This window comes from Bufo gargarizans, chromosome 5, assembly GCF_014858855.1.
Source record: "Bufo gargarizans isolate SCDJY-AF-19 chromosome 5, ASM1485885v1, whole genome shotgun sequence".
Taxonomy (NCBI): domain Eukaryota; kingdom Metazoa; phylum Chordata; class Amphibia; order Anura; family Bufonidae; genus Bufo; species Bufo gargarizans.
In genome coordinates this window covers 104,933,505-105,221,862 of record NC_058084.1, presented here as the reverse complement: position 1 = coordinate 105,221,862, position 288,358 = coordinate 104,933,505, and the positions used below count along the sequence as shown (strand labels likewise).

The 288,358-nt window shown below is 44.3% G+C and overlaps 3 protein-coding genes and 1 long non-coding RNA gene across 4 annotated transcripts; 2 read left to right on the top strand and 2 right to left on the bottom strand.

Moving 5' to 3' along the window:
- Positions 1 to 31,998: 31,998 nt before the first annotated feature.
- Positions 31,999 to 46,413, bottom strand: VCPIP1 (valosin containing protein interacting protein 1). The gene is made up of 3 exons (XM_044292819.1): positions 43,633 to 46,413; positions 34,917 to 35,003; positions 31,999 to 34,702 (listed from the first exon to the last, which is right to left on the bottom strand). The coding sequence occupies exons 1-3, from the start codon at positions 46,274 to 46,276 to the stop codon at positions 33,867 to 33,869; spliced, it is 3,567 nt and encodes a 1,188-aa protein (XP_044148754.1). The 5' UTR covers positions 46,277 to 46,413; the 3' UTR covers positions 31,999 to 33,866.
- Positions 46,414 to 75,228: 28,815 nt separating this feature from the next.
- LOC122937785 (serine/threonine-protein kinase Sgk3) lies at positions 75,229 to 207,585 on the top strand. Its single transcript, XM_044292823.1, has 17 exons — positions 75,229 to 75,377; positions 128,110 to 128,288; positions 133,274 to 133,357; positions 135,580 to 135,652; positions 137,751 to 137,826; positions 150,750 to 150,837; positions 154,265 to 154,314; positions 172,643 to 172,700; positions 183,906 to 183,989; positions 184,942 to 185,073; positions 197,668 to 197,780; positions 197,868 to 197,904; positions 198,970 to 199,056; positions 202,322 to 202,417; positions 203,320 to 203,475; positions 204,437 to 204,526; positions 204,612 to 207,585. The coding sequence occupies exons 2-17, from the start codon at positions 128,211 to 128,213 to the stop codon at positions 204,780 to 204,782; spliced, it is 1,473 nt and encodes a 490-aa protein (XP_044148758.1). The 5' UTR covers positions 75,229 to 75,377; positions 128,110 to 128,210; the 3' UTR covers positions 204,783 to 207,585.
- A 4,338-nt stretch (positions 207,586 to 211,923) lies between these two features.
- On the top strand, positions 211,924 to 265,302 carry MCMDC2 (minichromosome maintenance domain containing 2). The gene is made up of 14 exons (XM_044295114.1): positions 211,924 to 212,029; positions 233,990 to 234,120; positions 234,215 to 234,274; positions 235,740 to 235,935; positions 239,493 to 239,615; positions 239,687 to 239,794; positions 241,507 to 241,635; positions 243,478 to 243,715; positions 245,708 to 245,913; positions 252,725 to 252,885; positions 253,156 to 253,335; positions 258,360 to 258,499; positions 264,000 to 264,109; positions 264,997 to 265,302. The coding sequence occupies exons 1-14, from the start codon at positions 211,924 to 211,926 to the stop codon at positions 265,140 to 265,142; spliced, it is 2,034 nt and encodes a 677-aa protein (XP_044151049.1). The 3' UTR covers positions 265,143 to 265,302.
- Positions 265,303 to 276,447: 11,145 nt separating this feature from the next.
- LOC122938898 lies at positions 276,448 to 288,019 on the bottom strand. Its single transcript, XR_006390063.1, has 5 exons — positions 287,891 to 288,019; positions 283,548 to 283,579; positions 281,773 to 281,904; positions 278,938 to 279,079; positions 276,448 to 277,165 (listed from the first exon to the last, which is right to left on the bottom strand). It is a non-coding gene; the product is annotated as an uncharacterized LOC122938898 (long non-coding RNA).
- Positions 288,020 to 288,358: the final 339 nt, after the last annotated feature.

Sequence of the window (288,358 nt, the reverse complement as noted above, 5' to 3'; positions counted from 1 at the left end):
AACTATGTAACTATGTAGTGCCAGTATATATAATGTTCCCCGTAGTTCCAGTATATATATATATATATATATATATATGTATATGTGTATGTGTATATATATATATATATATATATATATATGTAATGTTCCCCCATAGTGCCAGTATATAATGCTCCTCCATTTTCCCCCAGTAGTGCCAGGAATATATACTGATCTCCTTCCCCCCTTTCCTGGAGCCCTGAGCAGTATGGAAATTTTGTATAAAAAACAAAACAAAACTGAAAATAAAAACCTCATTCCGGTTCCCCAGCCACTGTCTGTGATGCAGGCCACACTATTATCTGTAGCTTGTGTTGCTGCCTCCCGATTCATGCGGTCCCAATGACATCACCACTTCTGCTACAGGTCTCGCGTGATCACGTCATCACACAAGATCCAGTGCAGGAGTTTGCGTTGATGCAATTGCTGCTTCTTGCGCTGTTCTAATGCCTCATAGGCTTCAGGCCTTGCCCCCCTTTATGGGTAGTGAGGCGGATGACAACCCTCACCTATCCATCACCTGGACCCTAATTCAGAGCATATTACAGCAGGAGGTATAACAGAAGGGGACTACAACTAGGGTTGCCACCCGTACGGGAATGACCCAGACAGTCCAGGTTTGTAATCCTGTGCCCAGGTACAAGCCTTTCTCAGACCCGGGCACAGGATCAGCTGTGAATGATGGCAGCGGCAGCTGAGCACAGGGAGATGAGCACTTCCATTGTGGAAGCGGTCATCTCCATAGTCATCTGTATCGCTGTCTCCCTCCCCTGTTCCTCTGATAGGCTGCGGGCCTTGTGCCTGCAGCCTATCAGAGGCCGGTGCAGGCAGCGCGATGACGTCATCACGCCGCTTGAGCAGTACAGCGCGGTACACAGGCCGGGAAGAGGCCTGCATCGCATCGTTGTAGGTTAGTAAAAGTTTTTTGTGTTTTTTTTGTGTGTGTGTTTTTTTTAGAGAAGAGAGGCACCTGAAATTGGCACATATGGGGGGAGGGGTGAAAGAGGCACCTTATACTGGCACATATTGGGGAGGAGGAGAAATGAGGAACTTGAAACTGGCACATATGGGGGAAGGGGGGAGAGGCACCTTATACTGGAACATATTTGGGGGGGGGGGAGAAGCACTTGAAATTGGCACATATATGGGAAGGGGTGGAAAGAGGCACCTTATACTGGCACATATTGGGGGGGAATGAGGCACTTGAAACTGCTACATATGGGGGAAGGGGGTAAAGAGGCACCTCATACTGGCACATATGGGGGGGGATGAGGAACTTGAAACTGCCACATATGGGGGGGGGGGAAGAGGGGGAAAGAGTCACCTTATACTGGCACATATGGGGGGGGGAGGAATGAGGCACTTGATACTGGCACATATAAGGCACTTGATACTGGGAAGGGGGGGAGAGGCACTTTATACTGGCACATATAAGGGAATGGGGGGGAAGAGGTACTTTATACTGGCACATAATGGGGGGGTGAAAAGAGGCACTTCTTACTGGCACATTATTTGGGGGCTTCTACTGAGGCCACAAAGAAGGGGTATTTTTTATGGGGGGCTCTGCATTGTACTTGTATTATCAGGGGATTTATCTGTTTCTGCAGTATAGTATTGGGGACCACAGCGGTAGAGTATTGGGGGGTAGTAGGATGATTTGTCCAGAAGATGGGAGGATGATGGAAAAGTAGTAAACTAAGATTTTTTTGTTGTTGTCAAACTGCAGAGACGAAAAATGGCGACAAAATGGTAGTCTGGTCTGAAGGTCTGAAAGGAGAAGATGAGGAAAGAGAACATCTACATCAAAGGAGACGTCACTGGATGTAAGAGGTATGGGGCGCTGTATTTCTGTAGTGACGGGATCAGGGGCGTAACGATCGTGGTGTGACAGCGACCAGGGGTGGAGGCTGGACATGGGAGTGGCTGGAGGCGGGACATGGGCATGGTTGGATCCGGGACATGGGTGGGGCCTGGAAGGGGGCCCTCCCTCCCTTCTGTTCAGGTTTGGGTTGAAGAAAAGGTGGCAACCCTAACTACAACTCCCAGCATTTCCAAGTCGTTATTATGTAATATCAGTGTACATTACAAGAGGAGGTATAAGAGGAGAAGACTACAACTCCCAGCATGTCCAAGCAGTTATTATGTAATATCATAGTACATTATAAGAGGAGAGGAATACAACTCTCAGCATGTCCAGGGCGTTCTATTGTTCCCTGATATTACATAATAATGGTCTGGACATTTCTGAGAGTTGTAGTCCTCTCTTCTCATACCTCCTCTTGTAATGTACTCTGATGTAATGTATTCTGATATTAACAAGAGGTATAGGGAGAGAGGACTACAACTCCCAGCATTTCCCTGGCTCTTACATTGAATCCATCCTTCTTCACTTCTTACCATGCTGTCATCACTGCACTGCTGAGCTCCGTCTCCTCTTCTGGTCACATGATGGTGAGGCCATGGCAGGTCCTTCATCACCTCTACTTTGTTGAGCTCCACCTCCTGCATGTATGATCATCACAGGTCCTACAGCTCCGGTAGAAGGTGCTGCTGGTGCCGGGAGCTGTCAGTTTGCAGAGCAGCCCTGTGATAATACTTTGTCTTATATGCTCAGGGAGGGAACCTTACTCTGCATTGTAACGTGCAGCTTTTCATCTGTCCACCTGTTTGCTTCCACGGACGCTCCGCTGAACAGAAGCACCGAAGCATGGGGCCTCTTAGACGATGGGGGCCCTGGGCAAGTGCCCAGTTTGACCAGCATAGTACTAGAAGGGTCAAAGTGATGTGTCGGAGCAGAATTTTATGAAGACACATTAACTATAGCTAGGGCCGAGGTACATTGTGGTATAAATTCTTGCTATTTCTCTATGGATATCTTTTTTCCATGTTTTCACCACACTTATCTGCTTTGTTTTTTGGCTGTGATTTTTTCAGTTTATTATATTAAAAGGTTTCTATCACCTCATTTTGACCTAATTAGCTCTCAGACACTAGCGATCTCCTAGTGTCTGATCTACCTAACAATGACCTTTGTGTGGATCCGTTTCCCTAAAAAACAAACTTTTATTGATATGCTAATGAGCCTCTAGGTGCTATGGGGGCGTCTTTTCAGCACCTAGAGGCTCGGTCTACTCACACTCTATGCCGCCCAGCTCGTCCGTCCAGCCCGCCCATCTCCTCTGAAATGCGATCCTCCTTCTGAGCCAGCGGACGAATTCTCGCGCCTGCGCGTCTGTATTCGGCGCAGGCGCAGTGAATGTCTGAACGCTCCCTGCACCGGCATCTCCACTGCGCCATCTGTTCCTCAGAGCGCTCTGACGTAATCGGCGCAGTGGAGATGCCGGCACAGGGAGCGTTCAGACATTCACTGCGCCTGCGCCGAATACAGACGTGTGCGTGCAGGAATTTGTCTGCTGGCTCAGAAGGAGGATCACATTTCAGAGGAGATGGGCGGGCTGGACGGACGAGCTGGGCGGCATAGAGTGTGAGTAGACCGAGCCTCTAGGTGCTGAAAAGACGCCCCCATAGCACCTAGAGGCTCATCGTTTTTTAGGGAAACGGATCCACACAAAGGTCGGAGAACAGCATTGTTAGGTAGATCAGACACTAGCAGATCGCTAGTGTCTGAGAGCTAATTAGGTCAAAATGAGGTGATAGAAACCCTTTAAGATGACTTTTGCAGCTGATTGTTTTTTAAACAATTGCTAAATGTGTGTCTACAACAACAGTTCAGCGAACTCAACTGCATTTGGGGCTCCAAAGCAGACAGATAGTCACTGCACCTCTGCTAACAAGCATGCATCGGCAAAAAAGCTTCAATTTTGCAGCAGTACAGGAATTGGATCTCCACTGATTGGCAAAGGGTTGCTTTCTGCAATGAGTCATGTTTTCTGCTTCATGAAACGGATGAATGTTGAACACAATTTGCTAGGAATCCATTCTTGTAGATCGCGTTATGTACCCATACATGCTGATTGTCTTCCCTGGGGAGAATGGGATCTTCCAGCAGGACAATGTGACATGTCACATGGGTCAAAAATATCCAACACTTACTGCCCTGGCCCCCTAATTCCCCAGACTTGAACCCAATTGAGAGTTCTGTGGGACCACCTCAATCGTCATGCTCCATGCACCCTCCCGCAGCTGTGGGATGTACTGCAGTCAGCTAAATATACCTGTGACAACCTACTAGGACCTTATTGAGTCACCCCCAGCCCGTCTAGCTGCTGTCTGTCCTGCCCACAATGGTTACTTTATATATTTGCGGGTGGTTATAATAATGTGGCTCGACTGTCTATATCTATCTATATATGAATACATATAAAATGTACGATAAAGTGCTGGAAGGCATGTATATTTTGCCCTGAGTTCTTGGATAGATGAGATAAATGAAATCCAGAAAGCTGCAGTGGTTTCAGCAAAGTGTAGTTTGCTGAGACAGGTTTGTTTAGATTCTGTCCTGGGCTGGATTTCTTTGCAATGGTGGGTAGGTTTGGCAGTGGGACCTGTAGTGTCCCACTAGGTAAATGTGGGCACTACACAAGGGTTAATGTATTTATTGCATTTACTGTCATGTGTATGCATTTCCCTGTGTTAACTGGGTGTCAGGCCTGTCAGGGTGCAGTTTAGCCTCCCAGACGCTAGAGGGAGCTAGAGAGCCCTAGTTATATACAGGTCCTTCTAAAAAAATTAGCATATTGTGATAAAGTTCATTATTTTCTGTAATGTACTGATAAACATTAGACTTTCATATATTTTAGATTCATTACACACCAACTGAAGTAGTTCAAGCCTTTTATTGTTTTAATATTGATGATTTTGGCATACAGCTCATGAAAACCCAAAATTCCTATCTAAAAAAATTAGCATATCATGAAAAGGTTCTCTAAACGAGCTATTAACCTAATCATCTGAATCAACTAATTAACTCTAAACACCTGCAAAAGATTCCTGAGGCTTTTAAAAACTCCCAGCCTGGTTCATTACTCAAAACCGCAATCATGGGTAAGACTGCCGACCTGACTGCTGTCCAGAAGGCCATCATTGACACCCTCAAGCAAGAGGGTAAGACACAGAAAGAAATTTCTGAACGAATAGGCTGTTCCCAGAGTGCTGTATCAAGGCACCTCAGTGGGAAGTCTGTGGGAAGGAAAAAGTGTGGCAGAAAACGCTGCACAACGAGAAGAGGTGACCGGACTCTGAGGAAGATTGTGGAGAAGGACTGATTCCAGACCTTTGGGGACCTGCGGAAGCAGTGGACTGAGTCTGGAGTAGAAACATCCAGAGCCACCGTGTACAGGCGTGTGCAGGAAATGGGCTACAGGTGCCGCATTCCCCAGGTCAAGCCACTTTTGAACCAGAAACAGCGGCAGAAGCGCCTGACCTGGGCTACAGAGAAGCAGCACTGGACTGTTGCATGTCATTTGGAAATCAAGGTGCCAGAGTCTGGAGGAAGACTGGGGAGAGGGAAATGCCAAAATGCCTGAAGTCCAGTGTCAAGTACCCACAGTCAGTGATGGTCTGGGGTGCGATGTCAGCTGCTGGTGTTGGTCCACTGTGTTTTATCAAGGGCAGGGTCAATGCAGCTAGCTATCAGGAGATTTTGGAGCACTTCATGCTTCCATCTGCTGAAAAGCTTTATGGAGATGAAGATTTCATTTTTCAGCACGACCTGGCACCTGCTCACAGTGCCAAAACCACTGGTAAATGGTTTACTGACCATGGTATTACTGTGCTCAATTGGCCTGCCAACTCTCCTGACCTGAACCCCATAGAGAATATGTGGGATATTGGGAAGAGAAAGTTGAGAGACGCAAGACCCAACACTCTGGATGAGCTTAAGGCCGCTATCGAAGCATCCTGGGCCTCCATAACACCTCAGCAGTGCCACAGGCTGATTGCCTCCATGCCACGCCGCATTGAAGCAGTCATTTCTGCAAAAGGATTCCCGACCAAGTATTGACTGCATAACTGAACATAATTATTTGAAGGTTGACTTTTTTTGTATTAAAAACACTTTTCTTTTATTGGTCGTATGAAATATGCTAATTTTTTGAGATAGGAAATTTGGGTTTTCATGAGCTGTATGCCAAAATCATCAATATTAAAACAATAAAAGGCTTGAACTACTTCAGTTGGTGTGTAATGAATCTAAAATATATGAAAGTCTAATGTTTATCAGTACATTACAGAAAATAATGAACTTTATCACAATATGCTAATTTTTTGAGAAGGACCTGTATAAGACGGCCCAGACAGGGGAGAGTTAGTGTATTCCAGGGGACTAGAGGAGTCACCTAGTCAGTCTGAAGCTCCTGAGGCTAAGGATAGCTCAGTTGAGACACCCCAGTAGTAGGAGAGCACCTCCTGGGAGAGACCTGCAGCCACCTTTCCTATCCAGCAGTGAAGCCAGCTAGGAAACAAAGGTACTGTAACCTTAAGCAAGTGCCAATACTGGAGGAGGGATTAAATATACCAAGGATTTAAGCCAGCAATTAGGCATCCGGGCCTTGGGATCCAGCCAGCTAGAATAGCTGTGGGGATAGAGCAGCATTGTACTGCAAAGCATTAACTGTATACCCTCCAAGTATCTTGCAAGATTGAAACCTGCTGTGCTGTGAAGTAAACCTGATGTGCATTTGTACTATAAAGGACTGCATTCAGTGGCGGATTATAATTGGGGCGTTTGGGTCTGTAGCCCCGGGCCCGACATCGCTGGGGGGGCCCAACGCCGACCCAAATGCCCAGCATGGGTGCACCCTTTAGGATGAGTGGTGCTATAGTCACATTTAATATAAACACTGTCCAGGAGCTGTACTATTATTGGCCTAAGTGTTTGCATTAAATGTGACTATAACCCCCCTCATTCATAGGAAAACACCCATGTGCAGCAGTGCATGAGTGAATTTCTATGGATGAAGGGGCTTATAGTCACATTTAATATTAACACTGTCCAGGAATTGTGTAGTGTCCCACTAGGTAAAGGTGGGCACTACACAAAAGGGGTTAATGTGTCTTATTGCATTGAATGCCATGTGCATGTATTTCCCTGTGTTAACTGGGTGTCAGGCCTGTCAGGGTGCAGTTTAGCCTCCCAGGCGTTAGAGGGAGCTAGAGAGCCCTAGTTATATATAGGACGGCCCAGACAGGGGAGGTGTAGTGTATTCCAGGGGACTAGAGGAGTTACCTCGTCAGCCTGAAGCTCCAGAGGCTAAGGATAGCTCAGTTGAGATACCCCAGTAGTAGGAGAGCACCTCCTGGGAGAGACCTGCAGCCACCTTTCCCTTCCAACAGACAAGACAGCCAGGAAAAGGAGGTATTGTAATCTAGTCAAGTGCCAATACTGGAGGAAGGATTATATACCAAGGATTCAAGCCAGCACTTAGGCATCCGGGCCTTGGGATCCAGCCAGCTAGAATAGCTGAGGGGATAGAGCAGCATTGTACTGCAAAGCATTAACTGTTTGCCCTCCAAGTATCTTGCAAGATTATACCTGCCATATTGTGAAGTAAACCTGCTGTGCACTTGTACTAGAAAGGACTGCATTATTTTCATCTACTGCAACTGTATGTATAAAGTTGGACTGTTTCCATAAAGTAAAGCAACGTTTGGTTTACCAACTGCGTACTCTATTAATCCTCCTACAAACCGGTGTGCCACCGTTACAGGCACTGGCGTCACGATCCTTAAAAGGACCTTACTTAAGGCACTCAAAACACCTACAACATCCAGGGCACCTCACATACCATCAGGCCTGGTCCCTATCTACAGAGTGTGCCCCAGAGGAACTAGTGTCTGCCTCTCTTTCACTGTCGCATGGCTGCCCAGGGTTCTCCTCAGAAAAGTGAGTAACCCTCGATTGCCCATACCGTGACTTACATCCAGGTGCATATTATAAAGCAAAAAAATACGGTATGTATTTTAAATTTGGCAACAAAAAAATTAATTTTGCTCCTAAATTTTTCAGTTTAGGAGCCAATGGCTCCTGGGTATTTTTGCAGTCCTATGTAACACTACAGATAGCATAAGGTAAAAGGTTTCTCTGGGATTTATATATTGATGGCCTATCCTCAGGATAGGTCATCAATATGAGACTGGTGGGGGTCCGAATCCTGGCACCCTGGCCAATAAGGTGTTTGAGGAGACCGCGATGTTCCAGTAAGCTCCGCAGCCTCTTTGTTCAGCAATGTCATTTGATAGCACTGTGCTTGGTATTGCAGCTCAGCCCCAACCACTCAGATGAAACTGAGCTGCACCTAGGCCAAGTAACAATGAATGTGATGTCATATGGCCTAGGAAGAGACTGTGGCGCTTACGAAGCACCACAGCCTCTTCACATAGAAAAAACAACTAAACTAAAAAAGAGGGAGGGGCCCAAGTTGGGTAGAGAGCCCCGGGCCCATCATGCACTTAATCCGCCCCTGGGTGGTGCAAGTATGCAGGGACAGGGTTGAGGGTGGCAGTTTAGGGGGTGCACTTCCTCTCTACCTTCCTTACCCGTGACACATATCTTTGCTGAACACGGATATTAAGTTGTTCTCAAAGATATTGGCCTGTAGGCTCCATAAAGTGCTCCCTTCCCTTGTGGATATAGACCAGGTGGGATTTGTGGCAAATAGGCAATGCAGAGTCTGAACAAGGCGCATCATTGACCTAATTAATGTGGCTGAACTAACCAGATCCCCCACTCTGTTTCTGTCATTAGATGCAGAGAAATCCTTCGATAGAGTACATTGGGGGTATCTGGAACAAGTGTTATATACATTTGGATTCTCCGGTCCTATTGTGCAAGGCATTATGGGTCTATATTCAAAACCCTCTGCCAGAGTCCTGGCATCGGGGTTTCTCTTTAGGACATTCCACATAACCAAAGTCACTAGGCAGGGATGCCCATTGTCCCTACTGATCTTTGCGCTAAATATGGAGCCTCTAGCCGAAACTATTAGAACAAACCCAAAGATATCAGGTATAAAAGCTGGAGCGCAGCACCATATGATAACACTATATGCAGACAATGTTTTTTTTAAACTGTTACAAACCCTGAGAATTCTTTGACGGCGGTGAGGGATGTTCTACAGAGGTTCTCTGAGATCTCCTATTATAAACTAAACATAACCAAAGCTAATGTCTTACCTTTGTATATCAATGATTATGTCAAAAAAATAATCTTAGATGTTTTTCAGTTTCAGTGTGTGCATGACCATATTTTATATTTAGGTATACTTTTGACTAGAGTTGAGCGAACACCTGGATGTTCGGGTTCGAGAAGTTCGGCCGAACTTCCCGGAAATGTTCGGGTTCGGGATCCGAACCCGATCCGAACTTCGTCCCGAACCCGAACCCCATTGAAGTCAATGGGGACCCGAACTTTTCGGCACTAAAAAGGCTGTAAAACAGCTCAGGAAAGGGCTAGAGGGCTGCAAAAGGCAGCAACATGTAGGTAAATCCCATGCAAACAAATGTGGATAGGGAAATGAATAAGAATAAAAATTAAATAAATAAAAATTAACCAATATCAATTGGAGAGAGGTCCCATAGCAGAGAATCTGGCTTCACGTCACCCACCACTGCAACAGTCCATTCTCAGATATTTAGGCCCCGGCACCCAGGCAGAGGAGAGAGGTCCCGTAACAGAGAATCTGGCTTCATGTCAGCAGAGAATCAGTCTGCATGTCATAGCAGAGAATCAGGCTTCACGTCAGCCACCACTGCAACAGTCCATTGGCATATATTTAGGCCCAGCACCCAGGCAGAGGAGAGAGGTCCCGTAACAGAGGATCTGGCTTCATATAAGCAGAGAATCAGTCTGCATGTCATAGCAGAGAATCAGGCTTCACGTCAGCCACCACTGCAACAGTCCATTGGCATATATTTAGGCCCAGCACCCAGGCAGAGGAGAGAGGTCCCGTAACAGAGGATCTGGCTTCATGTGAGCAGAAAATCAGTCTGCATGTCATAGCACAGAATCAGGCTTCATGTCAGCCACCACTGCAACAGTCCATTGGCATATATTTAGGCCCAGCACCCAGGCAGAGGAGAGAGGTCCCGTAACAGAGACTCTGGCTTCATGTCAGCAGAGAATTAGTCTGCATGTCATAGCAGAGAATCAGGCTTCACGTCACCCACCACTGCAACAGTCCATTGGCATATATTTAGGCCCAGCACCCAGGCAGAGGAGAGAGGTCCCGTAACAGAGAATCTGGCTTCATGTCAGCAGAGAATCAGTCTGCATGTCATAGCAGAGAATCAGGCTTCACGTCAGCCACCACTGTAACAGTCCATTGTCATATATTTAGGCCCAGCACACAGGCAGAGGAGAGAGGTCCCGTAACAGAGAATCTGTCTTCATGTCAGCAGAGAATTAGTCTGCATGTCATAGCAGAGAATCAGGCTTCACGTCAGCCACCACTGCAACAGTCCATTGTCATATATTTAGGCCCAGCACCCAGGCAGAGGAGAGAGGTCCCGTAACAGAGAATCTGGCTTCATGTCAGCAGAGAATCAGTCTGCATGTCATAGCAGAGAATCAGGCTTCACGTCAGCCACCACTGCAACAGTCCATTGGCATATATTTAGGCCCAGCACCCAGGCAGAGGAGAGAGGTCCCGTAACAGAGGATCTGGCTTCATCTCAGCAGAGAATCAGTCTGCATGTCATAGCAGAGAATCAGGCTTCACGTCAGCCACCACTGCAACAGTCCATTGGCATATATTTAGGCCCAGCACACAGGCAGAGGAGAGAGGTCCCGTAACAGAGAATCTGTCTTCATGTCAGCAGAGAATCAGTCTGCATGTCATAGCAGAGAATGAGGCTTCACGTCAGCCACCACTGCGACAGTCCATTGGCATATATTTAGGCCCAGCATCCAGGCAGAGGAGAGAGGTCCCGTAACAGAGGATCTGGCTTCATCTCAGCAGAGAATCAGTCTGCATGTCATAGCAGAGAATCAGGCTTCACGTCAGCCACCACTGCAACAGTCCATTGGCATATATTTAGGCCCAGCACACAGGCAGAGGAGAGAGGTCCCGTAACAGAGAATCTGTCTTAATGTCAGCAGAGAATCAGTCTGCATGTCATAGCAGAGAATCAGGCTTCACGTCAGCCATCACTGCAACAGTCCATTGTCATATATTTAGGCCCAGCACCCAGGCAGAGGAGAGAGGTCCCGTAACAGAGAATCTGGCTTCATGTCAGCAGAGAATCAGTCTGCATGTCATAGCAGAGAATTAGGCTTCATGTCAGCCACCACTGCAACAGTCCATTGGCATATATTTAGGCCCAGCACCCAGGCAGAGGAGAGAGGTCCCGTAACAGAGGATCTGGCTTCATGTCAGCAGAGAATTAGTCTGCATGTCATAGCAGAGAATCAGGCTTCACGTCAGCCACCACTGCAACAGTCCATTGTCAGATATTTAGGCCCAGCACCCAGGCAGAGGAGAGAGGTCCCGTAACAGAGGATCTGGCTTCATGTCAGCAGAGAATCAGTCTGCATGTCATAGCAGAGAATCAGGCTTCATGTCAGCCACCACTGCAACAGTCCATTGTCAGATATTTAGGCCCAGCACCCAGGCAGAGGAGAGAGGTCCCGTAACAGAGGATCTGGCTTCATGTCAGTAGAGAATCAGTCTGCATGTCATAGCAGAGAATCAGGCTTCATGTCAGCCACCACTGCAACAGTCCATTGGCATATATTTAGGCCCAGCACCCAGGCAGAGGAGAGAGGTCCCGTAACAGAGGATCTGGCTTCATGTCAGCAGAGAATCAGTCTGCATGTCATAGCAGAGAATCAGGCTTCACGTCACCCAACATTGGAACAGTCCATTGTCATATATTTAGGCCCAGGCACCCAGCCAGAGGAGAGAGGTCCCGTAACAGAGAATCTGGCTTCATGTCAGCAGAGAATCAGTCTGCATGTCATAGCAGAGAATCAGGCTTCACGTCAGCCACCACTGCAACAGTCCATTGGCATATATTTAGGCCCAGCACCCAGGCAGAGGAGAGAGGTCCCGTAACAGAGGATCTGGCTTCATGTCAGCAGAGAATCAGTCTGCATGTCATAGCAGAGAATCAGGCTTCATGTCAGCCACCACTGCAACAGTCCATTGGCATATATTTAGGCCCAGCACCCAGGCAGAGGAGAGAGGTCCCGTAACAGAGAATCTGGCTTCATGTCAGCAGAGAATTAGTCTGCATGTCATAGCAGAGAATCAGGCTTCACGTCACCCAACATTGGAACAGTCCATTGGCATATATTTAGGCCCCGGCACCCAGACAGAGGAGAGGTTCATTCAACTTTGGGTAGCCTCGCAATATAATGGTAAAATGAAAATAAAAATAGGATTGAATGAGGAAGTGCCCTGGAGTACAATAATATATGGTTAAGGGGAGGTAGTTAATGTCTAATCTGCACAAGGGACGGACAGGTCCTGTGGGATCCATGCCTGGTTCATTTTTATGAACGTCAGCTTGTCCACATTGGCTGTAGACAGGCGGCTGCGTTTGTCTGTAATGACGCCCCCTGCCGTGCTGAATACACGTTCAGGGAAAACGCTGGCCGCCGGGCAGGCCAGCACCTCCAATGCATAAAAGGCTAGCTCTGGCCACGTGGACAATTTAGAGACCCAGAAGTTGAATGGGGCCGAACCATCAGTCAGTACGTGGAGGGGTGTGCACACGTACTGTTCCACCATGTTAGTGAAATGTTGCCTCCTGCTAACACGTTGCGTATCAGGTGGTGGTGCAGTTAGCTGTGGCGTGTTGACAAAACTTTTCCACATCTCTGCCATGCTAACCCTGCCCTCAGAGGAGCTGGCCGTGACACAGCTGCCTTGGCGACCTCTTGCTCCTCCTCTGCCTTGGCCTTGGGCTTCCACTTGTTCCTCTGTGACATTTGGGAATGCTCTCAGTAGCGCGTCTACCAACGTGCGCTTGTACTCGCGCATCTTCCTATCACGCTCCAGTGCAGGAAGTAAGGTGGGCACATTGTCTTTGTAGCGTGGATCCAGCAGGGTGGCAACCCAGTAGTCCGCACACGTTAAAATGTGGGCAACTCTGCTGTCGTTGCGCAGGCACTGCAGCATGTAGTCGCTCATGTGTGCCAGGCTGCCCAGGGGTAAGGACAAGCTGTCCTCTGTGGGAGGCGTATCGTCATCGTCCTGCCTTTCCCCCCAGCCACGCACCAGTGATGGGCCCGAGCTGCGTTGGGTGCCACCCCGCTGTGACCATGCTTCATCCTCATCCTCCTCCACCTCATCCTCGTCCTCCAGTAGTGGGCCCTGGCTGGCCACATTTATACCTGGCCTCTGCTGTTGCAAAAAACCTCCCTCTGAGTCACTTCGAAGAGACTGGCCTGAAAGTGCTAAAAATGACCCCTCTTCCTCCTCCTCCTCCTGGGCCACCTCCTCTTCCATCATCGCCATAAGTGTTTTCTCAAGGAGACATAGAAGTGGTATTGTAACGCTGATAACGGCGTCATCGCCACTGGCCATGTTGGTGGAGTACTCGAAACAGCGCAACAGGGCACACAGGTCTCGCATGGAGGCCCAGTCATTGGTGGTGAAGTGGTGCTGTTCCGCAGTGCGACTGACCCGTGCGTGCTGCAGCTGAAACTCCACTATGGCCTGCTGCTGCTCGCACAGTCTGTCCAGCATGTGCAAGGTGGAGTTCCACCTGGTGGGCACGTCGCATATGAGGCGGTGAGCGGGAAGGCCAAAGTTACGCTGTAGCGCAGACAGGCGAGCAGCGGCAGGATGTGAACGCCGGAAGCGCGAACAGACGGCCCGCACTTTATGCAGCAGCTCTGACATGTCGGAGTAGTTGTGAATGAACTTCTGCACCACCAAATTCAGCACATGCGCCAGGCAAGGGATGTGCGTCAAACCGGCTAGTCCCAGAGCTGCAACGAGATTTCGCCCATTATCGCACACCACCAGGCCGGGCTTGAGGCTCACCAGCACCAACCACTCGTCGGTCTGTTGTTCTATACCACGCCACAACTCCTGTGCGGTGTGGGGCCTGTCCCCCAAACATATGAGTTTCAGAATGGCCTGCTGACGTTTACCCCGGGCTGTGCTGAAGTTGGTGGTGAAGGTGTGTGGCTGACTGGATGAGCAGGTGGAAGAGGAGGAGGAAGCCGAGAAGGAGGAGGTGGCAACAGGAGGCAAAGAATGTTGCCCTGCGATCCTTGGTGGCGGAAGGACGTGCGCCAAACAGCTCTCCGCCTGGGGCCCAGCTGCCACTACATTTACCCAGTGTGCAGTTAGGGAGATATAGCGTCCCTGGCCGTGCTTACTGGTCCACGTATCTGTGGTTTGGTGGACCTTGCTACAGATGGCGTTGCGCAGTGCACACTTGATTTTATCGGATACTTGGTTGTGCAGGGAAGGCACGGCTCTCTTGGAGAAGTAGTGGCGGCTGGGAACAACATACTGTGGGACAGCAAGCGACATGAGCTGTTTGAAGCTGTCTGTGTCCACCAGCCTAAATGACAGCATTTCATAGGCCAGTAGTTTAGAAATGCTGGCATTCAGGGCCAGGGATCGAGGGTGGCTAGGTGGGAATTTACGCTTTCTCTCAAATGTTTGTGAGATGGAGAGCTGAACGCTGCCGTGTGACATGGTTGAGATGCTTGGTGACGGAGGTGGTGGTGGTGTTGGTGGTACATCCCCTGTTTGCTGGGCGGCAGGTGCCAACGTTCCTCCAGAGGCGGAGGCAGAGGCGGCAGCAGCAGAAGAGGCCGAGGCGGCAGCAGCAGAAGAGGTAGCAGGGGGAGCCTGAGTGACTTGCTTGTTTTTAAGGTGTTTACTCCACTGCAGTTCATGCTTTGCATGCAGGTGCCTGGTCATGCAGGTTGTGCTAAGGTTCAGAACGTTAATGCCTCGCTTCAGGCTCTGATGGCACAGCGTGCAAACCACTCGGGTCTTGTCGTCAGCACATTGTTTGAAGAAGTGCCATGCCAGGGAACTCCTTGAAGCTGCCTTTGGGGTGCTCGGTCCCAGATGGCGGCGGTCAGTAGCAGGCGTCAGAGTCTCTTGGCGGCGGGTGTTCTGCTTTTGCCCACTGCTCCCTCTTTTGCTACGCTGTTGGCTCGGTCTCACCACTGCCTCTTCCTCCGAACTGTGAAAGTCAGTGGCACGACCTTCATTCCATGTGGGGTCTAGGACCTCATCGTCTTTCACCCAGTCTTGATCCCTGACCTCCTGTTCAGTCTGCACACTGCAGAAAGACGCAGCAGTTGGCACCTGTGTTTCGTCATCATCAGATACATGCTGAGGTGGTATTCCCATGTCCTCATCATCAGGAAACATAAGTGGTTGTGCGTCAGTGCATTCTATGTCTTCCACCGCTGGGGAAGGGCTAGGTGGATGCCCTTGGGAAACCCTGCCAGCAGAGTCTTCAAACAGCATAAGAGACTGCTGCATAACTTGAGGCTCAGACAGTTTCCCTGATATGCATGGGGGTGATGTGACAGACTGATGGGGTTGGTTTTCAGGCGCCATCTAAGCGCTTTCTGCAGAAGACTGGGTGGGAGATAATGTGAACGTGCTGGATCCACTGTCGGCCACCCATTTGACTAATGCCTGTACCTGGGCCCCACCATATATCGCTGTAAATTCTGGCGGCTACTGGGACCTGAGGTAGTTGGTACACTAGGACGTGTGGATGTGGCAGAACGGCCACGTCCTCTCCCAGCACCAGAGGGTCCACTAACACCACCACGACCATGTCCACGTCCGCGTCCCTTACTAGATGTTTTCCTCATTGTTATTGTTCACCACAACAACAAAAATATTATTTGGCCCAATGTATTGAATTCAAATTCAGGCCTTTTTTTTACAGACACCTAACACTATCTGGCTATCTATTTAGGTACCGTATTACACTAATACCGGCACAGCAGTAACCACAGATTTAGCTGACTATGAATTTGAGGCCTAGTATTTAGGCGCTGGGTGACAGGTATAGGTTTACTGACAGAATTAGACTTGGAAATGCACAGTAGCGTGTGTGTGAAGTTATTCAGAATGACCCTATCAGCACCTTGATTCTGATATACCCTTTTAGGGATGTATTTAAAGTAGGCCTGATACAGCAGAAACCACTAAATTAGGAAATTGCTAAATTGGGAATTGTATTTCAACCCAGAACAAAAACTGTGCTTTGACGGACACTAAATAACTTGCCCAGCCACAACAGTACAGCAGTAACGACAGATTTAGCAGGATATAAATTTGAGGCCTAGTATTTAGGCGCTGGGTGACAGGTATACGTTTACTGACAGAATTAGACTTGGAAATGCACTGTAGCGTGTGTGTAAAGTTATTCAGAATGACCCTATGTGCACCTTGAATATTATATACCCTTTTAGGGATAGATTTCAAATAGCTCTGATACAGCAGAAACCACTAAATTAGGAAATTGCTAAATTGGGAATTGTATTTCAACCCAGAACAAAAACTGTGCTTTGACGGACACTAAATAACTTGCCCAGCCACAACAGTACAGCAGTAACGACAGATTTAGCAGGATATAAATTTGAGGCCTAGTATTTAGGCGCTGGGTGACAGGTATAGGTTTACTGACAGAATTAGACTTGGAAATGCACTGTAGCGTTTGTGTGAAGTTATTCAGAATGACCCTATCAGCACCTTGATTCTGATATACCCTTTTAGGGATGTATTTAAAGTAGGCCTGATACAGCAGAAACCACTAAATTAGGAAATTGCTAAATTGGGAATTGTATTTCAACCCAGAACAAAAACTGTGCTTTGACGGACACTAAATAACTTGCCCAGCCACAACAGTACAGCAGTAACGACAGATTTAGCTGGATATAAACTTGAGGCCTAGTATTTAGGCGCTGGGTGACAGGTATACGTTTACTAACAGAATTACACTGGGATATGGCCAAAAAATAACCACACTATTGCTGGTTAAATGCACTTGGTGTGACAGCTTGACCAACCACACTACTGAGGGTTAAATGCACTTGGTGACAGGCGCAGCTTGCCCCTGATGTAGTATATGGCCAAAAAATAAACAGACTATTGCTGGTTAAATGCACTTGGTGTGACAGCTTCACCCAGATGTTGGCTTTAGCCAAAAAACAACCACACCATTGAGGGTTAAATGCACTTGGTGGCAGCTTGTGCTGGCGCAACACAAGACACAAAATGGCCGCCGATCACCCCAGAAAGAAGTGACTGAAAAACGCTCTGGGCAGCCTAAAAACAGTGAGCAATTCAATAGCAGCAGTTCAATCATCCACAGCTGCAGATCGATCAATGGATGGAGTCTTTTGGAGGAGTTAATCAGCCTAATCTTGCCCTACTGTCGCAGCTGCAACCTCTCCCTACGCTAATCAGAGCAGAGTGACGGGCGGCGCTATGTGACTCCAGCTTAAATAGAGGCTGGGTCACATGGTGCTCTGGCCAATCACAGCCATGCCAATAGTAGGCATGGCTGTGACGGCCTCTTGGGGCAAGTAGTATGACGCTTGTTGATTGGCTGCTTTGCAGCCTTTCAAAAAGCGCCAAGAAAGCGACGAACACCGAACCCGAACTTTTACGAAAATGTCCGGGTTCGGGTCCGTGTCACGGACACCCCAAAATTCGGTATGAACCCGAACTATACAGTTCGGGTTCGCTCATCCCTACTTTTGACCCCTTCGACCAAACAAATTGTAAATGTGAACTTCAGGGCCTTCATTTCAGAATTAAAAAAAAGACTGAGGATTTGGCTAAACATGATCTGTCCTGGATTGCGAGGATAAACATCACCAAAATGTTGGTTTTACCAAAGATATTATATAAGTTTTGTTTCCTTCCCCTAAAAGTACCCTCGAGCATACTTGACCAACTTCAAACAGATATGCTAAAGTTCATCTGGGGCTCTACCAGACCTAGAATTTGCAAATCTGCATTATATCCTTCCATGAAACAGGGGGTCTGGGGGTCCCAGATGTGAAAAAATACTATTGGGCATCAATAATAACATATGCAAAAGGAGTGGTGGCAACCTTCCAGCCCCCAAAGGTGGTTACAACTCATTAGGGGATCCTCTCTTTAACTCAGAGTGCTCCCCCCCCACTCCAATCACAAAGCTCTCCACATTCCATAACCATGTCTAATTTTGCAAATCTGACATTTGTCACTTGTGGTAATAACTTTGGAACGATTTTATTTATCCAAACCATTCTGAAATTGTTTTCTCGTGACACATTGTATTTCCTGATAAATTTGATTCACCATATTTCACCTTTATTTATGAAAAAAATCCCAAATTTATCAAAGATGTTAAAAAAAACATAAAATCGCAATTTTCTAAATTTCTATTTCTCCTCTTTTAAAAGAAAGTGATACCTCATAAAATACTTATTACTTAAAGGGCTTCTCCCACCAGAAATACGGTTATGTACATGACTGACATTAGCGATGCGCTAATGTCAGCACTACATAACAGTATGTTTCTGACATTTGTCCCTGTAGCCGTTTTTGTAAAATAAGCACTTTTATAATATGCTAATGAGCCTCTAGGTGCTATGTGGGCGTAAAATCAGCACCTAGAGGCTCCATCTACTCACCCTTTATCCCGCCCAGGTCCCCTGTTCTGCCGATCCCGCTCCTCTTGATTGATGTCACTGTTTCCTGCATCGCAGATGAAATCCCGCGCCTGCGCCGTTCACTTCCGTCTTCGGCGCAGTGAGTGAAGGCCGCTCTCCTGGTGCCGACTTCCTCACTGTGACTTAGTCGGCGCATACAGAAGTGAACGACGCAGACGCGGGATTTCGTCAACGATGCGGTGGACCGTGGCATCAATCAAGAGGAGAGGGACGGGCAGAACAGGGGACTTGGGCGGGATAAAGGGTGAGTAGACGGAGCCTCTAGGTGCGGATTTTACGCCCACATAGCACCTAAAGGCTCATTAGCATATTATAAAAGTGCTTATCTTACAAAAACGGCTGCAGGGACAAATGTTAGAAACATACTGTTATGTGGTGCTGACATTAGCGCATCGCTAATGTCAGTCAGGTACATAACAGTATTTCTGATGGTAGAAGCCCTTTAACATTCCCCATATGTATACTTTATGTTGGCATCTTTTGTAAATGTAATTTTATTTTTTTAGGACGTTAGAAGGCTTAGAATTTTAGAAGCAATTCTTAAAATTTTTAAGAAAATTTCCAAAACCCACTTTTTAAAGGACCATTTCAGTTCTGAAGTCACTTTGCGGGGCTTACATAGTGGAAACCCCCCGTAAATGACCCCATTGCAGAAACTACACCCTCAAGTTACTCAAAACTGATTTTACTAACTTTGTTAACCCTATACAGTGGCGGATCCAGAGCCTGGTCTCGGGAGGGGCACTTTCAGATTATTTTCTGTCCGCCGCCACAAAACAATGGTGCTTATAGAACAGACTACACAGTGTAGAGGTATACTGTATATTGTGTGGCACAGTGTAGCAGTATACTGTACATTGTGTGGCACAGTGTAGAGGTATACTGTACATTGTATGGCACAGTGTAGGCTATATGTGTATAACAAACATATTTCACATGAAAACGTACAATTACTTGACTTGGCCCTTGGGGATCTCGGACACCACTTCAACACTTTGGCCGGGGGCTCGGTGGAGCTGATGTGTTCCTAATGAGAAAGATTTCATAATAAGGATTTGGAGAAAGGGCAGGGAGAGGCTGATGCTTCTACTAGGGGGCTCATACCATGGGGGAGTAATAAAGCCCACCATAATGTCCCCCCCAGTAGAAATAATTCTCCTTATAATGTGACAGTGCAAAAAATACCCCCTTGTAATGCCCCCAGTTGAGCTAATGTCCCCATAGTTCCCCCATAATGTGCCAGTATAAAATACCCCTATATAGCGCCCCTAGTAAATACCCCCATAGTGCTTCACACCCTCCTTCCTCCTAGTGCCCCCCATAATGTACCAGTATAAAATGCTCCAGTAGATGCCCTTAGTGTCCCCCATAATTTGCAAGTATAAAATACCCCTTCTTAGTGCCCCCCGTAGATGACCCCTTAGTACTCCTCTCCCCTCTTCCCCATAGTACCCACCATAATGTGTCCCAGTATAAAATTGTACTGTACAGAGCGCCCATATAAAATACCCCTTCTTTGTGGCCTCAGTAGATGCCCCAATAGTGCCCCCAATCATGTGCCAGTATTAATAACAGCCCCCCCCCCCCCCCCGCCAGTAAAAGTATTGTATATATTTAAATAAATAAAAAAAACAACAACACATGCTTACCTCCAGGTCAGCGATGCGATGCAGGCCTCTTCCCGCTTGCAGCCTATCAGAGGAAGGGAAAGGGACACGCCTTTCCCTCCCCTGCCGCAGCATAGACATTTGTATCGCTGTCCTGAGGACGGCGATACAGATGACTGGAGATGGGCGCTTCGACAATGGAAGCGCTCATCTCCCTGTGCCCCGCCACCGCTGCCAGCTCGGGGGGGGGGGGGGGCGGCAATTGCCCCCGTTGCCCCACCCCCTGGATCCGCCACTGACCCCATAGGTGTTCCACAAGAATTAAAGGAAAATGGAGATGAAATTTCAAAATGTCACTTTTTGGGCAGATTTTCCATTTGAATCCATTTTCCACATTGAGCCAAACAAAATTCAATATTTATTACCCCGATTCTGCGGTTTAGGCCTCTTGCACACGGTTCCGTTCCGTTTTTTGCATTCAGTAGACGGACCATATACGGAACCATTCATTTCAACGGATCCGCCCCAAAAAAACCAGAAGGTACTGCGTATGCCTTCCGTTTCCGTTCAAAGATATGACATGCCCTATTATTGTCCGCATTACGGACAAGGATAGTACTGTTTTATCAGGGGCCAGCTGTTCCGTAAAAAACTGAATGCACACGGACGTCATCTGCATTTTTTGCGGATCTGTTTTTTGCGGACCGCAAAATACTGAAAAAGCCATACAATCATGTGCAAGAGGCCTTACAGAAACACCCCACATGTGGTCATAAACTGATGTAAGGGCACACGGCAGGGCGCAGAAGAAAAGGAGAGGATGGTTTTTGGAAGACAGATTTTACTGGACCAGTTTTTGGATGCCATGTCCTATTTGAAGCCCCCTGATGCACCCTTACAGTAGAAACTCCCAAAAGGTGACCCTATTTTGGAAACTAGGGGATAAGGTGCCAGTTTTATGGGTACTATTTTGGGGTACATATGATTTTTAATTGCTCTATATTATGTTTTTGTGTCTCCATTTTCTTAATGCCTTATTTTTTATTTTTCTGCCGATCATCTTGTGCAGGGACTCTTTTTTGCAGAAAAAGTTGACTTTTTATTGGTACCATTTTTGGGTATATATGATTTTTTGATAATTCATTATTACACCTTATGGGGCAAGGTGACCAAAAAATTGGTTCTTTTGGAACAATTTTTATTTATTTATTTTTACAGCGTTTACTTGAGGGGTTAAGTCATGTGACATTTTTATAGAGCAGATTGTTACGGACGTGGCAATACCTAATATGTATACTTTTTCTTATTTATTTAAGTTTTACACAATAATAGCATTTTTGAAACCAAAAAAATGATGTTTTAGTGTCTCCACAATCTAAGAGCTATAGTTTTTTGTTTTGTTTTTTAAGCAATTTTCTTATGTAGGGTCTCATTTTTTGCGGGATGAGGTGACAGTTTTAGGCTACTTTCACACTAGCGTTCGACGGTCCGCTCGTGAGCTCCGTTTGAAGGGGCTCACGAGCGGACCCGAACACAGCCGTCCAGCCCTGATGCAGTCTGAATGGAGCAGATCCGCTCAGACTGCATCAGTCTGGCGGCGTTCAGCCTCCGCTCCGCTCGCCTCCGCACGGACAGGCGGACAGCTGAACGCTGCTTGCAGCGTTCGGGTGTCCGTCCTGGCCGTGCGGATCCGTCCAGACTTACAATGTAAGTCAATGGGGATGGATCCGTTTGAAGATGCCACAATATGGCTCAATCTTCAGGCGGATCCGTCCCCCATTGACTTTACATTGAAAGTCTGGACGGATCTGTACGAGGCTATTTTCACACTTAGCTGTTATATGCTAAAATAATGCAGACGGATCCGTTCTGAACGGAGCCTCCGTCTGCATTATTATGATCGGATCCGTTCAGAACGGATCCGATCGAACGCTAGTGTGAAAGTAGCCTTATTGGTACCATTTTGTGGGACATACGCCTTTTTGGTCGCTTGGTGTTGCACTTTTTGTGATGTAAGGTGACAAAAAATTTTTTTTTTTGACACCGTTTTTATTTTTTTATGGTGTTTATCAGACAGGGTGGATCATGTGATATATTTATAGAGCTGGTCGTTACAGACACGGTGATACCTAATATGTGTAGTTTATTTTATTTTTTTCATTTGTTCATCTCTTATAAATAAGTGGATATGTGAAAAGGCTATTTTCTTTTTACCCTTTCATGACCAAAGGTCATTGATGCCCCAGTTTCCAGGTCAAAATTTACAAATCTGCCATGCGTCACTTTGTGGTAATAGCTTTGGAACACTTATTTTTCCAAGCCATTTTGAGATGGTTCTCTCGTGACACATTGTACTTCATGACAGTCATAAATTTGAGTCAATATATTTCACTTTTATTTATGAAAAAATTAGCAATTTTCAAAATTTAAGTGAAAGTGATACCTCATAAAATATTTATTACTTAACATTCCCCACATGTATACTTTATGTTTGCATCATTTTGGAAATGTCATTTTTTTTTTTTTTAGGACGTTACAAGGCTTAGAAGTTTAGAAGCAATTCTTAAAATTTTAAAGAAAATTTCCAAAACCCACTTTTTAAGGACCAGTTCAGGTCTGAAGTCACTTTGTGGGGCTTACATAGTGGATACCCCCCATAAATGATCCCACTGTAGAAACCACACCCCTTAAGTTACTAAAAATTGATTTTACAAACTTTGTTAACCCTTTAGGTGTTCCACAAGAATTAAAGGAAAATGGAGATAAAATTTCTAAATTTCACTTTTTTGGCAGATTTTCTATTTTATTCATTTTTTTCTTTAACACATTGAGGGTTAACAGCCAAACAAAACTTTTTATTACTCTGATTCTGCGGTTTACAGAAACACCCCACATGTGGTCGTAAACTAATGTAAGGGTACACAGCAGGGCGCAGAAGGAAAGGACCGCAGCATGGTTTTTGGAAGGCAGATTTTGCTGGACTGGTTTTTAGATGCCATGTCCCATTTAAGGCCCCCCCCCGAATGCACCCTTACAGTAGAAACTCCCAAAAAGTGACCCTATTTTGGAAACTAGGGGATAAGGTGTCAGTTTTATTGGTACTATTTTGGGGTACATATGATTTTTTTATTGCTCTATATTACATTTTATGTGAGGCAAGGTAAAAAAAAAAATGGCTGTTTTGGCACTGTTTTGTTACTTTTAATTTTTTACAACATTCATCTGACAGGGTAGATCCTGTGCTATTTTTATAGAGCAGGTTGTTACGGATGCAGCGATATCAAATATGTCTACTTTGTTTGTTTCAGTTTTACATAATAAAGCATTTTTGAAAAATAAATTATGTTTTTGTGTGTCCATTTTCTAAACACCATGTTTTTTATTTTTCTGCTGATCGTCTTGTGCAGGGGCTAATTTTTCGCAAAAAGTTTAGGTTTTTATTGGTACCATTTTTGGGTACATATGATTTTTTGATCATTCATTATTACACTTTATGGGGCAAGGTGACCAAAAAATTGGCTGTTTTGGAACAGTTTTTATTTATTTTTACAGCGTTCATCTGAGGGGTTAGGTCATGGGACAGTTTTATAGAGCAGATCGTTACGGACGTGGCAATACCAAATATGTATACTTTTTCTTATTTATTTAAGTTTTACACAATAATAGCATTTCTGAAACCAATAAAATTATGTTTTAGTGTCTCCATAGTCTGAGAGCCATAGCTTTTTTATTTTTTGGGCGATTGTCTTAAATAGGGTATCATTTTTTGCGGGATGAGGTGACGGTTTGATTGGTACTATTTTTGGGTGTATACTCCTTTTTGATCGCTTAGTGTTGCACCTTTTGTGATGTAAGGTGACAAAAATGGCTTTTTTGTTACACAGTTTTTATTTTTTGGGTGTTTATTGGACAGGGTCGATCATGTGATATATTTATAGAGACGGCCGTTACGGACACGGTGATACCCAATATGCGTTTTTTTTTTATAGGAAAAGGAAATTTATTTTAATTTACATTTTAATTTATTTATACTTTTTTTTTTTTTTTTTATCAAGTCCCTCTTGGATCTTGAAGATCCAGTGGGGCTGATGGCTGTACTATACTTTGCAATGCTCTTGCATTGCAAAGTATAATACTACCAGATTTCCTGCAGGTGGCAACACCGGACTCCTTTGCAAAGCGTCCGGTTGCCATGGCAACCATCGGGTACTGCAATTGCAGCGCACTAGCCCAGATGGTGGAGAGAGGGACCCCCCTCCCTCTATGAACCCTATGGATACCGCTGCATCTAAGGGGTTACAGCAGAGTGTCAGCATAGAGCCGACACTCGCTGCTGATGGCGGCGGCTCAGGAATGGAGCCGCCGCCAAACACAGCAGGGGGACCGCATCGGTGGAGGGGGCACAAATGGGGTATGGCCGGCATGGAGGGGGCACAGATGGGGCAGGATGAATGTATTGGGCGGGGAGGGCACGGATCGCATCAGGGGCACGATACATGGAGGGGGGGGGGGGGGGCAGGGACCGCATCAGGGTCAGGCAGAGGCAGGGCTCACGGTGGTGGTGGGGGGTTGGAGGCGCACAGAAAGGGGGCACAGATTTGGGGGGGGGGGGGGCTTCAGGACACTACCTGATTTCAGGCTCTGATCTGCAGAGTGCAGATCAGAGCCTAAAACCGTCATTTTAACACTGCCGCGATCCGATTGGTTAGTCTGCACAGACTAACCAATCGGATCGATTGCCGGCAAGGGACCACTCTGATTGCCAGTATTACTGCACTGTATGCTGTCCGTGACAGCAGCAGTGCAGGGGCAGAAGCTTTAATCCAAGCGTTTTGCAGCACTTGGATTAAAGAGCTGGCTTGACGTTTATACACGTGCTAGCTGCACGGGGCATGTGCAAATAGCCCATATATAGACGGATTGCAGTCGTGAAGGGGTTAACTTACATTTTTATAAACTTATTTTATCACACTTTTTTTTTTTTATTACGTCCTACTTGGATCTTGAAGATCCAGTGAGGCTGATGGCTGTATTATACTTTGCAATGCTCTTGCATTGCAAAGTATCGTACTATCAGGTTTCCTAGTAGATGGCACCAATGGAAGCCTTTGCAAGGCGTCCGATTGCCATGCCAACCATCGGGTCGCTTCCATCGCAGCATGGCAGCCCGATGGTTGAGAGAGGGAGCCCCCTCTCTCTATATTAACCCCATGGATGCCGCTGGTGCGGCATCTAAGGGGTTATAGCAGAGTGTCAGCTTACAGCTGACACTTGCGGTCCCCAATGCACAGAACGGCCAGCACACGGTCATGTGCATGAGCCCTTCCTTAGATGGGTAGTAGCACACATCCTTACTGCTACACATACAGTAATAGCCAGCACTGGAAACAAGTAATCACTTATTTAAATCACTAAAGTCTAGCAACTTGTAGACCAACATATGCAACATGAACTAATATACTCACCAACTCTGCAATCCAGGACATAGGTCATCAATGGATGCCTTGGCTCTTGTAAATGCCTCCACTTCCCTCGCCCTCTCCCATATCCTTACCTTCCTCCTTTCCTTGTTTTTCCTAACATGGTTCTCTCAGAACTCACAATGCATAAACCCTATGTATAGATAAAATGGGTCCAGATGATGTACTTGGGCCTTCTGTGGCCTACTACATATGATGTACTTGGGCCTTCTGTGGCCTACTACATATGATGTACTTGCATGCCTGTAAGGTTATCTTCTTATTGTTTGTATATTATGAACATGATCAGAATATTCTGGGCTATTGTTCTATATTCTTTTTGAAAATGTTAATAAAAACTTATTAAAACGATGGAACTTGTACAGCGGTAGGGAAGTAGTCAAAGAAAAAAAAAGAAAAAATGAAAAACCCCCAGCATTTCTTAGGATAACAGGACCACGTTTTCACATGAAAGGTAAGGTCATGTTTCGGGTCCCTCAGCCTACACTGTGGTACACTTTGATTTTGGAGGCGACAGACTCCCTTTACCAAGTCTTTGTTTTTGGTGCCACATGAAAGATCCAACCACCGGCCATTTGAGCATCTGCTCCTCTGTCTGGTGACCAGCGACCTGCTTACATGGGGCAAAAAAATTGAGAACAAGCGTTTTTCACGCCCTATCATCTGTACACATAAATGAAATGTACCATTATGAGTAAAACAGACACAGACCAGGCTTAATGTAGACTTAACATTGTTTAATAGAGCAATCCAACTCCAAATACTGTACAGTCAAGTGTAATATAGTACACTATACACTATTATAATACACTATTGTTACATTACAAATAAAAAAAATCATATAGCACAGCAATCACAAAACAAATCAATGGCTGAAGAAAAAGCCAGTGCAACAAAAACTGTTAATATCCTATGCTGAGCTGCTCCTCTAAAAGGACTCCTAGGTATTTACATGACTTGTATCTACACATTGTATTCTGCATTTCCCTCTAAAGTGCTCCTTACAAAAAGAAAAAAAATACAACAAGAATGTAAAAACTCTCTTTATACCCCACACATTATGTACAGTTGTAGCCTAAAATGTTAGCTCAGAGGCAACATAGGTCAGTATAATTTACTCACAGTATGAACCTTTCACCTGGATCCGATAACGTGGCAGCGCAGAACTGCTGCAATGTGACCATACCAATGTCCGTCCGAAAAAGTAGTGGTGGAAAAATCGGGCATTTCACATCCAGTGTTTTCCATGCATTATGTGCTGATTTAGGACTAGTTCACACTTTCGTGATTTGGCCAGTGTTTGATCAGTGATTTCCATCAGTGACTGTGAGCCAAAACCAGGTGCAGGTCAAAAACACAGAACAGGTGCAGATCTTTTCATTATACCTTATCTCTGTATTGTCTCCACTCCGGGTTTTTGCTCAAACTCACTGATCAAACACTGAAGTGTAAACTAGGCCCTACTAAGTTCAGGGAGGAACACTGCAGGAAAGAAATAATGATCTTGGAGAAAAACCTAAGATTTAGCAGAGTCGACACTGTCTGTGGCCCAATTCACTCGGATTATGACATTGTGCGGGATCTGTGTTTTATCTTAGGACTATAAACACAACAATGTGCATGGAGCGTAACGAAGGGCACACCAAGTCCCTGCGACTTTGTACGGAATTATTCTCTAGCAGCAATGCCCCTAGTAAGCCAGACAATACACAGCTCAATGGCAAAGTCGGATCTGCATGGAGAGGGGGAAAAAAAAAAAAAAGCCTTTGCTTTGCAACCAGATATTATCTGAATGCTATGGGTAACTACTGGACAATCAAGAACCAATCAAACCAGAACACCCAGCCCTGATGGATCTGCTACAGTGTATCAGTGTAGGTAAGAGCGATCAGTCTAGAGCCCTGGAAAGAAGAGGTTTCTGCTGCTTTGGTTCGCTGGCCTAGACTGACTGACGTATTTCATTCGACTGTCGTGGCGATCCCATTCATTTCTATTGGATTTCTGCTACGCTGTGATCCTGGCCATGACAGCCTTAGGCTACTTTCACACCGTCGTCATAATAATACAGGATGGCCTCAGGCTAGGCTATCAATATCAGATCGGCAGGGGTCGACACTCTGAACCCACACAATCACCCTTTCACGCCAGCACTACACAGCTCCGCCCTTTGTGTAGTGGACAGAGCTGGTAACTGCAGCGCTTCTCCCATTAACGTTAATGAGAGCAGTGCTGCAGTTACCAGCTCCGTTCACTATACAATGGATGGAGCTGCGTAGGGTCAGTGTGATATCCTGCAAAATATGCCCATAACACACGGATGAGAAATATGGTTGTGTGCATGAGGCCTTACATTGAAGCGTGCTGTCATATTTTTTCCTCAGAAGTATGAAATGGCACTGCCACTGACTTGCACAGTAATAACATATATTTGCAGTATATGCTTTTTGCAGAAACCCCTCGTATTAAACAGTAGTACGTGTTGATGATGAAAGTTTATGGGCATGTCTGCGTACACAATGTGAAGGGCTCCCGACACAAAAAACGCACATCACAAGTGACGTGAGAAGAGCCTTAGGGCACAGTCTTTTTTTTTATTTTTCTTTAGTTGTGCAAGGCAGCGCTGATCTTAAAGGGGCTGTCTCATCTCAGCCTTTCATGACCGATACAGAAATAAGGGTCCATTCACACAACCATATTTCTGGGTCCGCATCCATTCTACAATTTTGCTGAACGGGTGCGGACCCATTCATTTCAATAGGTGCCACAAAAGATGCGGACAGCACACTGTGTTCCGTTCCGCGGCCCCACAAAAATATAGAGCATTTTCTATTCGGACAAGTTCGAGATTTCTATCATAGGGCTGGCCGTGTGCGTTTCACAAAATGCGGAACGCACGCGGCTGGCACCCATGTTTTGCGGACCCGTAATTTAGGACTTACGGTCGTGTGAATGGACCCCAATGGACACGAGAGTTAGGTATTTGGCCGGCACTCTGCTGCTTCCATAACTACTATAGCAGTGAACAGCGTTACGGAAGCAGCGTAGCTTGCGGTACTACACTGTTTGTGTAGCTTCCATTCATTGCTATGGTTGGCCACTGGGCCGTTTCCGTGACCCCAGCCCGGAGCAAAGATCGGACAACCCCTTTAAAAAAGAACTGCCAGAGGATCAAATCGTTATAGCAGCCAAGAGGAAGCCAGCTTTCATTTCTAGCACATATACAAATTGTAGGAAAAGATCTGGTTGGTTTACCATAGTGTCCTTATGACAACACTAAAGTGCAATACCACAGAGGCAGGAAGTGTTGTCAGGCAGACACAGCAGCTCCTCTAATAGTGTCTGCAGCATTCACTTCTGACAACGCATTATAGAAATAATTTTTTTTTAAAAAAAGACTATAATCACATTATACTCAAGGAGCAAGATTAAAATTGATCTTCTGAAATTTTCCCTTTAAAACATTTACATTAAAGACCACATTTACCCATCCAACTATGTTACAATAGACTGAAGCCTGCACTCATGGCACAATCCAAAGGCCTTCATTAGAAGATGGAATACAGATTTAATTCACAGTATTCTGTGCTGTGAATATGATGACGCCTTCTCACTAACTAGATTAACAACAAAAAAAACTAATTATAATTCATTTGTGCCAAAGGAAAAAAACACCAATATAAGCAGACCTAAAAATGACAGATACAATTGTAATGCAATTTCTTTCCATTACTTTCATGTAAAGGGAATGTGAAAGCTTTCAGAAACCTAACACAGAGGTTACTAGAATTACTATTATGGAATGAATTTGGGGCACTAAAAAGAGCCTTTTTGAATGTAAAAAAGTGTTATTCCTTTACGAACACATAAAAATAGGTTTATAGAGCGTTGCACTTTCATCTACTATTATTTCCTATTCTGAAGTCACTGAAAGGCTGGATTTTACATCTATCCATAAAAATAAATCAAGATTTTAAAAACACATATTTGTTAACCTAAAATTCTTTAAGAATTGGGTATGTTCAGACTGGGTCATTTTCACTCCGTTTTCACTGCTTGGTCTATGCCAAAATTCAACGTGTCCCTTTGTTTGCAATAGGAATCCGCGTTGCCGTTCATATGGCAGTGGATATTATGAGTGGGTCTAATCTGTGTGTGAACCTGCAGCAGTTCAAACTGAAAACCCATGGCTTTAAATCAGAGGGTTAGCCCCGGGTTTCTACCGCAGATCCAGTGGCAGATTTTTCCAGATGGAAAAAAAATCTGAAGTGTGTACATGCCCTTGGTGAAACCGGACCCTGTGATATCACTAATCAAAAACCTCTAATAAACAACAATTGTAATAGGGTCTGTGAGGTGCCATTGGACAGATCCAGCACTTATTTAAAGTTCTGCTCCTATGATGGAGCAGACATTTTTTTATACAAAACCATCTCCAATACGTTGCCTGTCATCTGTGCGCTGCAGGTCCTATAGTGAAGTGGGTAAAGTTCACACAGGCAAGTCTATCGGTATCAGACCACGCTGCTCAGAATTTACCGGAGGTGTTCCTCTTTAGTTTGGAGCCATATGCACCTTCAGATATAGGGACACATCGGACGCTCTTTACTCCTTGAGCAACTCTGTGGATTAACAAAGGGGTCGCACAAATGGTGAAGCACCGTCAACCAGGGACAATTGGAACACTGGTGCCGAAGCGTCAAGAGAAACCCGGGTTGGGCATGAACTAAAGGGGACAAAGATCTTTTATGATAGGTTTTAAACTCATCTATGTTTGTGAGTATAATAAACTTTTTACAATTGTCCCTGGTTGACGGTGCTTCACCATTTGTGCGACCCCTTTGTTAATCCACAGAGTTGCTCAAGGAGTAAAGAGCGTCCGATGTGTCCCTATATCTGAAGGTGCATATGGCTCCAAACTAAAAAGAGGAACACCTCCGGTAAATTCTGAGCAGCGCGGCCCAATATAAAGAATTGTTTTATTGCTGTCTGGTTGTGCATGCTGACAACATGGTCGAATGACAATATGGCTGACTTGAGGTCTTCACCAGTTACGGATATTACTGAAGATGGATATCTGAGCAGGACAATCACCCCTCTGCTACAGTGACAAGAAGAGGTTTCTCACCATAACTTTTTCAGTCGAGACCCTCACCAAATTAGTCACTCTCCATTAATAATTGCTATGGAAACAGCTGGTATTTAGATATCAATTTATATATTATTTGCCAGACCCTTAGCGGACCAGATATTTTAACGATAAAGGGGTTTTCCAGGACCTCTTCAAAACAGATGATATCCTGAGGATAGCTCATCAATATCAAAATCTGGGACAACCCCTTTAACTACAGTTTTATAGAATTTCTCATGTCAAAAGCAAAGCCTAGAACTAAAACTAGTTTCACACTAGCACTAAATTGTTGAACAGCCTGCGAGAGTTTATCACATCCGGCATAGCTGGAAACTGCCGGAGCACCGCCAGGCCCCATTGACTATAATGGTGCCGGCAGGGATCTGGCCTGTTTCCGGCATTAGTGCCGAGATTTGGCTGGACAAACACTGCTGCTAGTGGTGTTTTGTCCGGCTCAATCCCGGCACTAATGCCGAGAGCTCCGGCGTGGTCAGGTAGTACCCAGCTATACCAGATCAAAGATGAACTCTGGCAAGCTGTTCCTCTACTGGAAAACAGCCTGCCGGAACAGTTTAGCGCTAGTGTGAAACTAGCCTAACCCTACAAATCTTGCCAGAGAGCAGAAAATAATTCCACTATCATATATTCTAATGCCAAATTGTGGAGATTTTTTTTTACATACTGGAACTTCACTGTGCATCTCTAAATCCCCCTAAGAAAATTGCTTCAAAGTACATAAACATAATTTTGCATGAAATTTTACTCAAATAACTATAGAAACATGCTAAGTGATAAATAAATATAATGGAATCATACATGCAGTCTTGTGGCAGTTTTTATGCCGTCTTTAGAGCAAAAGCTAGCAGCGGATTCATCAGGAAGGAGAAATATAAAGGAAATACTAGCATGTCTCCTTCTTGTTGGATCCGCTCTTTGCCTCCAGCTGGCGTCATGGCACAGTGCCGAGCAGCGATGCCAGTACACGATTACATGGCCACTGCGACCACAAACTGGCTGAAGGGTCACATGCTGGCTGTAAACAAAAACTGGGAGGACCGCCAGGGGAAAGAAGTGAGGAGTACGGTTTCTTTTTTTTTAATAACATTTGCACCCGTTTTGTTTTTTCATTTTTGGGGGGGGGGGGGGGGGGGGGAATTTGATCTCACTCAAAGGAGTTATTATACAAAAAATAATGTAAAGTTAAATCCAGGCCATAATTATTAACATTTTCTGTGTTTACACAAAAAAAAAAAAAAAAAATGCTTATATCCCCAGATCTTTAGGGATAATGTTAGTATAGCACCACCTGCTGTTTTGATCTCTGCACATTTCGGTGTGTGAGGGATCTGTAGTGTGGCTATCGGGCTACTTCTGAGGCTGCAATGTCTTCTCTGCTTCTCAGAGCAGATACCAAGACACTGTTACTGTAATTGTCCTTGCTCAACATCTGCCCTGAGAAGGAGAGAAGACGCAGCAGCTTCAGAAGCAGGAATCCCTCTAACACCTGACAGAGTGCAAAGACTGAGCATGTGTGTCCACCTCAGTGCATTTACTGAGATGGACACAAGGGCTGATGAAACAGCAGATGGCGCTATGCTAACATTACTCCTGAAATATCTAGGGATACAAGCATACGGTAAGTGTGAATTCAAAACATGCTTATAATTATGGGCTAGACATACCTATAAACAATATTTGTGGGATAGCCCCTTTAACAAAGCGAACAAGTAGCTTGTCAACCATGCTGTATTTTGACAAGTAGGAATTTTAGAACCTCTTATTAAAGCTACGACTCGAACGCCACATCTAATCAAGCCACGGATCAGAATTGGAAGTATATTTTTGTTTTGACCAATCTGCTTCATCAACTATGAGCTACATCCGGACTAAAAGAAAATGTGCAGTGAGGTCCCACCTACCCGCTGTAATTATGTAAGTATCCAGCACTTCAATAAGTGACCCATGTGCCCACAATTTATATTTTTATTCCATCTCTACAGTAACCACCAACCACAAATTAAGGGGCCAGAAACCTGTCCACACACTCCCTGGCACAATACAAAAAAAAATACATTTACAAAACTTTACTACAATTGTAATGTCCCATGACCTCGCTAAACGCTTTTGATAGTATTGAGCGAATGTGTGGTTTCAAGTTCGGCGTACAAGGTTTGGGTTATCTAAAAATTCCGTTATGGTCCGTGGTAGCGGAAATTATAACAGAATTTGTTAGATAACCTGAACCTTGTACGCCGAACTTGAAGCCACACGTTCGCTCAACACTAGCTTTTGACTTTTTTTTTTTTTTAAAGGCCCTCTTGAGCAAATGGAGGCACTCTGGATTACGATTCAAGCTTTTAAGGTGTGATTAGGATTATTTTTACTCTATCACATAAAACTCTAGTTATGCGCAGGTATAATAAAGCTCTAATTACTAAACACGTAAGACAAAAGGAAGTCTTCAGAATCTGGTGTTACAGAGGCAATGTAGCACAGACCGATAAGCTCAGGGCTCAAATTCTAGTCCAAATGGCTGTAGATTAATATGGAGGCAACATTTATTTTGATTTTTTTTTCAGTACAAACTCAAAGCACCATCAGAAAGCATGGATGTCATTCCTCATACCTGAGTGATGCTCCTAGTGAAGTGATGGCAAGTCAACAGAACAGCAGTCTCCTCTTTTCTTTCTAGTCTCTCACCATCACATTCAGACTGTGCGTATAGTCAGCAGTGGACATTCCCATCAGCATTAAAGGCAGCAATATTGTTGAAAAAAAATGCACAGACCATCAGTGACCGATTATTTAAATCATCCAAAAGCTAAAATAACCATGGAAAGCTTTTTATTCCCCCAAATTACACACATTTTCATGCAGCGAAAAAGAATTTAATAGACTTCTGAATGTACAAGAATTATTTAAAGGACTATTTCAAACTGTGGCCCAGCCATCTTATTACATATTTATATATATTTTTATGTATGTTCCTCGAGATTGAAACTTTTCACTAATCATGAATGATCCATAGGCTCAGCTATGTTGGCTATTTCTTCTGTGTCCTGACTGTCCATCTCTTCTGGAACATCTGTAGAACCTGCAGACCGGACTTTAGGTCTAACGGATAATGATGTTGCTATAGAGCTCTCAACATTACCGGCAGGTGCTACAGGTGCCATAGTTGTGTCTACATTCGCCCTTGAAGGGCTGCCCATGGGCTTTGATGAAAGCCATTCTCCCTTCTTTGGCGGAGTATCAGATCCTGACAATGGTTCTGCATTTTGATCCCGTAAGTGCTTATCCATCGAAGCCTGAATGGAGGAAACCATTTCTTGCAATTTTTTCCGTTGGGCTTCAATTAAATTGGGGTCAAGTTGGCGACCATCTCTCATAGTGACTACTCCGGGAGCTACTCTAATAAGCTCACTATCCTTCGATGTAGACAGAAATGATGAGGATTCAGAATAGGTTGCAGTGCTATTGGCAGTTGAGCTTGTCTTGGTTGCAGCTCTGGTTCTCTGGTTATGTTCTGGACTTGTGGAAGCTGTTCCTAGAGAGTGTCCTTTGCCTTGAAAGACTGTTACATTGTGATGTTGCTCAGACTTCTTCTTCACCACTCCACCACTGCCTAGTTTCATCAGCCCATGTGAAGGACTAGAGTCTCTGCTTCTGGAAGATGCTTCTGAACGCACTTGAGTCAGCGCCTCTTTAACTAAGTCTTCAACCTCAGGACCAATAGGAAAATGGCCAGCAGCATCCACACACAGTTCTAGCCGGTCTTCAGCCGCATTGTAAACAAATGTCTTGTTAGGTAGGTACGGAAATGTGCAGTGTTTTCCATCAACCACACCTAAAAACAGAAACAAAATATTATGTAAAAAAAGTTCTTACCTTTATGCTCACTATATATATCATAATAAAAAATAAAAAAAGATTGGTAAGCCAAAAAATGTTTTTACTTAATAAAAATATTTCCATAGTTTTAATCACACATCTTATTTTTGTAAGCTATGTAATAAAAACAGTAAGAGATTGAAATTCCTTTTACTAAGGCCTCACTTTACCCATGTTTTTCTTCATAATGTTGTAGAAGACACCACCCTGCTGGAACAGATGAGGCAGGCCTTTAGCATAGGACCAAACATCTTCTCCTGAAAGACAAAAGCACACAAATGTTGATCAGTACCACCATTCTTAGAGAAAAACTCAAATTTACTAATGTAAGTACATCTAGGTATGGTCGTAAATTGTGCCAAAATTTGGTGGATTTCTGGTACAATTTGGCAGATCTACATTTAGAAAAAACCACTGCACCCACCTCAATAGGTAGAGTGCAGAGTAAACCAACCAATAGTTGGTATAAAGTCAGATAAAATTGTCTATCTCTGCACCAGATTTATCATCCAGCCTGAGTCCATCTGATAAATCTAGTAAACACGTCCCAATGACAAGAAAAAGAAAAGACTATCTTAGATTTCTGATCATTAAAAGGGGGTTTGTCCAGAATTAGAAAAACATGACTCCTTTCTTCCAAAACCAGCACCGCGCGAGTCCAGTTCGTGTCTCGGTGCCATTGAAGTCAAAGGGTATGTGCTGCAATACCACATACATCATGTTGACAGGTGTGGAACTTTTTTTGATAGAAAAGAGCCATATATTTAAAATGCTGGACAATGCGTCATTGGTGGCATGTCACTAGGATATGATCAGATGTCAGATAGGTGTGGGTTCCAGGAGTGAGACTTGCATCTCTAGAATGGGGTCCTCAAAAGGAATGAGCTCACCACGCATGTGTAGCATTCTCCATTCAGTTCTAGTGGACTGCTGGAAATAGGCTACTTTCTGAACTCCTATACAAGTGAATGGAGAGTGGCCATGCTTGTGGGGTGCGCTTGTTTACTTTGGAAGCCCTGTTCTAGAGATAGGTGCGGGACTCACGCCAGATGTTTCAGGTGAGACTCCCATTGAAGAAAAAAATTATAATTATGAGCTTTAAAGGGTTTTATAGGACTTACATAATTGGTGACCTGTCCTGAGGATAGGTCAATAATATCAAAATGGCGGATGACCAATTCCACGGACCCCCCCCCCCCCCCCAATCAGCTGATTTCACGAGTCAGTGAATGGAAGCAGTGCTGCAGTAACTAAGTACGGCCACTAAACGGTAAAGTACTGTATAGTTCTGCGGCCTGGTTCTGGTCACAGCAGCTTGTAAAAATAGCTGGTTGGTGAGGGTGCCAGAAGTCGGACCACCGACGATCTGATACTGATGACCTATCCTAAGGATTGGTCATCAGTAAGTCCTAGAGAACCCCATTTTATGAGCATTATACATTATGATATACCCCAAACATAAACATACTTCTATATATCTGTGATACCATAAACTGCGTGACCACAAAATGCAATACCTGAAACTGTTCTCTACCCTATCCAATAGTTTTATGTAAACAGGGAATTACGGAATGACAAAGTAGACATCGGGAAGAAGAATCAGATTTAAATACAGACTCCTCTCTGCCTGTGACACTTGTGATATATTCAGTGCGCCACTGCCAGAGAAAGGGAAAATGAATTACTGCAGTAACGCCGAAACCCTGACGGCAGGTAATGGATCTTATGGGACAGATTAAAATGCAAAAAGCAAAGTCATTATGGGGACTCTTAATGGACATGGGAAATAACAGAACTCCCTTTCCAAATCGTAAAAATTGGTGCGTTCGCGCAAGAGTCGAGGTTGGTAATTACATGTTATTTCCCCAAAACAATACCATATTATGGCATACTCTTCATTTTAGTATGCCATAGATATGTATGCTGTATAGGGACTTGCATTGTGTGGGATGAGTTGCATCTTTGCAGCACTATATGGGGTCCATATGATGCATTGTACAATTTATTTATATAGCCATTCCAGTGTTCACCATGTGGTATAAATAATTTATTCTGCAGATCAGTATGCTTACGATGATACCAAACTTACAGAATTTTTTTTGTTTGACCATTTTTGCATAATAAAGACACTTATAAAAAAAAAATAATAATAATAATAATTGGCAGCACATACCAGAAGCCATAACTTCTTTTTTCATTGGCTGAGCTGTGTAAGGCCCCTTTCACACGAGCGAGTTTTCCGTGCGGGTGCAATGCGTGAAGTAAAAGCATAGCACCCGCACTGAATCCTGACCCATTCATTCTGTGTACATGAGCATTTTTTTCACACATCAGTTCTGTGTTGTGTGAGAAATCGCAGCATCTTTTATATTCTGCGTTTTTCACATAGGCCTGGCCCTATAGAAATGAAAAGGAATTCAGTAAAAAACTAATTGCATCCGGATGTAATGCGTTTTTCACTGATGGTTGCCAGGAGATGCCGTTTGAAAACCTTCGGGTTTTTTCATGCGCATCAAAACTGACTGCACCCGCACGGAAAAAACTGAACCACTGAACGCAATCACATACAAAACAGACTGAAGATGCTTGCAAAATTGTGCGAGTTTCACTGAACGCATCCTGACACAATCCGTATCGTTTGTGTGAAAGGGGCCTAAGGCTCCATTCAGACGTCCGTAGTGCATTGCGGACAAGAATAGGACACACTATTTTTTTCCGGACTTGAAGATCAGCGGTGCGCTCCGGAAATGCGGATGTGGACAACCCACTATGTGCTGTCCATAATTGCAGAACGGATGCGGACCCATTCTATGGACGTGTGAATGGACCCTAAAGGGTTCATTTTTGTGGGACAAGTTGTTCTTATCAAAACCATTTTTGAAAGTGAATTAACAGGAAAAAAAACAACGCAATTCTGACATTCTTTTAGACGACATGGGTCTTGCAACAAGTGACGTACCACCTAGTAGACTTTTTTAGGGTCTGTACATGGCAGAGCCAGCAAGTATAAGACCCCTGGATGCCATAGGAATTATCAGCAACCCATGATTATGTTCCAGGGGAGGATGGGGCATGAAATAGGGAGCCCCTCCCTCTAAAATCTCTTTGTTGACGTGGCCACTATCAACTGCAAAACCACTGGACAGGCAGACACGAGCTCCACCTGGCAGAGGACACCTCTACCGGGCTGAACCTGCAGCAACATGAAATACAGCAAATTGTTGCAAATCTGCATGAATTACATTGGCTTTTTGCTGCTGAAATGGCTGTGGATTTCATTGTTCACATTGTAAAGGGGAGACTCGCAGCATAAATTGGCAAACTACAGTTTTCAATTTTGTAACGTAAGTAAAATTACTCTGCAAAAGACGGGCACAGAGGTGACACAGAGCGCCAAAGTGAGTCAACAAGAAATAATCGCAGTTTAACATCTGGTCTTAGAAGTCAGAGCAGATAAGAGACTGCACAAGTTCTGAACAACCACCGGGGACGTCTACAGCAAAACCCATATGCCACATACAGTTCTAATGTGAGAATGAAGCCAAGGGTCCATAGATATTAGAAACCCTTCTGCATAGAGTGAAATATCACACGTGCAACCGGTGACATTTCAGTTTTATGCAACATTTCAAATACGCAGACTACATGTACTTTCCTTAGACAAGAAACAAAAGAAGTCATACTTAAAGGGGTTCTCCACCTTTTATTAAAGGGAGTCTGTCACCAGGTTTTTATGTTTTATACTGCTCATATAACATTATTGCGCACACACCCATGAATAAAACAGTACCCAAGTAGACAGGCTGCAAAAATGAGGTTATAAACTTATGCAAATTAGGTCTCGCAAGTGCGGTGGGACGGTGTTATGGCTGCAAGTGCCCAGGCCCCTCTGTGATCTGCACGCCTAACCCCTCTCCACTACAGACAGAGGCACAGACATGTGCCGGTAAACACCACAGCTCACCGTCCTCTGCTGGTGAGCCAAGGCATTAACCGGCGCATGCGCACTGAACATGTCTGTGCCTCTGCGCATGCCTGGGCCAGCTTCATAATTGACCCCCATAGTTCTCTCCTGTGTCATGTGATTACAACCATAAAACAACAGACATTCTTTCAATGACCTGCTCCATTACAAGAACATTTCTGGCTAACCTTAACCCCTTAGTGACCAAGCCTGTTTGGGCCTTTATGACCAAGCGTTTTTCTTCCTTTTTTCATCGTCGCGTTCCAAGAGCTATAACTTTTTTATTTTTTTCGTATATATAGCTTTATGAGGGCTTGTTTTTTACGGGACAAGTTGTAGTTTTTAATGGAACCATTTTTGGGTACACATAACTTTCTGATTAACTTTTATTAACTCTTTCTGGGAGGGAGATGGGGGAAAATAGCAATACTGCCACTGCGTTTTTACATTATAAATTTTACGGCGTTCATTTTTCGGTACAAATAACATAATATCTTTATTCTCTGGGTCAGTACGATTACAGTGATACTAAATACTTATAATTTTTTTAACGTTTTACTACTTTTTTTTCCAATAAAACCCCTTTTATTAACCAAAAAAATGATTTTGCATTGCCACTTCACAAGACCCCTAACTTTTTTTTTTCTTTTTCTATGGAGTTGTGTGAGGGCTTGATTTTTGAGGGACAACTTGTATTTTTCATTGGTATCATTTTGGAGTAAATGGCGCTTTTTGATCGCTTGTTATTACGTTTTTTTTCGGTGGAAACTAAGAATAAATTAGAAATTCTTTCTTTTTTTTATTTTTATTTTTTACGGCGTTCACCATAGGGGATAATTTATGTAATATTTATGTAGTCCGGGTCGTTACGGACGCGGCAATACCAAACATATGGGGGATATTTTCTTTTTGCAATTTTTTTCATTGAAAAGCGTATTTTCAATGAAAAAAAAGCATATTTTTTTATTTTATGGAATTTTTTTTATTTAATAAATGTGTATTTATTTATTTATTTTTTTACTACTTAAAAGTCCCACAAGGGGACTATAATATACAGTATTTTGATTGCTTTTAAAATGTAATGCATTATCTCTATAAGGCATTACATTTCAATAGCATTTCAATAGGGATGCTATTCAAAACTTGACCAGCAGGTGGCGCCAGAGAGGCACGGCCTGCTGGAAATAACTGAAGACAGGCTCGGGGCCCTGATCGGAAGTGAGGTAAGCTTCCGAACACATCAGCACCCCGCGATCTTATTTTCGGGGTGCTGATGGGAGACAGAGGGAGTCCGCTCCCTCTGTCACCACTTTACATGCAGCGGGCGCCATTGCGCCCGGCATGTAAAGGGTTAAACAGCCCGGATCGGCACTCCTGCCGGTCCGGGCTGTTAGAGCAGGGTCCCGGCTCTCATGTGAGAGCCGGGTCCGTGCTCCCCGCTGCACGGGGGAGCCGTGCAGCGCTTAGACCGGGCCGCCGTAAAAACGCGGCAGCCCAGCCTAAGGCCCCTTAGTGACCGCCGTAAAAACACGTATGGGTGGTCACTAAGGGGTTAAACAGTCATATTTTCATGCAAAAAAATTATTTTAGCATATGTTACTGCTGCTGCAGCATTGTGCGTGAGATTGACTGGATCCCTGCCGATCCCCATTATACTCAATGAGCTCTGACGGGCAAGTGTGGCACTATCCAGCTATGCCAAATCCAGAGAACTCCGGCAAGCCCGTCTCTACCAGAACAGCCTGCTAGATTGCTGTGGCGCATATGTGAAAGTAGCCATAGGCTCTGTTCACACTTACATTATCATGCTGCAGTATTGTACCCAGCAAAAAAAAAAAATGAAATCTGCCTGATCCTTTATAATTTGATGGAGGAAAAAAAATGTATTAGTCATGACAGATCATAATGGATTTGTCATACCCTCTAAAAATGAAAAACATGCCGCCATTTGAACAGAGACTGAGACAGGCCACATTTCCATCGGAGGTTCTGATAAGAGCTTCTGTTGGAAATTCAATCATATTTGACAGGAAAATAGCGCACCATGTAGGGCTGCAACGAGTACTTTTTTGCTTGCTTGCTATTACTCCCGCTCCGTGGTCTCCCACTGCGCTCGGAATACTCCGCTTTCCAGCAGGGCGCCTCCGGACACTCCACAGCACGACCATGGTCCCGCGCTGCACTGACCTCCTGACGTACGCACACCGTAACCTGACGCGCTGTGTGACGTCAGGCCCAGAGCAGCGCAGAATGATGGAGTGTTGGCGGCGCCCCTGCTGGAAACGTAAGTTGGTGACACCGAGGGGGTGGGTCGCGACTATGGCCGGACACCCGGAGTGTACAGCTTCATAGCAACCAATGACGCTGTGCACTCCGGGTGTCAGGAGGAGGGGCAGGAGAGCACAAGCAGAGACTATGACACAAGGGGGGAGAGCTGATGGCACTGGCATGGGGGAACTGAGATGATGGCACTGGGGGGAACTGAGATGATGGCACTGGGGGGAACTGATGCACTTGGGCTGATCGCACAGGGCGGAACGAAGGGTGTTAGGGACTGATGGCAGGGGGTCTGATGAGTTTTTGTAAAGGAAAACAGTCTATTAAAGGGGTTATCCCATCTTAGACAAAGGGGGCATATCGCTAGGATATGCCCCCATTGTCTGATAGGTGCGGGTCCCACCTCTGGGACCCGCACCTTACAAAGAGAACGGAGCCGGGGAGAGATGTGGCTGGAGGACCCCGGGTTTCCTGGGATCCGTCCACCACCAGGCGCAGCTCCCCGCCTCTCCCATTGAAGTGAATGGGAGCGCACCGCGCATGAGTGGCCACCGCTCCCATTCATTTCTATGGGGCCGACGGAAATAGCCAAGCCAGCGCTCGGCTATTTTCAGCAGCTCCATAGAAATGAATGGAGGGCAGCTGCGCATGCACAGTGTGCCCTCCTCAAGTTTCTCCACTTCGTTCTCCTTGTAGGTGAGAGTAGGTGGGTCCCGCACCTATCAGACAATGGGCAATATGCCCCCATTGTCTAAGATGGGATAACCCCTTTAATTAGACCATTGTCCTGTCACTACGTTTTTTTTATTGAAAGGCTCTGCATGACATGAACTATTAGGGAGTTTTTCACCTCCATTACACATACATCATCACTGCCCTGTAGGTTATATAAACAGGTAACAGATCGCACCTTTCTTACTGTTTGGATGATATATGCTAATGACTTGCAAGTGCCCAGGGGCGTTCCCCATTGATGTAAGTGCCCATGCCCTCTGCGGTTGTTCCCGTCTCCCATGCCTCACTTTATGACAGCCCAGCATCCTTACATCACCTAAGGACAGTGAAACATGGGAGAAGGGATCAGCAGCAGTTTTTGGAGGGCATGGGCACTGGCATCAATAGGGGAACGCCCCTGGGCACTTGCAAGCCATTAGCATATATCATCAAGCTTTGTTTTTTTCAGTATCAGATACACAGAAAACAGTAAGGAAGTCACAATCTGTTACCTGTTTATATCACTTCACAGGTCCCTGCTGATCTCTGCTTGCTGTCATTTAATATTTACACTCGCTGTTTGCTCCCTGGGGATAGAAATATGTCCTGGTCACGAGATGGACACACAGGTCCACATTCACTAAGGTGTCTGCATCTACAACTTGTGTAAAAAGTGGGGCAAATTGAAATGACCCCTCTGTATCGCAACTAGGATTCCTGCACTTTTTTCTAATCGGCTTGAAAAGGGGTGCGGGGTTTAACGGAAAGGGTTGAAGTGTTGCATGGAAGGGGCGTGACCTCATATGCATCTTGAGTTCAAACATCCAACGGTGGACTCAAAGGCTGAGTATAGAGAGCCAAACTGCACCCAGTCTTGTACCTGTGGGTCCATCGCATGACCAGGACAGATTTGTATCTACTGGAAGTAAACATGGAAAATTTCTATTGAATGACAGCAGAGATTTTAAAACGAATACAGAAAGTATATGGGAATTCTTTTTCATTATACAAAGAGCATGCATTTGTGAAAGCCGGCAAATAACTCTTCATTGGAGACATCCTATACAGACTTCTGTTCTTAAGTAATATAGAACCAGTAACGAGTACTGACGGCAACATCCAGTGGGCACAATGTCTGCCGCAAGCACGGAGCAGCTCCTGCATTCTACATCAAGGCACTTAAGAGGAAATGTACCTTCCTAATATAATGCAAGAGCCAAGAAGCAAACTCATCCACTTATCCAGGAACCAAAAATGTGACTGGCGAAGGGGCTCTGATCTGAAGCCAGAGAAAATAAGGAAGATGGGGGGGGGGGGGGGGGGCTGGGTGAGAAGACGGGTGCCCAAGTACAAGAAAGGCCTCTTCACGCATCTGTGAATCACGGACGTATGGGGTCCATTCTCAGATGGCACACGTACCCACTGACTTTCATGTGTGTAGTCACACATCAGAGGTATCCCACGGACCCATGGTGACATCACAGATCCCTCACTCACATTATAGTCTATGGGTCACACAATACAGATGCCATCCATGTTTCATCTAAAGGGAACCTGTCACCGGGATTTTGTGTATAGAGCCGAGGACATGGGTTGCTAGATGGCCGCTAGCACATCCGCAATACCCAGTCCCCATAGCTCTGTGTGCTTTTATTGTGTAAAAAAAACGATTTGATACATATGCAAATTAACCTGAGATGAGTCCTGTATGTGAGATGAGTCAGGGACAGGACTCATCTCAGGTTAATTTGCATATGTATTAAATCTTCTCTTTTTTTTTACACAATAAAAGCACACAGAGCTATGGGGACTGGGTATTGCGGATGTGCTAGTGGACATCTAGCAACCCATGTCCTCAGCTCTGTACACAAAATCCCGGTGACAGGTTCCCTTTAAATCATGTAAAGTGTGTAGATTGTGCGTTTCCTTACCCATGAGGGTGGCCAGCAAACACAGGGAGTACATCTCCTTATCAATCTGGTCTTGAAGCTCCTTGGAAACCGACTTCACAGACACAGCAGAATCCTCCTCTGTGACTGCATGGGCCGAGTGAGCAGACGTGTGCTGTACAGGTTTTTCTTTGGCCTTTAAAATTTCTACCGTCACTCGGTCTCCATGTTGTAAGGGTACAGGTTCATTCTCCATACCATCCTTGGGTGGTAGCAGCTCTTTAGGAGGAAATCCATAGCGAATACTCTGTAAGTAAGGAGGAATATCCAACTCTTTAGCTATTCCGTCCTGCAGCTCAGAGAACGTCGTGGAGAACTTTAAGGTAAGCATTGCCTGGCGGCCATCATTGGTGGTTATGCGGATTTTCTTTTCTTTGGAGGATGTCGGGGAGTAAGGCGTTTTTGTGGGTGTTGAAGGCCCTGATGAAGGACCATCTCTGACCGTGCCAGGAGAGGAAGATCTCACGTTCCCTTTCTCTTCCTGTTTAATCTTGTCGGATTTGCGTTTCTGCATTACGGACGCTTGTTCTGTGATGTTTTGCTGAATCTTCCTTTCGGTTTTGCTCATGTTTAACTCTTCCTTGTGCAACGTTTTGGCCTTTTGGCCAGTCAGAATGATTTTTGTTGGTAAATGAGAGTCTGAGTCCTGTTCTGGTTTAATATCTTCCACTCGTTGGACGTGAGCTCCATCTATGGATACCGGGGTGTAGTCATCAGGATTCTTTTTGGCTGTCTGATGTAATATTGTGTTGACGACCTTCTGTACAAGAATTTCACTGCCAAACTCCCCTGGGAAGTGCTTAGTGACTAGTTTCATGGCAACATCATAGACATTACTATTCAGACTGGTGTCACTTTCATACTGGAACCAGTAGACCGTTTCCCTCACTACTCTTCCGCCCCACTCTAGTGTTATAGGGAAGGCTTCAGGTAAGTTGTCATATTCCTTACCATCCCAGTAATGTTTAAAGCCACAACCACATTTGCCCCCGTAAGACCTAGTGTTAGTTCTGTCTCCATCCAGATACACAATGGATGAATCGCTCCTCACTCTGCGGACGTTGTTCCCCCGACACCAATTACAACTGGTCAAATTGCTCAACGTAAAGTCAGGTACTAAAATATCGCTTACTGCGTCATATGAACAGACAATGTTATTGAGGGGAAAGCTGTAATTCTTATCTGGCTTCAACTGACCGTGTGTTGACTTTGCCAGGTTATAGAGCTTGCCACCGGGGGCCAACCACTCTGGAGGAACCAGAAGTTCTGACAAAGCCCCACATATAAGGCATTTGTAAAGGCGATTTTCCAGCACTGCCTTCTTAGCGGCAGCAGTAACTTCTTCAGGCTGAATGCCAATGACTCCAGTCCGTCTGTAAAAGTACTGGTGCACGTCAGCGACCAAACTGGGGTGGATGCCATGCTTGTCCATGAACACCTCTTCCATAGCAGCCACCAGTCGTAGAAGATACTTGTCTTGTAGACTCCGGTCTCCTCCAATAACGCAACTACCGTCCTCCTCCAACTTGACGTACTTTCGGATCAAATCTTGTGGCACCCCCCATGCTTTGGGAAGTAATTTCAAGGGTAATTTTGGCAAGGGACCACCTTTGATACCAACCAAAGGGATGTAATGATTGCGTCCTGAGCTGCTCCAGGCAATGCAGATTGGTTTATTGAGCTGTCCATCTTTACCTTTACAGTTTTCCACAGGTATCAATCCGGGAAGGAAAGTAGCCGAATAATCCCCCGAACTTCTCATGCCGCTTAAGGAATCCAGCAATATAATGGGCCGATGAAGAACATTGGCAAGTCCGAATATGTGAATATTACGCAGACCTAGAGGAACGCCTTCCGGCGGGACAAACCACGGATCGCACTCATTGATGATGTCTTCCCACTCCGCCACATCGATGAAGTCATGGAAGAGGGCTTTGTATCTGTCCAGGTTTTCTTTCAGATGCTTTTTTAGGTTCTCCCGTAAAGCGTGCCAAAAAAGCTCTCTACCCACCAGCGCCCGAGACACGGCGTGCACCAAGCAGTGCCCATCCCCATCAACGTGCACAGGTATGAAGCACTCTTGGTTGCTGTTGGCCTTCTTGATGTCCTCCAAGGTGTCGTGAAGGTACAGCAGGCTACCCGAGCGGTCCTTCCCATAGCCCACCGTGTCTACGTGCTCGGACTCAATCAGGAAGGCCCTGTCCCCCAGCAGCGAGCAGTCAAACACGTCCCCCTGGTTCATGTCCCTCAGCAGCTTGGCCTTGCCAGTCTGCTTGTCCATGCCATACCGGGCCAGGATGGGGGACAGCAGCTTGCAGTGATAGTTGGAGAGCCCCATGACTTTCACCATGTCCGTGTTCCTCCTGGGGGTCCCAGCCACCCCCAGCAGGGCGTTCCTCAGCAGGTTGTGGAGCACCACGTCCGGCTCGGTGATTTCCTCCACCTCCAGCAGCTGTCTCTGCTCATGTCTCTGGCCGCAGTCGGTGCACTCGATACTGGCAGACCCCTGAGCCGGGAAGAAGAGCCGGGCCCTGCACTTAGGGTCCGGACAGGTCCCTGAAAAGATGCGGCGGTCCCTCCTCCTCTGCTGCGCCTGTGCCGGGGACTGAGGAGGCTGCTGAGCCATGTCTGCACACTGCTGCGCTCACCGCTTGCTCATCCTCCCGCGCCCGGCCACCAGCAGCAACAGCAACGGTCTCCAATGCGGAAGCACAACCCCCGCTCTCCGCCAGCTGCTGCTCCGCCCCTTTCTGTTTCCGAGGCCGTTGACAGGCGTAACGGCCCCCTTTTCCCTAAACCACGCCCATTCTGCAGCCTAAGACTCACTGTAGTTGTAGTTTTAAGAACCGCTTTACGCTAAGGTACTGCAGAGCCGGGAAAATACAACGTCCAGGATGCATTGCGAAGGACACCCGGAAGTGGCGACAAGTCGCTGCCTGTGGATGTGTAGGCAATGTGCTGATTCTCATAGGTTATGGAGGAGCTGGGTGACAGCTGGGGGAGGAGCCGGGACTTCCTGTTAGGTTTTTTTTTTTGTTTTTTTTTTTTGCTTGGTTAGGCTGTGTCATGTACAGGTGCTGGCTGTCTGGTGTGGCCCTCACACTGTCTGGCACCTCGTTACTAGACGTTAATTGCCTAGAACTACAATCCCGAGTACATTATTACATCTCCTCCATATTCCCTTCACGTGATAAAACTGCCTGCAGCCACCAAGGGCTTGGCCCTTTTCAGAACTTCCATAGAAGTGAACAGAGAGCATTCCCTGTTCTAGAGATAGGTGTGGGTCCGATATGCCACCAATGTGTAAGATGGGCCAACCCCTTTAACCCTTTCGCTACTGGAGTGATAGGCAAACATGGCGCCGGCTCGCACGTGCAGCGGGCCTAATGGACGGCAGGTCCCTGCTGTTTCAAAACAGCATAGACCTGCGACTAATTGCCGTGACCGGCAATAATGCGGATTGCAGTAATTACCGTATTTTTTGCCCTATAAGACGCACCGGCCCATAAGACGCACCTAGGTTTTTGGGGAGAAAAATAAGAAAAAATTATTTTTAACCAAAAGGTGTGCTTTTGGTGGGTTTGGAACTAATGGTGGTCTGTGGGTGGCACTATTAATGGGGATCTGTGAAGGACACTGTTATGGGGGGATCTGTGGATGACAGACACTGTTATGGGGGGGATCTGTGGATGACGGACACTGTTATGGGGGGACCTGTGGATGACGGACACTGTTATGGGGGGACCTGTGGATGACGGACACTTATGGGGGGATCTGTGGATGACGGACACTGTTATGGGGGGATCTGTGGATGACAGACACTGTTATGGAGGGGATCTGTGGATGACGGACACTGTTATGGGGGATCTGTGGATGACGGACACTGTTATGGGGGGGATCTGTGGATGACGGACACTGTTATGGGGGGGATCTGTGGATGACGGACACTGTTATGGGGGGATCTGTGGATGACGGACACTGTTATGGGGGGATCTGTGGATGACGGACACTGTTATGGGGGGGGATCTGTGGATGACTGACACACTGTTACAGGGGGGGATCTGTGGATGGCACTGTTACAGGGGGGGATCTGTGGATGGCACTGTTACAGGGGGGATCTGTGGGTGGCACTGTTACAGGGGGGATCTGTGGGTGGCACTGTTATATATGTGCCATCCACAGACCCCCCACCCCATAACAGTGCCATCCACAGCCCCCCAGCCCATAACAGGCATCCACAGCCCCCCAGCCCATAACAGTGGCATCCACAGACCCCCCCCCCTTAACTGTGCCATCCACGGATCAGCTCGCCCACCCACCCGCCGCCGCCCCCGCCTCTGCCGCCCCCCAGTATACTAATATTAAATGTCTTATTCAATTAAAATGTATTAGATATGCCCCCTCACTCCTAAATTCCTAATAGTACCTTACATCCTATTCCTAGGTTCTGTAATGCAGGCCGGGCGGCCGGCGCGTCACTCACTGACGTCACTTGCCTGCGCCGCCTGCTTCATTCATAAAGTAGGCGGCGCAGGCACGTTAGGCGGCGCAGGCAGTTACGCTGCCGCCCGCCTGGCCTGCATTACAGAACCTAGGAATAGGATGTAAGGTACGATTAGCAATTTAGGAGTGAGGGGGCATATCTAATACATTTTAATTGAATAAGACATTTAATATTAGTATACCGGGGCGGGGATATAGTACATTGATTGCACCGCCCGCCGCTATTCCCGGCCCCCAGCTCCTCCTCCCAGTCCCTCACCCGGCCCCCGCTCACTCTACATCGCATCCAGCGATGTTAAATTGTCAGCATTCGCCCCATAAGACGCAGGGGCATTTCCCCCCGATTTTTTTGGGGGGGGGGGAAAGTGCGTCTTATGGGGCTAAAAATACGGTAAAGCCTTTAGAGGCCATGATCAAGTGAGATCATGGCATCTAAATGGTCAAAAACCCGGACGCTGGCGCTTCCGGGGGTGTTACCGGCATCCTCTGTGGCCAGTGAGGATGCCGCTAATTGATTCGAATGCGTTCAGCCTTGCAAAAGAGGCTTACAGCATTGAAACTGCAATTCTTATTTAGGCCAACACAAGAAATGAGCATCAGACAGTAATAAATTCATTTTAAAAATACATGATTGTTCAAAATAAAAAAATTGATTATGTAGACTCAAATACGAGCTTCAAAATCAGTACAAAAAGGTTAAAAAATTTAGAAAAAATATATATAAAAATTTAGAAAAAATATAAAAGTTTAAATAACCCCCCTTTCCGTATAATAAAAAAAGAAATACCTAAATAACAAAAAATATAAACATCATGGGTATCACCGCGACCGTAAACGCCCGTATTATTAAAATATAAAAATATTTTTCCAATACCGCAAATTGCGTAATGGAAAAAAAGGGTCAAAATTGCCAATTTGCCATGTTTTTCCTTGCTAATAAAAGGTGATCAAAAAGTCACACACACTCCAAAATGGTATCAATAAAGACTACAGATTGTCCTGCAAAAAAATTAGCCTCCAGACAGCCCAGTAGTAAAAAGTTATGGGTGTTAGAATGTGGTGATGTAAAAAAAAAAAATTGGTTTCAAAATTAAATTTTTACACTATTTAGACATAAAAAACCTATACATATGGGGTATCGTTGTAATCGTACTGACCCAGAGAATGAAGGGCATGTTTTGCCGCAAACAGCACGCCGTGGGAATAAAACCTGTAAAATGGTGAATGAATTGTGTTTTTCAATTCCACCCCATTTGGATTTTTTTTTACCGCTTCCCACTACAATGTATGCCATAAAATAAGCCCGTATACAGCTATGTGAATGGAAATATAAAAAGGTTATGGCTCAAGGAAGATAGGGAAGAAAAATTAAAATGCAAAAACGAAAAAAACTCTGGTATCCTAAGGGTTAAAGAGGACCTGCCCCCACTCCTGACATGCCTGTTTTAATATCTTCATGCATTCCCCATGTAATAATGATTCTGGGACATCTATTCTTATGGCTCTATGTTGTTCCGTTCCTCTATTATTTCTACTAGACGTTATGAATGAATTGCTAGCAGTCTGCAGTAAGGGTACAGAGGGGAGGTAACAAGTTGAGGACTTGAGGGAGTGTCCCTGCACAGTCTGACACTATCCAGTCAGTGCTGCCATTTTCAGACTGTGCAGGTACACCCCCCTTCCAATTGGTTACCTTCCCCCTGTACCCTTACTGCAGACTGCTAGCAATTCATCCATAACTTATAGCAGAAATAATAAAGGAATGGCACAACATAGAGTCATAAGAATAGATGCTCTAGAATTGTTATTACATGGGGAGTGCTTGGAGCTATTAAAACAGACATATCAGGCGAGGGGAGAGGTCCTCTTTAACTAAAGAAATCATCCATCCACACTGGTGTCATTCAAGCAGTCACATAATGCATACAGTGTGTCTAAAGCATGCTTCCTTTGACACATTCTTATTTACTATGAAATTCCGGTATAGGCAACATATTTGTAAAATGTCACCCAGCATACGGCCAGGTGGTTAGAGGAGGAAGCTGCCATTCCTTATACTTTGCATATATAGGAAGAAAGAATCTGTATTGTTCATTTGGCAGTTTCGTAATTGGATTGGTTCCCATATACCTTCACCTGGTTGTTTCTAGCTCATGCTTGCAGTTTTAAGAACTGAAACATTTGCTTGTCCATTAAAAATGATTCCTTGTGAAGATAAGTGCTGAATGGTCATTTCGATTTTCTTTTATAAAAATCCTATTAAAAATGTAGAGGATGTAACCTGCCAAACTGCCTGCTAGGATCGTGTTTTTAAAGAGGTTATCCCGTGACTAATGTAAAAACTGAAAATCAGACATCATATAGTACAGGACAACCTCTTTCTAACACAGCTAGAACCAGCCCTGTACCTCACATGGATCCAGAGATCTCCCCATTCATTGCTCTGCTAGATTTACAGTGGATATAAAAAGGTCAAAATGTGCCATTCTGATAGACTCATACCCAATAAGGCCCCATGCACACGGCCGTGTTTCACAGCCGTGTGCGGGCCGTGGAACCGCGGCCTGGATCCCTCCTGAGAGCAGGAGCGCACGGCGTCACTGGTTGCTATGACGCTGTGCGCTCCCTGCTGCCGCCGCAATACAGTAATACACTGGTATGATCTATACCAGTGTATTACTGTACTGTGCCGGCAGCAGGGAGCGCACGGCGTCATAGCAACCAGTGACGCCGTGCGCTCCTGCTCTCAGGAGGGATCCAGGCCGCGGTTCCACGGCCCGCACACGGCTGTGAAACATGGCCGTGTGCATGGGGCCTAAGACTGAGTGCTGTAATAAAATCAAAAGGTGCTTCAACAAAGTATTTGTTTAAGGGTGTGCACACTTATGCAACCATATTATTTTATTTTTATATTTTTTCTTCCCTCCACCTAAAAGATTTCAGTTTGTTTTTCAATTGAGTGGTACAGTTTATAGGTCACATTAAAGGTGGAAAAAGTTCTGAAATGATTTATCTTTGTCTCATTTTTTTTTGCATCACAGAAACCTGACATTTTAACAGTGTAGACTTTTATATCCACTGTATATCAAGCTGACAGCTCAAGGGGAGTGTCTTTTCTGCTGCAGCTCAGGGGGCGTGTCCATGCTCTCCCTATCACAGCTCAGGGGGCGTGTCTCAGCTCTCCCTATCACAGCTCAGGGGGCAGTTTAAGGATGAAACTGAGCATGTGTGGCATTCTCAGTGAGAAGGTCAAAGAAATAAGAAAAAAACAAACAGCAGGTGGCGCTATACAGATATATTTTATTGAATATCTCACTGGCTATACACAATTTTCAATTGCATGCAATTACAAAAGAATTCATATCCAGGTGCTGGTTTGAAAACTGTAGAATATTTTTCGAGGGACAACACCTTTTAGGCACAGTAAATATATTTGCCTACTAGACAGTTATTAAAATACAATGCACCTTAAAGTTGAGGCTGTTTTGTAGGGAGATCTTTTTTAAAACTATGGCTGAGAACTGAAGCGGTTAAAAATAAAGAAGAAGCATTGTGAGGAATATGGATCATTATTTACCTGCAGCCATGATTTTCATCTGATTCACCTTTGTCAGTGTACATGCAAAAAAGTTCTCACTTCTACCCTCTGCTTGTCAGATAGCGGAGGTAGTGAACTCCACAAGGATTTTAGCTTCAAGGAGGCCACATGCGTACGAATTCACACCTCACCCAGTCAGCAAGGAACCAAGATGATGTGACAGGAAGAATCTCTCAGCCTGAGGTCTAGTCCATTCCCCAGTTCAATCAAATCTAGCAGACAGCATGAAAATGTTGATTTATAAGGAATTATAATTCACCCGTCCATCACAGACACAAACCGGATACATATTTGTGTCCCTGTGGCCACGATGAACAGGCCCGTGGTCTTAGTGTGGTGGTGGGAGGCCAGGGAAGGGAGATATACATATCTCCCCACAGAAACCCAATAACGGTACCATGCTTGAACTCTAACTGTAGCTGGAACCCAGGCGGTTATGTTGGTCCCAGAACCATCTCCCTGTGACCCCCTGGTCTGGAGCTATAGGCCCTAATGGGTTTTGTGGGTCCTTGGCTGCCAGCCCAGAAGGGGAGGAGGGGACCCTTCCCAGGGGAGGGGAGGGACCGGCTACAGTTTAAAAGCCCATGCAAGCCAGTGGGCGGCGTCTTTCTCTGAAGGAGGGTCACATCGTGCCATGTGTTTAGAGGGACCTGCAACCAGCTGACATCACTGCCCTCCATGTGACTACAGCAAAGGACTAATCATAACCCAAAGGAACATTCATCTACCCGGTAACTGACTTGTACTCTGTGTAATCCTGTTTGTACCTATATCACCTGTATCTGTAGCCTCAGACCATTGTATATTTTTTCTGTGTATATTGTGTTATATCTAGTGTGCCCTTAAGGCGATAAAATATATTATTTAATCTTGTGCTATCTTGTATCTCGATCACGAATCCCAACGTCCATGTTTCGGCCTAGTTATAAGCTACCGTGGGTTGGTTTCTCACCCTATAAAATCCCGTTAGCGGACCAGGCTTATATTAAACGAGAAACTGGTGGCAGATTTCCCGGCTGAGGAAGCGCTGTTTTACTGGGGCAGTGACCAGACTTCCTCAGCCTGTTGCGTCTCTGTGCCCGTGTGGACAGGAGGAGTTGGTGTAAGCTGTAACGGGGTGCCGAAGGCGCACTCAGTCTCCCATCAGCCGCAGACCTGCTGCTTAGCTCCGGGAGCGAGGATCTGTGTTCAGCTTAGTTCCCAGGGCGGCTTTTGCTAGCTGGGAGGCTCCCTGCTCCTAGGTCTGCCTTGAGCGCCGAGCTGATCACTCGGTGCTCGACTTGTTTGTCTGTCGGTCATGTGACGCTGGCCACGTAACATGAACCTCACTCCCTACTATAAATACAGGCAACTTGCTGGCTACAGGTTGCCTGTGATTTTGCCCCCTTAGGCTGTGTATTATTATTGTTATTTCGTTTACCTTTGGATTTGACCCTTGATCTGCTTCCTGACACCTCTTCTGCCTGCTCCCTGAACCTTGACGCTACCTCTCGGATTTTGACCTCGGCTTGCTTTTTTATTTTGTCTTTGCCTCTTCCCTTGTACTGACGTGAACTCCTGGACTGACCCCGGCTAGTTGACCCGCCTCGCCCTTCCGTTTTTGGTGGTACCTTGCTTTTTCCACCTCTCTGTCCGCTCTAGTGTTACCTCTCATTGGCTGTCCACTTCCCTGCTGTCTCTATCTCTCTGCTTGCACTTACTCAGGTCAGGGACTGTCGCCCAGTTTCGCCCCGTCACCTAGGACGGGTGGTGCAAGTAGGCAGGGACAGGGGACCGGGTGGCAGCTCAGGGGGTGCATCTCCGCTCTATCTTTATACCCGCGACTCTACCCCGTGACAGAATGACAGGCCTTAATTTAGCATGGACCCTCTACAGAGCCTCACCGAACATGTGCAGGGTCTTGCTCAAATAGTACAGGAACTTGGGGAGAGACTACAGGTTCAGGAGACCGTCCGAACTCCCCCCATTCTTGCTCCCGCCACCGTTGAGGCAGAACCACACATAAAATTACCCGATCGGTTTTCGGGTGACCGCCAAAGTTTTTTAGCTTTCAAGGAAAGCTGTAAACTTTATTTCTTCGACTACATCCTCACTCCTCTGGTCCTGATCCACAGAGGGTTGGTATTATCATCTCCCTGCTTCAAGGGGACACCCAGGAATGGGCCTTTTCTTTGCCTCCGGATTCCCCTTGTCTTAATTCTGTGGACCTCTTTTTCCAGGCGTTAGGGGTTCTTTATGATGAACCAGACCGAGAATCTGTGGCAGAATCCAATCTTAAGGCCCTCACTCAGGGGAATCGCCCCATGGAGGATTATTGTACGCAGTTCCGCAAGTGATGCGTTCCCTCGGGTTGGAACGAACCAGCGCTCAAATGTCAATTTAGGGCAGGCTTGACTGAGAAGTTAAAAGACATGCTGGCTTGTTATCCCTGTCCTGACTCTTTAGAGGAGACCATGACGCTAGCCATCGAACTAGATAGACGGATCCGAGAGAGACAGCGAGAGCATTTGTTTTCTCCTCATACCCTTCTTCAACCTGAGGTTTCCCCCATTGAACCCAAGATGGAGGCCCATTCGGACGAGCCCATGCAACTCGGGATGGCGCGAAGAGAATTATGCCGTCGTCGGGGCTCTTGTTTTTATTGTGGGGATCCCGACCACTGGGTCCGTCAGTGTCCTAAAGCTCGGCCTTCTGGAAAGTCATCCAAGTCTGAAGTATCCAAGGACAAGGTACTCCCGGAGGTGGTAAAAAGTAAATTATTGTTGCCGGTTTCTATTGCCTTTGGAGTCCTAAAGGGGTCAGGAAATGCCTTTGTGGATTCAGGGTCAGGTTTTAGTTTTATTAATTACAAATTTGTTGAACAAATGGGAATTCCTATACTAGAATTGTGCACCCCGATCCAGGTTGTCGCCAAGGATCCCCTGCTAGGGGGCACGGTAAAACTCTGTACTCCAGAGGTTACCCTTTCTGTGGGGGTCTGCCACTCAGAGAAATGCTCTTTCTTTGCTTTAGAGAATCTTCCTGTTCAGGTAGTCCTTGGTATGCCCTGGCTTCAGCAACACAATCCGGTCATTAACTGGAGTTCGGGCGAGTTAGAGAGATGGGTGCCTAACTGGAGTTCTTGCTTAACCGTAGTTTAAGTTGGGGTCCCATCAGATATTCCTAATTTTTTTTCTGATTATTCAGATGTTTTTTTCCACCACTGAGACAGATACTCTCCCTCCCATAGGTCTTATGACTGTGTTATCGACTTGGTACCCGAGTCCAAATTTCGTAAAGGGCGGATTTATAATCTTTCCGGTCCTGAGCGCAGGGCCATGAAAGACTATATCCAGGAGAGTCTCAAGAAGGGACATATTAGGCCCTCCACCACTCCCCTGGGAGCAGGATTCTTTTTTGTTAAAAAGAAGGACGGTGGTCTCAGGCCCTGCATTGACTATAGAAATTTGAATAAAATCACTATTAGGAATCAGTATTCCATCCCGTTGATTCCTGATTTGTTTAACCAGATTTTGGGTGCTTTGTGTTTTTCTAAATTAGATTTGAGAGGAGCGTATAACCCAGTTCGTATTAAGGAGGGAGATGAGTGGAAAACTGCTTTTAATACTCCAGAGGGACAGATTGAGTATCTTGTTATGCCATTCGGTCTTTGCAATGCCCCAGCTGTGTTCCAGAATTTCATGAACGACATATTTAGAGAACTCATCAGCAAAGTTATGATTGTTTATCTTGATGATATTCTTGTCTTTTCACCTGACTGGGATTCTCATGTGTCTCACATCAGATTGGTTCTTAAAATCCTCAGGGAGAATCATCTTTCCGTTAAATTAGAGAAATGTTTGTTTGGAGTTCAAGAGATTCCTTATCTCGGCTATATTCTTACTCCTCATCCATTTAAAATGGATCCCAGTAATGTTCAGGCAATCCAAGACTGGGTAAGACCATCCTCCTTAAAGGCACTCCAACGCTTTTTAGGATTCGCCAATTTTTACTGTAAATTCAAAAATAATTTTTCTGTTATTGCCAAGCCCCTTACTGACTTAACTAAAAAAGGTTCTGATCTGGTTAACTGGTTGTTGGAGGCCTGTCGGGCCTTTGATACCCTTAAAAATTGTTTTCAGATGGCTCCAGTCTTGGTTCAGCCCGATACCGAGGAACCTTTTGTGGTGGAGGTTGATGCCTCAGAGGATGGTGTGGGGGCCATCCTTTCTCAGGGGTCTTCTAACCTCACTAATTTAAGGCCATGCGCCTTCTTCTCTCGTAAGTTCTCTCCTTCGGAGAGAAATTACGATATTGGAAACCGCAAATTACTGGCCATAAAATGGGCATTTGAGGAATGGAGGCATTTTTTAGAGGGGGCTAGACACTGTATTACTGTCCTCACCGATCATAAGAACTTAGTGTTTCTTGAGGCGGCCAAACGCCTTAATACTAGACATGCCAGATGGGCCCTGTTTTTTACTTGTTTTAATTTTTCTGTTACTTTCCGACCAGGTAGTAAAAATATTAAGGCAGATGCCTTATCCCGGAGTTTTAATGCCGTCCAACCTCCTGACACCCCCCCCAGAACCCATCTTGCCGGCAAGCATCTTTGTGGCAGCAATTTCTGCGGATCTTTCCTCTGACATTCAACGGGCTCAGCAACTTGCTCTTCCACAAACACTGGCAGATTTGTTCCTGAGTGCTTTCGTTTTCAATTATTGGGTGAATGTCATGACTCTGTGCTCTCTGGTCATCCAGGTATTGCTGCCACTAAGAAATTGCTGCTGAGGTCTTTCTGGTGCCCCATTTTGTCTAAGGATGTACAGTCTTATGTTTTGGCTTGCAATGTTTGTGCCAGGTCTAAGATCCCGAGAACACTTCCCGCTGGTGAACTACAACCACTACCAATTCCCTGCAAGCAATGGTCTCACATTTCTATGGATTTTATTTCTGATCTGCCCCCTTCTGAGGGGAAATCAGTGGTGTGGGTTGTGGTTGACCGTTTTAGGAAGATGGTGCACTTTGTTCCTTTAAGTAAGCTCCCTGATGCGAAGACCTTAGCATCCTTGTTCATAGAAGATGTGGTACGTCTGCATGGTGTCCCTGAGAATATCGTCTCTGATAGAAGCGTTCAGTTTGTTTCTGATTTCTGGTTTCTGGAGGGCTTTTTGTTGAAGATGCGACATCTCTTTATCCTTTTCGTCTGCTTTCCATCCACAGACCAATGGGCAGACGGAATGGTTAAATCAGGCAGTGGAGCTTTTTCTAAGGTGCTATGTATCACATAACCCACTCTTATGGTTGAGATACCTCCCGTTGGCAGAATTCGCTATTAACAATCGAGTTAATTCTTCCACGGGGGTGTCTCCTTTTTTTTGTAACAGTGGTTTGCATCCTCGCTTTTGTTCTAGTCCCTCTGTATCCTCACTCAACCCGCAGGCAGATTTTTTTTACCTCTAGACTGTGCACAGTCTGGGCACAGGTTCAAACCTGGAAAAGGCCCAGGAAACCCAGTGTAAACATGCCAATAAGAGACGTTCCAAGGGGGTAAATTTTGTACTCGGAATTAAGGTCTGATTGTCGACTAAGAATCTTGCTTTGAAACAGTGTTCTAGGAAATTCTCTCTGCGTTTCATTGGACCATACAATATCATTGAAGTTGTTAACCCAGTGTCTTAAGCTACCCGACTCCTTTCGTATTCATGATGTGTTTCATAAGTCATTGCTTAAGAGATATGTGTCACCAGTGGTTCCGGTTAAAAAACCTCCTCCACCTGTGGAGGTTGAAGGTCAGGAGGAATTCATCATCTCTAGAATTATTGATGTTAGAAACTCCTTTCAATACCTGGTCCACTGGAAAGGCTATGGACCCGAGGAGAGGTCTTGAGTCCTAGCTACTAAGATCCATGACCCGAAGCCCATCAAGAAGTTTCATGATGAGCATCCTGGGAGATTTGTACCCAAGCGCTTGGGTCCGGTGGCCACTCGTAAAAATGTGGGTACTGTAATGGGGCGCCGAAGGCGCACTCGGTCTCCCATCAGCCGCAGACCTGCTGCTTAGCTCCGGGAGCGAGGATCTGTGTTCAGCCTAGTTCCCAGGGTGGCTTTTGCTAGCTGGGAGGCTCCCTGCTCCTAGGTCTGCCTTGAGCGCCAGGCTGATCACTCGGTGCTCGACTTCTTTGTCTGTCGGTCATGTGACGCTGGCCCCGTCACATGACCCTCACTCCCCACTATAAATACAGGCAACCTGCTGGCTACAGGTTGCCTGTGATTTTGGTCCCTTAGGCTGTGTATTATTATTGTTATTTAGCTTACCTTTGGATTTGACCCTTGATCTGCTTCCTGACACCTCTTCTGCCTGCTCCCTGACACCTCTTCTGCCTGCTCCCTGAACCTTGACGCTACCTCTCGGATTTTGACCTCGACTTGCTTTTGGATTTTGTCTTTGCCTCTTCCCTTGTACTGACGTGACCTCCTGGACTGATCACGGCTAGTTGACCCGCCTCGCCCTACCGTTTTTGGTGGTACCTTGCTTTTTCCACCTCTCTGTCCGCTCTAGTGCTACCTCTCATTGGCTGTCCGCTTTCTTGCTGTCTCTATCTCTCTGCTTGCACTTACTCAGGTCAGGGACTGTCGCCCAGTTGCGCCCCGTCACCTAGGGCGGGTGGTGCAAGTAGGCAGGGACAGGGGACCGGGTGGCAGCTCAGGTGGTGCATCTCCACTCTATCTTTATACCCGCGACTCTACCCCGTGACAGTAAACTGTACCAAGCTGACCTTACATGCTCTTTCGGGAGGGCGTAGCGTCACGTCTTGATAACCAGTTACCATACCGTATCTCGTGAGCTCGACGTAGTCGATGCCTGACATTATTCGGGGCACGAGGGGTGGTATCCCTCACACTCGCCTCCACTGATTCCCTCACTCTTCCGTTCTGCAGCTGGTCCCTAATGCTTTTCATTTCACTGTCCTTGATTAACATGCCAGAAATGTTTGGAGCCACCTACTCAGCCAACCACTGGCTTTAGTGGTGACCTACTTCAGACTGTAATTGGTTGAGTGGAGCTTTCCTGGAATTGAATAGAAGTGGGAGGCAGGAAGTAAAGAGCAGTGGGACCAGGATAGTGTCAGAACAGCAGTGGCAGGGAATCAGTGGAGGTGAGTAAAGCTTCTTTTCTTTCTTTTTTAATATTGAGAGAAAAAAAACTCTATGGGGGAGATTTATCAAAACTGGTATAAAGGAAAACCAATCAGATTCTACCTTTCATTATTCAGAGCTCCTTTGGAAAATGAAAGGTACAATCTGATTGGTTGTTATGGGCAACTAAGCCAGTTCTACTTTACACCAGTTTTGACAAATCTCTCCCTATGTTTCTGTATAACAGGTATAACAGTATAACAGTATACAGGTTTCTGTATAACAGTATAACATACAGGTGTACAGTATATGCATATGTGAGCTGATAAAAATGACTGTGCTGTGTGACTAAAAACCCTTTATAGAGAATGTGCCAGGCTCTGGTCATGTATTCATGAAGAGTATGTTGCCTTCTCCTGTAGTGTCCCACTAGGTAAAGGTGGGCACTACACAGGTTAATGTGTTTCATTGCATTGAATGTCATGTGCATGTTTTTCCCTGTGTTATCTGGGTGTCAGGCCTGTCAGGGTGTAGTTTAGCCTCCCAGACGTTAGAGGGAGCTAGAGAGTCCTAGATATATATAGGAAGGCCCAGACAGGGGAGAGTTAGTGTATTCCAGGGGACTAGATGAGTCACCTAGTCAGCCTGAAGCTCCTGAGGCTAAGGATAGCTCAGTTGAGATACCCCAGTAGTAGGACAGTGCCTCCTGGGAGCAACCTGCAGTCACCTGTCAGCGGAAGCAGAGAGAGATACAGCTAGGAAGCAAAGGTATTTGTAACCTTAAGCAAGCGTCAATACTGGAGGAAGGAATTTATACCAAGGATTTAAGCCAGCGAATAGGCATCCGGGCCTTGGGATCCAGCCAGCTAGAATAGCTGTGGGGATAGAGCAGCATTGTACTGCCAAGCATTAATTATATACCCTCCACGTATCTTGCAAGATTGCAACCTGCTGTGATATCAACCTGCTGTACTCTTGGAACTGTAAAGGACTGCATTAACCCCTTCTGTACTTGATGTATAAAGTTGGACTGTTAAGTAAAGCAACGTTTGGTTCACTATACCACCTGTGTGCCTCACTTGTTCCAACTATAAACCGGTGTGCCACCGTCACAGGCACTGGCGTCACGAACCTTAAAGGGACCTTGCCCCAGGCACTCAAAATACCCGTAACATCCAGGGCACCTCATCCACCATCAGGCCTGGTCCCTATATACAGAGTGTGCCCCAGAGGAACCGTATCTACCTCTCCTTCACTGCCACATGCCTGCCCAGGGTTCTCCAATACAGTGAGCAACCCTCGTTTGCCCATAACCGTGACCTTACTTCGCTATACCCTGCAGGTCTGGAGTGTTGCACTCCTGCCTTCCTCTCTGTTGAGTGACAGCAACCACTTTATACAGTCTTTACTAAAAGATAGGAAAAGGTGGCTCTGTATAGGAGCTGTAGTCACATCATGGTAAGATATTTTTTTAATCTAGTCTATTTTCAAGTTTCTTTTTTTTTCCAATGTTTCAGAGCAATAACTTCGATAATTAAAGGGATATTGTCACTTCAGCAAATAGCATTTATCATGTAGAGAAAGTTAATACAAGGCTCTTACTAATGTGATTGTCCATTTTGCTTCCTTTGCTGACTGGATTCATTTTTCCATCACATTATACACTGCTGATATCCAGGGGTCACAGGAATGAGAGCTTCTCTGCATGCGTGGCAATGTGTGCAGTAATGCTGCCAGTCACCATATAATCTGGTGCATTTCTCCATAGTGTGCAAGCACGGCCACCGCTTATGGATTTCAGGGTGACCATAACCATGGAAATGAACAATGTATAATGGAATTGAAAAGTGAATCCAGTCAGCAAAGAAAGCAATATGGACAATCACAATACATTAGTAAGTGCCTTGTTTTAAAGGGGTTGTCCCATACATTCTGGGCATAATGTCGGATAGGTGTGGATCCAACCTCTAGGACCCGCACTGATCTCTAGCACGGAGCCCACAAAGTAGCAAAATAGCCAAGCAGCGCACTAAGTCCTATAAAGTTAAATGGGAAGTGCACCGCGCAAGCACAACCTCTGCTCCATTCACTTCACAGTCCCATACAAATGAATTGAGGGCAGCTGCACATGCACAGTCCGCTCTCCTTCAGTTTACAGACTGTTTTCTATCAGACATTGGGGGCATATCCTAGCCCAGGGGTACGCAACCTCCGGCACTCCAGCTGTTGTGAAACTACAACTCCCAGCATGCATACTTTCTCTGTTTTTCTCAGAACTCCCATAGAAATGAATGAAGCATGCTGGGAATTGTAGTTTCACAACAGCTGGAGTGCCAAAGGTTGCTGACCCCTGTCCTAGCCTATAAGTCCTGGAAAACCCATGTTTTTATTGACTTTTTTTTGTAACTGTGATTTTTGGGGGAGGTTTTTGCTCCAGATGTTATTTGAAAGTCTTTGGGAAATATGAAGTGCAGGACACACAAGCGTTTTTGGATAGTGGCAAATTATTTTTTTTGTCTCTATGACGTCTTTTTTTTATACAGCATGTTAATGCTTTTGGTGTTTTTCTATGACTTTTTTTCATCCCCCTTTTCTATAAAAGAAAAAAAAGCCTGAGGCCCCTTTTACACGGGCAAGAATTGCATGCGGGTGCAATGCGGGAGGTAAACGCATTGCACCCGCACTGAATCCGGACCCATTCACTCCAATGGGGCTGTGCACATGAGCAGTGATTTTCACGCATCACTTGTGCGTTGCGTGAAAATTGCAGCATGTTCTATATTCTGCGTTTTTCACGCAACGCAGGCCGCATAGAAATGAATGGGTATGTGTGAAAATCGCAAGCAAGTGCGGATGCGGTGCGATTTTCACACATGGTTGCTAGGAGATGATACGGATGAAAGCAACCCCGGACCCCATTAAAGTGTATTCCCTGTATTATTTTCCCTTTTAACATGGTTATAAGGGAAAATAATAGTATTCTTAATACAGAATGGTATTCTTAATACATAATTAACTTACCTGTTCCACTTGATCGCAATGCCGGCATCCTCTTCTTGCTTCTTCTTTCAGGACCTGCAAAAGGACCTTTGGTGACGTCGGCGCAGGTCCTGCTGAATGAAGATAGAAGATTCATCAAAGTTCCTTTTGCAGGTTCTGAAAGAAGAAGCAAGAAGATGATGTCGGCTGCGCGATCATTTGGAACAGGTAAGTTAATTTTTTAACACCTCAATCTACAGTGAAGAAGTCCGGGTTCGGGTCTGGGTACCATTCCGTTTTTTATCACGGGTGCGTCATGGGAAAATCGTGCGAATAGGTACGCAATTGCAGTTGGTTTTGACTGCGATTGCGTGCCGATGTTCAGTTTTTATCGCGCGGGTCCACTGCGTTTTGCACGCGCGATAAAAACTGAACATCGGAACGCAATCGCAGTCAAAACTAACTGCAATTGCGTACCTACTCGCATGATTTTCCTATGACGCACCCACATCCTATCCGGCCCTCACACACGACGCCCGTTTGAAAGGGGCCTAAACAGAAAATGCCATCCACACATTTGTTTTTGCATAAAAATGGTAATAAAAACTGCAAAAAATATGCATATGGTATGGAAAAAAAACACAACTGGTTTCTATGTTTAGGTTTTTTTAGCAATAAAAAAGGGGCAGAGCAAATACATGTGTGTAGGGCCCTAAGGGTATGTTGACACAGGACACAAAATGCTGCAGAAAAATCCATGACAAGTCCGTGGGAAAATTTGCATGAGTAAGGCTACTTTCACACTAGCGGCACAGACCTCCGGCAGGCTGTTCCGTCGGGGGAACAGTCTGTCGGATCCGTCCTGCCGCTAGTGACCGTGTGCCCCCTGACTGCCGCTTCGTCCCCATTGACTATAATGGGGGCGGGGGCAGAGTTCCGGCAGAGGCACGGCAGCGCACAGCTAGAGGCTGCCGGAATAAAACTACAACATGTCCGACATTTATTTTGGCAACCTATAGCCGTGCGCTGCCGTGCCTACGCCAGAACTCCGCACCGCCCCCATTATAGTCAATTGGGACGGAGCGTCAGTCCGGGGGCACACAGTCACTAGCGGCAGGACGGATCCAACAGGCTGTTCACCCGCCAGAACAGCCTGCTGGAGGTCTGTGCCGCTAGTGTGAAACTAGCCTAACCACTGAAGAAGGAACATTTAAGTTCCGAAACGCGTTTGTAATACAGCAATACAATAAGAAGATCACCAGGAGATACTTTTAATGTTATTATCATCCTGCGTATAAGTCCGACCGTTCCTACCCACTCTGCCATTGTAACAAGTACCACCGCAATATCTTAAACACAGGACCAATAACGCTGAAGCAAAGAAACCATGTGGGACGCTGCGTGTGACCATCGGCAAAATAGACAGCGCATGGACCTTCGTCAAACAGTACGGACCGAGACGGGATACAGAGACGGACACAGGATCGGTAATGTATGGTACCCCAGCCACATGATGCATGTTGTGAGATACTAACGAACATTCTACTACTTATCTGTTATAATTTACATCTGGGCTTTGAAGTCAGGGAGGCGGACCTATTAGTGATTGACAGCTATCTCTGTATACACAGTCATAGAGGGAAGGCTGTCAATCAGTGATAAGACCGCCTCCTGGACTTCAAAGCGGGTCCGCAATACACGGGTCACCGGTCGTGTGCATTCCGCATCACTTGAATGGGTCCGCAAATCGAGAGTTGCGGTGCGGAACGGAAGCACGGAACCCCACGGAAGCACTACGAAGGGCTTCTGTAGGGTTCCGTGCTTCCGTTGCGTAAAAACATAGGACTTGTTCTATCTTTTTGCGGAACAGACGGATCGCGGACCCCATTTAAGTGAATGGGTCCGTGATCCCCATGCAATTGCCCCACGGTCGTGTGAACAAGCCCTTAGGTGCTATGCCTCAGAGGCAATGTATAGTGACACATCAGTGATGTGATCAGTAGGTTTTTTTACAGGCCTATTTGTACATAGTTTTTTCCCAGCCTAGGCTTTTTCACATTTCCGTTTTTACTGACGTGCATTGTCCGCATTTTCTGCGAGCAGCACACTTACCCATTGATTTTAATGTGTTTTTTTCACACATCGGTAGTTTTTTACTGACCATGGGTCAGTGAAAAAATCATGGAGACATGCATTACTCTGTTCTTGATGTGGACCATTGAAGTCTACGGGTCCGTGAAAATCAGACACAACACGGATGGTTTCCATGTTTGGTCTGGTTTTCACTGACCACTGGTAGGAGATGCTCTGGAAATAAATTTTTCAGCTGAGCAGTGTCTGTGGAATACGGATGACACGCAGAAGGCAAACAACGGACACATGGACTAAACACGGATCCTCCATGGACAACTTCAAACGGATATGGAAATGTGAATGAGGCCTTGTGCGTCAGCAAATATAAAGGAACATCGTGGAGTACAGTTTAGTGCAGTAGTCACTGTGAACACATACATTTCCTTCAGGACCGCATTTGGAAAATTCTGCAAATTATAAAACAAGGAAACAAGCTTTAAAGGGTTAATCAAATTTATCAAACAGTCATCGTCGTCGTCGTCCCCCCCCCCCCATGTGCCGGGCCCCTCACAGGTAATATATTTATCCGGGTCCCCGCTCCCCGCGCCGCTCCTGGTCCCCACACCGCCGCTGCTGCTTCTCCCTGTACATGGATGAAAACATCCGGTGTCGGGGGGAACAGCCAATGGCAGGCGGGGACGGGAACGAGCCTCCCTAGCGTCACCCGCGATGCTAGGGAGGCTCGTCCCCGTTTGCCATTGGCTGCTCCCCCCGACACCGGATGTTTTCATCCATGTACAGGGAGAAGCAGCAGTGCGGGGACCAGGAGCGGCAGAGGGAGCAGGGTAAGTATATTACCTGTAAGGGGCCAGGCACAAGGGGGGGCTGTTTGAGAAATTGGATAACCCCTTTAAGAATATTATAAAGATGTATTTATTTTGGCCACTTGGGGGTGCTGTTGCAGCATATATCACTTAGATCCAAAACCTTTTTACATCTTGTGTCTTAATGGCTGCAATGACTTGAATGAGCGAGGTCAGAGCCCTGTTTTCCTCCGAGCTTAGTGGAATCTGTATAATGAGATACTCACAATGTGCCCACTAGCTCTGGAATTTTCGCTGTGACACAATGTCCTCGGATATTGACACTGGTCCACATGATGTTACACTATGTACTCTGCGGAGGGATTTACAGAAAACATGTTGCAGCATTTCTTCTGCAGCAACTGGGGCTTGAATTAAACTCCAGCTGTTGCATAACCGCTTTTTAAAAGATGGAAAGTTTCATGTCAGTCCTCAAAAACAGGTTGTTCGGCAGCTGGAGTGTGCAATAATGTAAAGGAGCATTTCCCAAAGTATGGAGCATTGATGGACATTTGTTACATATACTATTGTATAACGGGGCGATGACATCACCGCATTGCACCTGCTGCTGGGGATTGCATGATGTTCTCCATTCATCGGGGAACGAGGCTAGGTAAGTATTACTTTTATATTTTAGTAGCACTAAGGGACTTCACTACAGTAATGGAAGCACTAAGGGGGCAACATTATTGTAAGGGGGCATAACTACTGTTTAGGGCACTATGGGAGCACAACTACTCTGTGGGGGCACAAAGAGGGCATTCTGCTGTGAAGGAGACACTAATGAGGCATAACTGTGGGGGCAATGACAGGGCATTCTTACTGTGAGGGGGCGCTAAGAAAACAGTCAACTGTGTGGGGACACAAAGGGGGCATAACTACTGTGTGGTGGCAAAAAGAGTGTAACTACTGTGTGGGGCACTAAGGGAGTATTCTACTGTGTGCGGGCAGTAAGGGGAAATACCTGCTGTGTGTGGGGCACTAAGGAGACTGGAGGGATTGGGCATAACAAATTGCCAGAGCCTGCTAGGAAGCTGGTTTTCCTGACATTAAAATGGCTGCCTGACCCCCAAAGCAACATTACTTATGGCCCTGAAAGTGTGTAGCCTATTACCTATTCACTAGCGCACCATTCCAGTGCTGAGGGACCTGTCCCCACTACTTTAGGGCCCTCGTGGACTGGTAGTGTAATGTCCTATCCATCATCATGCACATGGCTCTCACTGGCTTCAGGGATGATGTGTGGAAGCAGCATGTGACCGATGAGGCCAGTGAATGGCTGCAGCGGTTCACATGACAATGGATGGGGCGTGACCCTTCTAGTTCACAGGGAACTGGAAGGAGCAGGGATGGGACACTTGGTGCTGCAATGGTGCACCGGTGAAAAGGTAAATGGCTTTTTTTATGCCAAGCATTTTTGGGGGCATAACTAAAATTTCTTTGGTGGTTGGACAACCCCTTTGATGTAATTTGTATAGCCAGCTGTATATTGCTTACTTTAGATTCAAATTTATATTGAGTCACCTGAATACAGAAGTGCTAACAGTAGTGGGAAAAAAACATGTCAAAACTGGCTGTAAAGGAGCCCTTATAATGAACGGCATTCAAGGAATTCTCTCCCAGCAAAACATGTCTGTGTTTGGTGGCATGTGCACGATATGCAGTGTTCTGTACCTGATGAAGGGGAACTATTCCCCGAAACGCGTTGTACTTCTGCAATAGTATCATCTTTACTATTACCATCTGGACTGGATTCTTGCGCCCTGGGATATTTTATCTATTTACCTCTGTAACCACCCCTTTAATGAGCGCATCAAATCTGCACCAAAACACGAATAAAACTGCACAAATAACGCACCAAAAACATGATAAATAGTGCAGATTTCTCTGCGGTTTTGGTGCGGATTTCACTGCGGATTTTCCGCACACAAACCTGCATCGTGTGAAGCCACCCTTAAGCCCCTTTCACACAAGCGAGTTTTTTGAGCGGGTGCAATGCGTGATGTGAACGCACAACACCCGCACTGAATCCTGACCCATTAATTTCAATGGGTCTGTGTACATGAGTGTTTTTTTCACGCATCAGTTCTGCATTCCGTGAAAAACGCAGCATTTTCTATATTCTGCGTTTTTCACACAGCCCTGGCCCCATAGAAGTGAATGGAACTTCAGTGAAAAACACATTGTATCCGCAAGCAAGTGCAGGTGCGATGCGTTTTTCACTGATGGTTAGGCCTCATGCACACGACCGTTTTTTTTAAGGTCCGCAAAAATGGGGTCCGTAGGTCCGTGATCCGTGACTGTTTTTTCGTCCGTGGGTCTTCCTTGATTTTTGGAGGATCCACGGATATGAAAAATGAAAAAAAAATCTAAGTCAAGTTTGCCATTGAAATGATAGGAAAAAACGGACACGGATCACGGACGCGGATGACAATCTTGTGTGCATCCGTGATTTTTCACGGACCCATTGACTTGAATGGGTCCGTGAACCGTTGCCCGTGAAAAAAATAGGACAGGTCCTATTTTTTTCACGGCCAGGAAACACGGATCACGGATGCGGCTGCCAAACGGTGCATTTTCCGATTTTTCCACAGACCCATTGAAAGTCAATGGGTCCGCGAAAAAAATCTGAAAACGGCACAACGGCCACGGATGCACACAACGGTCGTGTGCATGAGGCCTTACTAAGTTTTTTATCACGCGCGTGAAAAACACACCAAAACGCATTGCACCCGTGTGGAAAAAACTGAACAACTGAACGCAATCGCAGACAAAACTGACTGAACTTGCTTGCAAAATAGTGCGAGTCTCACTGAACGCATATTGTGTGGCCAGTGGCGTCGCCAGGGGGGGCCAGAGGGGGCCACGGCCCCCCCTACATCATGCTGTGCCCCCCCATGTGCCCCCTCAACTATAATGCCCCCCAAGTGAGCCGCCGCAGTCGGGCACAGGTAGATGAGCGTTTCCATTGCGCTCATCTCCATAGTAATCTGCCTGTGCTGCGGCGGGGCAGGGGAGGGAGAGGCGTGTCCCTTCTCGTTCCTCTGATAGGCTGCAGGCACTAGGCCGGCAGCCTATCAGAGGCCGGCGCAGACGGATGTCATCGCGCCGCCTGAGCCATACAGCGCGGGACACAGGCCGGAAGAGGCCTGCATCGCATCGCTGACATGGAGGTAAGTATAAGTGTTTTTTACAATAGTTTTACAGGCACATTAGGAGGGGGGCTCTTGTTACTGGCACATTGGGGGGCTTATTAGTGGCACATTGGGGAAATTTTTACTGGCACATGGGGGGCTTATTACTGGCACATGGGGGGCTTATTACTGGCACATGGGGGGGCTTATTACTGGCACATATGGGGGGTTTATTACTGGCACATATGGGGGGCTTATTACAATACTGGCACATGATGGGGGGCTTATTACTGGCACATGATGGGGGGACTTATTACTGGTACATGATGGGGGGCTTATTACTGGCACATGATGGGGGGCTTATTACTGGCACATGATGGGGGGCTTATTACTGGCACATGATGGGGGACTTATTACTGGTACATGATGGGGGGCTTATTACTGGCACATGATGGGGGGCTTATTACTGGCACATGATGGGGGGACTTATTACTGGTACATGATGGGGGGCTTATTACTGGCACATGATGGGGGGCTTATTACTGGCACATGATGGGGGGCTTATTACTGGCACATGATGGGGGGACTTATTACTGGCACATGATGGGGGGCTTATTACTGGCACATGATGGGGGGCTTATTACTGGCACATGATGGGGGGCTTATTACTGGCACATGATGGGGGGGCTTATTACTGGCACACGATGGGGGGGCTTATTACTGGCACATGATGGGGGGCTCTTGTTACTGGCACGTGATGGGGGGCTCTTGTTACTGGCACGTGATGGGGGCTCTTGTTACTGGCATATTATATGGGGCTCTTGTTACTGGCACGTTATTGAGGGCACTTATTACTGGCACATTATTGGTGGGCACTATAGGGGCATCTACTGAGGCCACAAAGAAGGGGTATTTTATATGGGGGGCTCTGTACAGTAGCATTTTATACTGGGACACATTGTGGGTACTATGGGGAAGGGGGGAGAGGAGTACTATGGAGTCATCTACGGGGGGCACTAAGAAGGGGTATTTTATACTTGTAAATTATGGGGGACACGGAGGGCATCTACTGGGGCACTATATATGGGGCATTTTATACTGGTACATTATGGGGGGCACTAGGAGGAAGGGGGGAGAGGAGCACTATGGGGGCATTTACTGGGGGCACTATATAGGGGTATTTTATACTGGCACATTATGGGGGACATTAGCTCAACTGGGGGCATTACAAGGGGGTATTTTTTGCATTGTCACAATATAAGGAGAATTATTTCTACTGGGGGGGGGGGCATTATGGTGGGCTTTATTACTCCCCCATGGTATGACCCCCTAGTATCAGCACCAGCCTCTCCCTGCTCTGCGACCCCTCTGCCCCTTCTCCAAATCCTTATTATGAAATCTTTCTCATTAGGATAAAACACAACATCAGCTCCACCGAGCCCCCGACCAAAGTGTGGAAGTGGCGTCCGAGATCCCCAAGGGCCAAGCCAAGTAATTGTAAGTTTTTATGTGAAATATGTTTATGTTATACACATATAGCATACACTGTGCCCCACAATGTACAGTATACCTCTACACTGTGCCCCACAATGTACAGTATACCTCTACACTGTGCCCCACAATGTACAGTATACCTCTACACTGTGCCCCACAATGTACAGTATACCTCTACGCTGTGCCCCACAATGTACAGTATACCTCTACGCTGTGCCCCACAATGTACAGTATACCTCTACGCTGTGCCCCACAATGTACAGTATACCTCTACACTGTGCCCCACAATGTACAGTATACCTCTACACTGTGCCACACAATGTACAGTATACCTCTACACTGTGCCCCACAATGTACAGTATACCTCTACACTGTGCCCCACAATGTACAGTATACCTCTACACTGTGCCACACAATGTACAGTATACCTCTACACTGTGCCCCACAATATACCTCTACACTGTGTAGTCTGTTCTATAAGCACCCTTGTTCTGTGGCGGCGGACAGAAAATAATCTGGAAGATCCCCTCCCGAGACCAGGCTCTGGATCCGCCACTGGTCTGGACCGCTCACAGGAGTGTAGATTTCTTCTAAACTGTAATCCATATCCTCTGACCTGCAGAAATCAGCACTCGCTCGGTAACAACTAACAGGCAGTGCCTGTAGGCTGTAGGCTGTAGCCTGGCCCTGTTACCGAAGCTAGCCGAGTGGTGTAAGGTTAATGTACTAGTAGAGATGAGCGGCCACTTAATCCTGATTTAAAGTTACTGTAGGATATGGATTACAGTTTAGAAATGTCAAATGTACACTCCTGTGAGCGGCGGGGAGGGAGATCTATGGATGACACTGTTATAGGGAGGGAGATCTGTGGATGACACTGTTATAGGGAGGGGGATCTGTGGATGACACTGTTATGGAGGGGGAAATGGGGATGACACTGTCATGGGGTGGATCTGTGGATGACACATATAGCATAAGATGCTATATACGGTATGTGTCATCCACAGATTTCCCCCCCCCCCCCCATAGCAGTGTCATCCACAGATCCCCTCCCTATAAAAGTGTAATCCACAGGCAGCTAGGACATGTTGAAATCTAAGGGATTTTTTATTTTATTTTTTTAAACCACAGACAGCAGGACTTTTCTTCCCTGTTGCGCTTTTTGGTATTGGGTAAAGTATCGCAGCATTTCTAAGCGTACTTGTGTAAATGTATCGTTGTTATAGCTGCCCCCCCTACTTTTGTCCTGGCCCCCAGTGTGTCCCCCCAAAATTTGAAAGCTAGAGACGCCACTGTGTGGCACAGTGCATGCTATATGTGTATAACAAACATATTTCACATGAAAACTTACAGTTACTTGGCTTGGCCCTTGGGGATCTCGGACGCCACTTCCACACTTTGGCCGTGGGCTCGGCGGAGCTGATGAGGTGTTTTATCCTAATGAGAAAGATTTCATAATAAGGATTTGGAGAAGGGGCAGAGGGATAGCAGAGCAGAGAGAGACTGGTGCTGCTACTAAGTGGCTTATACCATGGGGGAGTAATAAAGCCCACCATAATGCCCCCCAGTAGAAATAATTCTCCTCATAATGTGACAAAAAATATCCCCTTGTAATGCCCCCAGTTGAGCAAATGTCCCCATAGTACCCCCATAATGTGCCAATATAACATACCCCTCTATAGTGCCCCCAGTAAATGCCCCCATAGTTCTCCACTCCCCCCTTCCTCCTAGTGCCCCCCATAATGTACCAGTATAAAATTCCCCATATATAGAGCCACAGTAGATGCCCTTTGTGCCCCCTCCAGAGTAGAAATGTCCATTGTTCCCCCTCCATAGTAGAAATACCCATTGTGCCCCCTCCATAGTAGAATTGCCCACACTGCCCCCTTAACATTAGCAATGTCCATTGTGCTTCCTCCAGAGTAGAAATGCCCATTGTGCCCCCTTCACATTAACAATGACCATTGTGCCCCCTCTAGAGTAGAAATGCCCATTGTGCCCCCTTCACATTAACAATGCCCATTGTGCCCCCTCTAGAGTAGAAATGCCCATTGTGCCCCCTTCACATTAACAATGACCATTGTGCCCCCTCTGTGTTAAAAAAACAAAACAAAACATTAACAATGGAGGGGGCACAAAGGGCCCCCCGTGGCTGTATTGCGGCCCGCATACAGCGGGTCCGCAATACACGGGCACCGGCCGTGTGCATTCCGCATCACGGATCGCGGACCCATTCACTTGAAAGGGTCTGCAATCACGGAGATGCGAAACGGAGGCACGGATCGGAACCCCACGGAAGCACTACGGAGTGCTTCAGTGGTGTTTCTGGCCGTGCCTCCGCACCGCAGAAAAGTAGCGCATGCACTACTTTTTTGCGGTGCGGACCGTCGGATGCCGATCGCGGACCTCATTCAAGTGAATGGGTCCGCGATCCGCATGCGGCTGCCCCATGGTCTGTGCCCGTGCATTGTGGACCGCAATTTGCGGTCTGCAGCATGGGCACGGAGCCCTAACGTTCGTGTGAACATAGCCTTTATTGTATAATGTGGGCCATTACCGTTGTGGTGAAATTATGTACAGTGTTATTATGTACAGTGTTGGATGTCTAGACTGCCTACATTTACGCTATGTATAGGATTATTAAAGGCGTTATGCAATAGTACAAATACCAACCCACAATGTCCAGGCCCTTCCTATAGAAGATGCCTACCCGGTCCCCGACACCCTCGTCCCTCCGGATCCCTGCACGGCCGCCGCTGCATCTCCCCATCTCGCGAAATTGAAACATCTGGCGACAGGGAAAGCAGCCAATAGCAGGCCGCAACGCTGACCAGCCTAGCTAGCAGCAGGGGTGAATGTTTTTTTTTTCTGCAGAATGTGCATAATTTCTCCAACCTCTTTAAGATATGAGACAGTTGTAGAATATTCTGCAATACATTTGAATATAAAGTGCCCTACTCCATGTATCACATTGTTGCACATTTACTTCAATAGGTTTCATATGATAATATATTTCCCATGTAATGGCTGCTTCCCTCTTCCTCTTGAGTTAGAGAGTTTTGTAACCTCCAGACACAGCTTCCTTCCTGTTTTCACATCCAGACTGTAATGCTGCGCCGCTAAATTTACCAGCAAGTGAATGGGACGGAGGAGCTGTAATTACGCTGCTCGCTACTGCGATGTTAAGGGTGAGCAGTAGGATGAGCGAACTTGTGTTTCAAGTTTGGCGTACAAGGTTCGGGTTCGGATAAGGTTACTTTCACACTGGCGTTTTGGTTTCCATTTCTGAGATCCATTCAGGGCTCAAAACGGATCAGTTTTGCCCTAATGCCTTCTGAATGGAAAAGGATCCGCTCAGAATGCATCAGTTTGCCTCCGTTCAGTCACCATTTCGCTCTGGAGACGGACACCAAAACGTTACTTGCAGCGTTTTGGTGTCCGTCTGATGAAACTGAGCCAAACGGATCGGCACACAATGTAAGTCAATGGGGACGGATCCGTTTTCTATGACACAATCTGGCACAACAGAAAACGGATCCGTCCTCCATTGACTTTCAATGGTGTTCAAGACGGATCCGTCTTGGCTATGTTAATGATAATACAAACGGATCCATTCTGAACGGATGCAGACAGTCGTATTATCTGAATGGATCCGTCCATGACGGATCCGCACAAAACGCGAGTGTGAAAGTAGCTGTATCTAAGAATTCCATTATGGATTCCGCTACCACGGACCATAACTGAATCCATAACAGAATTCTTAGATAATCCAAACCTTGTACGCCGAACTTGAAACCACAAGTTCACTCAACACTAGTGAGCAGCTAACCAGTGTAGAGAATGCACCTCTACATTCTCTTTAAACAGCTGATCAGCAGGGGTGCTGGGAGCCAGACCCCCATCGGTCTGATATTGATAACCTATCCTGAGGATGGGCCATCAATATTGGTAACTAGACATCCCCTTTAAGTTTTCATGCATTTAGACTGTATATAATATCCATGTGTTATCTGCATTTTTTGTACATATTCCACTGGGGCACATTTACTAAGGGTACTTTCACACTTGCGTTGCTGGATTCCGGCAGGCAGTTCTGTCACCGGAACTGCCCGCCGGATCCGGCAATCTGTATGCAAATGGAAACCATTTGTAGACAAATGCGGATCCATCTCACAAATGCATTGCAATACCGGATCCGTCTCTCTGGTGTCATCCGTAAAAACGGATCCGTTTATTTATTTATTTTTTACATTTTTAAAGACTGGATCCGTCAATGCTGCAATTTTAATGATGCATTCGGCACCAATACATTCCAATGGAAAAAATTGGCATTCCGGCAAGTGTTTAAGATTTTTGGCCGGAGAGAAAAATGCAGGATGCTGCGTTTTTTTTCTCCATCCAACTACCGTAAAAGTACTGAACTGAAGATTTCTTGATGCATCCTGAACGGATTGCTCTCCATTCAGAATGCATGGGGATATGCCTGATCAGTTCTTTTCCGGTATTGAGCCCCTAGGATGTAACTCAGCGCCGGAAAAGAAAAATGCAAGTGTGAAAGTCCCCTAAGACTGGCTTAGTTTCCCCCCTCTGTACTGCCTTAAGAGCCGTCTAATTTATGTCGAGGCCTCATCATAAATTAGGCGCATCTGTAGCAGTCTGTGCACCTGGAGTAAAAACTACGCCAGCCAGGGGCAAATGTAAGTTTCCAGATGCAAAGGTAAGTAAATTTGCCAGGGCTGGAGTCCCAGCCCCGGCACCTGACCCTCCCCGGGCCGGAACAGAAAAGGGGACTTGCAACACTTTTTACGTCTAAGGGCTCATGCACACGACTGTATGTATTTTGCAGTCCCAAAAAATGGATCCGCAAATAAAAAACTGATGACCGTGTGCATTCAGTATTTTTCGGAACGGAACAGCTGGCCCCTGATAGAACAGTACTATCCTTGTCTGTAATGCGGACATTGAGACTCCATTCAGACGTCTGTAGAATGGGTTCACATCCGTTCCGTAATTATGCGGAACGGGTGTTGACCCATTCATTCTCTATGGGGCCAGAAGAGATGCGAACAGCACACAGTGTGCTTTCTGCATCCGCATTTCCGCAGAGCGCCCCCGATCTTCCGGTCCGTGGCTCCGGAAAAAAAATAGAGCATGTCCTATTCTTGTCCACGATTGCGGACAAGAAAAGGCATTTCTATGGGGGTGCCGGCCGGGTGAATTGCGGATCCGCAATGCACCACGAACGTCTGAATGGAGCCTAATAGGACATATGGAAACGGGATGCACATGGAGTAGCTACAGTTTTTTTTGCGGACCCATTGAAATGGTTCCGCATACCGTCCGCAAAAAAAAAAACGGAACGGACACTGAAAGAATATATGTTCGTGTGCATGAGCCCTAAGAATGTTGCAGATCTCTTAGTAATCGAGCCCCACTGAACCATTCATTTCTATGAGGCCAAGCACACGTGTATTTTATTACGGATCCATGTGGCCATTCGGCAAATGATAGAACATGTCCTTTTCCGGGCCATATTATGGATGAGAATACCCATATGTATTGATGGGAGTGAGAAAATACGGACTGCCCGTGGAAGGAATAATTTACATTGCTTCTTTTGTACTGTTTTTTTTTTTACTACTTTATTTGCACCCTGTTCCCGAAATATGTTGTTATACAGACACATGCAGGAGATTTGTAAGCAGGAGTTAAGGTGAAATTCCTAGCGGTTTTATATTCTTAGCTGAAACTTCCTGGACATGGACTGAATGTAACAGGAAACATGAAGTGGCGGAGTGCAGACACCAGGCAGCACTAATAGTGTGAGGCTCTGATGGCTCAGCCTGCTCACAGGAGGAGCTCTGCTGACACGTCAGAAAAGGCTGAGGCACTTGTAAACACATAGCAGGCGAACCCTAGGAAAAGGAAGACAGAGTGCAAACCTCTCACACCGCCGCCTGCATGGTATGTAATGTCCTATTTACCCTTTCTGATCCATGAGAGTCAGGACTGAGAGGAGCCTGGAGTTACACAACTTGGGAACAAGCACGGCAGCTGCTTGTAGAGGAGCTCCTCATGATATCAGAGGACTGAGGGGGGTTTATTTCAAGTTAGGGAAAGTTATGGTGGGTGCAACTCCTGGACTGGGAGAGAAGTCACGACAGACGTGCATACTAGTCCGTAAGATAGAGCCGCCGGTAGCCGTAGATTGGATCTCTATAACGCTAATGATGTGAAAAGTAGACCGTCTGTCCAGAAGGCATGTCTTAGTAGTGCCGCTTGTGGGTACCGGAGCAAGGCGGTCACTTTTCTCATCATTTTAGGTGTCCTATCTCTCAAAAAGTCTATTTCGTAATTGCTATGACAGGTTGTGGCTTACTACTCTGCTTTCTAACGACATAAAAATTGATAATTTGTTCATATATCTGATAAATATTTCTGACACAGATTATTTGGGTATAAAATTCTGTATTGTGAGGCCTCATGCACACAACTGTATGTTTCAACCGTGTACTATCTGGATTTTTTGGCAGATGGTACACTGACCCATTCATTTCTATGGGACCATGTACACATCCATATTTTTCGCAGACCCGCAAATTATGGAACATGTCCTATTCTTGACTGTATTGCGGATGGCTTTTTCAGTATTTTGCGGTCGGCAAAAAAACAGATCCGCAAAAAATACGGATGACGTCCGTGTGCATTCTGTTTTTTTTGCAGAACGGAACATCTGGCCCCTAATAGAACAATACTATCCTTGTCCGTTATACTGACAATAATAGGACATGTTCTATCTTTGAACGGAAATACTGAAATGGAAGGCATAGAGAGTACCTTACTTTTTTTTGAGGATCTATTGAAATGAATGGAAAATTGGAAAATAGAATGTAAACGGAAAAAAAAAAAACGGGTGCAAGAGGCATGCGGTCGTGGGCATGAAGCTTTAGGCCTCTTGCACACAAACGTATTTTCTTTCCGTGTCCGTTCCCGTTTTTTTTTGCGGACCATTTACAGAACCATTCATTTGAATGGGTCCACAGAAAAATCGGAAGGTACTCCGTATGCATACCATTTTCATATTTCTGTTCCGCAAAAAAATAGAACATGTCCTATTCTTGTCTGCATCACGTACAAGGATAGGACTGTTCTATTAGGGGCCAGCTGTTCCGTTCCATAAAATACAGAATGCACACGGATGTCATCCGTATTTTTTGCAGACTGCAAAATACATATGGTCGTGTGCAAGAGGCCTAACACTATGCTTTCCTGCTAGCTTCTCCTGTGAGCACTGGTCATCACAAGACATTTTGGTTTGTTTTCCACTAACTTGCAGCTGATTCTTATATATTCTGGCAGTATAACATATGACGTATTATTTGTAATGGGTGTCCACTGTCCAGGTCTTGATTGTGTAAGGGCTCATGCACATGAACCTATTTTCTTTCTGTGTCCGGTCCGTTTTTTTTTTTTTTTTGCGTGCATTCCATTTCCGTATGTCCTTTCTGCAAAGAAATAGAACATGTCCTATTATTGTCCACATAAGGACAAGGATAGGACTGTTCTAGGGGCCAGCTGTTCCGTTCCGCAAAATACAGAATGCACACAAATGTCATCCATATTTTTTGCGGATCCATTTTTGCGGACCTCAAAATACATACGGTCGTGTGCATGAGCCCTAAGGCTTATGTCTGCCTTAGGGCTCACGCATATGGCTGATGCCTAGCCGTTCCGTGCATTGGGGACCGAAAATGCACTGGCAACATCCGTGTGGTTTCCGCAACCAGATGCAGACCCATTAAACTTGAACTTTTTTTTTGCGGTGCGGAGAGACTGAGAGAAACCCCACAGAAGCACTCAGCCCAGCCGACACGCGTTCGTGTGCATGAGCCCTTAGGCGCAGTGTAATTTGCTGATGTATCTTGCCTTTGAATGTCCTGAACTGGCGATTCCAGCAGTGACATGATGTCATTGGAAGGAGAAGGTTTATTGGCAGAAAGACTGGATTACAAATAGTTCTTACATGCTTCCATAGCTGCAAGCGAGGGTGGGAAATGGAATGATTACTATGAAGTTATTATTTACAGTTTTTGGCATGATGACAAGTTTCTAAAATCGGCTATTTCTCATACAGCAAATGAGCAAAAATAGTTGAATTGTCTTGTGAAGGGTTAGTAACCCCATGTCTGACTACAGTTAGAATTCATAGATGAGTTTTTCTACAAATATAAGTTAGGAAATATCAATATTCTGCCCCCCCTTCCCCCCTACCATGGGGGTCCTCCACTGAAAAAAGTGGCCTTAGTAACTAGTGAGCTGCAAGGCTACTATAGGGCTCCTTCACACAAGTGAGTTTTCTATCCGTGTAGCAAAACTATAGCATCTGGATGGAATTCTGACCCATTCATTTCAATGGGTCTGTGCACCTGAGAATTGTAGGCTCTGTAGAAGAGAATGGGAATTGCGCGAAAAATGGAAGACATTCAGAGATGTAGATTTATTCTTTAGTTTTTCTGAAAAAATGCATGCCATCCGGACAGAAAAAACCACACGCTGAAGGCAATCACAGACAAAACTGATTGAACTTGCATGCAGACCATCAGTTTTTTTCCCTGAACAGTTCCTGACACACTTTGTATCGCTCGCGTGAAAGAGGTCGTACTCACAACCCTACGCTGGGCATGTACCGCATCACTTCTCCATTCATTTAAATGTAGACCAGGGGCTGCAGTACCTTTGTACTATTGATCAGAGGTCGAACCCCAATGATCAGTGAATTGTTGCATATCCTCGTGATACTGTATATAGAAGTCCTCATGCCCATGGCCGTATGTTCAGTCGGCATCCGATCCGCATTTTTATTTTTCATTCATTTCAATGAGGCCGCAAAAGATGCAGACAGCACACCGTGTGATGTCCGCATCCGTATGTCTGTTCCGCTTTGTGGACAAGGATGGGATACTTCTGCAGGAGTTAAAAAAGAAATGGCGGCATGCACTTTGCCAGTTCCGCGATTTGTGGATAGCAAAACGGATACGGTCAATGTTTGTTGGTTGACAGACAGGCAGCATCTGTAAACTCTTCCTTTAGGGTCCATTCACACGTCCGTTTTTTCTTTCCTGATCTGTTCCGTTTTTTCAGGAACAGATCTGGACCAGATCTGGACCCATTTATTTTCAATGGGTCCTGAAAAAAAACGGACAGCACAATGTCAGATTTTTTTCAGGACCCATTGAAAATGAATGGGTCCAGATCTGGTCCAGATCTGTTCCTGAAAAAACGGAACAGATCAGGAAAGAAACAACGGACGTGTGAATGGACCCTTACTGCAACAATCTGAGCAGGTGTACGGTAACAATGACAAATGGCAATAGTTCTCCCTCATTGTACTTACCGTATGTGCGTGTGTGTGTATATATATATATATATATATATATATATAATATCTAAGGAGTCTCTGGATGACAGTTTCTTGATTGAATTGATAAAAATGCTGTCAACAGACTCCATATAACAGAATGAGGCCTCATTCAAACTGTTTTAGCATCCGTATAACTGCGGCAAATATGAGCCCTGACCACAGACCTCAAGCAGAACCTGCAGCATCATGGATCCGTACCGTGCTGTTACGCTAGGTTCACACTTCTGTTAGTCCGTCTGGTAGGCTGTTCCAGCATAAATTCTGGCTGTCGGCAGGACAAAAAAACTCTCCATAGAGCTGTATTTGTCCCGACATTTACCCCGTAAAGCAGTCGGATCCCATTCTAGTCAATGCGGATCCAGCAGTGAACAGCACTATCCAGCAATACTGGATACGGGGGATTTCATAATGCAGATGTGAATATACCCTTAGTTTGGGTCATTGTTGTCCCTTTGCAAGTAGTCTTTCTTTACACCAAGTGCCCTGTTCCTAGTGTAAGGCCATGCCAGGCTGCTCCGCTTTATAGCACCAATGCCCTGCAATGGCAATAGGCTGTACTTGCCAATGGAGTAAGGCTTCGTTCACATCACCGTTCAGCCTTTCCGTTCTCCTGCTCCGTTTAGGAGCAGGAGAATGGAAAGGACGGATTCGGCACATAACTTAGCCAAACGGAGCCTAACGACCCCATAGACTACAATGGTGAAGATTTTTGAAGCGGAGACAAAAATCCTGCATGCACAACTTTTGTCTCCGCTCCAAAATCATCTTCTGAGCAGAAACCTAACGGACCCCATTATAGTCTATGGGGTCCTTATGTAGTGTCCCACTAGGTAGGGGTGGGCACTACACAAGGGTCAATTGGTGTGCGCGTTACTCCTACTCACAAGGGACAGAAATGTTATATTTAATTATGCATTTAATGTATTTTCTAATGTGTTTTTATATGCAATGTTCCCCTGTATGATGCAATAGCAGGCCTAGTTGGGTGTAGTTAGACATCCCAGACACTAGAGGGAGATAGGGAGCCCCTAGTATAAATGTCCAGGCCTAGATAGGGAGAGTTAGTGCAGAGTCAGGAGTCTGAGAAGACAGAAGTGAGAAGGCACCAGCCCAGGATATGCTGAGGGCCTCCTCCTGACATGCAGCTGAGCAGTCCTGGTTTCTAGCTGCACCAAGGGGCTAGATGAAGTGCAGCCTGCTTGGAGACCGAGTTCATTCCAGGGGACTAGAGGAGTTACCTCGTCAGCCTGAAGCTCCTGAGGCTAAGCTTAGCTCAGTTGAGACACCCCAGTAGCAGGACAGAACCTCCTGGGAGAAACCCACAGCCCTTCACCAGACAAGTCAGGATATCACAAGTAAAGATAAGTAACACTGATGGGCAGATGCTTTAGAAAGTAAAGCAAGGATCTAATACAAGAGGAAGATATAGTTTTTACCAAGGATTTAAGCCACCATTTAGGCATCCGGGCCTTGGGATAGAAAGCCAGACAGGAGTTCTAGAAAGAACAGTGTACGCTATTTCTGAGGAAAGGTACAACCTGATTCTGAGTGCATTGTGGATTTACCCTCTGAGTATCTTGCATAATCAATACCTGCCATCTTGTGAAATAAGCCTACTTGTGAAGCTTGTGATCTAAAGGACTGTGTTACCATCTGTATGTACAAAGTTGGACTGTTAAGTAAAGCAACGTTTGGTTTACTATACCACCCGTGTACCTCACTTATTCCAACTATCAACCGGTGTGCCACCGTCAAAGGCACTGGCGTCACGAACCTTAAAGGGACCTTGCCCCAGGCACTCAAAATACCCGTAACATCCAGGGCACCTCATCCACCATCAGGCCTGGTCCCTACATACAGAGTTTGCCCCAGAGGAACCGTGTCTACCTCTCCTTCACTGCCACATGCCTGCCCAGGGTTCTCCAATACAGTGAGCAACCCTCGATTGCCCATAACCGTGACCTCACTTCGCTATACCCTGCAGGTCTGGAGTGTTGCACTTAGGTTCCGTTCGGCTCAGTTATGTGCCCAATCCGTCCTTTCCGTTCTTCTGCTCCTAAACGGAGCAGGAGAACAGTATGGCTGAATGGTGATGTGAACAAAGCCTTACTGGCATCCAAGCAGTCTGGATGCAAAATGGGTGGCAGTAAATAGTGTCTCACCAACTCTCTGTGTTGAGGCCACAGTCTTTTCTCCGGTGTCACAGAGATCACACTGCTACACCTTTTGTATGCAGTAGGGCACAGTGAAAATAACCTATACCTCTACACATGTTTTTTTTTACAACAAAAGTCATTGGATAAAGCATGCCACCATATGTGCACACAGTTCCATACCCTGGAGCCTTATGTTAGAGGTATATGTCTAGGAGTACTGTTGATGTATACTTCTGACATAGCCAAAGTAAAGAGATGTGAACAAAGCCTTAAGGCCTCATGCACACGACCGTTGTTCGGGTCCGCATACGAGCCGCAGTATTTGCGGCTCGGGTGCAGAACCATTCACTTCAATGGGGCCGCAAAAGATGCAGACAGCACTCCGTGTGCTGTCCGCATCCGTTGCTCCGTTCCGTAGCCCCACAAAAAAAATATAACATCGCCTATTCTTGTCCGTTTTGCGGACAAGAATAGGTATTTCTACAATGGGCTGCCCGTTCTGTCCCGCAAATTGCGGAAGGCACACTGGCGGCTTCCGTTTTTTGCGGACTGCAAAAAAAACGGCACGGTCGTGTGCATGAGGGGTTTTCCAGGATCTTGCTATTGATGGCCTAACCTCAGGATTGGCCATCAATATCTGTCTGACATGTCTGAAACCTCCACATCTACCAATCACCTGGTCTGTAGTAGAAGTGAATGACAGCAGCACTGCCAGCTCTGGGGCTATGTAGTTTTGTGCCAGTGCTAACCCCGAAACACCTGATCAGCAGGGGTGCAGGGTGTTGGACCCCAGCAAACAGATATTGATGGCTTATCCTGACGATAGGCCTTCAATAGTAAAATCCTGGAAACCCCTTCAAAGGGAACCTGTCAGCGGCAAAAAACACCCAAAACGGCAAGCAGTACCTTCAAGTAGGCGGCAGTGTGTTTCTAATGATGATTTTCTTCCTACAGTCACATGCGGTAAAAGCAGGAAAAAACGTTCTTTTATCCCCTGAGCACGCTATTTTCGGGTAACGCTTGAAGTGAAGGGGGCAGTGGCTTCCTTGCTTCAAGTCAAGGTAACTGACAACGCTTATGCAGGGAGTTCGGCTGGCTTTGCCGAACAGCTGTCTGTCCGTCACAGGCGAAGAGGTAGGCAAGGGGGTATAGTGTTGTGTCTGTGTACCCTTGACTTCAAGCGTGACTCGACAATAGCGCGCTCAGGGGATAAAAGAACATTTTTTTCCTGCTTTTACCGCATGTGACTGCAGGAAGAAAATCATCATTAGAAACACACTGCTGACTACTTGAAGGTACTGCTGGTGGTTTGGGGTGGTTTTTGCCCTGACAGGTTCCCTTTAAGGTACAGTCACACATAGCGTAAATGGTGTGGATTCCCCACTATAGACATTTGTGCAGAACATCTGCAGCATTTAAAATGCACAGAAAAAAAAAAAAATGAAAACCTTTCAGTTGTTGTCCATGGGATCATAAATTTCCACACTGTAGATGTTGGCACTGAATACCACAGCATTCCCTTCAGGTTTTGCGTTGGCACTGCTGTGATAAACCCCCCCATAGTACATGCTGGTTTCATCTCTTTCCTAGATAACACACAGCTCCTGCCCACATGATCAACTTATCAGGCTAGACCACCTTCTTCCATTACTCCATGGTCCAGTTTTGGTGTTTATATGCTCATTATAGGTACTTTTGACTGTGGACAAGGGTCAGCATTGGTTCCCTGTCTAGTCTGTGGCTACACAGCCCTATACGCAGCGAGCTGTGATGCCCAGTGTGTCCTGGCACCTTTCTCTCATAGCCAGCACGTTTTCACGTTGTGGCGAAACCAACCTCGCCACTGGGATTTGGAGAGGCCTGTTTACCAGCCTCTTGCCTCAGGATTATGGCCCATACTAACTTTAAAGGAGAAGACAGACCGTCCGCACAGCTTCGGCGGTTCGTGGGGTCTGCAGTGCGTACGGTGTCAAGTGGAGTGCTTGGAGTCCTCGGAAAGCACTAGGAGCATCTATCGACGGAGGTACCCAGTCGGGGTGCCAGGAGATCCGTTACATTTGGTGGCAAGCAGTGGGATGGCGTCCTAGTGTGAGGAGAAGCAGCTCGGAGACACCGTTCGTGGAGTATATTGAGGGCAACGCTAGTATCCGTACAGCGCCCCTGGCTACAGCAGCAGGATGGAATCAACTAGTCTTTGGACAGCAATCTATGACGAGGAGGAGGAGGCAGCCGCAGACTACAGGGATGCAGACAGAAAGGAAGTCTGGTATGATGCCCTGGAAAATGCCCAGCGGCGGCGAGGTGAGTCTCCCCAGTTATGAGCAGCAGTTACAGAAGCGTGTGGCGATGCGGATGGGTCTCTTGGGAGAGCAGCCCCTGGATGACTGGGTAACAGAGCTCCAGAGCCTGGTATGTAAGGAGCTTTGGCTAGAGGACGCTTACCAGGCCCTAAGGTGGCATGTCATTCAACATTCCCCCTGGGCAGCTGAGCATGACAAGCCAGAGGCAGAGGAGTTTTATGGTCCTGGCTTGTTATGGGAGTCTTTTGCAGAGCCTGACTTCAGGAGCCCTGCACAGTCCAGACTTCAGAACATTTTCTACGAGAGGGAGGCTAGGCTGGATTGACAAGAAAGACCTGGCTCACCTAGCAACCCTGGAGTGGGAACTGGAGCAGGACTACCGAGATCTCTTCCACTCCATTGAGAGGGCTCAGCGAGAGAGCAGAGTGTCAGACCCAGGTCCAGAGCCCTTCAGCTGGGAGGATATTGTGGAGGTGTACTGGGAGGACCCGACTGAAGTATCTCCTGCTTCAGTACCAGCTACAGAGGTAGGGGACCTCATAGACTGGTCCAAGGGGAAAACCCATATGGCAGGTGGAGATGGGACCGAGCCATCCCCAACGGCAGCCGGAGTTTCAGGGAGTAGGGACAGTTGGTCCTGCTCCCCAGCGGCAGTATGTTTTGCAGGGAGAGGAGATCATTGTCTCCATTCCCCAGCGGCAGTGTACTTTGAAGGGAGAGGAGACAACCGGTCTCTCTCCCCAACCACAGGGGGACAGCACCCCTAACTCCGATAGTGCAGATGGGACCGCGGTCTCTGCACCAGGCCTACCGGGATGCTGGATGGCCGGTTCAGATCCCCCACCAACCCTGCAGGAATGCCAGGAGGAGGAGGTAAGCGATTCCTCCTCTCCACAGCCGATCTGCAACAAGGTCCTGGGGATAGGATTCCCTGACCACATCCCAGCAGAAGAGCTGGCATCTGGGCAGAGCGCAGTTGGCCTCTGCCCTCCCCTATCCTCTTCTCCAGAGCCGGACATCCCACAGGCTACCCCAGCGGAAGCGCTGGCATCTGGGAAGAGCGTAGTTGGCCTCTGCCCTCCTCTATCCTCTTCTCCAGAGGCTGACTTTCCACAGGCTACCCCAGCGGAAGCGCTGGCATCTGGGCAGAGCGCAGTCGGCCTCTGCCCTCCCCTATCCTCTTCTCCAGAGCCGGACTTCCCACAGGCTACCCCAGCGGAAGAGCTGGCATCGGGGCAGAGCGCAGTCGCTCTGCCCACCAAGTACCTACAGCTCCAAGCTAGAGAGCAACAAGGAAGCAAGGAGTAGCAGATGCCCACTCAACAGCTGGGGACATACAGAACACAGCCAGGCCCCAAGATTCAACAGGTCCCGTATTGGGTTGTGGTTGGACTGCCAGACTAACTCAGGTACTGACCGTGAGGTCAGGTATCTGGTTAGTCTTCCCTGGAAGGGGGAGATGTGTGGCGAAACCAACCTCGCCACTGGGTTTTGGAGAGGCCTGTTTACCAGCCTCTTGCCTCAGGATTATGGCCCATACTAACTTTAAAGGAGAAGACAGACCGGCCGCACAGCTTAAATCTGTCTTTGGAATTGTATTTTATGTTATTATGCGTTCGGTTAAATTGTATGTTATGTGAGGGTACCCAGATAGCTAATATTATTGTATTCGTGTTTTCTGAGTGCCATTCACCTAATGATATGCACTCAGACTTGAGCTATCTGGGGATATGTTAAATGTCTGTGTTTGCTGTGGGGGTGTGACATTGTGTGTTTGGGTGGTGATTCCTGTCCTGTTGTCTCCACATGTGTATTGGCGATTTCCCTTTGTCCTGAGAGATAATTGGATTGCTCCTCGGGTGTCGCCAGGGCAGAGAGGAGGAAACCATGATGCATTGTGGGGATGTGTTGTGTCTGTGTATCCTGAATTGCTGCATATCTGTCCTGTGTCACAGTCTCCCTTCTGGTCCCCTAGGGGCGTGGCCACCAGATGGGGACCTGCATAAATACGTGCGAGTAGCCCTCAATAAAGTGTTCCTGTTTTATCCTTCATCATGTTGAGGCTGGTGTTTGGATAACTGATCAAAACTGGGGGATTGCTATACACTGAAGATTTGCTATACTCCCCTGGCATAACTACTAGCTCTTGTAAGAGCTGTTCCTGCTCTCTGGAGGTAGGAGAGGTTCACCCATTGGAGCCTGGAGCCTTGTCGTAGGTCCAGGGTGGGTAGGAGACGGTGAGACCTCAACCAAGCTTCGGCAGTTCGTGGGGTCTGCAGTGCGTATGGTGTCAAGTGGAGTGCTTGAAGTCCTCGGAAACAACTAGGAGCATCTATCGACGGAGGTACCCGGTCGGGGTGCCAGGAGATCCGTTACACACGTTTTTCAGCAGTTTGTGCTGCAGTAGCTTTCCTGTGGGATCGGATCAGACAGACTAGCCTTGGTTTCCCATTTACCAGTTATCCTTCCTTGGACCACATTTGGTAGGTACTGACCACTGCACACCAGGAACACAAGACCTGACCTATTGGAGACTCTATGACTTCTGACCCAGTCTATGGAAATTTCTATGCAACCTTTTTGGAGATTTTAAGACAGTTGCACTTAAGCTTGCACAGAACAAAGGCCCTGTTTTGTCAGCAGGAGACTTTTGCCTATTTGTGTACAGGTAACTGTCCGTGCGCCAAATTTATGAAAGTGGTGCACAGCACTTTTTAAATTTGGCACAGGCAAACTATCACATTCTGAGTTAGAGTACCTTTACACAGAACGATTATCTGACAGCCGATCGGGGAAGAACGTTTGTACAGATGCTTGTTCCCGATAATCTAATCGTGTAAAAGGTGCCAGGTGCTCGTCTTTCTTCCCAAACTCATCGTTCCTGCGCAGCAGATCGTGCTGTATCAACAATGATCTGCTGCGCTGGAGCAATGATTTTCTATAAGGACAATCGTTCGCCTGTCCCCATACAGCGGAGGTGATTACTGCGTGTAAATGCAGCAGTCGCCTGACTGTGATCGGGAGCATCCGCGGTTAGCAAAGTCAAAATGCTTATGTGTATAAGGTCTAAAGGTGAGAAAAAATCTGTTTAGGTTTCTTAGACACGTAAAGGGAGTAACTCCTTTTTAAATGTCAAATTGAAGGAAGCAAAAAAAACATCACTCCTGTCTTGTTACAGGCACATTGTTCTCAACCTTGTGTTCATGGGGATGTTCTGCTGCTCGGCTATGACTCAGCATGCACAGAGGTTCCTTCATGTGGCCAGTTGTACGGCTGAGTTTCAATGTTTTGCTGGGATACCGAGCAGTTACTAAAACAATTCTCATATGGTTTGCATTAGCAGAGTATGCACAAATCTGAATGAAAAATACCCATGTTGTATGTAGGGTAATTCAGTTTTGCAGGTTATTCTGCTTCCAAGATTTCATATACTGCACGGAAATGTTTTAAACAGTTTGCATATATTTCAGTTTACTTCCCCCTTTTATGTAATTAACACCCCCACATCGCTGTTGAGCTGTTTGCAGAGGCCGATACCCTCCGATGAGCAGTGCAGCCGCTTCACAGCATGCCAAGCACAGCGTCATACATTGTATGGTGGGTGTGCTTGGTATTTCAGTCTACGCCCATTCACTGGAATAGGACTGAGCTGCATAGAGGCCATGTGGCCGATGAACATGATGTCACAGGACTAGGAAAAGGCCACAGCCCTCACTGGAGTGCCACGGCTTCTTCAAACAGTTTGCCGGTTGTCGGAACCCCACCGATCTGATATTGATGACTTAGGCCTCATGCACATGACCGTTGTTTCATTCCGTGTCCGTTGTTCAGTTTTTCGTGATTTTTTGCGGACCCATTGACTTTCAATGGGTCCGTTGAAAACTCGGCTAATGCACCGTTTGTCATCCACGTCCCCGAGATCCGTGGTTTCAGTCCGTCAAAAAAATATAACCTGTCCTATTTTTTTTCACGGAAAACGCTTCGCGGACCTATTCAAGTCAATGGGTCTGTTAAAAAACGCGGAGGCACACAAGATTGTCACCCGCGTCCGTTTTTTTCCTATCATTTGCATGGCAAACTTGACTTTTTTTTACTTTCCTTCATGTCTGGAGATCCTCCAAAAATAAAGGAAGACACACGGAAACAAAAACGGATCACGGAACAACGGAGCCCCATTTTGCGGAACGGAACACAACAACGGTCGTGTGCATGAGGGCTTATCCTGAGAATGGGTCATTGGTCATCATTATTCCCTTTTAAATTTGTAATAATTGTGATATGTCGGCTCCTATATGATCCAGGTTTATAACTATATAACATAAGTGACTGATTTTCTTCTTGTGTTCTACAGTATTTATGGTGTTTGTTCCTCTAGAAATATTTTCCCACATTTGAATATTAATTTGAATTACATGTATTATTATTTATTTGAAATGAATTAATTGCATGGCCCTGTACATGTGTCAAGGTGAAGGGGAGAAACCTATCATAAAATAAATCATTTAGTAATAATAATTGGCACAGACAGTAATTCTGGTAGATATGGAATGGAAATTGGCACACGTCCTTCTAAGTATCACTTATTTGCTTCTCTGCTGCTTTTTATTCTTAGGCTAGGGCTACACGACGACATGTGTCGCGGGACAATTTTTATAATGATAGGCGACTGATAGGCGACTGCGACACACCAGTAGCAAAATATCTATCCGAGATGGATTTTTCTGCGACTGTCACATCGCAGCATGTCGTAGTGCGACACCATAGACTATCACGGTCCGAGGCCCCATTCAAGTCAATGGGTCCGCAAAAAATATGAAACATATCCGTATGTCATCCGTATTTTGCGGATCTATACTGTAGAATGCTATGCCCAGCCCATATTGCTCATGTGTTTGGTGATTAATAAGTTACTGTTTCCGATCTTCAAAAAATGGATCGCATACAGAAACCATACAGATATGTTTTGTGAAATAACGGAACGGAAGATAACTTAAATCAGAGAAAAAAAAACTCTGATACGGAACAACGGATCCGTGAAAAACGGACCGCAAAACAACAACAGTCGTGTGCATGAGCCCTTAGCATGTCACCAACAGCTTGTTAGGGGTCTGCACAAAAGGGGGCTAGATACCGATCAGCTGTTCTAAACCCAGGCTATCAACAAAACATGAGCCTGTATCAACCAGCGGGATGGAGAGTTGATGGGGAATATTTCATATACTTCCCTCCACAGCGGTAATTTGACATTTTAAAAGGAGCTGAATAACCAGACAACCCATTAACCTGAGGGCTTCTCTTCTTCCCTTTACATATCTAAATAAGAAACTGAAATAGATTCTTATTCACCTTTAAATTATGCAGGAAAACGTTAGCATATAAAGTAGAAAGCTGAAGTTGGACTATAGTAAAAGTAATATGTTATATATTCCTAACCAAAGTTAGAGGGGCATTACGATTATTACGTTAAGAGCTCATGCACACGACCGTATGTATTTTGCGGTCCGCAAAAAATGGATCCACAAAAAATGACATCCGTGTGCATTACGTATTTTGCGGAATGGAACAGCTGGCCCCTAATAGAACAGTACTATCCTTGTCCGTAATGCGGGCAATAATAGGACATGTTCTGTTTTTTTTTTTTTTGCGGAACGGAAATGCAGACATACGGAAATGGAATGCACACTTTTTTTGCGGATCCATTAAAATGAATGGTTCCGCAAAAAAAACGTAACGGACACGGAAAGAAAATACGTTTGTGTGCATGAACCCTAAGTTAGATTGGTGGGGGTCCTACCACTGAGACTCCCACTAGTCATGGGAAACCCCATAGACCCCTAAAATGAACGTAGTGGCAGTTCAAACATGCTCCCTGCCACTCCGTTCATCTCTACAGGAGTTCCAGAGACAGTGATTTACAGGCCAAGGCTATCTCCTGAACCTGCCTCGGTTAATTTCAGAGGGCTCGGAGGGGTACGGGGTACTTGTTCTCGTGATCCTTGGGGTTCCAGTGGTAGGATCTCCAGCAACCTAATAGTTTTCTCCTATCTTGTGGACTGGGTATACCTTGTAACAACTGGAAAAAAACCTTTATTACCATACAGAGGCAATCAACACATGTAAACGTGAAACCTAGCAAGACGTATGTACCACAGAGGTAGACCATGGGCTATGGGAGAACTTGTACAAGGATCCGCTTCTCAAAGCATTGACAATAATGGCAATTTCTGCTGTGGGGTCCCTTTACAGTCTGTGCGTTCCCCAATACATAGCTTCCTACATCCCGCTGTAATAGTACCAGTATTTCCAAAGAAAGATGACTGGTCACCTGTCCTTAGGGTAGACTTTACAGATATATTCTGTCCTTCAGCAGCACGTTACAAATACATGTTCCTGATGAACTAGGGTCAATTTAAGAAGAGGACACATTTTGTTTCCCTCTGCAGATTATTATTTTTTTTTTTAGGTTTATATCCGCTTTCAGGGAAATCCATCCCTTCCTGAACTCCCCTACGATATTTCCTGTAAAGATTTGTAATGAGTTTTTTGGAATTTGACATCAGCTTAGAAACATGACTTTTATAGTGGGCTGAAAATGCAATGTACCATTTCTGGAGTCCGAAAAACATGAAGTGAAGCCAAACATTTCTCAGATGTACCAGGTTGCCAAATATGCATTCCACAATAATTCCACGCTGGGAAAACATGAAAGATCTGTGCTGTATTCCCAGATAGATGGTAACTGTTTCCTTTTCGGTCAGGCATTTGTATGGTGACCTGACGGCTCCTAAGAATTTTTTATGTGTGTTTTATTGCAACTATTAAAGTAACAGACCTTAACGACACGTTGGCAGATCACTGTAGAAAAGACGATCCAATAGGTTTGTTTTAAAGTATCGCGTTGCACTTCTATTGGAATACTGAATCTCATATATAGTAATTTCCTAATATACTTTGTATAAACTACAAATTGGCGTGGTAATGAAAAGCAGGAAGTGCTCAACCCCATATGCAGTGGCGCATCTATACCGGGGGGGGGGGGCAGATCCTGCACTTGTGGCCCGTTGCTAATGGCAATCCCAGCAAAAATGAATACAATGGAGGATGCCCGCAGCGGACCACAAGTACCACAATAGACGACCTACACAGGATAGCAAATTTGTGGATGTGATAAACAATCAAACAAAATTACAATAACTTTTACAAAGACAGGTGCACTCTGCGGTCTTACTAAACCCTCATACTGATGATAAATTGAGAGATTAGCCAACATATCCTACTGTGGAGGACATGTCTGAGCCCCAGCGCCGCTCCAAGGTTTCTCAAGTAGCCCGGGACCTAACTCTAAACCTACCTGTGCCATATGGGCAATACCAGGAGCCAGTGGGCAGGGCCGATCCTAGGGTCACAGGCGCCTGGGTGCAGAAATATTTCTGGCGCCCCCACATGGGCGTGGTTATCTTACTAACTCCTCCCCTTTACAATGTTTCTATGGCAACAACTTCAGCCCCACCCCCTTGCAGTCTAGGGGCGGAGCCAAACCCGGAAGCACAATTGAGGGGCAGGGCCAGCCACCAGTAAGATAGGAAGGCTTCAGCCAACACACAAGCTTTGCAACAATATAGGAAGCTACAGAAAAGTCTTATAATATCCTCAGTGGATCTCAACCTCCCAATCCTCCACACCCTGTACAGGTCAGTGCCCCCGAAATTGCACTCACAGTTCTCCAGCAACTCTGGCAAATACCACCTATTCCGTACAGGGTGGGTTTACATCTGCGTTATGCCATTCCGTTATAGGTTCCGTTTCAAACGGAATGGCCAGATGGAATGCAAAACGGAAACCTTTAAGGGTCCATTCACACGTCCGTTGTTTCTTTCCTGATCTGTTCCGTTTTTTGCGGAACAGATCTGGACCAGTTCTGTACCCATTCATTTTCAATGGGTCCTGAAAAAAAATCTGAAATTGAGCTGTCCGATTTTTTTCAGGACCCATTGAAAATGAATGGGTCCAGATCTGTTCCGCAAAAAACGTAACAGATCAAGAAAGAAACAACGGACGTGTGAATGGACCCTAAGAGGCATTCCGTTTTGCTCTGTCCTAATAGAAGTTTATGAGAAAGCATAACGGATCAGTCTGGGTCCCCTTATGCAAGACGGACTTTGTTTTCAGTCTTGCATAACAGGAACCAGATGGATCAGTTTTGATTCCCATAGACTTTTAAGAGGACGGAGAGCAAACGGAAAGCCTCTTGCGGAGTCTGCACTGTACGAGAGAGAGATAGCAGTGGCTGTAAAGGGAAAAGTTCCAGAGCACAATGACAGCCCCAGAGCCTTTCTGCTGCCTGACCAACCGTATGCTGCCACAGCGCCAGCCCAGCCTGCAGGACATCAGAGAGGCCTGGGGTCCACATTATAGCACCACTACATTTACTTATTATCAAAAAGCATCATACATAACCAAGCAAAAGCCAGAATATAATAAAAGACAAAAACATTAAACTACATTTATAATAAAACAATTTACTTACAAAAGAAGCGATTCAGTTGTCTGCTGTACCGTCCTCTGCTTGCTTCCACTGATTATGTGCCCTCCTTTCTGTCTCTCCTCAGTGCGCAGGCGCACTGTTATGGGGGATCTGTGGATGACAGTATGACACACTGTTATGGGGGATCTGTGGATGACAGTATGACGCACTGTTATGGGGGATCTGTGGATGACGCACTGTTAGGGGGCATCTGTGGATGACGCACTGTTATGGGGGATCTGTGGATGACACACTGTTATGGGCATCAGTGGATGACGCACTGTTATGGGGGATCTGTGTATGACGCACTGTTAGGGGGCATCTGTGGATGACGCACTGTTATGGGGGATCTGTGGATGACACACTGTTATGGGCATCAGTGGATTACACACGGTTATGGGGGCATCTGTGGATGACACACTGTTATGGGCATCAGTGGATTACACACGGTTATGGGGGCATCTGTGGATGACACTGTTATGGAACTTATGGGGACATCTGTGGGTGACACACTGTTATGGGGCATCTGTGGATGACACTGTTATAGGTGGCCGGGGGATCTGTGGATGACACACATATATGGCAGGCAGCGCAAGCATCTTGTGCTATATAAATGTGTCATCATCCACATATCACTTCTCCTCCCCCCCCCCCCCCATAACAGTGTCCCACCCTATTGTAAGACGTCCGTTCCTTTATGTAAGTGAGCTATTGAGCTTGTAAATAAACTTGTGCAAAGTATATGAGTAGTTAGTAACTACTCATATAGTTTGCAGTTTGCACAAGTTTATTTACAAGCTCGTCGTCGGGGCTCTATGCCGGAAGAATACTGATCAGGATTTTCCTAATGCATTCTGAATGGACAGTCCGTCCTTCAGGATGCATCAGGATGTCTTCCGTTCCGGAACGGAACGTTTTTTGGCCGCAGCAAATAGCGCAGCATGCTGCGCTTTTTGCTCCGGCCAAAAATCCGGAACACTTGCCGCAAGGCCGGATCCGGAATGAATGCCCATTGAAAGGCATTGATCCGGATCCGGCCTTAAGCTAAACGTCGTTTCGGCGCATTGCCGGATGCGACGTTTAGCTTTTTCTCAATGGTTACCATGGCTGCCGGGACGCTAAAGTCCTGGCAGCCATGGTAAAGTGTAGTGGGGAGCGGGGAGCAGCATACTTACCGTCCGTGCGGCTCCCGGGGCGCTCCAGAGTGACGTCAGGGCGCCCCAAGCGCATGGATCACGTGATCGCATGTACACGTCATCCGTGCGCCTGGGGCGCTCTGACGTCATTCTGGAGCGCCCCGGGAGCCGCACGGATGGTAAGTATGCCGCTCCCCCGCTCCCCACTACTACTATGGCAACCAGGACTTTAATAGCGTCCTCGGTGCCATAGTAACACTGAAAGCATTTTGAAGACGGATCCGTCTTCAAATGCTTTCAGTACACTTGCGTTTTTCCGGATCCGGCGTGTAATTCCGGCAAGTGGAGTACACGCCGGATCCGGACAACGCAAGTGTGAAAGAGGCCTTACATAAGTTACTATCTTATCTAATATAATCTATCACTAATCATCACTATTCAGTTAATTCACTAACTTACTGCCTGGGACAGTCAGGAGTCAGGACTCAGTCAGGAGGACAGTAGTTGGCACTACTAGGGCGCAGGGGCGGGCACTGGCAGGCAGAAGCTGGTGGCGTGACTGGCGTGGCACTGGCAGTGCTCCAGTCCCGCTCTTCAATATTCAAAATTGGCGGCCGGCGGCAGCGTAACTGTAACATGACGTGACGACGGTGACGTCACTCACTACGTTACGTCGCAGTGAGCGACGTTACGCTGCCGGCCGCCGGAAGATGGGAGGCAGTCAGGCGGAGCACAGGAGGCGGAGCACAGGAGGCGGAGCACGGAGGCAGAGCACAGGAGGCGGACTACAGGAGGCGGACTACAGGAGGCGGTCTCAGTCTCACACGTGAGTCAGTTAGTATATGTGTGTGTCTGTTCTTTGTGTCAGTGTCACAGTGGGCTGGCAGGAGGCGGAGCGGAGCAGTCACAGACAGTGACAGGGGTGTGAATTGATTAGGCCATACCCGGCCGGCCGGCGGCCGGCAGTCACGGACTCGTCTCACTCACACAGTGTCACGGCACACCCCCGGCCCCACTCGAACCCTGAGGCTGAGGCGGCCCGGCCCACCGGGCGGTCCGGAGGTGGTTAAAAAAAAAAAAAAAGTCAAAAAAAAAAAAAAGTCCCGGCGGCTCGCTCGGCGCCTTTCGGGTGACAGCGCTGGGGTGCGGGGCACCCACTGCACCCCGTGTAGGATCGGCCCTGCCAGTGGGCAAATTACAGGCACGCAAGGTCTGACTCGCAGCAAACTCCCAGTTACCTCCAGCATGTGACCATCCATACAATGGGAGGAGGGAGAGAGCTCTGAGCCCCACCAAAGACTGGCTGATATAGCCCGGGCCTCACATGTGCACCACAATGCTGCCTGTAGATGGAAATAAAGGCACATTCAGACTAGGAGTTTCTACACCTCCAAACAATTCTATATATAAACTACAAATTGGCATGGTAATAAAAAGCAGGAAGTGCTTAACCCCATATGCAACCCCCTAATATACTTTGTATCAAAATCACTCCCATTGTAACTGGAGAGGAGGATTCTGCTGATAGAACAGTACAGAATCTGTCAGCAGAATACTGGCTGACTATCGGGTGGGAATGTGTTGAAGGGGTTTTCCAAGTGTTGTGTTTTTTTATTTATTTATTACTGATGAGCTATCCTCTGGATAGGTCATCAGTATCTGATCGGTGGGGGTCCGACACCCAGGAGCCCTGCCGATCAGCTGTTTTTAAAAGGTAGCGGCGCTTGCCTTCTCTAGCTTTACCTAGGCCGTGTGATGTCACATTGCCGAGACGTGGTTCAGACCCTTTAGGTCCCTTTCACACGAGCGAGTTTTCCGCGCGGGTGCAATGCGCGACGTGAACGCATAGCACCTGCACTGAATCCTGACCCATTCATTTCAATGGGTCTGTGTACATGAGCATTGTTTTTCACGCATCAGTTCTGCGTTGCGTGAAAATCGCAGCATGCTCTATATTCAGTGTTTTTCACGCAGCCCTGGCCCCATAGAAGTGAATGGGGCTGCGTGAAAAACGCATTGCATCCGCAAGCAAGTGCGGGTGCAATGCGTTTTTCACTGATGGTTGCTAGGAGACGCTGTTTGTAAACCTTCAGTTTTTATCACGCGCGTGAAAAACGCATCAAAACGCATTGCACCCGCGCGGAAAAAACTGAACAACTGAACGCAATCGCAGACAAAACTGACCGAACTTGCTTGCAAAATAGTGCGAGTTTCACTGAACGCACCCTGAACGCATCCGGACCTAATCCGTCACACCCGTGTGAAAGGGGCCTTAGAGTAAATGGGGCTGGGCTGTCATACCAAGCACAGCCACTATACAATGTACGGCGCTGTGCTTGGTGAGCAGGGAGAAGGCCGTGGCGCTACTACAAGTTTTTTTTATGCCAGTCTTAGGGCTCTTTCCCACGAGCGGATGCCGTGCGGGTAATCCACTACGTGAAAGAGTCAAGCCGTGCTCTGGACAGCAAAGACACGGAGCATTGACATTATTGATAATGTTTTGTGCCTCTCTGTGATCTTTTTACTACAAAATCACAGTGAGATAAAGTTGTCACCATGATTTTGTAGTAAAAAGGTCACAGAGAGGCAAAGAGCATTCTTAATCATGTTAATGCTCCATGTCTCTGCTGTCCAATGCACGTCTTGGCTTTCTTTCACGCAGCGGATTAACCGCACGGCATCCGCTCGTGTGAAAGAGCCCTTATCTTAAAGGAGTGTATTGTGCCAGTTTTAATTTTAAAACCCACTGGCGTACAATGCAGCAGAATTATTGAGAGGTCGGTTGTGCCAGAAAATTAAAGGAGTTGTCCAGTTTTTGTTTTTTTACTGCTGCAACCGATCACTGTCTTATGCTGTACACCACTGAGGTCAGTGACTGGCTGCAGCAGTCATCTGGGTAGACAGGCATGTCACTGCTCTAGTACAGTAAGGAAAGACCAGCAGTGACCACCAGAGCCACCGCACTGGAATGGAGGGGTACGTATTGGGCAAGTACTGGGTCTTTCTTGATTTATGGCATTTTGAAAACTAGGTTAATTGTACCATAGGTGAGTGATGCTAACTTATGATATAAAGGGATTGTCCCAATATTTGAACATATCCCCTATAGACAGGATAGGGGATCTATGGGTTCCCCCTGTATGAATGAAGCTGTGGTTGAGCATATATGCGATTGTGATCAGTAGAGATATCCACTAATCAGATAGGTATCTCCTATACTGTGGGATAGGGAATATTCAGTTTAAATTTTCTGATAACCGGAGTTCCCTTTAAAGAGGTTTTGGATCCACTGCCTTAAAGGGAATCTGTCACCTGGTTTGAGCATATTAATTAAAGTGTTACTACTGCCATGTACAATAAAATACCTTATTTCTTGCTGTAGTCTTCATTTTTTGTTTCATGGTTTCATTAGCGATAAAATCCACTTTTTATGTTATACAAATGAGTGTCCAAGGTGCCCAGAGGGGCGTTATTATCCTTCTCTGGAGCCCAGTAGCTCCCCCGTACAGTGCCCAGCCCACCTTTCTTTAGAGCCCAAGCACGCCTCTTCCAGCATAAGTAACTGCCCACACCCCAACTCTTTGCCGCCACCGCCCCCCTCCGCTATGTGATTATTTGGATGTAACTACGCCCACAGATTCCTTGCGTCCGCTCGGTGAAATCTCACGCAGGCGCAGTACCGTCCACTGCCTGCGTGATGTAGAAGCTCCTGAGGGCAATAGCTTTAAATTTGTCACTGGGCTCGGCGCATGCCCAGTGACACATTTGAAGATGTTTCCCTCAGGAGCTTCTACATCGCGCACGCAGTGGACGGTACTGCGCCTGCGTGAGATTTCACATAGCGGAGGGGGGTGGCGGCAAAGAGTTCGGGTGTGGGCAGTTACTTATGCTGGAAGAGGCGTGCTTGGGCTCTACAGGAAGGCGGGCTGGGCACTGTACGGGGGAGTTACTCGGATCCAGAGAAGGATAATAACGCCCCTCTGGGCACCTTAGACGCTCATTTTCATAACATAAAAAGTGGATTTTATCGCTAATGAAAAAAAATAATTAAGACTACGGCAAGAAATAAGGTATTTTATTGTACATGGCAGTAGTAACACTTTAATTAATATGCTCAAACCAGGAGACCGATTCCCTTTTAGGCATGAGCACAATGTTTTACATTCTATAATCTTATATTTCACATTTACAAATTAAGATCCACAAAACACTGAACACAAATGAACGCTGTTCTTGTCATTGATGGCTGCAGTTAGGAGACTTCCTTAATTGTATAATTTAATTTTTATCTTGTTAATGTGTGGCATGTGAGGGGCCTTTCGTATCTCTGTGGTCTTATCAGTATGAGGCTGTGTTCAGGGCTCTGAATGTATAATATTCCTTCATTTTTTTAGGGAAATTAAATTACCCTTTTGTTCTCAGTGTGACAGCTATGTTATGCTTTGTTGCATAAATGGCACCGGACATCATTCAAAGACCTGCATTCATTTTCTGGAAAACAAAGACCCTCTTTAAAACAAATTGTGTGGCATATTTTTGCCAAGAATCTGTAAGTTATTCAACATTAATCTGAGAACAGAGACATGCTTGTGGATATAGAAGAGTCAGCCAATGTGATTTATTTTTGGGAAGTAAATTTGGGGAAATTTATTTTAACATCTTGCTTTTTTTATCTGTTGAATCATATTTTTCCACAGACAATAGGAAATAAAGAAAAGTTTTTAGTAAACCTTGTGTGTGGCAGGCGCAGCACTATGAAGTGCCTTTTGCGCTGTGGCATTAGAAGAATTCTGATATCTCTGACTTTTTAGTCTAACCAGACTGTCTATTAGGCTACATTCACACGTCAGTATTTTTCTATATCCCGAATTTCGGTCCGTTTTTTGCGGATCCGTTGTTCCTGAAAATGTTTCCGTATGCCATCCGTTTTTTGCGGATCCGCAAAAAACGGAAACATGTATAAATTTCAATAAGCAAGTAAAGTTGTTTGGATTTCTTTGAAAAAAAATTGAAAAAAAAAAAGTTTCTGTTTGCAGGATTTAATTTCCAGGAACGGAATCCGCATAAAACGGATGACATACGTAATGACATACGAATGTCTTCCGTTTTTTTTGCGGATCTATTGACTTTGTATTGTAACAGGATCCGATTTATGCAGAAAAGAATAGGACATGTTTTATATTTTTTCGGACATGCGGAACGGAACAACGGAAACGGACAGCACACATTGTGCTGTCCGATTTTTTTCAGGACCCATTGAAAATGAATGGGTCCAGATCTGGTCCAGATCTGTTCCGCAATAAACGGAACAGATCAGGAAAGAAAAAACAGGCGTGTGAATGGACCCTTACTCTGTAATTCCTCTGGCGCCTTTCTATGAAAACAGTAGGTTTAAAGAGCAGACCAAATACTTGAAATAACTTCTTTATTAACTTCAACTTTTCTTCATGTATAACACTGCCGCCTCCGCAGCAGATAGTCCTTGTACATAAAATCTGTTGAAAAGATATCACAAAATGGCAGTATGCATAAGATGGCAGTTCAACTGTTCAATCTTGTCATTCAACATAAAATGGTGGATATATTTCTCTCGAGTATCTGTACTCTCACTTTAAGTTATTTAAGCACTTTATGATCTCTCTGAGAGGTATATCTGAGGTCTAACTAATAGTTCACTTGCTTAATTTGGTCGCAATTTGCAATATGCAGTTAGCAGTAACTTTTTGCAGATTGGTTGATTATGATCTGGTATGGTTGTATGCAATTTGGATTGCAATATGGAATTTGGATTGTGAACTTTGTAGTTTGCAATTGAATTTGGTGGGACTGTAAGTAAACACACATATAACTGGTAGGAACATTATATAACTGTTTTAAATGCCTATTTTGGCCTCTCTGCTTCCATAAAACACAGCTCTTAGTGGAGTGAATGTCTGTTCAGCTTCTCTACCTGGTGAATAATCATTTCTAGCAGCTCCTGCTAGGGAATTTCCCACACAGGCAGTGTGTGAGGCTGGCTGTGATTGGCCAAGACTTCTGCCCAGCAACAACAGTTTAACTATATGCTTTCTGTTGTTTCTGCTGTTATTGAGCTTACCTCACATCCATATAATGAATCTTAACCCCTTAAGGACACGGCCCTATTTCACCTTAAGGACCAGGCCATTTTTTGCAAATCTGACCAGTGTCACTTTAAGTGCTCATAACTTTAAAACGCTTTGACTTACCCAGGCCGTTCTGAGATTGTTTTTTCGTCACATATTATACTTCATGACACTGCTAAAATTGGGTCAAAAAAGTTAATTTTTTTACATAAAAAAATACAATTTTTACCAAAATTTTTGAAAAATTAGCAAATTTAAAAGTTTCAGTTTCTCTACTTCTGTAATACATAGTAATACCCCCCAAAATTGTGATGACTTTACATTCCCCATATGTCTACTTCATGTTTGTAGCATTTTGGGAATGATATTTTATTTTTTGGGGATGTTACAAGGCTTAGAAGTTTAGAAACAAATTTTGAAATTTTTCAGAAATCTTCAAAATCCCACTTTTTATGGACCAGTTCAGGTTTGAAGTCATATTGTGAGGCTTAGATAATAGAAACCTCCCAAAAATGACCCCATTCTAGAAACTACACCCCTCAAGGTATTCGAAACTGTTTTTTCAAACTTTATTAACCATTTAGGTCTTCCACAAGAGTTAATGGCAGATGGAGAAACAATTTTGAAATTTCTATTTTTTGGAACATTTTCCAATATAATCAATTTTTTCCAGGAGTAAAACAAGGGTTAACTGTCAAACAACACTCAAAATGGGTTGCCCTGATTCTGTAGTTTGCAGAAACACCCCATATGTGGTCGTAAACTGCTGTTTGGCCGAACGGGAGCACATAGAAGGAGGGGAACACCATATGGGTTTTGGAAGGTAGATTTTGCAGGACTGGTTTTGTTTATACCATGTCCCATTTGAAGCCACCTGTTGCACCCCTAGAATAGAAATTTCAAAAAAGTGACTCCATCTAAGAAAGTACACCCCTCACGGTATTCAAAACTGGGTTTACAAACTTTGTTAACCCTTTAGGTGTTCCCCAAGAGTTAATGGCAGATGGAGAAACAATTTTAAAATTTCAATTTTTTGGAAAATTTTCCATTTTACTTTATTACTGGAAAAAATGGGTTAACAGCCAAACAAAATGGGTTGCCCTGATTCTGTAGTTTGCAGAAACACCCCATATGTGGTCGTAAACTACTATTTGGCTAAACGGCAGGACATAGAAGAAAGGGAACGTCATATGGTTTTTGGAAGGCAGATTTTGCTGGACTGGTTTATTTATACCATGTACCCTTTCAAGCCCCCTGATGCACGCCTAGAGTAGAAACTCCATAAAAGTGACCCCATCTAGGAAACTACGGGATAGGGTGGTTGTTGTTTTGGGACTATTTTTGGGGTAAATTTGATTTTTGGTTGCTCTATATTACTCTTTTTTGAGGCAATGTAACAAAAAAATATAATTCTAAAATTGTTTCTACATTCGCTATTTAGTTTTGTGGAACACCTAAAGGGTTAACATACAGGGAGTGCAGAATTATTAGGCAAGTTGTATTTTTGGGGATTAATTTTATTATTGAACAACCACCATGTTCTCAATGAACCCAAAAAACTCATTAATATCAAAGCTGAATATTTTTGGAAGTAGTTTTTAGTTTGTTTTTAGTTTTAGCTATTTTAGGGGGATATCTGTGTGTGCAGGTGACTATTACTGTGCATAATTATTAGGCAACTTAACAAAAAACAAATATATACCCATTTCAATTATTTATTTTTACCAGTGAAACCAATATAACATCTCAACATTCACAAATATACATTTCTGACATTCAAAAACAAAACAAAAACAAATCAGTGACCAATATAGCCACCTTTCTTTGCAAGGACACTCAAAAGCCTGCCATCCATGGATTCTGTCAGTGTTTTGATCTGTTCACCATCAACATTGTGTGCAGCAGCAACCACAGCCTCCCAGACACTGTTCAGAGAGGTGTACTGTTTTCCCTCCTTGTAAATCTCACATTTGATGATGGACCACAGGTTCTCAATGGGGTTCAGATCAGGTGAACAAGGAGGCCATGTCATTTTATTTTTCTTTCTTGCCAGCCACGCTGTGGAGTACTTGGACGCGTGTGATGGAGCATTGTCCTGCATGAAAATCATGTTTTTCTTGAAGGATGCAGACTTCTTCCTGTACCACTGCTTGAAGAAGGTGTCTTCCAGAAACTGGCAGTAGGACTGGGAGTTGAGCTTGACTCTATCCTCAACCCGAAAAGGCCCCACAAGCTCATCTTTGATGATACCAGCCCAAACCAGTACTCCACCTCCACCTTGCTGGCGTCTGAGTTGGACTGGAGCTCTCTGCCCTTTACCAATCCAGCCACGGGCCCATCCATCTGGCCCATCAAGACTCACTCTCATTTCATCAGTCCATAAAACCTTAGAAAAATCAGTCTTGAGATATTTCTTGGCCCAGTCTTGACGGTTCAGCTTGTGTGTCTTGTTCAGTGGTGGTCGTCTTTCAGCCTTTCTTACCTTGGCCATGTCTCTGAGTATTGCACACCTTGTGCTTTTGGGCACTCCAGTGATGTTGCAGCTCTGAAATATGGCCAAACTGGTGGCAAGTGGCATCTTGGCAGCTGCACGCTTGACTTTTCTCAGTTCATGGGCAGTTATTTTGCGCCTTGGTTTTTCCACACGCTTCTTGCGACCCTGTTGACTATTTTGAATGAAACGCTTGATTGTTCGATGATCACGCTTAAGAAGCTTTGCAATTTTAAGAGTGCTGCATCCCTCTGCAAGATATCTCACTATTTTTGACTTTTCTGAGCCTGTCAAGTCCTTCTTTTGACCCATTTTGCCAAAAGAAAAGAAAGTTGCCTAATAATTATGCACACTTGATATAGGGTGTTGATGTCATTAGACCACACCCCTTCTCATTACAGAGATGCACATCACCTAATATGCTTAATTGGTAGTAGGCTTTCGAGCCTATACAGCTTGGAGTAAGACAACATGCATAAAGAGGATGATGTGGTCAAAATACTCATTTGCCTAATAATTCTGCACTCCCTGTAGTTTGTAAAGTAACTTTTGAATACCTTGAGGGGTGTAGTTTCTTAGATGGGGTCACTTTTTTGGAGTTTCTAGTCTAGGCTACATCAGGGGGGGCTTCTAATAGGACATGGTGTAAAAAGAAAAACTGTCCATCAAAATCTGCCTTCCAGAAACCGTATAAAGTTTCCTTCGTTCTATGCCCTGCCGTGCGGCTATATAGCCATTTACGACCACATATGGGGTGTTTCTGCAAACTACAGAATCGGGGCAATAAATATTTAGTTTTGTTTGGCTGTTAACCCTTGCTTTATTACCGGCAAAATGGATTCAAATTAAAATTTTGCCCAAAAATGGGTGTTTTGGCACAGTTATTATTTAATATTTTTAACACCGTTCATCCGAGGCGTTTGGTCAAAAGTTATTTTTATAGCGACGACTTTTACACACGCGCCGATGCCCAATATGTATGGCTCTCAGACTTTGGAGACACTAAGCAGGCACCCTAAAACTGCGGCCCTCCAGATGTTGTAAAACTACAATTCCCACCATGCCCTGCTGATGGCTGTAGGTTATCTGGGCATGCTGGGAGTTATAGTTTTACAACATCTGGAGGGCCGCAGTTTGAGGATGCCTGCACTAAAACTAATATTTTTTGGGGAAAGAAAAATTGTTTCCGTGTCTCCAAAGTCTGAGAGCCATAGTGTTTTATGTTCTCTAGTGGACTGTTGGGGATTATAAAAATTTAGTACTCCATGGAAGTGTGATACTCCCTGAAGCAATCGATAACGCAGAGGCCCGGATGATCGGGGCAGGTGTCACATTGAGTAGTGGTGTCCTTCCGTATCCCCCTCTTGTGACACACTCTGCACTTTTTTTGGGTTCGTTCCTTCTTTCCAGTATGGGGGACCACACCTGGAAAGTGTTGGCCAGGGACGATCCGGGAGCCTCCAGTTCCCGAGGTACTCCGGCCTGCTCTTTCCCGGTCCGAAAAGATCAGGTCCTTGAGGACTGCCTCATAGAATTGGAGGAATGTCCCTGTGCTGCCAGCGCTTCGGGATATTACAAAAGAGTTGTACATGGCAACCTGCACCAAGTAGACCGCAACTTTTTTGTACCATGCCCGGGTTTTGCGCATGGCGTTATATGGCTTGAGGACTTGATCAGAGAGATCAACTCCTCCCATATACCGATTTCCCCCACACTGCCCCATATAGTAATTTCCCCCACACTGCCCCATGTGGCAGGGGGGGGTCTGATAGAGGGATAGATGGAAGTTTGGAATAAAAGTACTTTTTCTTTTTTTTTCCTAACTTACTTTTCTCTTCTTTCCCTGCCTAACGGTGCCTCTCCCTCACTGACCCTAACCTACCTGGGTGGCGATGGGTGCAGGAGGGTGATGGATGGCGATTAGGGGGACACAGGAGCTGGTGCTGGACGATGCTGCACGGTCAGGGTGCTGGACAGGAAGAGGAGGGGAGAGAGGAGCGCAGGAAGTTTGAATCTCGCGCCTCTCTCCCCGGCACCAATCAGCACCCTGGACAGCGGCGTTCAGCACCAGGGCCAGCACCGCCTCTCCAAATCTTTGGACTGCGATTGGTGGTGTATAATTACGCCACCGATCGCAGTCTTTTTCCGGTTCATCGGGTCACAGGACACCCGAATGGACCGGAAATGCAGAAAACCGCAGGTAACCTGAATTGACCTGCGGTTTTCTGCGATCGCCAATACGGGGGGTCAAATGACCCCCCCCCCCCCCCTGCGTTGTTACGGGATGCCGGCTGAATGATTTCAGCCGGCATCCCGTTCCGATTAACCCCCGCGGCGCCGGAATCCCGATTTTAAGTCAGGACGTACCGGTACGTCCTGTGTCCTTAAGGACTCGGGAAATAGGGCATACCGGTACGTCCTGAGTCCTTAAGGGGTTAAAGGCATATTATCTTTTATGCTTCTGTGAACACAATATATATAACAGTTATATGACATCCAAACATGAAATCACTGTAAATAACTCTGCTTTTGTCTTTAGCACACAAACATAGGAACCCTATTAAGGTTATTGGCAGGTCTAGCTGTATAAACATATAAGCTGTATTAGCAACCTAGAACAGGTCTTAGCTGGCCAGCTACATTATGTAAAGCAGTTTCCAAGCTTTTGCAGACTGCCACTTGGCTTAAATGAGTTTTAATTAAATGAATTGGCAATAGTATATGTTATGGCTAGCTCCTATATTTACTGTTATATTTACTAGCTGTCACTTTATGCTACACATCGATGACTTTTATTGTGTCTTCGCTTGGATGAAAATGTTTTATTGAATAATTGTCTGTACAAAACTCATTTGTGCTTTGCTTTACCTATTTTGTACTGCTCTACTGTTAAAATCTCTTTAAAAGACCACCTCTTTGAGAAGACCACACTTTCATCCAGACCAGATTTTATGTGACAGGTTTTTAGTTCCACCTTATAGTGCATGAACATCTTTGAGTAGTTTTTTAATGCAATTGTGGGTGGTCTTGCAAAGGTTTCACTGTATTATACCCCTCAATTAAAACTGCATGCATATTTCTGTTGTTTAGGGCTCATGCACATGAATGTGTGCAGCCCGTACCCGTATTGTGGCCCGCAAACATCGGGTCCACAATATACGGGCACCGGCCACGTGCGCTCCCTATCACAGATGCAGACTCATTCATTTGAATGGGTCCTGAAGATAAGGAGCAGAGCTTCAGTCCGTGCCCTGCGCACCGCAAAAAAATAGAGCACATTCTATTTTTTGGCGGTGCAGACTGAATGTTGCGGACTGCAGGCACACAGCTGAAGCCTGTGCATTGCGGACTATTTGTGGTCCACAGCACGGGCCGCACATGTTCATGTGCATGAGCCCTTACTCTGAGGTTGTCGGGCCAGGTGTGCCTCATGCCCCATTGGGGCCTAACGTGGAACGGTACACCATCTTTTGTTGAGTTGAAGATTGGATGGTGCAGGGATAGATGTATCATAAATCTCCTCCCGTGCAGTTAGGGAAAAATGCAACCTGAGTTGAGGTTCTGAGGTTCTGACCTGAAAGGGAACCTGTCATCAACTTTATGCTGACCTCACTGTGGGCAGCATAAAATAGTGACAGAAATGCAGATGTCAGCGGTGTGTCATTCATGAGCTAACAGTAAGTGGTTGCCGAGAACCAGCATCATAATCATTGCAGCCCAGGCCTTGAAAAGAGTCAAATCTTCTTGAGAAGAGTCCTGGTTATTCATAATCTCCTTCTCTTTTACTCATCTGCTGATGATTGTCAGCTCTCTCATAGACAGAAAGGGAGAAAACTAGGTAGAAGACTGTCAGCCATCAGCAGGTGGGCAGGGAGAGCAGTGATTTATGAATAACCGTGACTCTTCTCAAGTGGCCAGGACTCTTTTCCAAGCCCAGTCTGCAATGATTGTGATGTTGGTTCTCAGCAACCACTTACTTTTAACTTTAATAAATGACAGAGCGCTGAAATCAACTCACCTGTCTCTACTTTATTCTGCTGTTAGTATGGGCAGCACAAAGTTGTTGTTTTTTTTAATTTATATATATATTATATATATATATATATATATATATATATATATATATATATATATTTATATGTGTGTATATAGTACAGACCATAGGTTTGGACACACCTTCTCTTTCAAATCGTTTTCTTTATTTTCATGACTATGAAAATTGTAGATTCACACTGAAGGCATCAAAACTATGAATTAACACATGTGGAATTATATACATAACAAAAAAGTGTGAAACAACTGAAAATATGTCATATTCTTCAAAATATCCACCTTTTGCTTTGATTACTGCTTTGCACACTTTTGGCATTCTCTTGATGAGCTTCAAGAGGTAGTCACCTGAAATGGTTTTCACTTCACAGGTGTGCCCTGTCAGGTTTAATAAGTGGGATTTCTTGCCTTATAAATGGGTTGGGACCATCAGTGCCGTTGAGGAGAAGTCAGGTGGATACACCGCTGATAGTCCTACTGAATAGACTGTTAGAATTTGTATTATGGCAAGAAAAAAGCAGCTAAGTAAAGAAAAACGAGTGGCCATCATTACTTTAAGAAATGAAGGTCAGTCAGTCTGAAAAATTGGGAAAACTTTGAAAGTGTCCCTAAGTGCAGTCACAAAAACCATCAAGCGCTACAAAGAAACTGGCTCACATGCGGACCGCCCCAGGAAAGGAAGACCAAGAGTCACCTCTGCTGCGGAGGATAAGTTAATTCCGAGTCACCAGCCTCAGAAATCGCAGGTTGACAGCAGCTCAGATTAGAGACCAGGTCAATGCCACACAGAGTTCTAGCAGCAGACACATCTCTAGAACAACTGTTAAGAGGAGACTGTGTGAATCAGGCCTTCATGGTAGAATATCTGCTAGGAAACCACTGCTAAGGACAGGCAACAAGCAGAAGAGACTTGTTTGGGCTAAAGAACACAAGGAATGAACATTAGACCAGTGGAAATCTGTGCTTTGGTCTGATGAGTCCAAATTTGAGATCTTTGGTTCCAACCACCGTGTCTTTGTGCGACGCAGAAAAGGTGAACGGATGGACTCTACATGCCTGGTTTCCACCGTGAAGCATGGAGGAGGAGGTGTGATGGTGTGATGGTGCTTTGCTGGTGACACTGTTGGGGATTTATTCAAAATTGAAGGCATACTGAACCAGCATGGCTACCACAGCATCTTGCAGCGGCATGCTATTCCATCCGGTTTGCGTTTAGTTGGACCATCATTTATTTTTCAACAGGACAATGACCCCAAACACACCTCCAGGCTGTGTAAGGGCTATTTGACCATGAAGGAGAGTGATGGGGTGCTGCGCCAGATGACCTGGCCTCCACAGTCACCGGACCTGAACCCAATCGAGATGGTTTGGGGTGAGCTGGACCGCAGAGTGATGGCAAAAGGGCCAACAAGTGCTAAGCATCTCTGGGAACTCCTTCAAGACTGTTGGAAGACCATTTTAGGTGACTACCTCTTGAAGCTCATCAGGAGAATGCCAAGAGTGTGCAAAGCAGTAATCAAAGCAAAAGGTGGCTACTTTGAAGAACCTAGAATATGACATATTTTCAGTTGTTTCACACTGTTTTGTTATGTATATAATTCCACATGTGTTAATTCATAGTTTTGATGCCTTCAGTGTGAATCTACAATTTTTTAGTCATGAAAATAAAGAAAACTCTTTGAATGAGAAGGTGTGTCCAAACTTTTGGTCAGTACTGTGTATATATATAATCTTTATTAATCTTTTTCAAACATCTTACAAAATGCTTCTATCAACATTTTTTTTTTATAATTGTGTGTTTATTATGGTATATATAACAGAAACGCGAATACACTTTTACAATAGCATAGTGCACAGAAGTTCAAGGAAAGGGTAATACACAAAATACGCCACATACATATTGGATGAGCCTATGCAACACTTAATAATATTCAGTGATGAAGCATTGAAAACCAAACAAAAACTGCTGTGCAGCATATCTTAAACATCAGGTATAATCGAGATAGCCAAAAGGACCCTAAGGCCCAAAAATTCTCAACCAGAGTTACCCAACCCAACAAATAGCCAACAGACATCACAAATGACATGGACAGAGACAGAGAGGGGAGGGAGGGGGAGGGGGGTGAAAGGGAACGATCCTTTCACCGTTATTCTTTAAGGTTGCCTAGTGGCCCAATAAGTGTCCCATATGGCGTTGAAGAGTGCCATTTTGTCCTGATACATAGCAGTGGAATACTCCATTGTTCGGACCTCCATCACCCTGGCATACAAATCAGAGACCCATGGAGGGTCTGGGCTTTTCCACGATTAGGGAGACTAGACAACGAGCTGCTGTTAGTATCAGTAGCAGCAGCTTGAGTGCATGTTTTTTTACTTGTATGGGGACCACATTAAGCAGGAAGGACACAGGTTCCGGTTGGATTTCGATTCCAAAAACATCGGTCAGGAGTGCGCCTACTTCAGTCCAGTAAGGGCCTATCTTGGGACAATCCCAGAAAATGGGAGGCAATGTACCCCTATGTAAGCCACATCTCCAACAATCACCCAGGACTACTGGATTCATTCTATTGAGGAGGAGGTCAGGAGTGTGATACCAGTACATTAAGATGTTATATTGGTTATCCTGGTTAAGTACCGACATAGATGATTTCGCTGCCCTCCTCCATATAAGGTGCCAGAGTGAGTCCGGTAAAGCCCTCCCCAAGTACTCCTCCCACCGCACCGTCTAGGAATGCCTTTGGGCCCGATCCGGGAATGGAGTCAGCAATATAGAGTAAATCTCAGAAATTAAACCTTTCGCATGTACCCCTTTCCTGCATATGCGCTCAAAGGAGGTCGGAAAGGAAACCGTAACCCCCGAAAAGATGGACTGGGCAAAGTGCCTAATCTGGATATAGAAGAAGTTGGAGGAAGGTGGGAGATTATATTTGGCCTGCAGGGTAGTGAACGGTAGGAGGGCCCTAGTGAAGGGGTCCACAATATCAGCGAAGTGAAACACCCCCCGTTGAAACCACGGTCTCGTTGTAGACGTGCTAAGACTAGCAGGAAGCGTGGGGTGATATAGGAAGAAGGTCATGGCGGAATGAGTGGACTCTAGAGGGAATTTACTACTGCACTGCTGCCAGATGCGTCTGGTACACGCCATGGGCCCTAGGAGATCCTTGTCTGGCTGAGTCCTGTCAGGCCCAGCCCATAGCATGGAGTTAGGGTGTACAGGAGCTAGCCAGAGTCTTTCTACCTGCATCCAGACAGAATAAGGGTGCAAGGAAGCCCAAGCCGTAACAGAGTGTAGCTGGGCCGCCCAGTAATATTTAGTTAGATCTGGAACCCCCAGACCGCCCTGATGCCTACTAGATAGCAGAACCGACCTAGGGATTCTGTGCCGCCCTCCCGCCCATATGAATCTGAGGAGGTGGGATTGAGTGGATCTCAGGTCTTTAAGAGGGACTGTAATCGGTAAGGTCTCAAAAAGGTACAAAAGCTTGGGTAGAATCGTAATTTTAGTTGCAGCAATACGCCCCATGAGAGAGAGTGGGAGAGGGTGCCACCTATCTAGAAGAACCCTGATCTCTGTGTATATGCGTGGGAAATTAGCTTTGTAAAGCTCGCCATATCGGGGAATGAGGTCAACCCCCAAATATCGCAGTGAGTCCGTCTTCCAATGGAAAGGAAAGTTCACTTTGAGAGATCTCAGGGCCGTCTGAGAAAGATTAAGAGGGAGGGCCTCAGTTTTATGAGTGTTGACCTTATACCCCGAAAGACGACCAAACTCATGTAAGATGGAGTGGAGATTTGGTAAGGAAATGTGAAGCTTGGTAAGGGTAAGGAGGATGTCATCAGCATACAGCGATAGCTTAAACTCTCTATCCTTGACCATTTCCATCAACAATTTTAATTATATTACATACAATTCCACCATCCCTGCTCCTCACATACAATTCCCGCATCTTGCTCCTTCACCAAATTTTTTTTATTTTATTTTTTTAAATTTTTTTTTTATTTCACATCAAACGGAAAACTTTATTTCTATAACACTTCATTAAGGTCTTGGGGGAGTAATAAAGACGATACAGTATATTAAATTGGGTAATTTTATGTGAAAAATTCTTTGAGACCCTGTATGGCCAGTCCCCAAAACCCTTCCCACGGGGAGTTTAAGATCCCTTGCCATTTATGTATTAAGTTATTAAAGGGAGTCTGTCATCAAAGTTTCACCTTTTTAACCCTTCCCATAGCTTTCTAGCAGCCTTACAGTTAATAAAAACGTTACCTTTTATGAGCAATCCTGGACTTATAAAACCGGCAAAAAACAACTTAGTAGCATATGCAAATGAGGGCTCGCAAGTGCCCAGGGGCGGGGTTACCCTCGTAGGTGCCCAGCTAGCTCAGCCTTATCGTCGCTTCCCCCGCTAACGAAGCAGGTGCATGCGCATTATTACTGTAATGCTGTACAAGGAATGGGCATCGCAGGCCGACGGACTGAGCGCGCAGGCGCAGGATCTCGGCGAAACAAGAAGTAAGTAGATGGGCGGTCAGAGGGAAAGAATGGGCGGGGGGAAGCAACAATAAGGCTGAGCTAGCTGGGCACCTACGAGGGTAACGCCGCCCCTGGGCACTTGCGAGCCCTCATTTGCATATGCTACTAAGTTGTTTTTTGCCGGTTTTATAAGTCCAGGATTGCTCATAAAGGTAACGTTTTTATTAACTGTAAGGCTGCTAGAAAGCTATGGGAAGGGTTAAAAAGGTGAAACTTTGATGACAGACTCCCTTTAACCACTTCAACCCCGCTAGCTAAAACCCCCTTCATGACCAGGCCACTTTTTACACTTCTGCACTACACTACTTTCACCGTTTATCGCTCGGTCATGCAACTTACCACCCAAATGAATTTTACCTCCTTTTCTTCTCACTAAAAGAGCTTTCATTTGGTGGTATTTTATTGCTGCTGACAGTTTTACTTTTTTTGTTATTAATCAAAATGTAACGATTTTTTTGCAAAAAAATGACATTTTTCACTTTCAGCTGTAAAATTTTGCAAAAAAAACGACATCCATATATAAATTTTTCACCAAATTTATTGTTCTACATGTCTTTGATAAAAAAAAAATGTTTGGGCAAAAAAAATATGGTTTGGGTAAAAGTTATAGCGTTTACACACTATGGTACAAAATGTGAATTTCCGCTTTTTGAAACAGCTCTGACTTTCTGAGCACCTGTCATGATTCCTGAGGTTCTACAATGCCCAAACAGTAGAAAAACCCCACAAATGACCCCATTTCGGAAAGTAGACACCCTAAGGTATTCGCTGATGGGCATAGTGAGTTCATAGAACTTTTTATTTTTTGTCACAAGCGGAAAATGATGATTTTTTATTTATTTATTTTTTTCCTTACAAAGTCTCATATTCCACTAACTTGCGACAAAAAATAAAAAATTCTAGGAACTCGCCATGCCCCTCACGGAGTACCTTGGGGTGTCTTCTTTCCAAAATGGGGTCACTTGTGGCGTAGTTATACTGCCCTGGCAATTTAGGGGCCCAAATGTGTGAGAAGTACCTTGCAATCAAAATGTGTAAAAAATGACCGGTGAAATCCGAAAGGTGCACTTTGGAATGTGTGCCCCTTTGCCCACCTAGGCTGCAAAAAAGTGTCACACATCTGGTATCGCCGTACTCGGGAGAAGTTGGGGAATGTGTTTTGGGGTGTCATTTTACATATACCCATGCTGGGTGAGAGAAATATCTCTGCAAATGACAACTTTTCCCATTTTTTTATACAAAGTTGGCATTTGACCAAGATATTTATCTCACCCAGCATGGGTATATGTAAAATGACACCCCAAAACACATTCCCCAACTTCTCCTGAGTACGGCGATACCAGATGTGTGACACTTTTTTGCAGCCTAGATGCGCAAAGCGGACCAAATTCCTTTTAGGAGGGCATTTTTAGACATTTGGATCCCAGACTTCTTCTCACGCTTTAGGGCCCCTAAAAAGCCAGGGCAGTATAAATACCCCACATGTGACCCCATTTTGGAAAGAAGACACCCCAAGGTATTCAATGAGGGGCATGGCGAGTTCATAGAAAAAAAAATTTTGTTGCATAAGTCAGCGGAAATTGATTTATTTTTTTGTTTTTTCTCACAAAGTCTCACTTTCCGCTAACTTGGGACAAAAATTTCAATCTTTCATGGACTCAATATGCCCCTCACGGAATACCTTGGGGTGTCTTCTTTCCGAAATGGGGTCACATGTGGGGTATTTATACTGCCCTGGCTTTTTAGGGGCCCTAAAGCGTGAGAAGAAGTCTGGAATATAAATGTCTAAAAAATGTTACGCATTTGGATTCCGTGAGGGGTATGGTGAGTTCATGTGAGATTTTATTTTTTGGACCCAAGTTAGTGGAATATGAGACTTTGTAAGAAAAAACAAACAAAAAAAAATATTTCCGCTAACTTGGGCCAAAAAAATGTCTGAATGGAGCCTTACAGGGGGTGATCAATGACAGGGGGGTGATCAGGGAGTGTATATGGGGTGATCACCTCATATACACTCCCTGATCACCCCTCTGTCATTGATCACCCCTCTGTCATTGATCACCCCTCTGAAAGGCTCCATTCAGACGTCCATATGATTTTTACGGATCCACGGATCGGATCCGCAAAACACATACGGACGTCTGAATGGAGCCTTACAGGTGGGTGATCAATGACAAGGGGGTGATCAATGTTAGGGGGTGATCAGGGAGTGTATATGAGGTGATCACCCCCTTGGCATTGATCACCCCCCTGTAAGGCTCCATTCAGACGTCCGTATGTGTTTTGCGGATCCGATCCATGTATCAGTGGATCCGTAAAAATCATACGGACGTCTGAACGGAGCCTTACAGGGGGGTGATCAATGACAGGGGGGTGATCAGGGAGTCTGTATGGGGTGATCAGTGGTTCATAAAGGGTTAATAAGTGACAGGGGGGGGGGGTGTAGTGTAGTGTAGTGTTTTGTGTTACTTTACTGAGCTGCCTGTGTCCTCTGGTGGTCGATCCAAACAAAAGGGACCACCAGAGGACCAGGTAGCAGGTATATTAGACGCTGTTATCAAAACAGCGTCTAATATACCTGTTAGGGGTTAAAAAAAAAACATCTCCAGCCTGCCAGCGAACGATCGCCGCTGGCAGGCTGGAGATCCACTCTCTTACCTTCCGTTCCTGTGAGCGCGCTCGCCTGCGTGCGTGCGTTCACAGGAAATCTCGGCTCTCGCGGGAGGACGCGTATATGCGTCCACCCAGAAAAGCAGGACCGCCGGCAGGACGCAATCCTGCGTATGGCGGTCTGGAGAAGGTTAACTGCTCTACAATTGGTCTTTTGATGCAACAGGCCTTCATATATTTTGGAAACTAATTTCCTTCCTGGTGTTAATTTCATAATATTAACTAATAGCGATGGTAGGGTACCAATTTGTGTGCCTTTTCCTAGTGTCTAACACAATGCTTGTTTTAGTTGTGGATAAAAAAAAAACTCAACTCTGTATTTTTCAGTTGGTACTTTTCTTAAAGTTCTTCATAGGGAATTATATCCCCCTCTTCCCATACCTGTCCCAGTTTATATATTCCATTTTTCCACCAAGTTTTCTGTTCAATTAATTTTAACTCCTTGAGATAAATATTATCCCACAGTATAGTATCAGTGTGGAGCCCTCTCTGGGGCCACAATTCTCTTGCTTCCTTCCAAACTGGCCATCAACTCAAATATTGGTATCTTTTTACCTGCCTTTTGCAACAAAATACCTGCTTCTTATATTTGAAAAATATAGCATTTTTCCAATCTTTTATTAATCCCCACTATGATGTTCTTATATCTTAGCGTGTTACTCCATATTAAGATATTTTTTATATGGCCAGAAATGAAATAGAGTTCCAAATCCGGTACTGATAGTCCACCCTCCTTCTCGTGAATGCACAATATTTGTGCCTTTATCCTCGGTTTTTTCCCTCGCCATATTAAATCCGTTAATAAGCTGGTTATTATTTTTAAAACTCTTTTTGGAATTATCAGCGGTGTATTCCACAAGATATGATTCAGACCAGGTAATAAACACATCTTCACCAATGAGATACGACCTGCTATCGAGACATATAGTTTTTTCCATATCTCTATTTTTTTCCTGATTTCCTGTATTTTAGGGGCCACGTTTATCTGAACGTAGTCCCTAGGGTTTGGAGTGATTTGAATATCCAAATATTTAACAAGTTCATTAACCCTCTTAATTTCCAATAGTCCCGGTCTAAAATTGTTCAGGGGGTCAATTGGGACACAAGCCGATTTAGACCAGTTTATACTGAGTCCAGCATATTTGCCATACTGGTCAAAAACTTGAAAAATCTTAGTTAGTGATCCATGTGAACCTACAAACAGCATATTATAATCCGCATACAGAGCATTTTTTTTCCTATGGGCAGCATAAAGTTGATTACAGGTTTCCTTTTAAGTATAGGTTTCAGCTGAGAGTGTCCTGTGCGGAAATCACGCACCTTGTTTGAGCGTGATTTTCTCTTATGGTCACTGCTCATTTCGCAGGAGCGCGCAGTATTATAACGATTTAGAATTCCTTTGTCTCTGCATGACCTTCCTTCTACAGAATTAGGCACACTACCATATGGCTATTTCAGAGTTTTGCGGTTCATTTTTCACGGATCCGTTGTTGCGGTTCCGTTTTTCCGTTCCGTTTTTCCGTTCCGTTTTTCCGTTCCGCTTTTCCATATGGCATATACAGTAATTACATATAACAAATTGGGCTGGGCATAACATTTTCAATAGATGGTTCCGCCAAAAACAGAACTGATACGGAAGACATACGGATGCATTTCCATATGCATATTTTTATTTTTTTGCGGACCTATTGACTTTAATGGAGCCACGGAACGTGATTTGCGGCCAAATATAGGACATGTTCTATCTTTGCACGAAACGGAGATACAGAAACACAATGCATATGGAGTACGTTCCGTTTTTTTTCGGACCCATTGAAATTAATGGTTCCGTATACGGACCGTATACGGACCGTATACGGAACGCAAAAAACGGCCCCCAAAACGGAAAAAAAAACGGTAGTGTGAAAGGGCCCTTAAACTGACCTAATGCTGTCAGTATAAGGGCTTATGTACGAACATGTGCCGTATTGTGATCCGCAATCTGGAAGATATAGAGCGTAATGCCACGGAAGCACTATGGAGCATTTAAATGGCATTTCGGTCCGTTTCTCCACACCGCAAAAACATAAAAACATGCTCTATTTTTGCTCTATTTTTTTCCGGTGCGGACGTATTGCGGATCCGTTCAAGTTGAATGAGTCTGCATCTGTCAGCGCATGCCATACGGACACAGTTTGTGAATGGAGCTGTCGCCCGTGCCGGTCCCCAGTGCACGGCACAGGCGCCAAACGTTTGCATGGACGAGCGCTAATTCTGTAGAACTAACGTCATGCAGAGACACATAGCATTATAAATCATTATAATGCCTTGCACTCCTGCGAAACGAGCAGTGTCCATAACAGTAAATCACGCTCACACACAGAGCATGATTTCCACACAGGACATGGTCGTCTGAAAGAGGCATTTATCATGTAGAGAAAGTTAATAGACACTTTCTAATGTATTGTGATTGTCCATATTGCCTCCTTTGCTGGCTTATTTCATTTTTACATGGTGTCATACACTGCTCATTTCCAGGGGTTATGACCACCGTGTGCCTATGTGCACTCCCACAGTCCTGGCCAACAGAGAGGCTGGCGCTTTTTGCTACAGTGTGCAAGCACGGCCACCGTTGCTCGATTGAAGGGTAGTTGTAACCCCTGGATATGACCAGTGTATAATGTGATGGAAAAGTTAATCCAACCATCAAAGGAAGCAATATGGACAATCATAATACATTAGTAACTGCCTTGTATAAACTTTCTCTACATGATAAATGCCATTTGCTGGAGTGAGAGAACCACGTAGGGCATTGTACTGTACTGCATTTCTTGCTGCTTCAGCTTCTTCATAGAGAATACAGGTCCTTTAAAAAAAAATTGCATATTGTGATAAAGTTCATTATTTTCTGTAATGTACTGATAAACATTAGACTTTCATATATTTTAGATTCATTACACACCAACTGAAGTAGTTCAAGCCTTTTATTGTTTTAATATTGATGATTTTGGCATACAGCTCATGAAAACCCAAAATTCCTATCTAAAAAAATTAGCATATTTCATCCGACCAATAAAAGAAAAGTGTTTTTTATACAAAAAAAGTCAACCTTCAAATAATTATGTTCAGTTATGCACTCAATACTTGGTCGGGAATCCTTTTGCAGAAATGACTGCTTCAATGCGGCGTGGCATGGAGGCAATCAGCCTGTGGCACTGCTGAGGTGTTATGGAGGCCCAGGATGCTTCCATAGCGGCCTTAAGCTCATCCAGAGTGTTGGGTCTTGCGTCTCTCAACTTTCTCTTCCCAATATCCCACAGATTCTCTATGGGGTTCAGGTCAGGAGAGTTGGCAGGCCAATTGAGCACAGTAATACCATGGTCAGTAAACCATTTACCAGTGGGTTTGGCACTGTGAGCAGGTGCCAGGTCGTGCTGAAAAATGAAATCTTCATCTCCATAAAGCTTTTCAGCAGATGGAAGCATGAAGTGCTCCAAAATCTCCTGATAGCTAGCTGCATTGACCCTGCCCTTGATAAAACACAGTGGACCAACACCAGCAGCTGACATGGCACCCCAGACCATCACTGACTGTGGGTACTTGACACTGGACTTCAGGCATTTTGGCATTTCCCCAGTCTTCCTCCAGACTCTGGCACCTTGATTTCCGAATGACATGCAAAATTTGCTTTCATCCGAAAAAAGTACTTTGGACCACTGAGCAACAGTCCAGTGCTGCTTCTCTGTAGCCCAGGTCAGGCGCTTCTGCCGCTGTTTCTGGTTCAAAAGTGGCTGTAGCCCATTTCCTGCACACGCCTGTACACGGTGGCTCTGGATGTTTCTACTCCAGACTCAGTCCACTGCTTCCGCAGGTCCCCCAAGGTCTGGAATCGGTCCTTCTCCACAATCTTCCTCAGGGTCCGGTCACCTCTTCTCGTTGTGCAGCGTTTTCTGCCACACTTTTTCCTTCCCACAGACTTCCCACTGAGGTGCCTTGATACAGCACTCTGGGAACAGCCTATTCGTTCAGAAATTTCTTTCTGTGTCTTACCCTCTTGCTTGAGGGTGTCAATGATGGCCTTCTGGACAGCAGTCAGGTTGGCAGTCTTACCCATGATTGCGGTTTTGAGTAATGAACCAGGCTGGGAGTTTTTAAAAGCCTAAGGAATCTTTTCAGGTGTTTAGAGTTGATTCAGATGATTAGGTTAATAGCTTGTTTAGAGAACCTTTTCATGATATGCTAATTTTTTGAGATAGGAATTTGGGATTTCATGAGCTGTATGCCAAAATCATCAATATTAAAACAATAAAAGGCTTGAACTACTTCAGTTGGTGTGTAATGAATCTAAAATATATGAAAGTCTAATGTTTATCAGTACATTACAGAAAATAATGAACTTTATCACAATATGCAATTTTTTTTAGAAGGACCTGTATGTAGATATAACATAGAGACGCAGTACTGTAGTAAAAATAAGTATTCTACAATATAATAGACCTATAACAGAATATCAACATCCAAAAGCTTCAGTTTAAAAAGTTAAAAGATTGTGGGGATCTGACACCCGGGACCCCCGCTGATCAACTGTTTTGAGAAGGCATGGGCGCTCCTGTGAGCACGTCTGCCTTCTCACAGTTTACCAAGCACGGTGCCGTACATTGTTTAGATGCTGTGCTTGGTTTGCAGCTCAGCCCTATTCGCTTGAATGGGGCTGACCTGCTCCTAGGCCACAGGAACAATGAATGTGACGTCACTGGACTAGGAATAGCTGTGTGAAGGCGCCGGTGCCTTCTCAAACAGCTGATCGGCGGGGGTCCAGGGTGTCGGACCCCCATCCATCAGATACTTGTGACCTATACTGAGGATAGGTCATCAGTATCAAAATCTCTAAAAAACCCTTTAAACCTGAAAAAAAATTGCTTGAAAATATGACTCTTCTTTGGTCACACAAATAAATTAGCATAAGTATAAAATAGTTTTTTTCTACACAATAAAAGCACACAGAGCTATGGGGACTGGGTATTGCGGATGTGCTAGCGCCATCTAGCAACCCATGTCCTCAGCTCTAGTACCCAAAATCCCGGTTTTAAGATGTAACAGTTTTGTAACCAAACAAGGGTCCGTCATTGACGGAAGGTACGTGTCGCCAAGATTCCTGGTTTCAGTAATTTTGTGTGTCAGCAGCAGCTAGTGCTGGCTGACACTGTTTTACTTAGTATGGCTGTAATGCCGATCCAGGCCAGTTCTTATTTGGAGCAGCCAAAGAGCAGGGTGGGTGGCTGTTCCCCACGTTTCTAGGCCGGGTTTTGGGCTGGGCTATAAAAACCCAGCTAACAGTCTCAGCTGTGTGGAATTGATCCTCCATCTGACAATGGAGCTCTGGCAGGATCTGCTTTGGGACCTACTGTAAACGTTTGGGACCGTGCTGGAGAGCCACACACTGGGAATCAGGCGCCCTAAAGCCTGCCGTGGACTGCCGTGGATAAATCAGCCTGCCAGGTGACCTCTTTGTTCTGTGGACTTTGTGCTGTGTGGATTAACACCAGGACTCTGCAAAGTGTTTGTTTTCCTTTTTTCCTTTAGTGTGAATAAACACTGAACTTTTGCTTTACTACCGTGGTCTTGCCTCTGTACTGCGTCCACTTACCCTGCCTACCAGAGCAAATCCCTACAATGGGTACTTTCACACTTGGGTTGGGTGGATCCGGCAGGCAGTTCTGTCGCCGGAACCGCTTGCTGCATCTGGAAATCTTCATGCAAACGGATATCATTTGTAGACTGATCTGGATGCGGATCCGTCTGACATGCATTGGAATACCGGATCCGTCTCTCTGGTGTCATCTGGAACAACAGATCCGGTATTTATTATTTTAAAATTTTTAAAGGTCTGTGCATGCGCAGACCGGAAGACTGGATCCGTCAATGCGGCAATTTTAATGCCGGATCTGGCACTAATACATTTCAATGGAAATGAATGCCAGATCCGGCATTCCAGCAAGTGTTACGGAATTTTGGAAGGAGAAAATATCTTAGCATGCTGTGGTATTTTCTCTGGCCAAATACCGTAAGAGGGACTGAACTGATGCATCCTGAATGGATTGCTCTCCATTCAGAATGCATTAGGATTAAACTGATCCTTTTTTTTTCACGGTACTGAGCCCCTAGAACGGAACTCAATACCGGAAAAGAATAACGCTAGTGTGACAGTGCCCTTAGGCAAACATACTGTTAGGTGAATGCTGACTTAGTTCTGCTTGGGTAAATCCCATGTCATGCTTCCTGATTCCCTTTTTACTTTCACATCCACAAAGAGACCATTCACCACTAATGGGGTAGAACTAAAGAAGTAACGTTCTGTGTACCTTCCAGTTGGATGGTCATTCATAGTTCACATAAGGTTTTGCATTGTGTAGTTCACTACTTTAGATGAACATTGCGGACCACTTCTAAATTTTCTGCAGAAAGCAGATATTTATCATGGACTCCGCTAATGCGCCAACAATATGAATTGGTCAGCTAATGAGTAATTTGTGTGTTTGGTAGGGGTATTTACTAAAAATGTATTTATCTAAACCAGAATATTTGTATACCCTTTATTATACTAAGGCCTCTTTCACACTTGCGTTGTCCGGATCCGGCGTGTACTCCACTTGCTGGAATTACACGCCGGATCCGGAAAAACGCAAGTGTACTGAAAGCATTTGAAGACGGATCCGTCTTCAAAATGCGTTCAGTGTTACTATGGCAGCTAGGACGCTATTAAAGTCCTGGTTGCCATAGTAGGAGCGGGGGAGCGGTATACTTACAGTCCGCGCGGCTCCCGGGGCGCTCCAGAATGACGTCAGAGCGCCCCATGCGCATGGATGACGTGCCATGCGATCACGTGATCCATGCGCGTGGGGCGCCCTGACGTCACTCTGGAGCGCCCCGGGAGCCGCACAGACGGTAAGTATGCTGCTCCCCCGCTCCCCACTACACTTTACCATGGCTGCCAGGACTTTAGCATCCCGGCAGCAATGGTAACCATTCAGAAAAAGCTAAACGTCGGATCCGGCAATGCGCCGAAACAACATTTAGCTTAAAGGGAACCTGTCACCGGGATTTTATGTATAGAGCTGAGGACATGGGTTGCTAGATGGCCGCTAGCACATCCACAATACCCAGTCCCCATAGCTCTGTGTGCTTTTATAGTGTTAAAAAAATTATTTGATACATATGCAAATTAACCTGAGATGAGTCCTGTATGTGAGATGAGTCAGGGACAGGACTCATATCAGGTAATTTGCATATGTATCAAATCATTTTTTTAACACAATAAAAGCACACAGAGCTATGAGGACTGGGTATTGCGGATGTGCTAGCGGCCATCTAGCAACCCATGTCCTCAGCTCTATGCACAAAATCCCGGTGACAGGTTCCCTTTAAGGCCGGATCCGGATCAATGCCTTTCAATGGGCATTAATTCCGGATCCGGCCTTGCAGCAATTTTTGTGCATAGAGCTCAGGATTTTTGGCCGGAGCAAAAAGCGCAGCATGCTGCGGTATTTTCTCCGGCCAAAAAACGTTCCGTTCCGGGAACTGAAGACATCCTGATGCATCCTGAACGGATTTCACTCCATTCAGAATGCATTAGGATAAAACTGATCAGGATTCTTCCGGCATAGAGCCCCGACGATGGAACTCTATGCCGGAAGAAAAGAACGCAAGTGTGAAAGAGCCCTAAGATTTTGCAAAGGCTAGGACAGGCACCTTACCTATACATATACTGTAAAAAAAAAAGTTTTTCTTTATAATTTGTATATAGGGAATATGGTTATTCTTATGCATGTTAAAGTGTTTATTGGTTTATTAGAGCTAGGCATGTATACCTGAGTTAGTCTGTCAATCATTGTCAAAAGATCTGTAATTACCTTATAATAACAGCTTTCATTTATGTCCTCTGTCCCTTTCCACTGCTCCCTTAAAAGACAGTTGCTATGGCTTGTTTGTCTCTGGCTAAGAAGACAGGAAGACGGAGGGGCGGTCCTTCACACTGCATGCCTGCATTAGGCTTCAGAGTGAGGAGGCGTGTCTCTCAGTAATCCAATCTGATTGGCTGGCAGGGAGCTGCTGGCTACAGCAAGTGTGTATGAGAAGTGAGAGAAAGCAGTTTTGGCCTCAGAGAACTGGCAGAGGAGCCATCATATTGTAAATGTTTAAACAGCCATAACTAAGGGGAAAAACTCAAGGAAAACAGTGGTATGTGAAGAAACTGAAGATTGCTTTATGCATAATGCTGCTGCTGCAGCAGTAACATATGCTAAAATAGATATATTTTTTTTAATGAAAACCTGACAGTTATCTTTTAACCCTTTCAACCCCAGGCCAGTTTTTACCTTCCTGCCTAGGCCATTTTTTGCAAATCTGACGTGTCACTTTACGTGGTAATAACTTTTAAACGCTTTTACTTATCCAGGCCATTCTGAGATTGTTTTTTCGTCACATATTGTACTTCATGACAGTGGTAAAATTGAGTAAACATTTATTTATTTTTTAAAAAACAAAATGCCAAATTTACCAGAAATTTGGAAAAATTAGCAAATTTCCAAATTTCAATTTCTCTACTTTTATAATAGTAATAACTCCAAAATTAGTTATTTACATTCCCCATATGTCTGTCTACTTCATGTTTGTATCATTTTGTGAATGCTGTTTTATTTTTGGGGGACGTTAGAAGGCTTAGAAGTTTAGAAGCAAATCTTGAAATTTTTCAGAAAATTTCCAAAACCCACTTTTTAAGGACCAGTTCATGTCTGAAGTCACTTTGTGAGGCGTACATAATAGAAACCACACAAAAATGACCCCATTTTAGAAACTACACCCCTCAAGGTATTCAAAACTGATTTTACAAACTTTGTTAACCCTTTAGGTGTTGCACAAGAATTCATGGAAAATTGAGATGAAATTTCAGAATTTCACTTTTTTGGCAGACTTTCATTTTATCAATTTTTTTCCGCTAACAAAGCAAGGGTTAACAGCCAAACAAAACTCTATATTTATTGCCCTGATTCTGTAGTTTACAGAAACACCCCATACAGTATGTGGTCGTAAACTGCTGTACGGGCACACGGCAGGGCACAGAAGGAAAGGAACGCCATATGGTTTTTGGAAGGTAAATTTCACTGGGATAATTTTAAGCTGACATGTCACATTTGAAGACCCCCTGATGCACCCCTAGAGTAGAAACTCCAAAAAAAGACCCCATTTTGGAATCTACGGGATAAGGTGGCAGTTTTGTTGATACTATTTTAGGGTACATATGATTTTTGGGTGCTCTATATTACACTTTTTGTGAGGCAAGGTAACAAAAAATAGCTGTTTCGGCACCGTTTTTATTTTTTGTTATTTAAGTGTTCATCTGACAGGTTTAGGCTCCTTTTACGCCTGCGTTCAGGTGTCCGCTCGTGACCTCCGTTTGAAGGGGCTCATAAGCGGCCCTGAACGCAGCCGTCTGGCCCTAATGCATTCTCAGTGGAGGCGGATCCACTGAGAATGCATCCGTCTGCCAGCGCTCAGCCTCCGCTCCGCTCAGTGAGCGGACACCTGAACGCTGCAAGCAGCGTTCGGGTGTCCGCCTGGCCGTGCGGAGGCGAGCGGATCCGTTCCGACTTATAATGGAAGTCAATGGGGACGGATCCGCTTGAAGATGACACCATATGGCTCAATCTTCAAGCGGATCCGTCCCCCATTGACTTTCAATGTAAAGTCTGAACGCATCCGCTCAGGCTACTTTCACACTTAGAAAATTTTTCTAAGTTATAATGCAGACGGATCCGTTCTGAACGGAGCCACCGTCTGCATTAATATGAGCGGATCCGTTCAGAACGGATCCGCTCGAACGCTAGTGTGAAAGTAGCCTAAATCATGTGTTATTTTTATAGAGCAGTTTGTTACAGAAGAGACAATGCCAAATATGACTTTTTATGTTTATTTCAGTTTTACATAATAAAGCATTTTTGAAAAAAAATATTTTTTTTTGTGTCTCCATATTCTAAAAGCCATAGTGGTTTTTTTTGTTTTTTTTTGTGTGACTGTCTTATGTAGGGGCTAATATTTTTTCGGTATAAGATGACTGGTACTATTTTAGGGTGCATATGACTTTTTGATCGCTTGGTATTATACTTTTTGTGATGTAATGTGACGGGCAACCGCCCGATCAGCCCGCCGTAATAGTACGGCGCTGGGCGGCAAGTCACATCTCACTGCGCCGTACTATTACGGCGCTGGGCAGGAAGGGGTTAAAAGGATTTTCTGATATTTTTTTTAACTGATGACCTATCCTCTGGATTAGTCCTCAGTTTCTGATTAGTGGGGGTCTGACACCTGGGACCCCCCGCCCATCATGTGTTTGAGAAGGCAGCGGCGCTCGCAGTAGCACCGGAGCCTTCTCTCAGCTCACCAAGCACAGCACAGTACATTGTATAGGGCAGTGATGGCGAATCTATGGCACGGGTGCCAGAGGCGGCACTGAGAGCCCTCTCTGTGGGCACCCACACCCTGGAGAAAGTCTATGGTGTACCAATATGTCTTAGAATTTGCCTGCCATTCAATAGTGCAGGACATGCTATGAACAGAACAGGCAGCACATTTAATGTAGGCAGGTTATTATAGCTAAATGATAAAGTACATGGAAGATATATGATATTGGTGTTCAGGTTAAATTGCTGTGTTGGCACTTTGCGATAAATAAGTGGGTTTTGGGTTGCAGTTTGGGCACTTGGTCTCTAAGAGGTTCACCATCACTGGTATAGGGGCTGTGTTTGGTATCACGCTCAGCCCCATTCACTTCAATGCGGCTGAGCTGCGCCTAGGCGATGTGACTGTTGAACATGATGTTACATGGCTTGAGCAAAGCTGTGAGATGGCTGCAGCACTAGTACAAGTGCTGGTTTCTTCTCAAACAACTGATCAGGGGGTCCCGGCTGTCAGACCCCCACGATCATATACTTATGACCTATCCAGAGGATAGGTCGTCAGTTAAAATAGCTTGGAAAACCCCTCTAAAGGGAATCTGCCGCTAAATACCTCTCAAAACCAGCTGACATGGCTCGCTCAGTCAAAGTGGTGGAGACGCAGCCTGTAGGTGAGTGAGATGAGCCTCTGGGTGCAACAGCAATGCCCTTATTGCACCCAGGGACTAATTTGCATATTATTAAAATGCTATTTTCTATGCAATGCAGCCACTGAGTGCATCTGGACCAACATTATTAGATTTAGCTGACAAGGGCACATGTCCCATGTCAGCTGGTTTTATTGAGAGGCATTTACGGACAGATTCCCTTCAAAAATGTATATTTAGAGATTGGGATTTGCGGCATATGTGCATGGTACATGTGCAGGAAGATTATAGCAGTGTTTGTACAGTCAAAATCTATGATAAAGGCATTATCGTTCACTTAGAGCTCATGCACACAAACGTAAGGGCTCCATGTTGTGCTGCGGACCACTATTTGCAGTGCGCATTTCGTGCTGCGGATGAGGACCTATTGACTTGAATGGGTCCACAATTCGCAAAATACGGCCAAAGATAGGACGTGCGGAGGCACGGACCCGAAAGCCCACAGAAGCGCTTTGTAGTGTTACCGTGGGCTTCCGATCCATGCCTCCGCTCCACAAAAGATAGGACATCTCCTATCTTTGGTGGTAACTCGCAGATCGATTCGAGTCAATAGGTCTCCATCCGCAGCACGGGGTGAACACTGCAAATAGTGCACACGGCCAGTGCCCGTATATTGTGGACCTGCCATTAGCGGTCCGCAATATGGACACGGAGCCCTTACGGTCGTGTGCATGAGCCCTTAGAAGAAAAAAATATATTTATTTTAGCTATGGCTAGGATCACATCTGTATTGGAGGTTTTGGCAAAAGGAGGAAAAATGCCACTGCATGCAGTGGTATTTTGTCTGACAGAATGACGGTATTCCTGCCGGAAACCCAGTGGACCCCATTATAGTGAATGGGATCCGTTAGACGCAGGTGGTGTGTGGCTTTATTCACACATCAGTGATTAGTAGCCAAATCGGAGGTGGAAAGTAAACTACACAGAGATCAGGTATAAGTGTTCAAGAAATACATTGTAGCCTGTACAAAGGTCAGTTTGCAGGGAGAAGGGGGAGGGAAGCTGTGCCTAGCGTCTAGTGAGATGACTTCTGAGAAGTCATGCTTTATCTTCTGAATAACATGTCATGTCATCCTGTTGTCAGGCTCTTGTAAAAAACTGCAACATTTCACTATTATTGTTTAATATAGATAGTGATATGGAAATTAAGAAAAAACATCACAAAAAATGGTTTAACTACTTCCTCTAAATGTATGGCACAGCTGGCGGGTAGGTTCTGCAAATCACTGAACATTTACTAGTGTAGGCATAGGTGCAGGAGCTTAGATTCCTCCAATTCTGTCCGTTTTACACTTTAGATTCCTCAGTCAACATTGCCATCCATCGCCCTCCAGATGTGATTTTGTGGTTGCAAATGGGTTGCCATTTCGTTTGGAGACAGTTGCTACAGTGCTGCAATGGCTACAGTTCTGCTATCTTAGCACACCTACAGGATGCCAGTCAACGTTACGCTGATAGGGATAATACATTTCAACACTGATATACTGCGGTTTATTATACTAGTGATCCGGCAACAGAATGGTCACATCCGCTAGTGGGACTAAAGTGTAAAAAAAAAAAAAAAAAAAAAAAATGTATAAAGTGTTTAAAGTGTAACTGTCATTTTTTTCTAATGTGTAGGGATGTGATAGAGAATTATTTTTGTTATATACTTTATTTGATGAATTTTCACATTTCTATAAGAAAAAAAACGCAGTGAAGTCGCCCCTTTAGCAGTATTCTCTAAAGGAGTGTTGCTAAGGAAAGTCCAGCTTATTGAACTGTGAAAACGCTGCAGTTCTCTGCTGCTCTTACTGCCTTCCTCCTATATAGGCCTTAAACTGAAATATATTGTGGGGTTTCGCTCTGGTAGATAGGGTAAGCAGGAGCAGTACAGATGCAAAATACAAGTTTTTAACTCAAAACTTCAGTGTTTATTTGTACAAAACAGCACGTAACTTTGCAGTCTTGGTGTTAATTCACACAAAATGGAAAGTTCATATAACACAAGTCACCTTGCTGGCAGTTCTGCCTCCAGTAGTCCCCAGCATGCGGCTCTCAGCCCTCCAACACTGCCCAAAGCCTCAGATCCCAAAAACAGAGACCTCTCTGCTGAGCCCAGCTGCCTATTTAAGGACAGCCAGGTGCTGCCAAAACCCAGAATGGCACTTAAACGCTGGTCTGGTATTTGACCTCACCTAGCTGGAAACCAGTCCAGCCGCACATGCTGGGAGAAATATGCCTTTTTTTAGGTGTCCTGTGTTGCTGCCATTTCTACACAGAATAGAGAACCATATTGGCAGTCATTATGGGGTTAAGATTTTTTTTTTTTTAAGTTACCATATATAGGTGGTGATTTTTGGCCCAATTGCCCTGTGTAAATCCACCTTTAGAATCGTTTACTAACATTCAATTATAGTACAATATTTGTACCAGGCCACAGCAATTGTCAGATATTTACTTTTAGGTGTTGCTGGCCAGTGCAAAGTGCAGTGTTAATAGGTAAACCCTTATGTATACATCACTAATGAGTTCTGGCGAATTACCTATTTGTGGACTCTCTGCAGATGGATCATGCGTTTCTGAATATATTGTTTGCTGTCCTTATAAGAGTATATAGCCCCAGAAGAGAGGAATATTCCTGGAGGAATATAACCTCCATATACATACTAGTGAAATGTTACTAGTTATGTTTCATAGTTTGTTATTTTACTTTAGCTACAAGGAGAAAGCTCCTTTTAAAGGAGAGATCCATGTTGTGGTGAACTCCAGTCAGGGATGCATCGAGCCTTTCTGCTGCCTGAGGTAAAAACTGAAATGGGGCCCCTCCTTCCCCAATGCCGATTTCTTAACCTAACCCCTTCCCTTCAGCCCGTGGCCCTTCGGCTCCCCCTCTCTTGCCCTACCTGGTGCTGCCTGAGGCGATCGCCTCACCTGGCCTCATTGATGGTGCAGCACCCCTGACTCCAGTTTCCTAACAGAAAATCCAAAGCACTTCATAGAAAATTTAGAACAGAGGCAAAAGAAGGAAATCTATAAGTTGTCCCATAATCGACATTTATTACCAATCACCAGAATGGGGGACCTGAGCCCCTATTTCTCCTCACTACATGCCAATGGTGAGGAGGAGTTTTAAACGGCAGACCAGTATGCAGTCCCATAGAGTTTGGGCACCATTGTATATGTTCAACTGGTTCTCCATTCAAACGGCCCACTGTAGTTGTGTCAGGAACCCAGAAGCATGGAAGGCTACCACTCTGTTATAAACGGGGCCAGGAGTAGCTTTATTCTTGGGCTCAGTGGGGGTTGCAGCTTTCGTTCACTGATTTTAAAGGTGCTTAAATAAGGATAGCTCATTGGTATCCAACTCTCAGCACCCCTGCTGATCAGCTGTTTGAAGGGAGCATGGCATTCAGGAGAGCTCTACAGCCTCTTTGTTAAATACCAGGCACAGCACCATACATTGTGTAGCAACTGTGGCTCGGTCCCATTCTCTTGAATGGGACTGAGCGGCAGAAAAATCATGTGACCAGGGGTAGACTGGGAACTTTAAATTATTTTTTAATAAAAGTGGCCCCATGTTGTAGGCAGAGCCAGCAATACCATAGTGCAGCACAAAATACCGCCCCAGCAGAACTAAATACCATAGTGTGGCACAAAATACTGCTACCCTGCTGCATCCTGCTCCTGAGGATGGTGATACAATTGAATGCAGGAGGGCACACATGGCCACTGGCCAGATATAGCAGTACCTGATGCTCTTAGCATTAAGTAAAGTACTCTTCCAGTGGCTGTGAGGAGGGTCAGTGGCCAGTCCGCCCCTGCATGTGACCCGTGAATGTGATGGAAGACGCTGCAGCGCTCACCCAAAAGCTGTGGCCACTTCAAACAGCTAATGAGCAGGGTGCAGGGAGCTGAATCACACTAACTTGATATTGATAACCCACTCTAAGGATAGGTCATCAATAATTAAGTCCTGGAAAACCGCTCTAGCCTTATTTAGAAATGTATGACTAGCTTTACTGATAATCATAAGAAAGTCAGCTTTTTTGGCAAAATATACCATTCCAGTATTACACATATTTATCAAGTTGTTCAAGGCCCGGGGAGAACAGGGCAAACAGGGGTTAAATATCAGTCCCTGAGGCCTAGCAGATAAGTAACCACTGTTTATTTTTCTGTCTTTTACAGTTTGCAAGATGGACAGAAAAGCACCTTAAATGCTGGAGTTTATTACTTCTCAAACATATATGTATTTAATAAGCCAATAAGCCTCAAGACTGTTGTTAACAATGGAGCAGAAGATAAATTGTCCTAGTGTACGCATCCCCAGCTACGATGAACATCGAGAAAAGAAAAAAAGATTCACGGTGAGTACAAGCCTCTAGACAAATAAATTGTAAGAAAATTCTTCTTCTAGTAGCGGGAACTGTTTTTATGGTTTCTTTTAATTTAAGAGCATCTGTCACAATGACCAACCATATTAAACTAGGTATACTGCCAGACAGGGTTGATCATGCCGAGTGTAACGCTACCTTCCTCTCTATAATCAGATGTTCCTTTGCAGAGAAATCCTAACTTTTATTAATATGGCAATAAGGTAACGGAGAGCGCGGCTTCACCTCTCCTCTGCCGACACTGATTGACAGGACCAGGCATCCTCACTGCTCCGATGTCTGGCCTTGTAATCTTGCTGAAGAATGTAAAAGATTTCAATCAGCCCATGTTGGTTTAATAGGTTTGATCATGGTGGCAGAGTAGCTTTAAAAGAGTTTTCTGAGTGTTTTATACTGATGATCTATCAGTATGTGGTTGGTGAGGGTCAGACTCACAGGCACCCCTACCAATCTGCTGTTTGAAGAGGCCGCAAAGCTCGGCTGAGTGCTGTGGCCTCTTATCTGTCACATGGTCTAGGCACAGCTCAGTTCCATTCACGTGAATTGGGGTGCACTGCTATGCCAAGCACAACTGCTATCCAATGGACAGTGCGGTGGTTGGTGAGTTGTGAGGCGGAAGAATGCTGCAGCTGATCGTCGGGGGTGCTGATCCGTATAAAACACTTGGGAAACCCCTTTAACTTCAAACAAAAAGCATATGCTGATAAGGTATAACTCTGTTGGCAATGTATACTTTTAGACTCTTCTAGCCGCATATATATATATATATAGATAGATAGATAGATAGATATAGATATATATATATATATATATATATATATATATATAGTACAGACCAAAAGTTTGAACCCACCTTCTCATTCAAAGAGTTTTCTTTATTTTCATGACTATGAAAATTGTAGATTCACACTGAAGGCATCAAAACTATGAATGAACACATGTGGAATTATATACATAACAAAGTGTGAAACAACTGAAAATATGTCATATTCTAGGTTCTTCAAAGTCTCCACCTTTTGCTTTGATTACTGCTTTGCACACTCTTGGCATTCTCTTGATGAGCTTCAAGAGGTAGTCACCTGAAATGGTCTTCCAACAGTCTTGAAGGAGTTCCCAGAGATGCTTAGCACTTGTTGGCCCTTTTGCCTTCACTCTGTGGTCCAGCTCACCCCAAACCATCTCGATTGGGTTCAGGTCCAGTGACTGTGGAGGTCAGGTCATCTGGCGCAGCACCCCATCACTCTCCTTCATGGTCAAATAGCCCTTACACAGCCTGGAGGTGTGTTTGGGGTCATTGTGCTGTTGAAAAATAAATGATGGTCCAACTAAACGCAAACCGGATGGAATAGCATGCCGCTGCAAGATGCTGTGGTAGCCATGCTGGTTCAGTATGCCTTCAATTTTGAATTAATCCCCAACAGTGTCACCAGCAAAGCACCCCCACACATCACACCTCCTCCTCCATGCTTCACGGTGGGAACCAGGCATGTAGAGTCCATCCGTTCACCTTTTCTGCGTCGCACAAAGACACGGTGGTTGGAACCAAAGATTTCAAATTTGGACTCATCAGACCAAAGCACAGATTTCCACTGGTCTAATGTCCATTCCTTGTGTTCTTTAGCCCAAACAAGTCTCTTCTGCTTGTTGCCTGTCCTTAGCAGTGGTTTCCTAGCAGATATTCTACCATGAAGGCCTGATTCACACAGTCTCCTCTTAACAGTTGTTCTAGAGATGTCTGCTGCTAGAACTCTGTGTGGCATTGACCTGGTCTCTAATCTGAGCTGCTGTTAACCTGCGATTTCTGAGGCTGGTGACTCGGATGAACTTATCCTCCGCAGCAGAGGTGACTCTTGGTCTTCCTGTCCTGGGGCGGTCCGCATGTGAGCCAGTTTCTTTGTAGCGCTTGATGGTTTTTGTGACTGCACTTGGGGACACTTTCAAAGTTTTCCCAATTTTTCGGACTGACTGACCTTAATTTCTTAAAGTAATGATGGCCACTCGTTTTTCTTTACTTAGCTGCTTTTTTCTTACCATAATACAAATTCTAACAGTCTATTCAGTAGGACTATAAGCTGTGTATCCACCTGACTTCTCCACAACGCAACTGATGGTCCCAACCCCATTTTTAAGGCAAGAAATCCCACTTATTAAACCTGACAGGGCACACCTGTGAAGTGAAGACCATTTCAGGTGACTACCTCTTGAAGCTCATCAAGAGAATGCCAAGAGTGTGCAAAGCAGTAATCAAAGCAAAAGGTGGCTACTTTGAAGAACCTAGAATATGACATATTTTCAGTTGTTTCACACTTTTGTTATGTATATAATTCCACATGTGTTAATTCATAGTTTTGATGCCTTCAGTGTGAATCTACAATTTTCATAGTCATGAAAATAAAAAAAACTCTTTGAATGAGAAGGTGTGTCCAATGTATGTATGTGTGTATATGTATGTATGTGTGTGTGTGTGTGTGTGTATACAGGTCCTTCTAAAAAAATTAGCATATTGTGATAAAGTTCATTATTTTCTGTAATGTACTGCTAAACATTAGACTTTCATGTGTGTAATGAATCTAAAATATATGAAAGTCTAATGTTTATCAGTACATTACAGAAAATAATGAACTTTATCACAATATGCTAATTTTTTTAGAAGGACCTGTATATATATCCTATAATGACCACCTGCCTTCATTAATCTATACATTAGTACCCTGTATTAGACAATAATCCTTATAAAATATCACTTATATTATTTTACACTTCTGACAACAGTTTTGGAAAACCGTCCCAGTCAGAGTGACTAGCTTGGCCTGTCTTTAATATGTCCTACATTGGGTCTTCTGGATCTTTTGTATGGATTTTAGTGGCAGTATGAAACTATTGCCATATTCCCTAAAATATCCAGAAATGTGTATCTGCAACATTAAAAATACAGCTGACAATTTATATGGAAAACTGTAACATACTGTGAAGCACTTCCTTCTACTGCCATAAAGGTGAATTCACATGTGGCAGATTTGTTGAAGAAATGTATGTGACTTCATCTGAACATGCTGCAGAAAAAATATTTTGATGTACTGGATGGATTTTCAGTGGTTATTATTTCTGCAACAAATCAGCTGTGTGAACATACCCTATGGCAGGGTTCAGCGACCTCTGGCACTTCAGAAACTACAATTCCCAGAATGTTACATTCACTTCTATAGGAGTTATAAAATCAGCTAAGGAAGTGTGCATGCTGGGAGTTGTAGTTTCACAGCAGCTGGAGTGCTGACCCTTTCCGCCAGGTATCTCTCACTGTTATATGTATATAGTCGGTGTGTGCATATGGCTGATTTTTCAAACAGAAATCTAAGGCTGAATCTGATTTCTGCCATGGATTTGCTGTCGTACAGGCTGCTGATCTGGACCTGGATTTAGAGGATTTGCTGTCGTACAGGCTGCTGATCTAGACCTGGATTTAGAGGATTTGCTGTCGTACAGGCTGCTGATCTAGACCTGGATTTAGAGGATTTGCTGTCGTACAGGCTGCTGATCTGGACCTGGATTTAGAGGATTTGCTGTCGTACAGGCTGCTGATCTAGACCTGGATTTAGAGGATTTGCTGTCGTACAGGCTGCTGATCTGGACCTGGATTTAGAGGATTTGCTGTCGTACAGGCTGCTGATCTAGACCTGGATTTAGAGGATTTGCTGTCGTACAGGCTGCTGATCTAGACCTGGATTTAGAGGATTTGCTGTCGTACAGGCTGCTGATCTAGACCTGGATTTAGAGGATTTGCTGTCGTACAGGCTGCTGATCTAGACCTAGATTTAGAGGATTTGCTGTCGTACAGGCTGCTGATCTGGACCTGGATTTAGAGGATTTGCTGTCGTACAGACTGCTGATCTAGACCTGGATTTAGAGGATTTGCTGTTGTACAGGCTGCTGATCTAGACCTGGATTTAGAGGATTTGCTGTCGTACAGGCTGCTGATCTGGACCTGGATTTAGAGGATTTGCTGTCGTACAGACTGCTGATCTAGACCTGGATTTAGAGGATTTGCTGTCGTACAGGCTGCTGATCTGGACCTGGATTTAGAGGATTTGCTGTCGTACAGACTGCTGATCTAGACCTGGATTTAGAGGATTTGCTGTCGTACAAGGCTGCTGATCTAGACCTGGATTTAGAGGATTTGCTGTCGTACAGGCTGCTGATCTGGACCTGGATTTAGAGGATTTGCTGTCGTACAGACTGCTGATCTAGACCTGGATTTAGAGGATTTGCTGTCGTACAGGCTGCTGATGTGGACCTAGATTTAGAGGATTGGCTGTCGTACAGGCTGCTGATCTGGACCTGGATTTAGAGGATTTGCTGTCGTACAGGCTGCTGATCTGGACCTGAATTTAGAGGATTTGCTGTCGTACAGGCTGCTGATGTGGACCTAGATTTAGAGGATTTGCTGTCGTACAGGCTGCTGATCTGGACCTAGATTTAGAGGATTTGCTGTCGTACAGGCTGCTGATATGGACCTGGATATTACTGTAATATATTCAGGCTAGACAATGATGTTCCTACTCTACTAACTGTAGCTTCTCTATGTACCAGGAGTATTCTGTGTGTAAGCAGTTTCTGTTTCTTCACCCCCTCATACTATAGTAGAGGGATCATGTGATTTAGTGACACAATGACTTCCCATTATGTTATTGTTGCACAGATCTGTGCGTTGTCCTCGTTTGTAGGCGGGTCGTTGTCTTCGATGTTTAAGATTTGTAATTGTAAAATGATATGACCTGTCTAATTGTCCCTGTAAGGAGCAGAGGAGAATGCTGGATGATTCGGCAGCTTAAGTAGAAGCACTTTGAATCTTTATCACGTCTGTTCTTGGTGGTGTTTTTTTTTATTTTTTTATTACACCTAGGGTCAATAAATGACTGATCTCTTCTTCCCAGAATTCAATAGCTGTTTTCTTTTCACAGGTTTATAAAGTTTTGGTTTCTGTTGGAAGAAATGAGTGGTTTGTCTTTAGAAGGTATGCAGAGTTTGATAAACTGTATAACACGGTAAGTCTGATATATTTACTGTCTGCTTTTAATATGGCCCCTACACAAAAAAAATGTGGACAGCACAACATGTGTCGACATCTGTATATCTGTTCTGCCGGCCCACGAAAAAGATAGAATATATCCATTTTACGGTTTCTCGAATATCGTAACTTCGAGATTCCGGGAATATTTAGAATATAGTTCTATATATTTGCAAAATCGAATATTCGTGTTTTTTTTTTTTCATCTGAAAATATGATTTCTCCCTGCTTCTTGCTTGTGGATCAATAAGCCATTGGCCCACAAGCAACTTAAGCAGGGGGGAATCATGTTTTCATATGGAAAAGAAAATGACCAATATTCTAAAAAACGAATACCGGTACATAGCAATATAGTGAATATATTCGTTATTTAGAATGTTGGCATTATTTTTTTCCTATCTGTACAGTTGTTCGCATACTCCTTCCCGACAAGCGTCCCCGTCACCATTGGAACGTCTGTGGGTTAGAAAATACCATCGGATCTGAGTTTTCCCTGAGATTGTGAAAGAATATACCATCGGATCTAAGCTAACGCACAGGCGTTCCCATGGTTACGGGGACGCTTGTCGGGGAGCAGTATGCCAACGTGGAATAATAGTACACATAAATTACAGTCTATATGTGTATTTTATGAATATTCGTAATATTGCTCTTTCTTCGTCTTTTAGAATATTCGTAATATTCTAAAAGACAAAGTTAGAGCAATATTACGAAAATTCGTAAAATACACATATAGACTGCAATTTAAGTAATATAGTGCTATAGTCATATTTTTTCTAATAGTGTATATATTTTCCAAAACTGAAGTTCAGAAGATGCAAAAAAAGTTGGACCAAAAAAAAGATTATAGCACTATATTAGCTAAATTACAGTCTATGTGTATTTTACGAATATTCGTAATATTGCTCTAACTTCGTCTTTTAGAATATTCCTAATATTCTAAAAGACGAAGTTAGAGCAATATTATGAATATTTGTAAAATACACATATTAGCCTAGCCATAGTCAATATCATAGGAATGTTGCCTTAGGCCCCATGCACACGGCCGTGTTTCACAGCCGTGTGCGGGCCGTGGAACCGCGGCCTGGATCCCTCCTGAGAGCAGGAGCGCACGGCGTCACTGGTTGCTATGACGCCGTGCGCTCCCTGCTGCCGCCGCAATACAGTAATACACTGGTATGATCTATACCAGTGTATTACTGTACTGTGCCGGCAGCAGGGAGCGCACGGCGTCATAGCAACCAGTGACGCCGTGCGCTCCTGCTCTCAGGAGGGATCCAGGCCGCGGTTCCACGGCCCGCACACGGCCGTGTGCATGGGGCCTTATACTGTCAAAAGAAAAATCGCAATACGCGAATAATTAAATCGTATATTATTCGCGATAAATAGAAAAATGCTGAATATTCGATTTCAACGAATATAAGACGAATATTCAATCGTATCACGCTAAGCACACCCCTTGTTCTCACCAATGAGGGCTCCTACATTACAAGGCTCCAAGGCAGGACATAACTAGAGTTGAGCAAAACAAGCTTCGGATGCTTAATCCGAAGTCGCTTCGTTCAAAACTTCTGAATAATACTGTACAGAGATTTGTCTCCGTACAGTATTGGAATGTATGGGCTCCAATGAGCCGAAGTTAGTTATTCACGAAGTGGCGCGTGACTTCGTTGAATAACTTTGGTAGTTGATTTTTAAAGTGGAAAACCACTTTAAAACTTGAAACCGAACTCTGCTAGGTGCTAGTCGCAACCGAAACTGAGTTCAGATTTCAAGTTTTAATGTGGTTTTCCACTTTAAAAATCAACTACCAAAGTTATTCAACGAAGGGGTACAGTGGTAGGCTAATAACTATAGAATAAGGCCGTTTTTGGTGAAAGTGCTATAACATTGACAATAACAGTTGGGCTGGACACATTTGTATTAGTGGCATGACCCCTTTAAGGTCAATCCCTCTTACATGTACCACCTTTTTTATATACCTGTATGTTGTTCTTGCATTAACAAAATGCAGTATTTATCATTTAACAATACTGAACCATTGAAACCAGATATATAGTACTGTAGTAGTAAGTCCAGTGATCTCATGTCATACATTTTTCGGAATAGTTTTGTGTAAATAGGATTATTCAAATGTAGTCATTACCAAATTTAGTCCTGAGCGTATCTCTAATCTGATATCCTTTATTACTCTCTTAGCTAAGAAAACAATTTCCAGCTATAAACCTAAAGATACCTGCCAAGAGGATCTTTGGAGATAATTTTGATCCAGGTAAGTAAAATGTTTGTTTTTCTTTATTTTAGGCAATAAAACCTGGTACATTGCCTGTCCAAAGTCTGTTTGTCTAAGAAAACTATTTCCAGCTATAAACTTAAAGATACCTGTCAAGAGGATCTTTGAAGATAATTTTGATCTAGGTAAGGGTTCACATCAGCGTTATGTATTCCATTATGGCTTTCCGTTATAACGGAAAATAATGGAATCCATAAGACGGAAGCCTTTAAGAGGCATTCCGTTTTGCTTTCCGTCATAATAGAAGTCTATGAGAATCATAACGGATCCGTAGAGTTTACCGTTATGCAGAACAGACAAAAAAGTCCTGTCGACAGGACTTTGTTTTCCATCTTGCATAACGGGAACTAGACTGATCCGTTATGATTCCCATAGACTTCTAATGCCTCTTAAAGACTACCGTTCTGGCTTTCCGTTATAACGGAAAATAACGGACTCCATAAGACAGAATACAAAACGCTGATGTGAACCCACCCTAAGTAAACAGTTTGTTTTTCTTTATTTTATGCAATAAAACCTGGTACATTGCCTGTCCAAAGTCTCTTACCCGTATGTACAGCTGCACATGCACAGTGTCTTCAGGTCCTAAATGATTGCTCATACAGGGCAAGACTCATGGATGATGTGATGTACATGGGCACACAAAGACTAGCTTTACCCATGTCTCCATTTTACATTACAGCAGAGACCTTCAGCAGAATTAATCTAGACTTTATATTGGAAAAGACTCAGCACCATGCATTAAAATGGATAGCCCATTGATTTCAATAGGAACTGTGCAATGCTTTCCTTCTCCTGTGGTGGCACTGCAGGTAAACTGAACACTTTCTACCGGGTTCCCTCACAGATTACAAATGATCACTGAAGGTCCCATCAGTGGGACAGCCTGTGGTCAGGAACTCTTCTAACAAATAGTAAATTACCTATTTAAGGGTCACACGTATCTGTCCACATAAATAGTTTACAAAAATTGTACAGCCCTAAGGTTTGTAACCTACATATGGAAATGCACCCCTTAATGTGAGTTCTAAGAATCTAAGTAGCATGGGCATAACTATAGCCTTAGCAGTCATAGTGCTTGCTATGGGGCCCGGAGGTTGAAGGGGTACATTGTACCTTTTTGTGAGGAACAACAATGTGATGGCTTTTGTTATAATATGGGTTTTCTGATAAATGGTACTAGTTATGCTGCTGTTTTAATTTTCTTACACTAGGTGCTGGGGCCCCAACTTATTTTTCTACGGGACCCATGAATTATATTTATACCCTTGTTTAGTAGTTACCAAGGAGGTCTGTGACTTTATAAAAACACAAGACCATTGGTATTATTATGTCCTGCAGCAGCCAGTACTTTATAATTTACTCTGAAGCGGTTTTTGAGCCACTTCTTAAAGGGGTCGTCTCACTTCAGCAAATGGCATTTATCATGTAGACAAAGTTAATACAAGGCACTTTCTATTGTATTGAGATTGTCCATATTAATTCCTTTGCTGGCTTGATTCATTTTTCCATCACATTATACACTGCTTTTCCCGGGGGGCCACTTAGGCCCTCCTCACAGCTGGTCAGTGGAAGTTTTTGGGGATGTATTTTGTGCTTCTGGCAGTATTTTGTGATGGACCGTGGTATTTGGCTGTGTTGGGGTTGTATAATGTGCCACAATATTGTATTGTTGGCCCCCCCTTCTATTAATTTGGACCCAACTACAAAACGGGGCCACTTTGAGTATTTTTTTGCAGGGCCATTTTACGTTCCCTGGTTTCTCTACACAAAATTTGCCATTTGCTGAAGTGACACAAACCCTTTAAAGCATTACTATCACGTACGGTAGTTCTCCTTTGGTCAGTGGTTGGCACAGGAGAAGGAAAGTCCTCTAAAAGCAATCTGTGACAGACCTCCTCTGCAGAAAGAGATGCCTATGTGCATTAGCATTTTATTTCAGTAAAATTGTCTGGTTGATGTTTCTTCTTATGTTACATACACACATGTCAATGGAGAATCATAAAAATAGAATCAAATACAGTGATATGTATGTGCTACCAGTCATAGCTTTTTTTATTATTTTTTTTCATTCCAGATTTTATCCAGCAGAGAAGAGCAGGGCTCAATGAATTTATCCAGAGTTTACTCCGATATGCAGAACTATGCAGCCAGTAAGCACCTGTTATTATAAGCACACTTTAAAGAAGTACTTCAGGCAACATGTATTGATGACCTATCCTCCAGATTTGTCATCAATATCAGATAGGAGTCCAAAACCTGGCATCCCACCGATCAGCTGTTTCCGGTGTACAGAGCAGAAGCAGAAGGTTCTATACACTGTATAGTTTCCAGCACTGGCATATTGAAGCTCAGCGCCCATTCACTTGAGTGGGAGCTGAGCTGCAGTACCTTAGTGCGGCCACTACACCGTGTATGGAGATGTCTGCCTCTAGTTCTGTACATTATACAGCTTCCGCTGTCACAGCAGCCCGAAACAGCTTATCAGGCGGGGAAGGGGGGGGGGGGGGCAGGGCACGTTTTGGAACTCCACCAATCTGCTATTGATGACAAATCTAGAGGATAGGTCATTAATATCTGCAGCCTGAAGAACCTTTTTTTTATGTCTTCACAGTGATGATATTGCAGGAATGTTTTAATTTTTATGATATTGCAGATTATAGGCTAGAATTATAGTGCTGGCAATGTGAAAGTGTTGTTCCGTATATAGGTAGCATGATAGACAATGTAAAAATACAGCTAAATTGTTGATATTTTGTACATGAGGATTCATCAAAACTGTGGGAGAAACCCTATACGTGCTCATCGACTTTAGCATACAAGTGGCAGTCGTCTATTATACCTAGTAGTTGTTATAATTATTATTACTATTAATACTAATTCCAGAGCTTTTTCAGCCAAGAGGTGATGTTTAGACTACTTCTGACCCACTTTAGACAGTGTAGCTGAGTTACTGTTATTGAAGGAGTTTTCTGAGATGTTAATATTTATGACCCATCTTTAGGGCTGTTACATCAACAGATTATCTGACCAATTTCTGTCCAATTAGACCAATAGTTGGTGTGTATAACAAAAGATCTGTGTGTGTAAATGGCCATCTGACCAATGATTGGTCAGAAAATCTGTCAGATATTCTGTTGGTGTAATACACCCCTTAGGCCTCTTTCATACAAGCGTGACGGATTGGCTCCGGATGCGTTCAGGGACAGTCACGCCATTTTGCAAACAAGTTCAGTCAGTTTTGTCTGTGATTTGCGTTCAGTTGTTCAGTTTTTTTTCCACGTGGGTGAAATGCGTTTTGATGCGTTTTTCACGTGCGTGATAAAAAAAACTGAAGGTTTACAAACAATATCTCTTAGCAACCATCAGTGAAAAACGCATCGCATTTGCACTTGCTTCCATATGCAATGCGTTTTTCACTGAAGCCCTGTTCACTTCTATGGGGGCAGGGCTACGTGAAAAACGCAGAATATAGAACATGCTGCGATTTTCACGCAGCGCAGAACTGATGCGTGAAAAAAACGCTCATGTACACAGACCCATTGAGATGAATAGGTCCAGATTCAGTGCATTCACGTCACACATTGCATCTGTGCGGAAAACTCGCTCATGTGAAAGGGGTCTTGGGGTGCTGGCACACAGTGCAGTTCTGACGTGCATTCAGGACACCGTTTTTTATTGTAGCTAGCTGAAATTAAATAAATCATTCCCACTATGAAGAACACTGGGGTTTAACGAGGCTGCTAAACTGGCTAAATTGAAAACTGCATCCAGAATGCATGTCAGAGCTGCCCTGTGTGCCAGCACCCTTAGGATCAGATTGGCGGGTCAAATCAGCTGTTTTCATGAGCTGCTGTGCTTTTCCAGTATATACAGCAATTGTGCTCTGCAAAAGACAGTGTGAAAGCAGCCTTACTGAGTCAAGGTGGGCTTGTTTTCCTAGAAACCTGTTTAGGAGGTCCTACTACTTACCAAAGTTTGTAAACATGGCTTGTTTCAAGTGGATGGGAGCAGCTGCAGTAACCAGACATGGCCACTAGACGATGTACGCTGTTCGCTGGTGCCTGGTTCTGGTGCACAGCAGATCTTTCAAACAGCTGATCGGAGCCCCACGGATCGGATCCAAGGATGGGCTATACACGTGGACAAAAATTTTGATACCTTTCCGTTAAAGAAAGAAAAACTGACGAAAGTAATAATAAAAATTTACTGAAAATCAACTTATGGTTCAACAGAATAATTTATAAAACAAACTAATGAAACTGGCCTGGACAAAAATGTTGGTACCCTTAACTCAATATTGTGTTGCACATCCTTTTGAGGCAATCACTGCAATCAAGTTATTTCTGTAACGCTCAATGAGAATTCTGCACCTCTCCACAGGTATTTTGGCAAACGGCTTCAGCTGTCTCAGGTTTGAAGGGTGCCTTCTGCAGACTGCATGTTTCATCTCCTTCTACAGATATTCAATAGAATTTAGATCAGGGCTCAGCGAATTCCACTTCAGAGTTGTCCAGTGCTTTGCTCTTAGCCATTCTTGATGTTTTTTTAGCTGTGTGTTTTGGGTCCTTATACTGTTGGAGGACCCATGACCTGTGACTGAGACTAAGCTTTCTGACTCTGGGCAGCACATTTCACTCCAAAATGCCTTGATAGTCTTGATATTTCTTTGTACCTTGCACAGATTCAAGACACCCTGTGCCAGATACAGCAAAGCAGCCCCAAAACATAACTGACCCTCCTCTATATTTCACAGTATGTACTATGGGGGTCATTTATCAAACTGGTGTTCAACTTTACACCAGTTTGATAAATGATCCCCCAATGTTCTTTTCTTTGTATGCTTCAGTTTTGCATCTGTGAACATAGAGCTCATGTGACTTGTCATAAAGCTCCAGTTTTGTCTCCTCCAAAGACATTCTTCCAGAAGCTTTGTGGCTTGTTAATATGCATTTTGACAAATTCCAATCTCGCTTTTGCTATGATTTGCTTTCAACAGTGCTTTCCTCCTCAGTCGTCTTCCTTGAAGTCCTATTTAGCTAAGACAGTGACAGATGGTGCAATCTAACACCGATGTACCTTGACCTTGAAGTTCACCTCTAATCTTTGTTCTGGACACTTATTATCCACCTCTTCAATTTGTCATCAATTTTCCTCTTGCAGCCACATCCTAGGAGGTTGGCTACAGTCCTGTTGACCTTAAACTTCTGAATAATATGTGCATCTTCCGTAACAGCAACGTCAAGTTGTTTGGAGATGGCCTTATAGCCTGTACCTTTTAACATGTTTGTCTATAATTTTCTTTCTAATCTCCTGAGACAATTCTCTCCTTACCCTTCTTTGGACCATGTTCAGTGTGGTACATGCCAGAATAGTAAACAGCACAGTGACTACTTTTGACCCTTCAAATAGTCAGACTGACTGATTACTATTTTGAAGACACCTCTGATGCTAATTACAAGACACACCTTAGTTTAAAATGTCCAGTTTTTGTCCAGACCAGTTTCATTAGTTTGTTTTTAAAAAATATTCTGCTGAACCACAATTCAAAAGCAATGTCAGATTTTCATTAGCTGATTTTACAGTAAATTTTCAATTATTCATTTTGTCCGTTTCAAGTTATTTCAGTGATCATTATGGGTTTTTATTACTTTAACGGAAGGGTACCAACAATTTTGTTCACGTGTGTAAATATTAAAGTCCCCAAAAAAAAAACTTTAATTATATCTAAGGCCATACTCTGTTGTTACAACATTTCATTGTTTAAAATCTACAGCACGGACACCTTTTTAGGAGCATTTTTTTATTATTGCATTCTACTCAATTCAGCTAAAATTATTTTTTGAATTGGTGTTTATCAACCATTTTCTAGTTTTTATTCTACCATTTTAAGTTTCAGTACATTTGCAGACTAGCAGACTCTCTGCTTCACACTGAATCCATCAGAGAACTGCTCTGTCGCCTGGATCTGTAGTCCTTATCTGTATTTTCCTAACAATTTATAAACACTTATTAGAGCTAAATTCTTATCAATTTGATAAGAATTTAGCATAAATGAGTGCTTACAAGCTGTCAGGAGTTAGGAGGTCAGGGCTACAGATCCAGCTGACATAGCAGTTCTCTGATGGATTCAGTGTGAAGCAGAGAGTCTGCTAGTCTGCAAATGCACTGAAACTGAAAAACTGATGAGTAGGCTGCAATAACAATAATAATAAAAATTGCCCCCAAAGGTGCCCATAGCCTTTAATTTGGCAATTGTTCTGTAAAACATTGCAACCTATCTCATGAATAAGGTGTTTCAAAGTCAACTACCCTACATGTTCTAAAAAGCTAATTCTTTTTAGATAATGACCATCTGCCAAGATAAATTTTTAGTCGGGTCCAAAAAACTTCACAACTGGAACAGAAGCTCATCAGCATTTTGGTGTCCGCCTCCAAAGCAGAATGGAGATGGACCAGAGGCAAACTGATGCATTCTGAGCGGATCCTTTTCCATTCAGAATGCATTAGGGCAAAACTGATCCGTTTTGGACCGCTTGTGAGAGCCCTGAACGGATCCCGCAAACGGAAAGCCAAAACTCCACTGTGAAAGTAGCCTAAGTTATTGGGAACAAGTGTTTGTAGGAATGCTCGTTCCCGATAACTGGCCTGATCCTCGACCCATGTAAAAGGGCATTCAGATATAATTATTAGGGCTCATGCACATGGCTGTTGCCCATTTTCAGTCCACAAACTATGGATCCCCAAAATATGGATACCGGCCACGTGCATCCCGTACTTTTCACGGGCCCTGTTGTAAAAATGCCTATTCGTGTCCACAAAATGGACAAGAATAGGACATGTGCTATAATTTGTGGAACAGCCACACAAATGTGGACAGTAGGCGAGCGAATCAAATACTTTGTTGTTAATGCGGTTTCTGTACAGCATTAAAATGTATTGGCTCCGTGTGGGGAAAAATTTGTCTCGGCCGAAGTTGCGTGGGACTTCGGTGAATTACTACTGTATTCCTATCTGCATATTTAAAAACATTTTAAAATGGGAATCTGAAGTGGGCCTTGGTACCGCGGTACCAGCCAGTACCAAAGCCCACTTTGGATTCCTATTTTAAAATGTTTTTAAATACGCAGAAGTCTTGATCAACTTCACTTAAATTGTTTGCAGCCCCATAGAAATTAACGGGTCCGTTTGGGATCTGCAAAAAATGCAGATTGGATATGCACCAGATATATGGTCGTGTGCATAGGCCCTTACAGTATTACAAGTCTACTTTAAAATGTTTGGATTGCTGGTCATTATTATTGTGCAGTTTTCAGTAACTGCTCAAAAGGTACGTAAATCACTCCAAACAAAAGACTGCCAATTGATTTTCCTCTGTTTCACATGATTGCACTGTGGTTTCAAAAGTTTTCCATTCCTGTAAATAGCCCTAGGGATTCCTGAAACTGCTTACGCTTAAAGGTTTTTATTTACCATGTGATTTGACAATAAAGAACAAAGTGTTTCGTCATTCCATGGTGTTTTCAGAGTACATATACAACGTTGCATTATATGCACAGGTGAAATGGATTTTGTGCTGTCACACCTTCATTAATTAAAACTGAACTTGCAAACTCTTTTTAATTTTGAGGTACTGATTGTAGGACGATTTTGGTTTATTATCCAGGAGTAGACCTCTATTTTCACACTAGCGTTTTTTGCGGATCCGTCATGAACACCATTGAAAGTCAATTGGGAATAATCCGTTTTCTATTGTGTCCGAGAAAATTGATCTGTCCCCATTGACTTACATTGTGTGTCAGATCTGTCTTGCTCCGCACCACATCGTGGACAGAAAAAATCTGCTTGCAGCGTTATTCTGTCCGCGATGGGGGAAACAACAAAATGGAACGGAATGCATTCTGGGGCATTCCGTTTCGTTCAGTTCAGTTTTGTCCCTATTGACAATGAAAGGGGACAAAACCGAAGCGTTTTCCTCCGCTATTGAGATCCTATGACTGATCTCAATAGTGGAATTGAATACGCTAGTGTGAAAGTAGCCTAAATAGCATGCAGCAAAAAAGTCCAAATGGATCCAGCGAGTAAAATCAATGATTCTTTATATAAAAAAATAATTAAATAAAGAAATAAACAAGTAATCTTCCTACATAAAATTAACATGTTTCCACCATAAAACAGGTTTTCTTCATGGATTCATCGTATAAGTATTCAGATACAGGCATGTAACTGCTTTTTAGGCAAAAAAAAAAAAAGGGGGGGGGGGAATGAAATCAATAAAAAAAAATGTTAAGGAAAGCCCGCAGTGCAGGTGTAGGGTAAAATGTAGATAATATATAGTCTTGATGTCCATGCCTGTGGCTGAAGACTGACTTGCACTAAAAAAGAGTAAATCATATAATGACACGATGTACAATAATGTAGCAATGAAAAACAATTGTATATTAATAATGTAATAAAATATCTGGATGATAATTCGTTCCATAAGGGTGAGCTGTGTTTAAAGGAAACCTGTCACCTGGATTTTGTGAATAGAGCTGAGGACATGGACTGCTAGATGGCCGCTAGCACATCCGCAATACCCAGTCCCCATAGCTCTGTGTGCTTTTATTGCGTAAAAAAACCGATTTGATACATATGCAAATTAACCTGAGATGAGTCCTGTATGTGAGATGAGTCAGGGACAGGACTCATCTCAGGTTAATTTGCATATGTATCAAATAGGTTTTTTTTACACAATAAAAGCACACAGAGTTATGGGGACTGGGTATTGTGGATGTCCTAGCGGCCATCTAGCAACCCATGTCCTCAGCTCTATACACCAAATCCTGGTGACAGGTTCCCTTTAAGGTAAAAATCCAGAAAGCTTCTCTCCCCAATAATTTTTGAAGCTGCCCCCTCGCTTGTATCATTTTACTTTTTCTATACCAATTAAACTGAGGGACGCAACCTTACTATTATGTTGTTCCAAAAAGTGTTAAGATGCGCCAGAGATGTTACGATTTTTATTTTTGTTGATGATATCATTCAGATGCTCAAGAAAACGCACCTTCAGTTTTCTGGTTGTACTGCCTATGGAAGCTAAATTGTGTAGTGTGCGCATGATCATATATATGATGTTGCAATTTATGTAGCTTTTTATTTTGTATTTTATTTCTTTTTGGGTGTGCAGGAATTCTTTGGTTAAGTGAACGTAAGAGCAGGTTTTGCGGGGATGATTCCCACAGGGATAAAATCCTAAATTGGATAGCCATGTGATACATTTGGAATAATTTGTTTTTAAATCGCTAGGGGCGATTTTTATTTTTTATTTTTTTTGGCCCAATTGTTTGAGCTTTCCTGTAAGAAACTCTAAATCCTTCTGATAATATGTGGTGTAATTTTTCATCTTAATAAAGTATTGGTTTATTTTTGTAAATTAAAGAGTGTATTTGATTTGATATACCGCTTCACGGCCAGCACCAGCAGACAGACAGACAATCTCCCACTGATTGTTTTTTAAACCAATTATTTTCACTTTTCTTTTTTTCACTGCGCCAGTCCAGCCTCAGGTGAATGCACTTACCTACACACCTTTCCTCTTTTCTTCCCCTGACACATAGGGGTTTGTATTGGCTCTGGCTACAGTGAAATTTCTTTTATACCTGGTTGTCGATCTTCTAATCACTGGGACCCTGTGTGGGGTGTTCCACATGTATGGTACACCCTGGGCTCAGTGTATAAAACCGATAACCAGTTCAATACGACCTCCCCCCCTCCCTATGGCAGTAACAGGTGGGTAGTGACTTATATTTATCATATGTAGTCCACTGCTGACGCTCAAGACCTATCCATTAAAGTCCACTGAGCACAGTTCACGTTAATTCTGCCACTGATAGGGGTCTTCTTAAGGGGTTTTGATTTCCTTTCCTCCTCTTTTTTCTTTCTTTTAGTGCATACCAATTAAAGTTGTAGTTTTTAGCGTCTCTATTTTATTCCGTGATTTATCTCATCATAGAGACGTGATACCTTCTCAATAATAACTGTCCGTGAATGGTACCCTGTAATTTTAAGTCTAAAAATGTCATTTCATATCCATTTACAGTATGGGTATATGAAAGAATTGTATTTATTATTATTTGAATAGGATATAAAAGGAGGTACGGCAGACACCTCTCCCTGCCAAATAAAGAGCAGGTCATCTATGTATCTGCTGTACCACCTAATATTATCCAAAATAGGATTATTTTCATTATAAATATACAATGTCTCCCAGTAAGCCATGGCCAAATTGGCCAGGGAAGTAGAGTGTTTTGCACCCATAGGGACACCAGTTTTTTGTAGAAAAAACTTTTTGTCAAACTGAAAAATATTTTTTAATTAGAAAAACTAATTTCTAAAATAAAGTTTATGAGATCCAATGAGTATTCACTATAAGCTCTCAAATGAAATTCCAGAGCTTCCATTATAAACCTATGTGGTAATGCCGTATACAAAGCTGTTACATCACAGCTAAGCCACCAGTATTACAGTGCCGGATTCTATGTTCCATATTGCGCGATACTTCTTTTGTGTCCTTTAAAAAGCCTGGTTCTCTGCATACTAGGGGTTGTAGTAAATGGTCTAACCCTTGTGAACCTTCGGGAGCTCGTAGACAATAGGTGTAAATAAGTTAATTAATGAGTAAAAAGTCACTTTGCTTATGACCCCCAAAGCTAGACCTTCAGATAACAAGATTGTTTTTTGTTTCAATAGGTTTTTAGTGGGGTCACTTGTCATTTAATAAATGAGTGTCTGGTTCAACATACTCCTGATTTGCTGCCTATATTGCACAGTGTCCATCACAACCACAGCACCTCCTTTATCTGACATTTTTATAGCGACAGAGGACTCCTTTTTGTAATTGGGATAATGCAAGTTTTTTAGCTGGTGACAAGTTGTGATGAACATGTGCAGCATCATATTTGGAATGCAATTTTTTTTATCTTTATCAAATTGGATTACAGTGACATAATTCTGCCAGTGTTATCCAGTACATTCCAGAACTGTAAGCGTGCTAGGAGTTGAGGACGGGAGTTGCTGCATACTCGCACTCCGAGTCTGGCGTGTGCAACTCGCTCGTCTGAAAGCGCCCTTAGTGGAGGTTATTACGGATCGTGAGAATGTGGCAGTTTCAGTAAACCCATTTATTTCACGCGTGGTCTTCTAACTAGCGTGTCCTCCACTGGTCCCCCACTGATCAGTGTTTCATGATACCTTGGTGGGAAACCTCTTTAACTGTCAGTGTATTACTAATATGTATAGAGATGCCATTGGTATGCTAAATCAATCCCTTTAATATAGAGATGATGATAAATACAAGCCTTCTTACCAATCTTCATTTGCCCCCACTGTTCTGTTAGCAGATCACACACTCTCTTAAAGGGAGTGTTTTTGAAAATAAGCATGTCTTAGAGATCGGCACATAATCCTTTATATGTTCACCAAATAAATATACACTCAGACAAGGGCTTATGGAGTTTTCCAGTGTCCTTTATATGTGTCAGCAGCCTTCTTGCATCAAGGTGGCCTTGTTTTCCTAGAAACCTGTTTAGGAAGTCCTACTACTTTTTAGGTTTGTAAACCAACCTTATTTTGACCCTCCTTACCACCTGTCTGAAGGTTGGAGGATGTCAGAACATAAAATGTGGAGTAGTAGAAGAAGGTATATTTTTTCTGATTGTCCTACTAAACTGATCCGTTTGCAGGACACTTTGAGTTTACTCTGAAACAGGGATTCTTTATGTTCCCATTCTCGAAAATTATTAGTATGTGATCTGAAATGGACAGGGAAAGCAGGTTACAGTGAGTATGCTTTTCTCCTTATCTTATGTGCTTTCTTAGGAAATGGCTAGGTTTTGTCTTGAGATGTGTGCTTGAACCATGGCAGTGAATGGGCTGGATTTTTGCTTCCATGAAATATTGTATATTTAATAGTATATTTTAGGATTTAGAACATTTTTTTTTTTTTTTTTTTTTTCAGTAGCCACATTTACTAATCCTGTAGATGGCGGAAAGTTAGACCGGCACCAAGTCTATTGCAGGGGCTCAGGATAAATAATAAATGTGGTACGGAGATGGGCAACTCTAACTCTATACCAACTATTGGTTGGCTTACCTTGAAACAGAATTTTAAGCCAAAATTGTGACACAATTTGGGTGCTGAATGTCACATGTTGGGCCACATCCAAAAATGTGCCAGTTTGCAAAACATTGTGTCAAGTTTTTACAAGTTTATAACAGTGTGCACTGACATTATTAAATGTGGAGTTATGTGTTTTATTGCTATGTATTGGTTGTTTTTTTTTTATACTCTTGAGAGGACATAGAAAAACTTACACACTGAATACAAGCGACAAGGTCCAGATCTAATGTCTTTTATATGCATTATGTGGCTAGACTTCATAGGTCTCATGCACATCAGGATTGCGTGTGGATTTGCGTGCGGAAAATCCGCACAGTAGGTCATGTACATTGTATTCTATGAGAATTTGAAATTCTCAATGCACACGATGCAGATTTTTTTCTGCGCGGATTTTGACCTGCGGTGCGGATTTTAAAATCCGCAACATGTCAATAAATTTTTTTTTTCCTGACCGGATTTTCTTCATTCACTTAGTGAAATCCGCATGCGGAAAATCCGCACGCAAATCCGCACCAATTAATGCAGATTGACCGCACAGATTTGCCTGCGAACACCTGCGGATTTCAGTGCGGATTCTCCCCACATGAATCCTGAACGTGTGCATGTAGCCTTACTTGCATAGAACATACAATATAAACCCATACAATATTCATGGAGACAGTATTTTCCAGGACTAACAAAGTTTACCCAAGTAACTTATTCTGAAAACGAATAGCTACATTATTCATTTGCAGAGAACATGCCTAGAGAAATGGAGTAGATATGCATATGTCTTCTCTGTGGACAGTCTGGGGATAGAGTATACTACATTATTTAATGTTAATAGCGATGAAAATGTGATCTCCTAGGGGGGAATTTATCTTTATTCCCACACCAATTTTCTGGTTTAAAAAAGCTGCAAACTTTTTAAATGACATTGCGCCTAGGCGAAAGTTGCATTTCTATGCCTTTCTCGCCAGGGAGCGTAAAATGCTGGTCTATGATAAATTCCCGACAAAATGTCTTGTGTGCACATGTTCTAGTAGACTTTTGTAAGGATTACTAACTAGTACAACTAGTTACTAGGCTCCTGATAACCTATACTCAGGATCCAACACCCTGCACTGCCACTGGTCAGCTGTTCCCAGCAGGTTTCAGTGATGGAACTAGCACGGAGCTATGCTTCAGGCTCCATATAAAGTTTCTAGGAGCAGAAGGCCACAGGGAACAGCTGATCTGCGGGGGTGTAGAGTTTTGGACCCCCACCAACTGGATATTGATGAACTTTTTTATGAGGATAGGTAATCAATATCAGGGGCCTGAAAGAAAAACCTTTAAAGGGAACCTGTCACTGGGATTTTGTGTATAGAGCTGAGGACACGGGTTGCTAGATGGCCGCTAGAACATCCGCAATACCCAGTCCCCATAGCTCTGTGTGCTTTTATTGTGTAAAAAAAAATTGATACATATGCAAATTAACCCGAGATGAGTCCTATCCCTGACTCATCTCACGTACAGGACACATCTCGGGTTAATTTGCATATGTATCAAATCGGGTTTTTTTTACACAATAAAAGCACACAGAGCTATGGGGACCGGGTATTGCGGATGTGCTAGCGGTCATCTAGCAACCCATGTCCTCAGCTCTATACACAAAATCCCAGTGACAGGTTCCCTTTAAGCAAATATGCCATAGTGAGTCATCTTATACCTGTGATGGCCTCATAACCTTTGCGGCAAAACTTTTACAAAGTGTATAGTGCTGTAGAAAAAGCTGAGTTGTAAAACCTCTTTAAGAGGACCGCCCAATGTTGCAGTGAAAATTGGTCTTTAAGACAGGTGGTCCTTAGAAGGTCAATATAGACAAAATATAGGGGAATTAAAAATCCATCACAGAAGTTTGTGGTCTAGATAGGGATCGTCTTCTCAAAGTGATCTTTACAGGTTTTTTTCTTTTACTGTATTTTCATTAAATAATGTATGCTTATAGCTGCCTGCCTCCTATATACATGTATGTATTCCTGACTGTATAAAACCAGCTCCATGAATGAGTGCTCATATTTTTGCTGTCAGCCTACCTCCTAACATCTTCAGTGTCCAGCATGTCACACTCAAGGTTAACTGTGGTAAATACTTGAATCAGTAGATTAATTGTTTTGAAGAATTAAAAAAATATATACCGTATATTTCACCATGAAAATACAATGTAAGCTACAGGCACAAACTTATAGAGCAAGAGCCGCTGTGCAGATTCATATAGTTTTGTGAGGATATTTTTAGTATAACCTGTCGTTTATATTTTTAAAGTCCTGCTCATTCTGGGTTTAAAGTCGAGGAGATGCTCCTATCAGTGATGACAGCCTTCCCTCTATGACTGTGTATACAGAGGTAGCTGTCATTCACTGATAGGACCGTCTACTTGAATATCGCAGCTTGGCTCTGGACTCTAAGGCCTCTTTCACACGGGCATGTGCGCTCCGTGGTCGTGCTGCGGGCCGCAATGCACGAGCACAGTCTGTGGGGCAGCCGCATCGGATCACTGACCCATTCAAGTGATCCAGCCATTCCGCAAAAAGATAGGACATGTTCTATCTTTTTGCGGAACGGGAGTACGGGATGAAACCCCACGGAAGCACTCCATAGTGCTTCCATTCTGCATCTCCGGATTTGCAGACCCATTCAAGTGAATGGGTCCGCATCCGTGATGCGGAATGCCCACGGAACAGCACCCGTGTATTGCCCATGTGAAAGAGGCCTAAGGCACACAAAAGGATCCTCTACCCCATGACCAGAATACATACACAAAAAAGAACCGCCTTTCCAAAACTGGACCTGTTGGAGGCATGAGTTTGCACACAGTTCACAAGTTGGGCACATTAGTTTTGTGTATGTGATAAGACTTCAGTCACAATTCCTAATGTTGACTTGTTTTTATAGCCCTGATGTCCAAGCCTTTTTAAAATTGGACTGTGCCAGACATCAGTCAGATCCATCAGAAGATGAGGATGAAAGGGCAGATCAGAAGGTAAGCATAATTGTCTTGTTCCTGAATTACAGGTGAAACTTGAAAAATTTGAATATTGTGTAAAAGTCTATTTATTTCAGTAATGCAAATTAAAAGGAATTGTGTTAGTGCAGTTTAAAATTAGAATTATGTGAAAAGGTTAATTATTCTAGGCTCAAAGTGTCACACTCTAGTCAGCTAATTAATCCATACCCCCTGAGCAAAGGGGACCTCAAAATTGTGACTTTGGGGGTTCATAAGCTGTAAGCCATAATCATCCAAATTATAACAAATAAAGGCTTGAAATATCTCACTTTGCATGTAATGAGTCTCTCATATGTTAGTTTCACCTTTTTAAGTTGCATTACTGAAATAAAGGAACTTTGCACGATATTCAAATTTTTCGAGTTTCACCTGTATTTATCGAAACATAAAATGAACATAAATGGAGCTGAATGAAAAATCTAGTTTTTGCACGTGGTTGTAAGGAATTCATGAATACACTTAATCCATGCAGTGTAATGGTGTGTCATCCATAGGGAAGATTGCAACAATCATTCTGCTGCTACAATGATGTCACCGCTGTGCTGTGATTCACTGGCATGCCTATGGAGGGCAAGTCATTACATTGTGACAAGTGGCTTAGGTTTCCAAATATCAGATTTGTTATAGGTTAATCAGACATGTATTTACTGCAAGATGCTTGCCAGTATTTACTTGAATAGGATCATCCGCTGCAGTACCTGAGAACAGCCACTACACAATATACGGAGCTGTTGTATCCTGCCTCTGTACACTGTTTAGTTATTGAATCTGCGGCTCCCGCTAAGAGCTTATCGGTGGTGTGCCAGGTATTAGACCCCCATCAATCTGATATTAATTACCTATTCTTTGGATAGGTCGTCCAGTATCGGAAGTTTTTTCATTATAGCATATTAAAGTAAAGTCCTGCAACATTACTCGGTAGCTACTGGGTCTTGAAGAAGTATTCATACCCCTTGAACTTTCATGTTACACCCACAAACTTTAATGTATTTTATCTGATAGACCAACACAAAGCAGCAAAGCATGTGAAGTGAAAAGAAAACGATACATGGTTTTCAAAATTTTGAATAAATAAAAATCTGAAAAGTGTGGCTTCAATGGCTGCATTTAGCCCCCTGAACCATGATACCCCTAAATAAAATCCAGCGTGACCAATTGCCTTAAGAAGTCCCCTAGAGTCCACCTGTGTATAATTTATTCTCAGTATAACTACAGCTGTGAAGGCAGCATAGATTTGTTAGAGAACATCAGTGATCAAAAAGAATCATGAAAACCAAGGAACACACAGACAGGTCAGGGATAAAGTTGTAGAGAAGTGTAAAGCAGGGTTAGGTTATAAAATAATTTCCCAAGCATTGAACATCTCACGGAGCACTGTTCAATCCATCATCCAAAAATGGAAGGCATATGGCACAATTACAAACCTACCAAGACATGGCTGTCCACCTAAACTGACAGCCCAGGCAAGGAGAGCACTAATAAGAGAAGCAGCCATGGTCACACACAGCTCAGGTGGGAGAAACTGTCCGCAGGACAACTATTAGTCTTGTACTCCACAAATCTGGCCTTTATGAAAGAGTGGCAGGAAGAAAGCCATTTTTGAAAGCAAGCTTTAAGAAGTCCAGTTTGCCACAAGCCATGTAGGGGACACGGCAAAGTGGATACAGGTACCCTGGTCAGATGAGACTAAAGTTGAACTTTTTGGCCTAAATGCAAAACACTATCTGTGGCGGAAAACTAACATTGCCCATCACCCTGAACACACCATCCACACTGTAAAATATGGTGGTGGCAGTATCATGCTGTGAGGATGCTTTTCTTCAGCAGGCACAGGGAAGGTGGTCAGAGTTGACGGGAAGATGGATGAAACTAAATACAGTGCAGTCCTAGAAGAAAACACAGCCAGAGCTACAAATGGAATGGTTTAGATCAAAGCATATTCATGTGTTAGAATGGCCAATTCAAAGTCCAGACCTACAGTAAATCCCATTTAGAATCTGTGGCAAAACTTAAAAATTGCTGTTAACAGATGTTCTCCATCCAATCTGACTGAGCTTGAACTATTATGCATAGAAGAATGGGCACAAATTTCAACCTCTAGATGTTCAAAGCTGGTAGAGACATACCCCAAGACTTGCAGCTGTAATTGCAGCGAAAGGTGGTCCTACAAAGTATTGGCTCAGAGTGGTTGAATACAAAGGAATGTCACACTTTGCAGATTTTTATTTATTAAAAATTTTGAAAACCATGTATCATTTTCTTTTCACTTCACACATATTTGATACTTTGTATTGGTCTATCACATAAAATCCCACTAAAATACATTTTAGGTTTGTGGGTGTAATGTGAAAAAATTTGGAATGTACTGTACCATAATATGTACATATTTAAATGTAGAGGGACGGGTGTCACTTAGCAGTTTAGCTTTGAGGAGAAATAAACCGTTTCCCTATTGTTGCCTATTTGCTCATGGTGAGATAAAAAAAAAAAACCGACTACTTGTTCATTAACTTTAAGTTAGGGATGAATTAGTTTTTCTGGATTTAAATATTGATGTCTCTAGGAGTCCACTATGATGAGTAGAATGTGCTTCTGTAATCAATGAAAGAGATGCAGAGTGACCTTTCATTCTACTGATCAGTGGGGGGTCCTTTGGTGATGTGGTAGGCCAGGCCAAGAGCTAAGCAGGCACAGGCAGGAGCGGTGATGTGTGCTCCTGTCTGTACATCACTCCCTGCCTCCCCACAGTGGAATCTGTACACCAGTAAAGCGCTGACGTGTTAGCGGTGTATTAGTGTACGGATTCAAAAATGCTAAAGGTGCCTATTCCACAACGGAAAACGGGGAAAAAAAAGTATATTACACATATTTCTTTTGTGACATTTTAGAATAGGTTTTAATAAAGTATATTCAAAAGTTTAGACACGCTTAAAATTAACTCAAAGCATGTGTTTATGTTAAAGGGAACCTGTAATGTTGAATGTGGTGTTTGAGCTGCAGGCAGCATGTTATAGAGCAGGAGGAGCTGAGCAGATTGATATATGGTTTTATGGGAAATGATTCAGTAAAACTTGTAATGTATACATTTAAATTCCTGCTCATTCTGGGCTTTGAAGTGGAGAAAATGGTCCTATCAGTGATGACAGCTCTCTCTATGACTGTGTATAAAGAGATAACTGTCAATCACTGATAGGACCGCCTCCCTGACTTCAAAGCCCAGAATAAGCAGGAAATTAAATGTATAAATTACAAGTTTTACTGAATGTTTTCCCACAAAACTATATATCGATCCGCTCAGCTCCTTCTGCTCCATAACATGCTGCCTGTAGCTTTATGTTGCATTTTGATGGTGACAGGCTCCCTTTTAAGAAGAGCATAACATCTTCCATCTTTTCTCTTATAGAATGGCTCACCCGTACAAAATGTCAACCTGGGACCATCTGGAAATCCTCAGTATGTCTAGATCTGTAAATATAACCCAAATGTTTGCTTACTATTTTGTCTAAACTAAAAGTAAAAAAAATATATACATTAGAAATCCTTTTATCCACATCAAATAGCCTAGAAATTATTGAGAGTCCAGTGCTTAAAGAGCCTCTGTCAGCATGATTAACCTGGTAGGGTTGATCATGCTGATTAAAACAATACCTTTCTTTTGTCTGGATGTTAAACAGCTGCAGCGATATCTGTGTTTTTATTCATATGTAAATTAGCAAGTTTGAACATCGAGGGGGCAGACTCCAGAGTCCTTGGGGTGCTGCTTTTATAATGCCCCTGTGCTATGCACCCTCCCCTTCTCCTTGCTTGATGAGGTTGTTATGGCATGATATCATATACACTACTTACATCCTAGCAACTACAGCATTGTTTTCATCAAAACCATTTTGCCATACACATTCAATTTACATTTCTATCAACTTTTATTATTGGTTAAATGAGAGGAAATGAACTGAAGAAAAAATGTACTTGTTTCTTTTGGGATTTGATTCTGAGACCCTCTATATGGAAGGCAATGTATGCCTGTTAAGAAACCAGTAATATGAATTAGCTTCAAGTACAGAAAATCACTATTCTCAGCATTGTAGGGGTATAGCCTAGAGGTGAACATTTTGCCTTCCATAGTGTCTCAGGATCAAATAATAAAAAAATAAAAAATTTTTTTTTTCTTAAGTTCATTTTTTCTCCCTCATTTAACCCAAAATATGTGTATGGCAAAATGGCCTGATGTAAGTAATGCTATACTTGCCAGGATGTAGGTAGTATATATATCATCATGCTGTGACACAGTCCTGTCAATATAGGGGAGGGGGAATGTGCAGAGAAAAGGAGCATTACGAAAGCAGTGCTTCGAGGACTCCGTTTGGCCCACCTGATTTTTCACCAGCATCTGGTGCTGAAACTCACTGCATCAATAGCTTCTAATTGAGGATGCTAGATTAAAAATAAAAAAATTTCTGGGACAATATTGATGACCTATCTTCAGGATAGGTTATCCTCAATATCAGATCGAAGCAGGTCCGACTCCTGGCACCATCGCCGATCAGCTACTTGAAGAGGCTGCTGTGCTCTAGATTGTATAGCGGTTGTACACTGGAAATGCAGGTAATGTGATGTCTGTGGCATAGGAAGAAGCTGCAGCGCTTACTAGAGCACCATAGCCTCTTCAAAGAACTGATCGGCAGGTGTGCCTGCAGTTACCTATCCTAAAGAGAGCTCATCAATATTTTACTTCTGGAAAACTTCTTTAATAATATAATCTAGTATTATGTAGCTGAAGTGAGGCTTTAAAAGTCTTCTGTCACCCCACTAAAGTGATTTTTTTTTTTGGGCTAGTGAAATTAGTTATATTGCGATATATGACAATATAATTGTGTTACTTACTTTGATCCAGCAGTTTCTGCAAAAAACGAAGTTTTATAATATGTAAATTCGGTCTCTACCAGCAAGTAGGGCGGCTACTTGCTGGTAGCTGCTGCAGAAATCTGCCCCTTCGTCGTGTTGATTGACAGGGCCAGCCGGGATTTCCTCCTCCGGCAGCCCTGTCGGCATTTCAAAAATCGCGCGCCTGTGTGGATTCGGCGCAGGCGCTCTGAGATGAGGAGGCTCGTCTCCTCAGCACTCCCTCAGTGCGCCTGCACCGATGACGTCTTCTATTTCGATGATGTCATCGGCGCAGGCGCACTGAGGGAGTTCTGAGGAGACGAGCCTCCTCATCTCAGAGCGCCTGCGCCGAATCGACACAGGCGCGCGATTTTTGAAATGCCGACAGGGCTGGCCGGAGGAGGAGATCCCGGCTGACCCTGTCAATCAACACGACGAGGGGGCGGATTTCTGCAGCAGCTACCAGCAAGTAGCCGCCCTACTTGCTGGTAGAGACCGAATTTACATATTATAAAACTTCGTTTTTTGCAGAAACTGCTGGATCAAAGTAAGTAACACAATTATATTGTCATATATCGCAATATAACTAATTTCACTAGCCCCAAAAAAAAAAATCACTTTAGTGGGGTGACAGAAGCCCTTTAAAGGGGTTGTCTCACTTCAGCAAGTGGCATTTATCATGTAGAGAAAGTTAATACAAGCCACTTACTAATGTATTGTTATTATCCATATTGCTTCCTTTACTGACTGGATTCATTTTTCCATCACATTATACACCGCTTGTTTCCATGGTTACAACCACCCTGCAATGCATCAATGGTGGTCGTGCTTGCACACTATAGGAAAAAGCACTGGCCTCTCTTAGTCAAAACAATTGGAGAGGACATAGGCTGGTGCTTTTTCCTATAATGTGCAAGCTCGACCACCACTGATAGATTGCAAGGTGGTCGTAAACATGGAAACAAGCAGTGTATAACATGATGGAAAAATTAATGCAGCCAGCAAAGGAAGCAATATGGATAATAACAATACATTAGTAAGTACCTTGTATTAACTTTCTCCACATAATAAATTATATTTGCTGAAGTGAGACAACCCCTTTATCGTCCCAAAAAAATCTGTTTTCTGACCTAGCCCTGTAGCTAAACGTTTTAGTCAAACTGTGGCTGGCACCTTGAGGACATGATCTGCCAGTCATCTCCTCCACCCCCACAACCCTCCCGATTGCTTGAAGAAAAGTGTAATTTTTCAGACCGTAAATTGTCTTTCCTTTAGTCCGAATCAGCAGCACTCATGGGGGATTTAGCAATTAATCCTAAGGGGAGGGCTCTCATTATACCACGGACTCTACTACCGCTCTGCCAAAAGCAGTCCCTTTTGCTGCATATCCAGTCTGTAGTGCTTCACAAACGTGTTGGAAGAGCTCCATGGCGCTGTTTCACAGATCTGCTCTATTGGGACCGAATTTTTTTCCCACGATGTAGCCATTGCACAAGTTGAATGAGCTTTTATAGGCTTGGGTACCTCAAGACCCTTCCGCTCATAACAAAAGTGGTAGCCTCCCTTATCCATTTGGACAAGGAGGCTTTTGTCATCTTTTCCACTTTTGTTTTTCCTGAATGAGAAACAAACAGGTGGTCTGTCTTCCTGAACGCGTTCGTTCTTTGGACACGTATATCTTTAAGGCTCTGCCCATGTCCAGTGAGTGAAGTCTACTTTCTTCCTCTGAAGACGGATCCGGGAAAAAAATTGCTAACTCAATTTGCTGATTTTAGATTAACAAAAGATGGAACCTTAAACTGAAAAGATGACAAAGTCCTTAGTAAGACGTTGTCTTGAAGAAAAATGAAGTAAGGTTCGGCACATGCTAGGGCCTGTATCTCACCCGTCTGGCTGAAGTGATTGCTACTAAGCAACAGACTTTCATGGACACAAACTTTAAATCTGACTCCTGCAATGGTTCAAAAGAAACATTTTATAGTTGATCCAGAACCACACAAAGGTCCCACTTCGGAATCGGGTCGATGACCTGAGGTCTGATTCTTCAAACTGCTTTAACGAATCTTTGTATTAGTGGCTCCCTGGATAATTGTTTGCCTAACGAAGCCCATAAGGCTAATATATGTAACTTAATCGTACCCGGCTTTAGACCTTTGTCAAATCCCTGCTGCAGGAAGTTCAGGATATCCTGAATTGTAGGAGAATGGTAAGATACTCCATTCCTTCCACACCAAAGATCGAACACCTTCTTGACTCTATTTGTTGTGTGTGCTCTGGATTGTAATAGGGTTCTTATTACAGCATCTGATAAGCCCTGTCCTGTTAAAAAGGGGCAGTCAACATCCTGGCCGTCAGTTGCAGTTGGAGTAGATCTGTACAACATCTGCCATCCTGAGTTACCAGGTGTGGAATCTGTGGGAGCCTCCAGAAGGTGTTCCTGCTCATCAGCATTAGCGCGGTAAACCATGCCCTTTTGGACCAGTATGGACATATTAGGATCGTCAAGACCTGGTCCCGTTTGATCTTCTGTAAGACCTTTGGGATCATAGTAATGGGCGGAAATATGTAGGCCAGCCTGAAGTCCCAAGGGACTGAAAGAGCATATAGGGCCCAAGGGTTGTCTTCCGTGAACAGGGAGCAGGCCAGAGGCACTTTTGCATTGGCTCGGGTAGTCATCAAACCTACCTGGGGGTCGACCCCACCACCTGGTGAGTTAGAAGAAATATCGCCAGGTCCAATAACTATTCCCCGGGGCGGGGCAAGTCACGGCTTAGACTGTCTGAAACAGCCTTCCTCTGATGTGCACAGCTGACAGCTGTTGAATATTGGCCTTCGCCCATACAAAGATCCTCTCCACCTTTTTGAAGAGGGATAAGGATCTGGTACCCCCCTGGCAATTTAAATACGCAACGGTGGTCATGTTTTCTGATTTTACTCTTATGGCTTGTCCCTGGACCAAGAGATGGAATTGTGCATTGTATACTGCTCTCATCTCTCTGAGATTTGAGGATAACCTTTCCATTGGGGTCGAGGTTCCTTTCGCCCTCTGGCCCCTCATGTGGGCACCCCATCCTGTAGCCGAAGCATCGGTAGTGACCTCGGTCCATCTGGGAACAGTAAACTTCCTGCCATTGTTTAGAGCCATCCACCACCTCAGGGAGTCTTTTGTCTCCTTGGAGACTACTGTCATACAATCTAGAGAATTGAGGTCTCGATCCCACTTCTGCAGAATTTCCCATTGTAAGCATTTTGTGTGCCAATTCGCCCACGGAATTGCCTGGCTGGCAGCGTCATAAGACCAAGTGTCTTCATCATCTGACTAAGGGAAACAGGTCCGACCTGCCTCAGAAGCTGTACATTCTGGCACAGAAAGTTCATCCTCTTTGCCGGAAGGGAGACAGTCATCTCTTTGGTGTCCAAAAATGAATCCCAGGAACTGCTTCTGTGATGGGATAATACTGGATTTCTGTCTGTTAACTATCCAGCCTAAAGCCTGAATTCTGTTGAAGAATAACTGGAGATGCGCATTGAGCATCTTTGCTCTCGTCCCCTTCACCAGCCAGTCGTGCAAACACGGTATTAGTTATCCCAAATTTTCTGAGGCCTGCAACCATCGCTGCCACTACATTTGTGAATGTGAATGGGGCTGATGAAATCTTGAATGGGAGTGCTGTGAAATGTAGATGATATAGCTGTTTCCCCAGATAAATTGCTATGCACAGGAACTTCGGATGCTTTTTATGAATGAGAATGTGTAGATAAGCATCTTTTTAAATCTATTGTAACGAGGTAATCTCCTGGTTCCAGCAGATTTAGAACGGACTGAACCGTTTCCATACGGAACCTTTTTTTTTTTTATGAACCTGTTTAGATACCTCAGATCCACAATAGTCCTCCACCTCACCTAAGGTTTTGGGACTAGGAATACCCTTGAATATACGACCTGAAAGATCTCTCCTTCTGGGACGGGCTCTAGTACATTTATCTGAATGAACTCCCTTATGGCTTGTTCTATATTGCCCTGTTTGTGATCCAGTAGCCTGTGAGTTATGACATATCTGTCTGGGGGCTGGGAATACAGCTCTATACAATAGCCATTTTTTTTACGGTCTCTAGGACCCATATCTTCCCACTCTGCATAAAAATGGCTTAACCTCCCCCCACAGGCATACCTCTGGCATCATAAGTCCAATTTTCGTTTGGAGGAAGGGACCCCTCTACCACGGCCTCTTCTCCACAGTGTGGAGGATCCTCTGGAAAAACCGCCTCTTGCCACAGTTGTCTCTCCTCTCTCTGATCTTCTGCACTCTGCACCTCTATTGGATGAACAAAAGGAAGAATTCCACTTCTTTTTAGCAGCATAAGGAAGGGACTTCCTTTTTTATGTGACAGATTCTCCATGAGTGAGTCCAGCTCTGGTCAGAAGAGCCTATTCAGACGAAATCCCATTGCACAGAGTGTATTCTTTGAGTGGACATCTGCCCCCTAAGGTTTTATCTATAAAGAACTTCTACCCGCCGTAGCTATCGCCATGGACCGGGCTGCAAATCTGGCCTGCTGCATTGAGACATCACAGAGGATATCCGAAGCCAGAACAACCTTCTTAAAAGATAATAATATATAATCTCTTGGTACACCTCTATCTATGTCTTCCTCCATCTGGAGAAGCCATGCACGGAGGTTTTTAGAAACTGTAAGAGGATAGAGCTGCCTTCGCCTGGCCTGAGGCTGAGAGGTAATTTCTGCGCAAAGCATTATCCAACCTTTTATCCATCGGATCCGCAAAATTAGACCCATCCTCACTACGGACCAAAGTGCATCTAAATAATCTTGATATGGCAACATCTACTTTAGGGGGTTCTCCCCACAGTTTTTCCTCTTCTTGCTCAGTCATACACATGGTTTTTAAAACTTCTTATTAAATATTGGTGCCTTATCTGGCGTCTTCCACTCATTGACCATAAGCCTCTTCACCATAGGGTCTACCTTAAAGGCTTTGGATTTTTTAGGGTTACCGTCGTCCCCCATTATCTCAGCCTGTAATATGGCCTTGGGCTCCAAGAATTAAAATAACCTTGACATTTTCTGCGCTGGAGAGAGATTCAGTTTCTGATCACTATCTTCCGATTCAGAAGTCTCTCTCGTCAATCTCGTCTATGACCTTGTTATTTCAGATTCCTTGGGGGATGAATATATTCTTTTAGAAATGGCACCTGGCCTTAATTCCATCTGAGAACTTTTGGCTTCATTATCTTTAGCTGGTGATTGTTTGAATTGTTTAAATGCATCATGGACAAAGTCCTTCATCCACAAAAATACATCCTTATTGGATAAGGGCTGATCCTCCACAGGAAAGTCGTTCGCTCTGCAGTCTGAGTCGAAATAGAACTTACTGCCTTCCGGAAGGGGGATGTTACATGATCTGCAGAACATGTGTTTGCGTTTCCCAGCAGACTTCCCTGCGGAGGAGCTTCTGTCTTCAGAACCCTGAGACATCTACAATAGAGCAGAGTAAAGCATGGATTTTTTTATATATATATATATTTTTTTTTTTTAGAACTAGGGTTTCACAGTTAGACTCCAAAACTGGTACTTGCCAGTCCCTAAGCTGTGCATCCCCTGCGATTTGACGAATCACAGGTACATTCAGCCCAAAATAACCGTTTATTCTGCTTTATTTTACTAGAGACTTAACGGCTAACACCACAAGTGAGAGATCTGACTGATAACCTCCAACTATAGAAGGAATACCTACAGTGTAAACCTCACTGTGCCCAGAGATCCTTCTGAGGAATAAACATAAGAAAAAAGCAAATGGAACAGAGAAAGATTGCCTTTCTCCCTATGAGTGCACAACATACAGGCAGGTGTAATTTCAGAAAATAACACAGAATCCAGCACCTGCAGTAGTCACTAGAAACCAAAGGAGGACACAGATATTAAATAAACAGGAAGCCTAACACCTCTAGGACGTAGAAGCGTCTCTAACCTTCCTGGAGAGAAGGGGGGGAGGGAGGATGGGCGCCAATGAAATCTACTACAACTGGGCCCGAAGTAGTGGCGAACCTGTCAATATAAAGGAGCGAGGCTTCCCGCCATGGGAGCACAAACAAATCAGAAACCTGGAAATCTCCCCCAGCAACAGATAGCAACCAATCAGATGTTCAGCCTGACCCGCTGTTTTTCTTCTTCTGCCGGCCACAAGACCCAGCACAAACCGGACCAAACTGTATCTTCAAATCGCCTCAGGTAATACCTGTAAAATAAGACAGACAAAAAGGGGGGGGGCAGAAAAAGGGGGGAACAAATACCATTCACATACTTTAAGGTGTCATTGCCCCCATGTGTCCCCCAAGCTATGTGCTCTGGGGGGCCCGAACATGGAGGCAAATGACACCAATTAAAACCGCAAGCTTAACTGTAAATAAATAAAACTTGCAGACAATGACTTTACAGAATAAAATGTCCGCAGTCCTTTATTATGGGTAACCATAAAAACATAGTATTCAATAAATCAAATGAATCAATTAAATAATTCAAACCATTAAACCATATCAATAAATAGACCAATCATAAACCATCCATATGAACCAAGATCCACTCAGCATTAGCTGAGCGATACAGCCCCACAAGCCACGCCTAATAAGACGTGGCCCCCCCCCCCCAAAAGCACCGCAGCCATCTTTCAACCACGTTCTGTAATCCTAAATTAAAAATGTCTAATCCCACTTCAGAGAGATGTACATTGTCTGATCTGTAAAGCCCAACAAGAAAGCCTTCCAGATCAACATGTCTATAACTACACCCACCTACTAAAAGGGAGAAAATGTTCCATTGCTCTATTAATTTTTTTCCGAAAACATACAATCTTTCCCAACCCATGACAGACTAGGTACTATTTCAGAAAAAAACTAACTAGTATGCAGGAGCATACACGGAAGGAGCGCTAAATCCTTTTTCATGACCCATGATAATTCGCAAGTTTTCATTTTCCCAAATCATTACCACCAAGATGAATGACCAAAAGATTAGACACTGGCCATTTACTCAATAATTTCCGAATTTCAATTAATAAACTTTTCCAATTTAACCCTGTACCAAAACATATATGAAGGTAGTCAGTACTAAAAGATAGGTTCTCAGAATAACGTCTCTTCTCAGCTCGCTTCTGAGCCCAGAAAATAAAGGAGTGGCCCACAATCCAAACCATAAAAGAACTACCTGGAAAACAAAATTGAATTAAGACAGCATTAAATCTGGCCTAACATATAAATTAACCCTATGTGGATCCCATTGCCCTATTAAGAGGAGAAAATCTCTATGGACTAAGAGGTGGGCCACTACGAACTGAATTCATTTCTAACAATGCTTAAGGCTGAGCTCACACGGGCGAGATTTCCGCGCAGGTGCAATGCGGGAGGTGAACGCATTGCACCCGCACTGAATCTGGACCCATTCATTTCTATCGGGCTGTGCACATGAGCTGTGATTTTCACACATCACTTATGCGTTGCGTGAAAATCGCAGCATGCTCTATATTCTGCGTTTATCATGCCACGCAGGCCCCATAGAAGTGAATGGGGCTGAGTGAAAATCACAAGCATCCGCAAGCAAGTGCAGATGCGGTGCGATTTTCACGCATGGTTGCTAGGAGACAGTCTATTCACTGTATTCTTTTCCCTTATAACGTGGTTATAAGGGAAAATAATAGCATTCTGAATACAGAATGCTTAGTAGGTGATCAATTGAGGGTTAAAAAAATAATAATAATTAACTCACCTTCTCCTCTTGATCGCGTAGTTCCCGGTCTCTTCTTTACTGATGAACTACCGGCTAAAGGACCTGTGGTGACGTCAGATCACATGCTCCAATCACATGGTCCAAACCTATTTTAACAACTCTGAACACAATTTAAAATCCGAAAAAAACAATAAACAAAAAATAATCAAGATTGTGAAGGATGCCTCCACTCTGCATATCATATTTGATACCCATTAAATAAACGAAGAGAAAGTAATAGCAAGACAAAGAAAAACCCAATCGGGAGGCATTTATCAAAATAAAAATAACCATCAAATTGAAAACCTAATGAGTTGAAACCAGAAGGTAAAACGAGCAACAAACGGAACGCCGATTTGATATCTGCTTTTGCTAGCATGGCCCCTTGGCCAAAAACCCTCAACAATGACAAAGCATTATTAAATGAAGCATAGGCCACAGAGGCCTTTGACTTATCCACCATGTCATTCAAGGAGGTTTGTTTTGTAAACTACAAATGGTGAATAAGTCTGAAATCCCCTGGGCTCCTTCTTTGGCACAACGCCCAAAGGAGAGAGCCTAAAATTTGCAAAAAGGATTTAAAAAAGGACCTGCAATTCTAACTCTAACTTTTTTTGCAATTTCTTTCTAACTACCTCTTTATGCAACGCAACTGATTTCAAATTATCAACCCAGTAGCAACCAACACCCAAAAATTGCGGGACTTCAAAACCATATTGAAAACCATTCAAAATTAATTCCGCTTTCGTTTGATCTGAGTAAAGCTGTAGCCAGGGGCGCATTTCTGATAGCCTCACTGGACTCGGTGCTTTTTGAAATTTGTTCTCTGGTGCTTGGCTGCTGCTGACCTAACTGGGAATTCCTTTTAAAACAGCGTGACATGGGGTGCGTACCACCGCAAAACGAACACTCGTGCTTGTACCGGCAGTTGTTCAACCACTTGCGCAATGAAGATCCAGGCGGCAGCTGTAGCAGCATCTGGAGGCAGCTTCTCAGCCAATCTTCTCTGCCGGCAGCCTCCACTCTCTTGATGAGCCGTCTCAGCAGGTCTTCCATCCTGGGTCCAGCGCCGATGAAATCTTCTTCAACTGGCCCCGAAGTAGCGGTGAACCTGTCAGTATACAGGAGAGAGGCTTCCTGCCGTGGGAGCACAAACAAATCAGAAACCTGGAAATCTCCCCCAGCAACAGATAGTAACCAATCAGATGTTCAGCCTGAGCCGCTGTTTTTCTTCTTCGGCCAGCCACAAGACCCAGCACAAATTGGACCAAACTGGATCTTCAAATCACCTTAGGTAATACCTGTAAAAAAAAAAGGCGGGAAGGCAGACAAAAAAAGAAGAGGGGCAGAAAAAGTGGGGAACAAATACCATTCACATGCATTAAGGTGTTATTGCCCCCATGTGTCCCTCAAGCTAGGCGCTCTGGGGGGCCCAAACATTATGAAACTGCAGAATATTCAACTGGCATTGCACATAACTGTATACAATGTAATTTCTCTCCTTGGTCTATTCACGGACAAAGTTTGAATATTGCCTTCCATTGTCCTGTCACAATATTGCAACAAAAAATTGAGAGTTCCTTCTCCAAGGGATCATATCCAACTCTTCTGTGAGACCCTTACTTCACTTAAATCACGTACTTGAAGATGGCGGTGCGTGCACCACGGGAGGCTCAGCGTCTCCTCAGATTTTGCAAGTTAGCAGTGTTATTCCTGCTCTTTAGGGTCTGTTCATTCAGAACAGCTTCGCTTTTACATCTTACACCCGACAAGAGCTTTTGGATATAGAATTACACAACTCCGACTGTTTTATCAGCAACCTTCAACTCATCCCTGAAATAAGAAGAACACCCGGCGCTTCGCAGGCTGCTCGGCTGACCGGAAGTGCTCGAAGACGGTGCAGAGACCGCAAAGGCGGGGAAAGCGTGGCGGGCTAACAGCTAACACCGCAACGGCTTTCTTTACCTAATGTGCGGTCCCTGGTGAACAAAATGGATGAGTTACGACTTTGGATCACTGACAACAGGACACTTATGGATTGTAATGTCATGATACTCACGGAAACATGGCTACACAGCGGAATATCTGACATTGCTGTCGAGCTGGTCAGACGCCACACACTCCGGGCGGACAGAATAGAAGATGATTCCGGTAAGACAAGAGGCGGAGGACTGTGCATTATGGTAACAAGGCTTGGTGTATAGAACTCTGTCATTGTTGGAAAACACTGCTCAGCTGACCTAGGGTCACGATGGGGAGTGGGGGAAACCCCCACCGTATAATTAGAGCAGTTACTAAGCCCAAAAACAGGGATAGGGAGCAGGTCACCTCCTACAGCCGGCCCTAATCCTGACCCTCATCTCCTGAACCTGGATCCTACTGACCCTAACGGTCCCTTGCATAGAGACAACCGGTTCCTCAAGGAAACAGACAAACCGGAGTCTCCAGCGGCCTAGTAACAGAAGGGAAAAGATAGAATCAGCAGCAACTGAACGGCAGGTAAGCACCTGGAGAAACAAGAGCACACCAGAACATCAAACACCTGCCGCAGCAAAGATGGAAAAACACCAAAACAACCTGGACCCCCATGTGGACACTGATGCAAGGTGGCTCCAGGCAAGGCTGCAAATATCTTTTAGGTTCATCCCTCCGGGAAACCAACGGGATCCCCTTTCGGAGGTAACAGACAGGGGAAAATATCAATCATCCCTGCAGATCACAACACCAAACCGACCTGACATGAAACACCCGACATGACATAAACAACTAAACCCCAACATAAACCACACCAAACAAGATAACAGGTGAGGAGGGGAAAGGAGATAAACAATGTCCAACTAGGATGCCCTCACACAGGTAAGATGACACATCCAGAAAGGAGCAGAGCTCCTACACATATACAGGCAAACAACCAACTGACATATATTAACCCCGAACACACCAGGATGGGAAGGGACACACAACTTAAAGGGGAAGTGTCAAAACATGCAAAACAACATGTTGCCACCAGCATGCACGGCAAAAGTGTCATGGTCCACTACACCAGGCCGTGACACCTAGAGTATCTCATGGTTAAGTGTAGACTGTTCTATCTGCCGAGGGAGTTCACCTCAACTATATTAACAGCTGCATATATCCCACTGGATGCTAATGCCAAGCTTGCTATGAACGAACTTCATGCGGTCATCAGCAAACGACAATCTGCACACCCTGAAGCTGCATTTATTGTAGCGGGTAACTTTAATCACTCTAACCTAAAGTCAGTGCTACCTAAATTTCATCAACATGTATCCTGCCATACTAGAGGGGATAAAACCTTGGACCATGTCTATACAAACATCGTTGGAGCCTACAAGGCAATGACCCTCCCCTACCTGGTACAGTCTAATCACCTTTCTTTGTTTCTCACCCCCAAGTATTCACTGCTTATCAACCTTGTGAAATTATCAGTGAAGACAATCAAAGTGTGGTGGGCGGGGGTAGATTCTGTACTCCAGGACAGGTTTAAAGACACGGACTGGAGCATGTTTGCCTCTCGTGCTACCTGTGGTTCTCACACAAACATAGACTCTTACACGACTCAGTACTGGAATACATCAACACCACAATTGACAATGTTACCACAGAAAAGCTGATCACAATGTACCCAAATGAGAAACCATGGATGAACAAGGAAGTGCGGCTTCTACTAAAGGCATGTAATAATGCCTTCAGATCAGGTGACGCTCAGGCCTACAGTACGTCCAGGGCAGATCTGAAGAGTGGCATCAAGAAGGTCAAGCACAGCTACAAGCTCAAGGGGGAGGAACACTTTGTCAACTCTGACCCACGATGCATGTGGCTGGGCATTCAGGCCATCTCTGACTATAAGCCCAGCAATTAAACACAGACAGCCATGAATGTGTCCTCCCTCAATGAGCTAAATGACTTCTACGCTCGTTTTGACTAGGACAACAAGGAAAAGTTTTAGTCAAAACCCTACCCTCTGATGACTGCCATACCTTCACTCTCACTATTACAGATGTCCATAACGCACTGAGCAGCATCAACGTTCCCAAGGCTGCTGGCCCTGACGGCATTCCTGGATGTGTGGTTCGAGCATGTGCTGAGCAGCTTGCAGGGGTCTTTACTGACATCTTCAACCTGTCGCTTGCCCAGGCAGTAGTACCATCGTGCTTTAAGACCACCTCCATTGTGCCAGTGCCGAAACACTCATCACCAATGTGCCTGAACGACTACCGCCCTGTAGCACTCATGCCTATAGTTATGAAGTGCTTTGAGCGACTGGTCCTGGCACACCTCAAGTTATGCTTGCCCCCCACACTGGATCCTCACCAATTTGCCTATTGAAGCAATAGGAGTACAGAGGATGCTGTATCTACAGCACTTCAATGTGTACTCTCACACCTGGACAATTCTTATGGAAGAATGCTGTTTGTTGACTTCAGCTCAGCATTCAATACAGTCATTCCCTCCAAGTTGATCACTAAACTTGTGGCTCTTGGAATCAGCAACCCTATCTGTAACTGGATCATGGACTTTCTGACCAACAGACCCCAGCATGTTAGGTCAGGAAATAACTGTTCCACCACCATCACACTCAACACTGGCACTCCACAGGGCTGTGTGCTGAGCCCGTTCCTCTATTCCCTTTTCACCTATGACTGCAGGCCTAGGTATGGATCCAACTCCATCATCAAGTTTGCAGATGACACCACAGTGATCGGTCTCATCAGTGACAACTATCAGTCTGACTGTAGGGAAGAGGTAAAGCACCTAGTTGTGTGGTGCGCTGACAATAACCTGCTCCTGAATACCAGCAAGACAAAAGAGCTCATTGTGGACTTTAGGAAGGAGAAGATGAACACCCAGGGCTCCAGATGGCGACCAAAATGGTCGCCAATGCGACTTAGAATTTACAAATGGCGACAAGAATTTTTAGTCTTGTCGCCATTTGCGACTAGACCCCGCCGCAGCTCTGCAGTTGAATACAGTGGCGGGGCACAGGAGATGATCGTTCTCTGCCCCGCCTCCGATGTTCTTCTCAGCAGCGCAGTGGAGGAGTCTCCCTCCTTCCCCCTGTGCTGCCGCCAACAGGAAGAGAGACTGGAGGAGGAGGGGAGGGGCTGTGGCCCCTGCACCACAAATGAAGATAACTGACCTGTTAATACAAATACAGGAGGTGGGCGGCACCGGCCTCCTGTATTTGAATTAACAGGTCAGTTATCTTCATTGGTGGCGCAGTGGCCACAGCCCCTCCCCTCCCAACACCCCAGTATAATAAACATTAGTGGCGCAGTGCCCCTCCCTAACACCCCATTATAATAAACATTGGTGGTGCAGTGGGCAATGCAAATGAGGGTTGAAAAAAATGTTTATTATACTGGGGTATTGGGGGGGCGCACTGCTCCACCAATGTTTATTATAATGGGGTGTTGGAAGGGGTGGGGGCGCACTGCGCCACCAATGTTTATTATACTGGGGTGTTGGAGGGGCGCACTGTGCCACCAATGTTAATTTATACTGGGGTGTTGGGGGGGGGGGGGCACTGCGCCACCAATGTTTATTATACTGGGGCGTATATAATGTTTATTATATTGACCTTCTACTAAGCATTCTGTATTAAAGAATGCTATTTTCCCTTATAACCATGTTATAAGGGAAAATAATACAGTGAATAGACTTTCATCTTAGCAACCATGAGTGAAAATCGCACCCCATCCGCACTTGCTTGTGGATGCTTGCAATTTTCACGCAGCCCCATTCATTTCTATGGGGCCTGCGTTGCGTGAAAAACGCACAATATAGAGCATGTTGCGATTTTCACGCAACGCACAAGTAATTCGTGAAAATCACCGCTCATGTGCACAGCCCCATAGAAGTGAATGGGTCCGGATTCAGTGCGGGTGCAATGCATTCACCTCACGCGTTGCACCCGTGCAGAAATCTCGCCCATATGAAAGGGGCCTAAGGGTGAATAGGACAAGGGTTCCAGCCCCTAAAGGGGCTAATAGTAAGTAAAAAAAACAAAAACACTAAGGCTACTTTCACACTTGCTGCAGTGTGATCCGGCAAGCAGTTCCGTAGTCGGAACTGCCTGCCGGATCCGCCGATCTGGATGTGACTAAAAAGCATTTGTGAGACGCATCCGGATGCTGATGCGTCTCACAAATACATTGAAAGAACAAATCCATCTCTCTGCTTGTCATGCGGACAGACGGATCCGTCTTGTATCTTTTTACACATTTTTACCTGTATGAAAGAGAATCAAAATTTTGGTATCGATACAACCCTACGCTGATCTGATCGGTTTCGATTTGGCGACTAAAAATTAATTTTGGCTCCTAAATTTTTCATTCAGTTCAGGAGCCAATGGCTACTAGGTATTTTTTTTTTAGTCTGGAGCACTGACACCCATGACTCCATCCACATAAATGGCTCGGCTGTTAAACGGGTTTCCAGCTTCAAGTTTCTGAGGACCCACATCTCTGAGAATCTGTCCTGGTCAAGAAGGCACATTAGCACATCTTTTTCTTGAGGACACTGAAGAAAAACCACCTGTCTGCTGACATACTGGGTTACTTCTATCGCTGTGTGATAGAGAGCATCCTGACCAACTGTGTCACAGTTTGGTATAGGAATTGCTCTGTTGCTGACCGCAAGGCACTGCAGCGGGTGGTGAAAACTGCATAACGCATCACAGGGACTCCACTTCCTGCCATTAAAGATGTTCACAAGAAGAGATGTCTAGGCCGGGTACGCATCATTCTTAGGGACTTCTCTCATCCTGCCAATAAACTCTTCCAGCTCCTCCCCTCCAGAAGGCGCTACAGGACCCTTCAGACTAAAACCAGCAGGTTTAGCAACAGCTTGTTCCCCACAGCCAGGGGTGTATCTATCACGAGGCAAACAAGGCATTTGCCTAGGGCGGCACTTGCCAATGGGGGGGCAGCATGAGAGGATGCCGCGCCCAGTACGAGCGATGCTCCAAGTTCTCACAATAGAGACAACGTAATCTCTTCCTGTCACATGACCCCTCCCTGTCAAAGACCTCAAGACTCGCCGTCGCCCTGTGAGACACGGACGCAGCGCAGCATGGACACTCTGCAGCGGGCACAGCGGCAAAATGAAGCCAGGAGACTGTGTCCGCAGAGCTGGAGGAGCGGAGGAGGGAGGCTCGGGGCTGCCTGCTGACGCTGTCTCAGCACTCCTACTGGTTCGACATCTGGGTCTTCCTCCTGTTTGACCTGATCCTGTTCGTGTTCAGCTGCCCTGAGTCGGTGAGGGGTGGCTGTAATGCCCTGTCTGCCCCCTGCAGTGTATGGACCACATAGGTGGGTGCCCCTACATTATTGTGGATCATGCCCTGTCTGCCCCCTGCAATGTATGGGCCACATAGGTGGGTGCCCCTACATTACGGTCGATCATGCCCTGTCTGCCCCCTGCAGTGTATGGACGGCCTTTTATGGGTGGTAGCCTGTGAATCTGCTTTTCCATAGCACAAATGTATTAAATAAAATGGCTGCCTGTATCATTATTCTAAAAATTTAAAAAAGCACAGCTTCTAACACAAATGAATTGTAAAGAGGAAGGGGTGGGGTTTACAGAGGAAGGGGTTTGGCCTTGACAGGAAGGGGTGGGTCAAATTTATATTAGGGGGGTGTCTGAGTTTAGTCTGGCCTAGGGCAGCACAAAACCAAGATACACCACTGCCCACAGCTGTCACCCTTCTGAACTCAGTCCCCCGCTGAACCTTCCCATCCACACTCACTTAACCCTCTACAGTCGTCCTCCCCTCCATCCCTCCATGATCACTGGATCATGTCATTCATTCTCAACATTTACTGTAAGTTCACATTGTTTACTGCTATAGTTTGTGACACTTTCTATAGTTGGGATACTTGCTCATGAAGTGGAATCAATCAATCAATCAAAAATACATTAAATTGCTTAAAACCAAAATGTCATGGTATTGCATACATTTTCTTTTAATGATTGCAGGGGAATTTACCTAATAAAAGTACTTATACAAGCTGTATATTAAGTCTGAGATTTGTAAAAAGGTTAAGGCTTAGGGCTCTAGCTGCTATAGTAAGAGATTCTAATAATGAAAGAATAAAGGCAAATTGCCATTTATTCAGTCATTCTTAGTTTATTTATAGTTTGTTACTTTCCAAGTTGTGTAACGTGGAGAAATGCCTGCCATCGCAATAAAACATGTAAATTATGTTTCCCAGGTCATTAAAAAACTAAACAATATGGTAACAGTTACTTAATATAGATGGGACCTAGACTTTAGCAGCACTGTGGGATGGGTAGGCACATATAACTGCAATCTGAGCCCAAATTATGAATGATCTGAACAGCTAGCTGACCATATGTGAGTGACTCAGTGACAATAGTACACAATGTACCAGGATGACTGTTGCATCACATACATCTGGACTGTGGAGTTGTGGTTTCATCCTCTCTATAAGGAAATTTTGTATGTCATGCAATTTGTGTTGCAAATGCAAGAGTTGAATGTAAATGATAAGAACCAGGGGCATTAAGCAATTGAGCAAACAAACTTCTAGCAGATGTTGTAAATGAATTAAAGGAGTTTTCTGGAGTAACATATTGATGACATATTGTCAGGAGAGGTCATCAGTATCTGTTCAGTGGAGGTCCGACTCGTGGCACCCTGACTATAAGCTGTTTAAAGAGGCCACCGTGCTTGAGTGCCGCAGCCTCTTCCTAGGCAAGTGACATCAGGTTCAGCTGTCACATGCCTAATATGCAGCTCGGTCCAATTTAAGTGAATGGTCCTGGGTTGCAATACCAAGTACAGCCACTATACAGTTTATGGTGCTGCGCTGTCAGGAGGCTACAGCTGATCGTTGGGGGTGCTGTGAGTGGGAACCCTAACAATCAGATTTTGATCTACCCTAGGGTAGATCATTAATATTGTACTCTAAAGACTTGTTTGGGATTAACGTATGTCTATCCTAAGAGTAACAATAAAAAGGAAATAGAAGAGCAGACTAGACTAGGCGTTCTCTTCTATGCTTTCATATACAGTGTGGTAATGTTCCCGTCATATTACAATTACTGACCGTGGAATGTTCTTTCCCCCCAACAGTGCCAAACCTTCAGACTTTGAATACCTCAGACTGATTGGCAAAGGAAGCTTTGGCAAGGTGAGAATGTTTCCCAGATATGTATACATTCTATATGGGGTTTTACTGATGGGAACAAAAACAAATATATCACTGTGAAAAAGGGCTAACATATTAAAACGTAACTTTTATTTATTAATAATAAAAGAAATTCCGACTTTACGTACAATAATATATACATCAATAATGGGATGTTCTCTACCTAATTGGGAGGATATATAATACTAGTAAGGGTAATAGTTGTCACAAGTGTGACTACTCACGATTTGCAGTATCAATGTGGAGATATCCCTTTTGGCAGTTTCGCCTATCCAATTCGGTATTCAATTTTTTTCAAAGCTAATAAGAACTGCGCATGCACAGACTGGAAAACCGGATCCGGCGATGCGGCAATTTACGGAACATTTGGCACCGGATCCAACATTAATACATTTCAATTACAATTAATCCGGAAAGTGCGGTAGTGTTCCGGGATTTTGTCCGGACGGAACGGAAGACATTTTGATGCATACTGAACGGATTGCTTTCCATTCAGAATACTTGGGGACAAAACTGATGCGTTTTTTTCCGGTATTAAGACCCTTTACTGGATTTCATTACTGGAAAAGAATTGCGCTAGTGTGAAAGTACCCTAAAGTAAGCGTATTAGCTTCTAAACTGAGTGCGGTAGCTCCATTGGTTGCAGCCAGACGGTCCCAGCTCTCGTCAGACAGTCCCAGCTGCCATACATAAAAGTTAGAAAAATAGTGCAACAATAAAGAAATTTTCATATGTGCCAGAAGAGATCATTATGCATGAATCACTAGAGGCGGGTTTACACAGCCCGATAATGGACCTATTATCAGGAATGAACCTTTGTACGAAATGGTCATTCATCAGGTGAAATGATTGTTGGTTCAGACACCTCAGTCATCATTTCTGGGTAGCAGATCCTGCTGATTAAACAGCACTCTGCTGCCCAGAAAAAAGGTATCTGTATGGGGACGATTAATAGCAGCAGCCATCGCTCATCCCCATACATTGGAAGTGATCGCTGCAAATGCAGCTCTTCACCTCCTCTGATAAGCAGGCAGTTGCTGGGCAGTTGCAATGGAGCCATGTAAACCCGATTTAAGGGTCGGAGGAACATTCTTCTTGCATGGAGCACCAATGCCCGATTTGCTTGCAGTACTAAATAGATGTGGGGGCTGAGCATGCATGGTTATAACTAGGGATGAGCGAACTCGAACTGTATAGTTCGGGTTCGTACCGAATTTTGGGGTGTCCGTGACACGGACCCGAACCCGGACATTTTCGTAAAAGTCCGGGTTCGGGTTCGGTGTTCGTCGCTTTCTTCGCGCTTTTGTGACGCTTTCTTGGCGCTTTTTGAAAGGCTGCAAAGCAGCCAATCAACAAGCGTCATACTACTTGCCCCAAGAGGCCATCACAGCCATGCCTACTATTGGCATGGCTGTGATTGGCCAGAGCACCATGTGACCCAGCCTCTATTTAAGCTGGAGTCACATAGCGCCGCCCGTCACTCTGCTCTGATTAGCGTAGGGAGAGGTTGCGGCTGCGACAGTAGGGCGAGATTAGGCAGATTAACTCCTCCAAAGGACTTGATTAACTGATCGATCTGCAGCTGTGGATCATTGAGCTGCTGATCCTCAATTGCTCACTGTTTTTAGGCTGCCCAGACCGTTTGTCAGTCACATTTTTCTGGGGTGATCGGCGGCCATTTTGTGTCTTGTGGTGCGCCAGCACAAGCTGCGACCAAGTGCATTTAACCCTCAATGGTGTGGTTGTTTTTTGGCTAAAGCCTACATCAGGGTGAAGCTGTCACACCAAGTGCATTTAACCAGCAATAGTCTGTTCATTTTTTGGCCATATACAAAATCAGGGGCAAGCTGCGCCTGTCACCAAGTGCATTTAACCCTCAATGGTGTGGTTGTTTTTTGGCTAAAGCCTACATCAGGGTGAAGCTGTCACACCAAGTGCATTTAACCAGCAATAGTCTGTTCATTTTTTGGCCATATACTAAATCAGGGGCAAGCTGCGCCTGTCACCAAGTGCATTTAACCCTCAATGGTGTGGTTGTTTTTTGGCTAAAGCCTACATCAGGGTGAAGCTGTCACACCAAGTGCATTTAACCAGCAATAGTCTGTTTATTTTTTGGCCATATCCCAGTCTAATTCTGTCACTAAATCCATACCGGTCACCCAGCGCCTAAATACTAGGCCTCAAATTTATATCCCGCTAAATCTGTCCTTAGTGCTGTAGCTGGGCGAGTTATTTAGTGTCCGTTCAAGCACATTTCTTGTTCTGGGTTGAAATACAATTCCCAATTTAGCAATTTCATAATTTAGTGGTTTCTGCTATATCAGAGCTATTTGAAATCTATCCCTAAAAGGGTATATAATATTCAAGGTGCACATTGGGTCATTCAGAATAACTTCACACACACCCGCTACTGTGTATTTCCAAGTCTAATTCTGGCACTAAACCCATACCTGTCACCCAGCGCCTAAATACTAGGCCTCAAATTTATATCCCGCTAAATCTGTCCTTAGTGCTGTAGCTGGGCGAGTTATTTAGTGTCCGTTCAAGCACATTTCTTGTTCTGGGTTGAAATACAATTCCCAATTTAGCAATTTCATAATTTAGTGGTTTCTGCTATATCAGAGCTATTTGAAATCTATCCCTAAAAGGGTATATAATATTCAAGGTGCACATTGGGTCATTCAGAATAACTTCACACACACCCGCTACTGTGTATTTCCAAGTCTAATTCTGGCACTAAACCCATACCTGTCACCCAGCGCCTAAATACTAGGCCTCAAATTTATATCCCGCTAAATCTGTCCTTAGTGCTGTAGCTGGGCGAGTTATTTAGTGTCCGTTCAAGCACATTTCTTGTTCTGGGTTGAAATACAATTCCCAATTTAGCAATTTCATAATTTAGTGGTTTCTGCTATATCAGAGCTATTTGAAATCTATCCCTAAAAGGGTATATAATATTCAAGGTGCACATTGGGTCATTCAGAATAACTTCACACACACCCGCTACTGTGTATTTCCAAGTCTAATTCTGGCACTAAACCCATACCTGTCACCCAGCGCCTAAATACTAGGCCTCAAATTTATATCCCGCTAAATCTGTCCTTAGTGCTGTAGCTGGGCGAGTTATTTAGTGTCCGTTCAAGCACATTTCTTGTTCTGGGTTGAAATACAATTCCCAATTTAGCAATTTCATAATTTAGTGGTTTCTGCTATATCAGAGCTATTTGAAATCTATCCCTAAAAGGGTATATAATATTCAAGGTGCACATTGGGTCATTCAGAATAACTTCACACACACCCGCTACTGTGTATTTCCAAGTCTAATTCTGGCACTAAACCCATACCTGTCACCCAGCGCCTAAATACTAGGCCTCAAATTTATATCCCGCTAAATCTGTCCTTAGTGCTGTAGCTGGGCGAGTTATTTAGTGTCCGTTCAAGCACATTTCTTGTTCTGGGTTGAAATACAATTCCCAATTTAGCAATTTCATAATTTAGTGGTTTCTGCTATATCAGAGCTATTTGAAATCTATCCCTAAAAGGGTATATAATATTCAAGGTGCACATTGGGTCATTCAGAATAACTTCACACACACCCGCTACTGTGTATTTCCAAGTCTAATTCTGGCACTAAACCCATACCTGTCACCCAGCGCCTAAATACTAGGCCTCAAATTTATATCCCGCTAAATCTGTCCTTAGTGCTGTAGCTGGGCGAGTTATTTAGTGTCCGTTCAAGCACATTTCTTGTTCTGGGTTGAAATACAATTCCCAATTTAGCAATTTCATAATTTAGTGGTTTCTGCTATATCAGAGCTATTTGAAATCTATCCCTAAAAGGGTATATAATATTCAAGGTGCACATTGGGTCATTCAGAATAACTTCACACACACCCGCTACTGTGTATTTCCAAGTCTAATTCTGGCACTAAACCCATACCTGTCACCCAGCGCCTAAATACTAGGCCTCAAATTTATATCCCGCTAAATCTGTCCCTAGTGCTGTAGCTGGGCGAGTTATTTAGTGTCCGTTCAAGCACATTTCTTGTTCTGGGTTGAAATACAATTCCCAATTTAGCAATTTCATAATTTAGTGGTTTCTGCTATATCAGAGCTATTTGAAATCTATCCCTAAAAGGGTATATAATATTCAAGGTGCACATTGGGTCATTCAGAATAACTTCACACACACCCGCTACTGTGTATTTCCAAGTCTAATTCTGGCACTAAACCCATACCTGTCACCCAGCGCCTAAATACTAGGCCTCAAATTTATATCCCGCTAAATCTGTCCTTAGTGCTGTAGCTGGGCGAGTTATTTAGTGTCCGTTCAAGCACATTTCTTGTTCTGGGTTGAAATACAATTCCCAATTTAGCAATTTCATAATTTAGTGGTTTCTGCTATATCAGAGCTATTTGAAATCTATCCCTAAAAGGGTATATAATATTCAAGGTGCACATTGGGTCATTCAGAATAACTTCACACACACCCGCTACTGTGTATTTCCAAGTCTAATTCTGGCACTAAACCCATACCTGTCACCCAGCGCCTAAATACTAGGCCTCAAATTTATATCCCGCTAAATCTGTCCTTAGTGCTGTAGCTGGGCGAGTTATTTAGTGTCCGTTCAAGCACATTTCTTGTTCTGGGTTGAAATACAATTCCCAATTTAGCAATTTCATAATTTAGTGGTTTCTGCTATATCAGAGCTATTTGAAATCTATCCCTAAAAGGGTATATAATATTCAAGGTGCACATTGGGTCATTCAGAATAACTTCACACACACCCGCTACTGTGTATTTCCAAGTCTAATTCTGGCACTAAACCCATACCTGTCACCCAGCGCCTAAATACTAGGCCTCAAATTTATATCCCGCTAAATCTGTCCTTAGTGCTGTAGCTGGGCGAGTTATTTAGTGTCCGTTCAAGCACATTTCTTGTTCTGGGTTGAAATACAATTCCCAATTTAGCAATTTCATAATTTAGTGGTTTCTGCTATATCAGAGCTATTTGAAATCTATCCCTAAAAGGGTATATAATATTCAAGGTGCACATTGGGTCATTCAGAATAACTTCACACACACCCGCTACTGTGTATTTCCAAGTCTAATTCTGGCACTAAACCCATACCTGTCACCCAGCGCCTAAATACTAGGCCTCAAATTTATATCCCGCTAAATCTGTCCCTAGTGCTGTAGCTGGGCGAGTTATTTAGTGTCCGTTCAAGCACATTTCTTGTTCTGGGTTGAAATACAATTCCCAATTTAGCAATTTCATAATTTAGTCGTTTCTGCTATATCAGAGCTATTTGAAATCTATCCCTAAAAGGGTAGATCATATTGAAGGTGCACATAGGGTCATTCAGAATAACTTCACACGCTTCTGTGCATTTCCAAGTCTAATTCTGTCACTAAATCCATACCGGTCACCCAGCGCCTAAATACTAGGCCTCAAATTTATATCCCGCTGAATTTGAATACAATACATTGGGCCAAATAATATATTTGTTGTTGTGGTGAACCATAACAATGAGAAAAACATCTAGTAAGGGACGCGGACGTGGACATGGTCGTGGTGGTGTTAGTGGACCCTCTGGTGCTGGGAGAGGACGTGGCCGTTCTGCCACATCCACACGTCCTAGTGTACCAACTACCTCAGGTCCCAGTAGCCGCCAGAATTTACAGCGATATATGGTGGGGCCCAATGCCGTTCTAAGGATGGTAAGGCCTGAGCAGGTACAGGCATTAGTCAATTGGGTGGCCGACAGTGGATCCAGCACGTTCACATTATCTCCCACCCAGTCTTCTGCAGAAAGCGCACAGATGGCGCCTGAAAACCAACCCCATCAGTCTGTCACATCACCCCCATGCATACCAGGGAAACTGTCTCAGCCTCAAGTTATGCAGCAGTCTCTTATGCTGTTTGAAGACTCCGCTGGCAGGGTTTCCCAAGGGCATCCACCTAGCCCTTCCCCAGCGGTGAAAGACATAGAATGCACTGACGCACAACCACTTATGTTTCCTGATGATGAGGACATGGGAATACCACCTCAGCATGTCTCTGATGATGACGAAACACAGGTGCCAACTGCTGCGTCTTTCTGCAGTGTGCAGACTGAACAGGAGGTCAGGGATCAAGACTGGGTGGAAGACGATGCAGGGGACGATGAGGTCCTAGACCCCACATGGAATGAAGGTCGTGCCACTGACTTTCACAGTTCGGAGGAAGAGGCAGTGGTGAGACCGAGCCAACAGCGTAGCAAAAGAGGGAGCAGTGGGCAAAAGCAGAACACCCGCCGCCAAGAGACTCCGCCTGCTACTGACCGCCGCCATCTGGGACCGAGCACCCCAAAGGCAGCTTCAAGGAGTTCCCTGGCATGGCACTTCTTCAAACAATGTGCTGACGACAAGACCCGAGTGGTTTGCACGCTGTGCCATCAGAGCCTGAAGCGAGGCATTAACGTTCTGAACCTGAGCACAACCTGCATGACCAGGCACCTGCATGCAAAGCATGAACTGCAGTGGAGTAAACACCTTAAAACCAAGGAAGTCACTCAGGCTCCCCCTGCTACCTCTTCTGCTGCTGCCGCCTCGGCCTATTCTGCTGCTGCCGCCTCGGCCTCTTCCTCCGCCTCTGGAGGAACGTTGGCACCTGCCGCCCAGCAAACAGGGGATGTACCACCAACACCACCACCACCACCTCCGTCACCAAGCGTCTCAACCATGTCACACGCCAGCGTTCAGCTCTCCATCTCACAAACATTTGATAGAAAGCGTAAATTCCCACCTAGCCACCCTCGATCCCTGGCCCTGAATGCCAGCATTTCTAAACTACTGGCCTATGAAATGCTGTCATTTAGGCTGGTGGACACAGACAGCTTCAAACAGCTCATGTCGCTTGCTGTCCCACAGTATGTTGTTCCCAGCCGGCACTACTTCTCCAAGAGAGCCGTGCCTTCCCTGCACAACCAAGTATCCGATAAAATCAAGTGTGCACTGCGCAACGCCATCTGTGGCAAGGTCCACCTAACCACAGATACGTGGACCAGTAAGCACGGCCAGGGACGCTATATCTCCCTAACTGCACACTGGGTAAATGTAGTGGCAGCTGGGCCCCAGGCGGAGAGCTGTTTGGCGCACGTCCTTCCGCCGCCAAGGATCGCAGGGCAACATTCTTTGCCTCCTGTTGCCACCTCCTCCTTCTCGGCTTCCTCCTCCTCTTCTTCCACCTGCTCATCCAGTCAGCCACACACCTTCACCACCAACTTCAGCACAGCCCGGGGTAAACGTCAGCAGGCCATTCTGAAACTCATATGTTTGGGGGACAGGCCCCACACCGCACAGGAGTTGTGGCGGGGTATAGAACAACAGACCGACGAGTGGTTGCTGCCGGTGAGCCTCAAGCCCGGCCTGGTGGTGTGTGATAATGGGCGAAATCTCGTTGCAGCTCTGGGACTAGCCAATTTGACGCACATCCCTTGCTTGGCGCATGTGCTGAATTTGGTGGTGCAGAAGTTCATTCACAACTACCCCGACATGTCAGAGCTGCTGCATAAAGTGCGGGCCGTCTGTTCGCGCTTCCGGCGTTCACATCCTGCTGCTGCTCGCCTGTCTGCGCTACAGCGTAACTTCGGCCTTCCCGCTCACCGCCTCATATGCGACGTGCCCACCAGGTGGAACTCCACCTTGCACATGCTGGACAGACTGTGCGAGCAGCAGCAGGCCATAGTGGAGTTTCAGCTGCAGCACGCACGGGTCAGTCGCACTACAGAACAGCACCACTTCACCACCAATGACTGGGCCTCCATGCGAGACCTGTGTGCCCTGTTGCGCTGTTTCGAGTACTCCACCAACATGGCCAGTGGCGATGACACCGTTATCAGCGTTACAATACCACTTCTATGTCTCCTTGAGAAAACACTTAGGGCGATGATGGAAGAGGAGGTGGCCCAGGAGGAGGAGGAGGAGGAGGAGGAAGAGGGGTCATTTTTAGCACTTTCAGGCCAGTCTCTTCGAAGTGACTCAGAGGGAGGTTTTTGGCAACAGCAGAGGCCAGGTACAAATGTGGCCAGCCAGGGCCCACTACTGGAGGACGAGGAGGACGAGGATGAGGAGGAGGTGGAGGAGGATGAGGATGAAGCATGGTCACAGCGGGGTGGCACCCAACGCAGCTCGGGTCCATCACTGGTGCGTGGCTGGGGGGAAAGGCAGGACGATGACGATACGCCTCCCACAGAGGACAGCTTGTCCTTACCCCTGGGCAGCCTGGCACACATGAGCGACTACATGCTGCAGTGCCTGCGCAACGACAGCAGAGTTGCCCACATTTTAACCTGTGCGGACTACTGGGTTGCCACCCTGCTGGATCCACGCTACAAAGACAATGTGCCCACCTTACTTCCTGCACTGGAGCGTGATAGGAAGATGCGCGAGTACAAGCGCACGTTGGTAGACGCGCTACTGAGAGCATTCCCAAATGTCACAGGGGAACAAGTGGAAGCCCAAGGCCAAGGCAGAGGAGGAGCAAGAGGTCGCCAAGGCAGCTGTGTCACGGCCAGCTCCTCTGAGGGCAGGGTTAGCATGGCAGAGATGTGGAAAACTTTTGTCAACACGCCACAGCTAACTGCACCACCACCTGATACGCAACGTGTTAGCAGGAGGCAACATTTCACTAACATGGTGGAACAGTACGTGTGCACACCCCTCCACGTACTGACTGATGGTTCGGCCCCATTCAACTTCTGGGTCTCTAAATTGTCCACGTGGCCAGAGCTAGCCTTTTATGCCTTGGAGGTGCTGGCCTGCCCGGCAGCCAGCGTTTTGTCTGAACGTGTATTCAGCACGGCAGGGGGCGTCATTACAGACAAACGCAGCCGCCTGTCTACAGCCAATGTGGACAAGCTGACGTTCATAAAAATGAACCAGGCATGGATCCCACAGGACCTGTCCGTCCCTTGTCCAGATTAGACATTAACTACCTCCCCATAACCATATATTATTGGACTCCAGGGCACTTCCTCATTCAATCCTATTTTTATTTTCATTTTACCATTATATTGCGAGGCTACCCAAAGTTGAATGAACCTCTCCTCTGCCTGTGTGCTAGGCCTAAATATATGCCAATGGACTGTTGCAGTGGTGGGTGACGTGAAGCCTCATTCTCTGCTATGACATGCAGACTGATTCTCTGCTGACATGAAGCCAGATTCTCTGTTACGGGACCTCTCTCCTCTGCCTGTGTGCTAGGCCTAAATATATGCCAATGGACTGTTGCAGTGGTGGCTGACGTGAAGCCTCATTCTCTGCTATGACATGCAGACTAATTCTCTGCTGACATGAAGCCAGATTGTCTGTTACGGGACCTCTCTCCTCTGCCTGGGTGCTGGGCCTAAATTTATGACAATGGACTGTTGCAGTGGTGGCTGACGTGAAGCCTGATTCTCTGCTATGACATGCAGACTGATTCTCTGCTGACATGAAGCCAGATCCTCTGTTACGGGACCTCTCTCCTCTGCCTGTGTGTGTGCTGGGCCTAAATATATGCCAATGGACTGTTGCAGTGGTGGCTGACGTGAAGCCTCATTCTCTGCTATGACATGCAGACTGATTCTCTGCTGACATGAAGCCAGATTCTCTGTTACGGGACCTCTCTCCTCTGCCTGTGTGTGTGCTGGGCCTAAATATATGCCAATGGACTGTTGCAGTGGTGGCTGACGTGAAGCCTCATTCTCTGCTATGACATGCAGACTAATTCTCTGCTGACATGAAGACAGATTCTCTGTTACGGGACCTCCCTCCTCTGCCTGGGTGCTGGGCCTAAATATATGCCAATGGACTGTTGCAGTGGTGGCTGACGTGAAGCCTCATTCTCTGCTATGACATGCAGACTAATTCTCTGCTGACATGAAGACAGATTCTCTGTTACGGGACCTCTCTCCTCTGCCTGGGTGCCGGGGCCTAAATATCTGAGAATGGACTGTTCCAGTGGTGGGTGACGGGAAGCCAGATTCTCTGCTATGGAACCTCTCTCCAATTGATTTTGGTTAATTTTTATTTATTTAATTTTTATTTTAATTCATTTCCCTATCCACATTTGTTTGCAGGGGATTTACCTACATGTTGCTGCCTTTTGCAGCCCTCTAGCTCTTTCCTGGGCTGTTTTACAGCCTTTTTAGTGCCGAAAAGTTCGGGTCCCCATTGACTTCAATGGGGTTCGGGTTCGGGACGAAGTTCGGATCGGGTTCGGATCCCGAACCCGAACATTTCCGGGATGTTCGGCCGAACTTCTCGAACCCGAACATTCAGGTGTTCGCTCAACTCTAGTTATAACCACAGAGAGGGAGATTAGCAGTTGTCAGGCAGCTCTGGCTGCTGTTTTCTTCCATTTGAGTAAATAATTGTTAAAATCCAACATGCTAAACTTTGTTTTCTCCAAAAATCAGGCACCAGAGAATAGTTGTCAGCTTCTGCCGGCAATTGTGGGATTTGCTGATTTATTTAATTTATATGTTCAGTATTAGAAAAATGTGTCTGCTTTATTCCACAAACAGCGCCACACATGTCCATTGGTTGTGTCTGCTATTGCAGATTAGATGAATTAAAGGGGTTATCCCTGATCCCCGGACTGCCGCCGCTGCATCTTTCAGTCGCATGAATCCGGCGGGGAGGGGAGCCAATAGCAGGCCGTGACGCAAGGGAGACTCGTCCCCATCGTGGCCTGCTATTGGTTGCACCCTTCGCCCGATATTTTGTTGATCCGTGCGATAGGGAGATGCTGCAGCGACCATGTGGGCATCAGGAGCGAGGTAAGTACAATCTGTGTGAGGGGCCCAGGCATTTTTGGGGATGGATAACCCCTTTAAGGAGAATGTGGCTGAGCAGCATTATTACCCACAATCTGTAGACAGATGTGGAAGAAAGCAGCCATTTTTATAATCGTGTACAGCCGCTTTAAGTTAGCCAGGTATAATATGATACTGCTACTGGAGGTGTCTGCCAAATGTATTGCCAGGGGCATTTATTACATTTGGCCTTAAATTTTGCAGTGCATCTCACCACTGCTACATATGAATGAGTCAGGCGTTAGTGCTGGTTCACTATACCAGAGGGGGTGCATTTTATATTCCACTACATTACATTAGCATTTATGTCAGCAAAACATCATTAAACCTGCCGTTTATTTCTAGGTCATCCTGACTAGAGGGAAACATGATGGCAGCTATTATGCAGTGAAGATTTTACAAAAGAAAGTTATTCTTAACAAGAAAGAGGTAATTGTGTTGATCAAGGAGTTGGAGAGTATGTGTCAAATCTGAACAATGGAAACCAAATTGCGCAGTAAGATGTCTTATGAATCTAACACAATTTACAAAATGATGTAAAGAAAATGTATCGAAAACAGACCAGTAGCTGCTGTACTTGCAGTTCCGGACTGGACATGGAACCTACAGGTAAATTTCCAGGTGGTTCGATGCCCAAGGGGCCACTTGAGCCCCTCCTGAAGCTGCCGAGTACGTAATATTCTGACATTTTCAGCCCTCATTAACAATAGGAGCATCAGGTAGTTATATACTCAGCCGAGTATGACAAGTGCCCACCTCAGTTCAACTGTATCACCATTATCAAGAGTGATCAAGTGATATGGTTAAATACTGCAGCGGTCTCAGGGGCCCCACAGTTCACCCTCATAGGAAACAGGACACTGACGTCTATACAGAGGACACAGGGAGGCAGAAATCTCAGGTCTTTCTGGAAGAGGACTCTAGCTTGCACTTCAGATGGTATGGTTGACCTCAGTTACTTGTGTTTGCCCCATCTTTAATTTTGGATGGGCCACTGTTAGGTTTTTTTCAGGGCCACTTTAAGTTGCCAGTCCACCCCTGCTGCAAACTACCATCTGCAAGAATGAAGTAACCAGCATCTGTTATCTAAGAAACAGGTCCTGCACACAGAAATCCTTGAAGATCTAAGTTCACATGCACACCTGTACCCAAGAGCTGTTAGTGGCTACATTTAAGTAAAAAAAATGCAAAACTCTAAAATGAAAATAACACACCGTTGTAAGGGTTAATGGAGAAACAACCTCTCCAATAAGTCAATAATGGCAGAAAGTTTAGCTTTTCATGCATCTGGTAAACAAAGAGTTAATCTGGTTTTGTCAGTAACCAATAAAACGATAACATTTAATGTATTTGTCATATTTTTTCTTTTTCTTTTTTGTAGCAAAAGCACATTATGGCTGAGCGAAATGTGCTGCTGAAAAATGTGAAGCATCCATTTTTGGTGCATCTCCATTACTCATTCCAAACCTCAGATAAACTCTTCTTTGTTCTGGATTTCATCAATGGTGGAGAGGTAAGAACTTGACATGGCCTTTGGCATTTCTCTGTAAAGCGGTGGTCCTCAACCAGTGACTTAAGGGCCACATGCAGCTCACCACTTGTAATAGGACCCCTGGGTTATGGACACATGTACAGATTACAATACAACCCTTTCATTGTCAATATCTGAAAACCAGAACAGTGCCGATTTCGATTGTGTAATACTGGTGTGTCAAATTTCACACTGAAATTGTTATCTGCAAACATTGAAGATATTTGGAATGTCGTGATTAAATTTTTCCATGTGTGTTATTTGTCTCTTAAACACATAATTGAAGGTTCAATATAGTTCACAAGGTACCAAAGGTTTGGGATCTCTCTCCTAAAGTGAATAAACGGACATCATAAGGAAGTACAAATCTTTCTATTCCCTTTTACAGTGGCCATCGATCGGGTCAATTATCAGGAAGGATGGTGACTAGGAACACTCCTTCCAGATAACAGCCCTTCGTATAGTTTCCGCTGATGAACAAGCAAAGATTCATTCATTGGGTGAAAGTGCAGTGGATGAGGCACCCAAATTCAACATTTTTGAGCAGCAGACTGGACTGTTGAAACAGGGTTTTGCTGCCTCGAAAAATTAATCTTTATGAATTTGAGTGATTGTAGTAGCGATCGCTCACCCCCATACAGCAGAGCTGATTGATTCTTGTAAACGCCACTCTTACCTCAATCAGTTTGTTCCCAATAATTGCCAGGTCAATCATCCCATGTAAATTTGCTACAAATTGTATTCAACTATGTCTACATTTGGCTAAATACACTTTCAACAGCTACCGGTTAATGTTCCTTCTACCGACAGCTATTCCTCCCGAACTTCCCATATACATAAACGCAGTTGCCAGATTCTTCTGGTGGTGGCTTATCTCCCTTGAGAACAAGGGATCAGGCCTACTAAAATTCATCTTGTCTTTGCTCCCTCTGACATATGCTGAATGAATGTTGGCTGAATCTTCAATGGTCGGCTTATGCTGCTAAATTTGCAGGCTATAAACAAAAATTATAGTGGCTCTCCTGTTTTGGTTTCTGGATATAGGTGCACTGTTATCAGACTGCCCCACAGCCTATAAGTGTAGAGTAATATTACAATAATGTTAACAGGCACTCAATCACCAGGAACTGTACCGAAAACTGATATTTATTGTAACTTAATATAAATAAAATCAATATAAGCAACAAAATACAGACATTGAAATATATATATATATATATATATATATATATATAATATATATTTGTATAAAAATAAAACTTATATACACAGAAATCAATTAAAATAGTCCTTTTTATATCCAGAAGAAAATCTGTTTATTCATTGCAAGCAAATGTAAAGGATATCAATTCATTAAGATTCCATTTCATGCTCTAATTGGTGTCCATGATTGTATACAGTAATTAATTATTAACTTGATGTCGTATGCAATTTGAATTATGAATCAATGCTCATAATAGATAATTATATCCTTCAGGGTGTAAATTATAATGTAATTAGTCCAATTTCATTTATAAATCAATGCACATGATTATCAACATAAAAAGGTAACTTGATCCAGATATTATTAATCAGTGTTTATAATTCATGATGTATATATATGTTATGTTCCTTATCAGATGTGGATGAGAGTAAAGTTAAAAGCTTAAAGGGAACCTGTCACTGGGATTTTGTGTATAGAGCTGAGGACATGGGTTGCTAGATGTCCGCTAGCTCATCCGCAATACCCAGTCCCCATAGCTCTGTGTGCTTTTATTGAGATATTGTGGATCTATACATTCTTGCCACAGAGGTCAATAGTTAGACATATTTAAGTTGTTCATTATTTCTTTTTGCATACCTCCTTTCTTAATAAATGCACTATAGAGACTTCAAGTTATACTTCCCCACTGATTGGCATCTATGAGTGAAATATATAAAAAGCGCACTTGCATTTTTCATGCGTTTTAGTGCGTTTTTTTGTGAAAACAGATGGTTTATCTATTATAGACCTTAAGATCATATGGTGGACCATTTCTGAGGTTTTATAACTATGTAGTTATACACACTATGTTCACTAAAAGGACTTCTATATGTTATTCCTATATAGTGAAAAGAAACATATGGCTATCTATTTTGAACTCTTCTTATCCCATCCTTCATGTCTTTATTTTCTATTTCTGTATATTATTCCTCTCATTTCCTTTCTATTTTCTTTTTTCTTTTCTTTCTCTTTTTTTCTTTTTCGTTTTTTCGTTTAGTTTCTATTTCAGATGGACCATATTAAGAGAGGAGCATACTTTGTGAGGAACTTCGTGCAACATCTGGATGAGCAACACAAGGATCCGAGATATATCAACTAACAGCGCGCTGTATCGGAGATCAAGCAAACAGTCCGATCACGTGGGACGTCGAAAACAGGGGATGCACCGGTTGTGATACGGGGAATCAGGAGGTTCGATCTAGGAGTAAATCACTGCTTGAACATAAGACCTACTCCAGAGAAGCCAACAATGTGGTAAAATGTAACCATTTGCAAGAAAGAGTCACATTATTTATACAAAGAGCCAAAGCACAGTAACAACAATTGCTTAAGCTTTAACTATACTCTCATTCACATCTGATGAGGAACATAATATATATATCGTACATCATGAATTATGAACACTGAATAATATCGGGATCAAGTTACCTTTTTATGTTGATAATCATGTGCATTGATTTATGAATGAAATTGGACTAATTAAATTATAATTTACACCCTGAAGGATATGATTATCTATTATGAGCATTGATTCATAATTCAAATTGCATATGACAACGGGATCAAGTTAATTACTGTATACAATCATGGACACCAATTAGAGAATGAAATAGAATCATGATGAATTGATATTATTTACGGTTGCTTGCAATGAATGAACATTGATTTTCTTCTGGATATAAAAAGGACTTTTTTTAAATTGGATGTAATAGACATATTAGGATCATATTGAGCTTCCCCTTTTTGGATCACCTATATTGCACACATTGATCAAGTTGTGTCCCTGTCTTCCTCAGTCATAGTTCTGAGCCATCAGCAGTCTGCTGCCCATTACTGAGGTAGACAGCAGAACACATAACTGATTTCTGTGTATATGTTTTATTTTTTATTTTTATACAAATGTGTGTGTGTAATATATATATATATATTTCAATGTCTGTTATATTGTTGCTTATATTGATTTGATTTATATTGTTACATTAAATATCAGTTTTCGGTACAGTTCCTGGTGATTGAGTGCCTGTTAACATTATTGTAAATTTGCAGGTTAGTCTAATGTACAGTATATGGCCCCCTTTATTTATATTATTGCCTGGGTGACAACCATTGTATCTACCACATGGATGTCACCCAGCTTCCTCAAACTCTTAAAAAGTAAGTCTGTCCATAATGAAGATACCGTACTTTAACTTGCGGTAAAGGAATAACAACTTAAACAAAAGACATCTCATTGAATTACAGGTGATTATTTCATTTATAGGGCTACATACAGAGCTGGACACAGTGAATTGTTAGATGCTACATTTCAATCCTGTTCTCACAAACTGTATGCCATGCATTGTTATAAGGGAGGACGAAACTGGATGTAAAATTTCACTTCCTCAGATGACTTCCTTTTTGATACTGTAGTAATCTCTTTCAGTTCTAGGAAGTGCTGGAAGTATGTGCCACAGAGTTGTGCAATAACTGTTTTTGTGTCTAGTGTATGGCACTGCTCGGGATGTTTCTTCATCTGCCATTAAAGGGATTATCCCATGATTGATGTGAAAATATTTTATAGTACATGACCGTCTCTTTCTAACAAAGCCATTACCAGACCTGTACTTCACATGGATTCAAAGATCTCCTCAATCATTGCTCCAATTGTTCTGCTAAAATGTACTTAAAGGGTTTCTGTGATGGGAAAAATTATGTAGCTGACTGACATTAGTGATGTGCTAATGTCAGCAGTACATAACAGTATGTTAAGTCCCTGCCTGCCACCGTTCTCTTAAAAAACAGACTTTTATAATATGCTAATGAAGCCTCTAGGTGCTGCAGCATCTAGAGGCTCGGTGTACTCGTCTTTTTGCACACCCACAACCACTTGATTGGCGTCCTTCTTCTCCGCATCGTCCTCATAATCCCACGCCTGCGCCGTTCTGTTTAGTATTCGGCACAGGCGCAGTGAGTGAAGGACGCTCAGCAGCTGCCAGCTTCCTCGCTGCGCCTGCGCCGATTACGCCACAGGCCTCCTCGGAAGGCCTGCCTGGCAGCAGCATAGCATCTATCACTCACTGCGCCTGCGCCGAATACTAAACGGAATGGCGCAGGCGCGGGATTATGAGGACGATGTGGAGAAGGACGTCAATCAAGTGGACGTGGGCTTGCAAAAAGGCGAATACACCGAGCCTCTAGGTGCTGCAGTAACGCCCTTAACGTTTTTAAGAGAACAGCGGCAGGCAGGGACTTAACATACTGTTATGTACTGCTGACATTAGCGATGTGCTAATGTCAGTCAGCTACATAACGATTTTTCCCATGACAGAAACCCTTTAAGGCTAGAAGCTCAGGGAGCATGTCCTTTCTGCTGCAGCTCTTTCCCTGTAACTGCCACAGCCTCTAACATAAGATATGGCTGGTGGCAGTTACAATTTAAACCGAGCGCAGGTGACTACGTCAGTGAGGTGGACACGAAATAAGGAAAAGAACAAATAGCAGGTGGCATTATACAAATACATTGTATTGAATAGCTCAGTGACTGTACATTTTTAATTACATGCAATTACAAAAGTATTCAGATCCAGGTACTGGTTTCAATAATGTAGAATATTTGTTGTGGCACAACCCTTTTAATTATATCCCTGCTGTAACTCTAAAGGCAAAGCCACCCAAAGCTGAGGTTAGCGATAGCCTCCTAGAATATAAGGGGGCTTACAATGTTAGATATACAGACACTAAATTCATTTAGTTCTACCAAACTTTGACATTTTTAAAGTCTCCTTTTACATTATATGTTACAGCTAAGTATAGGAGTTGTTTACAGTAGTCTGAGCCTTCTTATGGAACCTGAGCCTAGAAAGTGCCCACAATTAATAAAATCATTAAGAAAATGCCCAAGGGTGTATATATTTAAGTAAAAATAAACAAAATGGGTATTCTCGCATTCATATGTTTCATATGATTTTATTTATCCTGCACAGTGAATGTTGTCTGAAAAAAGGTAAAAAAGAACAGTGTTTTTTTTTGTTGTTATTGCTTTTTAAAACATGGAAAGTTAAAACAATACAAAAAGTCATGTGTAACCCAAAATAGTACCACTGAAAACTATAAATCCCATTAAAAAACTGCAAAAAATCCTCCTTACTACCAGCAATGACACTTTTTTAATATTATGGCTCTTGGATTGGAATGTGCCAACACTAAGCAAAAAGTGTTCTACAAAAGTAGTAAAACATAAAAAATATAAATTTGGGAATAAGGATAGGATAGGTCATCAATATCAGATCAGTGGTCGTCGGACACCTGGCATCCCCAGGATCAGCTAATTGCATTGTTGCCGTTTTAGGAGCACCATACAGTATTAGAATGTATTGGCTCCAAAGAGCCAATACTATTGCTTCGCATTAATTTGTACTGTAAAAAAACATTTCCCGAGTTGGGCAGGCAAGCCAGTATCCTTTTTTATTCTCAGGGACCTGCCTTCTCAAAGTCACTGCAGGTGAGCAGGTCATATTTGCATGTTTCTGCACAGTGAAACTCCAGAATCAATTTGACTGGAGGGCCCTAGGCACCAGTCCAACACCATTAACAGCATTTAGAAATATGCTTTACAGCAGTCACCATGGTGCATAGAAACAATGCACAGTAGATGACCTCATTCACTTCCATGGGAGAGTTTTCTAGGCATCTAAGCTGTGACATCACCCATTGTGAATGGTAGACAGGGCCGGCGTTAGGGGGGGTAAACTGCCCCCCGATCCTCTAAGGGCCCCCTGCTTCAGTCCCAGAGAGATCATATATGGTTGAACATAGTGGGGAATTTCCCAACTTAGGAGTCCCTGCTCTGACTCCTTTGTGTGTTTTATATATATATATATATATATATATATATATATATATATTTATTAGCAGAAGGACCTGGTTTTGCACAGAGTCAGTGTTACATGAAAGGGGTATTGCTAAGCATGGTCACTATACTTGCAGACACCCTGTGTATATAAATCTAGTTTAGAATCTATTTTTTTAATGTTTCTGTGGGGATTTGAACTCACAACCATCTACATTGAAGGCAAGAACCTTAACCACTGGGCTATAGAGCTCAATGCTAAGTCATTGCTGAAACTTCTATGAGGTTTTTAATACAAGACAAACTTCTATGAGGCTTTTCAGCATTGAGCTCTATAGCCCAGTGGTTAAGGTTCTTACCTTCAATGTAGATAGTTGCGAGTTTAAATCCCTGCCGAAACATTTTAAAAATAAAGGCTAAATAAAACTTAAATACACGGTGTCCCTAACATTAAAAAGTTATTGAGAAAAAAATAGAGCAAAATGGAAAATATGATCAAATAACACCCGTATTAACCCACACCAACCTAACTTGTGTTACCAGTATTTTTTGTTGGGAAAAGGTGGCAACCCAGCTCAGAACGTCTATAGACCCGCTCACTGCAGCAAGCTAAGCCTCATCAGGATTCTCTTAAAAAAATAAATATATTTTCTTTTCATTGCGATATTCTGACCCTTAGAACTTTTTTTATAGCTATGTCTACGGAAATGTGCGGTGGCTCATTTTTTTGCAGGACAATCTGTCTTTTTTGACAATACCATTTTGAGTGTGTATGACTTGATCACTTTTTATTCAATTTTCTTGGGAGATAAAGTGATGAAAAAAATGCAAATTGGCCCTTTTTAAAAAAAAATTCTGTTACGCCATTCACCATATGGGCTAACTTTTTTAAAATAACTTTAATAGTACGGGCGATGTCCATAATGCTATTTTTTCAGTTTCTTTTTATTTTGGGGAATGGGGGTGATTTTAATTTTTTTTTATTTTGAAACTTTTTTAATTTTCACTTTTTTGTCCCCCAAGTGGACCACAACTTACAATCATCAGATGTAAATTGCTCCATTAGTCTGTATAGAAAGGGTGCAGATCTGTGTGAGGAGCTTTATGGGGTGTAAATCTGTGAGGGAGGGCCAGAATTGACAGAATGTAACTGTGTTGTTAGTACATTATTGCAAGATTTGGGGCCCCACTTTTGATTTTGCCAAGGGCCACATTTTGTCTAAAACTGGCCCTAATGGTAGATCCTGTGTTATCCACATATAGGTGATATCTGTCATTCTAATTCTGCCTATGATGATAATGAGATGACTGCTGAAAAGTGATTTTACAAAACAAGACATGGCACTTATTAGACTTTCTTATATAAACATTGAAAATTCTATTTAACATCACCAACAATTCTTTAAAAATATGTTTAACATAAAAAAAATGTATTTATTTTTTTTAATTATTTTTTCACTTGTTTTCTGATGACACATTCCCATTTTCAGCCGTCAGACCAATAGTAATATGTATTGGAATGTCCGTTAGATCATGGGGCAAATTCCCTGTATGTGGTCATCTAAATCATTGGTTTAAATGAATTCAGCAGTGGTACTTTTGACCTATTTTAAACCATGTTTTAGATCACCCTGCATTCATCTTATTGGTGTTATTTCTTAGTACATTACAAATTTATGGAGCTATTCAAGCATCTATCTTGCCTTCCAAACAGCTATAGGGGGTGCAGAGGTAGCAGTCGCTACCGGGCCCAGGAGCCTGAGGGGGCCCATAGACCCTTGTGCCACATAAGAAGACACTGGTATTATAGAAAGTGCATGGTGGTCAGGTTACACTTCTAGCTGGAGAGAAGGGGTAGGTCAAGAATTTGGCATGGGGGGTGTCAATTTTTGCCTCAGGCAGCACGAAGGTAATGTCCTTTCCTGCCACTGGCCACAAAGTACTAAGGGCAGGGGGGCCCAAGCTGAATTCTTGCAACAGGGTCCATGAGCCTTTAGCTATGCCCCTGCTTCCAAACATCTAAAAGCGGCTCTTCAGCGTTAAATTGGGGGTATAACTACTGCTAGTTTAGACAATGCTTTAGGTAAAGATTTAGTTGACTGAATGTGTATGCATATATGTGTGTGTGTGTGTGTGTATATATATATATATATATATATATAATATCTTAGCAGAAGGACTTGGCTTTGCACAGGTATATTTCATCTATTTAATTTAATGGGCAATAAATCCCAGTGGGCCCTCTTGAGGCATTTGTTTTACATTTACATGTCCCCCTGTGGCTCCCACACCGTATAAAGACCCCAGCGGCCCCCATACAGTATAATGACCACTAGTGGACTTTCACACAGTTTAATGACCCCCCAGTTGCCCCCACACAGTATAATGTCCCCACAGCGGCCCTCGATTCAGAATTATGACCCCCAGTTGCCCCCCATTCAGAATAATCACCCCCACTGGGGGGCATTATACTGAATGGAGAGTCATTGGGGATCATTATACTAAATGGGGGGTACTGGGGGTCATTATACTGTGTAAGGGGCCCTCACAGTGTCCCCCTTTACATACCTATAATTGCTGGAGAGCAGGGGAGCTGGCGGTCCTGTTATTCACTAACCGCAGCTCCCTGCGCTCCTTCTTCTCTCCTCAGGCCCGCTGCAGCAATAACAAACACGTCATGACGTCACCGCTGGCCCAGGAATAGAGGAGAGAAGGAGCTGTGCAGTGATGTAGCTAGAACTGACTGGGCCCCACAGAAAATTTTAGTACGCCCTGCCCTCCCCAAGTGGGTTCACATACATCTGTTTGATGTATACAAATGTGCAGCACACCACGTTTTTGTATCCTGCAGAGTCCAGTAAAAAATACATACATTAACGTATGTGTGTTTTTTTTTTGTTTTTTTTACAATGGAACTGTATGGTAAACAGATGCCACTGTACAGCATCAGTCTGAGGCATCTGATAATGTATACGCTTTTGGTATACATTAAACGGATGGCCAAATATTTTGCTATATTCCTAAACAGTCGGCACATGACATTGGTGAATATGATAGCTAGGCCAGACCTGATATCATTTTCTAAGTGTTTCTATGTTCACACAGCTTAAAACTCATTGTTTCAAATGGGAATTTGCGTTGCCATTCATGAGTCATGAATTTTGTCAGTGCAGGTTTGAAATGTATGTCACTTCTTGACACCGAATCTATGTGAAAGCTGTGCAGGTACTGTAGTAGGGTATTAAGTCCAGCAAAGGTATGATAAGGGATAGTATTGGGTTAAGCATACAGAATCAACCTAGTCCAGCAAAAGAGTCAACCCTCGAAAAATAATTACTTTATTGAATTTCAAACACAAAACGAACTCGACTATACTGTTTGAAGGTAGATCCACCGGGGGTTGAGTGAGCTATTGGTGGGTACGGGAGTAATGTCCCTATACTGATGCCCTAAACTACACCTCAGCCCAGAGACGCCTCCTGATGGTGGGGACTCTCTGTCCTCGAGCCTAAACTCCCGCCTCCTATCATTCCCTCAAAAATGACAGGTGGCGGATGCTAGCTACGTGGTGGACTACCTTTAAAACAGACAAACACACAAACATATAAATAGGAGGTGCCCTATGTATACAGCCCTGTTGATGTGAGGACACATCAAGAGGTACAAGGTACACCCGAGTAATCAAAAAAACATCCAAATGATGAATGTGATAATTAAGATAGTGAGCTGCAAAACCCCACAATTGTGGTAGGGTAGTCACATATGGGTTGCCCCCACTGACTTAAGCTCATCCACAATTGGATCTGCGGCATTGCACACTGAAAATTCACGGTGGCAATCCAAGGGCCAGCCTCAGATTGAGAACTAATGACAGTACATTAAAGTTTTTTTTCCAGAACTTTCTAACAGGTGAGCAGGTCATATTTGCATGTTTCTGCACAGTGAAACTCCAGAATCAATTTGACTGGAGGGCCCTAGGCACCCCAGTCCAACACCATTAACAGCATTGGTATACATTAAACGGATGGCAAAAATGTGATGTGAACCCAGACTTAGTGCCAGAATAAGCACTAGTATACAGTGGGGCACAACCTGGTCCTGGTGGTCGGCGGTGTGGACTGTATTTCCCAATGATCATTTATCTATTGGGAAATACAGGGCACAGTATAATACACTAGAAACTATGTACTATAAAGATATTATCCCTACCCTGGAATAATAATACAATTAGGGGGTCATTTATTAAATAGAAATACGCAAGAGTCCTAAGCACCGCAATCTGCAACTTTTCCCCACTCATGCCAGGACTAAAAAAGGTGGCGTGGGCAGGGAAGGGGATACAGTTATTGCCATACAGTTATTGGATACCACCGCCATACAGTCACCAGATAACACCTCTATACAGTGACCGGATAACGCCGCCATACAGTGACTGGATAGCACCACCATACAGTGACCAGATGAAAGGGTATAAGAGGGCACAGTACAGGGAATGACTAGGGGCACTGTACAGGGTATTGTAAGAGGGCACAATGCAGGAAATAAGGGGGCACAGTACAGGGTGGGGGCACAGTCACTGGACCCTGTGATGTTAAAAGGTCCTTATGGTGCAGACACCACCATAATGAGAGGCAGAGATGTGAGACAGGGGCCCAGGGCCCTGGATGGACAAGGGGTGGACACAGCAAGTCAGTGGAAGGGGCTCTGATGGGGATTCATACAGGAAGTAGTGGCAGGAGGTCTGTGCAGGGCAGAAATAGGAGATAGGAGGGTGGAACAGGAGCTCTGGATACATGAGGGAGGAAAGGAGACAGCAAGGGCTCCATGAGGGTGGGATAGGACATGATATGGGGGGGGGGGGGGTAGGTGTCATGGAGGCAAATTGCTTAATGAGGCACTAAAACAACTAGATGGCATTGAAGCTGCTGGTCTACTACAGCATCCAGCAGCAGCTTGACTAGTTCCCTGTCCTCCCCCCCCCCCCCCCCCTCCTGTCCCACAGAGAAGAGACAGTCACAGACTCACTCACAGACCGTATTCACATTTATGCTCCAGCCGCTGGGGTCTCTCTCCTCCTCAGGCAGCACGTCCTGTGTAGAGAGGACGTGTCTGAAGCTAGTAAGGCAACATGCCGTCTCTGCTGGAGTGAAGAGGGGGCATGTCTGAAGTTCCGCAGCACAGGAGCTTGTAAGGATGACAGCAGCAGCCGGCCTCATGTAACTGGTTATGTGACTGGAGCATGTTTGGGATGCTCTGGATCGGCGTATACGACAGCGTGTGCCAGTTCCTGCCAATATACAATATACTGCAACTTCGCACAGCTATTGTAGTTGAGTGGACTAACATTCCACAGGCCACAATCAACAACCTGATCAACTCTATACAACGGAGTGTGTTGCACTGCGTGAGGCAAATGGTGGCCACACCAGATACTGACTGGTTTTCTGACCCCCCAACAGAGTTAGGGCTCTTTCACACCTGCGTTCTTTTCTTCCGGCATAGAGTTCCGTCGTCGGGGCTCTATGCCAGAAGAATCCTGATCAGTTTTATCCTAATGCATTCTGAATGGAGTGAAATCCGTTCAGGATGCATCAGGATGTCTTCAGTTCCGGAACGGAACGTTTTTTGGCCGGAGAAAATACCGCAGCATGCTGTGCTTTTTGCTCCGGCCAAAAATCCTGAAGACTTGCCACAAGGCCGGATCCGGAATTAATGCCCATTGAAAGGCATTAGGCATTGATCCGGATCCGGCCTTAAGCTAAACGTCGTTTCGGCGCATTGCCGGATCTAACGTTTAGCTTTTTCTGAATGGTTACCATGGCTGCCGGGACGCTAAAGTCCTGGCAGCCATGGTAAAGTGTAGCGGGGAGCGGGGGAGCAGCATACTTACCGTCCGTGCGGGGAGCGGGGCGCTCCAGAGTGACGTCAGGGCGCCCCACACGCATGGATGACGTGATCGCATGGCACGTCATCCATGCACATGGGGCGCTCTGACGTCACTCTGGAGCGCCCCGGGAGCCGCGCGGACTGGAAGTATACCGCTCCCCGCTCCCCGCTCCTACTATGGCAACCAGGACTTTAATAGTGTCCTGGCTGCCATAGTAACACTGAAAGCATTTTGAAGACTGATCCGTCTTCAAATGCTTTCAGTACACTTGCGTTTTTCCGGATCTGGCGTGTAATTCCAGCAAGTGGAGTACACGCCGGATCCGGACAACGCAAGTGTGAAAGAGGCCTTATACAGATTTGTGAGTAATGGGTCTTTTGTGTATGTAGAAAATGTTCCAGATCTTTGAGTTCAGCTCATGCAAAATGGAAACAAAACCGAAAGTGTTGCGTTTATATTTTTGTTCAGTGTATATGATATATATACATTCTTTAGGGCCCTGTTAAAAAATTAAGTATAGATAAATGTATTACTATATCATGTATAATGTATAATATTACATCTTATGACCGGCTGAATAAATCTTTTATAATGAAATGATATACATTTCTCTTCCAGCTCTTTTTTCATCTACAAAGAGAGCGATACTTTGCTGAGCCCCGGGCACTTTTTTATGCTGCAGAAATCAGTAGTGCTTTAGGATACTTGCACTCAATTGAAATCATATATAGGTATGTTTGTTGTATTCTGCAAACACTCTCTATAGGATGTATTCAAAATGATAGAAGATCTTAATAAAATATTACTTTTATTGACAGGGACCTAAAACCAGAAAATATCCTCTTAGACTCAAAGGTAATTCATTATTTCTAATGTACCCATCTTCATATCGTAACATTTTGTTATTTAATGTTTTCTTGTATCATATTAAAATATTGCTTCAGCCAGAAATGTAGACTACGTTTTTAGCCCAACCAGAGTGGTGCACTCGTCTCTCCCTCCTGTAGTGTGTGCTATATTCCTAAACAGTCGGCACATGACATTGGTGAATATGATAGCTAGGCCAGACCTGATATCATTTTCTAAGTGTTTCTATGTTCACACAGCTTAAAACTCATTGTTTCAAATGGGAATTTGCGTTGCCATTCATGAGAGTCATGAATTTTGTCAGTGCAGGTTTGAAATTTATGTCACTTCTTGACACAGAATCTATGTGAAAGCTGTGCAGGTACTGTGGTAGGGTAGTCACATATGGGTTGCCCCCACTGACTTAAGCTCATCCACAATTGGATCTGCGGCATTGCACACTGAAAATTCACGGTGGCAATCCAAGGGCCAGCCTCAGATTGAGACCTAATGACAGTACATTAAAGTTTTTTTCCAGGACTTTCTAACTGATGACCTATTCTCTGGTTAGCGACTGTGCTTGGTATCGCAGCTCAGCCCCATTCACTTCAATAGGGCTAAGCTGTGTCTAGGCAATGTGACCGATGAACGTGACGTCCAAGGAAAAGCTGTGAGAAGGCCGCAGTGCTGCTATGAACGCCGATACCTTCTCAAATAGCTGATGACCTATTCTCTGGATCTGATTGGTGGGGCCCAACATCTGGGACCCCGCCAATCAGCTGTTTGATAAGGCTGTATCGTTCCTGTGAGTGCCGCAGCTTCTCGCAGCTAGGCCATTGACATCACGTTCATCGGTCACGTGGTCTAGGTGCAATGTACAGTGCTGTGCTTGGTAAGCTATTAGAAGACCACTAATCAGATACTGAAGACCTATCCAGATGATAAGTCATCAGTTAAAAAGTCTCAGAAAACCTTTTGCTTTTATTTTTATATGACCACCCAAAAATGTTTACCAGTTCTGCTTGGGTTGCAATTAATTAAAATTGAGATAATCTCCATTTTCTTTTGTCCTAGGGCCATATTGTGTTAACGGATTTTGGACTTTGCAAAGAAGGGATTTCAAATTCAGACAAAACGCTAACCTTTTGTGGTACACCAGAGGTAAGTTTTTGGACTAAAGGATGACGAGAAGTACTTGGATGACAAGAAGCCTTATTAGAGCATATGACCCCATAGAGGTCCATATGCGCCAATAGGGCAGACGTATAGTGAGAGGAGGTTTTCTTCCGGAAAAAATAAAAATACTGTGTTTTAGCCTGGACACAATTAGTGCCTTCTGTTATTGCACAAATGTTAAGCTACACAGTGTGAGCAATTGAAGTAATGTTACCTAAATTAACATTTTTCAGCTGTTATGTCTGTGAGGGTAAACGTAGCCTTACAACCACTTCCATGTATGACCCTGTATACTGTAATTACAAGCCTTATACTGGATGGTGCCATGAGCAGTACCCTCTTGCTTGTTATATTCACACAACCATAAGGGCTCCGTGCCCGTATTGCGGACCGCAAATGGCGAGTCCGCAATATAAGGCGCACAGTTTGTGTGCACTCCATGGTGCGGATGCGGACACACTGACTTTAATGGGTTCGCGATCTGCAAAAGATAGGAAATGTCAGGCACAGAGGTTCGGATCTGAAGCACTTGTAGGCGCTTCCATGGGCTTTCGGGTTCGTGACTCTGCACCACAAAAGATAAGACATGTCCTATCCTATACCATATTTTGCAGATCGTGGACCCATTCAAGTCAAGGGGTCCGCACCACAATACGTGATTCACACAACCGGTGCTCATCCATTGCGGACCACTATTTGCTGTCTGCAGCCTGGGCACAGAGCCCTTACGGTTGGATGAATGGACCCTGAAGTAGAGACATCTGACATGCCTTGTGTGACCATACAGGTTATACACTCCTATGACCTAGCACTCTATTGCATTCTCAGCAGCAACACTTTATTTTTTTTTATCTCCAATAATTTCTGTATTAAATCCCTTCCTTTCCCAAAATAATTGTGCTAGTTTTCTTTTCTAAATTCATGCTGGTTGTTTGTAATCCCACATTTATTCTTTAATGTTAATTTTATGTGGTATGTGTTACAATCTACAAAATGCCTAGCATGTTTTATTTAGTATTTCCCGGCGACTAGACAGTGTTTGGCACTATATAGTTCCAATGCCTAGTTCCATCTCCACAGCCAGTAAAAGCTGCCAGTCCAATATTGATGACCTATCCCAGGGATGTCAAACTCGTGGCCCTCCAGCTGTTGCAAAACTACAACTCCCATCATGCCTGGGCATACTACAGCTATCAGGGAATGATGGGAGTTGTAGTTTTGCAACATCTGGAGGGCCATGAGTTTGACATCCATGACCTATCCTAAAAAAAATCATCAATAAGTAAGTCCTGAATATCCCAGTAAAGTTTTTATTTTGTACAGTTAGAGTCCATAGAGCACACGATCAAGGGGTAGGGTCATTTTATATATTAAAAACAAAAAACGAATAAATCACTGCATCCTGCATGGTGCACATAGTCGCAAATTAAAGGGAAAGTCAAAGAGGCATAGCAGCATTTTTCAAACTGTGTATGATCTATATGTAATTATATTAGATGAGGTATTAGTTCCCACCTATTGGGTTTTCTAACCAAACCCAGCATGCTTTGCTTTGTAATATTTCACAGGGCTTACCCCTTCTGACACACTGTTCCCTCTGCAGTGGTCACGACCCCTACACCTCCCCTCTTCATGTTGGCAAGCCTTATGAGACCCTGCAGAGTAAATCATGCCCCGTTTGGTTAGAAAAACCAACAGGATGCAGTGGAATGAAAGTTCTGTAATGGAAAACTGGTGATATGGGAAAACTGTGCAGTGTTCGGGATCCTCTAATTCATTATGAGATCCTTTAATGCTTGGATCATCACATAGATTTCTACGTAGTGAATGTTTTCTAACTATAATATTTGTCTGAAAATCATGAAGTCTATTGACTGTGCTCAGCCCTCCCCATATCAAGGGAATTCCCTGCACCTCTAATCCAGACTTATATGCATAGACAAATATGAACATGTAAATGGGTGTTCTGGGACTTTTTATATGTACAATGCCACTCCTGAAGCATACAGTAACCCAGTTGCAATATTTTGTCCTCCTGAAATCACATTTATGATCATACCAGTGCTTGCTCAGTGCCTTCTTAGTGGAAAGCCCCTGTGAGATGAGACCGAAAACTTCCTTCGCTTTGTGTCAGATGATATTGAATGCATACATCTGGGTCATTTATTAAGACTGACATTTTAGACGCCGGTCTTAGGCTACTGTCACACTAGCGTTTTTACTGGATCCGGCAGGGTTCAGCAAAAACGCTTCAGTTACTGATAATACAACCATCTGCATCCGTTATGAACGGATCAGGTTGTATTATCTTTAACATGACCAAGACGGATCAGTCATGAACTCCACTGAAAGTCAATGGGGGACGGATCCATTTTCTATTGTCAGAGAACACGGATCTGTCCCATTAACTTGCATTGTGCGTCATGACGAATCCGTCTTGCTCCGCATCCCATGAAGGAAAGCAAACCGCATAGTGCTGTGGTTTGCTCTACGGTATTAGAACACAAATAAACGGAACGGAATACATTTTGGAGCATTGCGTTCTGTTCAGTTACAAAACTGAAGCGTTTTTTTCCGGTATTGAGACCCTATGACTGATCTCAATACCGTAAAATAGAAACGCTAGTGTGAAAGTAGCCTTAATACCCCTTACGCTGGCGCATGATTCGCCTAAGGCCTCATGCACACGACCGTTGTGTGTTTTGCGGTCCGCAAATTGCGGATCTGCAAAACACAGAAGGCGTCCATGTGCGTTTCGCAATTTGTGGAACGGCACGGACAGCTATTGCTATAACTGCCTATTCTTGTCCGCAAAACAGACAAAAATAGGACAGGTTATTTTTTTTTGCGGACCACGGAACGGAGAAATGGATGCGGACAGCACACTGAGTGCTGTCCGCATCTTTTGCGGCCCCATTGAAGTGAGTGGGTCCGCATCCAAGCCGCAAAAACTGCGGCTCGGATGCGGACCAAAACAACGATCGTGTACATGATTTGCCTAAGTCTACACGCATCCACCGTCTGCCTAAATCTACGCTAGCTCCCTTGCTGGCATAGATTTAGATAATTTTCTACGCCTAACGCCTAAGGCGTAGAAAATTATAAATGAAACCGGCCAACCTGGCGTGAGCAGGGAAAAGTCAGATTAGTCCGACAACCCCCTTTGTGATCAAATCTGCGACAGATATACGCCAAAAATTGGCATATACAGTATCTAATAATAATTGACCCCCATTGTTTATTTTTTCAGTATCTAGCACCAGAAGTGATAAAGAAGCAGCCATATGACAACACAGTAGATTGGTGGTGTCTTGGATCTGTGCTTTATGAAATGCTGCACGGCCTGGTAAGCTTCTCTTCTGTGCTGACTGCATTGGTGTGAATTTTGGTAATGTAAACTTGTGACCTCTTCGTCTGCATTTTTAGGTGTCTGACTTTGCGATAGAAAGGGGTTTTCTTACAAAGCTTGTCAATGGGGTCAATGAGGAAGATTTATCAAAACTGGTGTAAAGGAAAACTGACTTAGTTAACCATAGCAACCAATCACATTCCACCTTTCATTTTCAAAAGGAGCTCTGAAAAATGAAAGGTGGAATCTGATTGGTTGCTATGGTTAACTAAGCCAGTTTTCCTTTACACCAGTTTTGATAAATCTCCCCAAATGTGTTCAGTTTCTTAAGGGTACAGTCAGGCCAAGATCATCTTTGGTGCTAAAGGATCTCCAGGCTTCACTCATTCAGCTGTTCTCTATACACAGAGCTTAAAGGGGTTGTCGACAGGTTTTAATATTCTCAGAGAAACCGCTTATAAAAGCAAAAACATGTGCATGAACAGCATATGACCACTGAGGCCAGTGATGGACTGTAAACAATGGATTTGATGTCACCACTTCCAGTCCAAAGGGCTCATTATATCTGTCTGCCCTCCGGAGAATTTTAAAACTGTTGGACAACCCCTTTAATGCATGAGGCCAAATCTTGAACCCCTTGTCCCTGCTTTACCACTTGTCATACCACTTTACTTCGCCAGTTTCATATACTACATTGTTGTCTTTCTATTTGCAAAAATATTGCTATGTTAGATGGCTCCATAAGCTAGACGCCCTTACTATGACTGCAGCTACTTGAAGAATAAAGTTGTTTCTATTCCTTATATAGAATGACAATTCAGCAATTCTTCATGTGATAGAATGAGGAATTCTATCAACTCTTATATGTTTGTAAGATTATGATTTGTGTTCTTATGCAGCCTCCATTTTACAATCGTGACACTTCAACCATGTATGAAAACATTCTACACAAACCTCTGGTTATGCGGCCTGACATAAGTATAACAGCATCCTCAATCTTGGAAGAGCTACTTGAAAAGGATCCAAAGCAGAGACTTGGATCAAATGACGATTTTGTAAGTGATATTCATACGTATTTATGAAAACTAAGTTAACATTTCCTGTAAGTTCTGAGCATAACAGTTCCTTTCCACTCCAGAAGTGACGAGCACAAATTTACTATGGTTTTCTCCCGCACTCAAAAGCACTGGACCCTGTACGCCATTCCACAGTTCTGTATCTGCTTCTTATGAACTAGCAGAGGGTTCTCATAAGTGTCCTGGTTGAGATCCCATTTTCTCCCAGACCCAATAACATCAGTCATCTTCTGCTTCATGGGATATGTGGACTGGCAAGCAGTCTGCAGGACCACATCCCCAAGCCTTGGTGTAAAGAAACCACATCAGCAGAGTCTTTAGGACATAACATTTTACAGTGAAAAAAGTGAGCAGATTAGCCCTCAATCAAACACTGCTGCGAGATACAAGTACAATATTTACTAGACTGTCTCTTTTTTTATACAGTCTCTCTAGAGCTCTGCACTGTGAAATGATCTCTCAGTAAGGCTAAAAGCTCTCATGAAGTTATTAGCTGAGTTTTTTTTTTAAGTGAGTGCGGAGATTCTGAGATCTTACAATGCAAATAGCCCACAAATATGGGGGAAAAAGCATCTGATAAGTTGAGAAAGATACATTTTAATGAGATATATTACAAAGTGTATTCTTGCATACAGTATTTATTGAAAATTATTGAACTGTCAGGTATACTTTACAGCGAGCTATGGATTCCTACGGATAGGTCTTTGCAAGATACAGTAGATATGACTAGATGCATGAAACAACCCTTTAACAGTACCTTAATACTTTGTGTATACTGTACGTATTCTTCCTGTTACAATACTGTTCCAGGCTGTTATTTGATGAATAACTGTAACTTCCTCGTCCTTGGTTCTGTAATCTAATCATAGTTCATCTCTGGGAAAAATATTTCCCCTTTTTTGCTGGCATAGAATTACCTTTCATTTTCTTTACTTTATAGCAAGAAATTAAGAACCATCCTTTTTTCTCATCCATAAACTGGACTGATCTGATGGAAAAAAAGATCTCTCCACCCTATGATCCTCACGTGGTACGTAGTATATATTACAATTAATAATTTACAATAAACAGGTTTGAACTGACTTTCTGATAAAGCTTTTTTTCTTTCATTCTAGGATGGCCCAGATGATATTTCAAATTTTGACACAGAATTCACAGATTCTATGGTTCCAGATTCTGTCTGTATATCTACAGACTACTCTATTGTTAATGCTAGTGTTGAAGAAGCAGATGATGCTTTTGTTGGCTTTTCTTATGCTCCACCTTCTGATGACTTTTACTTTTAGAAACATATTTTGTCTAGCTCTACATGAATTATATCCTTACGGGTTAGACCGTATATGCATCTTTATATTTTGAGACATGTTAGAAGATAGCATCGCAAAGAGTCCATGAACGAAGACTCCCCCCCTCCGAATAATAGAATGAAGGGACTACCGCACTCTACCAAGTCCTCTGCCCCTTAAAGTAAATGTCCTCCCTTGAACATAAATTGGTTCAAAATTCTGCACCGATTTAATTAAAGGTGGATTCCCATCTGGGATATTTAAGGCATATAGATAGGATATGCTATAAAGATCTAATAGGTGGCAGTATCACCTGTAGGACCCACTAATATCTCCAGAACTGGGCTTAAAAGTAAACGAAGAGGGAGCCACACATGCGCAGCCAGCCCCCTTTTACTGCTGTAGAACTTACAAAAATAGCTGAGCGCATGAACGGCTTGCTGTCCATGCACTGCTATAGGACTTCTGAAAATAGCCATGTGTGCTCACTAGACTTTTTTCAGAAGTCCCTTATCAGACCTATTGATATGCCATAAATCTCCCAGATGGGACAGCCCATTTAATATATCTTTGATCTATCACCTGCATAGACATAGATATAAATGCTATGGACACCTTTTGAGACATTTTTTTATTATTAATTTACATATATTTTGGACTAGAAAAGTTTCTAGAATAGATTTTTATAAAAACTTTGCAATGTTTGGCCTTTGCATCTACTACGCTTCACAGAACATGCAGAAAGATGTTCTGTGAAAAGTCCATTAGATTGGCTGGCTGTTGGCTTATTCTCGAACCTCCTTTTCTGGCCTCTTTTGAACAATCTTCTGAGCTGATTTATGACCAAATCAAGATTGAACTTTTGATATGGGCATGAATCTGCTTAGAAAATTATCCATTAGAGGGTCGGAGAGGAGCTGGAGTTTAAGCCTAAGGATGGATCTATCAAAGAACGGCATTCTTCTATTCTGTATATTAAGAAATTCCTCAACATAAGAATGTTGGACCTAAAAATGGCATGGTGCTAAAAGCTAGAGATGGACTCTGAAATTTCAGTTTCCCAGTTATGAGACAACAGCCAACTTGAAATCATTACATTCCCACTGATTTCATTGGGAGTACCGTCTGCATATATGGACATATGGGAATCTCTGAGTTAACCCTCATTGCTCAAGTAAAGATGGTACACCCTGCGGGTGCCATTTTCTAAAATGTCTCAATGAAGTAAAGATGAATATATTCTTTAAACCTGTTGACTTTATGAAAAAGTAGCAATATATTTGTCTGACCCAACATCCCAAAAAATCCATCCTAATATTCAGGAATAGCCACAGTTTAGCCTTAAAATGACCCGTGTAAGAAAAAACGATGATGCTATGATGGATTCCTTTGCTATAATGCAGGAGTTGCCACTGTTGGGAGGTAATCACCAGTATATATTGTCCATTTGATGTTCAAAGATGTGTCTTTTTACAGATTATTGAACATAACTTTTTTAAATCTTCATACTGAAAACAACAGATTTCACCCGTTGTTTTTTGAACACATCAGTGAAGGGTATGTTGCAGAAAATGGACATTGCTGTATAAATGATATTTTCCTGGCATCAAGCAGTGCTATCAAATAGATTTACTCCAGTACTTTCCATGTATTTGCTGACAAGCTTCTTAATGTTCTTTAAATAGAATTATTATGGCTGCTGTGCAAGCCTCTTTTCCTCCTTTATTAGACTATTGGTCAACTGTAGCATACACAATGGTTGTAAAGTGTACATTTCCTCTTCATCTTTTGTATGTATGCTTTTGTTATTGTAATGTCCTGGTATCTTCACACCATACTTCATTATAAAGTGTATACACAGCTTGTTGTCTTACTTTTTAAGACATTGTTCAGAAAACCTACTTCTTAGTGGACCCTAAACAGAGAGAAAGCTTAAAGGGGTTGTTCACCCCTGGAGTCCTCACAGAGGAATATGCCCCCCATTGTGGCAGGTCCTTCAGAGGGAACCATGCCTACTTGATTCCGTGGTGGTTCTGGCTGCTTTGTTCCCACCAGACCTCTGCAGCTCTCAGGTCTCCCCGCGTCAACATCCGGTTGACCGGCCTCACTTATGTCATGAAATGGCCACATGACACAAGGGGATCCGGTCACCGCTGCTACGGCCAGTGATTGGCAGTGGCAATGTCAAACCGGGTGTTTACAGCGAGGGATTCCAGTGGAGCATCACAGTCCAGGAGAAGTAGGAGCGAGGAGCCAGCGCTGGGAAGCAGGTACGTAAACCTCCCTTTACAGCCCCCCCCCCCCCCCCCCCACACACATTCTTGCACAACTTTCTCTCGTTTTTATGATCCACTCTTGATTTTGGCTTCAAAAACTGCATCAAATAACCTGAACGTGCGGAAGCACCCTTGTTATGAATCTGAATGTCAGGAGATTACTTTTCAGACAAATCTTTACCTGAACAGCACCATTGTGAGCCAATGTAATTGGACTTGGCAATGAACAATGGTTGGCACATACACTCCAAAATGTCATCTTTCATCTTTGCAATAATGGGTATTTGTTCTGTTTTTCTTTTCTGATATCTCAGATGTAGCTCTATCTTGTTAACTGTAAGGATATGCACTCTTTGTACTACCTATGAAAAACTGGAAAGGAAACTAAATTTAGATGGATGAGTATAGGAATTGTGTGCCTCATGTTTACTATGCAAAGTCTATTTTGTAACAGCTATAAATCCTAATGTTCCTTTTGTTAAGTGTAATTATTATAAGTCTAGTAAATAACAATGTTAAACTATAAATGGCTGTGTTTTTTTGTGTACAGCGGATGATAAATCATTTTCCTATGGCTGCTGCTGCTTTGCTCACCCACTCCAACACTCTGGTACCTAGCGGTGCAAACCCACCTGCCGCTCTCCTCCCCTTCCCGGCAGGCCTGGCTACTGGGGTAGCTCTGTTCCTCCACGCAGGCTACAGTCTGCTTGCCAGCAGGGGCGTACATAGAAATCATGGGGCCCCATAGCAAAACTTAGTATTGGGCCCCAACTAGGGTGGCCACTGGCTTCATCCCAGAAAGCCTGACTTCACCGGCCACGCCCCAAATCTATAAGTCACGCCCCCATCACAGGCAGGATAAAAAACGTATAGTATACTACTACCACATGTAAATATGGGATTTTCTGTTCTTTCACATGTAAAATACTCCACTAGACAAATGCTGTGTGTGAACCTGGCCAATCCAGCTCTTCTATCTCTCCAATATTCCCCATTCTATTTGGATCACTCAATCTTGTGTCTGTGATTCTTCAGTTTGTCTGTTTTATATACTCAAGCCCATGCTTCCAATTGTTCTCCTGGTCACTGCTTTCCCCTGGATGACCCCCTATCAGTAAGTGTAGACACTACACGCTTAGCTGATCTTCACACTGTAGAGACTTCCGACCTCTCAACAAAACGTCTGCCCATGAAAACGTCTCAGTCCCTGCTGCGCCCGATCTCCATCCCCAGGTATTGGCTCCTGAACAAGATATGTGCCCACCTCTGCTGCTCTCCCATCCACGGTGCTCCTCCTCTCTCCCTGACAGTTCCCGCCTGCACAATTGGCTGATTGCAGCGCGCATGCTTATATGACGTCGACGTCATGTAAGCACGCAGATCCAAACATGCTGCCGCCGGGGCCGGACCCTGCCTCCTTAAAGTGACCAAGTGAGCGGACCCGCCGTCTAACAACAAAGGAGGACTTCTGACCGTCCGTCCTGGCCTTGCTTCAGACGGAGGACCATGAGTCTAAAATCCAGACTGTCCGGCCTAAAACCGGATGTCTGGCCATCCTAGCCACAACCCACCCCCCGCCGCACAAATATAGTACAACATTTGTAACTAATTTTATTTATCTATCTATCTATTATCTAGCTATCTATATTCTGAATCCAACCCCTCCCCCAGCTCTACTGTTAAAGACATGTGTGGATGGACATTACATACAGCGCACATACTTCTTACATCTAGTGATGTCTCATCGATGTAGACGTTCTCTTTTGTCATCTTCTCCCTTCGGACCAGACTGCCATGACAAATTATTTCAGCCATGCCTCATCTCTGCAGAGTTTGAAAAAAACAACTTGGATGCCTCTCTTTTCTAGCATCATCCTCCTTCTCCTGGTGCCAAAACATTGTCATCCTGCTACCCCAATACTGTGCCCGCTGTGATCCCAGTGCCCCAAATGCTATACTGCAGAAATGACAGTGCCATACAGATAGTTGACCCAATAGTAATAGTGCTCCCAGACTGCCCCCAGTAGTAACTGTGCCCCCTACAGTACCCTAAATAGCAACCCCGTTAGTAGTAATGCCCACACAGTACCCACAATATTAAACATTCCCCTATACGGCCAGTAGTAGAGATATACGCCCCTACAGTGCCCCAACAGTAGCAAGGTACCTCTACAAGGCACCCCTATAGAGCCCACAGTAGTCATAAAGCCCCCTGTAATGCCCCAGTATTTATACAGCCCTGCTGCAGTGTCCACGGCAGTTATAATGACCCCCTGTATTATAATACCCCCTGTAGTGCCACTACATATAATGCACCCCCTGCAGTGTCCAGATGTATAATGCCCCCTGTAGTGATAGTATGTAAAATGCTGTCACACACACCCTTATAGTATAATGCACCTTCTGTATTCATAGTATATAGAATGACCCCCTCTGTAGTATATAGAATGCTTGCCCTCCCCCATAGTATATACAATGGCCCCCTCTATAATATATATAATGTGCCCCCCTCTACCCTTAGTATATACTATGGCTGGCTCCCTATTTAGTATATATAATTCCCCCCTCCCCCTAGTATATCCCCCCATGAACACTTCTTGCTACTGCCCCAGGCAGAATCCAACCAGCTCCCGTTACGGTCCCAACCCCTGACCCCCTTCCCCCCCGAAAATGATAAAATGATGTCTGGCAGGGATAACCTCTCCTGAGGGCAGGCCATCAATATTAAAATCCTGGTACAGGCTCTGTGACATAAAATGTTTCCTAATATCTCAGGACAGGATCACGTTCTTGACTCGTATAAGGCTAAAGCCATGCTTAGGCTACTTTCACACTAGCGTTCGGGCGGATCCGTTCTGAACGGATCCGCTCATAATAATGCAGACGGAGGCTCCGTTCAGAACGGATCCGTCTGCATTAAAATGGCAAAAAAAAAGCTAAGTGTGAAAATAGCCTCGGACGGATCCGTCCAGACTTTCAATGTAAAGTCAATGGGGGACGGATCCGCTTGAAGATTGAGCCACATTGTGGCATCTTCAAACGGATCCGTCCCCATTGACTTACATTGTAAGTCTGGACGGATCCGCACGCCTCCGCACGGCCAGGCGGACACCCGAACGCTGCAAGCAGCGTTCAGCTGTCCGCCTGTCCGTGCGGAGGCGAGCGGAGCGGAGGCTGAACGCCGCCAGACTGATGCAGTCTGAGCGGATCCGCTCCATTCAGACTGCATCAGGGCTGGACGGCTGCGTTCGGGTCCGCTCGTGAGCTCCTTCAAACGGAGCTCACGAGCGGACCGACGAACGCTAGTGTGAAAGTAGCCTTACAAAGGTCAGGTAAAATTATTTATATAAACCTGTCACCAGCAGTACACAGTCTGCAGCATGGTGTATATCTTCACCTGTCAGAACTTTTCCTAGAAAACAATGGAGGGTTGTTCTCCAGTTATACACCCACCACTGGTGTCATCAGGAGACCTATAATGTGAATGTGATGGGGCCCCGTATGAAACATTCAAACAGTGTGATCCTGTTATGTTGGGCTCTGTGGGAATGATGGCAGTGGACTGTGTGCCACGTGTGACAGGGTTAGGTAGTGTGGATGTGATGACTATTTAACAGCACGGACAGAACTGAGTGGTTTGGGCTTGACAAAACTGTGCTACGTGTTTGTGACAGAACTACATTTTGTATTTTGTGACAGGACTCGTTTTTGTTGGAGTGTCAGGGCTGTGTGAATGTGAAAATACTAGACTTGTATGTGACAGACCTGTGCGTTTGAGAAGACTGATCTATGCATTTGTGACAGGACTGTACTGTATAATTGTGACAGGACTCAGCCGTGTGTGACAGGGCAGGGTTGTGGGTGACAGGGCAGGGTTGTGGGTGACAGGGCAGGGTTGTGTGTGACAGGGCAGGGTTGTGTGTGACAGGGCAGGGTTGTGTGTGACAGGGCAGGGTTGTGTGTGACAGGGCCGGGCTGTGTGTGACAGGACTGAGTTCTGTGTGATAGGGCCGGGTTCTATGTGACAGGACTGGGTTGTGTGTGACAGGACTGGGTTGTGTGTGACAGGACTGAGTTCTGTGTGATAGGGCCGGGTTCTATGTGACAGGACTGGGTTGTGTGTGACAGGACTGGGTTGTGTGTGACAGGATTGAGTTCTGTGTGATAGGGCCGGGTTCTATGTGACAGGACTGGGTTGTGTGTGACAGGACTGAGTTCTATGTGACAGGGCAGGGTTGTGTGTGACAGGACTGGGCTGTGTGTGACAGGACTGGGCTGTGTGTGACAGGGCCGGGTTGCGTGTGACAGGGCCGGGTTGCGTGTGACAGGGCCGGGTTGCGTGTGACAGGGCCGGGTTGCGTGTGACAGGGCCGGGTTGCGTGTGACAGGGCCGGGTTGCGTGTGACAGGGCCGGGTTGCGTGTGACAGGGCCGGGTTGCGTGTGACAGGACTGGGTTGCGTGTGACAGGGCCGGGTTGCGTGTGACAGGGCCGGGTTGCGTGTGACAGGGCCGGGTTGCGTGTGACAGGGCCGGGTTGCGTGTGACAGGGCCGGGTTCTGTGTGATAGGGCCGGGTTCTATGTGACAGGACTGGGTTGTGTGTGACAGGACTGAGTTCTGTGTGATAGGGTCAGGTTCTATGTGACAGGACTGGGCTGTGTGTGACAGGACTGAGTTCTATGTGACAGGGCCGGGCTGTGTGTGACAGGGCCGGGCTGTGTGTGACAGGGCCGGGCTGTGTGTGACAGGGCCGAGCTGTGTGTGACAGGGCCGAGCTGTGTGTGAAAGGGCCAGGTTGTGTGTACAGGACCGAGTTCTATGTAACAGGACCGAACTGTGAGTGACAGGAGCGGCTGTGGACAGACATGAGTTGTGCTCCAGCCTTCTACCACATGAGGGAAGCTGCTCTCATATACATGGACAGGAGCCGCGGTCTAGAGAGGTTTATAGAGGACTGCAAGAAATATAATGGTACAAGAATGAACTAATATCACATTAGTTTATCGGCCGTGCACTGAGCTTTTTATATGTATTTATAGTGATGATGTGGTTCTTACAATATCTCACTAAACTAGAACCAATGAGGGAGATGGCAAACTGTGCAAAAAGTGAAGCAGAGAATATGCAGTAAATGTATCATCCTCATCACTTTAAAAAATGACTAGGGCTACACGGTGACACTGACCATGTCTCTGGTCAGCACTGCAGCCTCCTCACAGCTCACCAAGTACAATAGGCCAGGATACGTGGTGTTAATGTTCTGTATTTGTCGTGATGCCAATTGCAGCGTGCGCAGGGTACTACCCCAGGGCCCTTCTAAGGTGTTAAAAACGCACGTCCCAGATTAGGAATGCCAGAGTGGGGTAATGGCCTATAACGTCTCTGTAGGATAGTGATAGTTGTGTCAACGGTGTCTCCTACCTGGGTACAGCCGTACTCCTGGCTCACTTGCAATAAATTTGAGTGTAGTGATAGTAGGCGTGATAGAGGAATTTTGCAATTATGTCCAGACCTTTGGATGAAGTTCAAATGTTTCTTTACTGAAGATAACTTTCCTCCAAGCAGTATACAGCTTTGGTCTCTTGGTCCCAGCAGGTTTTAGCAATCATTGGCAGGAATAAATATTTCTGCTTTAAATGTGAGCATGCAGGATAAGTTGTCTGCTTGGTAGCTTTGTAATTGTGGCAGGAATTAAGCTTCTGCACTTTTCTGTAGCTTCTGCTTTGTGGGGACAGACTAGCTGAGGAGGAATGGCTTCTCCTAGGTCTCTGGACTTATCTCCCAGATGGTTTCGCAGGTGATGCTTTCTTCCTGGAACTCTGGAGGTTGTCTGTAGTTTCTGCTTTGTTCATCCAGCTGAGGCTGAAGGTGCTCAGACTGGGTATATCAAGATCCTTTCTGTCTTCCCTATGCAGGGGAACTCCTCACACACACACACACCCTACCCCTAGCAGGGGGTGGGCTACACTAACTCTAACTTCCTTCTCCAACCATGCTGCAGGAGGTGGGAACCGCCCACTCTGCTCACAGGGGTGGGGAACTAAGCTGGAATAATCCTAGATTCGCTAAACCGGGACTTGTACTTTGCCAAAGTGTTGCTGCCACCTGCTGGTGAACCTGGAAAATTACAGAAACAATTGTGTTTAACATGGTTTTACATGCACATTTGTGAAGACATAATATAAATTACATCAGATTACAATATACAGGCTCTTAGAAGATAGTAGCGGGGTAGAGGCGTGTAGTAACAAACACAACTCTGGGGTGTTACACAAGCACAGCTCCATTGTATAGAGGCTGTGCTTGGTATTGCAGCTCAGCCCCATTCACTTGAATTAAACTGAGCTGCACATAGGCCATGTGACCAATAAATGTGGTGTCATTGGTCTAAGAAGAGAAGGCGGAGCTCACCGGAGTGCTGCTGCCTCTTCAAACAGCTGATTGGTGGGGATCCTGGGAGTCGGCCCTCGCGGATCTGACACTGATGACCTATCCTGTATAATACTGCAACATGTGAGCCTAGGGCTCCTAGGAGCACTTGTAGAAAAAAAAAAAAAAGTCACACTCTTTTACAATAAGTCCTATAGAGAAGTATATAGGATAATGCCTTAACCCCTTGGATACGGGAGGATTTTTATATATTTTTTTCTTCCTAGTCTTCCCAGAGCCATAACTTTTTTTTTTTGTTCACATAGCTGCATGAGGGCATTGTACTTTCTAATGCCACCATTCAATATGGCATACAATGTAGTGGGAAGCGGGGAAAAAAATTCCAAGTGGTGAAATTGGAAGAAAAAAAATGCAATTCCGCCACAGTTTTACAGGTTTTGTCCCTACAGTGTTCCCTATGCGGCAAAACGGACCTGTGTCCTTCATTCTCTGGGTCAGTATGATTACAATTATACCACATATTGGTAGTTTTTTTTGTGCTTTAATGCTGAGAAAAATATTTTAAACTTTGAAAAAAAAAAAAAGTTTTTTTTTACATCGCCATATTCTGACCCCCATAACTTTTTTGGGAGCTGTGTGGGGACTAATTTTTTTTTCGTGATTTTTTTTCTTAAACACAAAATTCTCTAGGTGTGTTGGTTTTAAAGGGGTGTTCCAGTATTAATGATTTTTTTAATCGAGTGCCCGCAGCCTGCCTCCTGAAACAGAAGATCATACTTAGGCTACTTTCACACTTGCGCTTTGATCCGATCATATTAATGCAGACGGAGGCTCCGTTCAGTACGGATCCGTCTGCATTAATAACTTAGAGAAATTTCTAAGTGCGAAAGTAGCCTGAGCGGATCCGTTCAGACTTTCAATGTAAAGTCAATGGGGGACGGATCCGCTTGAAGATTGAGCCATATGGTGTCATCTTCAAGCGGATCCGTTCCCATTGACTTACATTGTAAGTCTGGACGGATCCGCACGCCTCCGCACGGCCAGGCGGACACCCGAACGCCGCAAGCAGCGTTCAGCTGTCCGCCTGGCCGTGGGGAGGCGAGCAGAGCGGAGGCTGAACGCCGCCAGACTGATGCAGTCTGAGCGGATCCGCATCCATTCAGACTGCATCAGGGCTGGACGGAAGCGTTCTGCTCCGCTCGTGAGCTCCTTCAAACGGAGCTCACGAGCGGACAGCAGAACGCTAGTGTGAAAGTAGCCTTACCTGCTCCGGTTCTCAGCACTGCTTCTGCTGTCTCCCTTTTCCAGTTCCTGCGCTGTTTACATCTGGTTGGTCATGAACATGGTCACATGCACCGCTCCAGCCAATGGCTGGCTTCAGTGGTGACATGCTGCTTGATAAAAAATCATTAATACCGGAACATCCCTTTAAAACCAACACACCTAGAGCATTTTGTGTTTAAGGAAAAAAAAAATGCACTCTTTGAGTGAGTCAGAAAACATTGTAAAAACCATAATTCTACCAATCTGCATCACTTTTTAATCTACTTTCACCTCTGCGTTTTGCATTCCGGTTTTGAGATCTGGTAGAGAATCTCAAAACCAGGGCTAAATGCTTCTGTTTCGTCCCCATTCATTGTCAAGGGGGACAAAACAGAACATACCAGATCAGGATGCTTTCCGTTCCGGTTTGTTAAATTTTATGACTGGACACAAAACCGCTGCAAGCTGCGGTTTTGTGTCCAGTTTGCGAAACGAGAAAATCGAGAAAAAGAAAACGGATCTGGCACCCATTGATTTACAATGTTTTTTGTGTCGGATCCGGTTTATTCAGTTTCGATTTAATACAACCGCACTCGAATGGAACAGATGTATCAGGATGTATTAATTCGAACGTAAGCGTTTTGCTCCGGTTTTGAGATCCTCTGTAAAAGTAGCCTTAGACATTCTAGGCACAGACTCATCAGTAAAACAGACGCCGTATCCAATTTTGTAAAATCTGGCATATGAATCAACAAAACACGAAAAGATGCAACATTGGTCCCTACACAAAGATTAGCAACCCTTTTTCTCTCACGGCGGTGGAGCCCACATGACTGAGCTGGTGAGTATAGGATCTTCTGTCAGGCCGCTTTCAGACGAACGAGTCCCACACCTTGGACTGGCAGCGTGAGTATGCAGTAGGCTCCTGTCCTGACCTCCCAGCACTGATGGGGTTGCATACCATTATATTGCTTTATGATGCTATGTAACCCTGCATTATGTCAGTGTTATCCAATACATTCCAGAACTGTAAGGATTACATAGCATTATAAATCAATATAATGCTATGTGACCCAGTCAGTGCTGGGAGGTCAGGACGGGAGCCGCCGCATACTCATGCTGTGAGTCCGATGCAAGGGGCCTAATCTGAACACATTCCCTGCTTTTGTCTCATTTTTTTATTATCTTGGACGTTCTCGTTAAAAGGCTATTCCAGTTGTTTAAAGTTATCCCCTAACCACAAAATACGGGAAAACTCCTAGATCAGTGGGTGTCCTACCACTGGGATCCCCACTGAGAACGGGTACCCCTTACCCCTCAGGGCCTCCTAAAATGAATGGAGCAGCAGGTTGGGCAAATGAATTGCCACTTCACTCATCTCTATAGGAGTTCCAGAAGTAGGCGAGCGCTGTACTCTGATGTCTCCGGAGCTCCCGTACAGATGAATGGAGCGGCAGTGCACATGTTCGACCTGTCGCTTAGTTCATTTCGGGGGCTCCAAAGGGTTACCAGATACCCTATTCTCATGATCAGTGGGGTCCCAGTGGTAGGACCCCAACCGATCTATTATCCAATTTCCTGTGGGGATTGGTTTTATCAACCGGAATACCCCTTTAAGGCTTCATCATAGGTTGTAACATCACCTTGTTTACCATCCCTGTTACTGTGACATCAATGTTCATTGTGCATATGCTCTATTAGGGCAAATCGACTTTATAGAGGGGGTCCTCCACTCTGGACCCTGCTCTGTGAACCAGAGCACAGACCTGCTAACAAGCAGCTCTGGTAGACTTGTACCACCCATTTGTTATATGTGGCCGCTATATCTCTGGATGCTTTCAGGAGCTGGACCTGTACAGACAGAGGCATTTTCATTGTTTATGTGCTGCTATATTGCTTTTTGGTATATTTTATTTTTTCCCCAAACTGTGACAAGAAGGTTTACTGCATATGTACTACAATACCAGTCCTATATGGAGCATCACAATGCTGGAAAGCTTGGTTGAGACGACATCTTGTGGCCAACATGAAAACTGCAAACTGGATGATTTTGTAGGTTGTATCCACAATCTTGCTTTTTCCAAGCATACAAATAAATAAAAACACACACTTTTCTGTAAGTGATTCAGGGGTGTAGCTAGAACTGACTGGGCCCCTTCTTTATGACCATCCTGGCATTGCATGTGTGCATATGTAAGAGTGGGTCCACGTGACATCACCTTTTTACCATCTGTTTGACGTATACGTTGGAAAAAAGGGATACAAAAACGCAGCACACCACGCTTTTGTATCCTGCAGAGTCTGGCAAAAAAAAGTGTACTTTCTTTTACAATGGAATCCTATATATGCCACTGTATGACATCAATCTGAGTCATCTGTTAAATGCATGGCAAAAAGGTGATGTGAACCCAGCTTAAGTGTGCCAAAATAAGCATTAGTACACAGCGGAGCAACATGGCAGAGAAGGGAGGCTGCCATGTACTGTAGGCTATATTACAAAAGGCTGGTCCTGGTGGTCAGTGGTGTGGACTTTGTTCTACAATTTACTCTACTGGGAAATACAGGCCACAGTACAGCATAATATACTGGAATCTACATTATACACTGTAAATATATTAGCCCTCCAACTAAATAATGACACCGCCAAACAATGACCTGATAACACCTACATACAGTGACTCTGTGACGCCGCCATACAAACGTACCTTATCTAGTCTTGTGGGATGATTGCGTGATGCCTCCTGTTCGATGACGTGCCAATTAGCGACACTTGTCAAAAACGGAGAAAGACAGAATCCTTAAAGGGTTTCTACCACTTAGGCGTCACATATTTGGCTGTCAGACACTAGCGATCCGCTAGTGTCTGCTCTGGCCAACCATCCTAATATAATTGCTTTTGGGACGGTGGTTTGGCTAAAAAAACTACTTTTATTAATATGCTAATGAGCCTCTAGGTGCTATGGGGGCGTCATTAGCACCTAGAGGCTCCGTCTACCTTCAGAAACTGCCGCCGCCGAGCGCGTCCCTCCAGCCCGCCCATCTCCTCCTGAATGCGATCCTCGTATGTATTCTGCGCATGCGCAGTAAATGTCTGACAGCTTCCCTGCTCAGACATCTCCACTGCGCCTGTTCCTCGGAGCACTATGGCGTCATCGCGCAGGCGCAGTGGAGATGTCTGAGCAAGGAAGCGGTCAGACATTCACTGCGCATGCGCAGAATACATACGAGGATCGCATTCAGGAGGAGATGGGCGGGCTGGAGGGACGAGCTCGGCGGCGGCAGTTTCTGAAGGTAGACGGAGCCTCTAGGTGCTAATGACGCCCCCATAGCACCTAGAGGCTCATTAGCATATTAATAAAAGTAGTTTTTTTAGCCAAACCACCGTCCCAAAAGCAATTATATTAGGATGGTTGGCCAGAGCAGACACTAGCGGATCGCTAGTGTCTGACAGCCAAATATGTGACACCTAAGTGGTAGAAACCCTTTAAACTGAGAGACCTTGGTTTATTTATCTCTGTTACCATCATTCTACGGGTTAGTACGATTACAGGGATACCACATTTATAGTTTACTAGCAGAAGGACCCGGCTTCGCACAGGTTTATTTAATTTAATGTTTTGTGTGTGTTGTTAAAAGATATCGACAGTATCCCCCATAACAGTGACCTCTACAGCATCCCTTCCCCTTAACAGTGACCTCCACAGCCCCCACCTATTAACACTTACACCCCCCCCCACAGTGCCCCACCTCCTTAACCACCTCTCGACCGCCTAATGCAGGATTGCGTCCTGCGTGCGGTCGGGTTATTCCTCCTGGACGCATCGGCACGTCCTCTCGCGAGATGGCCCGCACATGCGCAGTGCGGGCCGGGAATCGTCGCAGGAGAAGTTCGTCACCAGCCTGCCAGCCAATGATCATCGCTGGCAGGCTGGTGACTTTTAAAAAATCAAAGCAGAAGCCATTTAACACACTAGATTTATAAATATAATGTGTTAAATGGCTTCTGTGCTCTCTGCTGGTTCCTTTTCGTCGGTTGGTTTCAGCAGAGGAGCACACATCACTGTGAGTACAGCAAACACTACACATTTAGCCCCAGATCACCCCCCCCCAATCACCCCAATTAACCCCTTGATCACCCCTGTCAATCACTAGTGAAAGGGAAAAAAATGATCAGTGCAAACTGTCACTTTTTTTTTCACCAGTATTGAGTGTTAGGTTTTAGGATAGTTTAGGCCCCTTTGGTAGGTAGTTAGCGTCGGTTAGCGCCCAGCCCACCGCACCGCAGTCACTGATTCGCTGATTAGCGTATCGCTAATCAGCATTGGTACTTTTATAGTATCTGTAAGTGATCAGAACTGATCACAGTCAGATCTATAATAGTTTTAGTGTCGCCTTAGCTCGCCCTCCACCCAAAACGCAGTGTTTGCCCGATCAGGCCTGATCGGTCAACCACACGTGCGTTCACCCACGCCCGCCCCGCCACAGTGACAATTTTTTCTTTTTTTTATCACTTCACAAGCGCTGCAGCGATAAAAAAAACAAACAGTTTTCATATTTTTTATCAATCGCAGCAGCTTCCTGTACTTCGCTAGCCTCCCATTTGTAAGTCAGGCTTGCTTTTTTTCTTGGGAAGTCTCAGGGAATACCCCCTAAATTTAGTTGACCAAATGGCAAGTAAGGGGTATTCTTCTGAAGAGGCCTACAGGCTTCTGACCCAGTCGGATGAGGAATGGGAACCCTTATCTGACGAATCCAGCGGGTCAGAATACGAACCTGTAGAAAGCAGTGGCAGTCTGACCCAAAGTTCGGACGATGAGGTCCCTGATACCACCAGGCGTACCCGGCCCTGTGTTGCTAGACCACAGGTTGAGCAGGATCCGCTTCAAGGGCAGCAGAGTGGGGCTGGCGCTGTCGGATTACGTGGTGAGGCATACATCAGCAGCCAGCCCATCCTGGACCTAGTACCAGCACTGCCGTAGAACATGGTGAAGTGGCGAGCACCAGAAGGGCAGTTGAAGCTGGTACGGTGGCACGTGCATTAGTTCCCCCGTCACAGCCACCGCACAGACAGACCTGTAGAGCCCCTAGAGTCCCTGAGGTGCTGGCAAACCCTGATTGGCAGCCCCCAACTTCAGCCGCACCAGTAGTTCCCCCTTTCACCGCCCAGTCTGGAGTTCGGGTTGAGACAGCTCAGACCGGATCGGTACTGTTTTTTTTTTTTTTTTTAGCTGTTTTTGACTGCGGAGCTCTTGGACTTAGTCATGGCAGAAACGAACCGATATGCCATTTAATTTATTGCCGCCAACCCGGGAAGCTTTTATGCCCAATCTTTCCGGAAACCCGTCCAAGTTTCCAAATTTAAAACTTTTCTGGGCCTTCTCCTCAACATGGGCCTGACAAAAAAGAATGAATTGCGGTCATATTGGTCCACGAATCCAATTCATCACATGCCCATGTTCTCTGCTGCCATGTCCAGGACACGATTTGAGACCATCCTGCGTTTCCTGCACTTTAGTGATAATAGCACCTCTCGTCCCAGAGGCCACCCAGCTTTTGACCGGCTCCACAAAATTCAGCCCCTCATAGACCACTTTATCACCAAATTTGCAGATTTGTATACCCCTGAGCAAAACATCTGCATAGACGAGTCCCTGATACATTTTACCGGGCGCCTTGGCTTCAAACAATACATCCCAAGCAAGCGCGCCCGGTATGGGGTCAAATTGTTTAAGCTCTGTGAAAGGGCCCCAGGCTATACCCACAAATTTCGAGTCTATGAGGGTAAAGATCAGACCCTGGAGCCGGTCGGTTGCCCTGACTACCTGGGGAGCAGTGGGAAGACAGTCTGGGACTTGGTGTCACCCTTATTTGGCAAGGGGTACCATCTTTATGTGGACAATTTCTACACAAGTGTGCCCCTCTTCAGTCATTTGTTTCTAGAACAGATTGGCTGCTGTGGCACCACGCGACCTAGTCGCCAGGGCTTCCCCCAAAGGCTCGTTACCACCCGTCTTGCAAGGGGGGAGAGGGCTGCCTTGTCTAACGAAGAACTGCTCACGGTGAAATGGAGAGACAAGCGTGACGTTTACATGCTCTCCTCCATTCACGCAGACACAACAATCGAAATTGAACGAGCAACTGGAGTCATTGAAAAGCTCCTCTGTGTCCACAACTATAATTCGCTCATGGGAGGGGTGGACTTCAATGACCAGATGTTGGCTCCTTATTTACTCTCTTCTGTCAGAATGCACATCAGTGCTGCAGCTCTGTTTTTTACCTAGAAGGTAAAAAAAAAAAAAAAAGAAACAGGCTGCAACACAATAAATTTATTAACATTAACTTTATATACCCCTTCACGGAATACCTTGGGGTGTCTTCTTTCCAAAATGGTGTCTTCTCCTGAGTATGGCGATACCACATGTGTGACACTTTTTTCCAGCCTAGGTGCACAAAGGTGCCCAAATTCCAATGAGTATCTTGAGGATTTCACAGGGCATTTTTTACGCATTTGGATTCCAAATTACTTCTCACGCTTAAGGGCCCCTAAAATGCCAGGGCAGTATAAATACCCCACAAGTGACCCCATTTTGGAAAGAAGACACCCCAAGGTATTCCGTGAGGGGTATGGTAAGTTCATGTAAAATTTTATTTTTTGTCACAAGTTAGTGGAATATGAGACTTTGTAAGGAAAAAAAAAATAATCATCATTTTCCGCTAACTTGTGCCAAAAAAATATATATTCTAGGAACTCGCCATGCCCCTCACGGAATACCTTGGGGTGTCTTCTTTCCAAAATGGGGTCACTTGTGGGGTATTTATGCTGCCCTGGCATTTTAGGGGCCCTTGAGCGTGAGAAGTAATTTGGAACCCAAATGCGTAAAAAATGCCCTGTGAAATCCTCAAGATACTCATTGGAATTTGGGCCCCTTTGTGCACCTAGGCTGCAAAAAAGTGTCACACATGTGGCATCGCCATACTCAGGAGAAGTAGGGCAATGTGTTTTGGGGTGTAGTTTTACATATACCCATGCTGGGTGAGAGAAATATCTCTGTCAAATGACAACTTTGTATAAAAAAAATAGGAAAAGTTGTCTTTTAGAGAGATATTTCTCTCACCCAGCATGGGTATATGTAAAAAGACACCCCAAAACACATTGCCCTACTTCTCCTGAGTACAGCGATACCACATGTGTGACACTTTTTTGCAGACAAGATGTGCAAAGGGGCCCAAATTCCAATGAGTACTTTCAGGATTTCACAGGGCATTTTTACGCATTTGGATTCCAAACTACTCACGCTTTAGGGCCCCTAAAATGCCAGGGCAGTATAAATACCCCACATATGACCCCATTTTGGAAAGAAGACACCCCAAGGTATTCCGTGAGGGGTATGGTTAGTTCATGTAAAATTTTATTTTTTGTCACAAGTTAGTGGAAAATGAGACTTTATTTTTTTATTACAATCCTTTTTTCGCTAACTTGTGACAAAAAAAAAATAACTTTCAGGAACTCACTATGCCCATCAGTGAATACTTTCCGAAATGGGGTCATTTGTGGGGTGTTTCTACTGTCTGGGCATTGTAGAACCTCAGGAAACATGACAGGTGCTCAGAAAGTCAGAGGTGCTTCAAAATGCGGAAATTCACATTTTGTACCATAGTTTGTAAACACTATAACTTTTGCGCAAACCAATAAATATATACTTATTGCATTTTTTTTATCAAAGACATGTAGAACAATACATTTAGAGAAAAATGTATATAGAAATGCAGTTTTATTTGAAAAATTTTACAACTGAAAGTGAAAAGTCATTTTTTTGCAAAACTTTCGGTCAATAACAAAAAAAGGAAAAATGTCAGCAGCAATGAAATACCACCAAATGAAAGCTCTATTAGTAAGAAGAACAGGAGGTAAAATTCATTTGGGTGGTAAGTTGTATGACCGAGCAATAAACCGTGAAAGTAGTGTAGTGCAGAATTGTAAAAAGTGGTCTGGTCATTAAGGGGGTTTAAGCTAGGGGAGCTGAGGTGGTTAAAATGGGACCTCCACAGCAGCCCACTCCCTTAACTTTAGCCTTCATAGCACCCAACCCCTTTAACAGTAAGTTGCACAGCACCCCACCCCCTTGATTGTGACCTCCACAGGAGCCCACCCCTTAACAGTGACCTCTACAGCACCCCGCCCCTTATCACTGACCTCCATAGGGGAATGTCCCCTTAACTGTGATCTCCACCGTTCCCTGCCCTCTTAACAGAGACCGCCACAGCGCCTGCCCCTTTAACAGTGACTGCTATGGTACCCCGCTCCCTTAACAGTGACCTCCACAGTACCCCACAATCTTAACAATGACCTCACAGTACCCTGCTGCCTTAAGAGTCACACCTCCACAGCGGCCTGCCCCCTTAACAGTGAACTTCACAGCCTCTCAGCCCTTAACACTGCCCCCCCCCACGGTGCCCCGCCTCCTTAAAATAAGAGATTCACAGTGACCTCCATAGTACCCCATCTCCTAAACAGTGATTTCCACAATAACCCACCCCCTTAACAGTGACCTCCACAGCACTCCGCTCTCTTAACAGTGTCATCCACAGCACTCTGCCCCTTCAAAGGTGACCTACAGCAATGAAGAAAAATGGCTGGGTTGTTATGGAAACCTGGTGTAAAACTGTGTGTCGAGACTAAGGGCCTGCAAGCTTTTATTGGCTGATAAGGGTCATGTGACCATGTGTATGGCAAATGGGATATGAGTGAAAGATCTGCAGGCTTCTATTGGCTAATGTACCTGTGTGCCAAAATTTGATGCAGTCGTTTGGTCGTGTATAAAGAACAGACGGACGGACGGACGGACGGACAGACAGACATACACTCATTTTATTTTTTATATATATATATATATATATATATATATATATATACACATACAGTACAGACCAAAAGTTTGGACACACCTTCTCATTCAAAGGGTTTTCTTTATTTTCATGACTATGAAAATTTTTGATTCACACTGAAGGCATCAAAACTATGAATTAACACATGTGGAATTATATACATAACAAAAAAGTGTTAAACAACTGAAAATATGTCATATTCTAGGTTCTTCAAAGTAGCCACACCTTTTGCTTTGATTACTGCTTTTCACACTCTTGGCATTCTCTTAAAGAGCTTCAAGAGGTAGTCACCTGAGATGGTCTTCCAACAGTCTTGAAGGAGTTCCCAGAGATGCTTAGCACTTGTTGGCCCTTTTGCCTTCACTCTGCGGTCCAGCTCACCCTAAACCATCTCGATTGGGTTCAGGTCCGGTGACTGTAAAGGCCAGGTCATCTGGCGCAGCACCCCATCACTCTCCTTCGTGGTCAAAAAGCCCTTACACAGCCTGGAGGTGTGTTTGGGGTCATTGTCCTGTTGAAAAATAAATGATGGTCCAACTAAACACAAACCGGATGGAATAGCATGCCGCTGCAAGATGCTGTAGTAGCCATGCTGGTTCAGTATGCCTTCAATTTTGAATAAATCCCCAACAGTGTCACCAACAAAGCACCCCCACACCATCACACCTCCTCCTCCATGCTTCACGGTGGGAACCAGGCATGTAGAGTCCATCCGTTCACCTTTTCTGCGTCGCACAAAGACACGGTGGTTGGAACCAAAGATCTCAAATTTGGACTCATCAGACCAAAGCACAGATTTCCACTGGTCTAATGTCCATTCCTTGTGTTCTTTAGCCCAAACAAGTCTCTTCTGCTTGTTGCCTGTCCTTAGCAGTGGTTTCCTAGCAGATATTCTACCATGAAGGCCTGATTCACACAGTCTCCTCTTAACTGTTGTTCTAGAGATGTGTCTCTAATCTGAGCTGCTGTTAACCTGCGATTTCTGAGGCTGGTGACTCGGATGAACTTATCCTCCGCAGCAGAGGTGGCTCTTGGTCTTCCTTTCCTGGGGTGGTCCGCATAAGAGCCAGTTTCTTTGTAGTGCTTGATGGTTTTTGTGACTGCACTTGGGGACACTTTTAAAGTTTTCCCAATTTTTTTGGACTGACTGACCTTCATTTCTTAAAGTAATGATGGCCACTCGTTTTTCTTTACTTAGCTGCTTTTTTCTTGCCATAATACAAATTCTAACAGTCTCTTCAGTAGGACTATCAGCTGTGTATCCACCTGACTTCTCCACAACACAACTGATGGTCCCAACCCCATTTATAAGGCAAGAAATCCACACTTATTAAACCTGACAGGGCACACCTGTGAAGTGAAAACCATTTCAGGTGACTACTTCTTGAAGCTCATCAAGAGAATGCCAAGAGTGTGCAAAGCAGTAATCAAAGCAAAAAGGTGGCTACTTTGAAGAACCTAGAATATGACATATTTTCAGTTGTTTCACACTTTTTTTGTTATGTATATAATTCCACATGTGTTAATTCATAGTTTTGATGCCTTCAGTGTGAATCTACAATTTTCATAGTCATGAAAATAAAGAAAACTCTTTGAATGAAAAGGTGTGTCCAAACTTTTGGTCTGTACTGTATATAAAATGAGATTTATATACGGTACTTTTTTTAAAACGTAGAAAAAAAATTGCATTGCCATATTTTTGAATTTTTTTTTGGGGAGGTGAAGAGATGAAAAAAAGGCAAATTGTCCATCTTACATTTTTTCCCATTACACTGTTCACCGAATGGAATAAATACTTTTATGTTTTAATAGTATGGCATTTTTGGGGCATGGCAGTACAAATTATTTTTTATTTTTATTTTTACTATGGGGAAAGTGGGGTGATTTGAATTTTATATATATATATATTTAATTAAATTTTTTTACTCATATTTTAAGTCCCCTTAGAGGACTTTAACAAGTTTTTGTTAGAGCGCTGGTCCCATAGACTGCAATTAATTGCAGCCTATGGGAGTTGAGCTATGGTCTTATGGAGCCATGCTACCTGCAGGCATTAATAAGAATTGTTAATTTCTAACGATAATTTGTTTTCCCTTAGTCCTAACAGCCGCACAGATGGGGTTAACCACCCCCCGTGGACTGGTAGGACCGGCGGATTTTTAATGAGCCCAAGTAATAATTAAACACTTAAACCTCCCCTATAAAGGAGAGAATCACCTCCAACCCATTGTGTTATAGCAAGAAAAAAAATAGTCTTACTAGGGTGGTAAATTTGTGTGCTGCTGTTAGGACTAATTAACGATTCCCTTACGTCCTACCAGCAGCACAGATGGGGAGATAGCAAGAAGAACCCCTAGGGAGGGCCATCATGCCTGGCAGAACTAAGTATAGTCTGTCCAAAGGCCGAGTACTCAGGTAATCTGGCATCTAGTCTATAATGGGAGATGAATGTTGATTCAGAGCTACAGGAGGCAGATTTGCAAATCATGTCGAGCGGAAGAAGACTCCTCTCGGCAAAAGAAGTAGCTACAGCCCTCGTAGAATGGGCTTTTACAAACCCCGGAGGGTCTAGAGATTGGGAAATAAAGGATTCCCTAATAGCATCCTTAATCCATCGACTGATGGATGGTTTAGACGCCTTACGGCCTTTAAACTTACCGGCAAACAGGATTAGAAGATTTTCATCTTTCCTGAGCTCCTTTGATCTATCCACATAGATCCGGAGGCATCTCGAGGCATCCAAAGGATGTATAGCAGGTTCCTCGGAGGAGGTAGAAGGTCCAGAAAGAATCGGGAGGGATATCACCTGGTTGATATTCTGGAAAGAAGGAACCTTAGGCCTAAAGTACAGGAGAAATCTTAAAAGGACCCGGTCTTGCAAAAAAAATGGTATAATCAGTGAGTAGGGTCTTAAATGAGACAGCGTTCTCAGGACCGACTCTGAAAGCCCTTCTATTCTGGGAAGGGACTGATTAACCTCCAGGCTGTCAGGTTGAACCTGTGCAGATCTGAGCAGAGGTGAGTGTCCCACGACACCAGGGTGTGCTGAGGGGGGAGTCTCCAAAATTGCCCTAGACTCCCTGTAAAGGGAGCAAAACCTCTCCACCTTGGCGTTGAACCTTGTTGCCATAAGATCCACCTCTGGCATTCCCGACTTGAGGACTATCTGCTTGATCTCTGATAAGAGGGGAAGTGATCTTGTCCCTCCCTGCTTGTTGATGTAAAGTACCGCAGTCATATTGTCTGACTGGACTTTCACCGCTTTGCCCCGGATCTGAGGGGCGAAGTGAAGGAGGGCTAGCCGGATAGCTCGAATCTCACGGAGATTGGATGAGAGGAGCTGCTCCTGAGGAGACCAGGATCCGTGAACTGGAGAATCGTCTAGATGAGCGCCCCAGCCTACTTGGGACGCATCTGTTGTCAATATGACCCAGGTTGGCTGGGTCATAGACTTCCCGTCTAAAAGATAGTTCCACCATCTGAGGGAATGCCGAGTTTGCCAAGACAGGGAACACAGGGAGTTCAGCCCGGCGGGGCTGCCATTCCATTTGGAGAGGACCTCCGACTGCAGCGGTCGGAGGTGCCATAAAGCACAAGGGACTGCTTCCGCAGACGCTGACATGAGCCCCAACATCTTCATGAGAGTCCGAATTGGAACCCACCGAGGCACGGATAGGTATTCTGCCGTGTTCTGTATTCGGGATCTTCTTTCTGGAGTCAACCGGAGAGACATCCCAACGGAGTCGATTTTGAAGCTTAAATATCTTACTGAAGTCGACGGGCTCACGTTCGACTTCTGCCAGTTGATGATCCACCCTAGGCAGAACAGAAAGGAAATCGCTACATGAAGATGGTGGGTCAGGACCACAAAGGAAGAGGCTTTTAAAAGCCAAGCGTCCAGATAAGGAATGATGGTCAGTCCTTGGAGTCTTAGAGCCGCCACCATAGAAACTACCACCTTGCTGAAAGTGTGAGGGGCAGAAGAAATGCCGAAGAGAAGGGCAACAAACTAAAGGTGTCTGGTGACACCTGACACCTGGACCGCGATCCTGAGATATTTCCTGAAAGCAGGATGAATCAGGATGTGAAAATATGCATCCTTGAGGTCTAGGGTTGCCATCAAATCTCCAGGATTGAGAACATGAACCACTGACCTGATGGTTTCCATACAGAACCTTACTTTCCTTACGTATCGATTGAAGAATCTCAAATCGATAATCATCCGGAGATCCCCTGACGCCTTGGGAACCAGAAACACTGGTGAGTAAATCCCTAAGCCCCGTTCCCCTGCCGGAACCTCCTCCAGAGCCCCCTTGTGGATGTAATTCTGAATGTACAGGGAGTGCAGAATTATTAGGCAAATGAGTATTTTGACCAAATCATCCTCTTTATGCATGTTGTCTTACTCCAAGCTGTATAGGCTCGAAAGCCTACTACCAATTAAGCATATTAGGTGATGTGCATCTCTGTAATGAGAAGGGATGTGGTCTAATGACATCAACACCCTATATCAGGTGTGCATAATTATTAGGCAACTTCCTTTCCTTTGGCAAAATGGGTCAAAAGAAGGACTTGACAGGCTCAGAAAAGTCAAAACTAGTGAGATATCTTGCAGATGGATGCAGCACTCTTAAAATTGCAAAACTTCTGAAGCGTGATCATCGAACAATCAAGCGTTTCATTCAAAATAGTCAACAGGGTCGCAAGAAGCGTGTGGAAAAACCAAGGCGCAAAATAACTGCCCATGAACTGAGAAAAGTCAAGCGTGCAGCTGCCAAGATGCCACTTGCCACCAGTTTGGCCATATTTCAGAGCTGCAACATCACTGGAGTGCCCAAAAGCACAAGGTGTGCAATACTCAGACATGGCCAAGGTAAGAAAGGCTGAAAGACGACCACCACTGAACAAGACACACAAGCTGAAACGTCAAGACTGGGCCAAGAAATATCTCAAGACTGATTTTTCTAAGGTTTTATGGACTGATGAAATGAGAGTGAGTCTTGATGGGCCAGATGGATGGGCCCGTGGCTGGATTGGTAAAGGGCAGAGAGCTCCAGTCCGACTCAGACGCCAGCAAGGTGGAGGTGGAGTACTGGTTTGGGCTGGTATCATCAAAGATGAGCTTGTGGGGCCTTTTCGGGTTGAGGATGGAGTCAAGCTCAACTCCCAGTCCTACTGCCAGTTTCTGGAAGACACCTTCTTCAAGCAGTGGTACAGGAAGAAGTCTGCATCCTTCAAGAAAAACATGATTTTCATGCAGGACAATGCTCCATCACACGTGTCCAAGTACTCCACAGCGTGGCTGGCAAGAAAGGGTATAAAAGAAGAAAATCTAATGACATGGCCTCCTTGTTCACCTGATCTGAACCCCATTGAGAACCTGTGGTCCATCATCAAATGTGAGATTTACAAGGAGGGAAAACAGTACACCTCTCTGAACAGTGTCTGGGAGGCTGTGGTTGCTGCTGCACGCAATGTTGATGGTGAACAGATCAAAACACTGACAGAATCCATGGATGGCAGGCTTTTGAGTGTCCTTGCAAAGAAAGGTGGCTATATTGGTCACCGATTTGTTTTTGTTTTGTTTTTGAATGTCAGAAATGTATATTTGTGAATGTTGAGATGTTATATTGGTTTCACTGGTAAAAATAAATAATTGAAATGGGTATATATTTGTTTTTTGTTAAGTTGCCTAATAATTATGCACAGTAATAGTCACCTGCACACACAGATATCCCCCTAAAATAGCTAAAACTAAAACCAAACTAAAAACTACTTCCAAAAATATTCAGCTTTGATATTAATGAGTTTTTTGGGTTCATTGAGAACATGGTTGTTGTTCAATAATAAAATTAATCCTCAAAAATACAACTTGCCTAATAATTCTGCACTCCCTGTAAGCCTCCAGAACCGACTGTCTTGGGCCTGTAGAAGTTTGGTTCTGATGAACCTATCCGGAGGCAGAGAAAGAAGATTGATTGAGTACCCCTCTGAGATGACATTCAAGACCCAGGGATCCGAAATCTCTCGGATCCAGATGTCCTTGAAGTGGGAGAGTCGACCTCCGATGGGAAGATGAGGCAGGGGAGTGGGGAAGTCTTCTGGCAGGACGGCAGGAGTAACGGGAGTCATCCAAGAGCAACGGGAGTCATCCAAGAGCAACGAGGAGGCCCGTAGTCAGGAGGTGGATTTTTTATCCTTGGCTCCTTCACGAGAGCGCCTCAAACCTCCTCGCTGCGCTCCCCAGTCCCTCCGGGCTCTTGTCTGCTGGTCAGACCTACCACCACGGTTTTGTCTGCCCCGCCCCCGAAAGGACTGTTGTGGAAGACTCTTCCGCTTTTTATCTGACAGACCTTCCATAATCTTATCCAACTCCGAGCCGAACAAACGGTTGGGCTTAAAGGGAAGGCTACATAAATTATATTTAGAGGAATAGTCAGCGACCCAAGGCTTAAGCCACAAAGGCCTGCGGGCCGCTGTCACCAGGGCCATGGTTTTGGCCGCCAACTTCAGCTGTTGTTGCACTGTATCAGACAGGAAATCCATCGCCAGGTTGACAGTCTTGAAATCCGCCAGAATGTCATCCCGAGACACCTTCTGATCCACATCCATCTGGATCTGGTTTAATCGAGACCGGAGGAAGGTAGAAACTTCTGTAGCAGCGATGGCCGTGGATGCGGAATCTGCAGCTGCCGTATAACCTCTCCTGAGTGTGCACTCTGCTCTCCTGTCAAGAGGATCCTGCAGACTCGACCCATAGGATGAGGAACCTAGGAGACTACGGAAGGTCTCTCTACTGGAGCCGAAGACTAAATAGGAGTCTGAGTAGAAAGCCTCTCATCCAGCAGGCTTATAACCCCTTTGATGGATCCATCAACATAGGTCTTCACCCACTGATACATATCCTGCATCGTATGTTCGTGGCAGGTTGGACCCTCATACGGCAGCCGTCACACCTGGAGTAGGGACAGCTATCCTCCAAAAGCGCGCTACATCATAGCACGATAAATGTTTCCGCTTGGAATCCACCTTTCTGCCATTAGAATCCCGTGGAGACGACATCACTGCGGGAAAAAAAGGACAAGTAAAACATTTGTAAACAACCAATAAATGTTTCATGAGAAGGGTAAAAGAAAGGCAGACCGGCGGAAGCTGAAAATGAGGGCCAGAAATAAGGCACCAATAAGTGGAGGAACACCAGCTTATAGGACTCTGGGAGCTAGCTTAAAAAGCATGTGCAGCCAGAGAGTGACCTGGTGCACAATGCTTCCTTAAATAGGGGAGGGGATGGGCTCAGAACCGAGTCCCTGCCCCCAGGAGAAAACACATATCAGTAAATAAAAAGTTTTCCCCCGAGGAAGGAATACAATAAATCCTCCAACTGGAGGAGAAATTGCGAATTATATATTAAAAAGTCACAAAAGGACGCAAAATCGCATTGCAAGGAAAAATTCCGGAAGTGACGTCAGAGATATCAACATCACTTCCAGATGATGGCGGCGCCCAGTGGCCGCAAGGAAGAGGATGCCGCGGCAGTGGCATCCATGGGGTTAATAGAGGGAGGGGGATCCCTCTCTCCACCATCGGGGCTGCTGCGCTGCGATGGCAGCCCCGATGGTTGCCATGGCAACCGGACGCTTTGCAAAAGCGTCCGCTGTTGCCACCTACAGGGCATCTGAATGTATTACACTTTGCAAAAAAAAAAGTTAAAATAAATAAAATAAAATGTAAAATTAAAAAAATGTATTGCCTTTTCCTATAAAAAATGAAAGAAAAAAAAATACACATATTAGGTATCACCGCGTCCGTAACGACCGTCTCTATAAAGATATCACATGATAGACCCCGTCCGATAAACGCCATAAAAAATAAAATAAAAACTGTAAAAAAAAAAGGCATTTTTGTCACCTTGCATCACAAAAAGTGCAACAGCAAGCAATCAAAAAGGTGTATGACCCCCCAAAATAGTACCAATCAAACCGTCACCTCGTCCCGCAAAAAATGATACCCTATTTAAGACAATCGCCCAAAAAATAAAAAAGCTATAGGTCTCAGACTATAGAGACACTAAAACATCATTTTTTTTGTTTCAGAAATGCTATTATTGTGTAAAACTTAAATAAATAAGAAAAAGTATACATATTAGGTATTGCTACGTCCGTAACAATCTTCTCTATAATGGTATAACTATAACTATCATATGACCTAACTCCTCAGATGAACGCTGTAAAAATAAATAAATGAAAACTGTTCCAAAACAGCCAATTTTTGGGTCACCTTGCCCCATAAAGTGTAATAATGAATGATCGAAAAATCCTATGTACCCAAAAATGGTACCAATAAAAACCTCAACACTTTCTGCAAAAAAACGAGCCCCTGCACAAGACAATCGGCAGAAAAATAAAAAACATATGGTGTTCAGAAAACCAATCCAGCACAATCTGCCTTCCAAAAACCGTATGGCATTCCTTTCCTTCTGCGCCCTGCCGTGTGCCCGTACAGCAGTTTACGACCACATGTGGGGTGTTTGTGTAAACCGCGGAATCAGGGTAATAAATATTGAGTTTTGTTTGGCTGTTAACCCTCAATGTGTTAAAGAAAAAAAAAATTATAAAATGGAAAATCTGCCAAAAAAGTGAAATTTAGAAATTTCATCTCCATTTTCCTTTAATTATTGTGGAACGCCTAAAGGGTTAACAAAGTTTGTAAAATCAGTTTTGAGTAACTTGAGGGGTGTGGTTTCTACAATGGGGTCATTTATGGGGGTTTCCACTATGTAAGCCCCACAAAGTGACTTCAGACCTGAACTGCTCTTTAAAAAGTGGGTTTTGGAAATTTTCTTAAAAATTGTAAGAATTGCTTCTAAACTTCTAAGCCTTCTAACATCCTAAAAAAATAAAATGACATTTCCAAAATGATGCCAACATAAAGTATACATATGGGGAATGTTAAGTAATAAATATTTTATTAGGTATGACATTCTGTTTTAGAAGCAGAGAAATTGAAATTTGGAAAATTGTGAATTTTTCTAATTTTTTAGTAAATTTGGGAGTTTTTCATAAATAAAGGTGAAATATATTGACTCAAATATATGACTGTCATGAAGTACAATGTGTCACGAGAAAAAAATCTCAGAATGGCGTGGATAAGTAAAAGTGTTCCAAAGCTATTACCACATAAAGTGACGCATGTCAGATTTGTAAATTTTGACCTGGACACTGGGGCATCAATGACCCTTGGTCATGAAAGGGTTAAGGAAATGACATGTGACTTACATGTACAGTGCATGTCATCAAGGGGTTAACACGTCTGTTGATCCTGTGATTTCCATAATTCCATGACTTTTCTTCTTGGTGCTGAAATTTAATTGTTGAGGAGTGTATGATGGAATATTTATTCTTTTCGAGTACAGAGAAAACTCTCCAATTCACCACCTCTTTGAGAAGACCACTCCCTTATCTAGACCAGATTTCCTGTGACAGATATTCCATTCTAGTAGTGTACTCACCATGGAAGCAGACCAGGGGCGTAGCTATAGGGGAAGCAGGGGAAGCGGCTGCTTTGGGGCCCTGACCCAGAAGGGGCCTATCCAGGAGGAGGAGGACTAAAAGATTTTGTCAGGGCCCCCTCAATAGTATTACACAACAATACAATTATATACAGTGGCAGTATAGACTAATGGAACAGCTGCCGGGCCTGGTCTGAGAGAGTGATCTTTACTAGCCACAGGAATGGGGGCAGCATGAAAGGAAGGGGTTGCAAAAAAATTACTGGGGGAGGGGGGCCTCATTCAAAAATTTGCTGTGGGGCCCAGTCCTTTCTAGCTACGCCACTGAAGCAGACCGTGCCACTGCTATTAGGCCTGTGGTGACCTCCTTCTCCATGTAGAGCTGGAGCATTTTGCATAGCAGCCACTAGGAGGAGCTCAGTGCATGGAGATTTTTACAGCCTCCATTGCAGGGGTGCACAACTGTTTTGGTCTGGGGACCGCATTGTCAAATCTTTTTATTTCATGGGATCACAAAAAAAAATGAATGAAAAGTTGATGATCATTTGCATTGGCCTATTACACAGACGACGCAAAGTGAATGAGGAGGAATGATCACTACCACAGTCATTTCTCCCTCATTCAGTTCTATATTTATCAGCAGCACATTCCTGATTACACAGGGAGATGTTCTGCAGAGTATTGGACATGTTTCATCCTGATTAAAGATACACATCAGCAGACAAACCAGTGATTTCTCATTTATTGGCTGATCGGTGGCACGATTGTACAGGCCAGTAATCGGGAACAAGCAACATTTCCTTTAAATCCTGTCCACACTGGTGGACAATGTTTTCTCGCCTTCTCTCGAGCGATATGACTAGCTGACATTTATATCTCTGTAGAGTCAGGACAAAGTTATGCTGTCTACCGATTTGTAATCTCTGTCAACCCCATGGATATCACTGAGCTGAATGCTACTCTTGGAAACTACATACTGCATGAGCCAGTAAGGGCGGCTAACATCTTCCAGTCGGTATGTTTTACAGATCCATAAAGCTTCAGATGCTTTGAGTTGTTACTATATACCACATGTTATTACTCTAGTGTCAATTTCATTTGTAATTTAGGTGTGTGATGCTGCAGTAAGAACTCTTTCCTTGATTGCAGAATACCAGACGGAGGCCCAGGTACGGGCATTTCTTCTAGGAATGATTTTATAGTAATTCTCCATTGAAGGGGTCGTCTCACTTCAGCAACTGACATTTATCATGTAGAGAAAGTTAATACAAGGCACTTACTAATGTACTGTTATTATCCATATTGCTTCCTTTGGTGGCTTGATTCCTTTTTCCATCACATTATACACTGTTCATTTCTAGTGTTGAGCGCGAATATTCGAATAATTCACGAATGTTTTTAATAAATTGATATATATTCGTTAAAATTTATATTCTTTTTTTTTTTTTTTCTTCATCTGAACCCATTAGTGATAGTAAATGTAATGGGTTCAGATGAAGAAAAAAAAAAAAAAGAATATTCGTATTGCGAATATAGCGCTATATTCTACATATTCGACAATTCTGCCAAGCCAACCCAATAGGAAAGTTGCTTAACGCCATTATGCGATTCCATTAACGCGCATATTTAATTGCCGATTTTTCGCATAAGATAAACTATACTAAATAATGAATAATATTCCAATTCAGTACTGACTAAGATATTTTAGCCTCCTCACATTGGCCCACAAGCAAAAAGCAGGCCGGTAATGGACCATTACTTGTGGGCCAGTGTCAGAAGGCTAAAATATCTTAGTCATTATTGAATTAGAATATTCTTCTTTATTTAATATAGTTTATCTTTTGTGAAAAATGAATATTTCAATTACGATTTGTCCCAATAGAATAGCATTGTACGAATATAACGAAGTCTCGAATTAGCGAAAATATCTCAAATATTTAGCGAAATATTCGTGAAATATCACAAATTTGAATATGGCACCTGCCGCTCATCACTACTCATTTCCAGAAGCACACTATAGGAAAAAGTGCCAGTCTCTCTGGTAGCCAGGACTGCGTAGCTCTTCAGCACCAGTGCTTTTTTCTTATACTGTGCAACCACAGCTGGAATTCAGGGTGGTCGTAATCCCTGGATACAAGCAGTGTATAAAGGGATGGAAAAATGAATTGAGCCAGCAAAGGAGGCAATATGGACAACAACAATACATTAGTAAATGCCTTGTAATAACTTTCTCTACATGATAAATGCCATTTGCCAAAGTGAGACAGTCCCTGTGATTCTGTGCACCTACATTTGCAGCTGCAAATACAGTTTCTGCAACTCACAAGTTAGGGAAACAGCGTAGCCTACTGTGCTATTCTGTTTCCATAACTCTCATCCACTTATATGGAAGTTACAAAAACAGCATAGTACATCCTACAACAGCCCCATATAGGCCAGGGAGGAGGTCATTCTCAGCTGTGAATACCCCTTTAGGTCTAAACTGTAGGTGAAGGGATAGGCAGAAGTCATTTCTCAAGTTTCTGGGGAGATACCTACACAGTGTTTGCAAGCAGTACCATAGGGCACAGGTATACTTTTTCTGAACATACATATGCAGTGCTGTAAAATAATTCTTAATTACTTTTTTTTTAGATACATGTGGTTTTAAAAGTTACACATCTGCCTGACCTACCTGGGTATCACTTAAGCCTCAGCGAGTTCCCCTTGGACTATAGATCTCAAAGACTTTATATGATGGAAGGAACAGTCACAGCTATGTCCCCAGTTAATAAATACACCCAGGGAGCTAGGTTTTTGTGCTCTGACACAAAGTGCCCCTTGTCTAAAGGTAAAAACTCTAAATATAAAATGAGCTTTTATTTTCTTATTGTGATTTTGTCACGGCTGAGGATGGGGAAAACCCTCAGCCGTGCGGTGCCAGGAGATGGAAGGGTTGTCACTTGGCCAGCACCACAGAATTAGGGAGCAGGTCACCTCCTAGCGCTTCCCTAATCTGACCCTGACTCCTAGCTGTATGGGCCGCCCTTAAAGGTAGGAGGGCCCATACTCAGGAACCTCGGATCCCTACTGACCCTCCGTCGTTCCCTGAGCTAGGAGCTGGGTAGACAGCCCGTTCCTCCTGGAGACGGAGAAACAGGAGTCTAATGTGGCCAAGCTACAAAGGGAAACAGAAACAGCTATGGCAGTGACAGGCAAAAGTAATTCACACAACACTCACCTGCCACAGACAACACAACCAGGAACCCATGTGCAGGTGCTGTTAGTTCAAGACACCAAGGAACACAGCACACACCAGACATCACACAGGAACCCTGGACCATAAGCTGCAATAATACAAAAAACCCCACACACCTAGATAACACCATGTAACAAAGTTTTATGACCAGAAGGGAGGCCCCCACTGGTAGATGGTAATACACAGGAGGCTGCTCCAGCTATGCCTGGCTGAAGCAACCTACTGAGCCAAGCCAAAGACAGAGGCTTTATAGGCCTAAGTGGCCACACCCAACGGTCAGACACACCCAGTGACTCACACACACACTGGGAAGGGAGTTAACCCTTCCAGCACCAGGGAAGGGAAAACACCACTTAAAAGGGAAGTGCACACAATAACAAAACCTAGTGCACACAACACACACACCTAACAGAAAGGTTGCTAGGTGCAACCGCATGCACAGCATAAAAAGCTGCCACATACATAACGTTGCCAGCGGCAACCACAGGTGAGGCAAATACCACTGCCCTCACCTGTGATTGACAACCAAACCAAACCGCTGACAACCGCATGCGGTTCAAGAGTCACGGTCATGGCTATGGCCGTGACTCTTGAACCGCATGCGGTTGTCAGCGGTTTGGTTTGGTTGTCAATCACAGGTGAGGGCAGTGGTATTTGCCTCACCTGTGGTTGCCGATCAGCACAGCAAACAGGCAACGTTTCGGCTTAACACAAGCCTTTCTCAAGCCATAATAAACATCACACAGTGTGTCCTTATATACCTCCTCCATATTTTCACCAATGTACCAATTTTCACCAATAAAATACTTGTATATAAGCTATAACAAACTAAAACCAATCATCGTTATCTATATAGGTGAACATTATATCCTCCCCTTCCATAAGGCCCCTTTATTACATCTTTCCCCATGTGTCATCCATATACATGTGAGTTGCATCATGGCCGCCGTCGTGTGTCTCCTCAGCGTGATTAACAGTCCACTGCGCATGTCCTCATCCTACGTATCTTACATTTCATTCACCGGACTGTAAATGTCACGTCGCTTCTCTCTTCATGCAACTTTATTGATAGGGTCAGCAAAATACATTAACCTCCATTCTTATTCTCCACCATCACATATGCTTTTCTCTTTACAGGTGTCAAATAATGACACCCTACATCAGTCACAGCACCACTAAATCCCGTCCACAACATGGCTCCCAATTTGTGTGCTTTTTCATACAAAGGGGGGGAAGATCGTAGATAGCCATCCCTCTATGCTTCGCAATGGAGACATGCGCCCGCATCACCAGTCCTCAACTCACTGTATTTAAAAAACAAAAAAGAGGATAAAATCAACAACTCCCATTATATCACCTATAGTGATTCAAATAATTATATTACTCAATATATAATATATATTCCCATTACATCACCTACAGTAATTAAAATCCTTCTATTTACTCAATATATAAAAATATAGAAAACCCTCCTAAAGCTACACGAGGACAGGAACTCATAGGGCCCTAAAGGTGACTTACATTAAACTCTGTATTCAGCGCCTGTAAAGAGAAAAGCATATGTGGTGGTGGAGAATAAGAACAGAGGTTAATGTATTTTGATGTCCCTATCAATAAAGTTGCGTGAAGAGAGAAGCGACGTGACATTTACAGTCCGGTGAATGAAACGTAAGATACGTAGGATGAGGACATGCGCAGTGGACTGTTAATCGCGCTGAGGAGACACGCGACGGCGGCCATGCTGCAACTCACATGTATATGGATGACGCATGGGGAAAGATGTAAGAAGGGGCCTTATGGAAGGGGAGGATATAATGTTCACCTATATAGATAACGATGATTGGTTTTAGTTTGTTATAGCTTATATACAAGTATTTTATTGGTGAAAATTGGTACATTGGTGAAAATATGGAGAAGGTATATAAGGTCACACTGTGTGATGTTTATTATGGCTTGAGAAAGGCTTGTGTTAAGCCGAAACATTGCCTGTTTGCTGTGCTGATCGGGAATAAAGAAACTTGCACAAGGAAGACGCTGGTCATAATTTTATTTTATTCCTATTACTTTCAGTGGGAAGGAGTCTAACCGGTGGTGACCGTGACGCTTCCAGAAGGTGGGACGTTGGTGCTGTCCTTGATACAAATATTTTTCTACCCAGAGGATAGGTCATCAGTATAAAAATCCTGGAAAACTCTTATCAATAACACTGAAAAGTTAAAGTATAATGAGTGTAGATGAGCACTCATTATGGGCAGCAAATCTGCCCATCTAAGGCCAGATATATGTGAAGGGGGCATTACAGGAACTTTGGAACAACTGATTGTATATCTACAGACTCGAGCTCCATTATATTCATTATTCCGTTTTATGTGCTTGTGTTTAATGTCAACCAGTGGTGTATCTTGGTTTTGTCCTGCCCTAGGCGAGACTAAACTCGGGCACCCCCCTAATATAAATTTGACCTACCCCTTCCTGTCAAGGCCAAACTCCTTCCTCTGTAAACCACACCCCTTCCTCTTTAGGCTTCACCCTTTCCTATTAGAGCTAGCGATAGTACAGTATTAACCCCTCCCTAATTCTCCCCCCTCTAACCACCCAACGGGTCCCAACCCCCTTACCCCATAAAACAACTAAGTAATAGAATTACTGTAATTTAAGTACTTACAGTTTTTGAAGACAGCAGGCTCAGGGATCAGTGCATTGGTGGCCGGGGCCTGGCCTCAGTGTTCACGGTGACCGTGTGCAGGATCAGTTCTGCACTTGGAGGAGATAAGGCTCACCCTAGCGTTGCCGGCCAGTGACTCCACCTCCGTGTGACGTTACAACGGCAACGTGCGGACGCAAAAGGCAGGGGAGGTCGGGAGGAAGTCAGGAGGAGGAGGAAGTAAGTATTTCAACTCCTTCACTATGCGGCACCGGCGAGGCCGCTCGCATAGTGAAGGATCGGATCGGACAAGGGGCAAAGGGGCAAAAAAAATATTTTGCATATTGTGTAACTATCACTAAGCAAACAAGGCATTTTGACGCCCCATTGGCAAGTGCCGCCCTAGGCAAATGCCTTGTTTGCCTCGTGAGAGATACACCCCTGATGTCAACAATAGACTGACTGTGGCAGATTTATGAAGTATGTATGTTTTTACATGCATCAGATTTCCGGTACATACGCATCCACACTCCTGGGGCTACAGAGTCAGCAACTGTGCGACAAGACTTTTTTTGTGACTTATGTGCATCACCTTTAAAAGAAGATGTGAAATACAGAGTTCTTGGTGGTAAGTGAAAAAAGTGCTTTATTTCAAGGTGACCCAATAAAAGTAAATGACTTGTATATCTGTTTTGTTAGACAAACAGGTGATTGAATTCATAGATTCAGAAGCACTGCGTATTTTCCAAGGACAGTGTGCAACAAATGACAATTACCGTTTCCAGTCTTATGTAGTGTTTCTTAGAGGTAAACTCTGTTCTTTATCGTCTATATAACATTTTAACAGCAAAATGTCTTTATACATTTGTGTTGAATTAGGCAAATTTAAATTCTTGATGTAATCACTACTACCAGGCACTAAAGCCTGCCATATAAATGACAGAATAACCAACTTCATTGTAGCGTTCATACAAACGAACCCACCTTCAACATGTCAGACTAAACTGGGTGACCATTTATTAAACAGAAATACACCTGGTCTTCTGCCCGCTCATGCCATGTCTAAAAAAGTGGACGTGGCCGGGGAAGGGCCAGCAGACCCATCTCATTTTACCATTTTCTACACTTGTTTTAGGTGTAGAAAATGATCTAAATGTAAGACAGCAAGGAGGCTATCTTACATTTAGAAGCGGCGGTGGTTATGTAGAGGCCGGCGCCTCTAAACTTCAGCAGATTCACTGTCAGTTATAGGGATTATTAATACCGGCGTCTAAAACGCTGGTCTTAATAACTGTGCCCCTCAGTTTTTTTTAAATTGACTCCCGGTACTTCCGTACCTGGCAAACGATTGGCCTAATCTGGATGATCATGCCATACACATGTAATTTCATTTGAAAGTTTCCAACCTGGTCGATCACATATACAGCAGAGTGGAAATGAGCCATTTCAACCACTTTTATCTTGTGTATGGTCATTTTAGCCCCTTCCAGTACGGCGTATGAGTGTTTAACAGTCAGTTAACAGTAAATGACATACAGTAATGACATAATAGACTGGAATACATAAGTATTCCAAAGTATTATTTAGGAGATCAGAAGATTGCATGTTCTAGTCCCCTAGTGGGACATAGAAAAAAAAAGTTAAATAAATGTGTTTTGGAAAACAAAAAATATCCCACAAAAGATCACCTTTTTTTACCTGCAAATATATTTATTCACATGAAAATCAAAAACACATACGTGTACAAGGATATGGAAATAAGCAAGATATCACCAATATATATTGGGTACCAAGAGGACCCCATATGCCCAACACACATTTTACAGTCAGCTTTGTCAAGCTGAGCGTGAAACGTGCATAGCGGAAGTACATCCCTCAATTATTTCCATCAGTACCATAAAAGCAAACGGAGAAGGTGGTCATTCATACGCACCACTGCTCTATTCACACAGGGGACTCTGAAACCCCCACATTTTTGTGATAAGTGGGGATCCCAGTAGTCGAACACAGAGTAATTATACACTTATCACCTATTCTTTAGGTGTGGATGTTGTTCATGGACAGGGGCGGACTGGGAACTTAAAGTGGTCCTGGAAAAAACTAAAAGTAACCCCATTTTGTAGTCGGGTCCAAATTGACAGAAGGTAGGCAGGGCCTGCAATACCATATTGTGGTACATTATACGACACCAGTAGTGCCAAATACCACAGTTACCATAGCTGGTGCCTGTGAGTAGGGCTCAAGTGGCCACCTGTGAGTTCTATAGTCAGTCTGCCTCTTTCGTAGACCAGCCCCTTTAAACTGTGAAAAATTGGGGATACTGCAGCCTATCTTACTGCAATATGTAAACAGGATCTTTAAAGAAACGATTCAATACAATGTATTATCTGCCTGGTGCGATAAGTTACAACAAAAGCCAAAATACAACATAAAATGCTGCATGTCAACATACCTTCAATATGTCTACAGTACTACATTTAAGACTTTATTCAACTATATCTGAATTATGTATTCCATAGACGAATTAATAGACAGAATGAAAATAGGAGGAAGATACAGAGTAATAGGTATACCCATATGTGGCCTTTATGGTTCTCAAGTAGCTGTCTGTATAGAAGCCAATAATATTCATCCGTATATTGTGCGCAGTAAGTATACTTCATATGTGAATGATCTAAACAGAGTGGAAATCCCGTCAGTGATCAACTAGGACCGCGACACTAGAATAGGTTATTACCGTACATGGTGCCAGTTCAAATGCACAAAAAGACCATTTAATCCATGGTTGTGCGGGTCCTCCATAGCATAATGCTGTTTTTCGTAGCGGCCCTACGTTCCAGCTAATAAAAGGAGATACCAAGAGAGGAATCCTCTTTCTATTATGACTAATAGGTGTATAGGCACGCAATACATTATAAAATTTAACATGTACCACAACACAAACATACAATATGCAAAAGAGCATATCATTTCTCTGTCTAGGAGGAATACAGTATATATTGCGCCAATGACAGGATCAGGTACCATCCTGTGAGATCAAGAAAGCCGTTCCCAATACTTGCTAATAAATGAAAATATATGGCTCCTGTGCAGAGCCATAATATATCCAGGCTCGGATCAGCCCACAGTGGAACAGGGGAATCCCCTAGTGCGCCCCTGAAAAAAAGGTGGGCCCCCTGTCAAATAACCTATATAAATATAAAAAACTGGGTACATCGGAAGGTTAAAGAGTAACTAAACTTTTATAATAATTTTTAATATGTTGTCCCTAATCCCCTAAATAACATTTTTCTAATATACTTTATAAGTTTTCTGTTTTTATTGTACTTTTATATCCCTAAAGTGCACCATTCAGTGTGCGGTTAAGGGTCTATTCACACGTCCGTTGTTTCTTTCCTGATCTGTTCCGTTTTTTGCGGAACAGATCAGGACCAGTTCTGGACCCATTCATTTTCAATGGGTTCTGAAAAAAATCGGACACCACAATGTGTGCTGTCCGTTTCCGTTGTTCCGTTCCACATGTCCGATTAAATATAAAACTTGTCCTATTCTTTTCCGCAAAAATCGGATCCTGGTACAATACAAAGTCAATGGTTCCGCAAAAAACGGATGACATTCGTATGTCATTACGTATGTCATCCGTTTTATGCGGAATCCGTTCCTGGAAATTAAATCCTGCCCACAGAAATCACTTATTCACTTTTTTTTTATTTATTTTTTTTAAAGAAATCCAAACAACTTTATTTGCTTTGTGAAATGTATACATGTTTCTGTTTTTTGCGGATCCGCAAAAAACGGATGACGTACGGAAACATTTTCAGAAACAACGGATCCGCAAAAAACGGACCGAAATTCGGGATATAGAAAAATACTGACGTGTGAATGTAGCCTAAAACTCTGTTCTCCCTACACCGCTGACTACTCAGCGGTGTACGGAGTACTCATTTTATGAATAGTGCCGCAGCAGCGCAGTGCGTACGGGCAGGAGCGCTTATTTCTGCTCCTGCCCGTGTTCCCCGGACAATTACTAACTCTTGGCATAGTACGTGGGAGCCCACTCCGCTCAGCTAATCCTGGCATAGTACATGGGTACTACGGGATTAGGGACAACATATTAAAAATTATTATAAAGGTTTAGTTACTCTTTAAGATGGCCTCTAGGAATAGAGGCAGGCAGGCCAGCCAGTATCCTCTCTTCCCTGGGACCCACCTTTTGAAGTTGTTGCAGAAACCCCCCATAATCAATCATCTTGTAGCGTCTTGTTGCTGTCTGCTTCTGTGTGGGCAGGTAATATTTGCATGTCGCTGTACAGTGGGCCCCCAGAATGAATTTTACTGTTGGGCCCTAGCAATCCCAGTCCGACACTGAATATATCCATGTGCATGAGCCCTAAGACAGTGCAAGCGGGTAGAAACGGAAGCAATTTCATTTAAATTTGAGGAGGTTTTTACATGAATAAATTCACAGTGTTTGTTCTCTCCTCCCTTAGGTCCCCTTACTATATCCAAGGCATTTCAAAAGCTTCACTCCAAGACCCTGTATTCCCCATGGATATTTACCGGTATTCTTGCAAATGTTTTTGCTGCACAAGTTGTTCCAGTGGGATTGCACAATACTCTAAAACTCTGCATTCTGCTCAGCCTTGTGCAGACATGTAATGAGGACAAAGAAATTGGAAATCCCCTTGATCTAATGGTTGTGACAAATGACACACTGATTGTAGACCGGTAAGAAAACTAGAAATAAAGGGAATGGTACATTTTATGTTAAGCTAAATATGACAGTAAATTTCCTAATTTGATGTAACAAATCAAGGTTTTGCCATGTCATAAGGTGGCAGTATATCACTAAGATACACCACAAATTTCTTATTCGTGAGGATCCAACTGCAGGGATCCCCATGATCTTAAAAAAAGTTTAGCCCTGCAACACCTCTACCATGCTTGGTGTACTATGAAGAGGCCGCAACTCTCATCTGAGTTTTGCAGTACTTCAAACAGCTGATTGGTGGAGGTGCTGACAATTGGAGAATCCGGTAAAACTCTGCCAGGCTGTTCTCTGCAGGCTGTTCTCTGTCTGAACAGCCTGCCAGATCTGTTTAAGGCTACTTTCACACTAGTGGCGTAGTAGCGGCGTCGTAGTTTTATTCTGGCCGCCTCTCGGCATGTTTGCCGTGCTGCCGCTGGAACTCAGGCCACCCCCATTATAGTCAATGGGGCCGGAGCAGACCTCCGGTGGCACGCGTGCACTAGCAGCAGCACGGATCGGCAGGCTGTTCACCCGCTGGAACAGCCTACTGAAGAAGGCTGCTGCTAGTGTTAAAGTAGCCTAACTCAAGTGTGAACCTCCCTTGAATTTACGGTATATATATATAAGTCGTGTCTGGACGTTGTCTTATGTCTAAGGGTACTTTCACACTAGCGTTTTTCTTTTCCGGCATAGAGTTCCGTCCTAGGGTCTCTAAGCCGGAAAAGAACTGATCAGGCATATCCCCGTGCATTCTGAATGGAGAGTAATCCAATCAGGATGTCTTCAGTTCAGTCATTTTGACTGATCAGGCAAAAGAGAAAACCGTAGCATGCTATGGTTTTATCTCCGGCGAAAAAAACTGAAGACTTGCCTAATGTATTAGTGCTGGATCCGGCATTTAAAATGAGACCTTTAAAAATGAGAAAAAAATAAATACCGGATCCGTTTTGCCTGATGACACCGGAAAAACGGATCCGGTATTGCAATCAGGATCCTGATCAGTATGAAAAATGCCTGATCAGTCAGAAAAAATGACATGCGTTTGCATACAATTTGCCTGATCAGGCAGGCAGTTCAGGCAACGGAATGCCTGCCGGAATCAAACAACGTAAGTGTGAAAGTACCCTTAGTTTGACACAACTGGTAACAATTTGGCAAGCCGTGCACTGTCTAGTGCACCATAGCCTCAAAGGCATTTGACCTTGACAAGCTGATTAGGCTACTTTCACATTAGCGTTTTTCTTTTCCGGCATAGAGTTCCGTCACAGGGGCTCTATACCGGAAAAGAACTGATCAGGCATATCCCCATGCATTCTGAATGGAGAGCAATCCGTTCAGGATGCATCAGGATGTCTTCAGTTCAGTCATTTTGACTGATCAGGCAAAAGAGAAAACCGTAGCATGCTACGGTTTTATCTCCGGCGAAAAAAACTGAAGACTTGCCTGAATGCCGGATCCGGCATTTTTTCCATAGGAATGTATTAGTGCCGGATCCGGCATTCAAAATACCGGATCGCCGGATCCGTCCTTCCGGTCTGCGCATGCGCAGACCTTTAAAAATGAGGAAAAAAAAAAAAACGGATCCGTTTTGCCTGATGACGACGGAAAAACGGATCCGGTATTGCAATGCATTGCAATGCATTTTTCTGACTGATCAGGCATTTTTCAGACTGATCAGGATCCTGATCAGTCTGAAAAATGCCTGATCAGTCAGAAACAATGATATCCGTTTGCATACAGTTTGCCTGATCAGGCAGTCAGTTCAGGCAACGGAACTGCCTGCCGGAATCAAACAACGCAAGTGTGAAAGTACCCTTAAAAAAACACTGCGGTCAATATTTTGTGATCCAGTGCAATGATGGGAATCTACACCAGACTGTCGTTTATATTCCAACTCACCCTATTAATACAATGTGTTCCAATTACTTTAGGTTTTATCTCTCAATGACAAGATCTTATTTGCTTTTCAGACTGATGAGGTACAGTACTTGTCTTGTTCCACGTGGCGTCTGTCATACACATTTCAATGATATATTTGCCACAGTAACCAAAGATGAACTTGGAACAGGAACTGCAATTATCCACGCTGGTAGTGCTTTAATGGCCAAAGCTGGAGTGTGTTTTATTGGCGATATCAATATGAATAAAAAAGAGAATCTTGACCATTTATCATCAGGTAACATTTGTGGAATAATAAGTGTCACTCGCCTCGTTTTTTGTCATTGCTTAAACAACCATGCTGCTTCACACTCTCATTTAAAGGGACACTGACAGGCCCAATAACCATAATTAGCTGTACATATGCATGCACAGGTCTTCTAATGTGTATTAAAAACATATAAGTATAACCCCTGTCCACATTATGAATACAGTAAACTCACGTTTTATAACCTGCAGTAATCGCTGTTCTTTCTGCCCAAGGGGCGGAGTTTCAGCTTCACTTGCGCCCAGCCAGCATCAGCCCAACTGCCGTTTTGAAGCGCCGCCCAGCTCATCAATATTCACTTAGCTGGGCGGCTTCTGCAGTCCCCGACCTTCCGAGATCCGGCGCATGCCCAAAACAAAAAGCTATGGGTGCCGGGCGCATGCGCAGAAGCTGAAAGCGAGTCCGATGCCCATAGCTTTCTATTGGGCATGCGCCGGATCTCGGAAGGTCGGGGACTGCAGAAGCCGCCCAGCTAAGTGAATATTGATGAGCTGGGCGGCGCTTCAAAACGGCGGTTGGGCTGATGCTGGCTGGGCACAAGAGAAGCTGAATCCCCGCCCCTTGGGCAGAAAGAACAGCGATTACTTCAGGTTATAAAACGTGAGTTTACTGTATTCATAATGTGGACAGGGGTTATACTTATATGTTTTTAATGTACATTAGAAGACCTGTGCATGCATATGTACAGCTAATTATGGTTATTGGGCCTGTCAGTGTCCCTTTAAGGATAGGTTTTTAGTAGTTTCTTTAGTTGATACATGTACTGGTTTGTTAAATAACCTTCAGGCTGGGTTTACAAGTGACTGAAAATACAGCAGAAAAATCCATTATGGACTTTGCTGCATTGCCACAGCAAAACTCGCAACAAAGCCGCATGTATTGCATGCATTTTTTACCGTGAAAAAAACATCAGAAGTCCCCAAGAGAAATCCATGGTATAAATTGACATGCTGCGGATTTGAAATGTCGCACCTTTTCCGCTGCATACAAATCTGTAATGTGGGCAGGCACACAAAAGTGGCTGCACATGGTGCAGATTTATGTGCAGTAGATCTGCATGAAATCCACACATGAATCGACGCTGTTTATCACGTTTTTGATGAGGATTTCATACGGATTTTCTGCAGATCTTACCCGCATAAGAAAAATGCAACAATTGACACACTGCAGATTTCAAAATCCGAAAAGCAAGTTAATTTCTGCACCTAAGAAAAAAGCAAAGTGTACATAAGATTTGTCTAATCTCATACAGCTCAAAAATCTGCGCGGAAAAAAAAACACATAGTTCTCATCGTGTGCAGGTACCCTTAGGCTACCTGCACGTGTGAATGCATTTAATGCAGATTTCCCTAACATTTTCACAATGAACCTGCTTTAAAATGTGTGGCAATTTAAAAGCTATTTTGAATTAGTTGATTTTCAGTAAAAAAAATGTATTATTACTTTTAGCAGTTTCACGCTATTCCAGTGACCATTGTGGGTTTTTCTTTCTTTAACGGAAGGGTACCAACAATTTTGTCCACATGTGTAGCTGGTACTGTATTGTGCTGCAGATCTGACACACAAAAATCTTCATGCAATACGCACCATGTGCAGGTACCCTTAGGCCCCTTTCACACGAGCGAGTTTTCCGCGTGACGTGAACACATTGCACCCGCACTGAATCCTGACCCATTCATTTCAATGGGTCTGTGTACACGAGCGTTGTTTTTCACGCATCAGTTCTGCGTTGCGTAAAAATCGCAGCATGTTCTATAGGCCTCATGCACACGACCGTTGTGTGCATCCGTGGCCGTTGTGCCGTTTTCCGTTTTTTTTCACGGACCCATTGACTTTCAATGGGTCCGTGGAAAAATCGGAAAATGCACCGTTTGGCAGCCGCATCCGTGAGCCGTGTTTCCTGGCCGTGAAAAAAATATGACCTGTCCTATTTTTTTCACGGCCAACGGTTCACGGGCCCATTCAAGTCAATGGGTTCGTGAAAGAACACGGATGCACACAAGATTGGCATCCGTGTCCGTGATCCGTGGCCGTAGGTTTTAGTTTCATACAGACGGATCCGAAGATCCGTCTGCATAAAAGCTTTTTCTGATCTAAGTTTTCACTTCGTGAAAACTCATTTCCGACAGTATATTCTAACACAGAAGCGTTCCCATGGTGATGGGGACGCTTCTAGTTAGAATACACTGCAAACTTTGTACAAGACTGCCCCCTGCTGCCTGGCAGCACCCGATCTCTTACAGGGGGATATGATAGTACAATTAACCCCATCATATCCCCCTGTAAGAGATCAGGGCTGCCAGGCAGCAGGGGGCAGACCCCCCCCCCCCCCTCCCCAGTTTGAATATCATTGTGGGCCCCCCCCCCCCTCCCCTGTTGTTAACTCGTTGGTGGCCAGTGTGCGCACCCCCCTCCCTCCCTCCCTCTATTCTTTTAATACATTGGGGCCAGTGTGCGCGCCCCCCCCCAACCCCCCCCCTCCCTCCCTCTATTGTTTTAATACATTGGGGCCAGTGTGCGCGCGCCCCCCCAACCCCCCCTCCCTCCCTCCCTCTATTGTTTTAATACATTGGGGCCAGTGTGCGCACCCCCCCAACCCCCCCCCCCCCTCCCTCCCTCTATTGTAATCATCATCGGTGGCAGCGGAGTAGAAGATTTTCATACTTACCTGCTTCTTGCTGCTGCGATGTCTGCGTCCGGCCGGGAGCTCCTCCTACTGGTAAGTGACAGGTCTGTGCGGCGCATTGCTGTCACTTACCAGTAGGAGGAGCTCCCGGCCGGACGCAGACATCGCAGCAGCCAGCAGCCAGGTAAGTATGAAAATCTTCTACTCCGCTGCCACCGATGATGATTACAATGGGGGGAGGGAGGGGGGGTTGGGGGGGTGCGCACACTGGCCCCAATGTATTAAAACAATAGAGAGAGGGAGGGAGGGGGGGGTTGGGGGGGCGCGCGCACACTGGCCCCAATGTATTAAAACAATAGAGGGAGGGAGGGGGGGGGGGGTTGGGGGGGCGCGCGCACACTGGCCCCAATGTATTAAAATAATAGAGGGGGGGTTGGGGGGCGCGCGCACACTGGCCCCAATGTATTAAAACAATAGAGGGAGGGAGGGAGGGGGGTGCGCACACTGGCCACCAACGAGTTAACAACAGGGGAGGGGGGGCCCACTGGCCACCAATGAGTTAAAAACAGGGGGGGGGGGGTCTGCCCCCTGCTGCCTGGCAGCACCTGCCAGGCAGCAGGGGGCAGTCATGTACACAGTTTTTTTGTATATTCTAACCTGAAGCGTCTCCATCACCATGGGAACGCCTCTGTGTTAGAATATACTGTCGGAAATGAGTTTCACGATGTAGCTCATATCCGACAGTATATTCTAACATAGAGGCGTTCCCATGGTGATGGGGACGCTACAAGTTAAAATATACCATCGGATTGGAGAAAACTCCAATCCGATGGTATAACAGAACTCCAGACTTTACATTGAAAGTCAATGGGGACGGATCCGTTTGAAATGGCACCATATTGTGTCAACATCAAACGGATCCGTCCCCATTGACTTGCATTGTAATTCAGGACGGATCCGTTTGGCTCCGCACGGCCAGGCGGACACCAAAATGACTTTTTTTTCATGTCCGTGGATCCTCCAAAAATCAAGGAAGACCCACGGACGGAAAAACGGTCACGGATCACGGACCCACGGACCCCGTTTTTGCGGGCCGTGAAAAAAAACTGTCGTGTGCATGAGGCCATATTCTGCGTTTTTCACACAGCCCTGGCCCCATAGAAGTGAATGGGGCTGCGTGAAAAACGCATTGCACCCGCAAGCAAGTGCGGGTGCAATGCGTTTTTCACTGATGGTTGCTAAGAGATGTTGTTTGTAAACCTTCAGTTTTTTATTACGCGCGTGAAAAACGCATCAAAACACATTGCACCCGCGCGGAAAAAAAACTGAACGCAATCGCAGACAAAACTGACTGAACTTGCTTGCAAAATAGTGCGAGTTTCACTGAAATGCACCCTGAACGCATCCGGACCTAATCTGTCAAGCTCGTGTGAAAGGGGCCTAAGGGCTGTTTCACACAAGCGGATGCCGTGCGTGGCATCCGCTCCGTGAAAGAGTGCCAAAGACCCGATGCAGACTGCAGAGGCACGGAGCATTAACATGACTGATAATGCTCCGTGCCTCTCTGTGATCTCTTTACTACGAAATCACAGTGACAATTTTATCTCACAGAGAGGCACGGAGCATTATCAGTCATGTTAATGCGCCGTGCCTCTGCAGTCTGCTTCGGGTCTTGGCACTCTTTCACGGAGCGGATGCCAAGCACGGCATCCGCTTGTGTGAAAACATCCGCTTGTGTGAAACAGCCCTTAGTTTTTTATCACGCGCATAAAAAACTGAACAACTGAATGCAATCGCAGACAAAACTGACTGAACTTGCTTGCAAAATAGTGAGAGTTTCACTGAACGCATCCGGACCTAATCCGTCACGCTCGTGTGAAACCAGCCTTAGGCTACCTGCATACTAGTGCGGGTGAACGTACATAAGATTCGCACAAATTTCCCTGCGGATTTATGTGAGTTTCTGCAGCATATCTTCACCAAAATCTGCAATGTCTAACAGCGTTTTTTGGTGCGGATTTGCCACAGATCTCACCCTTCCATTGAAAAGAGTGAAATCTGCAGCTAAAAGCGCAAAAATAATTGACATGCTATATAATTTGAAAAACGCACAGCAGGTCAATTTCAGCACAGAAAAAATCCGCACAGTGTACCTGAGATTTGTGTAATCTCATACACTTTGCAGGTAATGTAATACGCTGAAAAACATCACGTATTACACAACGTGTGCAGGTGGCCACATGGGGAGAATTTTGCCAGTTTCACTGCAGATTTGCAAAATTTTTCACCCTGTGCATTTCAAAGGCTGGGATCCACAGTGAATAATTGCTGTATAAATTAAAATGCTGCAGATTTAAAGTGAGTCTGTTACCACCATATGTCCATATACAGTGCTTACATTGGTACCTTTGTTATTTTCTTTACACTTGCAGAAGCTGGAAAAACAACATTTAATTCATATGGAAATGAGCACTCGCAAGTGCCTAGGGGCGGCGTTCAGTGTGTAGGAGCCCAGGCTGCTCTGCCTCATTTCATTGTTACTCCGCCCCAGCCTCCGGCCGAGATCCCGCGGCTGCGCACTACCTCGCTCACACTGTGCATGCGCCGGCGAGGCAGTGCGTAGGTGCGAGATTTTGGCCGGATTGAAGGATGACCCAAGGGAATAGGAGGGCAGGCATAAGCAGAGGCTGGGGTGGAGTAACAATGAAATGAGGTAGAGCAGCCTGGGCTCCTTCACATTGAACGCTGCCCCAAGCCACTTGTGAGTGCTCATTTCCATATGAATTAAATGTTGTTTTCCAGCTTCTGTAAGTGTAAAGAAAATAACAAAGGTACCATTACATTCATGTATAGGTGTGCGATAGGACAATGTAAGCAGTGAAACCAATTCGCGGGCTGCCATCTTTTTTCACAAGTCCGGTGATGCACAGGTAAGCCCTTACCTGTGCCTGTGCGCGAGTCGGTCTGAAAACAAGTGCGGTCAGCGGGAGCAGGCAGTTCCGAGAAGAGCCACCGGGAGCCTTCTTCGGGCTTTTCTCGGAACTGCCTGCTCCCGATGACCGCATTTGTTTTCATACCGGCTCGTGGCACAAGAACAAGTAAGGGCTTACCTGTGCATCGCCGGACTTGTGAAAAAAGATGGCAGCCCGCATATGGTCGCGGGCGAACAATGCGTACTGGCCATCACTGAATGTAAGTGCTGTACAGGCCATATGGAGGTGACAAACTCCCTTTTAAGTCCACAATGCAGGTCGATTTACACTACAGATTTTCTTATGGCATGCGGATGAAATCAAATTTTAAATTAGAGATTACATTTGAAATCTAATCCACTATGCTGGTACTGCAAAACACTGCAGAATCACCTGTTGGCATACCCTAATAAAACTAGTTGAGTACCTGTGGATTATGGACTTGTTTGTAATTACTAGCACTGCAACCCCTACTGTTATGCCAATGCATGGTAACCACAGCCCCCAAGATTTGCTCTTACAGACATTGCCAGATTTAGGGCTTTTACATGGGACACTTTCAGCCCTGCACAGGCACATATTGTGTTGATATCCAAGAAAACAGGCGATCATTTTTATACAGCCCCATGCACACTTATGTACACATGAGCATTACTACAATCATTTGTCACGCATTCAGTTTGCATATTGTTAGCTGAATTTGTCAGGTGAAGTTTATATGGGGCAGTTATGGGGGACAAACATTTAGCATTCCTGATCATCAGTTTGTGTAAAATGCCTTTACGCTGGGTTCAGACCTGAGTGTTCGCGATGGAGCGCTCTGTATGCGCGATTGTACGGGCGTTTGCAATCGCGCATACAGAGAAAAGCGAACGGCCATTGTCGCACGTTCCCGCTGAAGTCTATGTACGGAAACGCGCGACAAGACGCCCCAAAGAAGCTCATGTACTTCTTGGGGCGTCGGGCGTTTTTACAGTGCAATCGTACACGCTGTAAAACGCTCAGGTGAGAACCATTCCCTTAGGGAATCATTGGTTCTTGCCTGTTGAGCGTCTTACAGGTCTAAACCCAGCCTTACTCTTGTGCATTTGCTTTTTACTTTGTTGTTCTCAAATCTAGAAGCTCTTTATAATATATATTTCTTATTTTCTATAATTATCTAAATGCTCATGTTTCTCCAAAGTGTTGGAGAGCAGGAACACCAATGTATTCATACCTGGGAAGAAATATGGTGATTATGTGGACCTGCAGATATTCATTTCTGTTCAGTGTAATTTCTGGTCGTACATAGATCTGTTTTCCAAGAAGTGTAATACCAAGGAACCCACCTTTATAGGTCAGATGGTGAGTAATCTAATTTACTCTTCTAAAATACTTTCAACAGTGAGGATATGCTTGTTTCCAGTGGTGTCCAAACAACTCCCAGCATGCAATCAAAATGTAGGGATGACCATAGATTGGGGATCAGTTCTCCATCCCCTTAAAATTTGCAATATTGTGGTGCACTTTCTGGTTAACACAATGTATTAATAGATCATCAAAATTTCTCCTTTTTTTTGGGCATCGGTTTATTCTATTTATTTGTAAAGTTGATGTCTTTACTACCTTTAACAGGATTTAAGTGCTATACCATCACATCTCATTGATGCATTTGGAATGTTAATTTACTGCAGTCCGATATCTCACATGTATCCAGATGTTTCCCTTGTACAGCATAGTCTGAAAAGAGCCGTAAACCCTGGAGCATCTCTCAGTCTGGCAGCTCAGGTCTTTACAACCCAAGATTTTGAAGAGGTCAGTATCATAACTCTTTATATTATAGTAAGCTATGTTCACACAGGTTTTTTTTTTTTTGGGGGGGGGGGTGGACTTTTGTGTGCTGAAATCTGCGGCCAGAAACTGTTGACACTTATTGACCATTGACTATAATGGAGAATCTGTTTCATAATTTATATAGCACATTTTTCCTCTCAGATTTGGAATCCACATAGCAGAAAAGAAAAGAATAGGCATGTTCATTCATGGCATGGGGTGAATCCACAGGTGGATCCACAGCATGCAAACTGAAAATCCATTGCAGGAGTCCAAGGGTCAGTCTCAGATTTCTGACGCAGATTCCACGTTAGACACACAGCATTTATTTTCATTGTGTAAACATACCCAAATAGCAGTAGTAATAAATGGTTGTGCAAGTTGCAGAATAAAGATTCCAAAATATTCAGCACCTATCTACTAGATTGTTGGGGGCGGTTTCGACCATCGGGACACTCCACATTCACTGGAATGGGAGACCCCAGTCTCCTCCAGCCACATGACTGCGGCAAGGAGAAGTTTGAATAGATTCCTTTCTAGACTGAGCATTGAAACTTGACAGTATAAGGCCTCATGCACACGACAGTTTATTTTCACGGTCCGCAAAAACGGGGTCCGTGATCCGTGACCGTTTTTTCGTCCGTGGGTCTTCCTTGATTTTTGGAGGATCCACGGACATGAAAAAAAAGTCGTTTTGGTGTCCGCCTAGCCGTGCGGAGCCAAACGGATCCGTCCTGAATTACAATGCAAGTCAATGGGGACGGATCCGTTTGATGTTGACACAATATGGTGCCATTTCAAACGGATCCGTCCCCATTGACTTTCAATGTAAAGTCTGGAGTTCTTTTATACCATCGGATTGGAGTTTTCTCCAATCCGATGGTATATTTTAACTTGAAGCGTCCCCATCACCATGGGAACGCCTCTATGTTAGAATATACTGTCGGATATGAGCTACTTCGTGAAACTCAGATCCGACAGTATATTCTAACACAGAGGCGTTCCCATGGTGATGGGGACGCTCCTAGTTAGAATACACTACAAACTTTGTCCAAGACTGCCCCCTGCTGCCTGGCAGCACCCGATCTCTTACAGGGGGATATGATAGCACAATTAACCCCTTCAGGTGCGGCACCTAAAGGGGTTAATTGTACTATCATATTCCCCTGTAAGAGATCAGGGCTGCCAGGCAGCAGGGGGCAGACCCCCCCCCCCTCCCCAGTTTGAATATCGTTGGTGGCACAGTGTGCGCCCCCCATCGGGCCCCCCCTTCCTCCCTCTAATGTTAGAAATCGTTGGTGGCACAGTGTGCGCCCACCATCGCCCCCCCCTCCCTCCCTCTATTGTAATAAATCGTTGGTGGCACAGTGTTCGCCCACCATCGGCCCCCCCCTCCCTCTATAGCAGTAACAACATTGGTGGCAGTGTGCGACCTCCCATTCCCCCCCCCCCTACATCATTGGTGGCAGCGGAGTTCCGATCGGAGTCCCAGTTTAATCGCTGGGGCTCCGATCGGTAACCATGGCAACCAGGACGCTACTGCAGTTTTGGTTGCCATGGTTACTTAGCAATAGTACAATAGTAGAAGACTCATAGTTACCTGCTTGCTGCTGCGATGTGTCCGGCTCCACCTACTGGTAAGTGAAAGGTCTGTGCGGCGCATTGCTAAAGAACTGTCACTTACCAGTAGGAGGAGCTCCCGGCCGTTCACAGACATCGCAGCAGCAAGCAGGTAAGTATGAATCTTCTACTGTTGTACTATTGCTAAGTAACCATGGCAACCAGGGCTGCAGTAGCTTCCTGGTTGCCATGGTTACCGATCGGAGCCCCAGCGATTAAACTGGGACTCCGATCGGAACTCCGCACACTGCCACCAATGTTGTTACTGCTATAGAGGGAGGGGGGGGCCGATGGGGGGCGCACACTGTGCCACCAACGTTTTATTACAGTAGAGGGAGGGAGGGGGGGGCCCGATGGGGGGCGCACACTGTGCCACCAACGATATTCAAAATGGGGAGGGGGGGGTCTGCCCCCTGCTGCCTGGCAGCCCTGATCTCTTACAGGGGGATATGCCGCACCTGAAGGGGTTAATTGTGCTATCATATCCCCCTGTAAGAGATCGGGTGCTGCCAGGCAGCAGGGGGCAGTTTTGTACAAAGTTTGTAGTGTATTCTAACTAGAAGCGTCCCCATCACCATGGGAACGCTTCTGTGTTAGAATATACTGTCGGATATGAGTTTTCACGAAGTGAAAACTTAGATCTGAAAAAGCTTTTATGCAGACGGATCTTCGGATCCGTCTGTATGAAAGCAACCTACGGCCACGGATCACGGACACGGATGCCAATCTTGTGTGCATCCGTGTTCTTTCACGGACCCATTGACTTGAATGGGTCCGTGAACCGTTGTCCGTCAATAAAATAGGACAGGTCATATTTTTTTGACGGACAGGATACACGGATCACGGCCTCGGCTGCAAAACGGTGCATTTTCCGATTTTTCCACGGACCCATTGAAAGTCAATGGTTCCGCGAAAAAAAAACGGAAAACGGCACAACAGCCACGGATGCACACAACGGTCGTGTGCATGAGGCCTTACTCTACTGAAAACATTTACTAAAACACTGATGTTAGGGGAGCTGATGGGTCTTAAAGGGGTTCTCTGTGATGATTATAAATGACCACATGTAACTAGTCCTAAAATGTGACTAGGGCGGTTTACCTCCACTTGCAGAGCTGCTTAGGGGGGTTGGGGCATTGCTACATACTGCGCTCTGGAACTTGCATATACTCCACATTGATGGGTGTTTCTGTCAGGTAGAAGCTCTGCTCTACAATAGACAGTAATGATACAATCCTTTGTGTGATATGCTGTCATAGCTTAACAGCCTGACAGAAACAGGGAGCAGGATAGCATCCATTCTCCTCCCCATACTTGTCAGGCTGCTCAGCCATGACAGCATAATGCAGGCAGTATTGCATCATTACTATCTAGAGTAGAGCAGAGTTACTGCAGCCTGACAGCAAAGCTCAGTAATGTAAAGTGAAGGCAGTGTAGCAAGGTCCCACCACATCAGCTGCTCTTTAAAGGGGTTATCCCATGATTATAACAATATTAGCAAAGACAGGTGCACTCTGCGGTCTTACTAAACCCTCAAACTGATGTTAAAATTGAGAGATTAGCCAACATATCCTACTGTGGAGGACATGTCTGAGCCTGAGCACAGTGCCAAGGTTTCTCAAGTACCTGAGCCGTATGGGCAATACCAAGGGCCAGTAGGCAAATTACAGGAGCGAAAAAGGTCCGACTCGGACAACTCGCCAGTTACCTCCAGCATGTAGCCATGCTAACATCGGGAGGAGGGAGGAGTCTGCTGATATGGCCCAGGCCTCGCAGGTGCACCTAAATCTAGCCTGTGGATGGAAAACAGGCACGGTGCTCAGGCTCAGACATGTCCTCCCTAGTAGGACATGTTGGCTAATCTCTCAATTTTAACATCATTTTGAGGGTTTAGTAAGACCGCAGAGTGCCTTTAGTAAGACCGCCTTTGCTAATATTATTATATTGTTATATTGGTTATCACATCCACATAATTGCTATCCTGTGTAGGATGTTTATTGTGGTACTTGTGGTCCGCTGCGGGCATCCTCCACTGTATGCATTTTTGCTGGGGATCCCCATTAGCAACGGGCCACGAGTGCAGGATGTTCTACCTTGTATATACATGCACAACTGCATATGGGTTTGAGCATTTCCTGCCTGTTTAACACCATGCCATTTTTTTTTTTGGTTTGTCATCCCACGATTAATGCAAAAAATGAAAATCAGACATAATATAGTACATGGAAGTCTATATCTAACAAACTTAGAACCAGCCTGTACCTCACGGATCCAGTGATTTGCCCACTCATTGCTACAATTGCCCTGCTAGATTTATTTCAAAGCTGGCAACTCAGGGGTGTGCACTTTCTCAGGGGGTATGTCCTTTCTGCTGCAGCTGGTGGCAATTGAAGGATGGAACTGAGCATGTATGTCACCCTCACTGGACAGAGAATTTAGAAAAAGGGGCAAACAGCAGGTGGTACTTTACAGAAAGATTTTAATGAATAACTCAGTGGCTATACTAAATTTTTTATTACATGCAATCAAGTAAGTATTGAGATCCAGATGCTGGTTTGAAAAATGTAGAATATTTTTTGAAGGACAACCCCTTTAAGTGGAGGCAACCCATCCTTTCAAATTCACACAAAAAAAATTGCCTCTTTAAATGGAGCTCTTACAGATTTTCTTTAACATTAGAATAATACTCCGATTTGGTGGAATGCTGCTCTGCTCTATTGCTATTGATGAGTATAGGGAACTAAGTATTAGCAAGTAAATATTATATATGCATTTAATAACCATTTTATTTTAAAGGGCTTCTGTCACTCCACTAAACTCATATTTTTGTTTTTGTCTGCTTAAAATCCTTATGCTGCGATTTCTCAATATATAGGGCTATTGCTCAGTTTGGTTCAGTAGTTATATTAAAAAAACTGACTTTTATAATATGCAAATTACCTCTCTAGCAGCAGGTAGAGCGGCTACCTGCTGCTAGCAGCCGCATCCTCCATTCATAATGACGCCCCCTCCTCATGGTGATTGACAGGGCCAGCGGACACGCTCGTTCTCTAACTGGCCTTGTCTGCGTTTTAAATCTCGCGCCGGTCTTCAGTTGGCGCAGGCGCACTCAGTGGAGGACGCTCACTCGGCCGCCCCATCCTCAGTGCGCCTGCGCCGATGACGTCATATGTACACCCGGCGCAGGCGCACTGAGGATGGAGCGGCCGAGCGAGCGTCCTCCACTGAGTGCGCCTGCAGCATAAGGATTTTAAGCAGACAAAAAAAAAAAAAGAGTTTAGTGGAGTGACAGAAGCCCTTTAAATATTTTTTCCAGTGCCTCAAAGTGAAGAACCTAAATCTTTAGTATGTTTCCAAAATGTAACTCCATTTTATTTACCTTTTAGCTTATTGCATATGCAAAGAATTTACATGTGACATTTACCACCAAAGCAAATACACTGATACACAGTTATTATTTGGCAAGCCGGAGAGTCAGAACCGACCCAAATGGATCGAAAATATTAACATCGGCACTGAGACATCTGTAAGTCTTTACATAAGGTTCAGTTTTACAGACAATCATTCACTGTATAAACACAAACTGTAAGGCTATTTTTAGGAGGCATTCATGAATCCCTCTGCACCAGAATATGCATTTTTGCATAAACACCCTTGTATGTAAAAAAAAATAATTGTATGCATGTAGACGAGACTGGGTGGTGGCATTAAATACTTCTGACATTTATGCCAGCCTCTAGCAGTCATATATTTCAGTTTCTGGCTCATTGACCTCCCAAAATGGAACAAAATTATTAAGAGGTATATACTATATCCAGTCAGTGAAAAAAGGCAATAAGGCATTCTTCAGATACATAAATGAAAAAAAGGAAACTAAAACAAGGATTTACCCCCAAAAAAAAAAAAAGAAGGAAGGTATAAGGAAGAAGATAAAGAACTAGCTGACTGCCTCAATGCATACTTCTGTTCAGTTTTTACAAAGGAAAAGGACCTCAGTTAGAGAGGAAGACTAATTAATCTTTTGATGCATGTATCTTTACAGAGGAAGATGTTCTAAGTCAGCTGTCTAAAATTCATACAAATAAGTCACAGGGGCCTGATGGGAGCTATTAAAAGAGCTCAGCGGTGAACTAGCAAAACCATTAACAGATTTATTTAACCAATCACTGGCAACAGGAGTCGTCCCAGAAGATTAGAAATTAGCAAATGTTGTGCCAATTCACAAGAAAGGTAGTAGGGATGAATCGGGTAGAAACTTTTAAATACATAAAGGGAATCAACACGCTAGAAGAGGAGAGAATATTTAAAAGAAGAAAAACTGCTACAAGAGGACATAGTTTTAAATTAGAGGCGCAAAGGTTTAAAAGTAATATCAGGAAGTATTACTTTACTGAGAGAGTAGTGGATGCATGGAATAGCCTTCCTGCAGAAGTGGTAGCTGCAAATACAGTGGAGGAGTTTAAGCATGCATGGGATAGGCATAAGGCCATCCTTCATATAAGATAGGGCCAGGGGCTATCCATAGTATTCAGTATATTGGGCAGACTAGATAGGCCAGATGGTTCTTATCTGCCGGCACATTCTATGTTTCTATACATTTATACTGTATAACTATACTATATGCCTGTATAAATGCAGCCCATTTCACACCAACACAAACTAGATCATGACTAGAGTAAGAAACGTCAGTCTTGATAAATTTCCCTCCCCTTTGCATGTGTACTCAGCCATAGGCCACTTTCACACACCAGTATTTTTGGTCAGTATTTGTCATCAACATTTGGAAGACAAAACCAAAAGTGGAAACTACTGAATGAAAAAGTACAAAGGAAAGATTTCTACTACTTGTGTTTAGGACCCACTCCTAGAGCCAGCCTTAGGTTTTATGGCACCCTGTGCCCTGAAAAATGATGTTGTGTTGTGCCATAACTTTAGAAATGTACTAATGCTGCAGTGCGCATATGAGGGAAACATTATAATGGAGCTACTATCTGCATATTGGGTGCAAAAATGTTAGGTTAACGGCCTCCGGACCGCCTAACGCAGGATCGTGTTCCGGAGGCGACTCCCTGATCACCCCCCTGTCATTGATCACCCCCCTGTAAGGCTCCATTCAGACGTCCGTATGTGTTTTGTGGATCCGATCCGTGGATCCGCAAAACACATACGGACGTCTGAATGGAGCCTTACAGTGGGGTGATCAATGACAGGGTGGTGATCACCCCATATAGACTCCCTGATCACCCCCCTGTCATTGATCAACGCCCTGTAAGGCTCCATTCAGACATTTTTTTGGGCCCAAGTTAGCGGAAATTGATATTTTAATTTTCTTTTCTTACAAAGTCTCATATTCTACTAACTTGTGTCAAAAAATAAAATCTCACATGAACTCACCATACCCCTCACGGAATCCAAATGCGTACATTTTTTTAGACATTTATATTCCAGATTTCTTCTCACGCTTTAGGGCCCCTAAAATGCCAGGGCAGTATAAATACCCCACATGTGACCCCATTTCGGAAAGAAGACACCCCAAGGTTTTCCATGAAGGGCATATTGAGTCCATGAAAGATTGAAATTTTTGTCCCAAGTTAGCGGAAAGGGAGACTTTGTGAGAAAAAAACAAAAAAAAATCAATTTCCGCTAACTTGTGCCCGAATTTTTTTTTTCTATGAACTCGCCATGCCCCTCATTGAATATCTTGGGGTGTCTTCTTTCCAAAATGGGGTCACATGTGGGGTATTTATACTGCCCTGGCATTTTAGGGGCCCTAAAGCGTGAGAAGTCTGGGATACAAATGTCAAAAAATGCCCTCCTAAAAGGAATTTGGGCCCCTTTGCGCATCTAGGCTGCAAAAAAGTGTCACACATGTGGTATCGCCGTACTCTGGAGAAGTTGGGCAATGTGTTTTGGGGTGTCATTTTACATATACCCATGCTGGGTGAGATAAATATCTTGGTCGAATGCCAACTTTGTATAAAAAAATGGGAAAAGTTGTCTTTTGCCGAGATATTTCTCTCACCCAGCATGGGTATTTGTAAAATGACACCCCAAAACACATTGCCCAACTTCTCCTGAGTACGGTGATACCACATGTGTGACACTTTTTTGCAGCCTAGGTGGGCAAAGGGGCCCACATTCCAAAGAGCACCTTTAGGATTTCACAGGGCATTTTTTACACATTTTGATTTCAAACTACTTCTCACGCATTAGGGCCCCTAAAATGCCAGGGCAGTATAACTACCCCACAAGTGACCCCATTTTGGAAAAACGACACCCCAAGGTATTCCGTGAGGGGCATGGCGAGTTCCTAGAATTTTTTATTTTTGGTCACAAGTTAGCGGAAAATGATGATTTTTTTTATTTTATTTTTTTCTTACAAAGTCTCATATTCTACTAACTTGTGACAAAAAATAAAAACTTCCATGAACTCACTATGCCCATCACGAAATACCTTGGGGTGTCTTCTTTCCAAAATACGGTCACTTGTGGGGTAGTTATACTGCACTGGCATTTTAGGGGCCCTAATGTGTGAGAAGTAGTTTGAAATCAAAGTGTAAAAAATGCCCTGTGAAATCCTAAAGGTGCTCTTTGGAATGTGGGCCCCTTTGCCCACCTAGGCTGCAAAAAAGTGTCACACATGTGGCATCGCCGTACTCAGGAGAAGTTGGGCAATGTGTTTTGGGGTGTCATTTTACATATACCCATGCTGGGTGAGAGAAATATCTTGGTCAAATGCCAACTTTTCCCATTTTTTTATACAAAGTTGGCATTTGACCGAGATATTTATCTCACCCAGCATGGGTATATGTAAAATGACACCCCAAAACACATTGCCCAACTTCTCCTCAGTATGGCAATACCACATGTGTGTCACTTTTTTGCAGCCTAGGTGGGCAAAGGGGCCCACATTCCAAAGAACACCTTTAGGATTTCACAGGGCATTTTTTACACATTTTGATTTCAAACTACTTCTCACACATTAGGGCCCCTAAAATGCCAGGGCAGTATAACTACCCCACAAGTGACCCCATTTTGGAAAGAAGACACCCCAAGGTAATTCGTGATGGGCATAGTGAGTTCATGGAAGTTTTTATTTTTTGTCACAAGTTAGTGGAATATGAGACTTTGTAAGAAAAAAAAAATCATCATTTTCGGCTAACTTGTGACAAAAAATAAAAAGTTCTATGAACTCACTATGCCCATCAGCGAATACCTTAGGGTGTCTACTTTCCGAAATTGGGTCATTTGTAGGGTTTTTCTACTGTCTGGGCATTGTAGAACCTCAGGAAACATGACAGGTGCTCAGAAAGTCAGAGCTGCTTCAAAAAGCGGAAATTCACATTTTTGTACCTTAGTTTGTAAACGCTATAACTTTTACCCAAACCATTTTTTTTTACCCAAACATTTTTTTTTATCAAAGACATGTAGAACAATAAATTTAGAGAAAAATTTATATATAGATGTTGTTTTAAAAAATATATATTTACAACTGAAAGTGAAAAGTAATTTTTTTGCAAAAATTTCGGTAAATTTCAATTAATAACAAAAAGTTAAAATGTCAGCAGTAATGAAATACCACCAAATGAAAGCTCTATTAGTGAGAAGAAAAAAGGGTAAAATTAATTTGGGTGGTAAGTTGCATGACCGAGCAATAAATCGTGAAAGTAGTGTAGTGCAGATTTGTAAAAAGTGGTCTGGTCATTAAAGAGCTTCTGTCACCCCACTAAACCTTTTTTTTTTTGGCTTACTTATAATCCCTACACTGTGATTTATGGCTACATGATCTAATTAATCATTTTGGTCCTGTAGATTTTGTTAAAAACATGCTTTTAAAATATGCAAATTACCTTGCTACCAGCAAGTAGGGCGGCTACTTGCTGGTAGCAGCCGCATCCTCCGATCCTAAAGACGCCCCCTCCGGATTTTGATTGACAGGGCCAGGGAACGGCCAGGGAACGGGATAGTTCTCTGCTGGCCCTGCCTGTTTGCATTCAAAATCTGGCGCCTCCACGGCGGCCGTACCTGTCTTCAATCGGCGCAGGCGCACTGAGAGGCGGCCGCCCCATCCTCAATGCGCCTGCGTCGGGTGTAGATCATCGGCGCAGGCGCATTGAGGATGGAGCGGCCGCCTCTCAGTGCGCCTGCGCCGATTGAAGACAGGTACGGCCACGGCGCAAGCGCCAGATTTTGAATGCAAACAGGCAAGGCCAGCAGAGAACGATTCCGTTCCCTGGCCCTGTCAATCACAATGCGGAGGGGGCGTCTTTAGGATCGGAGGATGCGGCTGCTACCAGCAAGTAGCCGCTCTACTTGCTGGTAGCAAGGTAATTTGCATATTTTAAAAGCATGTTTTTAACAAAATCTACAGGACCAAAATGATTAATTAGATCATGCAGCCATAAATCGCAGTGTAGGGATTATAAGTAAGCAAAAAAAAAAAAAAGGTTTAGTGGGGTGACAGAAGCCCTTCAAGGGTGTTTAAGCTAGGGTGGTTAAGGGTCCATTCAGATGTCCGTAGTGCATTGCGGACCCACAATACACCCGGCCGGCACCTCCATAGAACGGCCTATTCTTGACATGTTCTATTTTTTTCCGGAGCTGCAGACCGGAAGATTAGGGGGCGCGCTCCGGAAATGCAGATGCGGAGAGCACATAGTGTAATCTCCGCATCCATTCCGTCCCCATAGAGAATGAATGAATGGGTCTGCACCCGTTCCATAATTTGTGGAACAGATGTGGACCCATTATACGGACGTGTGAATGGAGCCTAAAAGGGTTCTCTGTCCATTTCACCAAAGCAGTATTGTGAACTAACCTGCAGAAGAAAGATGTTTTACATAGTACTTCCTCGTCTCTACATTAGCACTGGCTGCTTGCTTTTCCTTCCAGGTCCCAACTGGATCCCCAGACATTTCCTATATACAGCAGCTTTTATGTAAACTCAAGCTTCGTCAATGTAACTAACTACTGATGTGGGAATTATGTACATTTCTTATATACTTTTGAACTGAACTATATCCTAGGGCCTCAATGTCAGAAGCACATGCAAAATTAAGCTTACGAACAGTGGTGACAGAAGAAGATGCTTTGGTAGCCATTTTATTGTTTGAAGCTTCCCTTACATTAAAACATGGTAATATTACTTTTGATATTGCTTCCTTACTCTTTATATTGTTTGTCAGTGTAAGTGTGTGTATATATATATATATATATATATATATAGCATGCAGGAAGTGTCATGGTCGTAGTAAATAAAGCATTGCACCACAGTTTTATCTCAAAGTTTTATACTCCTAATAATGCCATGTGCACACTACACAGACAATGGCTGTAAAGGGTCCCCACTGGCTTGTATTTCTATCTTTGTAATACATTGTACAATGATGCATGCCACAGTCTTTTTTTATATTGATTCATTAATCATACAAAATCCTTCAGGGGAAAAACATTAGTGCTTCAACATCCTTTTCGATTTTAAAACTACACATAATACATTGCCAACAGAGGTGAATACTAGTCATAATATATCTCGGCTTTATTTCCCCCTCACAGTATGGCTACAGGCACACGACCGTATGTGTTTTGCGGTCCGCAAATAAAAACGGATGACATCTGTATGCCATCAGTTTTTTTTTTTTTTTTTGCTGATCCATTGTAACAATGCCTAAAACTGACAATAATAGGACATGTTATTTTATTTTTTTGCGGGGCTACAGAACGGACATACGGATGCGGACAGCACACAGAGGCCTACCTGTAAGAATCAGAGGAATTCCGATCCTGAGCAGATTTACTTGAGGTCTGGCCTTATCCTGCATTTCCAGTAATTTTGGTTTAGCAGGTCTATGCAAAATTTGAAGTATGGCCACAGATAACTGCACTAAGGCCCCACTGTTCTATACAAAAAGAGTAGTATTGTAAATGTACATAGTAGGTGGGGCCCAAAAATATTGGATAGGGCCAAAGGAGCTACAAGTTACATTGTGGCCACCCATAACATTTCGTTTTCTTCTTTTGCAGGAAGCTCTGTGTTTGCCGTGTCTCAGAATCCACTCTTCCCGGCTGAGCTGATAGATGAGAATAGTTTACAGGAGAGAGATACATACCTGAGAGAATACCATCAACAGCTGAGGCAGTTCATATTCACCTATGGCCCTGCGACATAGGTGAACAAAATGAATGACAACTACCCATTCAGTGTGGACACAATTACTTATTTTGGTTTTACTTTATAGAATAGTTTGGGCTTTATGACCATTTATTACTGTAGAACATGAAGATGCTCGATCCTGTCTAAATTATTCTCCTACAGAACACCCATATGCACAAACCTATAATAAAAATATCTAATACCATGTGTGTGCATATGTCACTATTACCATTTCCAATAGCACATCATCCAATCATCCTATGTGTAAGAAAACATGATGCTAAGCTAGTCATGTTGTCTAAGAAAGGGTTAAAAATTCATACCGTATAGCCTAAGATGTATAATGGATGTATAATCAATGGTTCCTCTAATACTGCATAGCTATTGCAGGTGGGCGCTGCAAATATAGAACCTCATCAAATAAATATTACTGTACAGCATCCTAATATTTAGCTATAATGCAGCCAAAAATACAAGGCCACATAGTGTTAAAGTCTAGGGCAGTGAAGGTAATTTTGTGCATCCCTAAGGCCCCTTGCAGACGAGCGTGTCCAGATTAGGTCCGGATGCGTTGCGTCTGCGATCATGGAAAATCAAGTAGGTACGTTTTGACTGCGATTGCGTTCCGATGGTCAGTTTTTATCGCGCGGGTGTAATGCGTTTTGCATGTGTGTGATAAAAAACTGACTATGGTACCCAGACCCGAACTGGGTGTGGTACCCAGACACTGAAGTTCGGGTTTGGTGGTCTGTATATTTTATTATTTTACAGAATGCTTAGTAAAATGTGGCTTTAGGGGTTAAAAAATAAAATTAACGCGCCTCATGCATGCGTAGCCGGCATCATCTTCTTTCTTCTTCTTTCAGGACCTGCCAAAGGACCTTTGATGACGTAATCTTTTATCTTCATTCAGCAGGACCTGCGCTGACATCACAGTGCTCACCACGTAGTGAGCGCGATTACGTCATCAAAGGTCCTTTGGCAGGTCCTGAAAGAAGATGATACCGGCTGCGCGAACAACAGTATGAGGAGTTAAAAATTTTTAAAAAAATTAACCCCTAAAGCCACATTTTAGTAAGCATTCTGTTTTAAGAATGCTATTATTTTCCCTTATAACCATGTTATAAGGGAAAATAATATAGTAAATTGACTTTTATTAATTTACTTACATCATCTCCTAGTAACCATGCGTGAAAATCGCACCGCATCCGCACTTGCGATTTTCACGCAGACCCATTCATTTCTATGGGGCCTGCGATGCGTGAAAAACGCTGAATATAGAACATGCTGCGATTTTTACGCAACGCACAAGTGATGCGTGAAAATCACCGCTCATCTGAACAGCCCCATTGAAGTGAATGGGTCCGGATTCAGTGTGGGTGCAATTCGTTCTTCTCACGCATTGCACCTGCACGGAATTCTCACCTGTGTGAAAGGGGCCTAATGATCTCGGCCCATGATGGCTAACCTCCGGCACTCCAGCTGTGGTAAAACTACAACTCCCAAGATGTACACTTGCTTGGTTGTTCTCAGAACACCATAAAAATGAAAGTATCATGCTGGGAGTCATAGTTTCATCACAGTTGGAGTGCCGGGGGTTAGCCATCACTGCCCTAGGGCAATGAAGAGTTTAATGGCAGCATCACTGATGGTCTATGCCACTGAAAATGGCTAATGTTAAGATCTCTAGTGCAAGGGTATGGATATTGATACCTATGACCTAGTGGGTTACTCACCTCTCTAGGCTCCAGCTTTGTCCTGGCTGCCAGTACGCTCAATACTTGTTATGCTTTTTGTTCCCCCCATCACCTGCACAGATTATGGAGACAAGTGCAGAGAGGACTGTGCAGTTTTAACTGTACAGCTGCACAGTTCTCTCCATGACTGGGCAGAGTGATTGAGCAGAACTATAACCAATAATTAACAAGGTAGCTCAGAGAGTCTGTGCCGAAACGGACTTCAAGGGGATAAATTTTGAGCTGTGCAGATTAGGAGGAACACTGACTGTTGTTATAGTTAAGATCCCATACACGATCTTCCCCCACTCCGCATTTCTTCAAGCTAAGTTAGAATGGCATGGCAAACCAGTCATGCACATCTCTGTCCTTCTTGTGTACTGCTCACCTCTAATCTGTGACCAACATCCATTCATACAAAAGCTCATATACCTCTGTATATGTATCGCCAGTGTACTCCTCACCTTTAGGCTACATGCACACGACAGTATGTGTTTTGCGGTCCTCAAATTGCGGATTAGCAAAAAAAATTAACGGATGACATCTGTATGCCACCTGTTTTGTTTTTTTGCGGATTCATTGTAACAATGCCTAAAACGGACAAGAATAGGACATGTTCTATTTTTTTGGGCGGGGCTACGGAATGGACATACTGATGCTGACAGCACACGGAAATGAATGGGTCCGCATCCTATCCGCAAAAAAAATGGACATGGAAACAAAATACGTTCCTGTGCATGTAGCCTTAACCAGTAAAACCAAGCTGCCTTGTACTGTCTACAGCAGGGATCAGGAACCTTCGGCACTCCAGCTGCTGTGAAACTACCATTCCCAGCATGCTCTATTCATTTCTATGAGAGTTCTTAGAAGAGCAGCGCAAGTATGCATGCTGGGAGTTGTAGTTTCACAACAGCTGGAGTGCTGGAGGTTGCCTACCCCTGGTCTACAGTGTACTGCTCACTTAACTTACTACTTGTCACTTCTGTCCTATAATGTTTTCTCATTCCCAGCTGTATACCTACAGTGTATTCTTCACTTCTGACCTGTCATCCCTGTGTTGTATCTATAGTGTGACCCTGTCACCACTATATCCTGCATCTAAGGGTTTTCACTTCTGATTTGTCAATCCCGTCATAAGCCCATGGGGAAAATTCATCATTGCTCTTTGCCGTGTGTTTGGAGTTAAAAAGTTGCAAAACCTGTTTCTGCAACTTTTTGAACACCACTGCCATGAAACCTATAATTTGACAAAAAACTGTAATTGCTTATCGGTAATTGTTTTTCTCGATACCCATGTCGGCACCCATGTGAGGAGGACCTCCCATCCGGGACAGTAAACCTGGGGATATAAAAATGTTCACACCCCCACCACACCTCAGTGATTGTGATTACCGGTCTCTGGAATGTGCCAACACCACCAAAGCAAAGGAAGAGATTTGATAAGAGATATGGATATATATATATATATATATATATATATATATATATATATCCATATCTAGAAAACAAATAAGAACCTTCCACCCGAAGGCAGCGTCCTCATTGAGATTAAGCCTATAATGCTTGAAAAAATTATGAGGGGTGCTCTATGTTGCAGCCCTACAAATCTGACTAAGTGAGGCGTTAGCCCTCTCTGCCCAGGAGGTGGCCACTGACCTGGTGGAATGAGCCCCGAATCCCTCCGGAGGAGGAGGGAGCCCGAGGGAAGCATAGGACAAGAGGATGGCTTTCTGAACCCATTTGGCTAAAGATACCCCGGGAAATCTTGCGGCCTTTCAGTCTACCCTGATATTGAATGAAGAGATTTTCGTCCACTCTCCAGGAAGCGGTAGATTCCAGATAGAAGATTAAACACCTCCTGACGGCTAGACAGTGGAATTTCCTTTCCAACTGATTGGCTGGATTTGGACAGAAGGAGAGAAGGACTACGTCCTGATTCATATGAAAATTAGAAAATACTTTAGGACGGGAGGGAATGGGTCTAATGATCACTTTATCGTCCAGAATGGAAGTGTACGGCTGGAAGGCAGAAAAAGCCTGGATCTCAGAGACCCTTCTTGCCGGGGTGATGGCTATTAGAAAGGCCAATTTACAGGAAAGGGTCTCCAAGGATAAATCCTGTAATGGCTCAAAAGGATGCTGGGATAGGGCTGTAAGGACTGAATTAAGGTCCCACGCAGGAGTAAGGGCCCGCAACAAGGGATGAGCTCTGGAGGCAGCATTCAAAAATCTCTTCACCCAGGGGTGATCGGCTAACCTGCAGTCAAAAAAATAACTCAGTGCTGCCACCTAGACTTTCAAGGTGGAAGCCTTAAGCCTCTTTTCTAAGCCCGCTTATAGAAAATCTAGAATCCTAGGTATTTCAGGCTCCTTAAGGGGGTCAGGAGTGAAACCCAGAAGGGTGGGGAACCCCCCCCCCCCCCCCCAGACTTTCAGGTATTTATTGGCCGTGGATTCTTTCCTGCTCTTAAGTAGGGTGGACACCACTTTGTCTGACAGGCCACTGTCTAGCCAGATGTTCCTCTCAACCTCCATGATGTCAACTTTACAGTATCCGGGTCGGGATGGAAGAAGGGACCATGAAAGAGAAGATCCTCCCTGGGTGGCAGAAGGGAGGGAGGCTGGCTAACTTCTGGAGCTCTGAAAACCAAGCCCTCTTGGGCCAATATGGAGCTACTAGGACTATGGATGCTCTTTCCCATGCTACCTTGTTTAACACCTGTGGGATGAGACAAAAGGGAGGGAAGGCATAGCCATCCTCCTGGCTCCAATCCTGAGCCAGAGCATCCACCGCTATCGGGTAGTCTAGATGGTTGAGAGAAAAAAAATCTTTCTGTTTTCATGTTGGAACGGGACGCAAAAAGGTCTATCGAGGGGACCCCAAATACCTGGACTATCTGAGAAAAGGACTTGTTCAGACTCCACTCCCCCTGTCTTAAGTTTACCCGGCTCAGAAAGTCTGCTATGGAATTGTCTTTCCCACGGGTTCCCTATCGACAGATGATCTGGGGACATCCACCATATCAGAGACGCTCTTGAGGACAGATGGAAATTCTAGTGAATGGAAAAGATCTAGTGATTCCCGAGACCTGTCCAATTTGTCCATTTGTACAAAATATCTGTCTGCAGCTCTCGAGAATGGAATTGTGCCTAGGGAACTGCTGGAATGGCCGACGTCATTCGACCTAGAACTGCCATAGCCTCCCTGAAAGAACATCGGTAGGATAGAAAGAGATCCCTCATCACCTCTATTGTCTTGGCCACTTTGGAGGAAGGAAACTTCTCTGAAGTCTGGAGTTTAACTGTATTCCCAAAAACACACAGCTCTGAGAGGGGGTTAGACATGACTTTTTCCAGTTTATTTTCCACCGCAGACTCTGTAGAGTGTCACATACAAATAAAATGTCTTTCCTGAGTTGTTCTTCTGAATGTTAAAGAATCAGAAACTCCAAAGGGGAGAGCCTTGTATTGGAGATGCCACCATTCCCTTTTTCCCAAACTGCTGTACGTATAAATTTTCCAGAGGACAGGAAACCTGAACTGAGGTGTGGTGGGGGTGTGAACACTTTTATATCCCCAGGTTTCCTGTCCCGGATGGGAGGTCCTCCTTGCATGGGTGCCGTCATGGGGGAGGGGAAAAATAAGTTATCACCAGAAGAAAAACTAAATAAAATAAAATTATATACACATATTTATTTATTTTTCCGCAAAATTGCCCAGCGCTTACTTGTACTACTCTGTGAAAACAAAATTAAATTAGCCGAGTAGCTATATGCCAATTTCTAAAGCTTTTTCATAGATATAGTTTTTTTTTTTTTTAACTCTTTCCGACTGACTTATACTTGCCTGGCTCCTCTCTAGTTGTTCTGGAGAATCATTTCAAAGGCATAAAGAAGAATGGAGGAGGTTGAAGAGGCTATTGGTTCATCCTACAGTCTACCAGTGTGGTAGCAAAGGCCAGTTCTATACCCTCTGTGAGGATCTTTGCCAGTAACCTGACAAGTTTATGCTTTTTTTTTTTCTTTGCCGTTTGCCTATCCTACATTTTTGACAGCCTGCTAGAGAAGGTGAACCCTGAAACAACCTACAGGGACCCCAGTATTAGATGGTGGTTAGATGAAAGACTCAGTTACCCTGAGGTAAGAATGCAAACTGCACCCTTGCTCAATGGCACTCTGCCACCCTGATAGAACTTAAAAGTACCATATATGCCCAGTTTCAGATACATTGACAAAGTTTTCTTCTATAGGTTTGTACCCTTATTTTTCCTTTTCACCTATGTGAAAAAGTTGAAATTGCTCTGTGTTCCCTACCTTGGATGTACCTTTTGTTGTGAACATGTGTACTGCTTTTCAGAAAATGTGGAGGTTGAGCTATATGCCCACACACTGTTGGAAATTTTAAAACAAACATTTGGAAAACTTAATGCGATTAAGCCAAGTATAAACTGCTAGTAGTGCTTGCCCAACGATCACACAACCAAGGTGGTGCACCCTGTATTTTGGGTTCTGCAGCAATGTATATTTTGAGACATCTCCCCTTGCTGCAGTACAGTCTGCCACACATGTTTACAGTCATACAGATGTTGGATATGCTCCTGTGATGTCATTCCAAGCTCAACTTGGACCAGCAAAGGTGGTTGTTGGCTGCTGTGCATAGAAGATCTATCATCTCATCTAGTCCCAGACGTAGGCAGGGGAAAGATCTGGAGATTGTGTTGGGCAAGGAAGCTGCTGGATACCCTGAAGAGCATGTAGTGCAGACAAGTTTTCTCTTGTTGGAACACCATGTCTCTCTTATCAAACAAAACCGTAGGACTGGTTCCACACTGTCCTAGATATACATATGGTAGAACAATGTTTCCTCCATGAATATCAGACAGGAATTGCCAGGGTAGCAAATGCCACTCGACACCTGGTGTTGGTCCTGTGTGTCTCCATACTACACATGATGATGGCATTAGGCAATCTCCAGCCCCCCTGCAAATTCTGATGCAGGCATTCATGGAAAACCATAGTACAAAGACACACAGGACCAACACCACACCATTTCAGATTTCTGGTCACAGTTATTTCTTTTGTATCCCTGCCTTTTGAATTTCTACTTAGAACTCATCCAATGCCGGTCCTGTCCCGAAAACCTGTGACCACCTGAAGATCTCAGTGATGCTCCATCCTACACCTCAACAGTGGCAAGACATTACCCAGGTTCCTGGAAACCATGGACAGTTTCCCAAATGCACTAAGTGGCTGCATTCATGGTAAACAAATCCATGTGAAGTACCCACATTTAGGGTACCTGTTCCTCAATTAAAAACAGTGGGGGAGATTCATCAAGCTGGTGCAAGTTTGAACTGGCCAAGTTGCCCATAGCAACCAGAATCCACCTTTCATTTATCACAGCTCCTATGACAAATGAAAGGTGGAATCTGGTCACTATGGGCAACTAAGCCAGTTGTACTTTACACCCAAATATTTCTCTGCACTGCTGTTGACTTTCATCTAATAGTATAGTCTATAATTGTTGATACTGGGACCTATTTTAACATCTTCCAGAATGGGCCAGCAGCCGCAGTACAAACTGGGTCTCCCTGAACCGCAGCCTCTTGGGATTATGGCAAGTTAGGGGTTTAGACCCACCAGTCATACTAGGCAGAGCTTTACACACTGATATTTTTTTTTTAACTACTGTAGGAGAATTTTTAACTTTTACCTCATTACAGAACATTGCTTTGTTGAATGTTCCTTTGGCATTCTCATTTCAAAATGACGTGTTCTTGACCACCATCTAAATTGGGTGCTGTCCTTTACAATTTCTCAGTCTATGATGCCACAATAGAGCAAAGTGAGGAAAAGTATGACCCTATAGCACTAGTCCCTGATGGCCAATTGGAAGACTTGGAACAGCTCAACTCCAGGATTTACCAACTACTTTGTCACCTAGCAGCAACACCTTTATTGGACACAGGTAATATATAGCTATAGCTCTCTACATTACATTTTGTCCCATCAAATATTGCTCATGTTTAGTATATTTTTTTCAATAGTCAGGCACTTAAAAGCAAATGATGACCTTTGAGGTGGGTTGCAAGGTGTTTGAAATGCTAATGTTTTAAAGGGGCTTTACAGGCTCCTGCCATTGACAACCAGTACCCCCAGCCATTCCCTACAGCCTCTCAAATTGGAATTAGTACAGGAACAGAAAGCGCAGGTCTGTTCAAACTATAGTGGCCGTGCCGGGTTAGTTAAGCAAAGCTCCCACTGAAGAGAATGGGGGATAAGGTGCAGTAACCAAGCATGACCACTACACTTCAGACCTTCACTTTTTGTTTCAAAGTACTAGTTCCAATGCCAGAGGCTGCAGGAGACAGCTCATCAGTGGGAAAGCAGGGTGTTAAACCATTAGATACTGATGACCTATCCCAAGTATAGGTCATAGATATCAGACCAATCCCCCAATCTTACTTGGCTGTACCTTTCAATATTAAAAGGTTTAGGCTTGTGTGTCCTTTACCTAACACTTCCCAAGCGGTCACCACCATCACATTCTGTTCCTCAAAAGTGTTTAATGACTTTTAGACAAGTTTGGTTGAATCTCCTCTGCTTTGAATGTTGCTGTGAAATATCAGCTGGAAGAATGTTGAAGCTTCAAATCTGAAACTTTTAAACACCATTGTGATTAAGTTTAGTCACAATTTGCGTTTCTATACCATTGTCTCCATGTTTAGAAAAACTCTATGGCAAGAAAAGGTCATGGAAGTGGCCATTGGCCCCAGGACATTTGTCATTTATGACAGTTCTCGGACGTAAATTGTGACTGAAATCTACACCGTTATGAGCTAGCATAGATTTCAATAGAGGCACATGGACTGCCAGAGAATGAGGTTTAACTTGCGACGAAGCGTATGCCTTGTCAAATCAAGCGCATCCTCTAGGCGCACAGTGAAAAAAATAAAAATAAGACTGGTATAGTCAATGCCATCTCCATCGTTCCTTTAAAGCAGTTTCTGTAAAATGAAAATCTACCGTACCCAAGTCTAGCACACAATCAACTTCACCTCATATCCAAAAAACCATAAACACATACCTCCCAACAGAAAAAATACTTTAGTGGAAGAGAAATGTTTATATTACTTAACCCCTTAAGGACCAGGCCATTTTTTGCAAATCTGACCAGCATCACTCTATGCATTAATAACTCTGGGAGGCTTTTACCTATCATACTGATTCCAAGATTGTTTTTCATGACATTAGTGGTAAATTTTCGCTGATACTTACCTCATCTTTGTGAAAAATCCCCAAATTGCATGAAAATTTTGCATTTTTCTACCTTTGAAACTCTGCTTGTAAGAAAAATAGACATGCCAAATAAAATATATTGATTCGCATATTAAATATGTCTACTTTATGTTGGCATCATAAAGTTCACGTTTTTACTTTTTGAAGACGTTGAGGGCTTCAAAGTGGAGCAGCAATTTTCCATGAAAAATGTCAGTCAGATTTTTTCAGGGACCAGTTCAGTTTTAAAGTGAATTTGAGGGTCTTTATTATAGAAATCCCCCATAAATGATCCCATTATGAAACTGCACCCCTCAAAGTATTCAAAATGACATTCAGAAAGTTTGTTAACCCTTTAAGTGTTTTGCATGAATAGCTGCAAAGTGGAGGAGAAAAGTCACTTTTTTTTTTTTACACTAACATGTTCTTGTAGCCCCTTTTATTTCATTTTTACAAGTGTTAAAAGGCGAAAAAGCACCACAATTCTTAGCCCAATTTCTCCCGAGTCAGAAAACCTCATGTGGATGTAGAGTGATCTGTGGGTGAACTACACTGCTCAGAAAAGGAGCGCCATTGGGATTTTGGACAGAGAATATTGCTGAAATGTTTTTTGGGGGGCAGGTCACATTTAGGAAACCCCCACGGCACACCATTTAGGAAACTAGACGACTCAAGGTACATAAGGGGTACGGTGTCCCTCAACTCCCCACAAGTGTTTGGTGCAATGTTGCTAAAGTTGGACATCAAAATGAAATTTATTTTTTTATACTAAATTGCTGGTGTTACCCAAAATTTTTCATTTTTACAAGGGGTAATGAGGAGAAAAAGCACCCCAAAGTTTGTAGCCCCATTTCTCCCAAGTACATACCCCATATGCAGGCAAACTACACGGCTCATAAGAGAAGGAGCGCCATTGGTATTTTGGAGAGAGAATTTGGGGGTTTAAAATTTGGAAGACTGGACAAAAATTTAAATGGGGGAAGGGGATTATAAATGTGGTACTCCCTGAAGCAACCGTCAATGCAGAGGCCTGGATGATCACCACCAAGTGCGACACGTGCCCTGGTGTCTTTCCGTATCCCCCCGTTACACACTGCACTTTTTTGGGGACCGTCCCTCCTTTCCAGTATGGGGACCACACCTGGAAAATGTTAGCCAGTGACGATCCAGGTGCCTCCAGTTCCCGAGGTACTCCGGCCTGCTCTTTCCTAGTCAGAAAAGATCAGGGTTTTGAGGACTGCCTCAGAACTGGAGGAATTTCAGTGTTGCCAGCGCTCCGGGATAACACAAAAGAGTTGTACAAGGCAACCTGCACCAAGTAGACCACAACTTTTTTTTTACCATTCCTGGGTTTTGCACATGGCGTTATATTGTTTCATATCAGAGATCAACTCCTCCCATATACCGATTGTAGTCCACGATACAATCTGGCTTGAGGACCAGTGCCACAGTACCTTGCACAGGGACTGGGGTGATGCAGTTACCGTGAATTGTGGACAGTACAAGGATATCCCTCTTGTCCTTATCTGACCAGCAACAGTTTCCACTGGTAAGGGCACAGGTCTCACACCTGGGGATAGGTACCTGGCGGGGTTGGGTAGGGAGGCCTCGTTGACTTTTGGATCTGGCGGCAAGGGACTGGAACAAGGGGATACGAATATAAGAGTTATCCACGTACAGGTGGTAACCCTTATCTAGCAGTGGGTGCATAAGGTACCACACAAGTTTCCTGCTAACACCCAAAGCAGGGGGACATTCTGGGGGTTCAATACAGGAATCTCCCCCCTCGTACACTAAACTTGTAAGTGAAACCTGAGGTACTCTGTTTGTGCAGCTTCACACCATACCTCTCCTGCTTAGTGGGAATGTACTGGTGGAAACTGAGTCTCCCCTTGAAAGCAATGAGAGACTAGTCAACAGCGACCTCCCTTCTAGGTTCATAGGCCTCCAAAAATGTGGCCCCGAAGTGATCGCTGACCGGCCTGATTTTGTACAGACTGTCATATGAAGGATCACCTCGGGGGGGGGGGGGGGGGGGGGGGGGAATAATGCAGGCACTTCCAAATTGCCTCAAAACGGCAATGTGTCATGGTCGTAGAGTAAAGTGGGGTTCTGGTAGAGGACGTCCCCACTCTAGTATTGCCTGACACTTTTTTGACTAGTCCTATGTGCAGCACGAGGTCCCAAAACAGCCTCATCTTAGCTGCACTGACCGGAGTCCAGCCACCGGCCCTAGCAAAAAAGGAGCCTGGGTGTTGAGCAATAAACTGTTGGAATAATTCACCAAATACATAAACGCACACAGGTATTATAACTTCAATCTTTATTATTATTTTTTTTTATAAATATATGATTGTGGACAGATTACATGACAATACTGCAACATAAAAAGTTCCCATATGCTGGTTCAGTATGCCTTCAATTGAATAAATCCCCAACAGTGTCACCAGCAAAGCACCCCCACACCATCACACCTCCTCCTCCATGCTTCACGGTGGGAACCAGGCATGTAGAGTCCATCCATTCACCTTTTCCGCGTTGCACAAAGACACGGTGGTTGGAACCAAAGATCTCAAATTTGGACTCAGACCAAAAGCACAGATTTCCACTGGTCTAATGTCCATTCCTTGTGTTCTTTACAATTGCAGGAATTGCCAGGAGCTGAGATGCCCGACTTCTGAGGGAAAGGACAGCATCATTCTCAGACAGCTTCCAAGATGTATTCCAGAACTCTTTGGCCTATAGCTGCCGCAGTGGATGGCATACTCAGTCGCCGGGTGATCAGGGCTCTGGAATGGTGTCTGGACACCAACTGGTTCGGCAGCTGGTGGGTTGGATGCAGCAGAAGTCCCTGGTTACTCATTCACCTCTGGATCCTCTGCAGTGGGCCACGAGAGCGATTTAGGAGTGGTGGAAGCATCTGCCTCATCCTCCATGTTCTCAGTTCCAAAATGGAATTACATTAACTCCTTTAACTACCAAGCCTATTCTAGTATTAAGGCCCACTGGCGTCTGTTTTTCTGTCACTGCAATAAAAAAAGCCAACTTAATTTTTCCATTGACATAACCATATGCATTTTTCAAAGGCACCATTCTGATTGTCAATATAACATTAACTTGTATTAATGACAAGGCAGGCATACAGCCATTGATTGTTTGAATTTGTGCAGGATACTAATGTGTTACTATTCTACGGGACAGTACAATTACAATGAAACCAAAATGTAGAGTATTCATGTTCTACTACTTTTGCACCATAATAGCACATACAAAAAAGTTTTTTTGCTACACACCATTAATATATTTGGTTACTAGACCAATAAGGACTTTTTGCAGGACAAGTTGTATTTGGCTACACCATTTTGAGGAGGTTAGAGAAAAAAAATATATATATACATTTATTACTGTAATCTTACTGACCCGTACAATGAAAGTAACCTGTTAAAGGAATTAAGCCACGTGGTAAATGTTAAATTTGAAGTGCCAAAAACAATGGTGGGATTGCTTTTACCACAGTCACATCTTGTATTAACTTTCTCTACATAATAAATGCCATTTGCTGAAGTGAGACAACCCCTTTAATGCTCATTTGTATGCTTAATTTTTTACAGAAACCTGCTGGCATCAGTTCTTTAAAGTGTCACCACAGAGTACATCTGATGGGTAAACGGCATATTGAATCATCATCGCCAGCAATAAAATGTACATTTTTCTTTTAAATGGGCATTTATCGCAATATCTGGGCATAAATGGTTATTTTTTTTATAGAATTCAAAACCTTGAATATATTGTTTGCTCCCAGACATCACAATGTAATCCTCAGACTGATTTATAATGCAGTGTTATACCATGTATTATAGTCTATCAATATAGCACTAACTGGCTGTTACTTTGGCACAGCTTAAAGGGAGTGTCACCCAATTTGAGCCTTTTAGACCGCTCAGATCAGGTTATAGACTCCTTTGCCCTCATTACAATGGTACCTTCATTTGTTCTGTCCCTCGCCGAGATCTTAAAAAAATGACTTATGCTAGTGAGCTTCAGCAAGTGCTCAGGGGAGGAGTTACTGCAGCAAGTGCCCAGGCCCCTTGGTGATATGCTCAGAAAACTACACCTTTTTCACCCCTCTAGCCCACCCTTGTTTTTTTATTACCTCCTTTCCCTCCCAGATCTCACGCCTGTGTTGCTCCACATTTGTCCTGCACCTGCTGTGCCCATTATGGGCAGAGGAAAGGGTAGTTGGACTGTGCTTGCGCCAGCAGCGCAGGCGCGAGATCTGGGAGGGAGAGGAGGTGGTAATAGGAAATAAGCATGGGCCAGAGGTGTGAAAGGTGTGGTTTTCTGCACACATCACCGAGGGGTCTGGGCATCTGCTGCAGTAACGCTGCCCCTGGGCACTTGCCAAAAAAACATTAGCATCAGTTTTAAAAGTTATTTTTTGAAGATCTCAGCGAGGAGCAGAACAAATAAAGGTACCATTGTAATGAGGGCAAAAGGAGTCTATAACCTGATCTGAGCAGTCTAAAAGGCTCAGATTTGGTGACAGACTCCCTTTAATAGACAGTCATGGCAGGTCTGGGGGGCTCTGTTAGGCCATCAGCTGCCAAAGAAACGCATCATTGCCCTGTGATTGTGGGATGGAAAAGGGGGGCCAGAGGGATACCCCTCCCCGTCTAATTGACATTAATCCATCTCCGATCTGGACCGTTACAGCAGGAGCCCACCTGTAGTTGTCAGTTTTCATTACAAAGAAAAAACTGTTTTAATCAGACATGAAACATGTAATGTTTACACTTACAGGTCAGGTCCAATTACATCTTGATCTTCGTAACAGCTGCTGGTGGCATATATAGGCTTTATTTTTGAGCCCCCAATTCACTGCATGGTGGCAGCATTTCACACAAAAATAGATCAGGTGTGCCAGCGAATCTTTACCTCAACTACATAAAGAAAAAAAAAAAGTTACAATTTAAGCGTTCTTCCAACATAAATGTGCTCAACAGCTTTAGTCACAAAAACTGAGCATTCACACAAGTTGCAGCTGGCAGGCATATCATCGACACCCGAGAGGCCCATTGGATATATAGGAATCACACTGCACCCAATGAGTCTCAAACAAATTAGTTTTATGCGTTATTTAATCTGAATTATATCGAGGTGATGGCTTTATCTGGTGACCCCATGGTTGAATAATTGGCGTTTCTGTGGTTGCAGTTGAAACCAGGGGTTACAACCCGATTGTCTCATTATGGTTTCACATGCTTATACTCTACAAATTAATGCTTGGGGGGGGGGGGCAGGCTGCGCCTAGGCCAAGTGAATTGAACAATGAACAATTTATTCATCTATTAGTAACTAGGCATGAGCACCATATCCGCATCACTGCATTAATATCAGAATAGGGGGAGGGCTTGAATAATTCCCACCATATAGATTCCCATGATCTGACCACCTTAACAGTATTAGCCCCTGATGAACCACAGGAAACAACCTCCTGGGGAAATGTATTGCTAATATCTGGAGTCAGGTATCAGGACAGCAGTGTCCTCATTGCCCATATTAAATCAGACAACTTATGCACCAGGGGTTTGTATCCATCCTTGATTACTTTTGGAGTGCTGGTCATCTCTCTTCACATGTGGTATGTCAGTTTTTTGCACTTGGATAACCCAGTGAGAATACTCCCAAGACACAGGATTGGCCTTGCCAGGGCGGCAGTTCCACTCTTAGGTAGGAAAAATAGGGACACTTAGGTTGTTACTGGGGTTTTCTTTAAAAAAAAAAAAAAATGTACTAATCATTTAAAAAGGTTATGCTTTTAGGGGAAGCTTTCCTGTGAAATTACTTAGCCCCATAGGCCAAAGGGCCCATTAACAAAACATACAACTTGAGCAGAGGAACATGGCATATGGTAAAGGACCAATATACATCACAGCCAGTGTGAGCAAGCGGCTATATTAAAAGGGGTTCTCTGGTATAAAAAAATATATATAATTTTCCTACCAGCACATGTAAACTGCTTTGCTCTTTCCTTCACCTTAAAGTTCACTTTATTAAATCTGGGACGGAAAGACCTCCTGGGGGGCTGTCTGAGGGGGAAAGCCTTTTTTCTTGTCAGGCTTTTTCTAGTAAATCATCAAGGACTGGCCCAAACTAAAATTCACCCAAGGAATTGCACAAAGTTAATCCTTGGAATTAGCACCCCCAATTCCAGCCTTTTAACCAAATTGCCCTACAGACAGTTCGATAAGGCAGAAGCCCTAGCAGAAAATCTTGAGTCTGCAGAAGCATCGGGTAAGAAATCGAAGGCATTTATAGTAGGGAAAGAAGAAAGTAACTGTTCCCTAGAGGTACCCCCCTTTTAAGGGGTTGTACAGGTTCAGAGCTGAACCCAGACATACCTCCATTTTCACCCAGACAGTTCCCCTGACTTCATCGGAGCAGTTCATGCACTGATGCTCTCCTTTGCCCTGCACTAAATTGCACAGGGCAAAGGCATTTTCAGGAGTTCCGGTGACAAACCAGGCTCTCCATGGGGCTGCCATGAAGCCCGGTGATGTCACCAGCACTGATGGGCGGGCTCTAGTGCTCCCCATGCCAGTAAAACTGGCTAGGGCCGCACTAAAGCACACCCCATTAGAGCCAGTGAAGTCACCAAACACATTGCCGGGAGAAAGCTTCCGCCCGGCAGTGTGTTCAAAACAAAAAGCCTGTGCCCTGCACGATCCAGCGCATGGCAAGGGAACACATCAGAGATGCTCCAATGCTATAAGGGGGGCTGCTACTCCACTCGTTATGGCAATGAGCTGGCTGGGCTTTTCTCCTCGGCGCATGCAATCCAGCTCCCTCCCCTTCCAGTCCACAGCTTCCTCCCAGCGCCGCAACTGGAAGTGTAGACACGCGAGGGCTGGCGGCCGAACATGGCCTCAGAGGTTTGCAGGAGCCCAGAAAGGCAGAAACCTCCCCAGAAGGGAGAACAAAAAAGGGGTAGGGAATGAGAAGGGAGCCCAGAATTCTGCAGAGGCTCTTAAAGGAGTCTAATGCCGCACGGGGAAACTCTCCTCACACTATAACAATAGCCAGGGCCCCCACAGCTCCATCTTAGCTTTATTCCAGCAGATCCAATTCCCTCCTGCCCCTTAGTACAGGAAACCAAACTGGAGGTAGAGGGGATGATCCCTCTTTTAAAAGGCGGTTCTGGTTTTTGTCCTGAGGAGTTGGATGAGGCCTCAAGGGGAGCTGTCATAGGCAAAACAAAAAAACAACAACTCCTAAATGCCTATTAATAATGACCTATTGTCTAGGAAGCAAACAATGGAGGAATTAAAATGGCAGCTGTCAGATTCCTGTGCATGGAATCCGTCCTAGGGACACCGCAGAGCACAGGAGCCCTTCTGTAAGCTCTATTCTCTGCCTTGGCACTAAAGTATGTGCAGCCAGGATAAGCCCATCTATCTCAGAACAGAGCTCAGCAGCCCTTGTACTCACAGGCTGAAGAGTTTTCTGACACCTCCTTCAGTGTTGTGTCTGGGCTTCATTCCTACAGTTATGGGTTTGTGTTTTCTGGAGAACCCCTCTAAGAACAACCAATTAGAGACAAGGGGGGGGGGGGATCAGCTGGGGTTGCATTTACCCATCCTCTTGCTTTGTGAGGAAGTGCTGCTCCCCGTCAGTTGCGTACAGCTCTCTCGTTAAGTTCTCCCACGCAGAGTCCATCGGGATATGATGAGTCCTCAGTGTGTTCATCCCACATGTCGAGCTGCTCCTGTAACAGTGTGAAAAGCATATCCATATTAATGCAGGACATGTCAGCATCTTCTGAAAGTGATAGAACTACTACGCTACCACAAAGCTGGCTGGAAAAACATGGATGTGTGAAATGAACAAATTCAAGTCAATGGATCCATGTGCTGTCTGTGGAGAACATCTCATTCCCTGGTGTGAATAAGGCCCAATAAGCTCACTCCTCAGATACTTAAAGCCTCAGCATTACCAATCAGATGGGTAAACGGCAAGGATGAATCATCATTGAGTGAGAATAAAAAGAAAATTCACATTTTAGACCCCTAAGATTCACGTATACAAGATAATTGTTAACCGCAATTTGTCACCATTTCTTGCATTGTATACTTCCAACATGTGATTTACATCAATGGCTATAACAGAACTCTTAGTGGTGCATGGGGTCTCTACTGTACCTCTGCATGCCTCAGTACCAGAGGCATGAGGAGACCGATTCAGGACCCCAACAGTTTTTTTTTAAATAAATTGTAGCCTATTCCATCAGACTCCATACGCACAGTATCGTGCCCTAGGATAACTGGTTCTAGGGGACGCCATTCCCCTTCTTGTCTTAAGGCCCTTTCACACAAGCTCATGATCAGGGGAATTCACTTCTAAACCTGTCAGGTGGGAAGCGTTCCTTCCCAGCAACTGCCTTCTCAATAGTGGAGGAGACCACCGCTATTACATGCAGGGACCTCCATCAGACTATGGGAAGGAGATAACTATGCCATCACTCGTCCCCATACTGATTAGTTTGCCGGCAGCAGATTGCTATTACACATCACGATCTGCCTCCAGCAAACATTTTTAAACCTGTTAAAAGATTCCAATTGCCTGATGAATGTGTGTTTGCTCGTTCATCAGGTAAGGCTACTTTCACACTGGCGTTTTAGCTTTCCGTTTGTGAGATCCATTCAGGGATCTCACAAGCGGTCCAAAACAGATCAGTTTTGCCCTAATGCATTCTGAATGGAAAAGGATCCGCTCAGAATGCATCAGTTTGCCTCCGATCTGCCTCCATTTGCAGTGTTTGTGTCCGTCTGACGAAACTGAGCCAAACTGATCCATCATGAGACAATTTAAGTAAATGGGGACTGATCCGTTTTCTATGACACCATCTGGCACAATAGAAAACGGATCCATCCTCCATTGACCTTCAGTGGTGTTCATGACTAATGCATGCAGTTGTATTATCTGCATGGATCTGCCTGTGCAGATCCATACCAAACGTGAGTGTCACTGCCAGATCGTTAACAAGCGTTCGCACAAACGCTCGTTAGCGATGATCGGGCAGCCAGTCTAAAACTGCCTTTGAGTGTTTGTGACCTTAGTAAATCAGAGATGAGGGTTATTAGATGACTGGTACTTTTTAATTTATATTTGTGCTGGTCACACAGCTAGACAAACAGTTAACCCTTTGTGAAAGAACTCAATATTTTTTAATTGAAAAAATTATTTTTAGCCCTAAATGAGCAAAATGCAAATCACAAATTGTACATAGCCTTAAAATTCTTACACCATCTTCTAGCAGATAAGGAAAAATAAGAAACAGAAAAGTACAAGTCAAACCAGTACAAGCAAAAAAAAATAAAAAAATACCACCCTAGGAGTATACCAGCTTACCTGAATGCTTACTCTTGTGTCACCGCCGAAAACTAAAATATACAAATGAGAATTACAGTTAACAAATGTGAGGAGAACAAGTCCTATAGACAAAGCAATGTTCTCATGTACACGGTTGGGGAGACTGAGGTGGTAATGCAAATATCTCTCTGGACATCGGGCATAATCATTACAAACCACTCAGAACTCCTAGCAGATAATACATTAATGCTGGCATCAGATTTCTAAAGTGTCACCACAGACTATCTGATGGGTAAACGGCATGCTGAATCATCATCGCCAGCAACTTAATATACAAGAACATGTAGCCTGACATTAAAGGGGTTGGCTGCTGTTTGAGGGGGGGGGGGGGGGGGGGTTCTCTTCATAGTTTACCTGCCGCCATCCTATTCACTTCATTGGGACAGCTCCTTGAATGGGAAGGAGCCACCCCATTGAAGCGAATGGGGTGGAGTAGATGTAATTACACAATGGAGAGCGTGGCCTTCTCTTCAAACAGCTGATCAGCAAGGATGCCCCCTGCTGATCTGATAGAGGATAGGGCATCTATATCTATATAGTGGACAACCCCTTTAAGACTAGACCACTGGTTATAAAGACAAACAGGTTGTAAACAGCAGAAAAATGCCATATTGGCAGAGATGAAGGTAGAGTGTTGTGATAGCGATGCTCATAAGCAGAGCTTAGTTTTGTTCACCTGCTCCAAATTAGGTAATACGTGCACGGCAGTACTACACCGACACTGTCAGGTCAAAGCAGAACTTAACCATCATGAAGTTACAAGCATTCTATACCCTTAGTTGAGGGGAGGGTCATACATGGACTCCTCCATTTGTATATCTGCATACTCTCATACAATGGAAGCAACCTTAAAACATATCCATGTATTGTATGGGCATACGCCTTAGTTTCTTTGTTCTAAAATGCCATTCAGCAGGGCGCTGTCCCAGAGGTAAAGCAGTATATGGCAGCCATCTTGATTGAATAATATCCATTTTCTATAACCGTTGAGCCTCTCTTGTGCACTCCTAGCTATGTCTTCAGGATCCTACGCATTGCTTCACGCTGCTTAACAGCAAGCCTTGCTCCCAACTTGACCCAAATTTACTAAGACTACAAGGAGTAAACCTAAAGGAGTTAACGGACACTATAATGCTCTCTCATATGGCAGACCCCTCACACTCATCCTACTTACCTCACTCCCCACACTGCCGCAGCAGCGCCTCCCGCAATGCTAGGGAGGCTCATCCCCATCACCGCCTGCCGCCCCTCCCTTAATGTTTTCATCCACGCATGGGGAGAAGCCATTGCAGCAGTGCAGGGAGCGGTGCGGGGAGCCAGGTAAGTAGAATCAGTATGAGGGGCCCAGCATGGGGGAGCATTTGTTAGTGTCGGATAACCCCTTTAAGGCACATTTACATGCACTGGCTGAGCAGGCAATTACTAGGAAGGGACCATTCCTTCCTGATAATTGCCTGCGTGTCAGAGGTGGTGAGAGCTGCATTTACATGCAGCCATCGCTCGTCCTCCTACAGGTTCATTGTCTGGTAGCAGATCGCTGTTTACACAGCGCAATTAGCTGCCCTGAAAGGATTTAGAAGTTACATAACCATGATTTTTTTTTCCAAAAATGCTTTGTATAAAAGTAGTAAAATGTAAAAGTTATATAAAATTGGCATCTTTGTAATTATACTGAACAGAATAAAGGCATCACTGCCTATCTTAGGCCTGTTTCACACTTCTGGTTGTAGTTCCTGCAGAGAACGGCCTGCTGGATCTGGCACTGCCAGATGTCACCATAATGCCCGCCAAACCCCTTTATAGTCCATGGGGATCAGGCTGCTACATAGTAAATATGCCAGGATTTGTGCAGGCTGCTCTGGCAGAGAACTACTGCCGGCAGCGTGAAACAGAAAGAAATTCTAATTTAGAAAACAGCTAATTTTTCCAAGTTTTTGGATTATTATTTTTTTATTAATAAAGGTGGAGCGACTCACATTTACCACTTTCATAAAGTACAATGTGATGAAAAATCTAGGAATGGCTTCGATAAGTAAAAGCGCAAAGTGACATGTCAGATTTGCAAAATTGGGCAGGGTCAGGATGGTAAAAAATGCAGCATGTTTGCAAATGTTTTGCTCAAACTCCATGAGTGGTACAGAAGCCACATGCTGCGGGACAGCTCCGTAATAAAATGGTCATAAGATTTTGCTATACCAGTATGGCGGTATTATCAGAAGCGAATAATGGTGCATGGAGTAAATGTGCACAGTGCATCCACCTGTATACTCATATCGACCAAGTGTCAGCCATGATGAATGGACTACGGTTACAAAGTGACCTCGACATGGTGCCAGGTGCAGAGACTTTACAGGGTTGAGAAGCTCGATATTGATTTAGGGTCCTAGTTCTACAGCAACTATCCCGAGGGGTCTATTTAACACATTCACAGATAGCACTAGCAGAGAAACATGAGGTCAGGGTCACCTACATATTAAAGGAGGAAATCTTACCACTTGACCCTTAAGATGACCAATTTATCATCCGCCAGACTCCAAGTGTCAAGCATGATTTATGAAGACGTCAATGGTGTCGTGGCTTCTAAGCTGAAGTTATTGATTTAAAATTTTCCATGATGAACACCAACTGTCCAACAGATGAATGATCAGTGTCGAATGGGTCTATACCACGAGTAAGACATATCAAGTTCACTATGGCTATAAACCACAAGTGTATTGATCCCGCACTCTACATACCACGTTTTACTCCACATGGTTTAGGTTTATATTTGAAAACACTAAGCAAAATGCCTCCCAAATGTTCATCTTTGAGGCACTATGCCCGTCCAATCAAAAATTCACAGAACAAAAAAAAAAAAAAAAAAAAAGTGTACCACTAAGACAAAAGGCTCACAATTTTGGGACCAGATTAACCAATAAGGTCCAATTTTATTAATTTCTTTTTTTTAGACAGTAAATTTAGACTACATAGTCTAGGGCAGTGATGGCGAACCTTTTAAAGACCAAGTGCCCAAACTGCAACCCAAAACCCACTTAGTTATCACAAAGTGCCAACACGGCAATTCACCCTGAACACTACAGTCCAATATAGTCCATCTTCTATGTACTTTAGCATTTAGCTATAATAGCCTGCCTACAATAAGTGTGCTGTTCATGGCAGGAAAAGTCTAAGGCATATTGGTACACCATAGACTTTCCAGGGCGCAGGTGCCCACAGAGACAGCTCCGAGTGCCGCTTCTGGCACCTGTGCAATAGGTTTGCCACCAATGGTCTAGGGGGTCAACACTTCACATTAAACCTGGCACACATGTACACTGCCCAATACAAGACAATACCACCATTAGAGTACATGTAGTATAAAAGAATCAGGGCATACAGTATGAATAGGCTCACAGGTTCCTTTAACCCCTTCCAGGCAGGCACCATACATGTACAGCACAGCCGTAGTATGAAGTGGTGATTGAGGAAGCAAAAAAAGCTGGAAAAGTTCTAATCTCTATAAATTGTACTGACCAGCAAACTAAAAATAACCAGCCAGCTCCCTGTAAAATCGGATTGGCGGGGATGCCTAGACAGCCCCCCACCAACGTGATTACCTATCCTGAGGATAGGTCACCATCTATTAGGGCTCAAGCACACGACCGTATGCCCTTCGAGACATACAGTCCATGAGCGGGCTGTATATCCTAGAGCAGCATACATCGTGCGCACAGGAGCACATAGCATCATAGGTTACTATGATGCTGTGCGCATCGGGCCACCCGCTGGACTATTGTCCCTTTACTCTATTTCAATAACGGAAAAGTATAATGCTAGTGTGAAAGTACCGTAACAGTACCAGCTAAGTAAATGTGTTCCAAATTCTTGTTCCAGGGGCCAGAACTATCCCCCCTTACCTGGTGCATAAGCAAACCTGATTTTATGCATGTGCCAAGGTGATAAGTTCTGGCACATCCACAGAGAAAGACATGGTAAAGGACATGTGTAATTTCCCCCTTCCCCACATCTACTATACATGTGGTCAGTTACAACCACTGCATGGGGCCTTCTGAAGGCTGAGGCCTGCCATAGTAAAGTTCCTGCCCACTACACTTTGTGGATTATTAGGTGGTCCCATTAGAAAGTACAACTTGTCCCACAAGAAACAGACCCCATACAGTTGTGTGCACAGACATAACATTGTAGATTACAGCGACAGCTTCTGTAACACAAGCCGTTTCTATAGGGCGCTCCCACAGCACTAGTAATGAGGAGCAGCCTGTACATACACCGATAAGAAGCTGCAGTGTATGCAGAGTGCGCTGCCCTGTGATAATCCTCACCATGTGGAGACACGCGGCCGCCATCTGGTCTGCACAGAGGCCACGATAAGAGCGCCATCTCCTCCCGCCACATCAGACCCGCGGCTCAGCGCAAAAGGAGCGAGAGGTGGAGCCACTGCAGCACTTCTTATCACCCGATACCATAGAGCTGCTAAGGAGGCCAGAGCGTCCATTTCACCGGCGGCCATCTTCAAAGCGGGCAAATCAGCTGTGGTGCGCTGCAGGGCTTCATTACAGAATGGGAATGTTCTCCCTCATCATTCTGCTCTGCTCTTTGCAGAGTCGCACTACGGCTGCGCAGTTCAGGAGTGCTGCCAATAACAAATATGGCGGACGCCAAGTCGTCATTAAACTGTGAGTCCAATAAAAGCGCAATAGGCGGACTAGAGCTGGTAGACACGTGCGAAGGGAAACGAGATGCAGTTTCCTAGTGGGCGGAAGGACTTCCAATAACGTCACACCCGCGTG

Excerpts from the sequence above, each read along its gene's own strand:
- MCMDC2 (XM_044295114.1), top strand. The coding sequence starts at position 211,924 with ATGAGTTGTGCTCCAGCCTTCTACCACATGAGGGAAGCTGCTCTCATA. Across the intron at positions 241,636-243,477 it reads TCATCCGTATATTGTGCGCA|GTCCCCTTACTATATCCAAG; the intron begins GTAAGTATACTT and ends CTCCTCCCTTAG. Across the intron at positions 245,914-252,724 it reads TCTTGACCATTTATCATCAG|TGTTGGAGAGCAGGAACACC; the intron begins GTAACATTTGTG and ends GTTTCTCCAAAG.
- LOC122937785 (XM_044292823.1), top strand. The coding sequence starts at position 128,211 with ATGGAGCAGAAGATAAATTGTCCTAGTGTACGCATCCCCAGCTACGAT. Across the intron at positions 150,838-154,264 it reads ATGAAAGGGCAGATCAGAAG|AATGGCTCACCCGTACAAAA; the intron begins GTAAGCATAATT and ends TTTCTCTTATAG. Across the intron at positions 199,057-202,321 it reads CCTTTTGTGGTACACCAGAG|TATCTAGCACCAGAAGTGAT; the intron begins GTAAGTTTTTGG and ends TTATTTTTTCAG.
- VCPIP1 (XM_044292819.1), bottom strand. The coding sequence starts at position 46,276 with ATGGCTCAGCAGCCTCCTCAGTCCCCGGCACAGGCGCAGCAGAGGAGG. Across the intron at positions 35,004-43,632 it reads TTTGCTGGCCACCCTCATGG|GAGAAGATGTTTGGTCCTAT; the intron begins GTAAGGAAACGC and ends TTTGTCTTTCAG. Across the intron at positions 34,703-34,916 it reads CATTATGAAGAAAAACATGG|GTGTGGTTGATGGAAAACAC; the intron begins GTAAAGTGAGGC and ends TTCTGTTTTTAG.